Source organism: Harmonia axyridis, chromosome 3 (assembly GCF_914767665.1).
Source record: "Harmonia axyridis chromosome 3, icHarAxyr1.1, whole genome shotgun sequence".
Taxonomy (NCBI): Eukaryota; Metazoa; Arthropoda; class Insecta; order Coleoptera; family Coccinellidae; genus Harmonia; species Harmonia axyridis.
The window spans coordinates 26,934,163-27,136,657 of NC_059503.1; the positions used below are offsets into that span (position 1 = coordinate 26,934,163).

Sequence of the window (202,495 nt, forward strand, 5' to 3'; positions counted from 1 at the left end):
TTTTCTGTAGTTGAGTGTTAACGTGCCTGTGTATGGTAACAATAAGGGAGTTAATAGTGTCCATTGGAATATTGTTCCATTCTTCTTGAATAGTGAGTTCTTGGAGGGTGCTATGAGGATTAATTCTATTTGAGATTGCTCGTTCAACAAAGTCCCACATGTGCTCATGCTCAATGTGCTTTATGTCTGGCAAATTTGCTGGCCACGGTAATCTTGGAATATTCGCAATGTCTAGTACAATTTGTACTCTGCTCGCGCGTTGGGGCCTAGCATTGTCATGCATGAAAATGAAATGGCTGCAATTTCACGTCGGAGAGGATAAATGATGGATTCAATAATTCTGGTTCCGTTGGAAAAAAACACTTCGCCACTGACCAACAGCCAGTCTCTGTGTTCCTGGCCCACCTTAGACGAGCGGCTATGTATCTAGGAATTAACCTGGGTACTCTTAATGGTCTCCTGGATCGCAAATTGGCTTTAGCTAGTCTCCGCCGTATTATAGCATTGGAAGTTATAAGCGACTAAACGTTCTACCTAAATGAGTTCGGACAGCTGAGAGTGTTATGGTTCGATTCCAACGTACATATCTTGCTAGATACCGATCTTCTCTTGTATTAATTACCCTATGACGCCCATTTTCACGTCTTCAGTGAACGCTGTTAATTTCCTGGTACAAATGCGCTATTCGGATAACTGAACTACGGGAAATCCATGATTCGGCGGTTAAAATGTCAATATATGTATACAAGATACAATCGAGTAAAGAAAAAACCTGATTTGAATATGAAAAAAATTAATCAACCCCAGAATTAATGTAAGTACCCCAGAATTAGGTACCTATTACTGGACAACGGAATATTTGAAAATATTGGAATTTTCAATATTTTGCTTTTTGTTCAGTTAACAATTAAAGGGGAAGTAGCAAAATTGAAGGAAATATACATCTTAATTGTTTTTCTAAAACTACTGCATGTATCATACGCAATTTATTACCAAATAAATAAATCCCTATTGTAATCAATATCAATCTCCTCATGAAAAAAGTTTGTGTACGCGTGTATTCAATCAATGTTGCGTATTTATTACAAATGTTTACTTTTCATTAGAATATCCGCATTTCAATTCATTTATTTGCCTTGTACACGTGATTAGCAAGATTATGACTAAGTAGGATAGATAAATTATGATTTCCTACCGTTAATTTCGATAACGGACAGATGAAATATGTACTTGATTTAGAGGGATGCCATTTCTGAAACATTGCCTGCCATCTTGTGGATACTTTTTAAAGTTCGTTCGTTTAAATTTTGAGAAGGAAACGGAAACTTCGTCAGTTTTGAACATTAACAAGCGAAAAATACATCAATTCAAATTAAATTATAATGACATCACTGATCTTTCGTTTCTGGTTTGTCTTCAAGCCATAGAGAAGAAACGCATCTGTTTTTTGCTATTTAATTGGGAAAATATGAAACTTTAAATCTCTTTTTTGAAGGCGTCTAACGCTGTGTTGTACTCCTCAAAAGTGATCAGGAAAACATTCGTGGTATATTCTCTCTATTCGATGAAGAAGTTTTCTTAACAGATCTCCATTTAGGTTTTTGATGAAAAATTTCTGATCCATGTAGAACAGTTGGTGAAATTTTTTTGGAAGTCATTTTCGTTTGGTTGTAATTGGTTGTCCTTGTGAATTTCCATATTTTTATCCTGTCCATTCATTAATATACTTCGATATTATTTGAAGTACGAATATTTTCACATTTTTGTACGTCTATGGTTATATCTCCAACAGTGCCGAATTAGATTGTGACACGAAACCCCCATCGACATCTCTCTGGCATGCACAGAGTTACTATAATTTAAAATGAGTTTTTAGTCTCTAGATCTTAATTGTGTACTATATGATTGACCAAGTTCTGGTTTCACTTCTACTCAGGTAGGTAATTTGAATAATTTCGTTCCAATTTTGTTGTTTTTAAAATTTTTGATTCTAAATAGAGATTCATATTCATATTTCTATCGAAACTATATTGTGGATTAGGTATATTCAATTTTTGGTGGTAGTCTAATGAATGGAATGAATAATAATTGCTCCCAAAATTAGATTCACGTGTCTAATATTATTTATATTTTTATCTACGTCTTTCTGTACGCTTCTCCTAAAAACAGGAACATACATATAATTATTGTTTAATTCTCAAAGTAAATGGTCTTCAACGTACTGATTTTTCCCATAAATGTTGAAGAAGCAATCCCTATGCCTTCATGTTGATCACGTCTCCAGAAACAGAGCAAATTTAAAATGAATGTTGGAAAACGATTCTCCATATTTCAAGCACAAGAACAGATCGGAGTGAGTTCAAATTTCGCGCTCAAATATATCATAAGAATATCTAAGCTTAATGCAGAATTTTATGTTGATCGCTACGCCAGAATTATAAAGAATTTAGGCAGAATATCTAAAATAAAACTCTATATTTCAGTAAAAATTGATTCAATCGAGTTATTTATTTTGTGTTTATGCGAAATAATCACTCGAATGTCTATCCCGAATTTCAGGAGTAGAACAGAACCTCTCATCTAAATAAACTAACCGACAACAATAAATAGAGTCAGAGCTTTTCGCTAAAAAACTAAGTAATTCAAAAACGCGTTCAAATATCAATATTTCTAATAACGTACAATTCGCTTACGTAATTGATAGTCTATTTCGGCTTTCTACATCAAATGTAAATAGTATTTATTTTCAAATGTTCATTAGGTATAGTTCCCTCAGTTTTTGAATCAATATTTAATTATTTACAATCCAAAATATTAACTGGAAAAATGTCAAAGGGGTTAGATTTTTTCTTCAATTACTTACTTTATCAAATAAAGTCTTTCCCCAGGATATAAGAAAAACGAATTAGAATAGTAATAGGTAATAACTTTTATTGTTCAAATCTCAACAAACGAGAGGTTAAGGACTCTTTAAAATGTCAATTATCAATAGGAATTCATCATACTATATGAATTAGAGAGATTTCAAAAATTTGATATTATAGGAAAGAGGATGATACATGTAGAATTGGCTAAAGTTCAAAATTGTTCCACTGTTGAACTTATGGGAAAAAAACGACGTTACAAGAGAAATCAATAATCCTTGCATATTTTCTGATACTTTTGCTTGATGTAGTTTCCTCTGTTAATTATTTTTCTTAAAACGTCGTACATCATTTTCTAACTCACCCGTTAATCGGATATGTGAGTTAGGTAACGAAGTTATTGTCCCAAAAAATCTAAAATCTACAGACTAATCTACTCGAAAGTTGAGAAACATCAATTATAATGAAAAATTCTTCTGAAAAAATTTCGAAATTCATAGCACCCTAAGTTGATAAGAACCATGAAATCGAAACTTTTTCATGAACTTCAAGAAAAAATTGTATAGATAAAAGTCTTATTGAAGAGATTTCACATGTATTGCGCCATTTGTAAAATTTATTTCAATTTTCAGCAGTGTTAATTCAAGATTTCAGCATGAAAACTTTTAGATAAGCTCTTTTAAGGCATAGTCTCTTCTCAACATTCAAATTAGTTCGATTTGAGTTTGATATGACGTTACTCAACGTCGTCAATGGTCCCAATGTATACAGGAACAATAATTGCCCTTAAGTCTTTGCATAGTGCGTTCAAAATTACGTAACAAGCTTCAACGATTCAATATAATTCAACATTCTTAAAATAGGATTCAGGACATGCAAAATTCGTTAGGAATTCAATTTCCAATGAGAAAAGCTGAGAAGTGATTCTCTATAACAATAATTTAAATTTCTTCCATAGAAATTCAACTCAGTTCTTTTTGAAAACAAAACTAGAAGAGTATTTTCGTCAAGAACAATTCTCATCTCATATTTTAATTGTGTGCCAATACCTTGTTTTTGAGAACACTGGTATCATATATGATACGATAATTTTTCATTATAGCGGTCCATGTAAACAAAAAAAATGTAAAAAAAACAATAAAAAATTTATTACAAAAATAATTTCACCGTAAATCTAAACAATTTAAGACCTGAAAAAACTTCAAGGGAAAACAGGCGGATAATCTTTCAAGAACTTTTGACATTCTTATAAACTCTAGTAGGTTCCCGAAAATTTCCCATCTCCAGACAATGATCCTCCATAAAACTCACGAAAACAATCTGAAAATATCGCGCTTAAATTCCCAATGCTTTCAACAGCGATCGAAGGAGCGAATCTGGTAAAAGGAAATCCGAGTTTTCTTTAAATTTTCCGCTCATTTTCCCACGTTTTTTCATCACTTTCTGGGATAATTTTTCTACACAGTTTCGCCAGATCATCGACTCTTTGTACGCTGATTTTCCGTCCCCAGGCTCTTCTGACTTTCCGCCTCCAGACTTTTCTGACTTGCCTGGTCCAGCGACACTTCTTTGACTGCCTCCAGAGCCGGATCTAACGAAATCTCGCTGAACATGTAAGAGTCTGGCGCAGAGTTGGATCTTCCCGACCTGCTATACAGCCTTCTGTTGGCCTGTGCAGCTGATGTAGCCGTGACGCTGGCGTTGGACGAACGATGGACATCTCGTCGATGCAGGAAAGGATTCTGAAGAACAAAAACGAGTTTTACTCAGGTCTAGTTCAAAAGATCCTTCAGTTCAACTCACCTGGAAGGAATGTTTTTTGAGCATGTGCTTGATGAGGATGAGAGTGTCCAGTTTTGGTATGGAAGTGACGACTTTGTTAAGGTCCTCATCGGTTACTTCTACTAAATCACAGTTCTCTTCTTCAGAAGGCAAAGGACAAGCGCCATTCATAGTCACCCATGGATGGAGCTGAAAATAAGAAAGAAGAATTGATAAATATTAGTAGGCGTCTTATGTGATAGATAAAAGTAGAAAAACACTATAGAAATTCTATAGAAAATTATTCAAGTTGGTTTTGCTGATCACTTCAAGATACCTTGACAATCGACCTGGTTTTTTGTGATTTGATAAAATTGTTAACAGTAAGGTCTCTATCCTGAATAGTCCATTCAGACTTTAATCCAGGTTTCTCCGATTGTCAGACATCCTTGTTTGACTTTATAATTGTGTCAGTTTTACGTAAACCATTTCCAGATTCCCGGATTGCAGACTGTTTGTTCGCCGTTTTCATATTTATTTATTGATATTTTTGCCATGTTGTCAATCCATTTTGTCTTCAGCCAAAGCTCCAGGATCTAGTACTTCTTATTCCTGTATATTCATATTCAATATTCATATTTTTTCCCGAACTTTCCTTCATCGTCTTTGCTTCTGATTATTAAGGTATTTAAGGCATATATTAGGCCAATTGAAAATACTCCGGTCTGATGCACAAATGGCGGTGCCAGGCGCGGATCCAGGGGGGTGAACTGGGGGAACGTTCCCCCCCCTAAATGGCCCGGGCACCTCTTAAATTTTGCCGGCCCTCGTAGTATTTGACATACTAAGGCTCAAATAATTACAAGATCAGCAAAAATTTTACCTTCAATACATTTTGTGAAAACCCATATTAATGAACGGAATAAAAATGACGTCCCAAAATGCGGAAGTGTCTGGGTTCCACATTTTCAGTATTTTGAGAATGTAAAAGTTCCCCCCCAAAAGTGGGGCCTGGATCCGCGCCTGGGCGGTGCTATTATTAAGTCCATATGATTTTTAGTAAGTACCAATCTTCAAACGATACGTGTCAAAATTTGACAGTAATCCAAGCATTAGTTTGTGAGATATTGCGTTGTGAGTGTAGCTACTTTTGTTATTTGAAAAAAGATGAAAAAAAAAATTTCTTGAGCTGATGAAATATTGCTTTTTGAAAGGAAAAATACAGTTGAAGCAAAATCGGGGTTCTGTACCAGGAAAATCAACCATCATTGATTGGTATGCTAAATTTAAACGTGGTGAAATGAGCACCGAAACGGCGAATGCAATGGACGCCCAAAAGAGTCTGTCACCGACGAAAAAATCAAAAAGGTTCATAAGATAATTTTGAATGACCGTAAAGTGAAGTTGATCGAGATAGCAGACATTGTGGAGATAACATCTGAACGTGTACATCATATCATTCACGAATATTTGTACATGAGAAAGATGTTTGCAAAATAGATGCCACACGAGCTCACAATCGATCAAACACAACAACGTGTTAATGATTCTGAGCATTTCTGAGCTATTTAAGTGAAATAAACCTGAATTTTTGCGTCGATATGTGACAATGAAACATGGCTTCATAATTTCACTTCGGAGTCCAATCGACAATCTGCTGCGTGGACTGCACACGATTAACCGGATCCAAAGCGAGGAAAAACATAACAGTCAGCTGGCAAGGTCATTCTGGCAGTATTCTGGGATGCGTGTTACAACAAATCCCAACTATGTTTTTAGTATTTCCTCAGTTTAGTTCATTTTATTCAGATTATTTTAGGGGCATAGACTGTACTATGTATCCTACAATAATCAAATGAAGATATCATTAGACCTATCACTACGCGTAAATTATTTCGCCGCATTCGAAGCTTCACACTGGTTTCATACCATATCGTTCAAAATAAGAGCTGGCTTTGACAATGGAAATTGAATTACATAATATTTCCAGCGATGAATCGATATGCACAATGGCCTGAGAACTCTAAGACGCCACTATGGATAGCAACGTGATATTATGTTTACATATTCCTACATCTAGGTACATTTTATTCTTGATATACTGATTTATTGACAAAAAATTGAATTGAAAATATTAATATTTTCTTAATATGAATTTCACATTGACTAACCTTGATCTCGGGCAGAGTTATCCGACTGCTGGGATTTTTGACCAGCATCTTGGAGATGAGATCCTTAAGTAACTCGGATATCTTCGGTTCAGATGGAAATACCACGTTGTCGCTGCGTATCTTGGAGTACAGTCCCATCAGATTATCGTCGTGGAAAGGAACGTTCCCGTAAACGAATGCATATAGGGTTATTCCCAAGGACCAGATGTCCACGGCCTGAAAAGAAACTTCAAAATCCATCCGTTTTCGTTACGACAACAACTTACTTTTCCACTGAATTCAGCTTTCTCGCAAAGAGCTTCTGGTGCTGCAAAAGCTGGGGTACCGGCAGAATTTGACAGAAAAGCATCTGTTCCATCAAACTCATTGCAGACGCCCAGGTCAGCAATCTGGACGTGACCTGTATTGCTCAACAATAAATTGGCTGGCTTTATGTCCCTGTGTATGATTCTTTGGTAATGCACTACGAAAAGAGTTGAACCGTTTTATGAAATAATCAAACTTTCAGAGTGCAAAGTTCAAACTTACGATATTCGAGGCCCAAGACTACATCCCTGAAATACACCCTGGCGCTCTCTTCGTCCAGAGGCTGGTCTGTTGGAAGGTCGAGAACTTGACCACGTTCAACGAGCTCGAAGACCAGGTATAGACAATCTTCAGCTGGATCATCCAGTACCTCGATCAGCTTGACCACGTTGGGATGATCAAGCTTTTTCAATATGGCTATTTCCCTGTAAACTTTCTGTAAGGGATGGTTGATGGCGTTGGTCGTTATGGCACCCTTGCTGTCTTTTCTGGATGGCGGTAGACGTCCGAAAATTCCAGACTTTTTGAGCAACTTTTTTTTGGAAAGGATCTTCATAGCCTGGAACATAAAGAGTCTTATACTATTCGTATGATCCACATACTGAAGGGTGTTTTTTTTAGAGCTATAGAACTTTAAATTGCAAAAAACAACGATGGATTATTCGATTGATATGAATTTTATTTATCCGCAAGATAATCTTGTGGCATTACATTTTAAATATGATTTCTGGCATATGACCGCCACGGCTGGCTCGGATGTAGTCCAATCTGGACGTCCAATTTTCGATGACTTTTTCCAACATTTGTGGCCGTATATCGGCAATAACACGGCGAATGTTGTCTTCCAAATGGTCAAGGGTTTGTGACTTATCCGCATAGACCAATGACTTTACATAGCCCCACAGAAAGTTGTCTAGCGGTGTTAAATCACAAGATCTTGGAGGCCAATTCACAGGTCCAAAACGTGAAATTAGGCGGTCACCAAACGTGTCTTTCAATAAATCGATTGTGGCACGAACTGTGTGACATGTTGTGCCGTCTTGTTGGAACCACAGCTCCTGGGCATCATAGTTGTTCAATTCAGGAATGAAAAAGTTTGTAATGATGGCTCTATACCGATCACCATTGACTGTAACGTTCTGGCCATCTTCGTTTTTGAAGAAGTACGGACCAATGATTCCACCAGCACATAAAGCGCACCAAACAGTCAGTTTTTCTAGATGTAACGGTGTTTCGACATACACTTGAGGATTAGTTTCACTCCAAATGCGACAGTTTTGTTTGTTGACGTAGCCATTCAACCAGAAGTGCGCTTCATCGCTAAACAAAATAAAATGGACGTAGTGCGCGATACGTATTCCGCACAGAACCATTATTTTCGAAATGAAATTGCACTGTTTGCAAGCGTTGTTCAGACGTGAGTCTATTCATAATGAATTGCCAAACCAAATTGAGAATAAATCACTTGACAGCTGTTAAATCGGTCGCCATCTTGAACAGTAATGCCAATTTAAAGTTATATACCTCGAAAAAAAACACCCGTTACATTAAGCTTCGAAAACGTTTCAATTAACCATATGAGTAATAACATCTACGCAGCCGAGAGATGTCACGAAGAACTGAGTATATTCGAAAGAGTATATACGAAACCACGGCTCAATTTTAGAGAAACCCCATGACTGAAATTATGCGGCAGAGGTAAATGAGATCCCGTGGGATGCAGATGTCGAATACTTCCCTCGTTGCGGTTTTCTCAATTCTTCTGGGCATCGGATGCTGATGCAATTGATTTGATCTGCGTCAAGAGACGGAGGTTTCCGGAATTCAATAGATTGTAACCGCAAATTTATTCGGTATTCTGCATAAGTACTGCAATTTCAATAAAAATCAGTAAGCACTTCGTTTTACCATTATGGCCTAAACTCGAAGGAGGTTTTCAATCAATTGCCGACCAATAATGTTCTGAAGGATAGATTTTCAGAACTTGAACTATTGTAAGGCTTGAGTAACTACTCGTTGTTAGATATGAAATTGATGGTGTTTTTTCTGAGGTGTTCTTTTTTTTCTGGAGATATGCTACACAACGTTGTAATTCTTGCCCAATATTCATTGAATGAATTGAAATTGGTGATGACATATACTTTCACTAGTTAAAAACAAGTAAACAATATTCGAATTGGTCCGTTTGAAAGTGAAGGAATATTGACATTTTTTTTTATTTATCATAATATTGCTCTTGAAATTCTTGCCAAAAAATGAGAAGGTAAGTGAAATATAGAATCTGAAATTTATGCTGCGTTTGAATGAGCAAACTTTCAAGCAATAGCATCTCATCAAATCTGATAGAACAACCTCCGCATATCATCGATTTGGTGTCGACAGATTTTTGTATTATGTGCTTCATTCACAATTGTTTTCTTCCAATTCCCATCTGTTCTGGATGTTGGCTATTATATATGCTTGTTTGATTTTGGTGGCTGCTACTCGGAATAGTTCAGAGTTTTTTCAACCATGTAATTTGTCTCATTCCATCACTTTTTTTATTCACTCTTTTTTTCGAAATATTAATAAGTCTTTGTCACAGAAGACATATAATATGCTCAATACATCATATACCTCTTGAAGTAAAACAGCAATGATGAAAATTATAATGAAAAGAGAATATTGAAAATTCCATTCACATTTTTAGTGAGAAATTATCATCATTTAGCAAACAGTAGATATACCTACTACATAATTGGTTGATCTCATATTTCACTTATAATATTAGATCGTGGTTCTTTCTCTTCATTGTACTCAGTTGACTCAGATATGTCCCAGAAAAATCAAATAGGTATATTTCTCCTTCTGATCTACACTTCTGAACATTTCTACTCTATTCAGTTATGACGGGTTCCTTATATTTTCTGATTACTTTAAATGTTTCAATTGCTGAGCAGTGAGCACTTGATAAGTTAAATTTTGTGTCTGATCTAGATAGATTGAAACTACAATGTAACATCGATAAAGTCATTATCAACTTTGAATATACACACATGAGTATTTTTAGGCGTGATCAACAATTTGTATCCCAATTCCATCTAACTAAGCTGGGTTTCATTTTGAGCCACTCACATGAATTCAAGGATATAAATATCCAAAAACACCTTTACATTAGTATAGGAAGAGTGGGCCTCTTGTCTATGATCTGCCGACAATAATGATTGTTGCAACAGACTGAAAATAGTCTCTTCTTTTTTGCGTCGTATAGACATGATATTTCTACCATACTCTCAGAATTATAAGTTACTATTTTGTTCAGATTGATTATTGAAGATTCAACATTACCAAGTGTAGTCCACACTAAGAATATCATTGCCATTAGAGGAGGCATCGATTTCAATGAATTCAGATACCCTGCCATTATACATTATGCCAATTTTATTTGATTCTTAGGCTCAGTTAACAAGTAAGCTTTCATTTCAATGAAAGCTTAGCTGCTTAGCTTTCGACCCCCTTCTATAGAAGAGGGTCAAAAGTTTCAAAAATAGGTTAATAGGAATGATACAATTTCAAAATGATTATAATGGTAACACCATGTATTATTTTTACACGCTTCAACAACCTTTAGAAAATATTAAATTGTTTTATTAAAATCAGTGCTCATTTGTGAATACTGGGAATTCATGAACTATATTATTCAGTTAAATTGTAGACAAATTTGGAATTTGAATTTTCTTACATGATACAAGAGTACCTGCATGACCAAGAAATGTACGTACACAAGAATATCAATTTGGCAGCCGCAAATGTAAAAAAAAATCTAAATATATTTAAATATTTCTCAAAAAACAGCATAGAAAATGTTAAGGAAAGATGTGGGTTTACATCTTCATAAGATCCAACTGGTTCAAGGACTGAAGCCATTAAACCACTTTGAAAGTAGTTTATTTTCTGATTCTGTTCTTCAACAACTTGAAAATGCTATACAATTTTATCAAAGAATTTGATTACTGATGAATCTCATTTTTGGTTCAATGGTTATGTGAACGAACAAAATCTGGAGTGGAGTTGTTGAGACACCATTATATCCAGATAAAGTCATTTTAGTCATTATGTGGTGTGCATTTCATGCTGGCGCAATGATTGGTTTATATTTCGTGGAAGAAAATTTTCGAAGAGTAACAGCTAATGAGGAGGATACAAAACAAAGTGAAATGAATTTTTGCCAGCTGTTATTGAGAGTTATCTGGAATGTATGTGGTTTTAACAAGATGGTGCCACCTGCCATGCAGACACCTTAACAATCAAATCATTGGAAACAAAATTTGGTGATGAAATTACCTCAAAAAATGGTCCTGTTAATTATCCTTCCAGTTTCTAATTAGTGTTATTTAATTTCTTGTTATTTCTTCCTTTGGGGATATGTTAAGTCACAAGTTTATGCTGATAATGCATCAACGGAGCAATTGAAAATCAACATTGAAGGTACTAATGATGAAATACAGCCAAATTTATGTGAAAATGTGATGAAAATTGGGTTGACAGAATGCAATACGGGAAAGTCGTGGTAGTCATTCGAATGATATCAGACCATTTGTTGTTCATTGAATTGAATGTTATTTTATTCATTTTAATTAGATTTATGTTTTTTCGGTGATAAAAACAATAAAGTTATTATTTTCCATGATGGAATGATGTAACCTTTCAAATAAAAAAATTGTTTGTTGAATAATTTATCTTTTTTCGCATTTTGAATTTTATCATCACTACTGGAAAACCTATTATTGGCGCATCAATAAAAATGTCAATATTATTTTTGTTTTGGTGTTTTGGCTGAAGGAGTAATGTGAGCATTTATTCATAATAGAACTAGTTTTTATATATCTGGATTCTGCATGTTTATTTAAAATTCAAGTACTAGTAATTTATATTCTATGCATAGATATTCGAAGAAAGAATATTATTAAAAGTCATGAAACATTCAAGAAATAAAAATAATAACTTGGCAGAAGAAATAAATTGAAAACTTCACCGTATTGAATTGAGCTGTGTGCATCTCGTGCCCAACATACTTATAATTCTTCCGAATCCAGCTGGTCCGCTCTATATCTCCATTAACGCTAATCAACGCAAGTCGTCGTTCATCTTCCATGCTGTTTCTTAAAAAGGTTTCCAGTCGCTTCAGAAGCATCTTTCTGGGTTCGCCGTTGACATTGGGAATGTGGCCAAAATACTAAGCAGCTTTTTATTGTGGTAAAAAATTTACTTTCGCTCTGCTCAAAAGTTTTTGGAGTGTTGGAAGGGTTTTTGTCATTGATTTCGGATTTTTCGTATTCACTGGTAAAATTATTGGCTTCAGTCACTCCCAGATAGGAATATGGTCGCCCTTATTAGGGCTTTATTTTACCCTAAACTAGAGTTATTATTAGTTTACTCAGGCGAGAGCGTTTGAATCTACACCGCATGGTTTAAAATTAGCAGCTAGTTAAAAATAATAATAATAATAAAATTAATTTAGCTCTCGGCTAGTATAAAATAGAAAATGAATATAAAGATAACATAATCATTTACATTATTATTTATTTTATTACATACTGATTTAAACTAGAAATCACCGTTCAAATGTCTGAAAGCCCTGAATTTTTTGTTGAGACATGTTGTGCCTAAAATGAAAAATTTTAAAATGCTTTGAATTTCATGTTTTTCACGGAGGCTGGCAGTATATAAATAGAGAAATTATCCTCTAATACTCGTTGCAGAAGGCAATTGCAACACTCATTTCTCATTCGTGTTGGAATAGGAGCCCATTCTGCAACTTTTTTCAGAATATAGGTACTATTCGTATAAGCTCATGCGCTGGGTCATGTCATCAAAATTTGAATCATTCTCCTAACCCATAATTTACAAGAATTATAGACCGATCGAGCACTCGCCGAAGACTCGCCTGTATAAAATTATTAGGCAAATTGAAAAGTCCCCGGTTTCAAACCATTAGTTTGTGAGATATTGCGTTGTGAGTGTAGCTATTTTGTTATTTGAAAAGAGATGGAAAAAAAGTTTCCGCGGTCTGCATCAGGAAAATCAACCATCATTGATTGCTATGCTAAATTTAAAAGTGGTGAAATGAGCACCCAAGACGGCGAACGCAGTGGACTCCCAAAAGAAGCTGTCACCAATGAATAAATCAAAAAAGTTCACTAAAAAAATTTTTGAATGACCGTAAAGTGAAGTTGATCGAGATAGCAGACATTGTGAAGATATCATCTGAAGTGTACATCATATCATTCACGAATATTTGTACATGATAAAGCTTTGTGCAAAATGGGTGCCGCGTGAGCTCACAATCGATGAAAAGCAACGTGTTAATGATTCTGAGCAATGTTTGAAGCTGTTTAATTGCAATAAACCTGAATTTTTGCGTCGAGATGTGACAATGGATGAAACATGGCTCCATCATTTCACTCCGGAGTTCAATCGACAGTCAGCTGTGTGGACTACACTCGATGAACCGAATCCAAAGCGAGGAAAAACACACCAGGCAGCTGACAAGGTTCTGGCATTAGTATTCTGGAATGCGCAAGGTATAATATTCATTGATTACCAAATTGGCCAGACCATCAACTGCAATTATTATAAAGCGTTATTGGATCGTTTAAAGGATGAAATCGTTAAAAAACGGCCTCATTTGAAGAAAAAAAAAGGTGCTGTTTCATCAACACGATGCGCTGTGTTACAAATCAATGAAAACAATGGCAAAATTGCATGAATTGTGCTCCAAATTGCTTCTGCATCCACCGTTTTCGCCAGATCTGGCCCCCAGCGACTTTTTCCTGTTCTCGGAACTCAAAAGAATGCTCGCTGGAAAAAAATTTAGCGCCATTGACGAAGTAATCGCCGAAACTGAGGCCTGAGGTGAAAGACAAATCGTACTACAAAAATGGTATCGAAAAATAGAAAAATAGCTATAATCGCTGTATCGCCCTCGAAGGCACTTATATTGAATAATAAAATCGAATTTTACCAAAAAAATGTGTTTTACTATGGTAGACCGGGGACTTTTCAATTGGTCTGTTAAATATCATATACCGGTCCAATTTCTGAACTACTATTGCAACCCCCGCTGAGAAGATGGCATTTAAAAAGAGGCAATATGTTGATTTCTGGCGTTTAATCGCCAGGCAACAGCAACCGGCCTGCACCAAAACCATTTCGAAGCTTAATGAGCGACTAGACCCCTTTCTCGCTTCAGAAATGACAGCGCGAGCAACCACGGCCGTCGTAAACTCGGTACTATATCGTCGTTAATTTTGACAATTATTTCAGTTGAACTAGGCTAAAATGCCGCTCTTATTCAAATTTCTCGCTTGACCGACCGCATTGGATTTATCTGCGATAGGAATTTCAAAATCGCTCAATTATCGTAAAACCGATTTATCGACAGGGGGAACGAACGGGAAGCGAAAGAACGCCTTTTATGGTTAGGTTTGTTAAGTTATGGGCTATGGGGAGAGAGCGACCAAAATAATGCTTCATTTTGACGTCCTTGAACGGCAAACAAATTGTACACAAATGTGTATTATTTCCATAAACAGAATCCATGTTAACTGCGTTGAGGTATGTGTCGCAAATGAAATATTGGAAATTTCATAACTCTGAAACAATCAGAGACAAAAATATTGCTTTCATTTCATGATTTTGCTGTATAGTTGTCAGGAATTTCTTTTTTGAGCGGTCGTTTTCCGAACAGATGGCTCTATCATTCAGTCATGCTATCTATAATTCTCAAAATTTAGAAAAATGATCTCGAACGTTTGTGAACTTTGATGTGGAATAAGAATACTGTTTCATGAAAGCAGTGAAATTCAAGAATCTTTAAGTTTTTTTTGTTTAAACCTAAAGATAGATTTTATATTTACTTACTTAATGTACAAAAACTAAATTGAGGACTCAAGTTCCACAGTTACCACTTGTGCACTAGGATATTGCTCTAATATTATTATTGGTACTGAAAAGTTTTCAACTTTATGGTACGTATGCAGAATGTTCTTAATATTTATCAAAAATTACATTGTGCCAAATCCTCCACAATATGATAGCCCGGGAGCTAGGTGCAAATTTGGTTGATTATTTCCTCTCGAGAGATACTTGGTGAGATGCATCAGATAATAGTAATAAAAAGCCTCGTGAACGTCAGCTACGACTCGGTTGGGGGGGAGGGCGGCAGCAGCCCCCCAAACACGAAGAAAAAAAATACATTCAGTCATTTCCTCCCAACTGAAAATTTGTCAAATTGTAGCTAACCCAATATCTAGACGAAAAAATACAATCAGCTGGCTAAAGCATGGTGGATTATACGTCAGCTGGTGCCTCAAACATGAAAAAAAAAATTATATTTTCAATGACAGCTCTGACAGCGACTCTGATACTGAATCAGAGAGTTGAAGTAACTAAATATTATTGTGCAACATTTGGAGAAAGTCCTTTTCTCTAATTCTGTGGTTATTCCGTTCATTCTTCCACACCTTGTAGAACAAAATCGTGCGAGAATATATCGGAAACGCACAGTTTTCATGGTTATATTTTATCATTATATGTTGGTACTCCGAACTTTCAGCCACGACTTTATCTGTCAATTCATCAATTTGCCTTAAAGAAATCAGTTCTGCCATCCAACATTTTTCAATGCAAAAATCACTAAATGATATTCATGGAAATATTTCATTAATTTCAATAAAAATGCAATGAATTAGAGAAAATAATGTATAATACTCGTACAGAAGGCTCATTCTAAGAATATCAATGCCTTCTGCACTTGTATTATAAATAACTATTCTCGCGAGTGTGGCACTCTCTGATTCATTATCAGAGTCGCTGTCAGAGCTGTCATTGAAAATTTTTTTTTTCATGTTTGAGGCACCAGCTGATTGTATTTTTTCGTCTAGATATTGGGTTAGCTACAATTTGACAAATTTTCAGTTGGGAGAAAATGAATGAATTTTTTTTTTCTTCGTGTTTGGGGGGCTGCCGCCGCTCTCCCCCCCAGCAGAGTCACAGCTGACGTTCACGAGGCTTTTTATTACTATTATCTGATGCATTCTACTAATTACTCTTTGAGAGGAACTTAGTCATGTATATCTGTTACTGGCTCCCGGACTATGATATATCTTTATGATATATACGATTTATGTTTTGAAATACCATTCCACTTTTATGACATTTTTGCGCCTGAAACAAGAAAATTTTTGGTGTCCTTATCGAGAAAGCATCAATAACAACGCCTCCAGAAAAAGCAGCACCTGCTCCGATGATAATACAGAATTTTTTTCTTCCGATGAAGAATCTTGCAATCATGCGTAAAAAAATTAAATTCTAGTGAATGAAGAATATTCAATTGTATAATGAATAATATATAGTACACAATTAATTGATATTGCGTATGATCGAAGAATGATTATCTGTATTTAATGGATTCAGTCCTTACTTGTTGGAAATTCATATGGATTTGGTAAAAATGAATATAAGCACTTTTAATTTCCATAGATTAATTGGAATTAATGGAAATTAAAAGTGCTTGTATTTGTTTTTAGCAAATGAATGATTACCTACCACACCACAAGATACAAAGGGCGGTAGGGCATGCAAAGATTCAGTATTGGTCGAAAACTCATTGGCATCACACATGTATTCCACTGAAACATTAGGAACAGTAACTTTTTTCAAAAGCAATATTGTAGGAATTTTCCATATGTTGAATGTGTAAACATCTCCCTCCTAATAATTTGAAAGCGAAGATAGTGACTATACTGTTGTTTTTCGTCTTTGGAAATCCATAATGATATTATTATTGCAGGGAATGTTGACAAACACAGCGGAGCGGAACAACCTTTATGTTGTTTAGGGTTTCCAAAAATCAAGGATTTTTGGAATCAAGGATGAAATATGAAAAGGCGGCCAGTAAACTGGGCCGACTCGCCACCCCTCGAATAGAGGCGCCAGAAACGGTGCTTCACTGTTTCACCCCTAAGGCCGGCCCTGCTTGATCAGCACAGGAATATATCAGATATACGAGGTTTGTGCGAATTTCAAGTAAATCATTATCTCTTTTCAGGCATATTCAATTTTACCATTTATTTTATGTTTCTTCAAAAATTAAGAAAAGCACTGATGGTTAATTGTGGACTTGGGGACCAACTGTATGTATAAGATATGATCTATAAATGCAGAGATTTATTTTGAAAAAAAATAAATGAAGTCACTTATTCAGTAAAAATCTACCCGATGTAATCCATTTTCCTATAATTCACAAGTACCTATTCTGAAAATTTTCGTGATCTTACAAGAAAAACTGGGGCGACCGGAATATAAGAAACATGGAAAAATTAATCAACAGTCTATACAATCTTACATAATTTCCAAATCTCGAAAACCATTACGAAAAGATGAAATTGCTGTAATATCCATAATAAAACATACATTCAACTTACGTAATGAGTGTCATCTTCTTCGCTATAAGCCAACTTGACGACTCCATAAGATCCCTAGAAGAGAAAATCATGTTTACAAATCATCAAAGCAATAAGCATTTTTTTATTACATTTATCTCACTTTGTCGATAAATTCACTAAATGACAGATAAACCAGAAAACCCAGTAAAAATTATTCGTTTCAATAACTTTTGTATACAAGTTAATCATCATAAAAGCCACCCATAATATAATTTTGAACCTCATTTGTTCCTATGAATTGTTTCCTATATGTCATAATGAATTAAAAATCGATATGATTAGGATTTTTATTTCAAGAAATTGTGTCCCTTGTCTTTCACAGTATAATATACCTTTATGATATATATTCGGTTTTTGTCTTGAAATACAATCCCAAAAATGACAACATATTAATAACCAACCAAAAGAAAATTCGAAATATCCGAAATCACAAATTGAGTAAACGAATTACAAATTATTAATAATAATAATAATAATAAAATTTATTTAGTTATTTATTCAATAACTAAATTAACATAAAGACAGACGTACGTTTGGGAATTTTCGTATTTGTTAATACAATTTAATACTTCAATTTCACTTAGTCAAGAAAGACTAGCGTTGAACTAAGAATGGAACACACTGGTTTTCAGCCATCTAATCTAGTTTTTGTTCAGTTGACGTGGTTAACTCCGTAATCCCAAATTTTCATTGAAAAGCGTCATACGCTAGGCTACAAGACCGCGCAGACTTCCATTCAAGAAATTGTGAAACCAAATTTAATTTCAAGTCTAAGGATTCTGCAAAAACCAACTTTGCAACAGGGTTATGCCCGACCACATGAAATGAGGCAAGAGTAACGTTGGACTTCTTGGAGTAAGCTGAAATGAATTTGCTGTCAAACCACAACCTCCTAACTAACTAACTGAACACGTTTGGGACGCAATCGCTATAAAAATGAACAATTTACAACAGCCAGTTTGAACTCTGATTGCACTCTGAAAAGAAATGATCTAGTAAGATACCCAGAGACCAGAAGGGTATTGATCACAATTTGAAATATGCCAGACACATTGATGAATATATGAAACTAATAGCACATGAACACATTATTAAACTTTTACTGAATTAGCCTGGTCAATCTCCAAAAGATTTGATTAAAATATTAGTCATTTGCTCCTCCTAAAATATATGCAAGTTATCACTGAAAAAATCCTTCTTTCTAGATGTTGGGGTATCTATATAACTGAGTATAATATTACCTACCTGACCTATGGCATCCAACAACTTGTACTGGTTGAGTTGAAGGTACATCCCTGCCTTTTCGATCGAGACCCTCCTCGACTCTTTCAAAGGACCCCTCTTCCTGCTACATCTTGGACTACCGTTGGGGCTACCATACGGGCTGAAAGGGCAGTTTGGAAAGATGGGTCTAGAATGGTCCTGGGTCCCACCCTGAAAACTCTTGGACTGAAGCAGGAACTTGTGGTTAAGACCGGACGGCGGTCTCTTGGACGTCGTCGTCGTAGGTACCCTGGAGTTATCTCCGGTTTGGTCTTTTTGGGAAGGCACATTGTTCGTTATCACAGCGATTTTGTCTATACCAGTCTTATCTGGTTGTGTGTGTGAGGCCTCATTTGGTCTCTGATCTGTTGCTTGTTGCGGTTTTGAGCTCTTGTTTGTTGACGGCTTCGTTTTGGGCGTGGTCTGGTAGACAGGTTCGGCATAGCTTAGCTTTGGTGTGTAGACGTCTGTTTTTAGGTCTACTTCGACAGCACTGTGCCTAGATAAGGAATTCAGTTTGGTTAGTTTCGATTTTAAATAATTCATCAGAGAAGACTGAATGGATTGGACCTTCGCATAAACGACCCAATCAAAACCTAAATAAAACAGTTGAATTTTATCGTACCATTCCAAATATAACCGAGCATATATCAGAAGAAGAGAGAACAGCTGTATGTTGATAATGGATAAAAAATGCTAGATTTATGAATCCAATAAAACAAAGGTTTGATTGAGGTAACCAATTCATATCAGCCTATAAGGCGTATCACAGGTCTTAACAATATTATCTTCTGTCATAAATTACTCAAACTATTGTCGACAGGCAAGTTTGACTAGTTTATAATAGAAAATAAGATTGTCAAGACCTGTGACTCGCCTTAAAGTCTGTGTTGTCTTTTTGTCTAATGTTCCATTTTTGTGAATTTTCAAATATAATTTCTGAGTTGAATGTTATTTTACCCTTTAAAATCTTATTTCTCTGTGCATTGGCTGATAGCGCAACTCGTTCACCTGCTTTGAGGCAGGGTCATTTTTCCATTGTTACCACCATAGATTATTTAAATATTATATTCCCCTAGTTCTATTAATTTCTTATTATCACAATTGAGCCAGCTTAATTGAAAACGTTTCCACTTCAATTTTAAGTTCGAATGAATGAGAATTTATAAATAATCAAATCTCCAACTCCAATAATTTAGCGTCGCTTGAGACAGAAGTAATGAATGTACCATGTATCTGTTGCACTGATTTTTTGCTAAAGGAATTTTGTTTGTGACTTATTTGAAAACTGGTAAAAAACTGCATTCTGCATATTATTGTGACCTTTCAAACTAGCTGCAAGAAGAAACTTGTCAAAAAAGACCCGGTTTGGAGAAGAAAAAATTCTTGTTCCATCAGGACAATGCACCGTGTCACAAGAGCATTTTGACAATGGCTTAAATCCATTAATAAAAGTTCGAATTGTTAGAGCATTCACCCTATCCACCAGATTTGGCCTCTAGCGACTTCCATCTGTTTCCAAACCTAAAAGAATTCATGAGTGGAAAACGTTCTGCATCAAATGATGAGGTCATAACATAACATTTTGTAGTAGCGTATTTTTGAATCCTTTCACATTCTCTCTGTAGGGGTGGAATTCATAAATTCTCGTTGAAACAAGTGTTTTGATGTTCAGGGGTACTATACTGAATAATAAAGTATATTTCAAACAAAAGAATTGTGTTTTTCTAAGGAGTAACAATTGTAAAGTAACTATTGTCATAACATAATCAAGGCATATGGCAATGAAATGAAACAAAACTAGGCAAATTAACTTCAACTCCTCTTCCTGACTTTTGAAAAATAATAAATTCTTCCTCAAACTCTGGGCCTCATCATTTTTGTTACTATTTTAACTCATATTACCAAAAAAATAATTTCAGATGTCAATCTCCAGTGAGTATGAGCATAATACTTCCGTATATCGACAAATTCCAGTCAATTTTCCATCATAATCTTCCAGCCGGATGGGCTTTTATCGAATTATCTCATACGAACAAAAGCAGATTGTCAGTTCATTTTCCAATTGGGTAGTTGAATCGGAAAATCTTCAGCGGAAATCATCCGATATAGCGGAAACAACCAGAACAGAGGTGGCAGTGTTCTGGAGCGAAAATTTATTTCAACCCCGGTTCTTTCACTTCTCGCTTCCAGAGGGAGAACTCGCCAGATCTTCGGCATTTATTCCGGTTCGAAGGACCATAGTAAATTTATGATGGTATCCATAACGTGTGGCTTTGACAATAGAAATTCTTTACTGATTTTGAAATTTCAGTTTCGATCGAAAAATTCAACTTCAATATCGACAAAATTATTCGGAATAAAATCAATCATTCCAGCATTGAAATTAACACTCAACTTCAGTTTATGCCGTTACATTGAACATTCTTAGTACTTTTTGAGGCATTACCGAAATTGCAAAATACGAAAATATCGAACATAAATCTGCCTCAAATTTTGCAATACAAAATGCCCGATTCTGTAACTCGAATCGAAATGAACGAATCGTATCGTAATCTAAGAAATCGAAATGTTTCACTTCTATCGCGTCCAAATTTGGTATTCTATATCAATAAAAGAAAATAAATAAAAACACTTGACTATACGTTTCACAGTTTATATCACAGTTAATATTGGGATTCTGTATCCAATTCTTCAATATGGCCAAATGTAATTCGTAATTAATATTCATAGCAATTATACTCGAGTTGAAGAATAACAATTCGAAACGATTCCGGTGCATTTCTATACGATCCATTTCTATTCGATTTCAAGTTATAGAATAAGGCTGAACAGCAATCAGTCAGGAAATGAACCATTATTCGTAACTAGTATGTTTCTGCGATACTCAATTTGCTCGTTACGCAAAAAACAAGAGTCACTAAAAATAGCGTTTCCCAGATATTTTGCACAATATTTTTTCTTATTTTGAATTGAATGTGACTATTCGAATTGAAAGTACTAAACGCATCTCTACGAGCGTCTCTAGTAGAGCCCTTTTAAATCGTCTAGTGAATTCTGAAATATTTATTTATTACTTTCTTTTCTGTGGAAGTATTGTTTAATGCCAAGTTTCGTGATTTGGATTGTCAAAAACAATGGAGAATAATAAGCGCTTTTCTTCTCGTAAATAATGAATTCATTTTTTTTTTAAGTAGAAGAATATACAAGGTGAATATGAGAAAATATTTAAGCTTTAATAGGAACATTACTCAGAAATGGTGAGTCATGGTTTGGTGGGGAGCGACTTTCAAAGAACGGCTATTTTGGTTTTCAGTAACAATGGAGCAGTAATCGGTAGAGCAACACGTGTTCACATACAATCTGCCCTATTATGTAAGTTCAAATCGAATAGAGATGGTATGGATCGAATAGAAATGCACCAGATTCTTTTAGAATTGGTAATAGAATTACTATGGATATCAATTACGAATTACATTTGTCGATAATAGAAGAATTGTTTGTTACTATTCGAGTTACAGAACAGGGCTGATTATGTAAGTTTAAAACAGTGACTCAGTGAAGAATACTCCTCCCATTTCCTAAAAGAAGCTTCCGATGGCCAACATTGAATGAACAGGGTAGAATTAATCGTTTCAGTTGATGTAGTTTGGGAAATGTGGACTGCAACCTTATGGGTGTTAATACATTTGTTTTAAAATTTGTCAAATCCTTTGTATACCGGCCAAAGTTTTTAGTGCTCATCGCATCATCTAGGACTCTTCTGATTCTGGAACTGGTTTGTTGAGAATCGATTAGCATAGGGAATGAAAGTCTAATACAGTTGGTGAGGATTCCATGGAGAATTCCATGATAAATAAACAGAAGATTGCCGGAAATATCCTCCCAGAAAAATACGCAACTACTGCTTTACAGAAAACTAGATTGTCAGTTGTAGCCGGTAGATTTGACGAAAACCCAGGTATGCCGATTCCTGGTCTATCTTGGGGATTGACTATATTTAATGACCTGAATTGGAAGATATTTATATTGACTACGTTTTTCCTTAAGAAAACAGAGCTACGTGCCACGCAAGCAACGACACAATCACAATTCTGCATGAAAATACCTTGAAGATGGAATTCGTGAAGTTATTGAGGACATACAGCCGAAGGATATGGTTCTACAACCTAACCATGGCAGCCATTTAGCTAATATCGTTTTCCATAGTTAATGACATTTCTTCCATTTTACAATGAAATAAATAGCCATTGATTTATCTCAAGATATTTTTTTTTCTATATCAGAATGAAACCCCTCATTGTACCCTTTATATTAAACCCATTTTAATACAAACATACCTCCTGAAGTCCTGACGTAAGCAAGATGAAACAACTTTCAAGCATGCACATCGCATGAAATGAGATCACGCGCTACTTTCGAAAGCGAAGGAGAATTCGAACTTCTGAAGAATTCTTTGGTATTTCTCCACTCAGGAATAAGATTCTGGTATAAAATTGAAATCGATCTTGTTTCTCTATTATTATTGCTCGGTGAGCTTTGGTAAAGATAAGAATTCAATAACGGTAAATTGGTTTGACGCCTGATGGGTTTGTCGATGGATTCTTTTTTAATCGCTTGTCTATCGAACAAAACTCTATATCATTCGTCGCGATGTCGATTATTCTCGAAATTTGAGATTAGAATCATCTCAAAGGATAGCTTTCAACTCATGATGAATCCGTACTCAAATTCAAACAGGATAAATCTATAAGAGAGATACCGCGGTTAAGACACCTTAAAGATCAAAACCCGACTAAAGGTTTAGTATATGAAGATAGCCGTTGTTTTTCATTGGTTTGTTTATTTCCCTCAATATTACATACAATCCACTTGAATCAGTGGAAGTATAAAAGCTATTACTTTTAATGATGGTATAACATAGATATGTATAAATTTTTTTGAAATATCGAATAGAACCACTTAGGTATTATGTTTAACGAGTATTAATAACAAATGAAAAAGTTAATCGTTTAGTTTTTCTAGAATTTGTATGATGGCTATCTTGTTCATTTAAAAATGCAAATAAAATTAAAAAAAACTATGAAATTATTCACTTTACTCAAGTCTTGTTATTGACTCGAACAGAATTCGAAATGCTAATTTGTGCTAATTTCGCATTCTTCTTCTGATTGAGGAGTTTTGGAAATGACCTTCTTGAAAGTAGTACAATCGTCTGTTAGAAAAACATTCAAGATATCGATATGTTTCAAACCCCATTTTTCTATTCAACTGTAATAACCATTCGTTTGTAACATCTCGTGTTTTCCATCCATTTTTGTTTAATTTGGAAGTTTTCGTAAAATATCAACGGAAACATTTTCGAAGATCGTTTTGCTTTTCCGATAACTAGCAGTTTTTCTTCATATACTGCCATACTCACAAAATAAAATTGTTAATATTCCTTTGGATAGTTTTCCACTGGTAATCTTTTAAGTTTTAAAAATATTGTAAACTAGTGCACGGAAGAAGAGTCCGCTTTTATATGTACTTTAAATATCTTCTGGTTGATAACCAAACAACATACGAGAACGTTTTCCATAATGTGATTAATATCTCCTTGATTCACATCAGTTCCTTCTCCAGAAATGCATTCAAAAGTAATATCATATCTTCCATATCTAGGCCATTTTTTAAATCATCCATCAGATGCCAGATTGCTCGCAGTTTCTCTAATTTTTGCCTCCACTTACGGTCCCGACATTGGTTATTCTGACTTCTTGTCCCCGGAAACCAATCATAACATAATCTGTCAATTTAGGATCCTTCACTTCTCAAGGAGCTCTTCTTCTGTTTGACGTTCAATCCTGTGAATGTATTCAATCTTTTTTTCTTCTTAGGATGAATCCGTTAAAAACTATTTCAATACACTATTGTCCGCAATCGAATAATAGTTATTTATAACACGAGTGCAGAAGTCATTGATATTCTTCCACTAGTTCAAAATTCAAAAACGAGCTACGAAGTAGCGAGTTATACAAGATGAAGATGTGACAGAATGAACGGGGTAGCATTGAATTAAAAAAATTAAGTAACTTTTCAGCTTATTCACGAACTGAGAACATTTCTTTATCAATTATATTCTCAACCTCCATTATCTCTTTGAAAGTTCATTCGTGGCGTCATTTTTGCTGAATGTATTCATGCGCGTTCTTCTTCTATTTATTTATGTTTCAACTGAAACCAAGCTTCCACTTGCATGGTGTTTCGCGATCACAAAAAAATTGGGACATCGGGGTCGATAAATAACGGAGATATACATAGAAATTAATTTTGATGCACATGTCCGGTTATTGGAGCTTCACATCTTCTTACGGAAAATTGCAGATACACTGGACCAGTGGAAATGCATATCATTACATCTGTTCATTAGAGCAACGTGTCCTTTTTTCGGAGATTTGGGTAAGGTATAGATATATGAAAATATTTATTGCACTTATACAGGGGTTAAAACACAACAAATTTTAGTTCCCAGAAAATTTACCGCCTATGGTAGACGTCCGCAAGGAGAGCTTTCACTGTATATGTAAAAAAATAATCAGTTGAATTTCAGGTGAATCATATCATATACATAACAAAAATCGATCCTTTTTGGTTCATCCAGTTGATGTTAAATTAAATTTGATTGAATAATAATAATAGAAGGCTCAAAAGATACCAACATTGAACAAAATGGGAAATCAATCTCTGGGGATCCTTTGCTACTCGAATGATGCAGTTCCCATGGCACAAAGTGAAGATGACCTCCAACGCCTACTCTATAGATTCAACATAATAGCGGAGAAACAAACATGGTGTTATCCCACATGAAAACCCAATCAATGGTTATAGCTAAGAGCCCCATCAAATATAATTTAATGGTTGATGAAAACATAATAAACCAAGTAATGAATTTCAACTACCTCGGAATACAGGTATCATATAACAGACATACCATGGAGGAAGTAAGGACACAAGCCAACAAGGCGGCCAGAATATCGAGATATATAATATGGAGGAACAAATGCATGAGCATGGAAAGTAAGATCCGAATATATAAGGTATGCGTAAGGCTCACATACGCAGCCAAACCAAGAGCTGAGAAATAACATACAAAAAGACTAATGAGAACTTCAGAAATTAAGGTGCTGAGAGCAGTGGGGACTATAAGGAAGGTCTCACGCAGAGATAGAATAAGGATAAGGGCACACTGCGAGAAACGGGACTTCAGGAAATGGTAAGCTGGGCACCGGCACGTCGAGGATGGTGAGCCATGTCCATTGAACGAACACAGGGGCTTAGATGACATATCAAACAAGACCAAGTCCTACAGCAAGTAGAAGAAGATATAATTAATCAATGAAGTATAGGGATTTAACACAAATGTTCAACTTGAAGGAAGAATACCACAAGAATATTAGATTTCACAAAATTCGAGAGATCACTTAGTATGTTCACTCTTAATGTTTATTACCAAAATAGCATTGAACACTAAAATTAATGAGTTGTACCAATGATGATTTTGATGTTATAATTATTCTAGAGACGTTCAAGTTATGTTTAATCTGCAGTTGATTGCATGCACCGCCAGATCCACTCTTGCGTGTATGTTTAGTTTGGCAAATGAACCTACTGTTTTCATTGATATAAAATGGAATCAATCGCAGAGTGCTTTCAGAATGTCAATTGAAGGCCATTTGATTAATTTTTCATAATAATATAATTATCTTTTTTTTGGTCCTTCTAAAATTTAGCAATAGAATATTTGATCAGTCCTCTGTATGTTGTTATTATAACAGTGGTGTTCTCATACACTGCATATTTGTCACTTTTGCTTTGTTTTTTTTTATAAATAATTAGGAAATGAGTTACCAATGTTTAAAGACGCAATAGGCGAATCAATGAAGCCAAGACAAAGCTTTTCTCATTTTAAAAAAAAATAGAATGACTAGTTCATGGTTGAAATTTATTTTCTGTTATAGAACTAGAGGTATCACTTGAGGCAGTGCTAAGTTTTATTAGGTGAAATATTCCTTACGTTGCATTTTCCTTCAATGTTGAACCCAATATTCCAAACTTTGTTCGCTTAATCATGAATTTTGCCTATTTGTTCTCTTGAAATCACTTAGTCCAATACTTCGTAACTTGCCTCGTAGGCAACACCGAATTGACTACAAACATCAGCTTCGAATTCAAATTCAAGGGATGTTCAATTCTGAGACGAGATTAAATTGAGGGTAACATGAAGATTTCTCACCAAATACTATAGAAAAATCGAAACTCAAAATTCACTCTCACTAAAATGCAACGTTTTCTCTCGACGTTATTCAAACGGGCCCTTCATCAGAGAAGGCCGTGAACGGGAGTATGTGGGTCGAGGGTCGTATACAGATTATCCTCGCAGATAGAGTTGATCTAATCATGCATACTCTCTGGACGGGAAAAAATAGACGCTTGCGCCGGCGGGCCGACGACGTACACCGTCAGGCGTCGCGACGACACTCAGGAATTATAGAAGAATGCGACAATTCAACCGGTTGATAAGTGGCGGCTCCCAAATTGGTTTGAGAGCCAGGGGAAGATTTAGGGTTTTCTCTCTTTAACGAATGGAAATTTGGATTACATTTCATTATAATCTTTATATGATTTTGGAACAGACTTCTATAATTTATGAATACCAGAAGCGGTTTGTTCTAATGAGGCAGTGCTTAACCAAATAAATTCTGGAAATTACAATCTTGATCTATTTCATCCTCAATTTCACATCATACGGTACGGCACTGGGTCTCTGTTCCATAATATCCATACTAAATCTCACTTCTTCTTTAAGAAATAAACGGTTCGAGGAATGCTTCACACGCTTCCTTGTCTAGCGCGTCTACATCGACGCGACAAAAAATCGACAATATTCCTATTATTTTTTTAAAGGTGACTTCTAAAAAATAATAAATTTAACAAATTTGAGGCATGCCTCAATCCGAGATCGTCTTCTCGAGAGGGCCAAAGGGAGAACTGCAATTATTCTATTATGTTCGAGTTAATCAGGAAGCGAAAAATCGGGTTAGTTTTAGCTTTGTTGTGATTTGGTGATAGCGTTTACTGTGTCTCGACTGTCTCGTGTAAGTTTGCCTATGTATTCGGGTGAACTTTTTTCGGAAAGATTTTTCATTTTGTTAATCGACTTAATTCGAAGAAGAATCGGAAATATTCGAAGAACTTCTAATTTTGTGGCTTTTTTAATGAATCAGACACTTTTTTCGGGTCATTCTTGTGAGGATAAATTATACATAATTAAAGAAGTAAAGCGACATTTTCCAGATTTAAATAAATGTTTTGTGACTTATGACCTGTGAAAGCAACTCATGAATTTGTAAGAACACCAATAAACCGTCTGTCTCTCTCTTTCTATAGGTGAGGTCCAATCAGGGGTTTCAAAATACATAGTATGAAAAGTACGACTGACATAATGGGAGTATGAATTTTGATGAAACTATTTTATTCACCGTGCATTTGCAATATTAACATTAGATCAGTTTTTTTTCTGACACATCTAAAACCATACAAAATGAATTAATCGATTAGGTTGATTTTGTTGTGAATAAAAAATTCAAGATTCAAAATGAACTGCCCTTCACAATGACCAACATGTCGATTGATAGGATTTCATTATGTAAGTTCTGAGCGTTCTGTTGAAGATTTATTTCAATTTTTATCTGCCAAACTCGGAGAACTTGACTCGAATTCAAAATTAGTAACCTAAACATATGATGCAGCCATAGTGTAATGTCAGGGGAAGTAAACGGGTTACAGGCAAAAATCAAATCTATAGCACGACAAGCGATGTTTACCTACTTATGCCATACATATAAGTGGTGGTCTATATTGACCTATCCAAAATGTCATGAACCATGGACCATTACCCTGAAGACGGCAGACGAATGTTTGCCGAAACGTCGGTAACAACTAACCGCTCAGATGATGGAAACATCCTATAAAACAAACTATTTCAACACATAAGTGCAATTTTTTGGTGTCATTTACTTTTGGTTGTGTGAATATGTCTGATTTTGTGCCGAATAGTCGTCATTTGCGGGAAGTGTTGATTTTCTTCTTACATCCGAAGAAAACGATGACAAAGAGCATCGAGACCTCCAAAAAGTTTGCGGAGATGTTGCTCTAAGTGAAACAACATGCCGTGATTGGTTTCGTCTCTTCAAAGTCGGTGATTTCGATGTTCACGACCATCTGCGTGAAGGAAGACCAGAAACCTTTAAAGACGCCGAATTGGAGATATAAGGATCCGGGCCAAACACAAGAAGAACTTTTTTCAGCATAAGGAGTTACCCACCAACCCATTTCCAAAAGAATCCACTGGGAATGATTCAAAAACAGAAGAAAAACAAACAAAGAAAAGAAATTCATTATAACTGCTTCTACGTCGCCGCCCCGACAGAATATTCACGCTGCGAAGGTTATTTTGTGTATTTGGTGGGACCAGGTCGGTGTTATTCATTATGAACTGTTGAAACCATTACTTGGGGAACGTTATCGACTTTCATTGATACGATTGAGCCGAGCACTGCCACAATACCAGCAGAGACACGCTTGAGTGATTCTTTAGCATCACAACGCTTGGTCGCAAGCTGCTAAACTTATCTTGAAACGATCAAATGGGACGTCCTACAACCCTGAAATGGTTTGAAAATCTGCAAGAGACATTCACGAATGACTTCTTCACCTTCAACGGGTCACAGGTATGCAGTTTCCCGTTTTTTGACAGTAGCATTAAAAAAGCTACATTTATTGCCACAGCTTCCTCAGCTTCAACATGAAGGAATATTAGATAATGGAAAACGTTCACTTTCAATGGAATGGACTATGGAGCAACATTGCACACAGGTCATGACTCCTTGAATATCGTAAGAAACTTGCTACCTATATTGGTGACATTCTCTGTTCCTCAAAATCCCTAGACCTGCCACCTTTTGATTTGTTCTTGAGAAGCTACCTTAAAGATGTTGAACATTTCTAGAAATCCAAACTCTTACAGATTTGAAAGTTTCTATTAGTGAGTAGATTGCCAGAATTGATTGAAAAATGATGGGGTCGAGTTAATAGACGATATTGAAGTACGATTGAAAACTTGTAGGTATTGCAATTCACATACACCAAATTGTCTCAGATGATATATGAGTAAAAATATTTCAATGTAAATAACTGTATTTCCTGAGTAAAAAACAATCAAGTCCACCCACACAACATATTATTCTCAAAGACAAAAATTCTCTCAAATATTAAGAAAAACTAAGTACACACGATTCACGAATGAATATGGATGCCATCGAGATATAACAAATATCAATCAATATAACAAAAGGAACACCAATAGTTCATAGCACTTGGTGGTCTTTTTCTTTTGGTTGGATAAATTATGGATATCACATTCAGATCGGAGAAATCCATTGTCAAGTTATGATCTATGACTTAAAAACCTCTGAAGATGCTTACTGCAGTGATAAGCCAAACGTCAGTCGAAAAACTAGACCACGGCTACAAAGCTGAGTTCAATTCTGTTGAACAATCCGGCCGTAAAAGCCTTCAGCATCTGATTGATTGGTTGAAGATATATCTTTCAATAAAATCCATTTCAATATATGAAAATCGTTTCAAAGACCTACGTGCCAAGAATTGTAATTATTCTTCAACGTCTGAAAGTGTCGGCAAAGAAGCAAAGATATTCATTCGAATTCTACTCGTAGCCAAGGAATCAGGAAACTTCATTAAATTGAAATAAGAACATTAAGAACACCCAGTAATAGTTGAATTATTAAATTCATTCGTCATGCATGTTTCATATGTTTAGATGAACGATCAGTTTTGTGTCATATATGTCGGTAAACATGTGTATTTTTTGTCAGCCCATGCTTCGTTCAATAATCATCGTTTAGTCTACTGAAAAACCGTAATGTCACGAAGTGTACAGTAAGAAAAACTATTCGTGATATTAACGCGAAACTCTGGATATTGTGTGTATTTATTTATCTTGGTCCCGAATATCATGTATACGTAAACCCCGAGATTGTGAAAAATATTATTGAAATTATTAATATATTATTATTTTAGTTGTTTGTTTCTTTGTTTATTTACACCTCAATTAACTTTATTTATTGGGCGACAACCCATAAAGATATCTATATGAAATTAATCACGTGGTGTAGTTTTTCATTCGAATACTAATTCATTGAAATTTTATCAGATGTTTAACTTTACAATGTTTCGAAAAGTTCTGATCATGATTTTTTTGTACATAATTTCATCCCAAAAATTCGTGGAAAACAATGGCGTAGCTAGATAACAAAGGACTTTGATGCACATCACTGCCTAGTCATACGCGACTGAATGAACGGACGCTCAAAAGACTCTCACTAGTTGTCAGTGCTCTCCTCACTCCTTTCGATATTCCAAATAAACTCGAAAGATCTAAACTCAGACGGATCTGTTGTTACTGAAATATTAGATTATTTTTCGATATTCCGCTTGAACTTGCTATGGTTAATAGTTATGATAGAGCATATAATCACGAAATTTTGCACCATGCTTAAAACTATTATTCTAGACAGGGTGTTCCTGAATTGGAGGTATAAGGAAAATGGGAGATTCCTTAGATAATTTTTAGAAAAAGTTCTCTAAATATATGTCCGCAAACGCTTCGTTTTCGAAATACAGGGTGTTTCTTGTAGTTCTCACTTTTTGTGACGATTAAACAAGTTTATCAAATTTTTATTAATTTTCGCTACAGATTGGGTAAATAAGTATCAAAATTTATTATGAATTTAATCATCACAGCTTACAAACTAGACCTTTAATAATAATTTGTATTTTCTTTAGGATTACCAGATAATTGCTCGAAATTTTTTCTCCAAATCGGTTGTAGATACGACAAAACTACAATAAAACGAAATGTAGAAAAGTTTTTTGAATTTTTTCAAAATATCAGTGGTCTTCCAAAGAAAAGTTTTGGAGAAAAGAAGCGAGCACTGTTCTAGAAAAAATATTACCCTGTAGATTTGCGTTCAAAAGTACCACATCACATGATGAAAACTTCAAATTTGAATATCTATGCCAAATTTAAGTTGAATATCTTGTGAAGAGAAGGTCCTATGAGGAAAAAATCAAACTTATAAAACCCTCTGTATCTCGAAAAGCGTTTACAGCCCCATGTTTATAGAATTTTTGTCATTAAAATTATCCCAGCAATCTGGATTTTAGTTTGTACCACCAATTTAGAACATCCTTTATACATACAATACAAAATATCAACCTGATCGGATCATTAATACGGAAATATTGATTATTTTTGTTCCAATACTATACCTCTTCAATTTTTCTATCATTCTAATTATGTGAGTAGGTTGAAATTTTGCACGGAATTTGAATTTATTATTTTAAATTCACAACCAAAAACTCCATCGGTTTTTTGGTCACGAAAATATTGATTAATTTTTTTTCGATATCCTTCTTGAATTTCTGTGGTTCGGGTGTCACGATCAACGTAAAATTCTGCACGGATTTTAAAATTGTTATGTCACATATTGATGAAAGATTTTATTTCGGTAGAATTCGTTTCGAAATTGTCGGAAAAACAACATTTTGAAATGTCATATTGACAATTAACCTACCCTTAGACGGACGAACAGACAGAACAGAATTTGATGACGAACTTCAAATCTATTTATTTTACAAAAAAAGAATTACACCTCCTATAATCCATGTCTCTGAATGAAAAATTTTTGAAATAATCATATCTCATTTAATTTAATTCGAAGATTAATATATTAGAATAGTTTTACCCTCACGATTCATAATTCTGTTGATAAAACTACGCGTCTGGGATAACCTGACTAGAAGATATCCCATATAGTTTCGAAGCACCAAAAAACCGAGTTCTATAACACTCAAATGATTCATTTTCGGAAATAGTTCTATGAAATGAATATCCCCATTTTCGACTATTATAAGTATCTACGTTTCACGAATCTTGACACAAAATTATGAAATATCGTGCGTTCATTTAAATTCGTGGTCAAGAGTGCTGTGGAGAAATTAGATTTTCTGTGATTACAAGTAGCGCTTAGCTTGTACTTGTACCATATATTGTTCCCAAATTCGAAGTATGTAAACAAATATTAGCAATATGGTACAAGCTAAGCGCTACTTGTAATCACAAAAAATCCACTCTAAAGTCTCCACAGCGCTCATGACCACGAATTCAAATGAACGCTAGTTACCTTATATAATACAAATTCGGTTCACCGAAAGTAATCGAATATATATAATTGAATTTTTCGCAATTTCACACCGTATCTAATCTAAGAATAATCGATTCTCTAAATAGTAGCAATCATTTTCCAAATTGAAATTTTAATTGCGGTCTATTTCATTCAGTTTAACTCATTATCATTTTACGACAATCATATTTAACCAGTTATTATTCAGCGACGTTTATTAAATTCAGCATTCTTCTTCTTCTTACCTGGGTATGTCTCCGATTTTGGGGGCTCTGGCCTTTCTGCACCCGCAGCCGGCGCTGTCCTGCCATATGCTGGCGGCTAGAACAGAAAATCGTGTTTTAATGCCATTCGTACCAGATGACCTTTGCTAGTGGAATTTATTTATAATGTACATTCAATATTTACGACCATCGAGACAGTTCATCGATTGTGGTCATCATCGTTAACATGAAGGATGTGAATCGATAGGGATATTTTCAAGTTACAAATGTTTGATACACAAATTAAGTCTCACATTAGTAAATTACTCTAGTAATTAAGTGGTACTCAGTACCTTCTCAAGTTAAACATTGGATTGTATGGATCTCTTGCAGGTAATGCCAACTCGAAAGCATTAATCATAGATAATCATTAATTTCTTGGTTGGAACTGACGTAGGCCATTTCTTTTTAAATTTTGAGGTGAACAACGAAATGGAAAAACTATTGAATATTTTTGAATGACTAATTATTGTTCTTGGTACATAGTCCTGCAACTTTGCTTACGCCGTTTTTTCCGAAATTCTGAAACTGGCTATACATTTATGATTCAAAGTATTGTCCATCGCTTGACAATTACTTTCTCCCATCTTTCGGGCAGCGTACGAATCCCACGTTGAAAAAATTGGTCATCTTTTGAAGCGATCCACGAATATATTCAATTTTTCACTTCTTCATAAGAGTAGTGCTGCTCAGCCAGAACGTGTGTCATTGATCGAAACCAGTGATAGTCCGAGGGAGCAACGTCTCGAGAATACGATGGATGGGAAAGGACTTCCCATTTCAACATTTTCAAGTATGTCTTGACTACTTTCGCAACACGGGGTCGAGCATTGTTATGCTGTAAAATCATCATCATGTCTTTCGTTATATTGCGGCCGTTTGTCTTTCAATGCTCGACCCAAACGCATGAATTGCAATCGATAACGATCGCCTGTGATTGTTTCAGTCGGTTTCAACAATTTATGATACACTTCGCCGAGCTAGTCCCACTAAATACTGAGCATGACCTTGGAACCATAAATATTCGGATTGGCCAGAATATCCCCATGATTTTCTGCGCTTGAGATTATCGTAATGAACTCATTTTTCGTCTTCAGTCACAATACGATGCAGAAATCCCTTCCGTCGTTGCCTTGCAAGCAGCTGTTCAACGGCTGTTGAACAGCGTTTGTTTGCCGTTCAACATATCTCGGCTTCAACTCGTACGGCACCCAATTTCTTTGTTTCTGAATCATTTCCATAACTTTCAGGCGTTTTGAAATGGCTTGTTGCGTCACTCCCTATGATCCTGCTATGATGCTGGCGTTTGGGACGAGTCTTGATCAATTAATGTCTCCAATTCTGAATCTTCGGAAATCTTCTCTCTTCCACCGCCATGCTGGTGTTCGCGACATCAAAATCACCGTTTTTCAAGCGTTGAAACCACTCTCGGCAAGTTCTTTCGCTAATAGCGGCCTCATCATAGGTATTTGAGAGCATTTGATGAGCCTCAGCCGCAGATTTACTCAGATAAAGCAAAATCTTAAAACTATTACAAACGGCGGAAGCAGAATTGTATACCTACTAGGAAGCCCTGATATATTATACATACCTAATACCACTAAAAATTAGCAATCAGCATAGCTAGAGGGAAAGAGTTCCTACTGAATACTCTAATAATAGTGAGAAGAGAAAATAGCGTTATATGTTCAACTTCAGTTTATTTTCGCATTTATCACAGATTTAAATCTATAATCAGCGATCAGGTGTACTTTCACATTAAATATTAATTTCAAATTGTTTGTGAATTATTTCATTATTTCAATGAAGATATTAGTCATTCTCGCTGAACGGTAATAAATGATTCACTTACTGTTCTGTTAATCAACCAGTAAAAATATTCTACCAAACTAGCAACAAACTTACGAAAGTCGTGCAAAAAGAATATTTCCCCAATGCCTAATACTTGCCTTATGTGAATTTCAGCCCTGAAATATATCAATTTTGGTAGTGTCTGGCGAGGGGTTTGCACTATCCAAGGTTTATGTGATTTGCGGAAAAATCTTTTGGAAGTTATCCGAATAGCATATGTATATAAATTTCAGCTTTTATACTTAGTACGTAATTATATCACAATTTTATGCATTTTTAACACTCGCTACAAGTCAAAGCCACGATTAAGATGCATAGACTCCCTGGTGGAATCCCTGATTCGATTCTCTTTTAGACTTTTTGAGATAGTCCACCTGTTGCTTTAGTATTCTGCTTGACCAGAGTTCTGTAAAGTGACGCTTTTCAAAAATGTTCGAATTCCCGCTATCTGTCTGGCGCCGTTTAAAAATGAAATACTGATTTTAGAGACTGCAAACTTTCACAATAAATCACAATTCAGTTCCTATCGATTTTTTAATGAAATTAATGGAATATAATGACAAAGTATAGAAGATTGTCAAGAGCATATAATATAAAATATTATTGTTCTATACTCAAAGGTCACGAGAGCTGAGAATCGAGAGAAATGTCAAATATAAAGGATGTATGCACCATCTGAAACAGACGCGATATATCGAAATCAAGTAGATATAAATCTGAAAAATCTCCCGTTTTGTCTGAAAGACGTTGTCACACCAGGTTTTCTATGCATCTTAACCACGATAATATAACAACAGAAACGTCATAAACTCAGCTTTCATACCATGACATAAGTCTGTCATCCAAGCCCTCTTAGACCATTAGAACAAATTACCACATAATCCCTGGCTTCAACAAGGAAAATCCTGTATATACCGAAAATGATATTTCAACTATTATGGTAAGATCTTATTTTAATCTCACTAAGATAACATACATCCGTAAGAATCCCAGCATCCGTCAGCGTAAAAAGAATTTTCTTCTTGATGATGTCAGAATAATTCAAATATGATCCTACACGATCTAATCTCGAGGAATTTCCAGAAGTAGATGACACGCTGAAAGGTGACAGATCATCTCCCCATTCGGCAGCATCACCTCAGTATCCGCTCTCTCTCGTCTCTCGACAGACAGCAGAAGAGGGACCGGTCAACCTTCCGTTCGTTCGACCGGGCGAATATTCAAATCGAAGATAGGCCGAAGGTTGAATAACAAACGGCAATTAACAGGAAAAGAAAGGGATACCTTCGAACGATGTCCATGATGGTCGGCCATTGTTGAGATTAGGAACTGAAACCTTAATAATTGGCGTTTTAGAAAGGTCTCGGTCGTTTTTGTTTCACGAATGTTTTAATTACGGAGGGTTCCCTTGAAACCGCGAACGACTGGTCCGAGGATAGAATCAATTTGTTGAGAATGTGACAGGTTCTGCTCGTTGGTCATTGGTTGAGAGAGAAATAGATGAAAACCTACACAGAGGATTGGTATTGTCACCGCTTCCTATAAAACGAACTTTCCTCTCAAGCGAATATAAAGCCAAGGCTCAAAAAGCAGGGAATTACATACGTCTTTTTGACCAGGATACCAACACAAATACTTAATACTACTTACGATCTCACTTGGGATCGTTTTCAAAAAGGACTCGTTTTCTGAAGTGATCGTTCTTTCAATTTGTCTGAATATCAGTAATTTTCGAATTTTTATTCGGGAATGATCTCAAACGACTCACTGATGGAAAAACCCTTTTTTTTTCATTCGATCATTCGTTCAAAATTTGATGTTAGATGAATAGATAATTATATGACATTCAAATGAACATCGCGTAATCAGAAGTAAAAATTTCCAAGACGAATATGAGAGAACAATTACCCAATTTTCCTATAAAATAAAGATTTTGCCATTAACCTTCAATTTGTATTCTGTAGCTCAACAATTCAGTATATGTGTCATATCATCTTCAAATTTGACTATTAGTGCTATGTATATGTATAATCGGCTATACAAATAGAATGAATTTGATGGCTACTACACCTTTTGTATTATTTTTAATTTTGTTTATAGCTGCCTCGATAGCGATATTGAACAAACATAAAGTAAAAGGCTTTCTACAATTCAGAGAGCCTGTTAACGTACTTCTCAAAAGTTCAGGAACAAAATTCAGCTGTATGAAAAAATTCAAAATATTGAGCCGCCTTTGAGTATAACAGTCATTCAATGATTTTTCATTTTAATGACAGTTCTGTTCACGAAATCAATTACGTAGAAAAAATTTATAAATTGGAACTTAGAAAATGTGTTTCTCTATTTCAGTATCGTAATTATAGTTCATTACAGTACTAAAAACAGTTCTGTAATTAACTCATTACAGCATTGTTTTCAGTTATATTTTTCGTTTTGTGTTTGTCTACACTGACTTCCGACTATTATATTTCGACACACGTCAATTGTCAATATAATATAATTTGGATGTAGTGAAATGATTTGCACATTATTCGCAATTTCTCTCAATTCTTAATTCACGAATTCAATGCGTAATTATGAATTATTACAAAATTCGAAAAGTACGATTCAAATTCCGTAATCTTTCAATTTTCGGAACAGTCACACCAACTGCCAAGATACAATAGAAGTGTCACTAAAATGTATAATCTGAATTTTTCATTAAATTTCACAAAACTTGACTAAAATAGAGAAAATATCATCTAATACTCGTCGCAGAAGGCACTCATGCATTCGTGTTGGAATAAGAACTCATTCTACAGCTTATTTTAAAATAATAATAATAATAATCTTTATTTTGAAAGAAAAGCCACATACATAGATCTGTAAGCAACATATTAATCATCATTATTACTTGGTTATCATCTATCATCTATTTTGTATGGTTCTATTCTCTGTTTTTTTTTTTTAGTTCTTTGACATTATTAGATCTCTTGTGGATCTGCTTGAAAATTTCTTCCTAGATCATTCAAAAAATTTTCATTTTTTTCGAATATACTATTATAATTTAGTTGGGCAGATGCCTAGCTAATGCTCGACTTTTTGAAGATTGATTGCTTCGCGGAGAAAGATATATTGTGCAATAGCAGAATGTGGACACTTAAAAAATAAATAAGAAAAAAATTGAGGCATTCGAACTTTGGGTATACAAACGAATTCGTTGGTCGTTGGTGGAACATAGAGCAAACGCTTTTCTTCTACAAGAATCACAAATCTTAAGCGCCTGCTGGACAAAACCAACAAAGCATTTCTCGGATACTTCGGACACATAGCCAGAAGAACGAGCGGAAAAGATTAAAACCCTGTGGTTAAGAGTAAAGTCTAGAGGATAAGACCTAGACTCTAGGTCCTAGAGGAAGATCTCCAATAAGATGCGCTTTGCTTTGACATTCTTGGTCGTCAGTGTGTCAGCCCACAAACTGGACGGATAGGCTGAAGGTTAACTATGCCTAAATCATAAATTTTCCGCAAAGTGGAAGACTTAGACTGTTGACAATGTGTCTTCCAACAAACCGGACGAATAGGCTGAAGGTTTACTATGCCTAGATCCTACATTTTCCGCAAGGTGAAAAACTTAGACTGTTGAATGGACATCAGTCCATCGAAGGTGACAAGAATAAAATTGGAAATTCATTGAGAAAACTATCGTGTCGATACGGTGTTTCCAAGGATGCAATTTTCAGAGAACTAAAGAGAAGAGGTCATAGTGTGAGAGAAAGAAATGTCCAAAATATAAAATTATAAAGCGGAAATAAGTTATTTTACTTTTTTAATCATCAAGATGAATTTCCGACAAATAAAGACTGAGACAATCAAACACTCCAAAATATACGTCCAGTCAGTTAGCTCGATATCGATATGTTGCCGTGCTTTGAGGCCATATTGCGAATAACAAAGTGTTCGTGATGGATGATGAAAAACACTTCACTCTGAGTTATTCCGAAATTAAGGAAACGACAAATTGTGCACGAGCAATATCGAAAATGGTCCAAACAATGACAAATTCAAGCAAAAGGTCAAATTCAGTGAAGTTTCAATTCAGTGCGCGAAATTTAGTTGGATTTCTAGGCCTTATGTGGAATAAATTAGGCCAAGCTATGGACAGTCGAAGTTAAATTCACAACTGCTCAACAAAATTGCTTAATTTTATCCACTATCATTCTCAAAATGATGTTATGTTGACTTCTAATCAATATGCACCTGACACTCAAAATTGTATGAATTTTCACATACCTTTTTTCTGAAAAACGACAAGTCCTTAAATTTTCTGCAGGCTCGGCCAATTGAAGATTTTTAGGCTATTTTTCTTTAAAACTATATATATAATCAAGGCAGGGAAGTGGACAACAAGCAACAATTGGACGGTTGATTTTTAATGAAATTTGGAATATTATGTTCAAACGGTCCAAGACTTGTTGCGAGACGTACCAAGAAGACACTCTACTTTTGAACACCATGGACCAATTTAAAATAAAAATTTTGTTAATAATGAACCTTTCGTGAAAGATTCACGGAAAATGTTTTCTTTTTAAAATTGTTCAAAGAAATCCTACTTTTGAGGCATGCGTTGGTGAAATTCAAAAACTTACTCCTGCATTACATATAGCTTATCAATAACAGACGACAATTAGACCGTAGGTCAGCAGATGACGCACTGTAACCTCTGATAATGATTCTGGTATGTTATTGGAGTTTTGTTTTCATGCCCGTAAGATCCTGTCTTTATCTCTCTCGTTACAGGCAACAACAAAACACCATCAACGATAAGGAAAGAGAATTACGTGACTAGAAAAATCACAACAAATAAGAACTTCATCTTAACTTGTATTTGAGGATAAATGCGACAACAAGGGTTCATAATCACAAATGATAAATTGAAAATGAATATACTCTAACAAATGACTCCTTTTACATGGGTCAAAAAAAAGAACAAGTATGAATTACATAAAGATGACGTAGACGCTTCATGACCTGAGGAAAATGGTTCTAAGTGTAGGAAATTATTGAGGGCGAAGCTCAATGAAAAACCAGTAATAATGAACAAATAAGCGTTTTAAATCCATTAAGGTGTAAATGTCCTTTTGTGCTGCTAATGCTCTAAGACATTTTTTTTATATCTTATTATCGAAACAATAATGTAAACGATCTATGTGACCTTTCGTTTTAATGCTGTTTCGTTCAACCTTTTCAACCTCAAGCTTGTTTTACATATTCAAATTATAGTCTTCGCATTCTTATCTCTTAGCAGTCATAGTTAAAATATATACCCTAGCTGCTTGCATATTCAGTTGTTATTCAGATACATAATTTTTCATTGGTTTCATTTCAAGATTGCAGGATACTTTTGAATTATTCATTTCTGGTGAATGCCTTCAGTTTCTGGTTCAAGACCCAGATGTTTCACTATATTATATTGATTATCATACTTATTGCTCTGTTTGTTTTTATTTTCTTCCAGAGGATGTTTTTAGTTTTTCAATAACATATTTTGTCCTTGAACAAAAACATTTCATAATCAAACATGATGGATAATAAATGAAGCTACATCATTCTATTGTGACCTGGTGTTGTTCCAGATGAAGATGTAAAATTCTCAAATCTTGTAATAGTTGCTCATACTTCGAGATATATATTCGTTAGTCAATTGTACTGCTACTTAGGTAAATCATCGTGGTAATGTATGTCTCAAAAGTTTTGGCCCAAATTCCTTCATTCAATTTTGAAAATAAAACATGGTTTTAGGGCAATTTTTATGAACAATATTTTTATTTCCAATTACGTAATAATATCTTGAACATGCTTCTGGTGGATCAAATATACCAATTTTGTTAAGCAGTTGTGAATGTAACTTTGGCTGTCCACATCTTCGCATCTAACTGGGCCTGGAAATTACTCAAGTTGATATCGAGCAGCAAACTGAAACTCTAACAGCAAATTTGGTCTTTTGCTCGAAATTCACATTATCAAGACAATTGTGAAATGTAAATTATTGTGAAATGTAAAATATTGTGAAATGTAAAATCTGTCATTTCCTTCAATTTCGGAATTACTCGAAGTAAAGTAAAGTTCTCTTAATCATCCATGACGATGACTTTTATATTTGCAAAATGAACAGCAACATCTCGATATTCGAGCCAACATTTTGGTCATTTCTTTCTCCTACGATATCCTACATCCTTCTCTTCAGTTCTCTGGAAATTGTAGACTTTGAAACACCTCAACACCGTGAGTTGAGTAGTTCTCTCAAAGACCTGTATATCAGTTTAAATTTTTTTCTTGGCACTTTCGATTATCTGATTTGCTGTATGTCTAGTTAACGGTCTAGTTCTTCCACTTTACGGAAGATTTAGGCATAGTAAACCTTCCTCAAATTCTGCTATTGTATCTGCCCAACTAAATAATAAACACTTTATCTAAGCTCCAAAATATAGGCCATTACGACGCAATCAATTTCGTTAACTGTCAGTAAAATTCCCAAGAATTGAATGACAGGTCTTTCCAGAGTCGACTCGATATTTTGATTTTAAAATTTTTCCATAAAGTTGAACCAATCACTAATATTGTACAAATGTAGCTACAGCATAAACGATGTCCGGTGAACTGTTCAGGAATTAATAATAATTAAACATTTTTATTATTCATTTCAAGTCAATTCAAGTTCGAATAACAAAAAGATAGAATAAACAGTGTCATTCTGTTATTTGAAAATTTTTTAAATAGTCCATATATAAGGTTTTCAGCTCATTACACTGAAGCTTCTAGAACAATGAAACGGGCATCTGTTTCTTCGTATTGTCATTTCAATATTGAGAGTATGTAATCTCCCATATCGTTCACAAACAAATATTTCAATTCATTGCAGCAGAAAGTAATATAAATTTCAAAAATTGAGACAAATTGAAAACATTTCTTCCATAAATAATTGTTGAAATCAAAGGCACGATTAGTCATGATATTTTCGGTATATTCGATAAGTACAGAGTTAGTTATTTATTTCTCTAATTCTGTGGTTATTCCGTTCATTCTTCCACATCTTGTAGAACAAAATCGTGCGAGAATATATCAGAAACGCACAGTTTTTATGGTAATATTTTATTATTCTATGTTGGTACTTCGAACTTTCCGCCACGGCTTTATCTGTCAATTCATCAATTTGCCTTAAAGAAATCAGTTCTGCCAACCAACATTTTTCAATGCAAAAATCACTAAAATATATTTATGGAAATATTTCATTAATTTCAATGAAAATGCAATGAATTAGAGAAAATAATGTATAATACTCGTACAGAAGGCTCATTCTACCACTCGTTCATTCCAAAACTCGCCACTTCGTGGCTCGTTTTTGAATTTTGAACTCGTGGAAGAATATAATGCCTTCTGCACTTGTATTATAAATAACTATTCTAGGGCAGAACACATTTTCGACTTTTAACGAGAAACCCTTAACAGTAGGTAAGCATTTCTGGAAGAGCATTGGAGAAATCTGGAGCATTTTCCAAATCGAAAATCTACGAAGTTACAGGTGAATACGATCAACACAAACTGGTGTATGATAGCAGCCACTTAGAAGAAGTTTAAATTGGAACTTTGGTCTCTATAGTGACTTGAGTTAACGGTATGAAATTTTTTCTTTAGTGACGACGCATATTAAAATTTCTCTCAGAATGTTTTATGGTAGTGTCTTTCAAATCCTCTTAGAAAATTATTTCCACCTGAATGTTGAATGATTTTGAGTTATAACTCTACTCGGATGAAAATAATGATGTCACCAAGAAAAAAAAGGCGGAAAAAGACAATTACGGAGCTGAATCCAATTCTGCTCCCCCATTCCCAGAATTAGTGAACGCGCGAACAGAACAATCTAATTTTTAGCTTGTAGGGTGGCGTCTTTGATGAACGTTCATCCTCCCTTTGGATCCCTTCGAATTTTGGCGAAGTGTTGTCCTTGAGAAAGTCAAGATGCTACATCGAGAGTCATCGATTCCCATCTTATTATGTTGAAGAATCAAAACATTTCGGAGGATTACACTTGATGAATTGGGTAGAATAGCAAGTTTTTTTTTAGGGTTCGAGTGTAAGAATAGAAGGTGAATAACCCATCTAAGCTCCGCCCTTGAATTGAATTTGAGTTATTATATTAGGTGTACTTTACTTCCGCCGTTTTGCAATAGATGGCTGTTGCGGTAAGTGGTAGCCGAAATGAATAGATCGTGAATTTCATACAATATAAGCTTAGCTATTTGTAAACATAACGCCATCGAAATATTAGTCGATTTGTGTCTGCATCATAAAGTTATTCTCGATTAAATACGTCAACTCACGAGTCAAATTCTCGTCATTTGCGGGAGGTTTTAATTTTCTGCTTTAATATGAACAAATCTACGGCTGAGACTCATCGAATGCTCTCAAATACCTATGGTGACGCCACTATTAATGGAAGAACGTGCCGATAGTGTTTTCAATGCTTCAAAAACGGTGATTTCGTCTTCGAAGACTAGCATGGAAGTGGAAGAGAGGTTTTTGAAGATGCAGAATTGGAGGTATTATTGGATTAAGACTCGCGTCAAACGCAACAAGAATTGGCAGGATCATTGAGAGTGACGCAACAAGACATTTCAAAACGCCTGAAAGTCATGGGAATGATTCAGAAACAAGGAAATTGGGTGCCTTACGAGTTGAAGCCGACAGATGTTAAACGGCGTATGTTTGCTTGGGAACAGCTGCTTGCAAGACAAAGACGGAAGGGATTTCTGCTTTGAATTGTGACTGAAGACGAAAAATGGGTTCATTACGATATTCCCAAGCGCAGAAGATCATAGGCGTTATGTATTATCGATCGTAATCGAACGCAATTAATGCAATTGAGCCGAACCTCGTAAGACAAACGGCCGCGATACAACGAGAGACATAATTAAGTGATTTCACAGCATGACAATTCTCAACCCCATGCTACGAAAGTGGTCAAGACAAACTTGGAAACGTTAAAATGGGAAGTCCTACCCCACCCGCCGTATTCTCCAGACGTTGCTCCCGCGGACTAACACTTGTTTCGATCAATGGCACACTGCCTGGCTGACCAGCACTTCCGGTCTTATGAAGAAGTGAAAATTGAATCAATTCGTGGATCGCTTCAAAAGATGGCCAGTTTTGTCAACCTAGGATTCGTACGCTGCCCGAAATATGGGAGAAAGTAGTGGCGATGGACAATATTTTGAATTATAAATGTATAACCAGTTTTTTACAATAAATCCTCGAATTTCGGAAAAAACGGCGAAAGCAAAGTTGTACGACTATGTATATGTCTCCTTCTTCTCTATGTTCATTTCATTTAACAAATTCATTGAAGGCCATTATTGTTATTATTATTTATAGTCAACGTCAAGCATTCTAACTTGCCCTCTCAAATTGAGTAATTCCCAAAAGATAACAATAAATGCAGAATTTTATCTTCAAATGAAAAGAATGTGAAATTGAAATGTAGTTTGTGATCCTAGTTGGCTTTTATGTGTCAAGGTGAAAAGTACATCGATGACAGACGTCAAACTGCCTTGTATGTCCCCTAAGTTTGACGTAAATATGGTTCTTAATATTTGTTTGTTGTTAGAAACTTGAAGATAAGAATTTAGATTCTATGAGTATGAAATTGATATTAGTTGAAGGTCAGAAGTTCAGTTATCTGAAGCATATCGGAAACTCTGCCTTTTCTCATTTGTTAAAATAGAAAGACCAATAACGGCTTGATGTCGATAACCAAATACAGAAAAGAAGTAAAAAAATAAATCCAGAGGCTAAAAGACGGAACTTCTTATATCAAGACAAAATTCAGTTAAATTAAAAAACGTCGTACATCTTATCGAGGTGGTTCGAGGAAACTTTAATTCAATATCATCCCAAAAGGATTCGAGAAAAGCACTAGAATGAACCGCGGCTTCCATCAAAATCATTTTTTTCGTCAATATCACTGACATATCACTGCAGGATTTTGTTAATTAATCAATTTTGATTTATTATTTCTAGTATTTTCACATGCTGTCGAAACGAGTGATCAGCTGTTTTAATGGAGAAACGAACTTATAAGTTTTTTTAGGAGTTCCATAAGAACCGATACCGCACACTTTATTAGAAAAAATGACCTCCTCTTAAATTGGCTGAATTTTTGATATGTCATATTCCAAATCATATAAAACAGAAAAATTAATGGCAAAAAGTTCATCTATCGGCTAGATTTGTCGCTAGAATCCCCTGAAAACTCTTATTTGTTCTCCAATGTTGAACAATATAAAACTTTATCCTGGATAATGTTCACTATTCTGAGTAATCAAGATGTGAACAGTCTTTAATATGAGATACTATTAAAAATATTGTTCTTCGGTGTTATTACATTCCAGTGTGTTCCAGCTACAAACAATTTTTAAAGTGCAATTATTCGAGAATTGTTTCAAATCGCTTTAGTAATCTACAATAAAAAAATGTTCGTGAATCTCATTCAATATCACATTCGAAGAAATACACAGAGTGTTCTATTCAAAAGAAAGTTATTTTCGAAATGTTTTTCGACAATCATGATTTCAAGGCATGAGAAAGGATAAGAAATATTACAAATCTTTCTATAAAACTCCCTTGAAAAAATGTTTTTTTTTAATCTTTTATTGTAACGTATTCTTACGATATGAATCTGCAAATGGATAGATTTTTCAGTACGAAACATTTCGAGTATATTTTGTGCTTTTTGTGTATTTTTTCCGGATGTGATGAATAATAAGGTGTAGAATGAAATGCATAAATATTTTTAGATAACTGAACATCAAAAATTGTAAGTGTTGGAACAACCTGTATAATTAACCAAATGTAACAACACCAATGAACAATATTTCTGATAGTATCTCATATTAATGGCTGTTCACATCTTCACTATTCCGAATATTGAAAATTATCCAGGATATCGTTTTGTATTGTTTAACAAAGGTGAACAAATGAGAGTTTTCAGGGGCCTCTAGCGTGGAAACTATTCTATATAGAAATTTTTTGCCTATTGAACTTTTTGTTTGGAATGACTTGGACTATCACATATCAAAAATTCAGCCAATTTGAGAACAAGCTTTCACAATCTTCACGATAAGTCATATACGATATTGACCGTGGTGGAAATACCCATGCTTGGAGCTGACCGGCCGGAAACTAACATCACTGCGGTTTGGAAAGAAGTTATGAGCTTTTGCTAGTTTGTTCATTCAGACCCTGGCCTTGCCCAAGGCAGGCCATATTGGATACGAAAAAAAGATACAGTTCTCACGACAAATATGTATTTTTTTCCAAATATCAAACAATTTCCTTCATGAAACGATTTATAACGTAGTAAATTAACGTGAAATGAAAGTATTTTGAACCAAACTTTCATGTTTTTCTTCAAGACCAGAGCAGAAAATCTTCAACTTAGTTGTACAACTTTAATTCCGCCATTTTGCATTAGATGACTGTAGCGATAAGTGGTAGTCGAAATAAATAGATCGTAGAAGTAGTACAATAAGCTAACGTATTTGTAAACATAGTGCCATCGAAATATTAGTCGATTTGTGTCTGCATCATAAAGGTATTCTCGTAAGTAATTGAACAAGTGCCTCAAAATTACCGATAATTACCGTGTTGTCATAAAAACTGCATGAGTTCATTTTCATTTTTGGAGAAAGAGCCCGACACCGAAGGTGGAGGGCTCTTTCTCCAAAAATGAAAATGACCGAATGCAGTTTTTCAAGGAAAACACGCTGGAATGCAAAATTATCCGGTCATTTTGATGCACGAGTGTAATTCGGGGGAATATTTCCCGAATAAACTGTTACATCACTTGTCAAACTGATGTAGAATGGAATTGCCATAGATTCGAACTGTGTAAGATGCATAGAAACTATGCATCTATGAACAGAACAATTATCGCAGTGCAGTTTCGCTTCCTACAATGCAATTATCGCTGTAATTTTCGATAATTGTTCTCCAGATACATAGAATTTTTGACAGGAGGGAAATATTCGATTAAACATGTCAGCTTACGAGACAAATTCTCTTCGTTTAAGGGAATTTTTGATTTTCTGCTTCAATATGAATAAATCTGCGGCTGAGGCTCATCGAATGCTCTCGAATATCTATGATGAGGCCGCCTTTAGTGAAAGAACGTGCTGAGAGTGGTTTCAAAGCTTCCAGAATGGTGATTTTGACGTCGAAGACCAGCAAAACAAGAGAACGGCGTTTGTTTGCGTGTGAACAGCTACTTGCAAGGTAAAGACGTAAGGGATTTCTGCATCGCATTGTGACTGAAGACGAAAAATGTTCTGAAATATTGAACCAATAAAATAATTAGTTTTCCAATAATAGGAACAAAACTCGTCTGTTATCCGACCAGAAGGGCTGGAATCGCCAATTCTTCATTACTAAATCTATACTAATTGTATTCGCAGATTTACTCAATTAAATAGCCGGAAAAATGTAACCAATGGCAGATTACCAGTGCATTAGTCGAAATCTGGATTGTTTCTCTGTCAGCATCTCACTTATGCGAACATTTCCTGTTGCGATTCAAAACAGGAAGGCGGCCGTGAAATCTAACAAAACAAATGCAACGCTCCTACGTCACTTGTCAGCAAGGAAAATAAACGGACCAGAGATGACGTAACCTTTGCCGAGATAAGGAGAAGACGGAAAAAATAAAACGAAAACCGAGAGACCGAGTCAGATAACATTGAAAAACCCAAGACGGAATAGGGAAAAGAGACACCGCTCTGAAACGACATCATCTTCGTAGCCTAATCGGGACGCGGAGCTGTCAGCCACTGGAGTGATGGATGCATCCTCCGAGGCTGTCACTATATCCGCGTGTAACGATAATACCATCTACGTAGGAGCTTGCGTTGGTTCGTTATTTATGTAAATTTGCGTATACAGGGTGGCCATTTGAAAACGAAACAGACGAGATTACAGACGAAATAAAGTTTTTCGATAGAAATGCTCGGACAGGTCGATTTCTGTTTCGAGGGGGACAACTTAAGATGTAGGTTACGGACGCATAGCGCTTCAACCCTTGCTGCTACAACCCCCACCCCCAATTTTTGAATAGGGAAGATGGGGTGAGTGATACCTCAATTTAAAGGTATTTTTATACTGATTTCAGCACAGTAATTGTTTTTTCATTTTATGCATTAGTTCTCGAAATATTCATGCGTTAGTTAGTTAGGAAGGAAGCCACAGACATGTTTGTTTTGAAGCTCAAAATGTCGAACACTACAAGTGCCATGAAAACACCACTTCATTTTCAAATACTTAGTTGGGAATATTTCGAGAACTAATGCATAAAATGAAAAAACAATTACTGTGCTGAAATCAGTATAAAAATACCTTTCAAATGAGGTATCACTCACCCCATCTTCCCTATTCAAAAATTGGGGGTGGGGGTTGTAGCAGCAAGGGTTGAAGCGCTATGCGTCCGTAACCTACATCTTAAGTTGTCCCCCTCGAAACAGAAATCGACCTGTCCGAGCATTTCTATCGAAAAACTTTATTTCGTCTGTAATCTCGTCTGTTTCGTTTTCAAATGGCCACCCTGTATGTCTAATATGAAGAGTTGGTACCGAGTTGCATACGTGAAATATCCAGGGTAGAAACACTACCAATGTCATGTTTACAAGCTATATAACTCCTTGTTTCGCTAATCGATGATTCATATGGAAATAACTAGAATTCCGCACAAGAGAGGCTGAAGACCTGATAGTGAAACAATCCACATAAGGTAGAATTGTATCTCCGGATATGTTTTTGTGAGAGCAGATATACCATCGAGTATATCTGATTCACGAACGACCTTGACAGCGTCTAAAACAGTACCATAACGAGAACTTCTTCAGGACTTCTTCAAGAAGACGCCTGGGGCTTCTTTATGGAGTCGTCCACCTTCGTAGACGGCATGGTGTTTATCTTCTATAATGGTACTTAAGAGATGAAGAAGCAGTAGGATAATTCTTCGGTTAACGGACTTAGTAACTGTTGCTAGGATATAATTTATCCTTCTATTTTTTTGTCAAGCATTCTGAAACGGTTGTTGACCAAGGTAACCGTTCTGATCAACAAATATGCTTATTTTTACGCTCTTGTCTAGAACCTCCACAATGAATATTACAATACCTACTTATTTCGGATCCGATATACTGTTAAGTTATAGTGAAGTGAGCCTTAACGTATTCTCAAATTTTAACTTCAGTACTATATCCATTATTTCTTTTATCGACTGAAAACGGTTGCAGCGGAGTGCTCATACGACTTCAATTCCTAATACTGAATCATTAATCATTTTGTGTGACAAAAAATGTGAATAATCCATACGATGTCAAATAACAGAATCAGGATGAATAATTGAATCGCTCTTGCAGCCTGCAGTAATGCCATGATATCATTTGCGGTATGGTTCATAAGTCTTGTTAGAATCCAAATTCCTTAAGTTGCTTTTCATTGTTAATTATGAAAGAAATTGTTCGAATATAGAAAGATAATGAGATCTAGTTACAATAGAGAGTCCTTCTTGATCACATTCACAAATAAGGTCATACCTTGCGTAGGCATAGATTGCACACTTCATTGGAATTTTTCCGGATGCAACAGTGTTTCTACAATGACATTATTTCGAATCTCGGTTCATTGGTAATGAAGAAATGAGTTAATATCAAATGATCTTAGGAACACAATCTTCATTTTATTTCTTTGAGCTTTCAGCCATTTACATAGTCATCTTCAGCTGCAATCTCTTTGAACATGCATCAAGACAAACAACTTGTTATTCCCAGAACATGTAGCTTACTGAAGAGCAAGATGTCCCCAAAATTTTGTCCTATCCAAAAACATAAAAGGCTCCAAGGGTCTTTTATAGCAAGCATGAATTATATCTTCTCTTATACGCACAAATTTCTTCTCTAAAATTAAGTCCACCACTTATAGTATCTTATCCTACGAATTTTGTTGTCACATCTACAAGTTCCAACTACATTTAAGTAAGGTGGATCCTCAGAGTAATGAACATAGAAAGAGGGAGCATATGTCATTTTCAGTAAGTAAATTTGGACCCCAACATGAACTATCACATATGACATGAAGCGCGCGGAAATGAAAACATATCAGTGGTATGACTCAATTCACGAGTTTCTCAACAAAGAACGCACTTCTTATGTCCCATAATGAATCAACGTTTCATATTGACTCAAAATATTTTGAAATGAATACCTGAATGTATCAGAAATTCAGAACACAAACTTCAAGCGCGCCAAACGACGTGAAACAACCGATGACACTAGGAGAGCAAAAGTTGCCAAACCTTGGATTTCAGCAGGTAGATACAGAAAATAGTAAATATTCTGTTTATTATAAATTCGATAATTAGGAAAAATATCGGATTCCAAATATTCAAATTTGCATATTTAATCAGGAATCACTCAAATAAATATATTTCATTGAATATATTATACATTCATAATGGTATAGTAAAATTGTTGCTTTGAAAATATATCACGATCCGACAACGTAATCTAACCATGTTGGGAACATGTGAAAATTGCGTATACTTCCTCTATCTATGTTTATTACTCTATGGTAATAACCTAACCTACAAAAACAGTGTTTTCCATATTTCATTTCAAAATCTTAATGCACTAATTGCATCCTTTATTGATATATCAATATGCTGTTACTAATTGAAAATAGTAAATTTGTAATCCGAAAGTAGAGTCCATTTGTACGCTGGCATTATTGGGTTGTCAGTTATAAGAGCAAATTTCCCCGTAAATTTTCATAACGATGCAATATATCGAGCTTGCTTTTCCGGGAACGAATACATCTGTCAACAAATGCAAACAACGATACTGGGTCATCACTCTACCGTGAGAATGGGTCGTTCAAGCTCTACTCTAAAAATATATGCGTTTGCAGTATTTTCGCTTACCGTGTTGTATGGTTGCCATGGCGTCCATTCGAGTATCATCTATCAATCTTGTGGTTGATGGACCTCGGGCGTACGTGAAGACCGACGGTATGCGTCGCTTCTTCCGGTTTGTCCGTTGTCGCTACGTCTGATACCTCGGTTCCTTAGGGTGGATCCTCCGTGACTCTCCTTGGGTAGGGAAACACTGAGCTATCCTGAAAATTCAAAAGGATATTTTATTTAAAATTGTTTTTCATTTGATACCAAGTTGATTTCGAAACAAATCATTCGATCTACGATACAAGAATATTAACCCAGCTTAACCCAGGGCGCCTCTGCTGAGAAAGCATCAATAACAACATAACCACCCAAAAAAAAAAAAAAACAGCACCTGCTTCGATGATAATACAGAACTTTTTCCTTTTGATGAAGGGTTTCTTTCCTTTTTTCTAACATTCCTACCTACAATGCATTCATAATAATAAAACAGAAATGTCAAATCGAATATAATAAAATGTATGTAGGATCCAGTTAGTTCCCTGTAACTAATTGAGATGGTCAACCGGATGCTTGGAGACCTATTAATTTCTTCAAGTGTCCAGGCATGACACTTTCAATGAACGAATTGTTATTGTACATAATGTAAAAAGGATGTGTAATTCTTCGGGGTGTCGAAGATGTGTCATGTCGGTTGTAAATCTTAAGAGACTTACTGGGGTTGGGAAAGTTCGAGAACAAGACGGTCGTACCAGATGGTTACATCTGTTTATCAGGTTCTAGTCCTTCTAGAATATTCGATTTCCAGGAATCCGCGAAGATCTTTGTGGGCGGTACGGCAAAGCTCTTATTGGACTAGGAGATGGTACTTTCCCCTAAGGGTGTGGCCAAGACGAAAAGAAGGGAGGTCGATGTTCGAGACAGGGTAGTTCCAATCGGGAGATATTCAGTTTTTTAACTTAAGTCGAAGACGAGTCAAGTTCGGGCGGTCAACTTAAGACGTAAGACGTAAAGACGGTTCGCGGACTAGATTAAGATGAGTCGCGAACAAATCAAAGACGAGACGACCGAAAACTTGAAATACGACGAAGACGTGATAAACGAAGACGTTTCGAGTAACCAACAAACGAGTTAAAGACGAAATTCAGTACGGTAGTGAGAAACTTGTTAATTAAGACGTAATTAGGATCTTCTCAATACTGAGTTTGTACTGTATAATTGTGGCTTTGTAAATAGATGTAAATAATTCAAAAGAGTTTAATTATTACAAATCCAACAAAGTCACGGAGAAAAAGACGAAAGGCCAGGTAATCGAATCATACCTCTAGACGATCGATTAACCAAGCCTACATATATTATCATATAATCATTTAATACCAAGTTGATTTCGCAACAAATCACTCAATCCACTATACAAGAATATGATCTTAGCTTAACCCAGGGCGCCTCTGCTGAGAAAGCATCAATAACAACATAACCACCCAAAAAAAAACAGCACCTGCTTCGATGATAATACAGAACTTTCTCCTTTCGATGAAGGGTTTTTTTCTTTTTTTCTAACATTCCTACCTACAATGAATTCATAATAATAACCCAGAAATGTCAAATCGAATATAATAAAATGTATCTTTATTTATTCCTGGATTTCTTCGACGTCAATGAATAAAGTGTAAGTACTTAAACTAATTTTCATATCCACATGACACTGCGTACGATCGAAGAATGATTATCTATCACACCACAACATACAAAGGGCGTTAGGGCATGCAAAGTTTCAGTATTGATTCGATAACTAATTGGGATACAAATATGTGTTTCGATGAAATCAATTGGCATTTATCAATAACTAGTTTCGAATGCAGAATCGTAGGAATTTTCCATATGATGAATGTGACAATGTGTAAACAATGGCTTTCAAATAATTCTAAAGCGAAGGTAATGTTTTTTTCGTCTTTGTGGAACACATATTGATTTCACCCCGCTTTCAATGTGGGTAATAGGGAATTCCTATTATATTGGTTGGGCTGCCATGTGTCATTTATTATACAGGCGACTTTAGTAAAGTTAGTTTGGAGATTTTTTGCATGGAATGTTGGCAAACGGAACGGAGCGAAACATCCTTATGTTGTTTTTAAGAATCCAAGATGAAAAATAAAAAGGCAGCCAGCAAACTGATCCAAATTGCTGTCCTTAAAGAGGGAGAGGAGCTTTCGAGCGTTCGTTCAATCAATGCTTTAGCGGTTGTGTTAAACGCGCGGAGAAGCCTTTGCAGATCATCTCAATTTTACGTTATCAAGACTGCATCATCAGTCTTTTCTCTGCATCATTAGTTCCTGCAAACTTTTTTTATTATTTAATTCATAATGATGTTGAACAGAAGTGACTCCCATGATTCACCTTGTTGAATGCCTCTTTCCAAACTTATCAGCTTTGTGAGTTCATTGTCTATCTTTGCTTGTATTCAGTTCAGCGATGAATATATTCGATAGACTTAATGTGGATCATACAGGAAGGCACTACATATTCCAATCGTATTCGATCGAACGTCTCATTTGGGTCTATAAAACAAAGGAATACTGGTCTATTATAATCTATTACTTTTTCACTTATTTGTCTTATAAATTACTCCTAGGTAAATTCCGGACCAAATGTGGCTCCAGAAGAAAAGGCAATCATACAACGAGACCAACCGAATTATACAGACAACGTCTTGAGGAGAAAATTGAAGTGAATCCGGCGTATAATTTGAATGCCTTCAACATCATTTGGAGTATATTGAAAATTAACATCAAAGCAGTCTTAAAAGCCGTTGGAACAGTCACAACCATAAGTCGAACCACTACAGAATACTATGAAAAATTACTAATGAAAAGACAGACCAATTAGCCAGGGAAAGGAGTAAATCCCATTCCCCAGGCAGAGCCATTTTGTGGCTTTCCAGCCAGTAATCAAGCGAGGACAGTTAAGGAATGGGGACCGAAGAAGAAACTGGAGAATAATCAATGGTCAAAGACAGGCCAAAGTCTCTTCTCTCCTACTCGACAAACTTGACTAGAATATTTCCCTCCTGTCAAAAATTCTATGTTTATGGAGAACAATTATCGAAAATTACAGCGAATATTTCCCTCCTGTCAAAAATTCTATGTAAATGGAGAGCAATTATCGAAAATTACAGCAATAATTGCATTGTAGGAAGCGAAACTGCATTGCGATAATTGTTCTGTTCATAGATGCATAGTTTCTATGCATCTTACACAGTTCGAATCTATGGCAATTCCATTCTACATCAGTTTGACAAGTGATGTAACAGTTTATTCGGGAAATATTCCCCCGAATTACACTCGTGCATCGAAATGACCGGATAATTTCGCATTCCAGTGTGTTTTCTTTGAAAAACTGCATTCGGTCATTTTCATTTTTGGAGAAAGAGCCCTCCACCTTCGGTGTAGGGCTCTTTCTCCAAAAATGAAAATGAACTCATGCAGTTTTTATGACAACACGCTGTCATGCAAAATTATCGGTAATTTTGATGCACTTGTGCAATTACTTACGAAAAGTTCTCTCACTCAGTAAACCCGAACTGAGGAAACTGACGGAAGCATTCACGGGACATTGTTCTGTGACGTATCATCTGAAAAACATGAAAAAAGCGCCTGAAAAGTGAAAACACATGTCGCTTTTGTCAAGAAGCCACTGATACACCCAAACGCTATGAGAATGTGAAGCTTCTCACCGGAAAAGGCTACAACACCTTGGTTCTTGGTTTTTAAAGTCGGAAAAAGTGATAAATGTAGCCTCTGGAAACGTGAAAAAGTTCATTGAGACACTATTGCATGACTTGTAAACAGCGCGGGGATGCAAAATGGATCTTTAGGTAAGGTAGGATGATCTTTCGCCCCTCTTTTTATCTAATATAATCTAATGAGTCAAAACCAAAGCAAGTTGAGGAGAAGTAAAAGAAAAAACTATATCAGATATCTAACAACCAGAAAAAATGAAGCTTATAACGAATGAAAAAGATTCCGAATCAAACTGCTCAGTTAGACAGACAAAGAAAGAACACTGGAAGAACTTTTCTCTAATTCTGTGGTTATTCCGTTCATTCTTCCACATCTTGTAGAACAAAATCGTGCGAGAATATATCAGAAACGCACAGTTTTCATGGTTATATTTTATTATTATATGTTGGTACTCCGAACTTTCCGCCACGGCTTTATCTGTCAATTCATCGTTCAAATTTGAAATTTGCCTTAAAGAAATCAGTTCTGCCAACCAACATTTTTCAATGCAAAAATCACTAAATGATGTTTATGGAAATATTTCATTAATTTCAATGAAAATGCAATGAATTAGAGAAAATAATGTATAATACTTGTACAGAAGGCTCATTCTACCACTCGTTCATTTAAAAACTCGCCACTTCGTGGCTCGTTTTTGAATTTTGAACTCGTGGAAGAATATCAATGCCTTCTGCACTTGTATTATAAATAACTATTTAAGCGCCTCGAGAAAGACTTCTACGGATTTTAGAAACAGATATGGCGATTCATAAGGAGTCAAAATAAGGGGTGATACATAGCTACCAAATTATTGGCAAATGTTTTCAACTTGCTATTTATATATTGTTGTAATTTTTTTTCTATATCTATAGATTTTTTGGGCATATCTAGTAAATATATTCATTTTTATATGTCACCATAAATTTTCTCTTGCTATTTGCAAGCTTTTTATGTTGTATATAATCCCGTGTCTACCTCAGTCTGTTAATAGACATTCTGAAAAGATTATTGAGACCGATATTTCATCTATCAAAGTTTCCTGAATATGCCAAACAACTCTGGAAAATGACGTATTCTCAAAAAAGTTCAGCAAAGTCCGAGAAAACTCAGGTGTGGTCATAAAATCTCACGGATACCGGTTAACTGGAGTAGTTCGGTCTCGAGGTCAGGAAAGCTATGGCGGGGGGAGGGAGGGGACGTATGCTGGTGGGGAGAACACAGAAAATAAACGGAAGAAGAGCGCGGTCTGTTATTGCGTCTCGGGAAAAGCGAGACGAGCCGGGAAAAATGTGTGTCACGAAGAAATTGGAAAAGCCTGAGTTCGTTTGCGATTATACAGGATACGTCTCAGGTTTTTCCTCCGTCTTCTCCTGAAGGAACAAAGGGGATGTTAGCGTCTTTATTACCTAGAACGTCTGCTCTCGTATCGGAATTGGTTTGTCGAGTGTATCAGCGCGGGGAGGGTTCCACAATGGGCAATTATGGGTATGTTTGTAGTTAGGTGAGAAGATCTTCCGAGGGAAGTTGGAGCTGATATGTCCTTCGGATTTTATGAAACATGAAACTGTGATAACTACTTTTATAGTATGAAATGAAAACCGTAGTTGAAGTTGAAGAAAAATATATCATCTTATCCACATGAGAGACTCTTTTCGAATGAGTATAACTCGTTTCAAGCCTTAATAAGACGTGAGAAATTCAAATATCTATTTGATTGAAATGATGATTTACTCATTTGACAGTAGTTGCAGTAGTCAAAGAGTATATGAAGGTGTCCAGTAACTATGGTGCCAAATTGAAACAGAAAATACGACTTGAAAAATGAATAAGACTTTCCTTATATTTCTTTTCTCGAATATAGTTCGTTGCAGAGATACTTCAGAGAAATGAACATAGATAGAGAGAGCATATGTCATTTTCAGTGAGCAAACTTTGTCCCCAACATGAACCATCTAATTTGACATGAAGCGCGCGGAAATTGAAACATGTGAGAGGCACGATATTTCACTCAATTCGCGAGTTTCTCCACAAAGAGCGCACTTTTTATGTCCCAAAGTGAATCAACGTTTCATATTAACTCGAAATATATTGAAAAAATACGTTAATATATCATAAATTCAGAAAACAAACTTCAAGTGCGCCAAACGACGTGAAACAACCGATGACACTAGGAGAGCAAAAGTTGCCAAACCTTGCATTTCAGCAGGTAGATACAAAAAATAATAAATAATCTGCTTATTATAAGTTCGACAATTAAGAAAAATATCGGATAATATTCAAATTTGCATATTTAATCGGGAATCACTCAAATAAATATATTTCATTCAATATAATATACATTTATAACGATATAATAAAATTCTGGATTTGAAAATATATCACAATCCGACAACGTAATCTGACCATGTTGGGGACATGTAAAAATTGCGTACTTCCTCTATCTATGTTCATTACTCTATGAGAGATACAATAAAAAATTGAAAGTAATTTATATTCATAACTTCCACAATTTCCAAAATTTTTTAATCGAATTTGAAAGAATGTTGAGGAACGTTTCTGCATGCTAATATTATAAGTAAATTCTGATTTTGTTCCAGGGCAACAGCAGGCTATCAGTTTGCCAAAAGTCGTTTGGATGTTAAAATCGATTTTGTTCGTTCGTCTAACCGCCGTGTACACGATAACTCTCGAACGGATTGAGGTAGATACTAAATTTTAATATAAATTCAGACATCGAATACCTTGTCTATGAGGTCGTTTATGGACTGAATGCGTTTGTTGATTCGAGAGCTATACTCATATGATCATCAATTCATCGATCAGTATTCAAGGGTTCAAACACTGCAGCATGATATTTGCCATACTATGTCTACTCATTATTGAATATTGCGTGAGATAAAAAAAAAACAAATCAATAGGTAAAGGTAACTAAATTTGCATTGTTCTGTAATGAGGAGTACAAAGAAGTGGAGAGTGATCGCATTCATTTGTTTACCCTTCATTGTCGAAACATTGTAAAAATATCGCGGAAAATAAACATCCGAGTAAGCTTGAGAAATATCTTCCATCTGTCATCCTTTGGGCACATATGGCCGGAACAAACACTACGGTCCTGGCCATAAAATTGGTTTGACAAAAGCAAGGTCGAATGACAACAATATAGTTTTTCGAATATTCCACGAAATGATAAGAGGAATCAACATTCTTCAAATCCTGTTCGAACGTTTATGTCGACAGGGTAAAACAACAAGATGACCGTGATTCGTCAAAGAAAACATGGTCATGGCGATTTCCTATTACAACATCGATAAAACAAAATATTCCAGAAAAGCGGTGAAGACGGTAGGAAACTTTCGAGGGCTCGTTCACTAATAATACTTAAATGAATAAATAATACGATAATTTTTTTTATTTTAAGATCCCTAGGTAGAGCGATGCTTCAATCAGGTTATTTTTCATTCCATTGTTAGATGTCAGACTTATATCTTATTTGATAGTGTAACTTAATAAAACAGAGCGTCGACAATACCTTCAAATTGAGCCTAAAAATGGCGAATGAGGCGGGGCTTAACAATAGAACTTAAGAAAACGATTGACTCAACTGAATTGGCACTTCGTCAAAATTGAAATTATTAGGGCCTGCTAGATTTGTATATACAATAAATTTATTCAACTGAAAGATACCTTCTACAGTTACTAAATAAAATGGACCTTACTTTTCGAATAAATCCCAAAAATCAGGTGAACGGAGTATATAAACAAAAAGCCGCCATATTTAGGGTCAGAAACCAGCAGCCAATCAAAAACACTAGAAACATCAAGAACACTAGTGTCGCCACTGTGTTTTATTAAGTTAGTGTATCATTTGAATATGCTTATATCAAGTCCTATGTTCACCTATTTTTATGTAACAAATTAAAAACGCTATATTCATTCGTCAAAAAAGTCTCACCTGTTTTCCTAATAAAGCAGTTATGGAACTGAAATTATAATATTCGTATTTTCTATGATCTACATGTCCAGTTGATGATCCAGGGGGGGCGGAAGGGGGTATAACAAATGTGGAGCATTGGCATAGACTTTTATTTCACGTGGCCTCAAAGAAAAACGTCTGAAGGTGGTAAATCACAAGATCTCGGTGGCCAATAGTGATAACCTCTTCGAGAATAATCACCTGCCCAAAAACCGCACCAAACAGTAGAACTTTGAGGACGGAGAGTTTTTCAACAAACATTCTTGGATTTTCCGAGCCCCAAATGAGACAATTCTGCTTATTAACATAGTCTCCGAGGTGAAAATGAGCCTCATCACTGAAGATGACTTTTCGATGAAAATCCGGATAGTTGCTGGTGATCGACCGCCTTTAGTTCTTGTGTTAACTGAACATTAAAAGCCTTAAGACCTGAGTCTTTATGCAAAATACGGTGTAATTTCGTTTGTGGAATGCCTAATTCCCAAGATCAACGAGGAATCGACAAACTTGAGTTGTCGTAAACACTTCAGCAGCAATATTCTCAGTTGTTCTTCAGCGACGTACACGCCTCAGATTCTTGACATCACTAACTTGTTCCACCAGCTTAATTTTTCCACCAGTTGCTTCACGATGACCCAAAAGTGCTTTAGGTTTGCGAACTGTGACTGTAAAATTTTTACCATTTTTGAAGTGAATTCTAACAATTTCAATGCATTGTTGAAGCGTGTATAGTTCCATTTTAAGTAATAGCATAGTTTTGGTTGTCAAATATCAAAAGATGACAGGTATCTAGATGGCAGGCTATTCAAATGAAACCTCTTTTCGGAAAACCCTTTGCGAGGGTTAATATTTATGTATTGAGAATACAAAAAATAAACAAGCGATTTTGATGCAAAATATTTTTACTGTTTTTCAAAATGATTGACTAAGATATATACACTTTCGCATGCGATTGAACCATCATTCGAAATATTTTTTCCAGTCAGAAGATGGTAGTTCTAAAACATGCATTGTCCACGAAGTTTATTTTTAATTTCTAGGAAGAGGAAATAGTAGTCATTCGGTGTCAAGTCGGGGCTGTAAGGCGGATTTGTTTTTGTGTGTGTACAGATACTCATTCATTGCATTTGAAGTGCGCATTGTCATGATGCAAGACGATTCGTCGTTTTGGGTGTGTTTCTCTCAATTTACCGAAAACTTCAGGCAAACAAATGGTTTCAAACCACTCTGAATTAACGGTCTTCTGATTTTCAAGAGCCACAATTTCCACAGGACCAGTTTTCGTGAAGAAAGACGCCACCATTCGCTTCTTAAAGCTTCGAGAACAAACAAATTTTGTTGGCTTTGTTTCACATTGAAGCACCCAAACTGCCGACTGGTCATTTCATTCAGGCTCTTATGCATATATCCACAATTCGTCGCCTGTGACGATGTTGTATACCGCTTTGGATGCACCACAGTTGTATTTCCAAATCATTTTACGGCACCAATCGACACTAGCAATTTTTTGAGCATCATTTAACAAATTTGGAATCTAACTTGCACAGAGCTACCGAACACATAAATGTTCGTGCAAAATCTGATGTATGCTAGTGATACTAATGCTTAAACATCTTTCGATTTCCTGATATGTCACGTGATGATCTTCTCCAATTAGTTTTCGCACAGCTTCAATATTTTCTGGCACAAAGACTAATTTTGGACGACCTTCTTTAACTTCGTCTATGAACGAAGTTCATCCACGTTTTAATTCAGTGTATCAGCGATATACAGTGGCTTTGAATGATGCTTCATCGCCAAAAGTTGTATTTAGTTGATAGATGCATTTCTTTTGCAAGTTAGACCACGTTGAAAGTCATAATTTTCCATAGCTCGAAAATGTTCACGAGTTAAATCCATATTCTGGCAGAGATGAAATTTTCAATTAACTGTGAACAACAAAAATTGTGCTCGTACGTCAAAACGTTATGAGAACTCTCTCTTCTTCTCTTCAGCCGTTGGACATCTAATGTTGGATATAGGCCTCTTCTAAACTCTTCCATGTTTTCCTATCCCATGCTTTCTTCATCCACTGATTTCCTGCGATCTCCTTGATGTCATCTCGCAATCTCTCAAGTGGTCTTCCAACGCGTCTTTTACTCATGCGTGGTCTCCATTGAGTTATTTTTAATGTCCATCTATTCGGATTCTGGCGTGCAACATGTCCAGCCCACTGCCACTTTAACTTTTCTATCTGCTCTGTGATATCTTTTACTTTTGTCCTCTCCCTTAATGATTTTGTTGTAGATTTTATCTTTCAGAGTTACGCCCATCATAGCACGCTCCATGGCTCTTTGGCACACACCCATTCTTTCCATACTCTTTTTTGTTAGGGTCATAGTTTCTAGCCTGTATGTTGCAACATGTAGTATGCAACTATCATATACTCTTCTCTTAAGAGCCATCTAAAATAGGCTTACTCTTCTCTTCACTTCGGCATTCTTATTTTCTTTATTCCCTATTTTTATAGTGTGTCCAGGATAGATATATTGTTCAGCGTTCTCAATATTAGTATTATTCACTTGTATTTTGTTGTTGCTATTACTCAGGATTTTTGTTTTATTCAAGTTCATGTTCAGACCAATTTCTTCAGATTTTCCGTTTAATTCTGACAGCATATTTCTCAATTCTTGGATATCGGAGCTTATTGATATGATATCATCTACAAACCTTAGGTGGTGTAAGTATTCGCCGTCAATATTGATTCCCTTATTTGTCCATATGTTTGAACAAATTTTCTAGTGCCAAAGTGAAAAGTTTAGGTTTAGGCATACTGTCAGACAACTGATCGAGAAGACAATTGAGTATAATATCCCATTACATCTCGCATTTGTGGATTATCACAAGGCTTTCGAGAGTATTGAAACATGGTCGTTTCTGAAGGCGATGGACGACGCTCGAATAGACTCTCGTTATTCCATACTGCTCAAGAACATTTATCAGAAGGCAACATTTCATATAAAAATAGATGACAACATGAAAACGAAAAAGATTTCCGTAGGCAAGGGAGTGCGACAGGGCGACACAATGAGAACTAATAACACAAAAAATGTCAAATTTTACAATATCAATATCAGATTTCACCTGGCAATATCAGTGTTTCCAATTCTCATTACATAAATAGTAGCCCTCGTAATACGAATCTAGAAAACGCCTATAACGTGGCTCGTCTCAGCGTCTGGAGATGTTCCTCTGACACCAGACCTTCAACTCTAATCTGGATGTGTTCAGCGTTCAATATTTGCCGTCCTGTCATTCTCCATCCCGCTGAAATGATCGGTCAATTTTCCTATAGGCGGCCCATCCGTGTCGGACAAACATGCGATTGATTGATTCCATAATGACTACGTCAATTTGTCGTGTTGTTTGATAATGTGTAATCAAACAAGGGTTATTGAGGGGGGGGGGAGCCGCCCAATCTACTCCCAGGGGAATGAAGGCTAATTTCGCAGATAACCGCAGATCATCCTGACCGTAATTGACCGGAGGTTTCGAAGTGGGCTTTGGAGATCATCGAGATTAGAACTCTAAGTGGTGCTCCTTGAAAAACAGGGATCTTTTATCAGCGAGGTTTTTGTTTAATTAGTTTCTCAGTGGTCATTCTCCCAACCATTGTTCATCATTCCGTTACAATGCCTGTAATTATCGAATTTCGAATTTAAGACTTGAAGTCATTATTGTATTTCTTATTATGCAGCTAAATACAACTTTTGGCGATGAAGCATCATTCAAAGCCACTGTATATCGCTGGTAGACAAAATTAAAACGTGGACGTACTTCGTTCATAGACGAAGTTAAAGAAGGTCATCCAAAATTAGTCGTTGTGTCGGAAAATATTGAAGCTGTGCGAAAACTAATTGGGAAAGATCATCACGTGACATATCAGGAAATCGAAAGATGTTCAAGCATTAGTATGACTAGCATACATCAGATTTTGCACGAACATTTGTGTGTTCGGTAGCTCTGTGCAAGTTGGATTCCACTTTGTTAAATGATGCTCAAAAAATTGCTAGTGCCGATTGGTGCCGTGAAATGATTTCGAAATACAACTTTGGTGCATCCAAAGCTGTATACAACATCGTCACAGACGACGAATTGTGGATATATGAATAAGAGCCTAAAAGAAAAGGCCAGTCGGCAGTTTGGGTGCTTCAATGTGAAGCAAAGCCAACAAAAGTTGTTCGTTCTCGAAGCTTTAAGAAGCGAATGGTGGCGTCTTTCTTCACGAAAACTGGTCCTGTGGCAATTGTGGCTCTTGAAAATCAAAAGACCGTAGATTCAGAGTGGTTTGAAACCATTTGTTTGCCTGAAGTTTTCGGTAAATTGAGAGAAACACACCCAAAACGACGAATCGTCTTGCATCATGACAATGCGAGCTTCAAATGCAATGAATGAGTATCTGTACACACAAAAAATCAAATCAATGGGTCATCCGCCTTACAGCCCCGACTTGACACCGAATGACTACTATTTCCTCTTCCAAGAAATTAAAAATATACTTCGTGGACAATGCATGTTTCAGAACTACCATCTTCTGACTGGAAAAAATATTTCGAATGATGGTTCAATAGCATGCAAAAGTGTATATATCTTAAAATCGATCATTTTGAAAAACAGTAAAAATATTTTGCATCAAAATCGCTTGTCTTGTCTTGCTTATTATGCATTAATGTACGATATGGTAATTCCAGCATAAACCCCTATAACTCCCTTATTACCAAACTGTATGTACGATCAGATTGGGATCTAGGTAGATTATAGATTAGATTTAATTAAGGTGATTCAGTTTCACTGCGATCTAATGGACTATTGTGTCCCTATCAGAGCTATTTCCTCCATAACGTGATCTACAGCTCGCCTTCCAGTTCCAGAGTTCTAATGAACTCCAGTATCTGAGATGGCTTCAAGGAGGCTAATTCCTCACTTCTACAAGTTTCTTGTCCAAAGCAGATTTTGCGTTGGCTAGTGGTGGCGAGGCATTCCGTCACCAGGTGATCCGGAGTTTCTTCCTCCTTTCAACAGAATCTTCACTCGTCATTTTCTGCTAGACCCATCCTCATGAGGTATTTCCTAAGTCTACAATGCCCTGTGAGGTATCCAGTTGAGAGGTGAAGTATATTCTTGGTAAGATCCAGAAACTCTTAGATTTCGCAGTGTCAAATTTTCGAAGAAACTTTTTGGAATGATCCAAAAACCAGGAAGTATCTGCAAAAGTGTTTCTCTTTCAGTTTTTCCTTTTCCTTCTCATAGGAACATTTGCCTATGCCACAGAAAGGTTCCGGGCCGATGAAAGGAGTTTGTGCTTCTTTTCAGGCAAGTGTGTTGGCCCCTTCATTCCCTCTGATTCCCAGACTTAAAAGACCTTTTTAAATTTGCCAATTTCATTCAAGAGATTATTATTATATTAATGACTTCAGATGGCCCCATAGAAAATAATATAGGGAGTTTAAGTCTGGGGATCGAGCAGGTTATACGTGAGGTCCACCTCGACCAATCCAACGATCTCCATATATTGCTGTTAAAAACTCTCGAGCAACTACACTAAAATGAGCAGGTGCACCATCATACATAAACCACATTGCCTGTCTTGTAGTTTTGTAGCCAGTTCCCTCCAGAAACGGAGATAGCGTTTCTTACAAGAAATTACAGTATAGTCTTCCTGGTTGAAATACCGGTATAATCAGCCAGTCATCCACAATTCCAACCCAAATGTCCAACGAAAACTGATGTTCAAACCGATCTCCACAAATTTCATGTGGATTTTCGTTAGCCAACACATGATTATTGTGAAAATTCCTTACAGCATTTCGCGAGAAACCCCCTACCTAACACCCTGTATATTATGAAATATTTTCCGTTTTTAATTCATTAATTTATTTTATGACAATGATCTGAAGGAGCGTGAATATGTTATGTTGTCACTGACTTTATTTTTTGGACGTTGAAAAGTTATGGATACTAAAGACATAGACATCACTTTCTCGTTGAGGAATAATCAGTTAATATAGAGGCAGCTTCATTGGCAACCAGAAATTTTAGTTTTCCTCTATTAAAAATGATAAGAAAAGATGAAAAATGAGAGACAGCAGACAAGGTAACGTTAGAAGAAAATGTTATTAACGATTGAGTAGGTATTTTATTCAAATTATTCAATGGTAAGCATTTTTATGTTGAGAATCATCCGCCCTATCTCGAAGATTCATCTCTCGGGTTATAATATAATCTAGTGTAAAGCCGGCTTAATGATTTATAAGGAAGGTAAGTTGCTTTTTATAATATATGACGACGTGGCAATTCCGGAGATGGTGATTTGTCATTCTCGGCTGTAACGTGCTGTTTTCGAAACTGAATAATAACTAGTTTTTTTTTGTGAGTATGAGTGAATACATGGATAACACAGTTCAGTTTCTACTTTTCATAACGTCATGGAAAAAAATTGCATATTTTAAGATACTGGAAATAACTACTGCAGCAGACGCTGAACCAGTGTGTTTTCGGAGTTTTTGCGTTTTCGTTTTTGTTAGCCTATCATTTATTTTCTTTGATGTCATCCGTCCTACACTGCAGACTTGATTGATTGGGAATTGATTACTAAGATCTTAAAATCGGCACCAAGGATTATTGTAAATTTCTTTTGGGAGCATCATTTCACTATTATATTGAAAAAATATATTTTCAAAAATTCTATATCTTCAGATTTTCGTACCCTTTTTCTGAAATATTGTGTCAACAAGACAGTTGCAAATCCATGGTAGGTTCTGTTTAGAATATAAATATTGTCATATGAAGTAAAATATGATATCTCCGATAAAAATATGGAATAATAAAAACGTTTATTAGGTGTACAACTTTTCTTCCGCCATTTTGCAATAGATAGCTGAAGCGGTAAGTGCTAGTCGAAATGAATAGATCGTAGATGTCATACAATAAGCTTAAGTATTTGTAAACATAACGCCATAGAAATATTGGTCGATCTGTGTCTACATCATGAAGTTCTCAATTAAACTGTTAGCTTTCAAGCCAAATTTTTGCCATTTGCGGGAGGTTTCAATTTTTAAAATTAAAGCAAATGGCGAGAATTTTACTCGTAAGCTGTGGTGAAATCTGCGGCTGAGGCTCATCAAATGCTCTGAAATATATATGGCCGCTATTAGTGAAAGAACGTGCCGAGGCTGGTTTCAACGCTTCAAGAACAGTGATTTTGACGTCGGGACTAGTATGGCGGTGGAAGAGAAAAGGTTTTCGAAGATGCAGAATTGGAGGCATTCGTTGATCAAGACTCGTGTCAAACGTAAAAATAATTGGCAGGACCATTGGGAGTGACACAACAAGCTTCTTCAAAACACCTGAAAGTCATGGGAATGATTCAGAAACAAGGAAATTGGGTGCAGTACGAGTTGAAGCCGAGAGATGTTGAACGGCGTTTGTTTGCTTGTGAGTGGTCAAGACATACTTGGAATCGTTGAAATGGGAAGTCCTACCCCACCCGCTGTATTCTCCAGACGTTGCTCCTTCGGACTATCACTTGTTTCGATTAATGGCACACGCCCTTGCTGACCAGCACTTCCAGTCTTATGAAGAAATAAAATTTTTTTCATAAGAATCCCAATAACTCATGAACCGTTGAGTTTTTAACCAAGGTATGACATATTGCCGAAATTGCCATAAAAAAAGCTACCTAATGATGCAATAATATACTGGGTGTGCCATTTGAAATAAGGAAGTGGCAGTATGTTTCCGGTATAATCGGAAATTGTAGAAATCTGAAAATATTTTAGGGAGGAAGATCATTGTCTCAACCACCAATATGCAAATTTTCAGCTAAAAATTATGGATAGTTTTCCATAAACGTCTAATAGGCTATACCGGTGAATCACCCTGTATAGTTGGTATGTCACCAAAATGAAATGGAAATGGAAGTATTGATAATAAATTAAACAAAGAACATTTTTCATATGCAAAAACCAATTAAAAACGCATTTCCAAAAAGTCTATAAAAGGTAAAAATAAAGTATCACAAAAATGAAATAAGTCAACATAACAACAAAAATATTGAAAACGATTGAAGAAAATTCTTGAAGAAAAAATCAGTCAGGAAAAACGTAGGTCATAGGTCATCCTCCTTACGAAAAAGATCAAAATAAATCAAGCATTTATCATCAATGAACTGCCATACGCCACATTGACTGACGTAGCACATTTCGAGGTTTTCATTGAAGAACTCGGTTCATCGCTCATCGTCTCCGAAAACAAAATTCCCCCGAGGCATAAGCCAAGGCGTCGACCGGTATGGAACGGCGAACGTTCTATCTCGACGCCTAGAGACGCCTCCGCCTACCGGCACACCAAGCGGACGCTCGAATTCTCACCTTCGAATTCAACGAACCGGTGATTTACGATCTAATCTCGAGGGAATGTAGAAAAGGAGGAATGCGGAAATCCCGAGATCGGGGATAGCAGAGTTCCGGAGATTTCTGTTCGGCGGGTTACGGCAGAAAAGAGCGCAACGAGTTTTCAATTAAATTTTGACGCCCTTGATATAAGAGAGGCGATTAGAAAATAATCGAGATCTCGGCTTTTGCGCTATTATTCATTTGGATAAAGATTGTGGCCTCGCTGGGAGCAAAAACACAAATTAAGTTTCTTGGTAGACTCTTTTTTGAACGCTGGTTTCCGAACAGAGCTCTATACAGGGTGAGTCTTTGACTTGTACATATATTTCAACCGAAGATTCCTGAGGTCAAAAGAAACACTTTTTTCCTTTATAGTTTTTTTCGATTCGGCCCGGTTACAAAGATACAGACTGCTGAAAATCGATAGAAAAATGTGATTTTCAGCTATATCTCGTAAATGGTTCTATTGAAGGAAATGATTTTTGGAATATAGCTTTTCCTTGATGTGTTACATCTTCTCCGAACACAAGATTCCCTACACATCTTTCAGTTTCTTCATTATGAACATTACATCACATTAAAATAGCAGGAATTCGAAGAACCCAACTCTTAAAAGTAATTTGGACGTTCATTGAACAATATTGGGCTAATTTGAAAAATAAAAGTATTCTTTATATTTTCTCCTACAAAGCGCCGTTTTCGAGTAACTTGATCTTAAAAAAAAAAAAAATTATCTGTGAAATTCGAAAAATTGGGTACTTTGGCTAAATGCAACTCTGTTCTGTTGTGGAAAAAAAACCACAGAAATGAATATTTACTATTATGTCATGTCTCAGATTTTAGAATTGAAGTACTAGCCAACTTAGTTTGAAAATGAAGTTATTTGAATAAGCTCACCTCAACTCTTCTATTTGATTTCAAATTACTGAGCTTTGACACAGCTCTTATAATAAGAAGATACTTCATCAAAATCAACATTCTATTTTGAAAAGTCCAGATTTCCCATAAAGCCCATGTTTAAAGAAGTTTTCACAAAATAGTCCATTATAATGACAACAATCAATATCCCACTAAAGACTGCTGCTCAATTCGTTATGATTATCGAAAATGAAATAGAAAATCAAGAGCAAAATATTTGATCTTTATCGTCAATGAAATTGGGATAACTCATTTTTTGTATTATAAATACTACTTTGTTCAACAAATGGAATGTTAAAAGTGAGTTTATGATGGTTTTTCCAATTTAGTAGCTTATTTCCAAGGTTCAAATTGTATATCTTATACTTGCGAAAACTTCAGTGTTCCGGTTACCAGGGGTGAATTAGCTCATTATGAAAATTTAAAATGGCTATATCTGTTTAACAAGGCCGAATCGGAAAAAATGGTAAATGAAAAAAGTGTTTCTGTTGACCTCAAGAATCTTCGGTTAAAATATGTGTATAAGTCAAAGACTCACCCTGTATAGGGTGAGTCAAAAATGTATACCGAGCTTTCTGATGGTTATGGTACATTGAAAAATAAGTATAGTTTTATGGAGTAACTTATGGCCCAAAATGCATAACAGGCCAATTGAAAAGTCGATTTTATTATTCAACATAGTTGCCTTAGAGGGCGATACAGCGAATATAGCGATCTTCCAATTTTTCGATACCATTTTTGTAGTACGATTTGTCTTTCGCTTCAAAATAGGCCTCAGTTTCGGCGATTACTTCTTCATTGGCGCTAAATTTTTTCCAGCGAGCATTCTTTTGAGGTCCGAGAACAGAAAAAAGTAGCTGGAGGCCAGATCTGGCGAATACGGTGGACGCAGAAGCAATTCGAAGCCCAATACATGCAATTTGGCCATTGTTTTCATTGATTTGGGACACGGCGTATTGTCTTGTTGAAATAGCACCTTTCTTTTCTTCAAACGATTTCATCCTTCAATTGAACAATCCAATATCGCTATATGTATAATAATCTGTTGATGGTCTGGCCCTTTTGGGGGTAATCAATGAATATTATACCTTGTCCATCCCAGAATACTAATGTCATAACCTTGCCAGCTGACTGTTGTGTTTTTCCTCTCTTTGGATTCGGTTTATCGAGTGCAGTCCACTCATTTGACTATCGATAGGAACCAGAGTGAAATGATGGAACCTTATTTCATTCATTGTCACATATCGACGCAAATATTCAGGTTTATTGCACTTAAACAGCTTCAAACACTGCTCAGAATCATTAACACGTTGTTTGTAAGTTCGCGTGGCACCCATTTTGTACATAGCTTTCTCGTGAATGATATGATGTACACGTTCAGATGATGTCTTCACAATGTCTGTATCTCGATCAACTTCACTTTACGGTCATTCAAAATTATTTTGTAAACTTTTTTGATTTTTTCGTCGTTGACAACCTGTTTTTTAGGCATCCACTGCGTTCGCCGTCTTCGATGCTCATTTCACCACGTTTAAACTTGGCATACCAATTAATGATGGTTGATTTTCCTGGTGCAGACCCCGGAAACTATTCCTCAAGCCAAGATTTTGCTTCAACTGTATTTGTTCCATTTAAAAATCAATTTTATCAGCACACGAAATTCTTTTTTTTTCAATCTTTTTTTTAAAAACAAAAGTAGCTACACTCACAACGCAATATCTCACAAACTAATGGTCAGATTGCTGTCAAATTTTGACACGTATCGTTTGAAGGTTGGTATATATCCTACAGGCACTTTTCTTAGTAAAATCCACTGGTGTTGTAATTCATTTTATACAGAAAAACCAGAACTACGACCACGACATTCTTATATGAATGTAGGTATAAAAGTCCAAAAATCTCCGATCTGGAGAAAATACCTGTCATATGATATAGATACATATATATTTTAAATTAGATAAAAATTTTAGCTCTCCGAAAATAAAATCGTAATAACATATTTTATGTTGGTACGATTTCATTTTCCATTCGGAAAAATATTATTATGCAATATAACTCATACATTTTGTGACAATCTGAAAATTCCAGTTTAGTCATAAAATTCTACGAAGAATTTCACTCTAATCATAGAATGAATCGTGATAAGACTCTTATCATAGCACTAATAATATGGGAGTTTTGAAGATTCGTCGAAATAAGTAGTTTCACATATTCTGTCATTAGTAAAGAGGAATATCGATATCAGTTTTCGATTTCTTTAATTTCTCGGAAAAAAATCAGAAGATTATACCATCCATTATTGCCTTACTCTAGTAGTTCCGGAGATCCTATCATTAGCATCTGGACTTCCTTATAATACACGTCTAATCATCGACAAAATGAGATAGTCGATGTCTGCTAGAGGCATCTCAATTCAAGAGAATTGATCGGATGTCATAGGAAATAGCCCCCAAACCATTATCCATCACAGACCTCTTTACATACCTCTCAACAGCAAATCTAATATCACCTCAGCTATTTCTCGGTCCTATCTACGGCATACCTAAACTTAATCGGGATTCGTCAACATTATGCTACGCTGTATTCGAATGCTGACCTGTTCTGCACCTGTTCAAACATCAATGACTGTATTCCACAATCAAGAAAGCTTATCGTGGGCGATATGGAATAAGTTCAGTGGCAATGTAATATAGCTATCTACCAATCGTAACAAGTATACCTTCTAAAAATCATTGACCAGCAATTTGACGCGTAGTAGAATAAAGGTCTCGTAGAACTAGTTGCCTATTTTCATGAATCATCTACTTTTAAGCTTTTTTATAATCTTCAGTTAACAAGTTGATCTCTACTTTTAGCGGCACTCACATTTCCATATTCCATTACAATTAAAACAGTCAATTCCGCAATAGAACAAATGGTAACAACTCTTCCTCTATGACTGTCGCTAATATAATGATTAATCCAACTCATTCGAACTTAGGGCGATTTGTTAGGCTTAAAGCTGCGTTTACATTAAGCGCAATTTCCTCGCGAAATAAGTTCTATAGAGAAATTGCGCGGTGAGTGGGCCCTCGCTGCGAGCCAGAGCTTAGTCAGTTTTTGTCCGCGCATATCCGCTCATAGGGATTCGCTTATATAAACGAAGTCCCCATAGTTCCGCTAGGGATTTATGTAACCTGTACCATTTCTCTCATGAAGAAGTTTTCATATTGGCTTCTTCCAAAAAAATAATTGTTTGCTCCGCCATCTTCGAGGGCGGCTTGTTTCCTATCTGTCTCGACCATAACAAGTTTCCATGTTGGCTGCGAAACTAGAAGTGAAGGCGACTCACCTGAGGGCTAGCCCTACTCACGCTGTATTGTGATCTATTTTTGGTAGTGCGAAATTTCACTCGAAACGAGTAAGTTTGGCCCGAGTGAATTTCGCGAGGAAGTTTCGCTTATGTGAACGCAGCCTACTACTAGTTGACATAGGAGAAATTACTCAAGCTTACAATATCAGTTTCTTCTTGAAAACGATGAATTTTGTGTTCGATAAAAAATCATAAAAGATGTACGTAATATGTATTGTTGCCATGAAACATGATTGTAAGATAGTCATTCTAATGCCAAAAACAAAAAATCTGCTTGATCCACAAAACTTTCATTGTGCGATCAAACTTTTGACTTAAGTTTTTTTTATTATGATGAATTCCAAATATGAAATGAAACTGAACTGGAACGATTTGCTCAAGACTAAGATGCTCAGAAATACTGCATATATGGGAGAGACGAATGAAAGATAATTAGGCAAGAATACTAAGATCTTTATAATCTAGGTTCCTGATCACTCGGGGTTGAAGGCAACGAAGAAGTCTATACACTCGCTAGAAAAGGAAAAGAAACTGAAAAGGGAGGAAACTGAGAGAGATCTCTACAAAAATTTCCTTCAGAACTGTTATACTGCAAGATCAAAAAGTATTTGGATGTCATGTCAGTAAGAACAAGCTACACCTACTCACTGGCTTCTTGACAGGGCACTACCCCCTCAGAAAGCATCTAATGAGATTAAGATTATAAGGATCTGAGGAGTGCGGATTCTGTGGGAAGGAGAAAGATACTTCTTATATCATGGTGACAGAATATCGCGCCATTGGAAGCCAACACAAAAAATTTGTAAGAGTTAGATTGCAACCTCCTTGAAGCCATCCCAGATACTGCAGTTGATTAGACGTATGGAACTGGAAAACAAGATCAGTAAACTGAGTAAGCTGAGTATTTCTAGATATATCAGTTATGACAATCTCCACAAAAGTTTCATGAAACTGACAATTCAGGTGCCATAAATTTAAACGATATAGTTATTTATAATACATGTGCAGAAGACATTGGTATTCTTCCACGAGTTCAAAATTCAAAAACGAGCCACGAAGTGGCATTCTTATTGAAATTAATGAAATATTTCCATAAATATCATTTAGTGATTCTTCCATTGAAAAATGTTGGTTGGCAGAACTGATTTCTTTAAGGCTAATTGATGAATTGACAGATAAAGCCGTGGCGGAAAGTTCGGAGTACCAACATATAATAAGAAAATATAACCATGAAAACTGTGCGTTTCTGATATATTCTCGCACGATTTTGTTCTACAAGATGTGGAAGAATGAACGGAATAACAATAGAATTAGAGAATAGTTATTTATAATACAAGTGCCGAAGGCATTGATATTCTTCCACGAGTTCAAAATTCAAAAACGAGCCACGAAGTGGCGAGTTTTTGAATGAACGAGTGGTAGAATGAGCCTTCTGTACGAGTATTATACATTATTTTCTCTAATTCATTGCATTTTTATTGAAATTAATGAAATATTTCCATGATTATCATTTAGTGATTTTTGCATTGAAAAATGTTGGTTGGCAGATCTGATTTCTTCAAGGCAAATTGATGAATTGACATATAAAGCCGTGGCGGAAAGTTCGGAGTACCAACATATAATAATAAAATATAACCATGAAAACTGTGCGTTTCTGATATATTCTCGCACGATTTTGTTCTACAAGATGTGGAAGATTGAACGGAATAACCACAGAATTCGAGAAATTACATTCCATCATCGAATAATGGAGATTGTTGCCCCTCGAGAAGAAGAAGAATAAAAATCTCAGATCATTCCACACAAGAAAGTAATTTGGAAATGGGGAGAAAATGACAATTTCGCAAATGACAGTTCCGCGCTTGGAACGTAATAAATATCTGGCGTTCTTCAGCGGGATCTCCTCTCGAAAAGATATTGATGACCTGTCTGCCGGCAAGGACGAATCCCGTTCCGTAAAAATAGCTTCGTTACGGTTAGAATGGCACGTCCATTTGAATTTATCTGGTATACGTCGAACTCTCTCGCATTGTGTGCCTAGAAATTTCGAGGTTTCGCACAGAATGCAGCGAGTTCCGTAATTGTTTCGTCGTCCTCACTTAACTCGCGTTTTCCTGTCACTCCTGAATGTCGCCTTTCAATTGTCAAACCATCATTTCGCATTATCCTTTAGTGGCGCTGCTTCCAGAAGGTGCCACATATTGTCCCATCTATACGTCAATTATTAGGTTTATCGAACCTAATTCGTACTGCAGGAAATATAATATTGTGGGCGTTTGTTTTTCATCCAACCAGTAGATCAGACCTTCACTTTATTAATTTAATAGCTCATAATTCCCAGCGTAATACGATCACCAAAACTTCCGTCAAATTTCATGTAGGATGGCGTTAACAATTTTCAAGTAAATTGATAAGTTAGTCAAGTCAGAAATAAGAGCATCTAATGCGAATTTGCTCAACAGATTTTGGAGTGTCTTTCAGACGTTCCTTGGAAACTGGGACTATTTGAATTCTGAAAATTGACATTATGATATCACTCGATTTTTTCTTCTTTTCTCGCATGAATGATTCACTTATTTTGGTAACCCCAAATTCTCTCTTGAACGTCGATTAACGTTTTGTATAAATCATTGCTGACCGAGTTGTTGACTTAAGATGCGCGTAAAAAATGGCGAAAAAATAAAGACGCTTGGCGTCGCGCTGCTATTCAATATTTTTTCGCAGAAAATACCATTTTTCGGCAACCGTCTGGGAAGTGAGCACTTCCCGGAAGCTTTTTCTCTGAGAAAGTAGCATTTCCCGGCCTAGTCCGGAAAGTACGTACTTCCCGGACTAGGCCGGAAAAGAATCACGTCGTTTGTGTCATTGTGAATATGAAAATCTTGGTTGGTATATTTTTAATAAATGCAGTTGAAAATTACCATATCAACCGAGAAAACGGCTGACAGTTCATATGAAATTAGTTGTCAACAATTTGCATGTTTTTTATCACAATCGTAATTAAATATGGAAAGCAGCAGCGATAGTGTTATTCTACACGGTTGCCGAAAAAATATTGTACGCAACACGCCCGAAAATGGTTTTTCTGGACTCGCAGACTTCCAGGACTCGCTTACGCTCGTCCTAGAATTTTGCCTATTCGTCCAAAAAAACCATAATTTCCGGACTTGTTACGTAAATTACTATTTTATTTATTATTATTATTATTATTATTATTATTATTTATTTCCGTTTTGTTCTTACAACTACATACTATTTTTCCGAATTAAAAGGTCAGCGATTTCAACGTGTTTTATGTAATGCCCATTCCATTTATTATTTTTCTATTTTGGCATTATGCAGGGCGCCTGAAGCAAAGAATTTTTTGCGCCCCTGCTGAAAGAAACACCAGCTCGGATGATAATACAGAACTTTCTTCTTCCGATGAAGAATCTTGCAATCGTGCGTAAGAAAAATTAAATTCTAGTGAATGTATATAATGTGTCGAAATAAAAACAAAACAGCACAAAAAAAATTCAATGCAAATTCTTAGGAAATTTTCCATATGTTGAATGTGCAAACATCAGCTTCCAAATAATTCGAAAGCGAAGGTAGTGTTGTTTTCGTCTTAGTGAAATACATAATGATTTTATCCTTCCTTCAATGAGAGTAATAGGAAATTCTGTTCATATTCTATGGGCGGCTTAGTGAAGGCGTTTTGGAAAATTTTATTGCAGCGGTGCGGAACAGACGTATGCTGTTTTTGAGAATCAAGGATGAAATATGAGAAAACTGCCACCAAACTGGGCCGAATTACCACCCCTCAAATGGAGGCGTCTGAAATTTCTAAAAAAGAAATCGGAGGTCCTTGAAGATCTTTTCTCTAAGTCTTATTGTTCTCGAGATGCTTTCAGTGTGTATCGAATTTTGTACACCTTGTACACAGCTTGAAATCGTTTTTGGATATCCACCACATGCAAAATATTCACTCGGGTCTGTTTTCACTGAAATATTAGTTTCTTTGTCGATATGCTATGTGTCCAATAAGACTAAGTGCCTATAATCGAAGTTCAAGCCAAAAATTGTACCGAACGATTAGATTTATTTGTGGCCGGTCATTAGCACGATAACTTTCGAAACATGACCTCGAGACATGAAATTTTCAGAATTGATTTAGGGTCTGATTACGCTCAGTTCCTCAGCGAACAAAAGATTCCATAAGAATATACTTTTATTAGCTCAAAGATTCATTTGAAATTTTGTGAAAATATTGGAGCATGAAAAAATTTCTTTCGAATTTTCGGTCAATATACGACAGATTTTACTAAAATTTCACGTGCAGCTACTTATAATAAAAGAAAGATGAAGAAGAAAAGAAAGAATTATCCATAATTTGAGGTAAATATGAATCAAAGAGTATCTTATTTTCTTTTCTCCAGAAAAATCATTCTAAAATTGTGAAAAATTACATTTTTTGTCTTCTTTCCAAGGTCAGCGTTGAGCTGGATCAGTATCTGAATGTAGGTACAAGTGTTCAAAAACTTCTGAAGTCAAGTTAGTGTTCTGCACAAATTAGTGTAATGTATTATTTTGTCCAATAAAAATTGGATAAAATACTCTTGAATTATGATCTCAACAGTGGAAAAAAATAGGTACATATTACGTTCGGTTTTATTTGAACTTTCAATTCAGACATATATTGGTTTTTCCGTATTTCAACTATGTATGTAAAACGTATTCAAATAATCGTTATGTACGGCTATAATAACAACAACACTTAATGAACAGTAGTTACGGAAAGCTGCTCATAAAGTTTATTTACAACCCATAACTGAATTTTATGGCGTACTCGAAATTAAATTTTCCGGACATTATCATCTCCATTTCCATCAGCTCGTCAAAAGATATCTACATCACTAATGCTCTTATTTTTCATTGTAATAAAGGAAGAGATAAGTTTTTCAAGTTTATTTTATGCAACAGAATTAATATATTAATTTCAGCTTTCATTTCATATACATTGTTTTAAAATTTACAGTAATAAACCTGTAAAAATGTATCACGCCTGAAATTTTCACAGTTTTGACATGAGCAGAATGAAATAGTAATTTACGTAACAAGTCCGGAAAATAGGGTTTTTTTGGACGAATAGACAAAATTCCAGGACGAGCGTAAGCGAGTCCTGGAAGTCTGTGAGTCCAAAAAAACCATTTTCGGGCGTGTTGCGTACAATATTTTTTCGGCGACCATGTAAAATAACACTATCGCTGCTGCTTTCCATATTTTATTGCCATTGCGATCAAAAAACATGCAAATTTTTGACAACTAATTTCATATGAACTGTCAGCCGTTATCTCGGTTGCTATGGATTATATGATTCTTTTCCGGCCTAGTCCGGGAAGTACGTACTTTCCGGACTAAGTCGGGAAATGCTACTTTCTCAGAGAAAAAGCGTCCGAGAAGTGAGCACTTCCCGGACGGTTGCCGAAAAAAAATTAAATAGGAAATCTCCATTCAGAGCTTTACCTCTTTCAATTAAATTTTGTGTAAAAGTTGGTTGTTATGACACATTGAAGCTCCCAGCTCGTCACCACGATCTTTGAATTTTTCGCCACCAAATCAAGATATCTAATCAAAAAAACATTTTTTCACAATTTTTTCGATATATCAGGTATTGAAAAACAACGTTTCAATAGTTTGGGAGCTGATTCTATACCTCAAAATAAGTAAAAAGTTTCATATAAACATGGGTCCTCAAATGAGCCGTTTTGGAGATATGAGTGATTTTCGGTTTTCTGTAGGTATCTTACTTCTTTATTATTATCAGAATATGAAAAACCTAGAAGCAAAGAATTAATCAAATTCAAAAATAGAAGGATTTCAGGCGAGTTTAATGAAAAATCTGAAAATTACGGACAATGAAACAAAATTAAAAGAATTTTTCGAATTTCAAAAGAGCAATATAACTTCGTATTCCAGCTAATAGAAGATGAATTTGATAAGCCATCCTAAAATCGTGTAATTTTTTCAATAACACGCGCTTTACGGGCAAGAACGATGTGGTATTGGCATGCTCAGGAATGCTGGAGTAAGATTTCGGAGGTTAGGTTAGGAAATCCTAAGGTAGAAGAACACCAATTCTTTCCATCAGAGGCAATATGCGTAATTTCTTAGAGAATACTGGATGTAGGTACACAGGTCCTTTTTGAGCAAAGCAACGCACATCATTTCTCATCATTATGAAATTATATCGATGGATATGGAATGCCAAGCAAACTTTGATGTTTTACCGTGGCCAACCCGTTTACATAATTCAAATCCTATCAAAGATGAGATGTAATAACGGGTGTTTTTTTTTTCGAGGTATATAACTTTAAGTTGGCATTACTGTTCAAGATGGCGACCGATTCAACAGCTTTCAAGTGATTTATTCTCAGTTTGGTTTGACAATTCATCATGAATAGACTCACGCCTGAACAACGCTTGCAAATAGTGCAATTTTATTTCAAAAATAATGGTTCTGTGCTGAATACGTATCGCGCACTACGTCCATTTTATTTTGTTTAGCGATGAAACTCACTTCTGGTTGAATGGCTACGTCAACAAACAAAACTGCCGCATTTGGATTGAAGCTAATTCTCAAGTGTATGTCGAAACACCGAAACATCCAGAAAAACTGACTGTTTGATGCGCTTTATGGGCTGGTGGAATCATTGGTCCGTACTTATTCAAAAACGATGATGGCCAGAACGTTACATTCAATGGTTATCGGTATAGAGCCATGATTACTAACTTTTTCATTCCTGAATTGAGCAACCAAGATGTCCAGGAGCTGTGGTTCCAACAAGACGGCGCAACATGTCACACAGCTCGTGCCACAATTGATTTATTGAAAGACTCGTTTGGTGACCGCCTAATTTCACGTTTTGGATCTGTGAATTGGCCTCTAAGATCTTGTGATTTCACACCGCTAGACTACTTTCTGTGGGGCTATATAAAGTCATTGGTCTATGCGGATAAGCCACAAACCCTTGACCATTTGGAAGACAACATTCGCCGTGTTATTGCCGATATACGGCCACAAATGTTGGAAAAAGTCATCAAAAATTGGACGTCCAGATTGGACTACATCATATTTAAAATGTAATGCCACAAGATTATCTTACGGATAAATAAAATTCATATCAATCGAATAATCAATCCATCGTTGTTTTATTGCAATTTAAAGTTCTATAGCTCTAAAAAAAACACCCTTTAAAAGGAGATGGTCCATCCACTTCGCGCCATCTACGAATACTTTGGCAAAGTTAATCCATGAAGTACGAGTTACTTGAAAGTGAATCTACAACTCGCCAAACACTTTTTTTTTTCAGATTACGTGTTACTGAAGTTTCTTGCAATCTTCAGTCCCAATTTAAGATTATCACCTCGTAAATTTTTTTCAGATTACATGTTACTGCAGTTTCTCGCAATTTTCAGTCTCAATTTAAGACTACCACCTTGTAAAAAAATGTTAAAAACATTATTCTTTTCAGCTGTTCTAATCTAATCTCACCGGGAATTTTACAAGTAGACTGATTTCTAAACTAAGATTAGGTTCTAGTTTTTTCTGTTATAAAAAATGAAATAAATCCTCGGTTTCGTTACTTGTGAAGAAATTTTTTATTAATTTGTTTAGGTAACCGAATCTAATAATTAAAAGAGTAGTATTATCATTATCCATTTAAATTAATGATTACAATAACTGCAAGAAAAATGTACCAAGAATATCCGTTGAAAATAAATAAATTGATTAAGCTACTACCTATTGAAATGCATATACGGCAATTTAACTTTGGGTTTTGTAATGAATACATATATTACCGTTTGTGCATTAATTCATTAACCATAATTGTTTCAATTATAGGAAAGATACCCAATGATAACAAACTGCCTTCGCATTATCCGATACCCAACTTAATATCTATAATTTAGATGTTTATATGACTTTCGTAAATATTATTGATAATGCAGAATGTCTTCAAATGACATTCACTCTCTTAAATAGAGTTAAAATGCCATAAATTGAGTGTTAACTTGTGAATTTCGAGTATTTCACTACAGGCTTTCATTACTTATGAAATGAATGGAGCGTTGTTAAACTCAAGTTGTAACAGTTTGAAATTTCAGGAGTAATATCTAAATTACCGGTCTCACATTACCATTCATACCGTTTCAAAAGAGACATATCTTAGTAATAAAATATATTTGCGTCTTATATTTGTCGCAGCAATGTTCTCAACCGTTTAATAAGGAAATCGAACCTCGGACTTTTAAATCATTACTTAATCGGGTTATTTTCGGTTGTTCCTTGAAGGAACAGGTTCATAACATTGAAATCGCTTCAATTGTGCTCAGAGGAATTCTGCATTTACGTTGTTAGGTATCGCTTACAAGAAAAAGTGAGGAATTTATCAAGAACGAAAGATATTTTTCTACACTGAGAGTACCTGTGATTTTCACTGAAGAAAAAAAACGCTCTTGCGGTCAATTTACCAGTTTGTGCTTGAGTCAATACCGTACTTGTTATATCAAAAAAATCGATAGAATCTAGTTAAATCATAAATCCTTAAAGCTATTAAATTCCATGTATAAGACTGAATCTCAATATGGTCAATATGATAAGGATTTGTGAATTTTTAAACGAAGAGAAACCAAGTGTTTATGAACTAATCAGTGAGCGTATTAAGGAAATAAATAATGAGTCAATTGCTGACATTCATAAATTCTTATTCGACTCTGATTCATTAAATTCATTGAATGAATTGACAGCTATAAATCAAGAGCATTTGTCGTTCGAGATCTAGTTAGAAGCAGCGAGCAATTAGTTTTCAAAAACAAAAAATTAGTTGGCTGCGAGATACATATATGTTTTTTCCATCTTAATGTACCAAAAACTAAAAATACTTTGATCAGATTTTTCTGATAAGAAGGTCATTGCATGTTTAGTGAGTTTGCGGCTACCGCTCTGAAGTTTTCATTCAATTTTCCCAGTAGTATGGAACAGCAGTTCATTCACTCTTCGTACCTCCCTACGAATTTCCACCCCGTCATCGATTTCCCTCTCATCGAAGTTTCGTAAATCAACCCAGAGTCTCGCCTTTGCCCAACTTGCGAACTTCTTGAATGGGGATGCTATTAATTTTTCGCCGAAATCGATAAAAACCTAACCTAGAGGGTGAAAGAGGTTAGGATGGAAAACCACCCCGCTGCGTCGGAAAAATCAGCAACCGACTCACCTTTCGGGAAAAACGTGTACTTCTTGGTCGGACCGACTGTTTCGGCGTGACACTACTATTGCGCGATTTTTCTCGTCTCTTGTGCGACTGCCTTAAGCCTCGGCACAAAAACAACTGAATGTTGTTCTGCTCTCTCGCTTACAGAAAACGCGCGTTTTGTCGGTTCCGGGCTGACACTGAACGCTGGCCACGTTGCCGGTTCTATTGGGGGATATTCTTCAGATTTTCGCACGGTTCCATTAGGTTTTTCTTTATTCGAACTCAAAGAAACTAATATTTTTTCGGCGTTGAAGCTGCCACTGTCTGATGTGTGTCTTTTTGTGCATTTGGATTGCATTTGAATGTTGTATCATATATTCGTATAAAATACGAAAAGTGGAAAAATAAAAAACTTAAATGTAGGTAAGTTGCTGGAGAAACTGGTATTACATTTTTTTTCTGATTTTGCCATACAAAGTGGCACTTTTAAAACTCATTGACCTTTCGAAGTGTTCTACTTTTCGACTTTTATCAGTAATTATGAAAAATTAAATATTTCGCAAGTGTTGAGGAAATAGTAATTTTCGGCAACCGTCCGGGAAGTGCTCACTTCCCGGACGCTTTTTCTCTGAGAAAGTAGCATTTCCCGGCCAAGTCCGGAAAGTACGTACTTCCCGGACTAGGCCGGAAAAGCATCATAGAATCCATAGCAACGGAGATAAAGGCTGACAGTTCATATGAAATTAGTTGTCAAAATTTTGCATGTTTTTTTATCGCAATCACAATAAAATAAGGAAAGCAGCAGCGATAGTGTAATTTTACATGGTTGCCGAAAAAATATTGTACGCAACACGCCCGAAAATGGTTTTTTTGGACTCACAGACTTCCAGGACTCGCTTACGCTCGTCCTGGAATTTTGTCTATTCGTCCAAAAAAACCCTAATTTCCGGACTTGTTACGTAAATTACTATTACGTAACAAGTCCGAAAAATAGGGTTTTTTGGACGAATAGACGCTTACGCTCGTCCTGAAAGTCTGCGAGTCCAAAAAAACCATTTTCGGGCGAGTTGCGTACAATATTTTTTCGGCAACCGTGTAGAATAACACTATCGCTGCTGCTTTCCATATTTTATTGCGATTGAGATCAAAAAACATGCAAATTGTTGACAACTAATTTCATATGAACTGTCAGCCGTTATCTCGGTTGCTATGGTAATGATCAACTGCATTTATTAAAAATATACCTACCAAGATTTTCATATTCACAATGACACGAACGACGTGATTCTTTTCCGGCCTAGTCCGGGAGGTACGTACTTTCCGGACTAGGCCGGGAAATGCTACTTTCTCAGAAAATAGTAATTTACGTAACAAGTCCGGAAAATAGGGTTTTTTTGGACGAATAGACAAAGTTCCAGGACGAGCGTAAGCGAGTCCTGGAAGTCTGTGAGTCCAAAAAAACCATTTTCGGACGTGTTGCGTACAAAATTTTTTCGGCAACCATGTGAAATAACACTATCGCTGCTGCTTTCCATATTTTATTGCGATTGCGATAAAAAACGTGCAAATTTTTGACAACTAATTTCATATGAACTGTCAGCCGTTATCTCAGTTGCTATGGATTCTATGATTCTTTTCCGGACTAGTCCGGGAAGTACGTACTTTCCGGACTAGGCCGGGAAATGCTACTTTCTCAGAGAAAAAGCGTCCGGGAAGTGAGCACTTCCCGGACGGGATTGTATGACCAAAATTGTGAAAACTATCAAAACCTACTCACAAGTAGTTGAGAACGCCTATTCGATTTCAATGAGATTGGCGTTTGGCAATTTTTATTTTACTACAATATGCGGTGTTTTCACTAGGAAAAAATTTTCATTTCAAGAAATGTCTCTTGTTTTATTAACTGACTTTGCGCTCCTATTATTTGGCGATCCAGCAAAATGTCCGGTATGCCGGTCCTGGCGGTGGTCCTGGATTCCATCATAAATAAAGACTTTTTGTCTTCAATTCTGAAGATAGCTCTCAATCAGTTCAAGTTGCTCGTTCCTCATGCCGTAGACTTGTAAAGTAAAAGTTTATGATTGACATTGCTTTGGCCAAATCCAGCAGGCTAGCTATGGGTACTTCGCCTCATTGAAGCGATTTTAAAATGTAGGAAGTAAGTTAAAAGAAATTGCAGTTTCGGTACTCTTTTCCTTGATAAAATCGTACTAGCAGCCGAAAAAAAAATCGAACTGAAAAAAAACCTTTGAGAACAAAAATTATGGTCCTATAATTACCTAAATTATAAATCGAAGATTTTAAAGAGAAACTTTTCCACAGTAATTTCAATTCATCTGGACTGGAAAAATACCTAACTGAAAAAAAAAGGTTCATAACACAGCATAGCGACTGCATTATAAACCTTAAACAGAGCTTGACAGCAATCATCGGTAACTGATGATATCTTATGTTTTAACTGTTTGACGGCATGATACATTTCAGACTTTTGGAGTTTTGGACGTTCTATATTACTATTATACGATCTTGACAACTCTGAAACTAGGCTAGACGCTGCTGTTATAAAATTCTCATTAAATTTCAGAATCTCAGAAATATCTCCATCAATTTGAAAACTATTCCCACAAGATTGACCTGAAATATGACAGATAACATTCCAAGTTGTCTTGGATTTGTTAAACAGAATTAAGTACTGACTAGTGACTACTGAGGACTTTTTAATATTCATTGAGAACCACTGGGTATTCAAAATGAGACTTACTGAAACGTTATTATTGAGCTCATTCCAAATGGCATACCATGTATATTCTTTTTTTATTAGGTAGCATATTTTATTATAATAAATATTGGATGTGCCATTTAGGGTTTGTCCAATATTAACGTTTGAATAAGTTATCAATGAATCGTCTCATTTCGAACCACCAGTAGAGTTCCCAATAACTATGGGAAAGTGAGTAGATACTTAAATACCTCCGTTCATCTGGATTCACATTCAAAATTTGATTCAAATAAGAAAATTAATTCATTTCGAAGTTATAAGGTTTTTCCAAAGACTCTTCAATTTATGAAATATCTCGAAAAAAGTAAATTTCAAGCAGTATTTCCGAACAACTTGGGAATGTAGCTCTAATATGGAGCCTCATTAAATCGAAAAATATTTAGTGATAAAGGTTTGTTCTACAGAGCCCTCAGCTGCCCAAAATATATATTTTTTTTTGATAAATAACAAAACATATTTATTTAATAGCAGCTTATGAAGGAGCAATTAGACGATTTAGGGCGGCGAAATTTTATTTTGCCGGGCACCAAAATGTCTGGCGGGGGCACTGGTTTTACACAATTTGGGAAGTACTTGAAGGTAGGATTCAAGTACATAAGTGCTTTTTTAGTCCTGAATATAAAAATAAATATTTGATAAAAACCCTAAGAACCAGTGTAAAATCCAGGGGGGTGGCTGATACCCAATGAGTACTACCTATACCCCTTCAAAGATAAAAACTATATCTCAAATCAAAATGAATTTTTGACTAACCCTCCTATATGTTGAAATTTTCCCCAGAGGAAAATTTTCTGGATTCAACACTGCTAAGAACTAAATTCATGCAGAAACTTATTATATAGTGGGGAGAATAACTGTATGATAAATATTCAAAAATTCCTAGAACTCTTTCTTCTTGGGCCAATATTAGGTTTCTGAGCTGAACAATCATAAATTGATTCAAAGAAATGATTAGTTTCAAGATGATTCGATAAATCTTTATTCGTATCTTTTAATTATAGGTGAGAATTATCGTCATATGTGGCAACGTCGCAGCGGTACAAGCTGCAGAAGGAAGGTCTTCCCATTGCGGGGATTTCTCAATTCGAACCGCTTATTCAAGTTCTAGGATTTGTGCGGAACCCTATACCTATAGAAGCACTGAGAAAAAACACTTGTTTGTTCTTAATTTTATTATTCTAGCGTCCAATAATCTAAATACTAAACTGAAGCGGAGGAATGTACAGGAGTGCCTTATGGATGTAGCTATTATCTGTGTTCAAATCTTCTAACAAAGCTGAAATCTTCTTCTTTACCGCTGGCTGTTTGGTATCCTGGTTGGCCAATATCTTTTCCAGTATGAATTTGAGTTGGTCAGCAGCAGTGCCTGATGACGTCTTCGACAGTTCGATCAGAACATGATGGTGGTAACCCTGAGAAAAGTCCACCAATTTGAATCTTAGAGAAATTTTCATTTTGAACAATTTGACTACATATCCAAATGTTGAACGCGTGGTGCTATTACAAAGGAACTTTATAAATGAATCTTTCATCGAGTGGCCTTAGAAATATTACTAGTTTGCTCATCAGATTAAATTCTTCTGTCTGCCAGACTATAAACTAGGTAACATCTAACATCCGAATTCAAGCTTCATGAAAAATTTCATGATCTGACAAATGGTTCCGTAAATATGGCTGTTCAAAATTTCATTCTTCTGATTACTTCAAAAAATTGTAAATATCAATTCTATCTATTCATTTTCTTTCCAAAATTTTTTTTCAATGAAAAAACCATAGAGTAATAAACATAGATAGGATAGGAAGTATACGCAATTTTTACATGTCCCCAACATGGTAAGATTACATTGTCGGATTGTGATATATTTTCAAATTCAAAATTTTACTATATCATTATAAATGTATATTATATTGAATGAAATAAATTAATTTGAGTGATTCCTGAATAAATATGCCGATTGGAATATTTGGAATCCGATATTTTTCCTAATTGTAGAATTTATAATAAGCAGAATATTTATCATTTATCATTTATCATTTTCTGTATCTACCTGCTGAAATCCAAGGTTTGGTAACTTTTGCTCTCCTAGTGTCATCGGTTGTTTCACGTCGTTTTGCGCGCTTGAAGTTTGTTGTCTGGATTTCTGATATATTTAGGTATTTATTTCAATATATTGTGGATTAATATAAAACATTGATTCCCTATTCACATAAGAAATGCGTTATTTTTGGAGAAATTCGCAAATTGAGTGAAATATCGTATCACTGATATGTTTTCATTTCCGCGCGCCTCATGTCAAATTTGATAGTTCGTGTTGGGGAGAAAATTTGCTTACTGAAAATGACATATGCTCCCCCTATCTATGTTTATTACTCTGAGGAACCAAATAACAGAACACACTGAAATGTGTAGGTATTATAATTGGTAAGTCGAAAATTAGTTTAGTTCATTTAATAAAATCATTTCAGAAAATCAAAGTTTTTTTATAGAGACATAGTGGAAATATTACTATTTCATTAGAACTTTCATATTTCATTTAGAGGCGTTACTTACATGGGTACCCGCTTTAAAATACCTACTTAGTTCATTCTCAAGAGCCCAAATCTAAAGTCAAAACTTGCTGGTCTGTAACATGCTAAAGAAACATAGAATGACTTGCTAATGTCCACACAATGTCATTCATCAATCCTTTGTAATAATTTTCTGCAGGACACGAAAAAGCATGTACAAAAAATAAATGCAAGTTTGATACGGCCAAAAAGTATATGGAATATCAGCAATGAACTTACAAATTTCATTTCTTTCTGTAGTTTCATTTTTCAAACATTAATTCTCAGAATAATGGAAATTTTCTCCTATGCATTCTGGTAAAGTACCTACTTAATTTTAAAAGCTTCAACAAATACGCTAACCTTCAACTGCAAACTTCAACTTTGATCATTAACAAGAATAGCTTTCTCATGAGTCATGTAGAACGCATTTCGATAAATGTATAAGATAAAACCATACACCAAACCGCTCTGGCCACTTAGTAAATTATGCCTCTGATTGAATCATATAAATTTTAATGAACTAATAGGTAATATTTGTCACAATCACTAGGCCAAATTTCACGAAAAAATATCGATAACTATTGTTCAGGATGATCTTCTAGGATTTTAGCTCCCATAGAATAATTCTAAAAACTGTGGAACACTATTCATTATAAAACACCTGTTATCAATATCCAATGAATTATCGACGCCAATGTCATGTGCTAATGATACAGTAGTTCCAAAACTTACCTGAAACTTGTTGTACCCTTGACTCTTTGCGTCCTTGCTCAGCTGGTCGTAGAGGGAGAGTAGAGTCACGTAAGCCCTGGTAGGAGGCGCCTTCTTGTTCTTCTCCAGGTATACCCTAAAGTCCGAATCATCATAATTCTTGGAAAACAACTGCACCGCCTCATCTGGATCTTCCGGTGAAGCCAAATCCTCCGTGTTGACAAGCTTGACGAGCGCCGCTGGACCAACACCGATGAGATTCTCAAGGTTCTCCGGTAGCTCCTCCGTATCCACGCTGAGGTAAGCCTGCAGCTTGGGCAAGGTGAAGAATGTCTTCGATGAAATACTGAAAGAATGAAGGGATCAACATGTGGCTTTGTTGAAGGGTTGAGGTCAGCCTACGGTTCGTCGTAGAGCTCTCCTAACTTCTCGTAACTTTCAGCACCGGGTGGCATTTCAGGTGCGTAGATGCCTGGACGGTGAGTAGAAGTGGGTTTGGTGATTTCCGACGGTCGTGAAGTAGTTGTTGGCTTGGAGGCTGGAGGTTGAAGGTCATATTTCATGGATTCTGTGAGGTGAGCTATGACCTGCATGGCTGCTGGGATGTAGGAATCCAGCAGCATTACTTTGGTATCGACCTTAGGTGGGCCTCCATAGCACTGTAGAAGATGAGGTTAGGTTAATGAATGGTTTTGGAAGAGTTTAGAGCATTTCAACTCATCCGAGCTGGCGATTGAGATCCTATATGCATTAGATAGCTCTTCTGGGTAATTATGAATTAGGTCACATGCCAAAAAGTAGTTACTATTTTGCATTGGATCATGGACAGGAGAGTTAAATTTCAATATCTAATAATGAAATTCAGCGGTAATTTCCTGTGAGATATTCGTTGATAACTGAAAGTTAATGAACAATTTTAAGTAAGAATATATTTCGAGGAGTATAGAGACATATATGAAAATAAACTTCTGAAATTTGCATAAAACACATGACATTGATAGTTGATACTATGATGACCTTTCGCTGTTCCAATTTAATGATCCTATAACTCCTCTCCGGTAGATGGAAATCGCCATCGATAAAATAGAGCGTTCTAGAGTAAGATAAGAGTGTTTAAGAGGAAAACTTGGACAACTCACCAGGCTTACATACACTAAGAATACGAGGAGAACACGGGTCATATCACCACCTTAGAGCCACGAATTAGAGGATTGAACTGCCTCCCTGGCGTTAAAACGTTGTCGAAAAAAAAAACAAAGCAACTGGTTTGCCGTCGTCAATTCGGACCTGTTCTCATTAGGGGGGTCCTTTATTATCGAAAAGCGACCTCGACGTTCACAGGCTGTTCCTAAACCGATCGCGGACTGTTTGTTTACCTAACGCCAATGTCGGAATGGAAGAAAGTGCGGTCGTTGTAAACAGATGGCCCACTAACCGTCGTCGGACTGTTAGATCAACCTGGTTTTCGTGCGAGATGCCCCGGATTTGTGATTGGACTATGCGAAACAAATGAGGAAACGATCAAGAAGACATATGCCGGAAGATTTGTTAGGAAAAAAAATTATTTGCAATAACGACAAAATTCAAACTAAAAGCTAAAATAATTACAAAAGATGAAAGAATAACTAACCAGCCCTTTCAGGTTATGGACTATGGATTCCCTTCAGAGCACTTCAACTATAGTATAATAAATATGATATTGAATGGTATTGACACTGTTTATTTGAAGGGACATCAAAAGTATAATTTTCTTATGGAAATATTAGAATCTATCAATGCAATTATCAATTTGAAAAATCGGGATTCACCAAAGCTTCAAAAAGGAAATCCTAAATGCATGGCACATCATGGTAACCCGAGAATTCATAGTCTACTCAATTGTGATAAATTGTTCCAATAGCTGGTAAATAGAACCCATAGAAGCAACACAGATGAATGGAATGATTAGAGAAACTGGAAATGTTATAGGTAGCTCTACTGAATTTAAAAATATTATTAAAGATTCAATAAGTAATTTTACTAATTTTTATGTTTTTTTGTTTGGTTCATGTACATGTTCATGTACATTCAGGAATATGGTCCCGTTTATACTAAAAATTATTTCAAACTAACCTTAAATTACAAAAAAGTTGGGTTGTTTAGGGATGAGTGTGTTGCTATAAATAGATCCAAAATATCTCCAATGGTTCCCGAGATATCTCGAAAAAACTGAAGATCGAGATTTTCTTTTTCTCTGTATAACTCATTTGTTTTTGGAGATAACTTTACGATAGTTTATAGCCATTATCCAATATAGAGATACTTCTGGTGACTTCAGATTTTTTCTGTTTTCCATTGTTTTGGAGACGCGATATAGTCAAGTGATGATTTCACATAACAACTCTTCAAATTTGCGTACCTAGAGTGTAGAGTGTGATACAGTGGCGTACCCAAGGGGGAGGGATAAGGAGGATATATCACCCCCCCCCCCCCCCGGAAAATTACCAATATATGTAACAACCTTATATATGAAAATCTTATTATGAGAAAGCAAATTTATTTGGAAAACTTCTTCAAAAGAAGGAAAATTTGAAATTTTTTTTCTTTATCCCCCCACCCAAGGGTTATTTATAAGAAAAAAATTGATTATCGCGTCTCTGAAACAATGGAAAACAGAAAAATTCTGACGACACCATTGAAATCTCTATATTGCATAATGACTACAAACCAAATTTCGTGAAGTTATCTTCAGAAACAAATAGAGATACAGAAAAAAAGAAAATTGTTTTTCGAGATTACTTGGGAACCATTAGAGATATTTTGGATCTGTTAACACCAACACACTGATCCCTAAATAACGCAACTTTTTTGTAATTTGGGCCACCCTGTATCTCTAACGGTTTTCGATATTCCTATCCCTATAGTGCCCCTCTAAATAGTTCTAACCCTGTATATGAAGTATGAGAAAAACATTGATACTCCTAGAATTACCACTATACTGGGTGATTTTATGGAAAAATTTTTCGAAATGAAGGTTGATGGTTTTGGGGAGGAAGTCCACTTATGCCAGAAACTCTTCCATTTAATTCTCTCTCAACTTTTGAATTTCGAATGGGAACCCCTGTCTATATTGCAGATTCGTATTCTACGGAAAAAATACAAAAGTTTTTTATGAACGATTTTTCACGATTCGTCACAGATCCTCTGTAATCTAATTTGAATTTTCCCCATAAACCACTTATCTATCCATTCCATTATATTCATTCGTAAATTGTCCAATTATTCGTTGAAACAATGAAAAATGTTCTGCACATGAATATTGAAGGATTGAAGGAGATTTACTAGATTCAAAATAATCTTCATTTAATTGATACATCCTTTTTAATTGATGGAAAGTACTCATTTTGAACCAAAAACAAATAATTTCGCATTTCTCGAATGATCAATGACAGTACATGAAAAATTATTCGTACGAAAATTTTGAATTTTTGCTGTGAAATACAAATCCGCAATAAAAAATAGGGGTACCCGTTTAAAATTCCAAAGTTGATCCCCGTAGCCCCCACAAGGAAGTATAAGGTTCTGGCATAAGTGGACTTCCCCTCAAAACCATGAACCTTTTATTTCAAACATTTTTCTGTAAGATTCAACATTTTTGACTAATTCAAGTAAAAAAAAACACCCCCGCTATAAACAAAGCACTGACATGAAGTAAGCAGCTCTTGAGTGCTTCATGCCAATTGCACCCTTGGAGACACAAGGGCGGCCCTAGCCTTACATTTTGGGGGGTCGCCGTTATGGGCTTCAAGTTTTTTGATGAGACCATTTCATACCTTTTCTGCTTGAAACGCATATTTAGTATTAGGTAGTTCCATTTGGGGGGGAGAGGGTTTCATGTACAGTGACTTTATATGCTATAATACATACTATAATACCCTTGACCCCCCTCTGGGACCTTGCTTGTGGAGACCTCATAACCTAAATAGGTATAGACCTACGAGATGTTATTTATTATAATGTCATTGTTATCGAAAAACCACCAAGTGGTTTTTCGTATATCAGTCAAACTTTGGTTCCCAAAATTTGTACCGTGTACGAGGTTGTACATTCACTTCATCTCTTTTCTTTCTTCGAAGTAAATAAGTAGAGGGAAGCACTGTACGACGACTTCCACGAAATTTTAGTTTCTCCTCTTCTGTAATGATTTTTGGTAGGTTTTTTTCATGAATAATTTGAAAATATTTCAGTGCTTTGTACAAAGTACGTATCATCAATTTTTTTGCGAAGAACGAAAAGTTACCAAATTTTTTTTTATTTTTCATTCGCAAATTAAAAATGTATACTTTCCTCCATGTAGATCATTGTTTAAGGAAACTAAATGAAAACTCCATAAAAATCAGTGATTTGTAAGAAGAAATACATTTAATTTCGTTTTGAATTGAACTACCACGTGGTGATGTTCCCTCTTAACAGATGGCCGATTATTGTAGTACAAAATCCATGTTAAGAATCGTATTTTTGGGATAGTTTCATAAAAGGACCTCAATAAACCTATTAAAACAGCAAAGCTGTAAGAGGTCATAACTACGGTATATGTATATTTGGGGAACCTATAATGGGAGTATTATATTAATGAATAAAATCTTCAAAGCTCTTAAGGCGTAAATGCTTCTGTCAAAATGTTTAACATTACCCAACTATTGCCGAACGAGCCGGCGAAAACTTCTGACACAGCTTTAGTTTTGAATGTTTTAAACTTATTTTTAGGTTTTGAGTCAGTTGAATGGCACGAGTTTTTGAGTTCTCGTTCTATGTACTTAAAAGAATATTCATTTCGTTCAAGAGTAATATAGTAAAAAAATACCAAATCGAAATATGAACATATCCTGAAAATATAAAGTTTTTTAGTTTTCCGTTTGAGAGTTATCGTGTTTACGGACATAGAGAGAGACAGAATACAATTTTACCACGGATTTGTCATCCTTGAGTCAAACCTTTTTACATATAGGTACGGCTCAAAATTCTAAAATTGCAGTAATCGTAACGAAATGATATAACGCTGTGTTCGGGAAACGAGTGCTCAATAATACAAAAATCAGTCCTCAATAATACAAAAACCAGTCCGAATCCCAGCCGCGTTCTCCACTGAAGCGAGTAGTGTTCACTACTCTAATACAACTACAATCGTAAAAATGATTAACGAATCAATTAAAAGATTCCCTAACCTCCCCCCCCTAACGTCGCCACTGATTAGAGCTTAGAATGCAAAATATAGAAAAACCATTTTATTATCGCAAGGGTACATCCACCATTTCAACATGCATCAAGACTGATCGCTAACTGTGTTGTGTCGTGTTAAATGTTGCAGCTAATAAAACTGAAAATACTAATGTCTCATTTATTTGTTTCTGTTTTCAGAATATAATCATTACTCTGTTTATACATAGCAGTATTGCTTTACTTTGTATCTGACGTCAAATAAATTTCAAGCATATATCCTGATCCCAAATGAATTAATGCATCCACCATATAAAGGCTCCTTCTGAGAAGATTTAACTGAACAAAACAAAAGACTGAAAAACAATTCCATTTCAATCATTCAAGTCTATTTTCATGGCGAAGTTTCTTTCAATAACATTTAATTAAGTCCTTATAGGTACCTAAAAAATTATTGAAAGACATAATTTTTGCGGAAAAAATGTATCAATTTCCCGATGTGAAGGATTTAGTACATTCAATAATAAAAAAAATTAAAAAAAAGCTAATTTCAATCGAGTCAACTGTGTAGATTAAGTAGAGAAATTCATCAACTATTGTTCTCAATACTTTCACTTCGTAAAAAGATGACTGAATGGAAGGAACAGCGGGGTAGAGAGTAGGAGCATTCGAAATCTAATGCAAGTCTGGTTGCCTGACCATATTTCTGCACTGGCTGTTCCAGTTCTTGACGTCTGTTTTATCAAATGTAAATAAGAATTTGTGATAAGAATGGGTTTGTAAATAGGACCTGCAAATTGTGAATCCTAAGAGAAAACCGCCGTGGAACTCTAAAACCAGTGCAAAATGAGTTGAGACTCAGTGGAAGTTTTAGAAAGTATTATGTACAGTCAACATGGCGTCGAGAATAAGTATTAACTTCTTTTAAAATGAATTCAGGCCGCACCGAGTGATGTTTACCGACATATCTGAGTGCATTCATTTAAAAAATAGAGATTTATCTAGGTAAGCTTAGGCCCCATAATATGACACCCCACTGAACGGTATTTTTCAGCTAGTGACACAGTAAACTGCCCTCAGAATGGCAGAAAATTTGAATCAAGCTCAAACGATCGAGTATCAATGGGCCTACTCTATAATGGACTCGAGTAGGGTCTCTACCTTCTTGATTTCCATGTTACTAATAGTGTATGGATCCTTTCGTTCCCTGAATATGGAACAAGAGGCCAGAGACCGAGCAAATGGAAGCACAAACTGCCTCCTAAACCCTTCACAAACCTCACAGACTGAGAACAATGTTCAAACCTTAGATACAATGCAAGCTTTGTGTCTCCCACTTGGAGCAAGCATTTCCTTACTTGTTATGTTTTTTTTCTTTGATTCTATGCAAATGCTTTTTGCAATCTGTACCGCAAGTATGTATCCAATTCTATTCATAATATGTACATCACTTCATTACTATTTTTTCAGTTATAGCAACGGTAGCTTTAGCTTTTCTTTTGCTACCAATGTGTCAATATATCATAAGGCCATGTTCTGATGGTAATAAGATTTCTTTTGGGATGTGTGGAAGGTTCACAGCAGCAGAGCTCTTTTCTTTCAGTTTATCTGTTTTTATAGTTTGCATTTGGATATTGACAGGTAATTATTTATGTCTTTTATATCTTTGAATGATCTTTGTTGTTTAAGGCCATTGGTTGTTGATGGATGCAATGGGTATGGGCCTTTGTGTAGCCTTCATAGCTTTTGTTAGATTGCCCAGTCTGAAGGTTTCGACTCTACTCCTAACAGGTCTTCTGATTTATGATGTATTTTGGGTGTTTTTTTCATCCTATATTTTTAGTACTAATGTAATGGTCAAGGTGAGTTATTCCTGTTTTATGGTTATTGTAAGTAACAATACCAAATTATAGATTTTATTTAATATCTTTAACTGTTACTCTATCTAAATTTGGCTTTTGTTGAAGAATTATTTATATTATTTTGCCAATGTTAAAGTTACAACTCTTTCATGAGAGAATTGTTTGCAGGTAGCTACAAGACCTGCAGACAATCCTGTGGGCTTAGTGGCTCGTAAGTTCCACTTGAATGGGATGGTCAAGGAAGCTCCAAAATTGAGTTTACCAGGAAAGCTGGTCTTTCCCAGCCTACACAACAGTGGTCACTTCAGTATGTTGGGTAAGCAAACAATTCAGATTTTGTTCTTAGATATAAATATGAATTCTTACAGGTCTTGGAGATATCGTAATGCCAGGGCTTCTATTGTGTTTTGTACTGCGTTATGATGCATATAAGAAGGCACAGGGGCTCACTGGTTCCCGACTGACTTATTTTCATTGTTCCTTGTTAGGATACTTTTTGGGATTGCTGACTGCCACTGTCAGTTCTGAAGTCTTCAAAGCAGCACAGCCTGCATTGCTCTATTTAGTACCATTTACATTATTACCTTTACTGACTATGGCTTATTTGAAGGTGAGTTAAAAAAATGAGTTTTTTGAGTCATAAGCTTTCGCAAAATCATTTATAATGTTTTGGCAATGATACTTCTTGATAGTTTGATATCTGAATCGAAAAACAGATAAAATAACGACAGTATGTTGAGGTCATTTGCACAATTTCCTTCCCAACATCTTTGAGGAAAAAGAGTACATAAATTAAATGAGAAAGGCACCCCAAGGGCAGAAACTTGTCTTTCATGAGCGAGAATTCATCCTGCTAAAACCCAATTTCTGAAGTAATGAGATCTTGTAACATCTGCAAATATTTTTCTACATTTAAGTTGCCTTTTTTTCAATTATGGGATTCAAGTTGCCATCAATTACAAAAGGACCTAAAACATCTTCCAAAAAATCAGTCAATATGTTCAATTTTTTAGATTATTACGTCCTTGATGATACAGTTAAATGTTAATTTTCCCTACCAATATCTGGGTACTGAAGAATTGTGGGGGTCATGGAGAAAAATTGAGTACCTATTCATAAACAAATTAAAATTAATAAAATTAATTAAAATTCTTGGCGATATACAGACCATACCCTATAAATTATACAGGCTATTGAGAAGATTTTGGTCTGATTGAATGGTTTGATCTTGATTACATCAAGCTATTGCACATTAATATTTGATTGTTTTTGTAGTCTCAACTTAATTCATTTAAAGATTAATCACCTAGATTGAAATTAGGCTGTCTTGTTTTTCAATAATTGAGTTATTTGTGTTACAGGGTGATCTTCGAAGAATGTGGTCTGAACCATTCAAGAGTTTAACATCATCTAAACACTTTCAGGATGTGTGATAACTATAAAGAACTCGAATAGTTGTTAATGATGTCCAAACGCGGGAAACCAGAGGTATTAAAAACGTTGAATCATACGAAATTTAATATAAAATCGACAATAGGCGAGAACACATGAATTTCCAGTCACACTCCTTGTTAAGGAGAAACGTATCACCAGTTTAAGCCAAAGAAACGATATTATTGGTATACAGGACTCTTGGCGGAATGCAGTTTCATTTTAAATATGGCTTAAGAACAAATTTTCACCTGAAAGCATTTTTATGAGGATGATATTTCAGTTATATATTTTATTTTTTTTTTTTTTCGTTTCATAGTATTACTAATAAGTGTGATTTTCTTTTCTTATGCATGAATTTCAATTTTTACTGCCAATTTCTAAATACGCCTTACTTAAGCGATAAAGCTCTCGTTAAATGAAATCAGGTAATAGTTTGAGTTTCAACCAATGTTTAATCAATCACCAATGCCACCTGTCCATATTTTAGGTTAGTGTCCTATGTTGATAACTCTGTGGTATAGTTTCTTATAATCATTGAATTTTTCACATAACTCTGTCCTACTGGAGAAATAAGTTTTTTGAGTGACTAAATTTATAGTGATACTTTAAGATAGTTATATTGACGAACGTGTTTTCCGAGTTATTTTATAGATTTTCTGTGATAAAAATAAGTGAAAACTTAAATTTTTTTTGTATAGATGATATTATATTCTTCATTAATTCAGTTTTAGTCGAATAAACTGTTCTTAACTAGGCAGATTGCTCCTTACTACGGAAGATATTTATTATTCAACTACCATGGATAAATTTCATTCCTATTGTGCTTTCAGTTAATTGGAATGTTGAATTTTTTCTTTGCTTTAACTCTTTTATCGGGCCTCTCCTTTTTGAAGTTTTTGTAAGTTTGTTACTTGTTTTTTTTATATTCTTGTAATATTGAAATAAATTATCTTTAACAATATGATGTGTCAGGCTTATTTAAAAAAAAACTATTTCCAATTTCATCATCTTTATTATCAACAAATTATTTGTTCTAGACAAACTTTTTCCAATTGGAAACTTATGGTAATGAGCATCACTTTGTTTTCGTTATAATTGCACTTAGATGCTACTAAATAATTCATGAAACAATATAAATAGAAGAAAATATTTAAAATTAAATAAGTATCTTCACAATCAAATGAATTCGCCCTTGAAAATAAATTAAATGAGAAAGGCACCCCAAGGGCAGAAACTCATCTTTTTCCATATCAGTCCATTTTTCTACTTACTCAAGTCAAAGCTCCAGATAAAAATAAATAAAATTACCATAAGAAATGCTTTCATAATAAATCAAAGAATGCTAATTTGTCTTGGTGGAATAAAAGAAAAAAAATGACAAATCAAACACGAGATTTAAAAAAAAATGGAAAGTTGATTAAACAATCTGCAAAACTCAGAAATACTATCACATGAATGAAATATACATTACGGTTTGTGTCCTCATTTCAGATTTTTTTTCATCATTTTTTTTATTCAAATTAAATCAATATTAATTCATCATTTCAAAATAAGTACCCTGTTCTATGGCATTTGTAACATTTACAAAATCAATAGGGCTACCTGTTGTTTCTTTTGAAGCTATTCACTTCAAACGAAATTTAGGAACCAAAACTTTACAAACATTATTTTTTTTTTTTAATTGGCACATTTTGGCAGACAGGCACTATTCTTTATAAAATGAGCATCACATTGGATCGCGCTAACTGGATTTTTGTAGTGTAATAACTAAGTACAAGCACATAAGTTTTTCTTAAGTACTACAAGATCTAAACTGGTAAAAATTTAGATTAACAATATCGTCATCATTACAAAAATAAATTTTGCTCATCCTGCAACTAGAAAACTAACAATTAAGTAGACTGGATGCAAAAAAAAGGTTTTGAGATGTAGAAAATCTTCATATCGATAACAATCATAGTACTTATTAGTGCGTTTTATTTTCATTTTGTTGCATACTGAGGCCTACCAGCTAATTCCAGAAGATAACGATCTGGATGATCGATCCAATCTGCTGCTGAAAGCTTAACTGTCCTCTGTTTCTCAGCTTCTCGAACCTCCCATTTTTTCACTTCCAGCTGACGATCCCTACTCACAGGGTCACCACAACCCCACACTTCTACCCTCATAAGTTTGTCTGGTATCTTACTGTATTCAATCTGGATGAAATATAAAAGTTATATATATAAAAAGATTTTGTCAAATGAAAATACAGGGTGCCTATAAGACGTTTATGGAAAACTAATCATAATTTTGAGCTGAAAATTTGCGTATTGGGGTTTGAGGCAATGATCATTCTCCCTGAAATATTTTCAGATCTTTACAACTTCCGGTTATACCGGAAACAGACTACTGCTTCCTTATTTCAAAGGGCACTATCAGTATATTGTTGCATCATTAGATAGCTTCTTTGATGACAATTTCGGCAATATGCCATACCTTGGGTAAGAACTCAACGGTTCATGAGTTAATGGGATTCTTATAAAAATAATGGTGGCGATGAGGACTCACATTTTTTTGAATATTTTCGCAGAAAATTATTACCCATGACAGGTTTCTCTCTGCTCAGTGAATAAGCAGTTAACATTCACATTATTCAAGTGAATATTATCACATTCCTGTACAAGTACTATGCATTTTAATAATTTTCATATTCAAATCTTGCAATCACTCTCTTTTTTCAAGTATTTTGATTTTTTTTTATTTTTCCCGGTAAGGCGCATTTTTGCGCCGTTCCCTTGAGTCCTTGCGTCTTAACGAAGTTACATGTTTACACATGTACACTTTATGTACATCCAGAATAAGTACATTAGCTACATAACAAAGGTTGGAAACACTAACTTTAGAAATTGACCAGTTTTTGTCAAAGTGAATACAGTTGGCATCACCTATTTGTCATCCGTGTCATTGGTAAAATAAATATACTTTAATACGTTTTGGCTCAAATAATGATGAATATGAAATAAAGATAAAATGTCACAATTTTCGATCCAAGACAAAAAAAAAGGAAGATGCTGAATTGAAAACCGTGTCTCTCAAATAGTTTTTTTTTGGGAATGACTCAAATTTCGGATTTGAATAAGCCGTGAACCTAAAAGCTTATATTTTCAAAAATTGTACATGTCAAAAATTATCTTCTATTAACTTTTTCTCATAATCTATCTAAATTTTATTCGTCTAATGTAAAATGTAAAAATTTCGTGGGAACTCATCAATTTATAGAATTTATTTGGCTGTGTTTCCAAAAGAAAGGGGAAAAGTTTATGGTTCTCTGTTTAACTTCCGGATTTCTAAATGCATTTTTTTCCAAGCATTAATAATGCTTTCCAATATGTATCTTTTCCAACATTGAATAGATAACCTTTAATGTACACAAGTAAATCACCCAAACACATTACCTTTTCAAATCCACCATCAATAGAGATGAGAGGATTTCTAGGGTCACTACCCACCCTTAAACCATGTGGGTAACCCCTAGCAGTGAAGTTGAGGTACAACATTTTCAGACCTTTTTCCATGAGGCTAAACTTGGGTAGAAGTTGGTACAGGGCAGATTCTTCCCGACCCCAATAATGATGGGATTCGTGCCATTCATCGGGACAAGCCACACAGAACACACTCTCCTCCTGGGTTTTCAACATCACCAAAGTAGGACCTTTATAGGCAAGAACATGGTGTAAGAACCTACAGAAAAACAGCATTACTTTCAATCACCTTGGATACTCCTATCTCACAAAATATCTGAACTTTACAATGATTCTAATTCATTCAAAAACACCTGAGGAAATCAGTATTACAGAAGTGATTTAAAAAACTCCTTGAAGAAATAGATTTTTTTTTTTAAAGTTTTGTTTTATCATTTATTTCAGACAAAACTTTCGACTATGTTTGCTGAAAATTTGAAAATGTGACATGTAGGAATCCACAACGTCTTACAAAAAAACCCTTTGAAAATTTATTTTTCAATAGATATATATACTGATTATAGAGCTCAAAATAAGTAAAAAAAATCACCGAGGACCCTTATCTTTTACCACGTCAAGAATTGAGGCCCTGATATCTCCATTTTAAAGTCAATAAAGGAATAAAAGAGAATTTGAACCGAGAACTGTACCCAATTCCAAAAACCATGTTAAAAAAATGTTTTGATGATTGGTGTGAGTGTATCATCACAGAAAGTTCCCTGGTTGAGGGCGATGCATTAAATTTGAATGAATAATACTTTTTTAATTCATTGAACAAATCCGGGTACATTTACGATACAGTTATATTTCCAGATTTCACAATACTCAAAAAGTTAAATATAATAATTTCATGGAAATACGAATTCATTCACTCCAATGTTTTCAAAACAAACAGGTGAAATTGATAGTTGGAAATTATATACCTGTTAGCCCCCAGCCCATGCTGGTTGGAATCATATATCAGTACCCAATGGGAAGGAATTGAACTCAACATCCTAGCCATGAACATCATACTGGTCAGACCATTTGAGCTGCCCTCAGGAGAGTTTGCTTTCTGGGGCATCGAATAAAGTGGAGGCAAAGCGCTAGCCAACAGCCAGCTTAAGCTCATGTTAAGGGTGTAAGATGTGTTTTTGCCATTTGATTGAGACGAGGAGTTACCAGCAAAGGAAGAGGTCTTTTCCAAGACGGGTGTGGCCAGTTCCAGGCCTGTAGAAAAACAATAAATGAAAAATAGCCATTTGGGTCTGTCCTATAAAAGTACTCAGGTAAAAAAGTTTTTTCCTAATAATTACAGTGAAAACTCTCTAAACAACCTTCTTTTTAATAGAAGACTCTGAATTGTGAGCATATTTTTCATAAACTAGTGTTTGAAATCAATAGAGTTTACACTGTAGTTAAACAAATTAAATCGGTATGTGAAAAATGTATTTTACAACGGTAACAGAAATTCTGTGCTGTCTCTTATCCCCTATTTAATAAGGCACATCAAACAAGTATACTGATGCTTCTTTCAAAAGCTCCACATAAGGATGTCAGATGTGAGAGTTACATAAGCCCTTTCAGCCTAACATCATGCAAATTCTCCTTTTCAACACCAATCAATATTTTTTACAATAATGAAGAATTTCAAACCAAATATGTACAATGTGATAACGACACCAACACAAAGCAGGAGTGAAACATGTTAGTGACACTGAAAAGCTCTCATGTTCGATTTACTTACTGGATCTTTGTTTACCTTGTTCAAAAGAATCTTTAATGTCCAGACCTGTACAACAGAGAAGTTATATACACATTTACATGTTTTGTTATTGAACTATTTTAAACATGTTAATTTGTACCAATAAGCAACTACAAAATTGTAAGATAGTCTCACTTCAAATATACATAACCTGATAAAGACCTATAATAAAGAAATATGTATTCAAATAAAATGATTTTTATCCTCTCCTCCTAAACCTTTATGAGAACCGTTGAGAGTGAGTTTGTGCAAGTTAGAAGTAGTTTGTGTTATTTAGCCTCTTTCGCCTAGTTTTTATCAACTTAGACAAAGTACTGTTGAGAGGGATATATACCATTTCAGCAGTCAGTTAAAAAATAAATACGCTATATTTTAAGCTGGAGACCATTGATTTATGAGGTTTTCACTATTATCCATTTCGAAAAGTTCTTCATTGCCGAAAGTCCTTATTTATTTTTTTTTTTTTAATGGAAAAGAAATTAGATGAATTTTTCATTGAATAATAAATAAATCCATGATATTAACTTTCCAAATATTTCTTTTTTTATGAATTTTCACATGAAAATATTATGTCTTATCAAACAATAAAATGTGATTTTTATAAAATTTAAAATAAAGATGTAAAAACATAGTTTGAATTCTTGCATGTGATAGAAAAGGATGGTAAATCAGAGGAGCGTTTAAGATATCATACCGAAAAGTGGTGGGATCTCAAAAACGCTGTGGGGAGAGGAATAGTTAAACTTCGGCAGATCCTGAGAATGCCAGGTGATATAAACCCCTCTTAACCTAATAGTAAAATGAAAATTACCTCCATGCCAGAAAATTTCATCCCTGACCAATTTGAATCTAGGACCTTCTTGGGTCACAAGCAAAAGCTTTAAAACTGGGCTACTATCTCATGTTAGCATGATTTATTATTCTACCAAAAAATTAGTAAAGCAATTGAGACAATTTTGAATGAAGAATATCAAAAAATATTCTTAAAGTCTCCATATCTTTATATTTGAAATTAAACCTTTTCTGATAAACTTACCAGTGACCAAATCGATTTCATTCTTCTCTTCCAGAGTTCTGTAAGCAGTAGCTAAAGTGTGGACAATGAATCTGTGTACTGGTTGTAACAATCTTGGGCAATTTGATTGCAACCAATGAGAAACATAACTTGTAGATAAGGAATTTTTGACATGAAAGCAACTATCCACAATAGCTTTTAAAGTTTGATGTAGAAAATAACAAGACTGAGGCCCTTCAGAGTAATGGTCCATGCTTATGTGATAAGAAGACATAAGTAGCATTTTTAATAAGTCGGGAGTTATTGTTTCATTATTATTATCTTGATTTTCCACAGAAAACATCTTGACCAGAATATCACTCATTGTAGCATCATCTAATATCTAAAAAAATTGAAATATATCAACAGAATTAAGATTCAGGTTGAAGTAACCACATTAGTGTCCACAAAAGCTTTATTTGTATTAAAGGCTGTTTTGATAATATTGTCATTTTCAGATTCCATGTACAAGAGTATGGTTACATCAATTCTAAGTATGATATACTGAGACTACTCCAAATATTTCAAACAGAAACAATGATAAAAACAAAAGTAGTTCCTTACTTGTAAATACTTTGCACATTGTTCTACAAAGGCTTGAGTTCCTATATATTCTTTGCTAGAATTGGATAACTTGTGGAAATAATTGAATAATTTCATAGCAAGAACATGGTACCTCGGAAACAGATATTTCTACAATGCAAAGGACATGTTAAATTCTTTCATCAGTTGAAAAAGATACTCACAGTAAAAATGTTGAGAGTAATACCCAACACCTTTTCTTCAGCTGAGGTTTTTTCAGACAAAATCTAAAATGAAGAAAATACATTACAATGAAATAGATATTGCCTGACCCAATAGCAAATAATTTAGAGTTATTCAGAACATATGGGTCGAAAAACATTTTAAATAGTAAAAAAAGTAATTAAACATAATCTGATTTAATCATACAAATGAACCATTCTGATAAATGGTTTAGCTTAAGATATAGATTAATAAATCGTTAAAAATCAAGAATAATATTTCTAAACATCTAGATGTACTAACCTTAGCCAATTTCGTTACAGATTCGAAGTTGGTGAAGTGCTTATCTTGAATATCATTTCCAGATATACTTTTGGAAAAAGATTTTCTAGACGAATTATCCGATGTTGACTGTGATGATGTTGATTTATGCTTGCTACTGCCATGATGCCCATGGCTATTACCCATTTTTATTGTTTAAGACGAAACTTACAGTAATTTTTCAACAGGTCATCTTTGGTATGTGGAATGGTGTCAGCTGAAAAAACAACAACTACGACGAAAGCAGTTTGTTTTTTACTCACGTGGGTTGGTAATGCTGTTCGAATGTCAACCTGTCATTCTTTTTCTTTCTTTTTAAAAGTCGTCTGATAGCAGAATTTCTTATTAGACATCTGCATTTCAATTGAAATTTTAGAAGAAAAGAATTTTTAAGTTACATGATCCTAGACACATTAAATCAATTTAGAATTATGGTTACAACAAAAACCTAGATTAAAATAATGACATTTTTAGATTTTCATATAAGAGCATTTTTATCTGTATTCAATATAAAATAATTGAATTGACATCTTTAGTCTTTAGAGGAAAATAAAGTATTACAAATAAAGGAACAACTTAGGCTTTCAAAACATTTTATTCAATTCCTAGGTTTAACAATAATACACATGGAGTTGTGGACATAAATCATCTTAAGAACACTTGCGTAATATTAGGCACTGTTCTAAAATGTGAATTTGTGATTATAGTATTTTTCTGTAACTCGATTTGCAAAAATATAAGAAAACTAATCAAAAATTTTATAATTTCAATGTGAGTATAGATGAGGTTTTACTTGTGCTCCAAGACCAGGGCCTTCAATTTGTCGTAGTTTGCCCCACTGAAGGAAGTGATGGTCTCTTTAAGTTTGATGAAGATGAATGTTGGCATGGAAGAGATATTGTATTCCATGGCAATATCTTCACATTCATCTACATCAACCTGAAAACAAATACAATCAAAATAAAAAAATTGATTTCATCATCTAATTTTACTTGGAATTTAATCAATGATAAGAAACTAATTCATATTACAACATACTAATAATATATTGGACTCTTGATTACATAAGTGAATCTAATACATCACATTCATTCAATAAGGTGTCATCAAATATTGACTTCAAAGAAAGAAGAGAGTGATTAGAAAAAAGCCAATCAGATAATGAATGTCTCACGACATGGATGCCCTATAATTACAAGATAGCATATAGTATTGATCTATACTCACTTTCAGGATGAGAACATTGGCATGTTCCTTAGCCAATTCCTCTAATTTTGGAGAAATGGCTTTACAAGGACCACACCAGGTGGCAAAGAAATCAATGACCACAAGTTGGTCCCCAGCATCTGCCAGCTTGCTATCCAAATCATTCTGAAAAATTGATATAATGCCAATATTGAATTTCCTTAATCTTGAATTGATCTGGTTTATGTCAATTTTGAGTTTACACCTATAGGAATATCAAATTTGAAACATTTTAATATGGAATTAAAATATATGTTCTGGTTCCTAAGTTGTCAATTTAAAGATAAGATCATTATTGAGTTCTACACACCCTAAGGCAAGATTATTAGATTCCAAGTAATTTATTTAATTCTCTTTTGAATTTATTGGATTATATTTATTTTCTCTAGATATTTGTATTGGCTATTGTAATAGTGTATATATTAATTGTATATCGAGTAGAGGCTCTAAAGCCTCTACCTTTAATGTTTAGCTACAATAAACTACATTATTATTATTATCATTATTAATGAAAACCTAATTTCAAGGTTAACTTACAAAAGACAAAGTAAATACTAAAAGCAAATGATAGAAAACTCATGGTTTCAATAATGATAAATTTATCTGAGAACGCCATATAGTGACTAAGTAAAGAATACATTATTGGATATTAGAAAAATGATTCATCATTTTTCATAGATTTCAAAAAGTGACTTGCAACATTTCCTACCACATTTATCAAGTACTTGGTGGTCTGATAAGAAAAACCAATAGCATCATCAAATCTAACTTCTGATTTATTTACCTATTCTAAGTATAAAATTATTCCAATTTTTGTGAAGAATGAAAATTCAAAATTATTGAAACGCCTATAAAGGGCACAACTTAAATGAGAAGTATGCATGAAATGGTTAAGTAAGATTCGAATATCCAAAATTAAATAACATCAGCCAATTCAAACATAAAATATATCAATTTTCACATTGAAGCCCACCAATGTAAAATTATCTCATATAATAAATGAAGTAATTAAAATATGTGACCTTGCACGCACGATCATTACAATGAATGATTCAATAGAATTGTATCCGAAAATACCCAATTAAAATTCTCTTGAAAATGACTTCAGCGACTGAATTAATCCTAACATAATGGTATGTATCATTATACACTCATGTATCTAATTCCAAAAATGCTGGATTCAAACCACACCTACGAGTCTATCTTCAGTCATGAAGTTCTTAAAAATCCTTATTTGAAATTAAGTAAACTCACCTTGTCTTTGATGTGTGTGACCATTTTGAGAAATAATTAACACTTTTTAATAAAAAAGCCGTGTGAAACCTTGGAAAATTGAGGTCTTCTATGACGTTGACGACTATGGCAAACTACTACTTCTGCAGCCAGCAATACAAGAACAAGGAACACCTCCTCTCCTCCTTACATGCGTCAATCCAACGACACTACCCGAGAAAACCTCAAACCGGAATAGTGGGGAAAATTGATTGATCCAGAGAAAATATTAAATAACTTTCCCAGAACCAGAAGTCAACTGCTGATGTATATTGTAGAATTGAGCTATCGCATAAAATATTGTATCGACCGATATCTACTTCCAATCTTCTAATTGAAAAATGTAAAATTAATTGATGAAAATATAGTCTAATCGGTCTTGTCACGCGCAAGGCTCTACAGAACATTGACCCCCATAATTTCTGTGATTTTGGTTTCACGATGTAAATAGATAAAATTCTACATTAACGATAGAAAAATGAGATGGAATATTATTTATTCAATGAAATAATGCCTCAATAAATCGATTATCGTGATCAATAATCCTTTAGAAGTCCAAAGTCGACTTTAAAGATTTGAGGTGACCTTGATTTTTTCAACTAATAATTTCCTAAAGTGAAAAATCATATAATAAATGGTGCCTCGAATTTTTTTTTTTCTGTAAGATGTGGTTTTTATACTAGGAAGAAATTATTGTTTTATCAGGATTTCCTTATTTTATAAGGTAGGTGTGTTGATTTATTAATATTCAGTTAGAAATAGAAGGAAAATTATTGTTATTCTCATGACCCCAAATGAATCGATATGTTAATGAATATCGTTGACGCTTATAAATTGTAGAAAAAAAGTTTTCAGTCGTAGAATAGTGAATGAAAATTGTGCTCAAAATGTGAATGTGAATGATGTATGCAAAGTGATAAAATACCTTCCTAAAAATAGAGTGATAAATTCCATCAGAAATACGTTGATCATGTAATTAATTCTCTATTTTATAGTTGAAAAATATTAAAAGTGTTGGGTTTCAAAAATATTAAGAGAAGGTAAGTTCTATTCAGACCTGTGAATTAAATACATAAATAAAAAAATTCTGTGCAGTGAAAAAAAAATTAAGCAGAACAAAGGAAACACTGAGCACTAAATATGAAGAAATCTTCTAATTTTTATGGTTAGCAACTCATATGAGGAAAATTATTTGTATCGTTGCATTTGTATAGCTTAACATGTTCATTATTCTACAAGACCATAGTCATGATTTCAATTCTTCAGAAGATGTTTGTAGAAAGAAGTTATTTTATTTCTATTTTCACAGAGTATATTTAAAAAATCTAATAGGTTAGTTCGGTCGTTAGATGGCACTCTGAAACTTACATAGGCAACACATAATACATTTTCTATTTGACATGACAACTTCGAAGTTTTTTTTATTTGAGGAGAACATTGATTACACATCATTATTATTTTGTTGTTGATAGCCTTTCGCTGATTGAACTTTAAAATTCGATATAGTCCGGACGTGATACATAAGACGTGTGATATATAGTTTGAAAGCTCTTTTGATTCTGACTTCGTTAAAAATCGTTATTCGTTTTCAGTACCTATGGAATTAATTCTTCATTTTTTTATTGTTTAATTGTCAATTTATTGTATTTTATAAGCACTGGGAAGATTCTAATAGGTTGCTACTGAAATATAAGTTTTTTTGTTTATTCTGCTCAAATTTTCAATGGTTCTAATGATGCTATCAACACCAAATTTTGGAAGAAGCTTAAATTGTTATTCTAAATATACACGTTAAATCTCAATTCCGTAGGTTCTGTGATCAGGAAAATATTGGGTAATTTTTTTATATTCAACTTGAATTTTCTATGGTTCTGGTTATGCGATGCGATCCACATGAAATTTTGCACGGAGGTTGAAATTATTATTTTACAACCAAATGCAAATTTTCATCTCTTTCGAATATGCAGTTTTGGAAGTAACAAGAAAACAATATTTTGAACCGCTAAATATAAATATTTACGGAACCCCTATCAGGATTATGCCCATTAACAAACTCAACTACCGCATTCGAGATCCGAACATACCTTGAAAATTCAAAATTTCTAGGTACTTTTGTTGGGGAGTTATCGTGTTTACGACCGGTCGGATATATTATATTATTGTATTTGACTCTGACCACGCCTACCACAGATTCATCATCGGCTATTCGACGAACCTTATCGTTTGAGACTTTTTCGGGTCAGAATTCGAAAATTACGAACTTTGTAACGAAATATTATATTATATTCGAAAATATTATACTTATAAATGTAATTTTTTTTTCGGATTCCAGATCAGTATCGAAATATCTTTAAAATGATGTATCACATGTCCTATAGTGCCATTTAATTGAAATGTTGATAAATAGTGGTTTCTGTTTACTTTCATTTATCACGGAATTGCAACTAAGTGATAATTAAGCAATTTTGTAATCGAAGTTCACTACAAATAAAATCAAAATTTTTTTAAATTTCTTCAAGTTTCATGCGGAACTTCTTTATATTGATATCCATTGAAGTTTTAAAATATTTAACAAGTACTACTAGTTATGTACCTACCTACTTTTATTATGAAATTTACAGCAATTTTTTGAGAACATACGTTGAAGACGACAAGATGGAAAATTTGAATAAATCACATTTCTACATCACACATCCCAAATTCAAAAATGAAACTACGAAAGATTCAAAAGAAAACAGAGAGGAAGAGCCAATTGTGATGTTGTTTGGTTGGATGGGAGCCAAAGACCAGTACTTGAAAGTTTATTCTCAGATTTATGAAGAGAAAGGGTAAATAAAATATATTTCATACAAACAATCTCAATAGAAATAATCTATATTACTATAAATTCTATACTCCATGTATAATGAAATAATTTTATATATGTAATTAGATTTAGATTTCTAGCTGAGTTTTCTTTCAGTTATCCTACAGTGAGGCTCACAGTTTCCCCACTGATAGTTCTATTCAAGAACAATGAGATGTTGAAATTTTCGGATAAACTGTTGAAGCTATTGGACGAGCCTGATTTCAAAGATAGGCCAGTTATAATCCACCTGTTTTCGAATGGTGGTGGTTTTCAATACGATATCCTGTATAAAGCCCTACAAGGGGATGAGGCAAAAAAGACAAAGGTAAAAAGCTGCAAATCCCATAGATCTTTGTATTGTATTTCGATTTCAGGTGAAAGGAGTGATATTTGATTCTGCTCCTACAAAGACGACAATCTACAACAGTTTCTCTGTATGTAGCATGATACTCAGTTCCATTGTGAGCAGCAGGTTGTTACTTTACCCCTTGACAGTGGCATGCGTGGTTTGTACTGCTTCAATCACTGGTATGAGGGTAAGTAGGTATACCTTAGATTATAGTTGTATTTTAATCTGAAATGTATGTTTCCGCCAGTATCAAAAAATATAGGAATACAGGGTGTACACTTTTAAAACGGCCTAACTTCAAGGGGAGATTATACAAATGATTTGCAGCAAAAAATGTAATATAACACATGGTCGAAATGTTGTTGGTTATTCTTCAATTTACCATTTTTTGATTTCACGGAATTTATCACTTTTTTCCATAAAACCAATTATATCTTATTCATTTCTGCGTCCTCATCGAATTTGATCATATATTCCGAAAGTGCATTGAATTTGCCCCCAACCATGAACCAAACATTGATTCGAAACTGCCTTGACTAGTGTAAACTTCTCCTAAAATCTGACGGTCTCCTTCGGAATCACCCTCTATATCAATATGTATTAGGTACCTAGATACCTATTTTGAGTAAATCACAAACAACGCTTTTCAGAAAATTCAAAGGGACGTCTTCAAAAAACCAGTACATGTAATGGATACCTACAATAATCTGAAAAATCAAGAGAATTTATGTCCGCAACTGTTTTTCTATTCCAAAGCCGACTCATTGGTTCCTTATAGGGTAAATCAATTTTTTTGTGTGAGTATTTCAAGGATAAATAATTAAATATCTTCTTTCAGGAGTTGGAAGATTTTATAGAGGCAAGAAAAAAGAAAGGAGTAGACGTTACATGCAAAATGTATGAGAAAACTCCACATGTCAAGCATTACCCTTTTGATAAGATGGGTTATTGCAAAACAGTTTTCAAATTTTTGAATAGAGTTGTGAAAAAATGATACAAGTGTTTCTTATTGACCTCAAAGGTTTCCCAACACAATATTAATATTAATGTAAGGTATAAGTGATTAAATAAAGTAAAAATAATAGTATTCACTTAGTGTATCATTGATATTTTTTTACATCATAATAATTTGTCCATTCAGGTAGGTTCATTCAATAATAAGGATATTAACCGTTTGTTGGCCTCTCTTTTTTGAAATGGTTTATGTGCTTTTTGTATTGTTATTTTATCAACACATAATTCGTCATATTTATTCGACCTAATTCTGAAAAAAGTTTTCTTCTTCAGGAGAATGATGGATAAAAAATCTTGGGAAGACAATACAACAGACGTTAATGAAAGTTCCGATTTTATGAATCTCAAGTTTAAACCTGAAGAAAAACAAAGGAAGTTCAACGATTATAATGTTTGGATGAGGTCCTGCTCGAAACTCTATACGAAGAAAGGGGGTGAGAAACTATAGGGTTAAAACGACAATGGACTAGTTTAGTGATGTTGATAATACTATATTTGACACGATAGAATTAAAATATAGAGCAAAACTGATAAATCAGTGAAAAATTTTTGAAAATCCATCAATAAATGACTGAGAAATAGATTATTTAAATTTACGTATTTTAGCGCGAAACGTCTTTGGTCTCCGACTCGTCTGTGACGTCACGCCACTTGCCTGTGATCGCTACACCATAAATTACGTTTAAATACTTAGCCGCGCCAAGGCTCTCGCGCCGTTTGTAGTTGTACAGTGTAGTTTTAACTCGAGTTTTGTTTTTATGTCACCATAATGGAAGAAGGCTTCGTGAAAGAACAAAGTTATTTTTACTCAATAACTCATTTCAAACCAACTTACACCTTAGTATTTTTATTATCAGAAATAGACAGCTAGTACTGATAGGTACTTACATCAAAATGATCTTCACACACATATGAAGTAGTTTTAGGTCCAATTAAGTCACGCCTCATTAATTTGCACCACTTCTTCCTTTGATTCATATCATTTGGTACATGAAAAAACAATTTATTGGGGTTTTTAATTGTCGTGCTTGCACACATAGGCACAATACAATATTTGTAGGATTTTTTTCATTTCAGCCATCGTGTAATGAACAAAACACGACACGAACGGCACAAGTGATTGTACACCAATGAATTCGTAAGCACTCTGCGAATACCAGTCGCCTCGTGTGAGTGGCGTGACGTCACACACTAGACTATGAAATTATTCTTCCAAGCGCAACTTCAAAGTCACATAACTTTTTCATTTCTAAAGATATATCAATGATTCTTCCACATTTTTGTTTGATTTTACTTAAATTTTTAGAATTAATCCTTAACAAAAAATGAAAACAAGTACATTGGGTATTCCCAGTGGACAGGACATTATGTTTCAATTTGCGCGCATCAGGTATATCGTGCCTCCCCAATTCTTGATTTTCAAGTTTAATAATTTGATCAGAATAGAAACAGAACTAGATGAGATTTTTGTGAAACAAAAAGTTCCATATCTTGTCTAAAGACGGTACTTTTCAGTAGGTGTTTATGTGAGCTTTGAAAAATATGCCTCATAAGAACTAGATACACCCACTGTGGAATATTTTTTTAAATCACTTATTTGTTTTTTTATTTTGAACATTCGGATGAAGGGTACGAAATAATTGATTCCTGTCCAACCAAAAGAAATACATTAAAATTCTTAATTGTTTCACATTCTTTTTATCATCTCATTAACACCATATGCCATTAATTAAATAATTTTGAAGAATTTGTATATTGCCTATATTAATTTAAGAAATATTACGCCATTATTAGATGTTTCAAGTTCATTAAATATGACTAAATACATAAATTATGGGTTTCAAATAAATTAATAAATTTATTTATTTAATGAAATGGTCTCCAAGATATCCATAATATTTTTTTGCGAGGCGTTCTCAGCCAATTTTGAGGGTGTGCCCTCTCTAAGAGGATTGCGGTGTTTCATCCTGAGTGTTCTCTGCCATTTACACCTTCTTATTTGGTGACTTTTCCATAGAAAGGTGGGGTTTATCCCAAGTGCTTACTCAAAGACATTAAGGGAGTGTTAGACCTAGTAGTAATAATCATTATATTTTAGCTGTGATAGGAATTTTAAGGAAAAAAATGGAATACACCATAATATAATATTAATTTACTACTGACTTTTACGTTTAGGAATTAAATGCATGAACAAATAATTGGTCCAGAACCTCTTGGATTCAGTGTGTCATAGTCAATGAAAAATAGTGCAAAGTCCACTTTGCACTTGCTGGGGTGCAAGTTATCTATCGCCCCCAAGCATTCGAATTGGTTATAGATGGCCCTCTTTGATGAGTTTCTCTTTTCTTTGGAGGGTTTCAAGCTTCAACTTCGGCTATCACAATGGTATAACGCAATGGGAAGTTTCGTCTGGGAAATTGGATTGGACATATGGAGATATTGAATAAATTGAATCTTTGAAAAACCCTCGAATGTGATACAGTATCTTCGATTTCGATGTACCCTTTGAAACGATCATTGGTAACCGTCTCAGTGCAATGAACTCCTTAAATTGCTTGGACAAAAGTCCTCCATCAGGTAACCGATGGATCAAAATCATAGAGAGGAACAGGTATTGGGGTATATGCACCTAAAATGAGGATCCTGGATCCCTGAGACACTAGCTGTCCATACGATCGCACAAAAGAAATCTTAATGGGGCGCATCACTATGGCCACGCTGTGGTCCTTAGAATTATGTAGTCAGGGGCTCTGCTGACATTGGAGTGCTGTAATCCAATAAAGCAACTGACCAGACGCAATAAAGTAACTCTACTATGAGTACAGGAATATTGTGTTATTGAAGCAAACTAAAAAACCGATGAACTTGTGAAAAGAGCATCAAGGTTAACACCTGTTGGTCCCGAGCTTTTTTGTGGGCTTGTAAAGCACCAATATAAGGCAGCGGCCTAACAATGGGCATAGATCAGTATAATTACCCTCTGAAGGAACACTTCTGGTATGGCTCAGGCAAGACCTATAACAGGAAGCTTTTGAAGCTACAACGATCTGAGCTTCGGGTAATGGTGGGACTGCTGACAGGACACTGTCGGTGCAAATTCCTTTTCTACCACAGATGAGATTGGCAGGTTCTATGGAGCGGAGGTAGAAACAGCCGAACATGTCCGGAGTTGACTGTCCTAAAAACCACTCATATGTGAAAGTCAGTCCTGTATACTCACGAAGTAATAGCCGAGGTTCCTAAGGATGTCATCGGCTTCGTTAACAGTATCGACGGCCTTCTTGGCCTATGAATAGCTAGGCTGAAGAACAAAAAAATCAATTTGGTCGCAATTCCCGGAAGGCTAACAGAGCCGTAACGACCCCGATTCAGTAATAATAATGGTTTTGTGTTTCGGCCAAATGTCATTTCTAGAACACCGTACAAAAAACTCGATTTTTCTACTGTTCATTCTTTCTTGATTCCATAAGGTGACCCCGTGGTGGGAGGGACATTATTTTGCAACTTCTCTCTAAACTGTTGATCAGCGATTCTACTTGTAGTAGCAAAATGGTTAGTTATTTGGTTCGTGTTCTTCTACTATTGCAATATCGATAATACCGCGTACTATTTTTCACGATAGCACAAAACTATTTCACAAAAGGCTAACCCTATATAATTTTGGGCGTCTTCGGGTCATTTTATTACTGTAATAGACGGCTGCGCATCTCTCATATTTTTTATTAAGAACAGCAGTATAATAGCGCAGTCCATAGCCTTCTAAATATATCTAGATATAGGAGGCTATGGGCACTATTATTGAGTACAACAGGTCTATTTATATTAGGATTAATTGCTACTACCATCTTTTTTAATCATTTTATTCAGATTTTCAGATCCATTCTTACCTCATCCTGTCACTGAATAATAAAATACAACAAATAATAATTGCTACTGGGTTTGCTACAGCAACTAATTTTTTTTATGGACCTGTTGATATAACCTCCCCTTTTCCTTCATAATCATATTATTTTAATCCTCGATAGATTAATCCGCGCAAGACATTTGCTAGCGCTAGACTTAAATGTAGACATAATCTGTGTTTGCAAGGTTAAGACCTTATCGCTCTCGTATAAGAAAATACATATTGTATTGATCTATATTATCGCACTTTCTATAATCTAAGATAAGGATATCACATCACACACTCATTTATCGAAACGAAATACAGCGTACGAGGTAAGGCACAGAAGAACAAGTGAATATCGAGATTTTTCTGATTATCATTTACGTTCGTTATAAATATTTTGTTTTTATGGAATTTCTTAGGGAAGCTATGCTACTATCATATAACATCTTGGAATATAGTAGCTCTGGTGCCAAATAAAAGCATTTATTCCTATAAGGTGCAACATCATCTAATATAACTGAGGCATTCTGATGGAGTTGAACTATATAATATTCCTTACCATTTTTCACGTGGTTAGAGGGAGAAGCGAAGTTATAGAGGGTCGAGGAAAAATTATCCAGGTTTTTCCTTGCTGACCAACGACCATTTTTGTTTTGTTAGGTTAAGCAAAGACATTGTCTGGATTTCTAACAATGGGAAAAAATATTAAGAATACAATATGTTGTATGGAATTAACAATAGAAAGAGGAAGCCATAATCGTTGTATTTCCTGAACAGTAATTTGTTTCAACTTTCAACTTCTAATCAGGATTTTTGAACGTTTAGAAATTCATAAAATGTGAATTACTTCCACCGCCAGTAGATTCCTGTAACTGAGAGAACTTTATTATAGCACAACACTCTCAGTTTACATCCACTAGATTGCTCCACATAAGTGATTAATGATTTGAACGGTTATAAAAGCCTTTTGACCCATTCAAATACGAACAATAGAACATCGGGAAATAATTGATTCGTCCTCTAACAATTCATTATTGACTGATATTTGAAATTAAGACGGGTAAAGTCGAAAAATATGATTGATTCTGAATCACCTCAAGATTAATACGAACGCAAATCGTATGTGATGGTCTTTTAGTAGTGATATTGGCGGAGGAAATTTTGAACCCAACCCAAAGTTACCATTTTGAACTAAACTGTATTTTCCTTCAGATTGAACTTCAAATAATTAAAATTATCGACCTCTCCGATGACGGTCTCCAAGGTACCGGACGGACAGCGGAACCAAATCGATATGCCACATTGGCGAACGCACGCAGGGAAAATGGCCGAAGAAGACAATCTGGAATACTACATCACCTTTCCAAACCCCAATTTCGACTACAAAAACCAAAATGGTGACGACTTCGTGTTCCTTATCGACGAGGAAAAAGTACCGGTGGTCATTCTGTTTGGTTGGGCCGGTGCTGAAGACAAATACCTGAGCGTCTACTCCAAAATATATGAGGAAAAGGGGTAAGTCAACCCTTGCTTTGAATCGAAGAAGGCACTGCAAGTTTTGTACAAAGGTTTTATGCTTTCCATATCAATCTAACTAATAAATAATCCAAAGTTCATTGCTCTTTAATTAAAAATTTGGATTTTCCTGTAAAAATATTCAATCAGGTTGTTTTAGCTCTCTCTCGTGTTCTGCCGACTTCAAATATTTAGAATGGAAAATAATATAAGGTATACTTGACTGTGTTCACAATTTTCAATATAAAATGAAAAATCTAGCGAAGTTGTAGTGATCACGTCTAATTCAAGGAATCTTTATTAACGTTTAATGATCGTTTCGACAACGATGTTCTCATGGTTAGAAACCGAAAGTACTCATCATAATATTATGCCATCTGTGAACTCTTGAAAAATATATATTAAATAAAATATCTAGGAGTTGAACCCTGAAACGTGCATGTAAACTAGATATTTCATTTTATATTGAAAATTGCGAACAGTTGAATATAGAGTGTATTATTTTCCATGTTAATATCGATGTTATTGAGAAATGAGCAAGTATTCAATTTTTTAGCATTTGGTGAAAGTTTTTTTTTTCCTTAAAAATCCCCTTCGAATGGAATGTATAGAATCCAAAAATCGAATAAAAAATTTGTTCGTTTGCCGTCTAGAGCTTTCTCGGAATCTGCAATAAGAGCAATATTGGCAAGAAATTTAGAATAAATCAGTTGTGGATCGTCCAACCTTTTTTTTTTTTAAATTTGAATTTTTTGTCTTAATTTTTTTTTCACAGAAATTGAGTAAGCATTATGCAATTTGAAACGCGAAATGTTATCGTTGTACTGAATATATTTTTTATGACAAGCTCAATCAATTTCGGAATTATGAATGTTTAAATGTTTCCCATAATCTAAACTTGACCTAAAACGTTACATACCAACCTATAGTAATCGTAGAATTATTTCGGGCAGGTTTTTGTTTTACTGCAAATAACTAAATTATATGAAACTATAAAAAAAGCACAAAATCATTTGTCGATAGAATCAAGTTCATCAATATGTAATAAAATTATAGTGCATACGTAGATATAGGAGCTATTATATAAAAAAAAAAATTTCACATTCGTGCAAAAACGAACCGCAAATAATATCACAATATCCTTATGTAAATAAATTACATATTTTTAACTTGACCTAAGTTCGGCCACAAGTTCGATCCCGAAGAGGTTAAACGCTTTTTTCATTTCACAATTCGCTTTTTATTGATAGCCCAGTCATATTAGAGTTTCACATCGGAATGAAAGATCATAATCTGGAAATTGGTATGAACCTTTGTTTTGTCGTTCTAAATGTTGTCTCAAAAGTCACAAGTGCTATCGTGTCCGCGTCTTGAGAAGATATTGAAGATCAAAAGGTCATAAAAATCGGATTTTCACGAATATCTCGCTTTCTATTGCTTAAATGAGATTTGCACTTATCGATAAAAGTTGTAGAGTTTGAAATTCTCTACAACTTTTGTTTGAACTTTTTTTCATACGATCAACCGTTTTTGCGGTAGACCGCGAAGAATGCGCCGCGTACAGTCATATATGAGCCTAATACAAGGTCAAACGTGAGTCACGGTTATTAAACGTTGTATAAAGTTAATTATTAACTAAAAATTCATAATCAATAAAAAATGCCCATAATTTATGTACTAATATTATAAATTATTTATATTTAATTAAAATAAGTGACTTAATTATTTATATTTAACTATTTGAGTGTAGTATATTATTAATTTTGGAGTATAGATTTTGCTTATATTTTAAGTTAAAAAGATATATTTATGTATCATTGAATGTAGCAGATTATACATTTATTGAAATGTTAGTTCAAATGTTAAAAGAATTTTTGTTGATTTTAATTATATTACAATTGTAAATGGAAGCTAGTTATCTTCTTCTTCTTCGTCGTCTTCTTCTTGTTGTCGCTCGGAATTTTTCTATTCATTGTCATCATCCTCATTATCGGTTATCCAAACCTTCCAGAATTTCAGGATCATATGTGCTGTCTTCATCGCGATTACTTGGATATAGTGAAGCGTTGAGGCAAGCTTGTCCAATGGCTATAAGCCATAGTAGTAACATAGTAGCCCTGATTTTCTGCATCCACAGCGGGGACCACAACCGTTTTTGGAATTGCAAAATATTATATTTAATAGTTTGGCTGGTGCTGGAGTCAATAACGTCCTTATGGGCTCCACGATTTCATTTTCAAGCATCCAGCCCCATTCTCGAAGTTCTGAGTCCTTCCCTAACCACGTTTGAATCTGGTAGTAGACACGATGAGCTGCTATACTTGTTGGTGGAAGTGTTGACAATTTTACAGGCTTATTTAATTTCGTTAATTTGATGAATTGCGTGTAGCGGAAGTGATCAATGTTGTCCAACAAGGATACGCATTCCATTTTCAAATAATGTTTGTATGGGGGAGTTGTCTTCTTGGAATACTTCTACCAGTTTATCCAAATTGGGAATTTTCTCCAATTTTCTAGTTACAGTTTTTTTTCGTTTTTTAGATAGCGCAGAAGTCATGTCACAGCCACTAAATGCGTGTTAAAATAGAATGTATTTTTTAGTATGAGGATATTGGTCAAAACTTTTAGAGGAATATATTTGTGTCTGAACATTGCCTTTGCCAACTTTTTCAAAGAAAATTTCCTGATGATGTGATTGAGTAAGTCCAATTAAAATCATTATCTTCTCCTATGATGACGGCAGTCTTTTGATGTTCTGATATTGCAATAGCTGTCTCCATGATGAGAACATCTCAGCATCATCTCTGGCTTGTTTTGTTGTGATATTGACAGTTTTTAATTTTTCAACAAGTATGTCGATAATTTCTTTTTTATTAGACATATTTGATAAGAAATTTTCTTGGCTTTTTTAGTTGATAATTAACTTTATACAACGTACTGATAACCGTAACTCACGCTTGACCTTGCATTAGGCCATATATGACTGTACGAGCACTCTTCGTGGTCTACCGCAAAAACGATTGATCGTATGAAAAAAAAGTTCAAGCAAAAGTTGTAGAGAATTTTATACTCTACAACTTTCATGATAAGTGCAAATCTCATTTAAGCAATAGAAAGCCAGATATTCTTGAAAAACAGATTTTATGACCTTTGACCTTCAATATCTCAAGACGCTGACACGATAGCTCTTGTGTCTTTTGAAACAACATTCAGAACGACAAAACCAATTTCCAGATCATTATCTTTCATTCAGAGGTTGACCCCTTTTTTTACCTAATATGACTGGGCAATGAATAATCTTTGGATTTAGAATTATTTCCGACATGGACCATTGTGCAAAATTCGCAGTTTTTTATTCAGATAGGATTCTACCTAAAACGCGTAAGCCGTAAAAATATGATTTTCGAATTCGTCCCAAATTCGATTATGTCTGTTCGTCCGCATCCACACGATCTTCCGAACAGAAGGACTTGAAAACTCGCAATTTTTAGTTTAGGTTAAAAGTCAGAATCCGACTGTAAAATGGCCCTTCGAAATCTTGTGATCTATCATTATAAAACTGCTGCTTCGATCAAAATGAAAATCTGCACTTGAATGAAGATGATAAATTAAAGTATTGTTCCTAATTTCATGTGGTTCAACTAATCAGATCCGAAGAAAACTCAAGAAGAATTTCGAAAGAAAATTACCACATATCTCTTTTAATACAAAACAACAGATTTTGGGTATTGATAATTTGAAGCATTGTGCAAAATTTCAAGTTGATCGACTAACCAGAACTAACAAGAATGTCTAGACCTTGTAGTCAGAACTTTAGATAATTCAAAAAAATTATTGTTCCTATAAACAGTTATGGTCTCCAAATCAGCAATTTGCGCATGTATGCGAGCGCTCAAACGCTCCTGACTTCAAGTAATCGCTTTTCTCTTAATTTTTAATTCGATTTTATCTATTTCTAGATTGATTACTCTCAGGTACATCTCTCCAGTCAAATATCTATTTTGGAAGCAAAACCGAATGGCCAAAATCGGAGAGAAACTAGTCAAACTCCTCAACGATCTCAATTTTGGAAACCATCCTATTATCATACATTGTTTCTCCAATGGAGGGGCCTTCCAATATCAATTTTTCTCGCAAGCCCTTAAACTAAGTTCGAAACCAATGCAGGTAATGAATGTACTTCATTAAATTCTTCATCGATCATAACATTGTTTCTTCAGATAAAAGGAGTTATATTTGATTCTGCACCTGGTAAACGGAGGGTCCTGAGTCTCTTCAGAGCTATCAGGGCTATTAGAGGAGGGAATAAGCTGTTGGATATTCCATTATGTTTTCTGATGACCATGTTTTTCACCACAATGTGGTTACTAGAGATCATCCAAAATTACTTTACCAAGAAGAGAATATTTCAAATGAACCCTTTAGAAAATTTGAAAAACGAAGAGAATAAGTGGCCACAACATTTTATATACTCAAAGGGTGACATACTCATTCCTTATCAAGTAAGACCTTTAAATCTTAATATTGAAATATCACATGACTTGAATTGATGATTTTGGTGAACACAATTTATAAAAAATCTCATCATTCTCAGTTATTTCAATAATAGTCTTTTTCAGGATGTGGAATACTTTGCAAGTTACAGAAAGTCTATGGGAGTCGATGTTACCCTGAAATGTTACGATGATACTCCTCATGTTAGACATTATCCCTACAATAGAGCAAGTTACACTCACAGTGTTTGTAACTTTATGAACAAGTGCTTAAATATGTATTCTTAGGATTGGAGAGATCTTGATAAAGAGGAAGGTTCATGATATAACCTGTTCATCTAGAAAAATGTATATTATGCCTTCTACTTATGAATTAATAGATAGGCGAACCAGAAAATCTACAATGCTGATCTTGAAGATCTGTTCTACTATTTTTCGCTCTGAGAATGACTGAAAAGATATTGTCATAAATTAGAAGTAGCTTTTGCATCTAATTTCTTCTTGCTTATATGGTCGGACTGAGGAAACATTTTAGGGTTAAAATTATTAGGAAAGGTTTGGTCTAAGAAACCTTCAGTTTTTAAAACTGAATTTAGTGTTGTCTAGCTGGTCTGGATCTTGTATTACACACAAATATGTGCATTTCAACTTGTGATATTTTGTATGTTAATTTCTTTCTTTAATAAATTTTATCACTGTTTATTTTCTTATTTTCATTCTTGAAAACATGAAATTTGTCATAAGAGGGGAAGTATAAAGAAAAGCTCAAAAGAAAACTAAAAAATGGAACAAGAAAACAAGATACTATATTCATTCAAAAAACAATATATATATTAATTTATTCTCGACATAAATCACAAAAGTTATTTACTCTTCTATTTATAATTATTCAAATATCTCAGAAACCAAACAAAACAGTGATTAAAATATGTTAAAATAAGAGTTGTAGCGATGAATTATACTTATATAAAATTCAAAATGGAAATTAAAGACCTTATGGAATATTTACAATTATAAAAATTTGTCTTTAAGGTACGTATATAACAGAAACATCGACTATGTCTATCCTTGAGAAAAACAAAAAATTGCTTGAAATATACAGGAAGAATCAATAGGAGACCCTCCTGTCCCCAGTAAAAACTTAGGCATTTTGGACGGAATATTAAGTACATATACTACAATACAGAGTGCCATACAAAAGAGTCGAATTTTTTATGATCTCTGAAGTGAAAAAACTTGAACACTCTCATTGCCTTTAAAACTTACAATCTAATTTAGGTGCAAGTATTTTGTTTTTTATTCTACCTCTAAACCCAAAATGAAAATATTCAATTTTAGTTATCTTCATTTGCATCCTTTAAAATAATCACTTTTCAACAGTACCTATATACAGAAACATTAGTAAAAGAGATCATAGATAGTTACAGATTATTGTTATTGATCATTACTTGAGTATTCTAAAGAATGGACTAAAATCTGTATCATCATAATTTTGTCATGATAATGAATCATTCAATTTACAGTCTATATATAATACTATTTTCTAATACTTACAGAAGGGAAGAAACAATGTGACTTTTCATTCGTCACACTGTCTGTGAAATAGAAAATTATACTCTACAAATTCAAATCCTAACTTTGTTGCTCTGCAAATATTCTGCAACAAAAATTTTTTTCAATTATACTATATCTAGACTTGTCTCGTTATATATATTACCTGACTTTGTTGTAAAGGTGCTCTATAGGTCATCATTTTAGATTGAAAATCCATCACAGCCACCTCAAAAACAATACTATGGGAGTTGATATGATGTTCTGAATTGTTTTCGTTGATTCGATGCTTTGTCTCTGTTTTATCATCGAAGAATCCTGAGTATGGACACTCATTCCTTTTAAAATCGTTAAAGCAGTGTTCTATCTCTTTCACATTAGGTTGATTGAATCTATGAATGAAGATATGGTAGTAAAAGTAACAATAGAGAGTGATCACTCACCTAAAGATGAGATTTAAGTATTCATCAGGCATATATTTCGACAATGGAATTACGTAAGTATAGTTGTAGTTGCCCACAGAGTCAAAATATCGATCTGTCAAAGTTGTGTTGAAATTTCTTCCTTGAACTGTTATGACAAATAATTGATCATCTGAAAGAAGGGTATGAAGCAGGAAAGCTTAAAAAATATGAAAATAATTATTTACCAGTTGTGTCAAAAACATTGGACTCATCTGAAAGGTCTAACGAATTTCTCTTGTGTCTCGTGATCTGCTTTTCTATATCGTTAGAGTGCAAGGGCTTGTTGACACCATTTTTTTCCAGGTTGAGAAGGAGGTCAGTCCTATTCCTCTGTAGTGGCGTTTTGTCAAAAATTGAGCTTTTTATATCAGCACAACAATAAATCTACAAATGAAATAGGTTACAAAAGAGGAATATCTTGCATACACTTATAGTATACTTTCTGTCAATAGATCACTTGAAATTAATATAAAATGCAAGATTTGGAACAATTCATTCCTAATATAATGTTATCCATTATTTAGTTGGTTTCCGTGCTCCATTTTGTCAGTTCGTCCAAAGTATGTTTTATAATTTTTATTATAATGCATAAAAGTATTGAACCAAGATTATGGCTTAAATTTTGTAAATTTCAAACTTCATCCAAAACAGTGCATATGAGCGGTGGTAAACTGATTTGAAATGTTTTTTGCATCAATGCCTTCAACTGAATTTAACGGTACTAAAGGAAGCGACAACTAAACTAAAATTTATCGTTAAAATCTTAGGAAGATAGCCGCTAGAATTTATGTGAAGCACAAAAAGCGGTACCTTTTTGATGGAATACTATGAGGTATAGTTTGATCCCTTACATTACGCACCTGGCATAAATTCGAGTTTTCCAGATCTTGGTCCACATTCAAACAATCTGAAGGTTTACCGATAGTGTACGGCTTCTTGAGCAAATTCTTATCTATTATTAGCCTATTGACAGCTGAATTTCTATCTGTTGTCATTATGTAGGGTGTGAAAGAAAGCCATGTATGAGATTTAGTCGATTTAGTAGGTCTTTTCATCGAATGTGTTCTATGGGAATTTTCTAAGCTTTGGGCAAAGTGTTGATACCTGGATGTTTCCATTAAATACAAGGTTGTGATAGCTGCTAAACTGTAAAATGGTAAACATAAAGAAGCTGAAATATTTAAATTGGATGAAACTCACCAAAAGGCCATAATTAAGACTAATATAACTATAACAATTTGTATAAATTTATTCGAACATAGTTCATCGCTGTCATCATGTGGACACTTTTGATGGTGCTTTGGGCACTTCTTCATAATTGAAGCTTTACCACTAGATACTAAAATTTAAAATAATGATTATTTATCAAAATAACTACATTCAATTTGTTCCTTACTGGTAGAAGTAGATTTTAAACTATCTCCTCTTTTAATCTTATTCAATCGTTTGTTTATTCTCTCTAATTGATCTATTCTATTGCCCAGATTGTCTGTCACCTTGCAGAGCTCTTTGACAGCACCAATATTTTCCATAAATATTCTTTCCTGAAAATTCACATATCTTCCTCATCATCAGGATTTTCTATACAGTATTTTACACATCAAATTCCAAGACATTTTTTTTTTTGTGTAAATATATCAATTCATTGAACTCACCTTATTAACCACCAAAAAATTATCTATAGAATTTCCATTCTTCAAGATGAGGTTACCTGCAGGACTCACTGCTTCTGGTATTATTTCTGCAACTTCCTGTGCAATAACACCGGTATCGAAACAATCAATTTCTTTATTCAGTTGAGCAGCGAAGTTTGGATCATACTCATACCTAATTGAGATAAAAAATGAACGATTCAATTCGAGTTTAGCTTACATTTAATGAACACAAACTAACCTAACCACCCTTATCTTTTGTACATTCTTCAGCTGGGTAGCTGTATCACATTCAACGATATTTTTCTTTGCTCTTATATCACTGGGTTGAATGATATGACCGGTAACTTTGATATTACCGTGTACCACCAGAGATTCGTCAGGACGGTCAGTCCCAATTCCAACTTTCCCATTATGACATATTGAGTCCTATAAACAATTTTCATTAATTTCATTGTTATGAAAATAATGAGACAAATTTACTTGTGTCTGTCCCTTCTGCCAACATAATTCAACGTCATTCTCGAACTGACCAGGATTAGAAGCTCGAACAATGATTTTTTGACTTGCATGTGAAACTATAGGATAGTTTCCACTTGCAGTATGGGCATGAAGACCAACCACCAACTGCAAATGATCATTATGATTTTTTTTAAGTCACTATTTTAATACATACCTGAAAATATCTTTGTTCTGGGTTTGGTTTTCCCTTTTTTCTCATATTGTTCGAGGTTGTCTCACTGAAATGAAGTCTTCCTACAGTAACTTTTGTGACCTGAGAACCTAGCAGCTCGATCCTGAAATGACAAGAAATATCAACTAATTTTGTTTCTGATCCTTTTTTCACATAGAAAACTTACAGTACTGGGTGAAATGGTTTTTTACTCCGATCACTTTGACTTTGCTCCACCCTAATAGTTTGTGTGGGGCAATCGTGTTTTACACCATAAAAATGTAAATGAAAACTTGAAATTTTCTGAAAACCTTCAGAAGTTTTAACAAACTGCGCATCCCCTATAACTTGCACATGACATGTGATCTATAAAAAACAATAAATTATTTGACAACATTGAAACATAGGAACATAGGAAACTAACCTGAAAGTGGTTCTTTTTCTGGCATACAAAAGCATCGTCCGCAGTAGAAAAATTAAATCCTTTATCTGCATCAACACGATAATGAGGAACAGGTCTGAAACGGAATGAAAGAATTAACCAAAATAGAAACAATTTGTTAAAGCATTATCTTTTAGAGAATTTAATAAGCATATTAAATATTAGAAAAAACAAAAAACTATAAAAAAGCTCACAGTTCTGTTAAATTCTGATCACACAGCGTATGCCAGTTGTTCTGTAAAAACGAATTGAACCTAATGCACTGGTAACCGGATTCTGAAAGACAGGCTTCAGAAGATTGGTAGTCATCGTCTCCTATTGACGAAGACATATTTTCACTGGGACTCATCTGAGAAGGTTGTTCAGCTCCAATACCTGTAAAATCGAATGATAATATGTCTTCCAATAATCTAAATAATACATGTTATGCAATTCAAAAATGTAAACATCCAAATCTTCTCACCAGGTTCAACCTTGGGAGACACAACATCTTGGCTCAACTTCCTCTTTTTTGGCGCATTTTGCAGATTCGTGTAAACCGTCTTCATCCCTTCAACATTCTGCTCACACATCCCGTTCCTGGGAAGGTTCAGGTCTAACGTGTTGCACTCGCAGATCACATAGTTCTTATCGAAATCCTGTTGCACCTTATTGTAGATCCTCTCTTCGAAATGCTGTGCGTTCTGCTGCTCTCCAGTCAAAATAATGCTCCTGTTGTCGCCCAAATTTCCGTCCGAGGGTATTATGAGGCGGTTCTCCATAATGTTTTGCTCGTTAGCCATATTTTCTGGCATCAACCGATTGGAAAGGAGATCACCAGACCTCATGTCGTTGTTGACCAGCATAGTTGTGTCCTAGGAATAGGACAATAATGAATTGAATATAATTTGCAAATGGTACAGGAACAAGGAAAAAATGAAGTTGACAAACAGCACCAAATTCTTGGGTATGACTCTTGATTGCTGTCTGAGCTGGAACTGCCACGTCGAGGAAACTATTGATAAATTGAATAGGGTGAGCTACTCCATACGTATCCTGAGGAGATATGTAGATGACATTACGATTAAAATGGTATACCATGCTAACTTCGAGTCAGTCTTCCGATATGGGATAGTTTTTTATGGAAATAGCAGAGACATCAAACAAATCTTTGTCGTGCAAAAACGAGTCATCAGAACCATGGCAGGAATAGGATACAGAGAGTCATGCAGAGGGCATTTTAGAAGAGCAAAAATCCTGACCCTGAGTGGTGTGTACATCCAGGAATGCCTGCTGTTCTTCTATAAAAATAGAGAACTTTTTAAGGAGTATGAACCCCAAAATGTTTATGAAACAAGAACAAATAATTATTCATACCCAATCCATCACCTAACGATGACGAAAAAGACTGCCCTGTATAGCTGTTTAAGGTTGTTCAACAGATTGCCAAATAAAATAAAAATAGCTGGTCCTATTAATAAGTTTAAAAAAGAGGTCCATACGTTGCTGATGGACCTTGAACCGTATACAGTGGAAGAGTATTTGTTGGGGAGACTGGCATAGCGCTCACCGATTCTTGATTTATGACATCAATTTTGTTTAATAATTTGCTTATTTATGTACTCAGGTTATTCCTCAAAATAAAGATTATTGTTATGTTATGTTATGTTATGTACCATCCAGCTTGTGAATAATAATAATACATAATAATTTTTAGTTCTATCCTTCCGATATTTTAAATTTCTGCGATTCAGTGAATAGTTACCTTCAGCGGGGAGTGAAAAAACCTACTGCGAGGGGAGTTTTCTCTCTTTCACTAATAAGTTAAAGTCCAGATTTTTACCATAGAGCAACACAGATATCGTAAGTCTGCAACACAGAATGAGAACTTTCGATGACAAAAGCAAACAAGCACCATCTGAAAAGCAGCATTAATAGGACAAATCTACCAAGGAACAAAGATGGTGTGCTTGCCATTATTGAACTTGCTCATTTTCAAATAGAAAACCAACGAAAATACTTCAGAGGCCAACCAAGTACTTTGAAGGATATCAAACACTGTGAGAAGCAGTTGAATCAACACTTTTAAAACTGCATAAAGAGTATGGTTCAAACCAACACCAGAGAATCTCAGAAAACCTGCAAAGATGGAGGGAGAAACCCCTGCATGGAAGAAATTTCAAGGAGGTCAACCAGGATCGTGTTGACATTGCAGCCTCAAATTATATTAGCTCACATCAGTTGGAATTTACCCAGAAACGGAAGGGTTTTTTCTGGCCATTCGAGATCAAGTGATTTCAACAAGAAACTACTCCAAACATATCACAAAGAATAAAACGGTCATTGACGATCGATGCGATATAAGTGTCCCATCAAAGAAACCAAATCCAAATGTTAAATGTTTGCAGGAAATGGGACTACGATGATGAGGATGGGGACCAGTGGGGCGACGATAATACCTCTGTATTCTATTTCATACTGTTAAAAGTAATAATATTGTATATTATTGAAAACGATACAATAAATTTTATTTAAAATGAAATTTAGGAATGCCTGATACAAATTAATATTGGAAGCAGAGGATATTAATTGTTTCATTAAATATAATATAATAAAATGAACACTTTCTTCCAGAATAAAATGAACAACTTTGTAAATTCAATGTGATCTTTACCTGCAACAAATTTCCATTTTCGATGATCTGCTGATCTCCATTCTGTTCGGTGACCACAATGTGCGACCCCAGGATGAGATTCTCGGCCATTATAGGATTCAGAATAGCCGGTTTGTACATGTTCTGTCCGATAGTAGTGTAAATGTTATCAGCAGAGCTCAAGTTGGGCTCGTTCCCGTCCTGGGGACTGTAAGGATGCTCCGAACTACTGTCAGGCGGACTCTCTGGTAGGGAATGCCTGGAAAATAAATACGGATCAGAAAAGGTTCTTTTTGATGATAAAATATCGTATAGAGTCACTTGGGGGAAGCCAGAATGTTTTGATTATACAACGATTGTTTAAGTTTCCAGCAATTCATTAGAACCCAGGATATTTATTGTGTAATAGTACTTTGAAATAAACCCTGTTATTATATCGTATCGTCTCTGGAACCAGGATGTGTAGATTTGGTTGTTTCTATTGGCTAATATAGTCCACTTTCCACCGCATTTGGTTACTTTTATTGGTTATTAATTCTGTATTATCTTTCTTATGATTCTCATAGACCAAATGGATTAATAAAATGAGCATTTTTTGCTCGGTTAGTTGTGTAACTGATTTTCTCTTTTTATTTGGATAAAGTACATTCAAACTCACTTGAATAGGCTAGAATATTACTAATATTCAAGAGTTTTCAAGTTCCAAAAAATTAATTATGGAGTAGGGTCAGCAGGGAATTTATTGCCTTACCAATACTTTCGAATAAATCCCAGTATGCTAGTTTATTATCTTATGAAATACTATGCGTCGATTTGGTCACTTTCATTGTCCGAAATAGTTAGTACACATGCCGCGTGGCAATTTGAACGCCCTTATTGGGGGAAGTTGCGCTAATCTCATCAATGGGGAGGTTTGGGGTGTTATTAAGAGCGTTAAAGAAAATTTAATCAAACACCGACAAAGGATTATACAGTCATCGAGAAAATGAGAGAGATTTTTAATGATTGATAACATTCTGTGAGACATATCAAAAACTGAAGATGAATATTTTGCGATCGAATATATTCCTCCAGTTACTTTCAAAGTCGGTATTGATACATTAAGTTCTAAACAAAATGATCTCGCATCCTAAGGACCGTCATACCTCAGAAGAAGATTTTAGGTGGAATGCGGAAAGCACCAATGAAATTTCCACTATATTTTCTAATCAATTTTGTCAATGTTATTACCAGTGAGCCTCAACTTCAACAGAACATTTCCAAGTTAATCTAAAGCACTTTTGTGCTCTTATAATTTTATGCAACGATCTTAAACAATATCTCACAATAGAATAACATAGTAACATTATTGATGTGAAAACAAAAGCTATTCACGTCGCGAATTATCTGATAGAATCGACATGAGAATTAAATAAAATGGAATAAATATTATTTTCAACTCTAGGGTTCAAAAAGCGCTCATGCTTGCGGCATGACATCGAATAAAAATCTGAACAAGCGTTTTTATAGAATCGTACAAGTAAGATGGGGAGAACCATACCCTGAGGCGTTCCTCTTGTTCTCCACGATGACGTTGAGGAGCTTCTCGGTGGAAGAGGCTCCGTTGAGCGTATCGCCGAAGTATGGCGAATTGGTGGATGCGCCATCGTTATTGATGAAGTCCGCCAACTGAGAGAAGTCCAAGGCTTCATTGTCGATGCCACCCACGAAGTCGGTGCCTCTACCTGCAAAGTCAAAGCAATAAATAAGTTCTATAATCAGTAAAATTAGAAACGTAAGAAACAGAAGGAAATATTTTTTTAATATGTCGTGTGCTCAAAATCACTTCATATATAGCGGCAATGGTAGATTACAGCGAAGCTTCCTCGATCCCAGATGAGATGAAAAAAAAATTCAACCTTTAATTCACCATTCACTAAAGACTCACTTAGTAATCATAGTATCAAGAAACCCCTGCATGTATTTTGCTTCATTTATTTCTGTTATGAAGGTTTAATAAGTCTACTTGATGGAGGATATCCAATATAAGGAAAAAATTGAATTATTAAATACAAACATTCCGAAACGTACGTCTGTCTTTATGTTAATCTAGTTATTCAATTTGTTAATGGTTTATTCAACCTGTACAGTTTTAGTTATTTTGAATTTTCTTTTGGTTGTTTATTAATTTTGTCATTTTTAGAATTGGAATTATAATCCAAGACAACAATAAACGAAATATGCCATAAAGATATATTATTGTGAAGGAATAGACACAAAGTTGTCAGTTTTTTATATTTATATTTATTTCTGTATTTATTAGGTTTTTTTAGCATCGTTTTTTCAGACCATCCCATAGCCAACTTTCGAACTATAGTAGTAGTGTAGTAGGTTAGTTCTTCAACGTCTTCGAACACTTAATTTTGTTTTAGTTTTGGCAGGTCGTTTACTTGAACGCATTCTTTCTCAAACGGCTAGCAATTTTTAAATGTTTAAAACATTTAATTTGCATTCATTCAATTTGGAAACGTTTTTCGTGTTTTGATGTTAATTTTGAGTTTTTGAAGATAAGAGAAAATTAATGCTAATATTAAGGTAAAAGAAATAATGAGGGGAATTGTTTAAAGGCAAAGGAAAAGTATAAGTTCACATCCCTCAAGGAGAAGCGCTAACCGTAGATACGTGTTTCGGGCTTTCGGCCCTCATCAGTAGGGCGAAAAAGTGTTGGAATAGACAACACTTGGTGGGAAACAAGAAACAAACGGAGTCAACAACAGAAGCTAGCCGCTCATTTGGTTACAGGGCAACTACCAACGTCACAACATCCATTTCTGGACAACATACAAATTTTTCAGATGTCTGTCGTATATTCCACATCATCCTTAAAAGCCATAGTTAATTTGAGGCTGAACCAGCGCATTGAACAAAATTTATTAAGTGTTTAGAGCTATTAAAATATTTCTTCATTATTCAAAACCCCTAAGTTTTTTTACTAGATGATTAATATGCTGGTCCCATTTCAAGTTTGCATCAATCATTATCCCAAGATTCTTGATGATTTTTGTCTTTGGAATCTTCATTTCTGGGCTCATTTCAAGATTTCCCAGTAACATACAACGAATAACCCTCTGGAGGAACACTCCTGAGTTCTTTTCTTGGCCAGGCTAAGAAATTTGTGGTGTTTCCCCCGAAGTATACCACGAGCTCAGCTTCGGGTAATGGTGAGACTGCTCACAGGACACTGTCGGTGCAAATATCTTTTGTACCGAAAGTGTAATAAGTCAGTAGATGAGATTCGCAGGATCTGTGGAAGGAAACAGCACCTAGTGTGCAAATATCCAGGGTTGACTGGCCTAAGAACCACACATATGGGAAAGTCAGTCCTGGATACTCAAAAGCCAAGGCTCCTAAGGATGTCGTCCGCTTTGTTAACAGTATCGACGTCCTCCTTGGGTTTGTATAAATAGGTAGGGTTAATAACAAAACATCAATTTGGTCGCAGTTCCCGGAAGGCTAACAGAGCCGTATCGATCTCGATTTAATAATAATAATAACATAGGAAGAAAAGGCTGGCATTTAATTATCTCAATGTGAATGGCAGTGTCATAAGCGAAACTGCTCTTACTCTTCTTACACTCGAGTAAACTATTCATGTATTCTAAAAATAGTAGTGGACCAATCTCTGTTCCTTGAGGAACGCCGTAGGTAACTGTTTTTGAAGAACTCTGATTTTCATTAATACACAGTGTACTGCATTTAAGAACAACCCTTGAGTCTTCAAGAATCCATATTCTTAGAAGCCAAAGTGGTAATGTTGAGACCCAAACCCAACATTGGTCCTTCGAGCCGGATATGGAAATGCTGATTTTACAAACAATTCAAAGATACATCATTCCTTGAACTTACATTTGATTGGGAAATATGAAATACCTTTTGAAATGATTTTATGTGAATAATATTGAAAATTTATGGCATGATATGATGGCCATTTAAGGATATTCTGTACGTTTCGTACACACAGTCTGTGGGCTCCTTAATTGAATAATTGACCTTATTGTAATAATCATTATCTGTTCGGAGACGAGCGCTCAAAAATGATCTCAATTCCGAAAGGCTGAAATCTAACCAACCAACCCCCAATCTTACCCTTGAATACCTTCCCATAACGATCATGAAAATTACCTGTACATATACCGTTTTGATCCCCATGCGGTTTCCCAATTTCCTCCATAAACAAAACGTCCACCCTCCTGGCTTAATGTCCGTCAGCAGCATTCAATACAAACAACGAGAAATTAGTTACATTAAACGGTCGATTAAACCCGCGATCGCTTACAGCACCTGCCCTCCCTCGTCGAGGGGGTGTAAAGGTGGTGAGAATAGAGAGAACAATCGGGAATTATACACCACCGTGATCAGGGGCAACAGAGCGTGGTCGCTAGCGGCATCGACCAAACACCCGTGAGGGGGTTGTTATTTTGGGCCATATAGCCTCAGAAGACGACTTCAAGGGTACGATGAGAGTCTCAAAGGCGACCTTGGAATAATCTCTGCTCTAACTCACCGTGTTACTGCTTGTCATAAGTGATACTTTCGTGCTGAAGACCATTGGAATATTTACACAGCTCTTGTAACCTGCACAACAATACAGGGTTAGAACTATTTAGATGGACTACAGGGATATCTAAAACCGTTAGAGATACAGGGTGGCTTGAATTAAAAAAAAGTTGCGTTATTTAGGGATTAGTGTGTTGGTGTTAACAGATCCAAAATATCTCAGATGGTTCTCGAGATATCTCGAAAAAACTAAAAATCGACATTTTCTTTTTTTCTGTATAACTCATTTGTTTCTGGAGATAACTTCACGAAAGTCGGTTTGTAGCCATAATCCGATATAGAGATTCTAATGGTCTCGTAAAATTTTTTTCTGTTTTCCATTGTTTCAGAGACGCGATGGTCATTTTTTTTCTTATGGACGCCATATTGGTTCTCCTCATGAGGTGATAAAGAAAAAAATAACGGTTTTCAATATCCCTGTAGTGCCCCTCCAAATAGTTCTAACCCTATATAACACTTAATTTATTTATTCCTTTATCTACGAATACTTTCCAATGCGTTTCGGAATTTTATTTTCTTATATTGATTAACCTTTATCAAGTATGCTTGAAAGATTTAGGGCCATTTGCACCATTTGCCTAAACATTGATTAAAATTCAAACGTCGATTAATTTCTGATTTCTCTTAAGAAATCATAGAGTAATCAACGTTTAAATTTTTAATCAATGTTTAGGCAAATGGAGCAACTGGCCCCTAAGATCTTCCTAAATATGTAGTAGTTGAAGAATTTTGAAATCTACACGACAGGCTAGTCGAATCCTTGAATAGTGTAATAGATAATCATCCAATGGAAATGCATAAATTTTTAACAAGAACCACTTGCCTTCCACCGAAGGATTAGCATACCATAGCGGATCCATCGAAATACAGACTAATTACACGCCTACCAACAATATACAAAATCATCATCATGTTTAGCATCTCGGTACTATAAAAATTGCGAGAAAAATGGATGTTCCAAGAATGCACTAGGATCGAAAGAACTGCTGATAATAGATTCCATCATATGCAATCAAGCCTTCAAAAAACACAGATCCTTTTTATGACATATTTTGACTATAAGAAGGCCTTCGATTCAATTCCACATGGCTGACTGACAAAGATTTTGGAATTATACAAGATCGATCCAATTACAATAAACTTTCTGAAGTAGGCAATGCACAACTGGAGAACGAATAATTAACTTTCTACGGCGAACATAACTACTGAACAGATTACAATTAAAATGTGAATTTTCCAGGTAAATCCATTGAGTCCCTTAGGGTTCTGCTTGGCGCTGAACCCCCTTTCTAAACAACTGAATGCTACTGAAAAAGGTTTCAATATTACAGGCAATAGTAATACTATTACCCTCAATGATTTGCTATACCTGGATGACTTAAAACTAATAACACGCAACAAAAACCACTTGTAAATTATAGTCAAACTGGTAGAACATTTTTCGAGAGATGTGGGGGATGACATTCGGACTGGACACGTGTCGTAATATTAACGTAGTGCGAGGAAGAATTCAAGATGAACCAATGCTCTTTTCAATGGACAGGAGATAACAGCAATGAAATTGGACGATCTTTATAAATACCTAGGAATGAAACAAAACAGACGAATCAACCATTCAAGAATGAAGGGAGACTTAACAACTGAGTTCATTAGGAGAACAAACAAAATTTAAAAAAAACAAACCTCAACAGCAAGAACATGACGAGAGCCATCAATACATTTGATGTTCAATCCTAACATACTCTTTCGGTATAATTCCATGGGGTAGAATAGATATAGAAAGCGCGAAAGAGATCCCTGATAACGAAAGCACACAAGAATCATCTGAAAAGTAGCATTGAGAGGACGTCACTGCCGAGGAATGAAGGAGGCAGAGGTCTGCTAGACATCATAGAACTTGCTCGTGAGCAAAAAGAATGCCTACAAACATAACTCAACGACAAATCAAGTACGTCAGAGGTCTAACAAACATTGTGTGAAGTAGACGAATTAACACATTTACAAATGCACAAGCATGTTTCATACAACTACCAGACAATCCCAGAAAAAACTGCACAGATGAGGTAGACATTTCAACGATATGAACCAGGATTATGTCAACATTGATGTGTAGAACATTTGGCTCACATAAGGTGGAATTTATACAGAATAGAAAGCCATCCAATATCAAGTGATCTCAACTGAAAACTACTACAAACATATCACAAAGGACCGAATTATCACTGATGATCGATGTCGATATGGGTGTCCAATGAATGAAACAATCCAACACATCACAGGTGGATGTCAAATTATTGGAGCTACGGATGTGGCAGGGAATTTACTTGACCAAGATTCAGCAACCAAATGAAGGGTAATGAAAATGCAGTGCAAAATAGTGCCATACCATAAGTACAAACCGGAATTCATCAAGTTGAACTAACGCTTTGAAAAGTACAATTCCCACATAGTAAAACAGTTCCTCACAACATACCCGATATACAGGGTGACTATTAGCTCACCGACATACTTTATCATATGAAAGGTCATGTAATTTCAACATTATGGGAACATATGTCGCCAAAAATACAAAAAACCAAAAAGTGTAGCAAGGATCAAATTTTCTTTCTACATTTTTCTGGAGGAGAGAAATGTGTTCCAGAAAAATGATCACTCTGTAGATTTGCATTCAAAATTAGCTTATCACATGATCAAAATATTTAAATTGGAATATCTAAGTCAAATTTAAGTTAAATATCTTGAGGAAGGAAGGCGCTAAGAAAAAAAAACTTAAACTTCTCGGAAACAAAGCATTTGCGGGCCCATGTTAACAGAACCTTTCATTATAAAATGAGCTGAGGAATCTGTCATTTTCATTCGTACCTCTAATTTTGGAATACCCTGCATATACACAAAATATTGGGTATTTCTTTTCCAATATTTTTTTTCAGTTTTCTATGGTTCTGGTAGCTGATTATAACGGGTGTTTTTTTTCGAGGTATATAACTTTAAGTTGGCATTACTGTTCAAGATGGCGACCGATTCAACAACTGTCAAGTGATTTATTCTAAGTTTGGTTTGGGAATTCATCATGAATAGACTCACACCTGAACAACGCTTGCAAATAGTGTAATTTTATTTCAAAAATAATGGTTCTGTGCGGAATACGTATCGCGCACTACGTCCATTTCATTTTGTTTAGCGATGAAGCGCACTTCTGGTTGAATGGCTACGTCAACAAACAAAACTGCCGTATATGGAGTGAAGCTAATCCTCAAGTGTAAGTCGAAACACCGTTACATCCAGAAAAACTGACTTTTTGGTGCGCTTGCTGGTGGAATCATTGGTCCGTACTTCTTCAAAAACGATGATGGCCAGAACGTTACAGTCAATGGTGATCGGTATAGAGCCATGATTACTAACTTGTCATACCTAAATTGAACAACCATGATGTCCAGGAGCTGTGGTTCCAACAAGACGGCGCAACATGTCACACAGCTCGTGTCACAACCGATTTATTGAAAGGCACGTTTGGTGACCGCCTAATTTCACGTTTTGGACCTGTGAATTGGCCTCCAAGATCTTGTGATTTAACACCGCTAGATTCCTTTCTGTGGGGCTATGTAAAGTCATTGGTCTATGCGGATAAGCCACAAACCCTTGACCATTTGGAAGACAACATTCGCCGTGTTATTGCCGATATACGGCCACAAATGTTGGAAAAAGTCATCGAAAATTGGACGTCCAGATTGGACTACATCCGAGCCAGCCGTGGCGGTCATATGCCAGAAATCATATTTAAAATGTACATATGCTACAAGATTATCTTGCGGATAAATAAAATTCATGTCAATCAAATAATCCATCGTTGTTTTATTGCAATTTGAAGTTCTATAGCTCTAAAAAAACCACCCTTTATAATCATCCAAAATGGTCGTCACGGTGAGAAGACTACTTTTCCTCACGTTCCATTTTGGAGCTCATAATTAGAAAGGGTCTTTTTGAAAATAATACTAAAGCGTTTATGAAGTTGAAATTGTAAAAATAGTTTGTGATTGTTTAATGTGTCGATGGCGACTAGCCAAGCACATGGTTGAAAGATTGATCAATCAATCATATAATTAGCTTGAAATTTCCACGAAGCTTGAAGTTGACATTTTATATCTACACTCCGTCCCAACTCCGACGGTTTTGTGGTCATGAAAATACATATTGGGTCATTTTTTTCGATATTCTACATGAATATTCCCTTATACTGCTAAAGCAATCAACATTGTTGTTTTGAAATTATCAGGTCAACAAAATATCGAACGGTTATATATTTACTGAACCCCTAGTCGAATTTTTTCAATTAACTAACATAACCGCGACATTCGAAAATTCAATCTCATGTTTATAGTTTTCTCTGTTCGATAGTTCTCGTGTAACTGTTGTTGTAAATAGAAAACATTTAGAATTAATTGTGGATTGTATTCTAACACGTGGAACTATGACTATATCAGTAAAACTAAAACGTTTGAGTACCTATAACTAACAAAATGTATAATATACGTTTGTATATCGAAGGATAAGGTTCGACCCACTTATAACTTCCTAAAAAAATGATACCATCATATTTCTGTTGGAACCATTTCATGGCGTCTTCCTTGGATAATCTATGGGGTGCTCCTACTTTGCCTTGTTTCCTTCTTCTGTGGGCTATATTGAATCCTGGACGTCCCAAGACTTCTAAGAAATCAAGACCATAAATTCCTATGCTTGGGCCATATTTGATACCAGGATCAATGTGTTCTTGGATGCCAAATCCAAAGTTACCGAATGCTGTGAAATTGTCCCGTCTCAATTCATATTCCCTAACTTTGGGTCCCCTCTCCAAAATTTCTTCTACTTTAGGGCCTCTGACTGCAATTGACAATTGACAGCAATTTTTTCATTCCTCCTGATACCAAAAGATCTGACAGTATATCTAGCTTTTGAAAATACAGGTTGTTGACTGGTTAGTTCTTATAACACTTTGGCTGCACGAGTTAGCCTATAACTAGATTCTCCTACACAGATATTCAGACATAGTTTTCGGATATGAACGTCCCTTATGGGGTTCTTCGACTTATCCTTAACCTTTTCCTTCTTTTTTGTTGCTCCTACGGGCGCCATCTTTGCGTTTTATTGATCAAATTAAATTCAATTAGGTCCGTCATTAATTTTTGTTGTTACAATATTATGTTGAACACCAAAATTAACGAGTCGAAAATATTGTAGGATGCTTAATATTTTTTAATCCAAGCACCTTCGATATCTCATTTCAAACGAAAGCTATCTTGCCGAGAGAAAAAAAACCATACAGACAGCTATCATTAGCGAAATCCCTCATGCACGTTGTGAAAACGAGCTGGCGTTAAAAGAGTGAAAAGCGAAAAATTTCGATTTCATTTAAACCAATTAGCCAGATTCCCATGCATCGTCGATAAAAACGCATTTTCCAGTGTATAATAATCGTAATACTGAAACTATTGAATGACTAATAGATTATGTAGATGCGGAGATAAAGGACAAGGCACGATTCTTTTATTTATGGTGTTTGTTTAAGGATTATATCAATTTATGAGCGAGCGAGAAATGCATGAATAATTCGAATTGCAATTCTTCCAATATTATCGACGAACGATACCTATTGAAACCAATCATTCACTATAGCGTTTCGACACTTTAATGCCATCATCAGGACTAAACCGCTTTGGAAAACATCTTTACTGATTTCGCCTTGAATAACAAATAATAAACATAGTGTTAATGAATGAACAACGCCACCAACAATCGGTTGAAGTCTATTCTACACACAAAATCATTCATTGATGAATATCATTTTATCTCCTTCCTTTATAGACAAAACTGACGCAGTTAAGGCTCGGAAAATTCCTGAATAATCAAGAGCTAAACACTAAAAACTTGTTACGGTTTCTTCTGTATTGTTGCTTACGGGAATCTTCAGACCAACTGGGTTTTTCATGACTCAACTCTATGATATTGTCCTCAGCAGGATGGTGCTACTTCTACATATACCGTGAAATATTGACGTTCTTGCACAAGTGTTATCTGATTGGTTTGATAGCAGGAATTGGTAGCCATGGCTCTTACGACACCTTTCGAGTTTTGGCTATGATGGGATTTTTTATGTCACTTCACTAGTACATGCTGACAAGCTAGCAACTACCAAAGGCAGAACTTATTTGGTTGTTCAATATCCACATGCAAGCAATATAGTTATTGAAAATTTCTCCCAAATAGGCTTTGTCAAAGACGTGGAGGAACCTACTCACTTCATCACCAATAAATATTTCAATGCACTCATAAACAAAATCGTCTTGAATTAGACAACTGTAGCTTTGGTGGTATCTACACTATCCAGCAGTATTAACAATGAATATTGAATCTTTGATGCTTGGAAAAAATTATGTGAAGAATTCAAAATGCAAATAAGAATACGTAGAAAGTGCCTCTGTAATATAAAACTTGTGAAAAAGAAGATAGGTATATATTTTCCAATGACAAATATGAAATAACACAGGACTGATAAAAATAGCGAAAGATAAAAAATAATAATGCTTGGGAAGAATCGGATGGAAAAATGCCCCAGACGTAAGGAAGTAAACGTCACCATTGTAATATAGGGTTTCCACAAGGTTCTCATTGAGGACCCTTTCATTTCTTCAAATGTGCAAAAAAACTCGGATTTTTCGGTAATTAAAATTCAAAATGACTGAATTTGTTGTAAACGAAGCATTTTCCTTAGATCTTCCAGAGAAATTTGACAAAAAATCATTTTTACCTGTAAGATGTCGGTGTCTCAGCTCCCTGTGGCTCTCCATATCCCAAAATTCCATCTTATCGAGGTCGTTTATCGCATTATCTCGCGTAGAACGCACGGACACATTACCCGACGTTTCGAAACTAAAAACCGACCGTCATCAGAGATCACGGACTGCCTTTTTTCCGGTGAAATATGGCTCGTTAATTGGGGAAACAACTGTTGCGAAGACCGATTCGATTCTTTATCGCGTTTATTGTAAAATTGGAAATTGGTCCCATTCTCCTGCGCCGTCCGGGGTGGGGGCGGGATTTCGAGGAGGGCGAGGGCGAAAGCAGCCAATCGGGTCGCGCGCTTCGAAAGGGAAAATCTGAAGACATACAGGCGGTCGGAAAGACTAACGACTCGTCGAAAAGCAGGGTTCGGTTAAAATTACGATTTGGAACGGTCCAAGCACTTTGAAATATTCAAGAATAAATAAAGGGTATTTATAATTGATTATAAGATCGTAGACGTAGAGGCCTCTGGAACGTTCTCCACAGTTTCACTCAGAATGTAATCTTTTCTACAAGATAAAATTTCGCAATTGACAATTATAAATAAGGTCTTAACAATTTATATTCAAATTTTGAGAATTTTTCTTTTCCAAACCAGCGATTATTTATAGAGACCTCAGAGTAATCAACATAGATAGACAGAGCATATGTCATTTTCAGTAAGCAAATTTTGTCCCCAACATGAACTATCAAATTGGACATGAAGCGCGCGGAAATGAAAACATATCAGTGATACGATCTTTCACTCAATTTGCGAGTTTCTTCACAAAGAACGCACTTCTTATGTCCCATAGTGAATCAACGTTTCAAAATACCTAAATATATCAGAAATTCAGAAAACAAACTTCAAGCGCGCCAAACTACTTAAAACAATCGATGACACTAAGAGAGCAAAAGTTGCCAAACTTTGGATTTCAGCAGGTAGATACAGAAAATAATAAATATTCTGCTTATTATAAATTCGAAAAAATATCGGATTCTAAATATTCAAATTTGCATATTTAATCGGGAATAACTCAAATAAATATAATTCTTTCAATATAATATGCATTCATAATGATATGGTTTTATGAAGGGAAAGAGTACCGAAACGTCTGTTTTTGAACTCACTTGCAAGATTTTCGAATCACTTGAGAAAGGAGAGGTACCCATATCTATCGTGCTTGACTTGGCCAAAGCTTTTGATAGTGTAAATCATAAACTTTTACTCTACAAGTTGAGTGTTTACGGCATAAGGGACAAACAACTTAAATTAATTGAGAGCTACCTTCAGAACAGAAAACAAAAAGTCGTTGTGTTTGACGGAAAACGTGATCACCTGTCTTCAGAGAGAATTATCGAGTAAGGCGTGCCGCAGGGCAGTATCTTGGGACCATTGCTCTTTGTTATTTTCATCAATGACCTCCCTAACATTTTTCTTTCTGATTCCATCAAGTCCTTATTATTTGCGGATGATGCGGACATCATCATCTCGGCTTTGAACATTTTTAGTGGTATAAGAGAATTTGAGGATACTATGAATAGAGTAAATGAATGGTGTATTGAAAATCAGCTTGTGATTAATAATGATAAGACCCAATGTATTATTTTCAAGACTGAAAGAGCAAATCGCTACTACCCAAAAAGTATAACCTACCGAAATACTGTAGTATCAATCAGTGAATGTGTTAAGTTTATGGGAGTTCATATAGATAGTTTCATGAAATATCATAGCCGTGTAGAAGAAGTTAATAAGAAATTAAAATCGGTCATTTTTGCATTAAGGATTCTTAGAGATCAAGTTGATGTTGATGTATTAAAAACGGTTTACTATGCTATGTTTCACTCACAATTAAGTTATGGCATCATTTTTTGGGGAAGCAGTTCTGGAGCTCATCAGATTATGAGAACGCAAAAATCGGCCTTGAGAGTAATATTTCGTCTAGGTTTCAGGGAATCATGTCGTGGTAGGTTCAAGCAAAATAACATTTTGACTATCTATGGATTGTACATTTATAAGATATTGATGTTCATGCATAAACACCAGCATTATTTCTGTAGTCATTTAAATGTTAATAACACTAGAAGAATACATCCATTTAATTTTCCGGTTCATTCTTTGTCTTTAACTGAAAAGGGACCGGCATATATGGGTATTAAACTGTTTAACAGTTTACCAGTGAACATTCAAAGGTTATATGGTCATGGGTCTTTCGGGAAGTCTCTTTATTGTTTTCTTTTACATATTGAGCCATACAACATTGAAGAATTTTTTTTGTTCAAGTAGGGATAATGTAGTCAATATTTGAAATATTTTTTTGTTTTTCTTTTTTGGATGACCTGTTTTCCTTTCTACTTTGTATATATGGGAAATCAATAAAATATTGTTATTATAGTAAAATTGTGGATGTGACAAATTATCACAATCCGACATCGTAATCTAACCATGTTGGGGACATGTAAAAATTGCGTATACTTCCTCTGTCCATGTTTATTACCATATGATAAAGACCCTATAGTTATTCCTGAAAGTTTGAATCTGGATGTTGAATCAATAAAATATCTATTTCAAGAAATGAATACTTCAGAATCAAGTTTATTTTTTTTTATCATTAATTTTACCTCATTCATTCGTTTTCGAACTGATGTATATCCCATTTTTACATAGTTTTCGGGGACGCTGGCAACAGGAATAGAAACATTTTTCTCCTCGAACGATTTCAATTGTTTTCTATTGGAAACATAAATTTTACACTTTGATTTATTACCCTTTCAGAACCTATAAAAATAATCATACATTTTATATAAAATAATTTAATGAAGAAAGCACAGACGTCAATTAAGTAGCTTTTGAGCTCTAGTTCATTCATAAGCAAGCAACAGGACTTTGGTCTCCAAGGGTGCAATTTACGCATAAATAAACGAACGTTCCAAAACTTCTGAGTTCACCTCAGGGTTCTTCTTAATTTTTCTAAATTATGCTTAATTTTTTATTTCGATAATTTTTAATGTCTCGGTCAACACGAAATTTTACATAAAGCTTCAAAGTGTTATTTTATATTTAGTTGTAAAATCTCAACTATGTAGGTCATATCTGTTTTAACGAAGTTATTGGGTAAATATTTTTCAATATTCTGGCTAATTTTCTACGGATCTACTCAAAATCCCAATCCAATCGGTTCTGTAATCACGGAAATATTTAGTATTTTAAGTCTCTGGTCAGCTCAAAATTTAGCACGTAGCGTGAAATTGGTATTTTATACATATCAACACCCGAAATCGTAACACCGTCCGATTTGTAGTCACGAAAATAATGGATAATTTTTTTTTAATAGTTTTCTCGAATTTTGTATGGTTCATAATATGGTATCAACACGAAAGCTTGAAAAGATTATTCTTTATACACTCGCATAATATCAAACCGACCGTATTTGTTCTTAGGAAAATATTAGGTATTTATTTACGAATATTTTTCTCGAATTCTGAAAATGTGATCATTTTGAAAGTTTGCACGGAGCTTGAATTTGTTATTTCACATAAACACCCGACATCTACAACTATTGTTTGTAGTCACGAAAATATTGGGTGATCTTTTTTATATTGTTCTTGAATTTTTTATGTTCTGCTCACGCGATCAATGAAAATAAGATATCCGAGGTTTACAGCCTATTTCGAAAGCAAAGATGAATCTTTCAACAGAAAAGATTTCGAAAAGTTAGAGTTGTTGGCGGCTAGGGTCCAATTTTTAAGAAAAATATGTATTCAAGTATAGTATATCCAAAGTTACTTGAAGGAAGATGAATATTTCAATTATACAAGGTTTGTCCAAGTTTCCAGAAATTCCTTTGGGCCCAGTGAATTTATTGCCTAACAATACTTTCAGATAAACCCCGGTATTTTGCAGATCGCGGTATCCACTTCAAAGGGACATCTATGGCCAAGAGTTTTTATGAAATAGTTCAAGTGACTTTGAATAAACTATACCTACCTACTGGTAAGACCCCAGATTTATTGAGCGAATTGTGACATAATTTAGCTTCATTTTGATCCTTAGGGATCCTTCACAGAATCAAATTCAATACCCCTGAATTTACGTTTCGGAATGTGAAAAATCGAGAAATAGGATGAAAATTCAGTCAATCTACTATTTAGAGATTTTTCCCAGAAGTGTAGGTATAGTTCTTCCAATCTTGAGTTACTTGAACGACTCTATAAAAATGATTGCCCAGTTTTCATTTGATGCCATGCCGCAATCAAACCCTAGAGTTAAAAAAAATTATGCGATTGTATTAAATTCTGATGTCGATTCTTTCAGATAATCTGCGACGTGAATGGATTTTGTTGTCACATCATTTATGCTTGTTATTCTAATGTGTTAAAATTTAATTATTTTTTAATCTCGACCTTATGTATACTATACTAGCTAGGAGCATTATCAACTATGATGACAAGATCGTTGCATAAAATCATAAGCGCACAACAGTGCTTTAGATGAGCTTGGAAATGTCTAAAGTTAAGACAAACTAGTAATAACATCGACAAAGTTGATCACTTAGTACTTTTCTTCTGTGGTATGACGGTCCTTATAGAATGCGAAATCATTTTCTTCAGAACTTGACGTATCATTACCGACTTTGATAACTGAAGCAATAGATTTGAACGCCAAATGTTCATCTTCAGTGTTTTAATATGTGTCACAGAAATTTGGCAACCATAATCGTCGAAATCATTTAAAACCTCTCTCATTTTCTTGATGACTTTAGAATCCTTCATCGGTGTTCGATAAATCTAACATTGGAAAGATGAAAGAGAAGTGACAGCTGCAGCCAATGAAAGTAACCAAATCGGCATGCGATGGAACGTGGACTATATAAGCCAATAGAAACAACCAAATCTACACATTCTGGTTCCAGAGACGATCCGATATAACACCAAGGTTTATTTAAAAGTACTGTAAGGCAATGAATACCCTGGCCACTAATGAATGGCTGGAAACTTGGCCAACCCTCGTATAATCAAAACATTCGGGCTTCCTCCAAGTGACTTTGGATATACTATACCTGTTCGAGGGAAATTCCATATGAAAATCGGTTGCTATATACATGCACCCTTCTTATTCGATAATCTGAGTGATGAAAAGTCCGGGCGTAGTCCGGAGAGATTTACATGAATTTTTAACAGAATAATCCCGAGTTCAAAACCCGCAATGTGATATTCATTGGATGATTTTAAGTTCGACATGATGAAAAATTCTGTAAAATGAGAGGAAATACTAAAGCGTTGTGTTATCAATGATTTATATTTTTTCCAATAATTGCATTTACCTTCTAGTTTATGGGTAGGTATCTCATTCATGGTGAAGCGAATCGCCACATAATTCTAATGTACTACTTTCTCGCACTAGTAGCTTGTACGTCACTCGTTATAACGCTCAGAATAGAGTAAATTCATTCAAGGAAACTTGTTATAATAACATTCAATTCGCATAGAATTCATTCATTTTTTGTCATATGGAAATCATTTCAGTCAACCAATTCGATAAAAAAGGTAAAAACGGGTTTAACAAAACTGGTAATTGTGATGTGAAATTCACACTTGACGAAACTGAAATAAAACACAAAAATAATTTGAAATCACCGAAATAAAAGATAAATCAAACTTGAATCAATGGTGACAAAATGGCGAATGCGCATGTTAATTATTTCTCAGAGTGAATTTTCGAAAATATTGATTGTGTTATTTTGAAAAGGCAGAAACTTTATTGGAAGTATATACTCAACAACTTCCTAAAGTTTCATGGCAAACATATGATTGGTGTAGTCATACATAAGGAGCAAATAGACAGACCTACATTTGTTAGTTACATATAGGTACCTACATAGACGAAAACGATCTTAAAACCTAGCCAACCAATCAAAAATTCTCCTTTGGCTTTTTACACGCTTGTTCAATGGAATTATAGGAAGTTATGGTTTTTACAAAAAAAGAAGGCATTCAATCAATTACTCGAAGACCGATAGATACAATACAATACAATACAATACAATAATTTATTGATCCTGTGGATTGTAGCATAACAATATAGGACAAGTCAATTACAAGGAAAAAAGGCTTAAAAAAAAAAATAAATAAACAAGAAAAATTACATAACAAAAACAGCCATCCTAGCTCTAATGTAACTCATTATCATTGAGAAACTCTTGAACACAATAGTAACATTTTTTTATTAATAAATTTCTTACAGTATGTTTAAAGGCAATTTTATTCTGCAGTTGCTTAATCGAATTAGGTAACTTATTATATAATACAATACCCATATAGGCAGGGTCATGTTCAAATATGCTCAATCTATGTCTAGGTATAGAAAGCTCCCCACCGTGTCTTGTAGAATAATCATGGTAGTCACAATTTTTCCTGAATTTTTCCAAATTAGACTTCACAAATATCAATATTTCCATGATATATATACAAGGCACCGTGAGTAGCTCGATTTTAACAAAAAATTGCCGACAAGGAGCAAATCTCTGTGCACCCAGCATTACTCGGATAGCTCTTTTTTGAACGCGGAATACTCTCAAGCTCAATGATGAACACCCCCAGATAATTATACCATACTTTATTCTGGAATATATATGCGAATAATAGTATGATTTCATTATTTCAAAATTGGTCAATCCTCTCAACCTATACAGGGCATAACAGGCTGACGACAAGCCACCACATACGGATTCAATATGACTTCCCCATCCCAAATCATTTTCCAGACATAAACCCAAAAATTTGGTTTTAGAGACCTGTTGGATACTTTTCTCACCTTTTTTCAATAAAAGCGATTCTGTATAATTTCCTGTCCTTGGTGAAAAACACATGAATACAGTTTTTTCTGTGTTCAGATGAAGATTATTTTTATTGAACCACTCTACAAATTTGCCGAGCATTCCCTGGGCACACTTTCTCAGATCTTCCTTGTTTTCCCTACAGCATAAATAGCTTATATCATCTACATACATTTTGATCAAATTTTTTTCATCAATGTGAGGTAAATCATTGATGTACAGGATAAATAACAAGGGACCCAGTACAGATCCCTGGGGAACACCGAACTCTGACATTTTTGGATTTGATCTCGTTGAATCGATTTCAACGAGTTGAGTTCGTCTTGTTAAATAAGTTCTCAATAAATCATTTATCCTCCCTCGTAAGCCGTAGGCCTTTAACTTTTCCAGTAGTAATTCGTGGTGTACCAGGTCAAATGCCTTACTTAAGTCTATAAAAATGCCTAACGTTTTCATATTTCCATCTATAGCATCATATAACCCCCTCATAAAGTCATAAATAGCTGTTGTTGTCGACTTTTTCTTGAGGAATCCGTGCTGTGCATCATGCAACAGTTTATGTTTATTTAGGAATATGATTATCTTTTCAAAGAGAATTCTCTCAACAACCTTCGACACCACAGATAAAAGCGCAATGGGCCTATAATTTTCCACTTTTTCATGGTCTCCCTTCTTATATATAGGTACAATTTTAGCTAATTTGAATACCTCTGGATAGACTCCCTGCACCATCATCAAGTTTACTAGGTGAGCCAACGGTTCCGATAACAGATTAGCGCACCTTTTCAATACTTTAGAGTTTATTTCATCAATTCCAACGCTATTTGAATTTTTAAGGCTTTTCAAAACATTAGTAACCGTTATGGCATCCACAGGTGTAAGAAACATTGTTTCTGACACCCTAGAGGGCAAGTCGCATACAACCGCACGCTGTGGAATTTGTTTATTCAATTTTACCGGAATGTTTATGAAGAAATCATTAAAATAGTTAACAAGTTTTTTATTTTCACTAATTATGCCATCGTTAGTTCGGATTTTTCTGGGTTTACGATTTAATGCCCTTTTTTGTGCTATATTGCCATTTATTACCTTCCAAGCCGCTCTAGATTTGTTTTCAGTTTGCTGAAATATTCGGATATTGTGAATTTTTTTTGCTTCTATTATTACTTTTGTATATATCTTTTTGTATTTTTTGTAATATGTCAAAAATTTCTCATCAAAGTTGCTATTTATTACTTCACGGTATATTTCTTTCAAGTGTATGGAAGATATGAGGATGCCAGGAGTTATCCAAGGTTTTCTAATAATGTTATCTCTCAACGAACGTTTCTTCAATGGAAATGAAAGATCGATATAATATTTTATATTTTCTAAGAACTGATTAAACGCGTCGTTAACATCTTGACAATTTATTATCTCATCCCACGTTTCTTTATTCAAATACGTTCTAAATCTGTCATAATTTTCCTCCGTGAATGATCTGTAGTAATTGTTTTTGCCAGATGTAGATTTATTTACGATATCATTTTTAAGGTTCAATATTTGACATGAATGATCAGATAGACCATTGAAAACTACCTGACAATATGTACTGTGTGAAGTAATTTGATTGACACACATATAATCAATACCTGTTTCAGAATCTTTGGCTACTCTTGTTTCAGTGTTTATTAATTTAGTAATATTGTATGATGACAGAAGGTCGGTTAACTCTCTTTTCGCAGTGCTATCCCCTAAGTTGTTAATATTAAAATCTCCGCAGAGTACGAGTTGAATTTTGTTATCTAGGCATAATGTATATAAAATGGTCTCCAATATCTTAAAGAATACAGCAAATTCCCCTTTTGGGGGCCTATATATAGATATAATGTACATTTTTTTCTCATTGGTTAATATTTCAATCCCACTTATTTCTATTACATTTTCTACTGATAATTCTTTAATTTTCACTAATTCTTTAATACAACTCAATAATGAATCATCACAAAAAATGGCGCTACCTCCACAATTTTTTATACTCCTTGAAAATGAGCTAATAAGTTTGAAGCCACTGAAAGAGACAAGGTCACAATCTTCAATGGAAAGATGATGTTCCGTCAAACAAAATACATTTATATTTTCATTATTTAGAAAAATTTCAAGAATATCAACTTTGTTCTTTAAGGAGTTTATATTTTGATGCATAATCTTGAAACTGGTAGGTTTAAACCGTTTTAATTGCTACTTATCGTTACCAGGTGACATCTTAATATATTTCTTCTTAGCTTCTACTTTTTTTCTATAAACTGGACAGTTAATATCGAATATATTGTGATCAACTTTCAAATTTAATTTAAATTTTTCATTCATGGACACACAGTTAAAACATTTGTATTGATCGCTATGACAGTCCCCAGTATTATGACTTACAGTTGTACAATGTAAACATCGATCTTCTGCTGTACATTCATTTGCTTTGTGATCAAAGTTCCCACACTTATAGCATCTAAACACCGGGACGTATTCATACACGCTACACATGGACCATCCTATACACAGTTTTCCATTTTCCATAATACTGCCAAAGCTGGTAGGATCACATTCTGCAATTGCCATATATCTTGTTTTCATTTTTCTTATTACCTTTATATCGAGTTGGTGGTTTTCTTTTATTATATGTGCATTTTGTTTCCTGATCATATTTTCAACTGTTTCCTTATCCATTTCCTCCTCCATTCCAACTATTTTTATTTTTGGGTTACGTTGTTCTTGAAATTTTATATCGTAATTTCTCTTTAGTTTCTTTTCGGTAGCAGATTTAACTTTCTCAACATCATCTTTGCTGTTACATTTGATAAGAATTCCGCCCTCCTTCAAACCCTTCATTTCGGCGATTCCTACCTCCAATCGAGCGGGGCTGAATGATTTTTTTATTGCTTCTTTTGTAACATTGCTTTCCTGTTTTTGTCTTGGTTTAATAATTAACACCTCTCCTGCTGCTTTTGCATAAGATTTCGACTTTAAATTATGATCAAATTTGTTGGAGCCGGATACAATTTCTTCGATGTTGGATATTTTTTCTTCTACTATTTTCTTGATTTCTGAGATATTTTGCCCGATTTTCAAATTTGAATCCATATATACTAAGCAGTGATTACAGAACCACTTCGCATTAGTTACCCCTGATATAACCTTCCAGTCTTGATCCGTTAGATCCACACATTCCGGATGAAAACTATTCTTGCACAAACCATCACATATCACTATAGTGTCCTTTAATTTAGATCTACATTTATCGCAGTTTACCCCCATGATTGCAGTTCTATGCTTTGATGCACTCTATACGTCTACGCCACTGCTTCATCAACTGCATACGCGCGAACGTAAATATGTCAAATACTGATAAACTAATCAGTATGAATACAATGTCAAATATATTCACGAAATCAACAAATTTCAGAACAATCTTATTCCTTTATCGACATTTTCATCGATCGATGTAACAAGACCGTAGTAGGTACTCTCAGATGAACAATGTTGAAAAAAAAGCGCAGCCAACAACAATTTCGGAGATGAAAAATCCAAGAACTCCGATTCACACGTCTTTTCTCGATGGTGGCAACTAGCGAATAGAACTAGCGATAGAGACAAGGAAGTACTTTTTCAAATAAGTGGCAACACCGCAGCGCTGAAAATATGTTATCGATAGAGCAGTGGTTCCTACCCAAGAAACCATATTTTAAATAAAATCATACTTTCCGTTCTCCGTACAAGTCCAGGGTATCATCGACCGTGGCCCACCTTGTATAAGTTACTTATACCTATATAATATGTATATATATATATATATGAGTTATGTAGTCTCCAATGATTTAATTGGCGAATTAATGAACGACAAACCAAAAACCTGACGTCCTATTTTAATTTTATGTATTTCCCATCAGTTTTTCTTCGATTTCTTCCATCTAATTTGTTATTATTGTAAGTTCTGCATGATAAAATGAACAAGTAAGAAGTTCATTGATTAGTTGGTTCAGGAATCTTTAAAGAAATAAGTTTTCTCTGAGAATGAACCAATAAAAGAGAGAAGAAAAAGTTTTCGATTCCTTCTGTTGAAAAAGCAGTAAGAAACCATGGTCTGCAAGTGGCATTAAGTATTTTGATGAGATCTGGTTGGGGTAGCTGAAACCTTCTTCCAAATAGTTCTTCCATTTCATTGATAAATTTTGCATAAATTTCAAAATTTTCATTTGTTTGACAGATGATTTCATTCTAATTTTTTAAATACCATTTTCTATTGTAAAACGTTAATTTTATTCCATTCATTATTTTCTGCATTGAGACAGTATGTCTTGTTTTGGAGAAATAGATATGATTTAGTTTCTTAAAAGCAAGGTGGCTTTGTGACAAATAATTTTTCTATTATTATATTTGAATAATAATATATTTCAATAAAAATAAACAATTTTTTCAATAACAAACGAAGCTTTTTGTTTCAAATGTTTTATATGCCCACAATTATGATTCATACATAAATTATATCTTTTCTTATCTAATTATAAGTTACTTTTGAATATTAGGGCAAATATCATTTATGTTTGGTTCATAATGGTGGAGATACAGAATATATGATTCAAAATGTTTCGTTTATTGTTTCTTATATATTATTTATTGAATATCTATAGTTATATAGAAATAGTTCGTTACAAAGCTTTTTTGATTTTAAGAAACAAAATCATACCTATTTCTCCAAAACAAGGCATATTGCCTCAGTACGGAAAAAAATTGAATAGAATTAATATAAAATACGAAGCAGTTCGCTAACGCTTCAAAATGAAAAAAAATGGTATTTGTAAAAAAATTAGAATGAAATCATCTTTTCGATTGCATATTTTTGGGCTGATGGGCTCGATTATAGAAAGAATTATTTTGGTGAAAACCGCAACCTCATAAATTCAACAGTTTTCGAACTATAAGAGAAAATTGGAAATGGCGTGACAATTTGCCTAAAATAGATATATTCGCAGTGATGGAGTTTTTTTCTTCAAATCCATCTTATGTCAGTGCTGAAATAAAAGGAGTTAAACTTTTCAAGTAAGTATCTACTTTTGAGTTTGCTTCATCATGGTTCAATTTATAGCGATGATTTATTTAAAAAACGTTTCATAAACAGTTTGTAGTTGAGTACTGGTTGTTGAAGTCTATCAATGGTAAAACATATTTATGTGAGGAGTAAAAAGTAAAAAGAGAAAAAAGTAATTTATATGTATATATATAGTAAGTTATTTCAGCCATCGTGTAACGAACAAAACACGACACGAACGGCACAAGTGATTGTACACCAATGAATTCGTAAGCACTCTGCGAATACCAGTCGTCTAGTGTGTGACGTCACGCCACTTACACGTACTATGAAATTATTCTTCCAAGCGCAACTTCAAAGTCCCATAACTTTTTCATTTCTAGAGATATTTCAATGATTCTTCCACATTTTTGTTTCATTTTACTTAATTTTTTAGAATTAATCCTTAACAAAAAAATGAAAACTAGTCCATTGTGGATTTGAAGATAAATCACAATCCGACAACGTAATCTAACCATGTTGATGGGGACAAGTCGGTAATATACGTATACTCCCTCTATCTATTTTTATTACTCTATTCTCCGGACTTAACGTCCTTATTTCAATGATTCGGAAATTTTAGGAGTAATAAACCATAGTGTATTTTTTTTCATTGAATTACTTATGAAATTAATTCGGCAATTAGATTTTTCACGTAGTGCCCATTCTCACACACCCAATTTCCGTTCTGTGGACAAGCTGTCCATCGCACCTGCTGAAGGACGACCCCTTCGACAATTACCCGATCAAACCACCCCCGAGGACCGTAAAATTGACGTTTCCTGCGATCTTGCCAGCGATTTCGATTAAACAACCCCTCGCGTTCAAATATTTATCGATCAAACCGACGCTAAGCGTCGTCGTCCGCCGGTAAACGGGGGCCGATCCTCTCGAGTCACGCGATCGGGAGTTCCGTAAGTTTTGGAACTGATTTTTCCTCTGGAAATTGGGTCGGATCTGTTGATTTTGAGGGGGTGGTTTCGGGGGACTAACTAAACGATGCACGTGATTCGCTTCTTAGTTTCGAGTTTTCTTTGGTTACTATAATAATAATAATAATTTATTCATCACCATTACATCAAATAGAATATGAAAATAAAATAACAAGATTGTGAATGACCTAAGCAAAGCTTGTATGTATTCACAATCTGTTGCATTTGAATGAATAATTATCGCGTGCAAAAGACCTAAAAATGAAAATTATTGCCAAAAACGCGTATACAGGAGAAGACCAAGGAGCGTCCCAAAAAAAAAACAAAAAAAAAACAATAATAATAATAACAGTAACAAAAGAAAAAAAAACACATAAAGAGTGAGTCATAGTTGAAAATACTAGCAAGTCAATACTCTCACAAATCTTTCAGGATTTTCCATTGTATAAACTTTCAATCTATTTTTATAACCTTTTTGTCGAGGATTACAATTAACTTTAAACTGAATGGGCAATTTATCATAGAATTTGGCGCCATTATATAGAAAACTGTGCTGTAAATGCGTGCCATATAATCTGGGAATCGGGATAGAATGGTTTGAAGCATATCTTGTGACATAGTTATGCTGCACAGGTTCAACGTTTTACTTTGTCTTAGAATGCACTCATATATATACAGTTGTACAAATTTAAGTTGCCTTGTCCCATTGAAGAGTTCATTTGTGTTATATAATACTCCAACTCCATGTATAATTTTTAAGATAGAGTTTTGAATGACTTGTATAGAATTCAGATAACATTTAAACATTCCTCCCCATATCGGTAATCCATAGCGTAATATTGAAAGAACTAAGGCCTCATACACTCGTAATAGCATGTTTTCATCAAGAACATTCCTTAAATTATGAAAAATATAGACCAATCCTTTCATTTTTTTAATCATATTCTCAACGTGGACATCCCATCTAAGAAACTGATCGATGTATACGCCCAAATATTTAATGGAGCTCTCTTTGGCAACAGCCTGGCAGTCACAATTTATAGATGTGCAACACTGAGAGTGAACAGGTATGGAATCAAAATCTGGTTGACCAGCTGTTGTAAGTGAAAATGTAATGAACTTGGTTTTATGTATATTCAGCTTTAATTTACTATTTTTCAACCAAGCATACACCGATCTCATACCTCTCACAGCCTCCTCATATACATGGTCCCAAGTGTCCCCACAGAACAATATGACCGAGTCATCTGCATATGAATTTATTTCCAAGTTAAGAATGCAAAGAAGTTCATTTATAAATACAAGGAACAATGTGGGACCAATCACCGTTCCCTGTGGTACTCCCATATTGATCTGTAAAGGTTGACTCAAAACACTTCCTATTTTCACACGCAGTATTCTGTTGCATAAATAATTTTTCAAGAGTTTCAAACATACCCCTCTTATTCCCAGCCTTTCTAGCCTCTCAATCAGCAATCTATGATCGACAGTGTCGAACGCCTTTGCCAAGTCAAGAAACACTGCCGCGGTTTTTTTTTTATCATTCAATGTGTTCAGTGTCCTCTCAATGAGAACTATTGTTCTCTTTTTTGCGCTTTTCTATTGTCGATTGAGAGGTTCTTCTAGAGCTTACTCCAATAATGATTAAATTTTAACATCGTTTACGAAATAAATGCTTGCTCCCAAAGATAAAATTAGAAATGAATTACCTCCGAGTCTAGATGAAAAATTAGGGGAACGGACAAAATCTCGACAAAGTTTGTAGTTCATTTTCTCTTGAACCCTTTAGCCCATTTTAGCAATTATTGTTCAAATTTTAGCTTGATTCAAATTCAAGTTTAGCGCGCTTAGACAAAATAATCATCTTCAAAGGATGAATAGGTGAGTTTGACAACGATCTCCTAAGTTTATTCAAGAAATCTACTGTGAATCAAGCAAATGAAATGGCTTGCCGTTATGAAATAGACAAATTATTGACTGAACCCACGTTCTGAATATATTTCAAAATGGCGGAAGAAGGACGAAAACGTTTTTCCAAACTTGGCAAAAATGGCCGAAGAATTTTCATCAAGGCCAGCATCTTCAGCTTATGTTGAAAGACAATTTTCCAGATCTGCTCTGACTGTTACAAAAACCCGCAATAGATTAAGCGAGAAATCCATAGGATGTCTCATTTGTCTAAATCCTGGATGGAAAATGATGTAATCGAATAGTATTTGGAGGTTCTCTCTATATTAAGAAACTATATTTTTTTATGTTTTATAGTGATTTTATTTCTGTTTCCATTTTAAAATAGTTGACATTTTTGGTTCTTGTATACAATGAGTTTCATAAATAAAAGTGTTTATTGCAAGGTTACTTTTCATTTCACCATTTCTTTATTGATGTGCACCCTACACAATAAAACTGCTAAAATTTAAGTAGATTGATAGAATGTACTTGGGTTTTCAAGTAGTTGATAAATAAATACTTGACATAGAAAAACTACTACTTGACTGGATTTGATATCCAGTCAAGTAGTAGTTTTTTTACTAATTGCGATATCTTGATTTTCATAGAAATTAAAGCAGTTCATATGGTACCCATTGTTGAAAATGAAATTAATATTTCGATTCGCAAAGCTTCTATAGTAAATTTCAATTAATACACTGAACCAAAAGTTTTCAAAAAGTCCATGAAAAAGTTAATTGTACAGTGCATCCCATTTTGGGTGAGACAGCCAGGTTTCTCGCTTGTTATTTAAGATAGAGCCTTGCGGTGGTTATCACGTTCCTGTCCTACTTTTTCGTGAAACTCAAGTTGGTCTAATCAGATTCTGCATAACTGTTTCCGTTCAAAAGATACAGGGTGATTTTGGAAATTGATACTTTGCGGACCCCTCCTTTATCTCCGAAATTATTAGAAATAATGCTGAGCTGAAAACTACGTCTGAATCAGAATTTTGCGTAGAATCCAGTGGCGTACTCAATATTTTTTTTGGGGTATGGTTTTGAAGATTCAACACAAACCTATATTTTTTTTAATGGAACACCCTATATATCATTACTTCGTTGAATTCGTTATTTTTTTCCCTTCAAAATGATATATGATACTATGTAGGTAGGATGTTCAGAAATGTTAAAAAAACACTAAAACGTCAAATAATGATGATTTTTTGTAAATGGGCCATGAATTTTCTATGTTTCAATAAGAGGATTATTACTTTCGATTTTTAAAAGTAGTAGGTCATTGATGACACAAACATCCTTGTTGTTATTATGGCTACTATGCATTTGGGAGCATTGTTTTATCAAGTAGGCATTGGAGGGAAAAAACCAATCTGATCTAGCTGTCATCGCTATAAATTATTGTTATCATTATTGATTTTTCTTTTCTATGGGAAATCCATTGCCCATTAACAAAAAATCATCATTATTTGATGTTTTAGTGTTTTTTTAACATTTCTGAATATCCTACCTACATAGTGTCATATATCATTTTGAAGGAAAAAAAATAACGAATTCAACGAAGTAATGATACACATGGTGTTTCATTAAAAAAAACATAAGTTTGTGTTGAATCTTCAAAACCATACCCCGAAAAAAAAATTGAGTACGCCACTGGATTCTACGCAGAATTCTGATTCAGACGTAGTTTTTACCTCAGCATTATTTCTAATAACTTCGGAGATAAAGAAGGGGTCCGAAAAGTATCAATTTCCAAAATCACCCTGTATATTTTGAACGGAAACAGTTATGCACAATCTGATTAGACCAACTTGAGTTTCACGAAAAAGTAGGACAGGAACGTGAAAACCGCAAGGCTCTATCCTAAATAACAAGCGAGAAACCTGGCTGTCTCACCCAAAATGGAATGCACTGTACTGATGAATATACATTAAACATCATTTTTCAACCGATGATGCATGAGCAGAAATAATAATGCACATTGATGAATTGTTTTCATTGAATCAAGGAACACCTTTCATTAAACCAATGAAATGTTCGCTTCATTATTCGATCGGTTGTATACTTAGTAAAAATAATGAATTAGTGTTCATTGAAATTGTCGGAAGCTGACTTTATACATCTCATGAACAAAATTCTTATATTCAAGTTGTCCTTTCGATGTTTACCCCCCAAATGGAACCACCCAACACTTAATATGCGTTTCAAGCAGACAATGTACGAAATGGTCCCATCAAAAAAACTTGAAACCCATAACGGCGACCCCCTCAAAAATTTAAGGCTAGGACCGCCCTTGTTTACACCAGCGATATAACACATAACTCAATGAATGTGAACACAGAAGTTCTATCAATGATATTATTCATTTGGATTCATGTTTCCAGACCACGAATACTCAAGTTGAATTTGCAGTAGATCACATTTTGCATATTATAAATTTAGAGGAGATGGACTTGTTCAAACTTTATAACCCAGCGAGCCTACATCTATTTTATCGTTTGGCTCAAAGTAAAATATTGATTACTACATTCATCCCCATTAAGGAACTGTAAGAGAAACTATATTGTTGTTTTATGTTTTATTGAGCTTATAACATATGGATTATATTAATCAAAATTTTCATATATTCATTATATTTTATTTAAAGTAGAAGATCCAGTAATTTTATAAAATACTCAATAAAAATTCAGATTAAATTCATCTCAGTTTGTTTCGTACCTACGTTATATTTAAAAGAATTTTAGATATGAAATGTGGATACATGGTTTTGGAAATATTATTGCATAGTAAGGGATATTAGAAAAATTTGAAATGCCTTTGAAGTATATGAAGTATTATGAGATAAACGAGTGGAAATAATTTTGATGAGAAAACTGATTTTTGGATATTATATTATTAATTGGACAAATTCAATTATAAGAAGTAAATTGAAACAAAAACATGGATTAAATCAAATGGATTGAGAGGAAGAAAGAATCTAAACTTAAATTTCGATCAATCAAACAATTCAACAAATAATGGTGATAATTTTACGAATAAAACAACTCAAAGTGAATAATTGAACAACCAAAGCTCTTGAAAAGTGTTTAAATTGGGAGCTTGGAATTAGAATTGGAGTTAGAAGAAAGAAACAATGGAACAAGACTGAGTGGAAAAGGATATTTGTTTTAAGGGACAATTTTTTATGATAAGTGTTCGTAATTAGTAAGTTGGTTAAGTTTAGTTGTTGTCAAGGGCGTAGAAATGGGGAGACTGGGGTAATTACCCCCCCCCCAAGATTTCCAAAATATAAAATGTCAGAATTCTCGCAAAAACGAAGAACGAAATTTTTATTTTGTAAAATTTATTGTGTTTCATTCAAATTGCAATTTATTTGTGAAGATATCAGTTTCGAATTGATTATATCTAAACGGTGTTCCTAAACTGGAGGTACAAATAAAAATGACAGATTTCTCGGAGCGTTTTAAGAAAAAAGGCCTATAACATGAGTCCGCCAACGCTTTATTTTTGAGATACCGGTGTTAAAGTTCAAGCTCTTTCTTTCTCATAGCACCTTCCCTTTACAAGATATTTAACCAGAATTAGCATAGACATTCTAATTAAAAGTTTTCATCTTGTGAAATGCTCATTTTTAATGCCAATCTGCAGGGTGACATTTTTTTTGGAAGGTTACCTGCTTCTTTCTTCTAGAACTATTTTTTGATGAACCACTGGTAGTGACAAAATTGCATATTTTTCACGTAAACAGAACCAGAGAAAATTGAAGAAGAAAAATGTTTACCAATATCGACAAGATCGACGGAGTTGAAATAATAGTTTTAAGCTTTGTGCAGAATGTCAAGTTGATAACATCATCGGAACCAATGAAAATTCAAGAATATTGGATAATAATAATAATAGTTAACAACCCATTATTTCCTTGACAACAGATCCGTTTGGGTTGATATTGTACATGTATATGTAGGTAGTAAAATAATTTCACGCCTTGTTAAAAAATTTCGTTGAAAATCGTCATCAGAAGCATTGAAAATTCAAGCAAATATCGAAATACAAAATGAGAAAAACACTGAGGTGATGTCGGGACTCATCATCAAGTGCTAATTGCACGCCAGTGATTTACTCATTTTTTTTTTATTCTTCTTGAATTCTTTATGATTCTGATACACAATCAGCATGAAATTTTGCAAAAGGCTTGAATTTATTATTCCTTATATACAGAGTGGTCCAGATTTTAGTGCAATTACTTTGGCGTCGGATACAACAACTCTTTTCATGAAAAAATTTCTATAAACATATATCCTAACCTAACAAGCCTCTTTTTAGAGATACAAGGAGTTGAAGTTTGAACTTATAACTCTACTATTATTACATCCATTGTTTAAATTTTAATGCATAGAAGTCTTAATAATGTAATGTTTCGACTTAGGTAAGTGTCTTCTCCCAAACTCATCCAGTGGCGTAGATATAGGGATGCGATGATAAAATTTATATCTCTGCTAATAGTAATGATAGAGCTTTGAGATTAAAACATTATACGGGCACTTTTTTACGTAAAAGCTAGTAGTGTCTTTTCAGTATAGAATTCTCAATTATTAAGCTATGACCTAATTTCTGTGCCATTTTTTGAAAGCTCAATTTTTACTGATTTAAAAAATATACAGCATCGTATGATATTAATATGAATGATATAAAATGGTCAAAAACTTTCTTTCATCTAAGGGTCTCAATATTTCTATGGCTTCGACTGTTGAAAAGCACAGAAAAATGTAGCATCTTATAATTACCACAGTCTCCTTCTATTAGTATTTTCATTTCTATGCTCCTTACTCAATTTCTCCAAGATCAGAATAATCGACTGATATCATAAGGGTTCGAGCTTTGGCTGCGAAGGTCCATAAAATGGTCGGCTTTTTCACCTGATTTGTCACCTTTTGATTTTTTTGTTCTGGGGAAATATTAAGGACAAACTTCATAGAAATAGTTAAGCAAATATAAATGAATGTAGAGATAATTTCCCAAGTTGCTTGAACACAGTTTCAAATATTCATCAATACGCTGTGAAGTATCGAGAAAAGGTGTTATCTGTGCATTGCTGTGGATGGTCAACGATTTGAGTATCTTCTGTACAAACTTGATCCTCAATCAAAGTTATAACTGAACAATTGTCATTACTATTAGGCCTTAAATATTATGTCTTCTTGATTCCTTTCCTAATTGAATTTTTGAGTTTAATCATATGCGTTTTTTCATATGAGATTTGAAACTGATTGGTACTTGTGCGTATTCATACTGAAGACCTATAAAAATAATAATCTGATGCATCCATCTCATTACAACTGTATCGATTGAAACTTTCGATCATGTGAATATTTTTGTCATTTCCGAATCCGTTTAGAGATATAAAAATGTATAAAATATAGGTATCTAGATTCGAATTTTGTAAAAATTAGTAAACATAGAAGGTAGAAGGCGTCTCTTATTATAGGAAGCTCTATTTATCTGTGCTCATCAGTTGAAACCATAGAAATATTGAGAATCTTAGATGAAAAAAGGGTTTTGACCATTTTCTATTATTTATATTGATACAAACCATCCAATGTTGTACTATTTTGAAAACAGGAAATACTTAGCTTTCAAAAAATGACACAGAAATATAGTGTTCCCATTTAAAAAACACAAATTTGGGTCATAGCTTCGTGATTAAAAATCCTGCTGAAAAGACGAGTCCGCCACTGGATTCTAACGTAAAAAAGTGCCTGTATAATGATTTAATTTCAGAACTCTATCATACGTATTAGGGAGGATGTAATTTTTTTCGATATTGCTTTCAACTTGAAAACGAAAGAAGGTGGCCAAAAGTGAATACTACTCTCGTTAGTTTCTCAGAAAGAGAGAACGAGAATGGAGTATCAGATTTTGTCTATCTATCTCCTATGATTTAAAAGTTGTAGTGCTATAACATCGAAATTTGCCCAGCCTGTACAATTCTTTTCTCTTTCCAGAACGTTCCTCATCGAAAACAACATAACAAAGATCCCAAAATGCTTCGTGAATTTCCAAGGTCTTTCAGACGTCTCCCCACAAACCAGCCTCTGTAAGTGAATATTCCACCCCACGCTCCCCCAAAAACAAAGATATTCCTAGTAAGACGGTCGTTTCTCCGTGTTTTCAGAATTCCTACCCAAATCCCTGCTAGGGGTTGAGATAGCGTCTCGTCACGCGACGTCCGTTGCTATGGCCAATGGAGTGTTTGATCCATAGCAGGAAAGAGGCCATTGGAGCCAACCTCAGCCAATGGGTAAAGAGGGGTGAAAAGCGCCCACGGTAGAAGGGAGTCGCGATTTTCCGGATATACAGTCCGTCTACAAAGATACCCCAATTTGATGGTTTTACATACATGCTGAAGGGTGTACTGGGAGTAATTACCGCCCACAAGACTTCCAAAATATAAAATCACAAAATTCTGGCCAAGAACGAACATTTTTCCATAAGAAAGAACCAATAATCATTTTACTTTTCTTTGAAATCGGCACGGCAGAAAAAACTCGGACCCTTTTACGGTTTATGAGTTTATTATCGCTTTCTTGATATAACTTTTATTGCACTACGAACTACGAGCTCGTCTTTATCCGAGGTTTATTATTTTTCTTTATCTATCCGCTTTGTCGCCCCTTGTTTTACCATCTGTGATTTTTTTTCATCGGTATACACTCCTATTCCGTTTCCATATTGATGTGTTCAAAGTTTTTGATATAAATGATTTGATTCCGTACACAGTCATTGAATTGAAAGGAAATATGATTCTGGTTTTAGGCAGTCAATATATCTGAATGTTTACTCGGCACTATATTTGATCTCTGTATAACGTTTGTAACAGTGACGGCTCGTCAGGGTCGGCAGGGTCGGCCGGGCCGACCCAAAAATTATCGGGAAATAGAAAATAATTCTAAATATTCAATTCATTCAAACTCAATCGGAGTTATCGATTTCGATATCCAAATTCCCTCGGTAATGAATATTTCCACTCAGAACAGGAAAATATAGCTTATACCGGCTAATATTTTCTTTCGGACCCACCTAATATTCGATTTCCAAAGCATCCAGCGTTGTTATTCCCTTTCATAAATTGTAACAAACCACAATCGTAAATGGTTACTTTTCGTAACATCACCCCAAACAGGTTATTCCAGAATTGTACGTAACACCGTAACATTAGGTCTGAAATGTAACACAAATGTTACAATTATACAATTGCAACCCCTGGAATGTCACTGAAAGCATCTCATCACGTTAGGTCGGCCAAGAGCCGATGGCGGAACCAGCGCTACCGAGAGCGCTACGTAAAGGAAAAGATACTACGACATACGCCCAGAATACGACCACTCAATAGAACGGCACAACAACTCGATGTAAGGTCGCTTCCCAATACACAGGGTCGGCTGGCCGGTTATCGTATTGCAGAGCGTCAAGCAGCAACTTTTCACAGTTTATTTCAAATATTTGATAATTAAATGAATGGTTAATTTATGTATTTATTTAAATTTTTATTAAATTATGAGACATTATGTCTTAATCAGAAAAGAACTCATTTATGCCGTTCGATAGTAGCTATTGATTTTCAGATCATGAAAATATAATTAATATATTCAAATGAATGGTTAATTATGGGATATTACGTCTCAATCAGAAAAGAACTTATTTATGCCGTTCGATAGTAGTTAGGTATTGATTTTCTGATCATGAAAATATAATTAATATATTCCTAACTTCGAAAACATCCTGATTTCAAAAGTTCTGTAATTTCGAGGGAGAAAATTCGCGAGGAAATAAATAATTCTGCGTGCTTTTCTTGGGAAATAGACGAAACAACGGATGTTAAATGTTTTTGTCAGATGTCAGTAATTTTCCGCTTCGTTCGAGAAGGTAAAATATCCGAACGATTTTGGGGTTTTTTCGATGTTAGTAAAGGTCGAACCGCGAATGATATTTTCAATACCTTGTTGGACAATTTTAAAGATTTCAATTTAGCGACTAAATTAGTAGGTCAAATATATGACTGGGCAGCTGTGATGGCGGGGGAAATTAATGGGTTACAAGCGCGAATAAAAACAATTGCTCCTCAAGCACTATTCACGCACTGTTATGCACATAAATTGAATTTAGTGTTACAAGATCCGACCAAGAAAACCAATGAGTGTAGCGTGTTTTTTTCGAATCTTTCAGGATTTTCGTCGTTTTTCACTAAATCAAGTAAACGCACTAATATTCTAGACGAAATTTGCAAAAAAAGATTACCCTCTAGCTCGGAAACTCATTGGAATTTCAAATCTCGCGCTGTAAAAACAATATTCGATAAGAGAGAAGAATTAATTGAAGTTTTTGATCATATCAGCGACAATTTAGATGAATGGGATGATATTACAATACGTGAAGCTACCGGTCTGAGGAAAATGTTGAATGATTTCGAATTTTTGTTCATTCTCCACTCTTTTAATTTGATTTTACATACACAGATCCCGTTTTTTCTATAATCCAGCATAAGTTATCAGATATAACTTATTGCAACGCCAGAATCACTTCTTTATTATCGACTCTGAAAAAATTTCGCACAGAAGATGAGTATTTCATTCGCTTATATTCAGAAGTAGAAAAACTCCCAGAAGTAATGCCACCGAGTGCTAGACGTCGAAAACGTAAAATAGATTACGAAATTCAGCTCACGGATAATTCCTCAATGAAACGGCTTTTTTGTGAAATTCTGGATTTAATTATAACTCAAATTGAAATAAGGTTTAAAGACATTTCATCACTTCATTTTTTGGAACTAATGAATTTTAATAAATTTGATATATACGTTCGTAATTTTCCGGAGTGTGGCCGACCCACATCTCGAGGGCACGAGCCGTCACTGGTTTGTAAGTATGGGGAACTCTAAGAGAGGAGTTTTTGAACATTGAATAGGTTGAAAACTCAGATGAACAACGGGTCAGAAAAGAATGGCAGGTTTGGCGTTATTATACATCCATAGGAAAATTGAACTCGATTTGGTTCTGTGATAGAAACGTTTGCTGATATGATATTCTTGGAATTGATATAAAAAACAGAAAGGACAAACTATTACTGCATCGCATTGTGACTAGAGACATACATAAATGGGTTCATTACGATAATCCCAAGCGCAGAAAATTATGCTCGGCGTAGTGTATTATGATTAGTTAAAACCGACTGAAACAATCACAGGCGATCGTTATCGAACGCAATTAATGCGTTTGATTCGAGCATTGAAAGACAAAAGACGGCAATAAAACGAGAGACATGATAAAGTTATTTTACAGCATGAAAATTCTCGGCCTAATGTTGCGAAAGTGGTAAAGACATACTTGGAAACGTTGAAATAGGAAGTCCTGCCTCACCTGCCATATTCTCCAACTATCACTTGTTTCCATCAATGGCACCCTGCCTGGCTGACCAGCACTTCCGGTCTTATGAAGAAGTAAAAAATTGGATCGATTCGTGGTTCGCTTCAAGAGATGACCCGTTTTTTCAACGCGGGATTCGTACGCTACTCGAAAGATGGGAGAAAGTAGAGGCCAACGATGGACATCACTTTGAATCATAAATGTATAACCAGTTTTTTACAATAAAGCTTCGAATTTCGGAAAAAACGGCGGAAGCAAAGTTGTACGTCTATGTATATCAAAACTTAATGATTTTATTTCCCTTTCACAACAATTGTTTTGAGTTTTCAGTTTGTAGACGAGTTAGATTTATGTTTTTTTCTGTTTATTATGATCATATATTTATTGAATTTTTTCTTTCAGGAAAAAAGTTTGTTGTTTTCTTTGAAATATTCCTTGTTGCGTATATACGTTTCATAAGTATTCATTTTTTAGAAAATAATTTTATTCGAATACCTCCCAAGAAAAAGATCTACGCCCTTGTACCTACATGCTATTATAGAATATCCAAAGTCACTTGAACTAGTCCATAAAAACGCTTGGCCAGATGTCCTTTGAAGTGGATACCGCGATCCACTAAATACTGGGGTTCATTTGAAAGTATTGTTAGGCTGATGTCAAAGGAATTTCTGGAAATTTAGACAAACCTTGTATCATCGAAATATTCTAGCTTCCTCCAAGTGACTTTGGATATACTACACCATTAGACTCTATCTAAGATGTCTAAACATCTCTATCTATCATGCGTGAAACCCTTAATGAACAAATATGTGTATTACAATCTTTATTCGAATTTTATCAGAACTCCCTGTGTTGCAAATCTTATCCTTATATTGGATGTTCCAACATTGACGCGATGCTCTATTACGGATAAGCGCTGAAATTTGTGTATTTTTTTCGATACAGTATCATTAGGCTGCATGCTCAAATTGTTTGGAAATAGAGTTTACCAAAAAAGTTGATATGACCAAACATATGTTTTTTCTTATGGAACACCCTGTTTTTTATTGAATTTTCAGATTGCGCCGAATATAGAAACCCAAGTTTGTTCGAAGTTTCATATGCTTAAAACTGACCGCTTTTGAGATATGTATTTCCATTTTTTCATGAATTGGAGGGGCGTAGGAAAACCTAATAGCTCCGAAATTAATGAATTTATTTATATGATATTTTGAACTTGAATCCTAGAAGAATGGAGGGAAGTACTTACTTTTTGATAATCAATAATCATTTAGAACTCCACTGGATGTTCAAAGTGCGACAATTCATTAATGACTCAATTAAACGTTAATGTCTGGCTCATTTCAAATGGCGTACCCTGTATTTTATTTTTTCCAGTCATTTGAATGAATTTTAAGAAATCGTCTTGCTTATGTCCTGTCGGAACAGTTCTGTCTAGTTGGCAACAAAAAAAAGTTGAAACAATCCTCTTGAGCGGATTTTCTAAATAAACAATTCCCGGTTTTGTTATTTTATCAATTCAGAGAGAGCAATCGCTTCGCGAATATGCTCATCTTTAATAAACGATAGATAAATAATACATATTTTGTGTTTCATTTACCAATTCCCGATACTTTTTACTTTTCTTGGAATAATACCTAGAATAATACCTAGTATAATTCTGTTTTGTAGATTGAATATAATCGAAAGATCTTTTACAAAAGTTTAAATCTCAATGATTTTACCTTGGAGAAACAAGAAACTGGAACATTGTTTCTGAATACACTAACATTTTTCAACTGGAGAAATATGTTCTACCTTCCTCATTTTCATACAAATGGATCTACACTTTACCTCAAATAATTCACATTCTCATCGTAATGAACAGAAAGATAATGGGAGGAAAAAGGTCATAATTACGGAGGTTGTGAATCTACTAAGTTTTTAAAAAACAGTAATCAACGGTATTGAGCAATCATCCGAACCAAACACATTTAATTTTCCTCTACAACATTGAGAGTTAATTAATATGGAATTGAGGGGTCTGTATTATCAATTCTTCAGATTTAACATGTTTTCATTATTGGGTAAATGCAATTTTTTGATTAAATCAACAAAATCAATTCAACAGAATAGATGATAGTTTTGCTTTGGAATTAAATGATCGGTGAAATTTTTGAATATATGTATACGGAATCATCTCCTATCTCGTCAAAATAAAGACTTCTATGGTATCTGAGAAGTTTGACGTTTCAAAAACTACCTGTTGAACACATTCGAATTATATCCTCTGATAAGCGGTTAATTTTCTGGAATTAACGAGAAACGAAACGATATGTGTCAAAATTGTATTAAGGACAGCCTTTATTCAAGAAAATTGGACTTAATAAGTCGGACAATAAGACATTTAACTCCCCCTTTTGAATGATACTTATTCAATTTCATCTTATCGAGAACATTGCTTATGTGCTTTGGAATTCAATGATTTATGGATATTTTCATGTAAACTTCTAATTGATTATTCAGTAATGAGAACAAATATCTATAACTAGTTGACTGTTCCTTTAATTTCTGATTTTTGTAATGCGAAACATAAAAAAGTTCGCACTCACCTAGTATAGCCTGAATAGCCCAGTCTGTTACAATGTTATCCATTTTTCTGGACGTTTCTCAGTAATTCACCATTTTATAGGTTATTCCTATACTCGTAGGACTCTTCACATATTTTTTCGAACTTTCAAGTTAACTTTTGAAAAAGTTTACATCAGAAAATTAACCAGGCAAAATAAAAACTGCGTTTGCGTAGCATAAATTCTCATATGTCATTTTTGACAACTCACATTACAATTTGACAATTCATAGAAAATAAACAAAACTTTTTACTTCATACTTAACTCTTGTTATTTATTTAACGCTCATGTCGTTAGATTGTATGATCTTCATTTTTAGTTTATTAATGTAGAACATTATGCATTTTATAATTAATGTTTTGATGTATTTATAATGAATTAGAGACTATATAGAATCGTTTATTCATTTATAGAGTTGAGAAACAATATAACAAGATTTCTACATTCAGGGGAGCAATTTTGTTATAATGAAAAAGTTTGCATGTCATACTTGTTTTTTCAAAGTTGTCATGTAGTAGGCAATTCAATCAATTTCTCAGCTGTTCTATTTCTTTTACTAACATGGGGGTTTCCGAAAATATAGAACCTCAAAGGTTTGTTAGCCCATTCTTCTCCAGCTGAATCTATTCCTATTCTCTTTGCAGTAACAATATTCAATGTTTCATTGAAATTGGGAAAGCTTTCAAGCCATAATAAATCATTGTCACATAAATTTAATTTGTTACAGTTATCTTTATGGATATCCATACTTATACACAATTTTGATGGTCCGTTACACAGGTCTATATCTTTTAGCGATTTGAAAGCTTGTTTATTCTTCACCTTATTCAAACGGTGCTTGTGCATAATGTCTAAACCTTAAAACATCAAAATTCAAAATTAATTTATTCTTTAGTGCCCTACCAATTCACCTTCTAAAGGCTCTAAAGCTCTAATAAGAACTGCCGCACCTGGCTCTCTACTTGATATATTAAAGCAGTGATACATTCCATAAGTCATATATACATAAGCAGTTCCTTCTTTCATAAACATTGGCGCGTTTCTTGGAGTTCTTCTGAAAACAAAGTTATACAGAGATTTAAAAGGAAATATTTAGATTCAACATACCTACCATTGAAGGAATGTGAAGCCTTATCTATTCCTCCCAAATAACTTTCGGTTTCCACTATTTTACCTCTCAAAAATGTATTATCTTCCAATTGACGAACAAGAACTTTACCCAAAAGAAATTTAGCCATTTCAATACAGTTCATATCAAAATCATTGCTCTTAAGTCTCATTTTAACGATTCGAAATTCTTGTGTGTAAACAACAGATGACTGTTTAGGTTAGGTTCTTTTTCACCAACTTCTGATATTCATTTTTAGTCTTTGTCGTTTATTCGAAAGTTTGGAAAATTAAATATAAAATCAGTAGGTATGCAATTTTCATAAAAATCAACCTATTGAAAATATCATTGCTAATAAAACAAATGGAAGTAGTGATTAAACAATTTATTCATTTCAGGGAACATCAAATTTTTCTATAAGTTCAAGTATACCTAATACATTTATTAATTTAGCTTCATTATCAATAGTACAAAATCACTCTTTTTTGAACATCGATCATTGTTTTTAAAGTAAATTTTTTTTTTTTAAATCCATCTTCTTTCAAGAAACTGGCAATATATTTTCATATTTTAGAAACAATGACCATTTTAGAGAATCACAATTTGTGTAAAAAATCATGGAAATATGTCCTAAAAATCAATATACAACAAGATCTCATGCATCCTGTTGTATATTGAACTCCTAGAAATAGTACATAATTTTTCCATGATAGAAGGAACTAGAAAGAAATGAAAAAAAGGAATACCTTACAAACTTTTCATATATAACAGGTTTCAAAAAATCATCTCGAATTATAACAATTAAATACTCAATAATAACAGTTTTGTAAAGTAAACGTCAGGTTACATCATCTAAACAGTTATTTTAAACTTTAACTATTGAACACCTATGTATCAAAGAAATCAATACTTTTTTATTCTACTAAAACATTCGAAGTAGCAAATATAAACCAAAATAGAAAAATCGTTAAGAAATATCTTGGTACATATATTTAATCATTAAAAAATTACTCAACAAAAATATAATAAAAATATTGTATAGTAGAGAATTATCCTTTCTTAAGATCTAAAATATTATCACATATATTTATTTTCTATGATTATCAGTTTTTGTTACCTTGAATAGACAAATATACAGGGGTGTAGGATTCTACAATAATGAGTACCCTACATACCCTGTACAACTAACACACAAATATACAGAGCGTTTTATGCTAACATGTCAGGATATTCTACCAAATTTCCTATAATAGTCAAGTGATTCAGAATAGTACCTCAAAATGAATATTGCCTTAATTGTGGCTGGTACTCCAGAAGACCCAACCCCTACAACTTTCTCCCCAATAAAACCAAACAAACCTGAGTATTTCGGAGGGATATTTCATATAAAATCCAGCCTTAACATTGAGAGCGTCAATTTTAACATTCCAACGTCGTACCATAGGAGATAAACCAAGAAATAACATGATATATCGGCTAACATGAAGTATCCAGGATATGTGTCTTGCATTAAGAAAAAATATTTCATGAAAACCACGCAACTCGAGAAATTTTACATGACTTCCGCAAACAAATTCAAAACCCTGTGAATCAGCTCATATTGCTCGGCTGTCTGTACCATACCGCCTCTGTTTAATCTCAAGGAACACAAGATGGCTAGTACATCTACATTTAGACCATTCTTTAATTGTTGTATGCCATTGAGAATGGCGAGGAAACAACCTGTTCTACCGATGCCTGCGCTACAATGAACCACCAGTGGCACCTTGACCCCCTCTGATGAATGCCTCCTCTGACAAAACACCCCTTTGGGAACTTCACTTAAATTTGCGGAAAATACGCCGTTTGCAACTTTATTGGATGATTTCTGTACTTCTTGTGTTTTAGGGCTGTCTTTTTTTTGTTCCCCGATTGCCTCCTTCCTCTTACTTATAGTTTTGCTTGCATACTCTGATGATTTTACAAGACTAAACCTTTGATTTTTAACCATCCTTGGAGTTCTCCGGAGCCTGATGTCAAACGGATTGTCATTTGTGTCTGATCCAGAAGAGTTTTCTAGAGATTTTGGTTTTTCAGTGTTAGGAAAAGAGTAGGAAAATGGGTTTCTGGAGTTTTCAAGCGATGTCCAAAAGAAACTTTTCAGGATTTCCTTTTTGTCCCCTGAATTCTCTGAATCGTCAGGAATTTGGGTATTGTCTGCGGACTTAAATACTTCTAAAGGTTTTTTATTTTCTAATATACCTTCACAGTTATTACATGAGTCTTTCTTATAACAACTTGATAAATGGTCTTGGTGTGTTTCTGATTCTGATTTGACTGATTTATCGCTTGATAAATTCTCTAAAACATTAAGAGCTACATTGAGAACCAACATGGGATCTGCCATCTTATGGTCTTGCCAGTTGGTAAACCAATAGTGCTTTATGATTCTCTTTTCTTCCAAAATCTCCTCACTCTCAACTAACCTTGTAACTTCTAGATACCGCATTGGACAATCCTGCAGGAGGTTTTCTTCTGACAAATACTTTATTTTGAAATTACCAAACGTGACCTCATCGAGTGCCTCAAACTCTACAAGGTCCTCTTCAAATTCTTGATAATTACACCTACTATCAAACGTGAATTTTTCTCTGACTTTGGAGGTTTTTACAAAGAACTTGTTGGCATCAGGAAAACCAGTTCGTCTACCGATTGGAAAATAAAGCTCACATTTGTTTTTTCCCTTTTCAACAAGTCCAGTGAGCATTACAATAACTTGGCACTAAAATAAATAAATATAAGAAGTACCATCAGACAATTGAAACTTAATGTAGATAAAATTCTAAAGAACTGATTATTTAACAACAAATATTTAGGTTGGATAGAACATATCATTCAATACTTACATTGGTGTGCCAAACCATACTCCAAAAGTCTTGGCAAGTGTGGGCCATAGGCCCTTGTGTGGCAATATAAGCTGTCTCAGTATAATCAGGTCCCTGAAAAATGGAATGAAGAGATAATCCAGGAATAGGAGAGAATTGTATAAATTGACTTACCTTAATATAGTTGGCATGTATATAAGTTTGTACTCCTGGCAAGTGAACTCTACTATGTTCGTTTGGCAAGACACCCTTGTATCTGTTCTTATTCTGACTACCAGACACATAGCATTTCTCTTGGAGGTTCAATGGTACCTCCCAGAACTCCTGATGCAATTTCGGAACTCTGCTTTCCTTAAAGAGAATTATTTTGTATAATGTTTAATTTCATCTAACCACTTACTTCACAAGCTGTCTTTAGATCTTGTACGGAAAGAACACTTCCTGCAGTTTGTAGGTATTGCATATTCTGCAAATGGTTCTTGAAATCCTCGGAAAGTAGCTGATTATCCTCGATATCAGGTTGTCGAGGGTAGTAGGCCTTCCGGTATCCCTTACAGTTCTTAGAAGTTCCTACACATTCTTTGAAAGACCCGTTCTGGCAGAAACCACAAGGCGGCACATAAAGATTCTCATTAGACAGAGACTTTCTGCGACATTTTGAAGCTGTGCATATACATCGTTTAACTGGCATCTGACACCTACAATGATATTGAATTTTCATTACAATGACATATAAGATAGTTATTTATAATACAAGTGCAGAAGTCATTGAAATTCTTCCACGAGTTCAAAATTCAAAGAACTAGCCACTAAGTGGTGAGTTTTGAATGAACGAGTGTTAGAATGACTTCCGTATGAGTATATTAAAAATTATTTTCTCTAATTCTCTGATTTTTTGATGGAATCAATGGAATATTCCATAAATTCTGTTTGGTGATTTTTGCATTGAAAAATGTTGGTTGGTAGAACAGTTTACTTTATCATAAATTTGACAGATAATAGATAAATCCTTGAAAGAAAATTCCAAGTATGACCATATAATAATAAAACATGATCCTGAAATCTGCAAGAGATATTTTTGAACGATTTTGTTCTACAAGGTATGGCAAAATGAATGGGTTTTCCACAGAATTACAGAAAAAATATTTATGGATGGGAACAATAAAAATATTGGGAATATAGCTTTGTTACTCACTTGTTTTTACAAATATCAACTTTACTTGGCACTGACTCATAAATAATGCAATTTCCACATGCCTCTTGAGATTTTCTTCTTTCTCCCGTCTTCTTCCCATTTTCAAACTTCTTCAAACAAGGACATTTCTCACAAGTACCAAAACTGGTAAGATTCAAATTTGAAACACTTCTAGCAGTGTTCAATCTCATCGAGGGTTGTATTTTTGGTTCTGAAATACTAGAATTCGAACCCAAATCAATGGTGAGACTTGCATTGGATCCTCTTCGTTCCAAGAGACCTTTTGGTTTGAATCTCACAGGTTCAGGCTTTGAATTATGATTATCTGAGAAATCTTGAAGTGTCATGATTTCTGGAAGAGTTTTCAATGTTTGGGATCCAGATATGCTAGTGTTGGATGCAAATTTCTTCAAGTTTGATGGAAAACATGGCGTCAATTTATTTGGTTCGTCATTGAATTCTGACAGCAATTTTGGTTTGATCTGTTTCTTGGGTGTATTAGGCATTGAAAACACATCTCTTGACAATTCTAAGCTTGTAGTATTTTCTTTTTGAGGTTCAGAATCTAAACTTACAGCTTTTAACTTCCTTGACAGGGTTGGTGTTTTTGGGGATTGTACTACTAAAATTGGTTGGTTTGAAGAATTAAGCTGTGGGCCTAAGTCCAAATTAGGAAACTTCCTCTCTTTTTTCACGTTGAGCTTTTCGTCAGGGGGTTCAGATTCCATTTTGATAGTTTGTGCTAAAAAAAACAATAATTTTAAAATAAGAGCTGAACATGAATCTTAATAAATTTGAATGCATAATAACCTCAGTATTAATCTAGCAGATAACGTTTAGTTATCACTGAATATGATAACAAATCATTTTGCCATCAAGATATTCTGTAATTTCTGTTTATATCCGAAAATTACATACCAAATAACGACATTACATTCCTTCAATCATAGGTAAAGAATATTTTATTGATATTTTGTTATCGAAATGTTTCTACGGAAAATAGTTGTACATTTACAAATGTGTCATTGGTTGTTTATCCAGTTACGGTATTCTTCTATTTGATTTTCTCACATTTTACCGATATTTTCTTTTCGAAAAACAAATATATCGTAAACGGGCCCATTCTCTATCATTTTCAATAGTTTGACAGATAAACAGGAAAATTCATGGCTGGAATTTTCTTTTATGTTCGTTGGTCGTGCTAATTCTTGATCTCGCCAGCAGATATAAATTCAATTATTGTTTTTCAATTCGAAAACATAAGCTCATATAATTCTGGATGGAATTATATGTATCATTTGGCAATTCAAAATATGGGGGTTATTTAATTGTCAGCATAATATGAATGTATCGAAAGGAATATTTAAGATGACATAAAATTTCAGAAAATAGTTTGTTAATCAATAGAGCCAAGTTATATTTATTGTGTTAAAAAGAAATACATATATTTTTATATTTAATAATGTTTCAATTTCATTTTTTATCTGCATCTAAAAACTTTATTTCCTTCTCCAAGTCATCAACTTCTTCCAATGGGGGACAATCGTAGTGTCTTATGTTTCTTGGCATCACCATTCCATGTTGAACTTTAGCCATTTCCTTCATATATCTCTCAATTTCTTTGACTAAATCTTCAGGAACTTTAGGTCCTATTCCAGGTTTAGCAGTGACAAATATATCTTCGTATTTAGAGTCCTGAATCAAGAAAAAAGAATTACAATATTCCCAAATATTTCTCTAATCTCCAAATTGAATGTATTCTGAGAATCATTTTATTAATTTACCATTACACCATGAGGGTAAAAATCAGTGTTGAATTCAGAGAATTTTCTGCGGGGGTATTTCAACATATAGAAGGGTAGTCCAAATTTCATTTTGATTTTTTAGCGATGACATCGAAGTTGGTTAAAGACACAACAATTAAGACGAAAGCCCTATAGTAGGGGAATTTAGAGTGACAGTTCTTTACCTGATTTTTTTGTGAAAGGAATTTTGTGAAGAAAATACATATTATCTGTAATTATATTATACTAGCTGCCCGTCCGGCTTCGCATGTTCCGTCAGGCAACCCAAAATACATTCTTCGAAGTGTCAAATTATACTCTTGTCCGCCTCGGCTTCGCACGTTCTGTCAGGCAAACCAATATAAATCCTTCGAAGTGTCAAAATATTCTCTATGATTGATCTGTCGATTTTTTAAATATTTCAAAAATATTTTCCATTATCAAGGCGAGGTAGGTATACATAAGAATGAAAGAATGTATGTCGTTAAATTGATTTCAGGCCAGAAAATTGATAATATAGGTATGAGTGAACAGTTACTACATTCCAAATTTTTCTAACAATAAATCATTTTTAAATATTTGGTTACCGATAAAAACATGTAAAAATATACAGTGTGGTCCAACGAAAACTTAACACCTCGATTTTCTGACTTCGAAATGAAAATATGGAAAATCGCTTGGACCCGCCAATTTCTGATTCGAGGGGAACTACTTTTCCGCTCTTCGCATCTCCGTAACTGCCACCCTCAAACTTTGGTGAGTACAACCCCTTGATTTTGAATAGGATTGAAGGGTGTTGCGATACCCCATTTTGAAGATCTTATCAATTACTACCTGATCCTGAAATTTCACTTCAAAATTTCCATCAATAACGAAATGACAAGTAAAATAGTGGAAGAGAACAACTACTAAATACCTTTGAAATGTTGGATACTAATAATATTCTCGAGATAAATTCCACATTGTTTCTTTCACTATTTTCGCTGTTATTTCATCATCAATGAATATTTTGAAGATAAATTTTAGGGTCAGATAGTACTAGATACGATCTTCAAAATTAGTTGTCGCAACATCCCTAATCCAGGGCCCCCGCAACCGCGCGTGCAACGCGTGCACCGCACGCGGGCGCCACTCTAAAAGGGCGCCAAAACCTCTTATAGACCGCATGAAGAACCGATGGACCAAAGGTTTTCGAAAAAGATTCTTCCAAATTTATCAACAATTGTTTTTTCCAAACTTCTTTTTACAATTTATACAAGTTTCCGAACGTCGCAATCGGCATGAAATAGCCAGATATTGGTTCACAAAAACGCATACTCGATGCTAATCCTAGGGCATTTTTTGCGCTATGTGCTGCACACAGCTTAAATTTAAATAAAACAGTGGACTCTTTTGATATTGTAAAAGAACTTTATATATATTTCTCTTCATCCACAAAAAGATTGGAATGTTATAAAAAAGCATGATCCTCAGTTACGTCTAAAACCCCTAAGTGATACTAGATGGTCAAGTAGAATTGATGCTAAAGTTTCATTTTATTGAAATATGTGATAGCCTTTTAGAAATAGCAGAAAATGATACTTTTAACATAAAAACTAGACATCAAGCAAGTTCTCTTTTATTAAATATTCATTCTTTTAAATTTATTCGAAGTATCATAATTTCTTATGATGTTTCATTCCAGATTAATATTGTAAGCAACATGATGCAAAGTGTAGCGATTGACATTAAAGTGTGCCAAAACCATTTGAAGAATTTGGTTGATCATTTCAAAAATTATAGGGATGATAATGTTCTCGAGGAAAAACTTGCGGGAGCTGGAAATCTAGGGGCTGTTCTTGAGATAGATCGAGGTTTTTCTCCATTATATACTGTAAGACGAAAGTATAAACCAAAATTGTTCGATTATGAACAGACGGAAGATCCAAAAATCGCTTTCAAAATAAATTTCTTTTAGAAAATAATTTATCAAACACTAAGTTCCTTAAATAGTAGATAACGTTAACGTTTTTGTTCTATTTGTGATATTCTTAAATTAAATGACAAATATCTATTGAAATGCTGTCATGCTCTTCAACAAAAGCTAACTGATGACAGGAAAAAAAGAGACTGACGTGAAAGAAAATGATTTATTCAAGGAGATAAAAGCCCTAAGATTGTTTTCATTATCTGAAGCGAAAATCCTCTTGAAATTCTACAATATATTTATATATATATTTATATATATTATTTTTGAAAATAATCTAACTTCTTCTCTACCAAATCTTAGTATTGCCTCAAGAATCCTTCTCACTTTATCTGTGTCCTGTGTCTGTTGCTTCTGGTGAGAGATCATTCACCGAATTAAAAATTTTCAAAAACTATTTGAAGTCTACCATGTCTTAAGAAAGATTTTCTGGATTGGCAATCTTAGATATAGAGCAAGAGATACTCGATAAAATTGATTGATTGATAATATAAAAGAATTTGCAGCAGCCAAATCTAGAAAAACATCCATTCAATTTCTGGATTGATCCTAATTAAATGTTTATGCTTTTATGAATAATTTATAGAAGAATACAGCTTAAGTTTTGAAACACATTTGAAACGTATTGTTACAACTAACACCATAAAGTTCTTAAGGCAATGAAGGTTGCTGATAGATTTTCAACCATTCTACACTAAATTCTCAACAAAACTTCAAAAAAAAATTTCGATTATACAGTAGTACTTTTCTCCACCCCCCCCCCTTTAAGGGGCGTTGATGTCCCTTGTGGGGGACCTGCCTTAATCAAGGGGTTGTGCTCACCCCCTTAGGTGGTTAAAGTTACGGGGATGAGAAGCACGTTCAAGTTGTTCCCCCTCGAATCAGAAATTGACGGATCCGAGCGATTTTCCACATTTTCATTTTAAAGTCGGAAAATCGAGGTGTTAACTTTTCGTTTGACCACCTTGTATTTTGTGTTTTGTCCCTGCGGCTAAAAATCGAAATAAGAAGACAAGTAAGTTTGCAGCGCTCTCTACGGTAATTGGAATCGCTAATTCGCAGTATAGTATCGAATCTAATTTCTACAATTATCAAATAACGTTTTTCACATCTATAATATATTATTTTCAGATTATACGAGATGAGTTTCATAAAATATGCGCAGGACTTAAGGATGTGATAGCTCGTCTGAAAATATGAAAAAAGTCTCTATCAACTTACCCTCTAAAATGCACCATTATCGAAATCCAGGGCGTTGAAATAAAAAAAAAATTGTGAGTAACTCCGAAAACTTTTATCATACAGGACACAGTTTTCGTAAACATTTTCTAATCATAATAAGCTTTGTTTTGTGCAGATTTTTTTTTAAGTCTCAATTAGTGAAAATTTGAAGGGGAAGTGGGTGTTTTTCTCCCCAATTTCTAAGCTAATGGAAAAAGTACGTTTTTTGAGACGCCCATTTGAACCGCCAATGTTTTCTACACAAAAAAGGTACTTTTAGTCATACGCTCTGAAGTTGACCGTTTTCGAGAAAAATCAACTTTTTTCGGCAACCGTCCGGGAAGTGCTCACTTCCCGGAAGGTTTTTCTCTGAGAAAGTAGCATTTCCCGGCCTAGTCCGGAAAGTACGTACTTCTCGGACTAGGCCGGAAAAGAATCACGTCGTTCGTGTCATTGTGAATATAAAGATCTTAGTAGGTATATTTTTAATAAATGCTGTTGATCATTACCATAGCAATCGAGATAACGGCTGACAGTTCATAAGAAATTAGTTGTTAAAAATTTGCATGTTTTTTTATCGCAATCGCAATAACACATGGAAAGAAGCAGTGATAAAGTTATTCTACACGGTTGCCGAAAAAATATTGTACGCAACACGCCCGAAAATGTTTTTTTTTGGACTCGCAGACTTCCAGGACGAGCGTAAGCGATCTATTCGTCCGAAAAAAAACCTATTTTCCGGACTTGTTACGTAAATTACTATTATGTTAAAAACAAGGTCTTTACTGTCAACCTCTTCCTTTATTATATACGCGACAAACGATTTTTTTTTTCAATTTCAACTCCCCTATTTCGAAAATGTTGCATTTTAGAGGGTGAGTAAATAGAAACTTTTTTTCATATTTTTGAACGAGCTATCATATCCTGAAGTCCTGCGCATATATTATGTACCATCCTGTATGTGATAGATACTATATATTACGAAATTTAATATGTAAAGGGTGTTTTTTTTTCGAGGTATATAACTTTAAGTTGGCATTACTGTTCAAGATGGCGACCGATTTAACAGCTGTTAAGTGATTTATTCTCAGTTTGGTTTGGCAATTCATCATGAATAGACTCACGCCTGAACAACGCTTGCAAATAGTGCAATTTCATTTAAAAAATAATGGTTCTGTGCGGAATACGTATCGCGCACTACGTCCATTTTATTTTGTTTAGCGATGAAGCGCACTTCTGGTTGAATGGCCACGTCAACAAACAAAACTGCCGCATTTGGAGTGAAGCTAATCCTCAAGTGTATTTCGAAACACCATTACATCCAGAAAAACTGACTGTTTGGTGCGCTTTATGGGCTGGAGGAGTCATTGGTCCGTACTTCTGCAAAAACGATGATGGCCAGAACGTTACAGTCAATGGTGATCGGTATAGAGCCATGATTACTAACTTTTTCATTCCTGAATTGAACAACCATGATGTCTAGGAGCTGTGGTTCCAACAAGACGGCGCAACATGTCACACAGCTTGTGCCACAATCGATTTATTGAAAGACACTTTTGGACCTGTGAATTGGCCTCCAAGATCTTGTGATTTAACACCGCTAGACTACTTTCTGTGGGGCTATGTAAAGTCATTGGTCTATGCGGATAAGCCCTTGACCATTTGGAAGACAACATTCGTCGTGTTATTGCCGATATACGGCCACAAATGTTGGAAAAAGTCATCGAAAATTGGACGTCCAGATTGGACTACATCCGAGCCAGCCGTGGTGGTCATATGCCAGAAATCATATTTAAAATGTAATGCCACAAGATTATCTTGCGGATAAATAAAATTCATCTCAATCGAATAATCCATCGCTGTTTTATTGCAATTTAAAGTTCTGTAGCTCTAAAAAAAACACCCTTTATATTAGGGATATTCAAAATATAAATGCATGTCTACCTAACTACTTACATCTTCTTCTTCGACAATATCCACTACCGATTCACTCTTTGTTTCGGTGTCTTCAGTTTGTACGATCAACAGAACTTTCTCATCTTGATCTTGTAGCTTTCCGGCGAAATGTGATATGGCCTCCAGCTCTGAAGGGGTTTTCTCTAGCTGTCTCATCAGCTGCTGTTTAAATTCCTCAAGTTCGTTGTCGTCTTCACCACGCATCTCTTCTTGCAGGGCCTGGAATTGGTGATCTTAATTTATGAAGGATTTTCATTAAGTTTTGGCAACCTTGAGCTTGGCGAGGTCTTCCAATAATCCTTTCTCCTCAAAGTCTGGCTCTTGAGGCTCCGGTATCTTCTTTTTAGCCAACTTGATATCTTTTCCTTCGAGTTTATCCTTCTCGTACTGAGCCTTTTGGCGCTCATCCATGTCCGCCAAAGCTTGTCTTTCGGCAGTCCTATAAGGAAAAAGTTCAAAGCTCTCTGAATTCAAATGAATGCTGGAAAATACTTCATGGTTTCGTTTCGATTCTTATCTTTATCTGGCATCTCGTCTGTATCCTGGGTACTCTCGGCATACTCCGTTTCAGGTTCTGTGGTGTCGGTAGTCTCCCCCGCGGTTCTAACCTTGGTTGACTTCACCATATCATCATCATCAGATTCTACCTCATTCATTTCTTCCTCCCTTGAAAATTATTTTATAGTCTTAACGGGTATGGAATCCTTCCTACTCACTGAGCTTCGGCCAACTTCTCCTGCGCCTCCAAGTAATCCTCGATCTTCTGGTAATCATTCTCTTTGATGCTAGGGCAAGAGACTTCTTTCGTAATTTCCATACCACCTTCTTCTTCTTTCTTCTCAACGGTCTCGCAGATAGCCGGCTCTGAGCTATTGAAAATGAACCATGTGATTAGGTTAATTCGATCTTCGAGTCGATGCACAAACTTACCAAATATCACCTTCCTCCTCAGATTCCTCCAGTTTCTTCTCCTCCTCGAACTTTTCACGTTTTTCCTTCCACAAGCCTAGTAAGCTATCCGTGAAGTACTTATTCTTCAACCACTGATCCTTGGACGCGTCTATGGCCGCTAGGAATTTGTATATGCTCAGAAAGTTCTCTATAGTTATGGAAGCTGATGCGCCGTCCGGCTCTTCGGTCAGTATCTCGCACACCATGATCATGGTTTGGGTGAGGGACTTAGAAAAAATGTCAACATTAGAATAAAGCATTCATGATGTCTAGAAATTCTAGAGAGTTTACTAAATAGATATTGTTTAAGATAATTCATCGAATGAATTACATATTATTATAATTCAGGCGATTCGAACCAAGTATTGCAGGTACTGAAATTTGATGAGAATGCCATGAGAAACGATTTGAAAATCAATTGAAGCATCGGCAGTCTCCTTTAAACCCAAGAGAGCTGATCACTTCAAGAGTCACCAGTTTAACTGATACTTTTTGAATAGTAGACACACCATAATTTCTATATGTTTTAATGATGCTGCCCAAACCATATCATTATTTGAGATTGGCAACTGCATAACTGAACCTTGGTCTTACCAATGATCTAATGATATACATATTACATATATAACCTCATGTATAACCAATGATCTAATAATATATATAGATATACATACATTGACTCCAATATTAAAGAGAGAAAGGTTGAGCCTCTTGTCACGTGATCATCAAGGGAATAAAAATTCTTAATTTCAACCAATGATAGAATAGTTTCGTTCGAAATATAGAACCAATCTGATCTTTGTTGTGACTTTAGTTAGCAGATGCAAATAACATGTGTCTCACTCCTATGTTGGAGCTGATTCCCTTCTCTTTCTCTCTCTCTCTCCCTACGCGATATCTACTTTTCATTAGATCTTACTTACCCCAGATATCATTGAGGCACAGAGCCCGATGAATTTCAGCCAAGGTAGTGACGAGGGGTCCTTGAACCCTCCTAGGCATAGAACCTGAATCAGTTGTTCGTGCTCCAAACATGAACCCATCCATCTGTCCCATAAGACTTTGAATTCGACCGTGCAACTTGGATGAATCTGGAGATAAAGAGACTTAACCCAGCCTGGTGTCAACCCGTGCCAATCATCGGGAATGGGGTATTCCAGGCGAGTCTTAACAGGAGGGGGACAGTTGAGAGATAAGCATCGAAAATAAGTGGTGGACCATCTGAAAACCATAAGTAGGTACATATTCGATGATATACAGATGCAGAGCACTCTAACGCATATATATGAAATACAGCTTGCCAAATGCTGTAAATCAGAATTCGCAGAATTGGTGGAAACCGCAATCTTAAAAATTCAACTGTTATCAAGCTATAAGAGGAAATTGGAAAATGGCGTGAAATGAAAAGTTCTCATAAATTGTTAATTACTGGTGCTATAAACATGAAACAAAAATATTCTTCAGGGGCTTTTTTCAGTAGAGGCCATTGGTGTAATCACTGTAATCATTTGTTTTTAATTACAATAAGCTTTGAAGTTATAATACCACTAAATATTTTAATTATCTGAAGTTCACAGATTATATCATATACCGGGTGTAACAGGATCATGGTACACCCCCCGTATCTCCGTTAGTTTTGAAGGTAATAGATTGAAATTTGGGATATCCCATAAACATAATGAGCGACACTTTTGTTCTATAAATGAATTTTTTTCACTTCCTGTTTCGCCGGAAGTGATACCAATTTTCGATTTTTAAATGGAACACCCTGTATATTATTATATTTCTGAAATCTGCATAATTTTCTGAATCCAATGATACCACATAAGTGACATTTCAAACGTCAAAATTTTTTATAATTTAATTTTTAGTTTTCCATTTAAGTGTTCCATGATGGTTCCGATTAAGATGCATCTTAGTTCCGATATATTCCAATTGACCCGTCTCTAATACTAGAAAAATCGAAATCTCGTCAAAAATACTAAATTGCGTTTTTTATGAGCAAATAAAGTTCGTCGTAATCGTTTTTGGGGTAAAACTCGATTTTTTCAAATGGAACCATATTGGTACCGTGGTACCATTTATTAGTACTATTAATAAGAAATTTACCCATACCTGGTAATAAAATGTGCGATCAATACAATCAAAATTACAGCTAAAAGAATATAAGAAAATTATTTTGTTTTAGCTGTAATTTTGATTGTATTGATCGCACATTTTATTAATTAAAGAATTACCGATTCCTATTAATGTTTCAATCCGAATACCCATATCGAAATCTGACTGATAAAGCGCGAAATATTTAGATCCTGAGAATTTCACGTTGCGATTCCCAATTTATATATTTTCGATCCTGCAAGCTCGCCAACAAGATCTGACAATTTTAAAGACGAAAAAATGAAGGTTTAAAATTTTCAAAAACTCTAATGAAATAATCTGCAATAACGAATACGAATCCAAATTATGATGTAAGTATAAGTACACCATTTGTTGATTTGTGAGCTAGATATTTAAAAAAGGCAGAAAAGCTGATAAACTCACTTGAGCAAATCTACAGGTTGCGTTCTGATGGCAGCTTTTGCGTATTGGCGGAGAAGATAAGGAAATGTAGGCGGAATAGAGATTTGTTCGGCACAATAAAGGTCTTCTGTAGCATCCATACCGATTTCTTGTTATTCATTAACCTTAGTTGACATCGGACAAATTCAGATTCAAGGTTTTCACCCCCTTATATTGAAGTTTGTATGCGATGAAGGTATCTCCATGGTTACGATATTCTCAATTGACAGAATCGATATTTTCAGACTTCTATGACTAGATTCTATGCATAGATTTTCATAGTAGATCATGGAAAAGTTATGCGTCAATTTAATAAGAATGTTCCTCGAACAGAACTTTGTGTTTCGTCTGCAATTGTCAAATTGTGGACCGGGAATGGTCTCAAACAACAGCTGATAACAAATTTATGGTCGAATTCAATTACAAGCGCCTGTCCGACCATTCGTAAACACAATAACTCTCGAACGGCTTCGGATCTCAGACGTAGCAGTAAAGTTCGTTTATCGGAAAAATCTGCTAAAAGTTTCGTAAATATAGCCGTCCGCAATTTTGTTTTCATGAAAATGTTGAAAGTATTAATTTTATCTAGACGAAACGCTGCATTTTGATGTTAAATGAGAATTTCAGCTTCAAAAAGAATTCCTGAAGATTATCGAAAATATTTTCGTGATAACAGAACTGACAGAGGTGAGATTTTGGGCTTAGGTATAAAATAATAATAACACGCTTCTTGTGAAATTTCTAGCTGACAACATGATTAAAATCATTTTCAAGATGAACAAACAGTTTCAAGTCTCATGCGAAATTTCGTTTTAATAGCGTCTTCAGAACCATTGAGATTCTTGGAAAAGAAGACTTAATTTAATATTTCAGTGATAGTAATTGAATATAAAATAACACAGATTGCTCTGTAATCGAGTTTTAATTTTCCGTCTGAACGACCTAAACGTACCTACCCGTTCCATTAATCATTCATATAAAATTCTTACGTTTCCTGCTGAACTGTTTGTTTTCAGTCTGTTACTGTCATTGATCAGTTGAAAATGGCGAAATTATTTGTTTTTGTTTCAAAATACTTGCCATGAATTAAAAAGGATGTATCAATTAAGAGAAGATTATTTGGAATCTAGAAGAAATCTCCGTCCAGCCTTCTATCATTATACGCAGAACGTTTTCCATTGCACAATTTTTGACTGAATTTTCATAAGAATGATTAATGGAAAAGATACATTGAGAATGTTCAGACGGAAAATTCAAACTCGTTTACAGAGCCATCTGGGACGATTTGTGAAAAATTATTCGTATCAAAATTTTTGTATTTTAGTATTTAGATTACGAATTTCCAATAAAAAATAGGGGTTCCCATTTGAAATTACAAAGTTGAGCCGTGTACACCCCACAAGGAGGAATTAAATGGAACAGGTTTTTTTCATAAGTGACTTCCACTACAAAACCATTAATCTTTCATTCGAAACATTTTTCCGTAAGGTGTTTCCATTTCGAGATTTTTTATTGATTCAACATAAAAAATTACCCGGTGTAAACTGCAAAAAATAAATCTTATTTCATACATTGCGCTCGAGGAAAACACACTTTTTATAGACCTTCGTCAGTTATTCTTTCCGAGAAATGTCAACTATTCCAGAACTACCTTCTCGAGTTTGCTTAGGAAATGTACACCAAATGATCGTATGACTTGAAAAATTTCCTGAATATGCAATGAAATCAGAGCCGTCGCTAGCCACACTGCCACCCTAGGCATTTTGCCGCCCCAACAAAAGCTTACTCTTCAGAATGCTAAAAATTAATATTGGATAATCGGGGTCCAGCGCCTGCTCAAGTGTTTTACCGCCCCGGCAAAAATACAAATCGGAACCCTTTCAGCTTTGGGATTTTTTTGTACTAAGCAAAAGAGCGGGGAGGGAGGTTTTGTTGAATTTGTTTTCAAAGATTCAATGTGGAAATGTGAAGAACTCCAAGCTTTTTTATGAAAACTATTTTAGGAAAAAAAAAATTTTAAGATGATTAAGGATAAGTGAAATGTAATAAACAATAAACGTGCTCAAATAAATTCTAATGAATAAATGATAAAATAAAATATAAAATATATGGATTGAATTCAGGTTTGGCTACATATAACGCTAGAACATTTCGTTTTTTTTTCTTTGATATGTTTAAATTAAACAACCGGATGATGCGAATGAACAATTATTTTAAATTCGAATAGATGTTACAGATATTCACGATGCAAAGATGTTCAAGATTAGCAAATTTGATAAAACCAATCATTAGTGAAATTCGTTCAAATCAAAAAAAAAAAAAAAATTAATTCGTTCTTCCAGTAATCCAGATTTCCCAGAAAAAGTAGATAATGACGCCCTCCATTATTTGCCGCCCCTCTAGGTGGGCCCTGCAGTTTCAGGTTCCTATAGCTCAGTTTCGATTTTAGAAAAAGCTTGAAAATTTGTTTTTTTTTGTTTGTTCAATATTATCGAGTAAAACAATCGGATGATGCGGATGAACCATTTAATTTAAATGCGCCTACGCCCAACACTAGATAATTTGATATAAAAAATGAAGAATATTATAAAATAATGGAATGAGGTATGAAATAATAAAGCTTCTTATATGTATTTCTTAAGGAGGATCAGTTAGAAGTGATGAAATGGAATTGTTATACAGGGTGTAACTGAATAAGTGTAAAACATTTAAGGAGGTGATTCCTCATCGAAAAAAAGATAGGATCTTTCATATAAAGAAACTTCATTGGAGCATCCCTTGTTAAGATACAGCCCCTTAAAGGGGGTACATAAAATTTGTATAACAATTTTTTTCACAAGCACTGAAAAAGTTACAATATTGAAATTAACCTGACGTTTTGTACTACCAAAAAGACACTTAGCCAGTAATTTATTTGGTTTACCCCATGGTTGTAAGGGGTGAAAAACGCAACCCCTAAAATTTATTTCCAATGTAACTTTTTGTCTTATTATTTGTTTACCATTTAAAAATTTATTTCCGATAGCCTGTTTCATTCTAAACAAAAAATGTCTCTTGGGTTTTTTGCCCAAAATAAACCAGTAAGCAGCAAAACATTATTTTACGAACAACTACAGAGATACATCGTCATAAATGCGAACTGGATTTATTGTTATTTTGTAGTTAGTACCTGCATTAAACGATTAAAGGGTAATAAACAAAACTATGTTATTAATAACAAAACACACAACATGTAGAAATCATAGTGAATGTTCAATATGTCTACCTTCAAACATTACGCATGCGTCTAGACGTCGGCGCATTGAGCCACGTATTCGCTCAAATATTCCTGGAGTCTCTCTTTATGACGATGTATCTCTGTAGTTGTTCGTAAAATAATGTTTTGCTGCTTACTGGTTTATTTTGGGCAAAAAACCCAAGAGACATTTTTTGTTTAGAATGAAACAGGCTATCGGAAATAAATTTTTAAATGGTAAACAAATAATAAGACAAAAAGTTACATTGGAAATAAATTTTAGGGGTTGCGTTTTTCACCCCTTACAACCATGGGGTAAACCAAATAAATTACTGGCTAAGTGTCTTTTTGGTAGTACAAACCGTCAGGTTAATTTCAATATTGTAACTTTTTCAGTGCTTGTGAAAAAAATTGTTATACAAATTTTATGTACCCCCTTTAAGGGGCTGTATCTTAACAAGGGATGCTCCAATGAAGTTTCTTTATATGAAAGATCCTATCTTTTTTTCGATGAGGAATCACCTCCTTAAATGTTTTACACTTATTCAGTTACACCCTGTATTTTGCATCTATTTTGAGGAATCAACATTCAGATTAGAGAATTGAAAAGAAAATAATCCAGAACCCCAAGTGGCAATAAAATTCGTCAACGTAAAGCGAACGCCGACAAGCCTGATGAGTGCATGAGTTTTTTCTAGCGTCAATAACTCGTAAACATCACTATGAAGGGATCACGCCACATCTGGATATTTATGAGTATAATGTATAATGCTGACCTTTGATGATTTCTGATGTTAATTAAATTTGTTGGTATTCCTTCCTGTTGTTGCTGACTGAATTAAATCTCATTTGGTACTTTCTACACATGTAATTTTTGATCAAGCTTGAAATGCCGTCCTTGAATATTGCCGCCCTAGGGGACCGCTTACCCTGACTACCCCCCTGAATGAAATAGAAGATTTTCGAGGTATATAACTTTTAGTTGGCATTTCTGTTCAAGATGGTGACCGATTTAACAGCTGTCAAGTGATTTATTCTCAGTTTGGTTTGGTAATTTATCATGAATAGACTCACGCCTGAACAACGCTTGCAAATAGTGCAATTTTATCTCGAAAATAATGGTTCTGTGCGGAATACGTATCGCGCACTACGTCAATTTTATTTTGTTTAGCGATGAAGCGCACTTCTGGTTGAATGGCTACGTCAACAAACAAAACTGCCGCATTTGGAGTGAAGCTAATCCTCAAGTGTATGTCGAAACACCGTTACATCCGGTGCGCTTTATGGGCTGGAGGAGTCATTAGTCCTCAGAACGTTACAATCAATGGTGATCGGTATAGAGCCATGCTTACTAACTTTTTCATTCCGGAATTGAACAACCATGATGTCCAGGAGCTGTGGTTCCAACAAGACATGTCACACAGCTCGTGCCACAATCAATTTATTGAAAGACACGTTTGGTGACCGCCTAATTTCACGTTTCGGACCTGTGAATTGGCCTCCAAGATCTGGTGATTTAACACCGCTAGACTACTTTCTGTGGGGCTATGTAAAGTAATTGGTCTATGCGGATAAGCCACAAATCCTTGACCATTTGGAAGACAACATTCGCCGTGTTATTACCGATATACGGCCACGAATGTTGGAAAAAGTCATCGAAAATTGGACGTCCAGATTGGACTACATCCGAGCCAGCCGTGGCGGTCATATGCCAAAAATCATATTTAAAATGTAATGCCACAAGATTATCTTGCGGATAAATAACATTCATGTAAAAAAAAAACACCCTTTAGAAATTGAGAGTATTTTCGGTGAAATTAGAATCCTGTATTACTAAAAAAAATTCCGGTGGTGTCCGGTTCCTGGCTACGGCCTTGAATCGGAAATTTTTGACTGATTCAAATCAAAAAATTCACCCGTTATAGCCAGTGTGTAAAACCACGAGTACAATTGGCACGTGAATGAACGAGCTCTTGACGTCAGACGTCAACTATTTCCTATTTTTTTTTATCCGATAGATCTAGAATATACTAATCTTATTAACTCTTCAATTTTTTTCTCGCACGTTATATTATCAAGGGACACCTTAACAATTATCGTTAATGTGCCGTTATGAGCAAATTACTGGATTGGGGGGCAATTCCAGGAAAACACAAATTTAAACTCGTTTCCGATCCAATTGCCTACGCTACCAATTACGTAATTGAATTCGAGATCTTGTTTTGGGTAATTTCTAATGCGCGCATTTGGCAATCCTCGAATTGAAAATTACGTACGACATCAGGTCCCTCTTTGACCCCCTCCAGGTAAAGAAAAAGGAAAGTGCACGCGTTATTCGCTGGTCGAGCCACAGATTCCTAGACTGTAATTCCATAAAGCAGCGCGACCTGTGAATTCGTGTTTTTGGGACCAATTTAAGAGATACCAACAGGTGAGTTTGTTTGAAAGATCTTGAGAGTATGTTTAAAAATGTAAACATGTGGTGTAACTTGACTTCCTGGGGTTAATCTTGAAGAATTTGATCAACTTTCGAAAGCTTAAAATTTTTGAATTATTTGGTTTTGATTTAAATTTTTCAGAATGTGAAAAGATTGCTTTATACTCACTTGGCACGAAATTCCTCGAAATTAGCCTCAGCTACATCTTTTCAGATTATGTGTTACTCAAAAAAATTAATTCAATAAGATTCTTAGAACTTTATTTCGGTAAATGTTACGATCAATCATTTCTGTGTTCAATTTCACTTCATTCTAGATTTACTATAGAATTAACTACTTTTGCGTAACCCAAATATTACAGGGTATTCCTAAATTGGAAGTATAAAGAAAAATGAGAGATTCCTTGGATAATTTCAAGAAAAAAAGGCCTATAAATATGGGCTAGCAAGTGCTTTGTTTTCGAGATATTGAGTGTTTCTTGTAGTCCTCCTTTTTTATTATACATTCCAGAACCAAACCAAAACTTATAATCAATTTATTCATCATATCTCAGTAACTAGATCTTTATAATTGTTTGGATTTTTCTGAGGATTACTAGAGAATTCTTTGAAATTTTTATCTTGAAATAAGTAGCAGATTCGACAAAACTACAATAAACTGAATAGTGTAGTTCTGGACTAAAGTTTTTATTACATTTTTCTAAACTACCAGTAGTCTACCAAAAAAAATCTGGAGGAAAGAAGAGGGAACAGTTCCAGAAAAAATATCACCCTCTAGATTTGCATTCAAAACTAGCATGAAACCTTCAATTTGGAATATCTATGCCAAATTTAACTTGAATATCTCTTGAAGGGAAGGTGCTATCAGAAAAATATAATCAAACTTTACCACGCTGCATCTCGGAAACAAAACGTTTACGGACCCATGTTTAAAAGACTTTTTTTTTCTTAAAATGATCCTACGAATCTCTCATTTTTATTTGTACCTCTAATTCAGAAATATTGTATGTCTTTGAAAGAAATGTGATCTTCCATAAAATTGTTATAAAATAATAGAGGAATATTCTTGTTTCAACCAATATCTAATGAAAGATATTCCAAATATTCTTCAACAATGTTGTTGCCAGATAACTTTCACTGGCTCGAAATGAAATTATTACGAAAATACAGTTAGAACAACGATGTCCGACCATTAAAAATGTAGATATTGGTATCGGTAGATATCCAAGAATTTCTCTTTTGGGAACAAGATAGACAACCTTTTTGAAATTTACCTTAAAAAAAATTGTCGTTAATACATTTCCTATTGGAGAAACCAAATATTAAATTTGTCCGACTTGTTGACGTGAGTTGAAAAAATGGCAATGACAAGTTTTTGCATCAACAATCGCATTAACCACTGTTTTCATCTGCGCTCATTATTGATTCAGAACATATACATATACTGTGTTATCCTAGATGATTAGATGAATCATAAGATGAAACCATGACGTACCAGGTTAAACCAATTTGCCCATTTTTTAAGGAATAAGAAACCAATTATTCTGCTCTAGGGGGTCCATGCTTATTTGGACTCGGCTGGACGATTTCAATTAGGTACCTCGCATGTTTTGGTTTAGCCGTTTACACTAGGTTTTTTCAATGATCGCTTCATGCATGTTTCCCTTAAAATCATTACACCTTGAAAACGGTAGATATTCTTTTATAGTTTTTGTTTACTGATATTTTAACACTTTACTCCATAACTAAAACCTGTTAAAACACGTGTTTTCTCCACAATTCGGTTTAATTCATGTACCTCAACGTTTCTCTAACTTTTCAGTAGAAAAATTCGTACCTATTTGCCTTCATCAGAACCCTGAAGCATTTTCTTGAGGTTTGCAAAAAGCATTTAATCACTGGGGGTCATATTATCTGGAAATTGTCACGAATTTTCTTTTCACTTAACCTTCAATATCTTGATCCAGACTCAACTCTATGTTCTGACACGTTTTTTCTGAAGCTTGGTAATAACGAGAAAATAACGGTATTGCATTGGCGGTGCCTTTTGTGTTCCAGGCCCGCAACTTATTGATTGACGTACTAAGCGATATGTTCGTTATACATGAGACTATTTTTATATCCACTTAGCACTAAAAAAATATATAGTAATTATTGATCAATTCACTAGCCAAGGCTTATTTTTAATAGATCTGTTTAATCTCACTTTGAGATCAATAAATGAACCTACCTAATTACTCAGGCATACTGGTAAAGCTAATAAAACGCAATGAAGGTTAAAAAATAAGGGTAATTGAAACGAAGATGATTATCACGTTATTTCTTCAAATACACCTATCAAGATCTCTTTCAAGATCCCCACCTAAAAAGATATATTTATTAACCACTGGTTTATCGAAAGATTCTCATAAGCATCTCTAGCTGAAGATCTAGAAGGTACGTTATATAATTTTGGAATTGTCTCTTGATCCTTTATTCGCATTCAATTAGTCGCTGAACAGTTTTTTCTTATATCCAAATAGCAAACTTATTGTATATCTAAAAATGACCAAGGCTAGAACTCAGGAAAACTCTCCTAGTTATAAGTTAACTGTAGCTGAGATTTTTGTAAGTCATATTGTTTATTTTCTTCTTCAGCAACAAAATGCCGACTGAATATATAGATGGACATCCAGATAGATGTGAAGATTTCTTTGAGGGAAAAACTATCCTCATTACTGGAGGTACTGGTTTTATGGGCAAAGTCCTGGTTGAGAAACTCCTGAGAGCCTGCCCTAAAGTGAAAAAGGTTATACTGCTGATGAGAGACAAGAAAGGCAAGAGTCCAGAACAGAGATTAAAGGATATTTTTGCAGGACCGGTGAGTTAGAATATTCAAGCATACGTCTTTGGAACATTGGCATTTAATTGATAATAGACGAGATAATTTTATGACAATCGAAAGCTAGTAACTTGGTAATGTTAACAAGATACGAGCTTGAGAAATTTGTCATAAAATTAGGAGGCATTTATGTAATAATATAATATATATAATATTCTGACAGAAAAATTTATGACTTCATTAAAATTCAACTAAACATTGGATTCGTTGTTGTCCTCTACTATAGATGATCTATAACCATTGCATCGTGAGCATTTCGGGCTGATTTAAATACTATATTGTTAAACGGGTCAATCATAATTTTATAGTCATTATATTACGTTTTTGCAAGAGTTTGCACTAAACTTTCCACATTGTCTTCACCGTTGCTCTTAAATGTATGTATATGTCTTTTTTCTCATCGCCCAATCTTTTAGTATCAATTCTTCTAAGGTCCTATGTTCATTCAATTCATATTCTCGTTAGCAGAAAATATGCATAATTATTCCTCAAATATACAGGGTGTTTCTTAATTGGAGGTCAATATTTAAGGGGGTTATTTTGAAATACAGGGTGGTATGAATCATTTATTATTAATATCTACAATACCACTTCAGATATTTTGATGAAATTTGTCATACATGTACTATGAATCAAGAGGCATTTTTTTAATGTATCAATTTTTTTTTTAATTTCCACCAGTTCTTACGTAATTTGACCGGCCTATTTTGGCAGACATTGATGGTATGCTACAAATTTTCCCTGAAATAAAAATTATTTTTGAAATCCCCAATCATGTATTACCAAAGTTGGTCGCTTGACCCTTTTTCAATCCGATGCACGGTTTTCGCTTAAAAAATAAAAACCGTTTCTCTGCATGATCATAACAATATCGTTAATATATTATACATATGACAATATCAACACGCAGAGACATACGTATATTTTATTTTTTTAGACGAAACCCGTGCGTCGGACTGAAACAGTTCAAGAGATCAAATTTGCTCATAATTCAATAAATATTTCATTTTTTTTATTTTTGAAAACTTAACCACCCTGTATCTCAAAAGGTAAAACGCTTAGGACATGTTCATATAAAGTTTTTTTTTAAATGGGCCCAAAAATCACCCCCATAAATATTGACATTCAATTAAGAAACACCCTGTATACTGCTTCTACAATTTTTCTTTGATTAGCGCATTTATACTATGTTATACTTCGAACATAAGGTATTGCCAAAACTTGACGTTTTGAAATTTGTTTGGAATGAAGTTGTCAAACTCAATCGTCTTGTCATGGTGATTGATAATTGCACTGAATGCAATTATCATTGTAATGTTGACATGATTGGGTGAAATTGTATCATATGACACAAAATGACAAAATTTAATTGGTTGCTTGAACTGTCAAAAAAATTCCAACGGAAGTATTGTGCTTTCGGATAATTATGCTTAAAGAGGTTCAAAGTTATTGGTGTACGCTTTCTAATTGTGGATTTCAATGAATTTCTTGATTTCTTTCTCATTATTTATTAGAAATTGGGTGATAACCGCAAAATGTCATAAATATTCGAGCATCCGAATAATTTATGTTTTTCATTACTTTCACATCAAGTCATTATGAAAACAACTAAAGATCTTGTGATGTATACATATTTATATTAAAATGTTAATATGATCCACAACGAATTAATTTTTTTTTCTTGAACTTAATATTTGACAACTCCAGCTTATAATTAAATTTACTTCTTTACGTACCTATTAATTTATTATAATGTATTTTGCTTTTAGTTATTTGATATGCTGAAGAAAGAATGTGGTCCAGATCAGCTTAAGAAAGTTGTGCCTTGTAAAGGAGATGTCTCTGAGCAAGAATTGGCCCTAAAGAAGGAAGATAGGGCTTGGTTATGCGAGGAAGTAGAAATCGTCTTCCACTGTGCAGCCACCATAAGATTCGACGAAGGACTTAAGAAAGCCGTACTTTTGAATGTTAGGGGTACGAAGCTGATGCTAGAGCTAGCCAAGGGAATGAAAAAGTTGTTGGTGAGCATTTGTATTCCTATTATCTGAACGTAAAAATTTTTTTTAGTAACGGTAGTTGAAGTTGTTTCTTCTATAAATCCTTATATATTCAATACCATAAATATAATTTTTCTAACTATGGTAAACAAAGATTAACACTTTCGTTGTTAATCTAACGGGAAGATTCTTTTTGTGTCAAGATCAGCAGGTCAGTTGCAGTTATATAATCTTCATAAGAACGTATTGGAATTCTCTTGTTATATAAGCGTCTTCAAGATACTATTCTAAGCGAGATGTGGGTCAACGATCGTCTGTCAACACATACCGGTAAGAGTTGTGCAGATCAGAAGAAAGTCTTATGTTAATTGATACTCGCGGTTGCAACTATTGACACAGTTGAAATATGCACAACGTGAAAAAAGTTGATGCCTAAATATACTAGACAGAGTGTCTGGTAGGAATGCAAATATTCTTCGGTTGATTACTTCATTTTTCAAAATACGAAATGGAAAATTACAATTGAAATAATATAGTATTTCTGTAAAGAGTAACAAAACATAATTTCATAGTTATTATTTGAATACTTTTTGCATTTCTAATATGTTTTTGTTTACAAAAGGAGAGCTGAAGCCTCTTTACAAAAGTTTACATGCTAAAGCCACTTGGTTACACAAACAAGAGTTGAGCGTGTTATCGACTTCTATAAGATCCATCACATACAATGTTCAAAAAATTATTTATATATTTCTATTAATGACCTACCTACTTGCTAAATTGGTTTTCAAGTTTATTGAAGATAGATGCAGCTTTGCGATAGAACAATATTTCTCCGATTTGAAATTTGCCAAAGGACCTCAATATGTCAATACCAACATCTCATAGACAACAAGTATTCTAATCAAAGTTGTGTTGTTAACATAGTTAAAATATTGACATCTTCGAACTAGGGGAAATATGATACGCTAGACATTTGTAACCAAAGGTAAATTACTGAATATATGTACTATAGTCCGTTCAATACAAGACGGAGCAATATGAACAAAGCAAATAGTGTGGTTTGCGGTTAGGGCAACTGTTATTGGTCAAACGGTCATAAATCCTACCCTTCCTTCGTCCTTAATAGACAGGATCGTACTCGCAAAGGGATGTGAATATCACTTGTAAATTAGTGACTTGCATATCCATTTCACAGAAGAGTAACTAAAAAAGTCTAAAGCTTCACTTGATATATATTCTATGTTTAGATGTTTTGTATATTTTATTCGTAGATTAATATGGATTACAAATTGTATGATTAAGTGAATTATCCTTAGTTCGACTCTGGGTGGACAGAACCTCTTGCTATTCGAAGATCCTCCTATTTATGCGCGAAATAGTTTATATTGCTCCGTTTGTATTTGAACAGACTACAGACACCTGCATAAAATTTAATATTATATTTTACCTCATAGCATGATTTCCAAATAGTAAATACAATAATTTTTGGTGTGATTCAGTATAGAACGCAGGTAATATTTCAATATTAAAATGAATGTCCATGATTATTCAAATTCTGTCAAGACTTAAACTCTTTACGTTAATCAGCAGTTATCAAAACCAAATCCAAAAAAATCGAGACAAAAGTATAATAACAATGCTCTATTAGAACACAACCTTCAAACACTTTATCGAGAGTGTTTACGGTTTAGTCTCTATGTTTTCAATTTGGTATTGACAATTGGTGATCAAATTATTGAATACTTATTGATTAAGTCTCGGGAGAGACGAAATGCTGTATGAAGGTAATAAAGATCATTAATAATATAAGCAAACAAGTTTGTTTAATATACAATCTTGAGAATTTTTTGGAATTCAAATATTTATGATCAAAATTTGGATGGCAATACTTATTTTTGTCACTGATAAAACATAAATTTTTTGATCACGTTAACTAGTTTGATTATAGGTAGGAGAAAAATGCGAGTTTCTCTATTTTATCACCAATAGGATCAAACCGAGAATTGTTAGTATAATTAACGTCTCTGAGATATCCTCACAAAAATTATTCAATACTTATTTCGATGGCCACGCAATGCTTTAAAACTCAACACATTAATTAATGAATCCTTTTGAACAATTCTTATGAAGTACCTAACTGGCAATAATAGAATCATCTCAACTTGATGCAGTTATAGTATATCCAAAGTCACTTGAACTAGTCCATAAAAAAACGCTTGGCAAGATGTCCCTTTGAAGTGGATACTGCTATCCACTAAATACCGAGGTTTAGTTGAAAGTATTGTTAGTCAATAAATTCACTACCCCCAAAGAAATTTCTAGAAACTTGGACAACTCTTGTAAAATTGAAATATTCCGGCATCCTCCAAGTGACTTTGGATATACTTTACCAGTAAAATCACTTGTACGTCAAGAAGGATCCATGGAGTTTAGAAGAAAATTCTTTGTTAGTGGGTGTGATACAAAACTCCTAAAATCAGCCTTCTATACAGTACATTATGCATGTCTTCAACTTTATTATCCACCTAGAAATCGCATATGCAACGCGCACAATAGATATATTCAAAAGATGCAACCTATGGGACTATGCTATGCATGTGTTAACCCAAATATCCATAACGGACATCCTGAAATTTCTATGGACTTGCTTTCGAGCTAACCTAAACATACATATCTAATAAATTTAATCGAAATTGGACGAGCTGAAAGCGGGGTATGAAAATACCTGGCATTTACCGTTTGCACATACATACTCGACGATGCTCTCTGGTACCTTATTATTTCGAAAAAAGAGACCGGGAATTCTTGAAGATTTTTTTCTTTGAGTAATTTGAAGTTCTCAAGATGCTTTCAGTGAGCATCGAATTTGGGACACCTTGTACACTATATCAAGTAATGCTATAATTTTTACGGGACCAAAAACCCAAAAGGGGAAGCCAGTACAAATTCCATCAGAATCGGAGAAGAATTGATAAGGCTGATGGTTTGCGAACATACAGATCATAGACATACTCGTACACGAAACCAGAGTAGCTCAGAATGGTTCGAAATGCATTTTACTAGCAAAAACTTCAAAATCACAAACCAAACTCCTTTTTCACCCTAAAAGTGATCGCAAAGATTTATCTAGCTTCGGAAGGTATATTCGGAGGCAATATCGGTGATTGCTCGTTCATAGTTCACTTCTATTTCAGTTAAAAAAGGCATGATAATTCCATTCGTCGGCGATGAAGAAACAATAGGTAGCTCTTGAGCAATTTAAATGTCGCTGATATTTCAGTGGCATATTACATGTTCAACAGTTTGCTTCTTTAAGTGCCCACTTAATTGAAAGTAGAACACGTCACTCCAAGAGAGCTAATGCGGACAGTCTTTAGAGCGCTTGTTCTCCGAACCGTCACAATGTTTGCTGTTTTCGATGGCCTCAAACGATAATGTTAGACTCACTGATGACGAGTTCGTCCTCGAATTCGATTCTGCCTGTCCGTATAAACGATAATTTTCAAGCTTCATGCAGAAATTTGAGCTGATTACATGTTCGGAACAAAAGAAGATTCGAGAAGAATGTTGTAAAACAAACATAATACAGGGTGGCCATTTGAAAACGAAACAGACGAGATTACAGACGAAATAAAGTTTTTCGATAGAAATGCTCGGACAGGTCGATTTCTGTTTCGAGGGGGACAACTTAAGATGTAGGTTACGGACGCATAGCGCTTCAACCCTTGCTACTACAACCCTCACCCCCAAATTTTGAATAGGGAAGATGGGGTGAGTGATACCTCATTTGAAAGGTATTTTAATACTGATTTCAGCACAGTAATTGTTTTTTCATTTTATGCATTAGTTCTCGAAATATTCTTAACTAAGTATTTGAAAATGAAGTGGTGTTTTCATGGCAGTTGTAGTGTTTCGTGAAAAATCGACATTTTGAGCTTCAAAACAACCATGACTGTGGCTTCCTTCCTAACTAACTAACGCATGAATATTTCGAGAACTAATGCATAAAATGAAAAAACAATTACTGTGCTGAAATCAGTATAAAAATACCTTTAAATTGAGGTATCACTCACCCCATCTTCCCTATTCAAAAATTGGGGGTGGGGGTTGTAGCAGCGAGGGTTGAAGCGCTATGCGTCCGTAACCTACATCTTAAGTTGTCCCCCTCGAAACATAAATCGACCTGTCCGAGCATTTCTATCGAAAAACTTTATTTCGTCTGTAATCTCGTCTGTTTCGTTTTCAAATGGCCACCCTGTATATTCGTGATAACAGATCCGATTGGATTGAGATTTTGCATGTATACAGGGTGAGTATTTCAGTTGTGCATTTATTTCAACCGAAGTATCTTGAGGTCAAAGGAAACTTTTTTACTTTACCTTTTTTCCGATTCGGCTCGGTTGAAAATATACAGGCTGTTGCAAATCCATAAAAAATGTAATTTTTAGTTATATCACGCAAATGTAACGGAGTCGAAGGAAGTAATTTTCGGAATATAATTTTTCATTGATGTGACGAATCTTTTACGAATATAAAATTCCATCAAAGTCCGGTCAACTCCAGAATGCCTGCTAGAGTAAGTGAGAAAAAAAATCGAATCGGAAAAAATCATCAAATCAAGGTTTTTGACTTCTTTTATTTGAGCTCCTTTCGCTTTCGAACTTTTGAATGTTTCCGAGTTCAGTGTCATTTAATTTCAGGAGACAGCATTATTGTAATTGATGGCTTTTTGGATTTTTCATTCAGCATTGTAGTTAGTCGCAGGGAAAACTGAAAATGACAAGTTAGATGTTTCTTCACTTTTTTGGAACAACATTCACAAGTTGGATATTAACTAAATTTAGAATTTCAATTTTTTTTAACATTTTCTTGTTATGTAGTCAGACATAAGGTCTTCAAGACATTTCAATGACAATATAATGAAAATCATGTTTGTCAAATGGGCAACTACCATCCCCATTGACATCAAGCCAACTAGCTGATCGCATGATCTAAGTTTTGTGAAAGTCACAATCTCAGAATGCCGAACGGCCTTCCACAGGCCGATTAAAATTTTTGGAGATGTTTCATTCCTAAATCATCAAATCCGTCGGTTTCACTTAATTTTGTGAAGATTGTAAAAAGTAGCATAACAATTTTCTGCTTCAATAACTTGAAATTATTTCATAGGTTTTCGTTCATCTTTCCACTGCCTACTGTCATCTGAATGAGAGGGTGCTCTACGAGAAGCCTTACCCTCCACCAGCAAGTCCACATCACGTAATCCAATGTTGCGAATGGATGAGCGACGACATTTTGGACTCTATCACACCAAAGTAAGTTCATGCCCTAGCTAAAGTAGCACCTACTTGATACTTAATGTTTAAGGATTCTCGGAAACATTCCCAATACCTATGCATTCACCAAGGCATTGGCCGAATCACTAGTATGCGATGAGATGGACAACTTACCAGTTGTAGTCCTTAGACCATCAATAGTTCTTCCTATCTGGTTGGAACCTATACCTGGATGGACTGACAACATCAACGGACCAACTGGTCTTCTTATCGGGGCAGGAAAAGGTGTAATAAGGACTATGTGGTGTAATGGAGATGGTTATGCTGACTATGTACCAGTAGATATTGCAGTAAACTGCATGCTTGCCAGTACATACGACTGCGTGTACTTCAAGTGAGTTTGTTCGCTTTCATATTTTCTGAAATTCTTTCATACTCATCCAGAATTTACCTACATTATTTTCCATGAATTTCAGGCAACGAAGGATATACAATGTGACCAGTTCTGCAGAGTACAAAATTTCATATGAGGAAATCATAAACCTAGGTAGAAAGATCGTTGAGACCAAGATTCCACTCAACGGAGTGGCTTGGTACCCAGGAGGCTCGATGAAGAAGTCCAGGACATACCACAGAATCTGCTTCTTCTTGTATCATTTGGTCCCAGCAGTGTTCGTAGATGCCTTACTCGTTTTACTAGGATACAAGCCAGTGTAAGTACGTTTCTTCAAATTGGAAGAGAAATCGGGAGAATCTGAAACATAATTATATTCTTCTAAAAGAAAATTAACAATTTTCTTATTTTTTTCTGAATGATGGTGTTGCAGGTTGATGAGGGTCCAAAGACGAATTGCCAAAGGATTTGAAGTGTTCGAGTATTACGCAAATAACCAATGGGACTTTCACAATGAGGATTCAATGGAGGCGAGGAAACTGCTCAATCCCACAGAGAAAAAGAAGTACAAACTTGACGGTGATGGTATGAATTATGAGGAATATTTCACCAATTGTATACATGCCGCCAGACTGTATATCTTGAATGAGACAGATGATCAGCTTCCAGCAGCTAGGCGACACATGAAAGTGTAAGTGGGACTTGTTTGGCACAAAAAGGAGTGCAAAGATATATTTTCTCCTTACTCATCTATTATCTCATTTGGTATCAAGAAATCTCCAAAACCAAAACAATATAATCAGTAGAATAGCAAAATTTTCAAAGTCATTATTGTATGACTTATAGCTTTTAAGGAATGGCTTTTGGCTAGTGAGATTTTGATCGGCTGGGAGGATTACTACGAAACATCAACCCATTTTTATTAAATTTCATTTTAATAGTTGAGAAAAGCTTTTAACGCCGTACACCAGACGCTTCAATTTTTTTTTTTAATTTACACATAACCTAATTGGCGTTAGATAAATGCATAGGTAATATCAATATTATAACGGGGAAATATTGCTTCCTAGTCTATTGGAGATATAATAGAAAAAGCATTGTGATCCCTTTTGGAATGAATAAAATTTTTGGTATCCGATTTGAAAATTTGTGCTCGCAGATTTCATTTCAGACCTTTCAGAACAATTTTGGATTCGTGTCAGATGATCTGTATGTCTGTAAAAGTTACAGTTTCAACAATTCTGAAATAAATTAAATATACTCATGGGCGCCCGCAGAAATTTTTCTCAGGGGGGGCAAAATGAAAATTATTGAAAAACGATAAGGCGTCCTTGATTTTCATTGAAAACCGGAAAAATTGTTGTGAATCCATTACTTTCTTTTTTTCCTTGCTCTTTGTATTGATAAAGTTATATTGAGGGTGTTGTGTTGAAAAATGAGGAAATCAAAATCTCAGGGGGGGCCATGGCCCCCCCTGCAGATGGGGTCGATAATGTTGCAGTCCAAAAGATCTTATCTGGCGGTAAACCGTTCGGACAGTTACAGGATGGCCTTGTTCTCTAACCACTCATAGCCAAAGATCGAGTTGTCGCAAATCGGTCTCTAATTGTCATAAGTCTTAGACGATATAAATGAAATACTTATGGTATGAAAATTATGTTTGGTTCGTAGATGCTCTAATACGGATTTCAGCTTTTTTCAGAAATAGGGTACACATTGAGCATGCTCAAACGTGAAATTCCTTTCATTCTATTGCTCCAATGTTGCTGGAATTTGATATGAATATATTCGAACTGAGTTGTAATTGGTTCTACACCAATTTAAGGGAACACAATGTGCGCTTTGCTCATGTGTAGGCTTGAAATTCCCGAAAACTAAATATTTTACGTTCTACTAATCCGATATTGATAAAAATGGGTATTGATATTTGAGTAGTTCCAATGCATGTTCAGCTCATTCGGATATGCGGTGAGCATTGCTCTCTTACGATCTTGCATTTTGATTAAATTTGAATTGGATATTCGGACAGGTGCATAAACGGTTTCATAAAAATTTCAGAATTTTCATGCTGGTGAGAGGTTCTTGATAAAATATTTTTCATTATTGTTCTTCCTCCTGATCATTTCGTAGCTGAAATTTCTCTGTTCGTAGTGATGACATTTTTAATATCGTACCTTTATTTTTCAGGATGTGGTGCGTGGATAAATTATGCAAGTCCCTGATAATTTTTGGTTTCATGTATCTATTGTACAAATATCTACTCCTCCCTATTTTTACATGATTTTTTTGCTCAACAGGATAATATTCGATGAAGAAATATGTTTATTAGATATAAATATAAATTTTGTATGACTGTGAAAGAGAACATTATGTTGAATGTATAAGATTTATTGTTATTGTATTGTATTATTATTTTCCAATAGAATTTAGTTTTAAGTTTGTGTTTTCATTGAATGAGTTGAGTTAGAAGAAGTGTTAAAATATTTCTAGAAGTTCCATTAATCGAGTTTTAAGTTTTCTTGTAAAAATATAATTCGGAGTTCTAATACGATGATATAACTATTTGGAATTACTACAGAGCTACAATTTCCCGCCAATCTTAATAGACGCGACTTAAAAGGCGGTATTAATAAAAATATCATCTATTTACAGGATGTATCAGAATAACACCGAAAACATGTCAAGGGTGATTCTGTAATTAGGTATAATTAATTTATTGAAGCAACAGCATGACGTTACTTATCGAAGGGAAATGTCGTTTCAAGGCTGCCACAACAATCCCTTTACTGATTAAAAAACAAATTTTGGAATTCTATATTCTGAGCATTTCGTCGTATAATGGAAGATAAATAAATATCAAATTGATTTAAATTATTATGAAATCAATATTTTATAAATAATCAAATTATAAATAATGCTCCTTATTTCAAATCATCATGCTACATGATATTGTAAACAATTAGAAATGAAATTGTGACTTTTTCAATTACAGGGTGAATAATGAACTGAATGAATTTCATTATGAATAATGTTTGACTCTCCCCGTATCTAACAATAATTTTTATTGCGAACCATTCTGAAATTATCATCTTATGGTAAACAATACTTGTCCCGCAAAAGTGTTTCATTCAAGATGTTTTTCCACGAGAAATTTTGATTTAAAGAAATGCTATTTTCCAACTGCCACACCCTGCATCTGAAAAACTAGTTATAGGATTGAGTTGGACCCATAGACTTTCTTGTTCAAGAGGTTATATTCTAAAACGTACGAAAAATTATGCGTTGACAATTTTTTCACAAGGCCTGGTTCTTTGTGCAATATTATTAGAAATCTGTTCTTTGCGGTACTGCTGATACAATCAGAAAATACCTGGGATGCAACAAACTAACCTAAAACTTCATTCAATTTTTTTTTTATGGTGAAAAGTATTTGCGGTCATGTGCGCCATATCATATGTGAACCGCAAGAAAGTGCACTCTGCTACGGTTTACAGATTAGATTAGGACTGGTCACAATGCTAAATATAAAAGAACTTTCGAGTTTCAGCTGCCCAAGAAATAAATAAAAAAATTCAAAAGCTCCTACGAAAATGTTGGAAATGAGGGTAATAAGGTTAGTAGGAAGTCAGAAATGTGTGCTAATAATTGGATAAATTGTAATTTCAAACATACCTATATTGATTATGTATTCTATTGGTTCTAAAATTTAGAATGTTATTTGGAACGTCAGTTATTTATTGTTTCAGGGTTTGAAGCCCTACATTTTCTGTATGACCTTTATTATGTGAAACCTTCGTAATGCACAACGATTCATTTACAAGGGCGCTCGCAAGGGGGAAGCCAGGGGAGGGGCATGGCCCCCCCTGAGATTCTGATTGCTTCATTTTTCAGTATAGCACCCTCAATATTACTTTCTCAATCCAAAGGGCATGGAAAAAAGGAAAGAAATGGATTCTCAACAATTTTCCGGGTTTCAATGACAATCATGGACGCCTTATCGTTTTTCAATAATTTTCATTTTGCCCCCCTGAGAAAAATTTCTGCGGGCGCCCATGTTTATTTAGATACATAATACATTCTTTCAATGATGGCATATTAGCGTCATGATTGCTATGTTTATAAAATTGTATTATTATTTCACTATTTTGGAGAGCTGAAGAATGTATTTATCATCAGAGTATCTTCGAATACCTTTGTAATTTCCATGGTGGGGGTTTTTGGTCGAATTTTTCTTCTAATTTCATGTTCAAAACAATAAATATTGCAATTAAGTTTTTATGTGATATTTTTGTCCTATTTTTTGAGTAGCACCCGTAAAACCCCTTGCTCATTAAAAATAATTGGAAGCAAAGGTACTGCACAGTATTGACTTTAATTACGGTAATATGAATATTAATTATAATCATCGTCTGGCGAGACTTGAATATTTCAATAAGGTGTACTTATCATTCTACCTGATTGCGATTATGTTTATGTTTTCGAATACTTATCGCTGGCGTAGATCTATTATCGACAGAGGTGAAATGGTGATTCGATAAAATTAAACAAATAATATAATAATTATTGAAATCAACGAATTACTGAAAAAGCAGCTGATAATTTTTTTTTATAGAAGTGACAAATCTACTTAATAATGAACATTGTTAATTTTACTCAATAGATCGTGAGATCGTTATCAATACGTCTTATATAACAAGTATAAAAATTAAAAATATCTTATAATAATAAGTTTTGAAACTTGAGAAACTATCACGGCTAGAACATTAAGATGAAGAATATTGGAATAGATATTATAACAATACTTGTTTCAATTTTTTTTTTCATTTCTGGAAGAGATTGTGAGCTAGGAGGATTAATATAAAAATATTAGCAATCAACTTTTGTGGCACTTATAATTTCTGACTTATGGTTCGTACGGCATTTCACGGGCGTTTTAAAACCACTGTTTTGTGCACATTAGCATTGTCAATATTAATATTACTTTTCACTGATGAGTATTCCCTAGAAATAGTTTTGATACTTTTCACGATGTAAATATGAACAAAATTTACCATTTAAGGAAATCGATTGACTATTTGACCAAATTTATTTACATAGAAATTGATTAGCAGGGAATGTCATAGAAAAAAAATTCCTGAAACTTATACCCAACGTTTCGATATATTTCTTAACATAATTAGGGTAAACAGTTATTGAGTTTTCTGTAGTCGATTAGGTTTTTTTCATCTTCTATTTTTTACCTATGTAAGTCTAGTTGCAATTAAAATCATGTTAATACCACAGTATCACGAAAAAATTATTGTATTTAGTATACATACAGGTGTCCCAAAAGTCGACGTCAAGCCGGAATCAGGTTGTTATGGTCTTCGGAAAAATTAAAAAAAAGTCGTGTATTTTTCAAATTATATTGAATTTTTTCTATTCTAGAAAATGCACACCCTGTGATGATTTTAATTTTCCTATTTCATCCAGAACTTTGCTTCTGTAACCTTTAATTCTAAGCCCACTGCTCCAGTTTGGAAGATAATG

General features: G+C 34.7%; 12 protein-coding genes across 17 annotated transcripts; 4 read left to right on the plus strand and 8 right to left on the minus strand.

Annotated features, from left to right (window-relative positions):
• Nucleotides 1-3,990: 3,990 nt before the first annotated feature.
• Nucleotides 3,991-81,121, minus strand: LOC123675746 (calcium/calmodulin-dependent protein kinase kinase 1). The gene is made up of 10 exons (XM_045611237.1): nucleotides 80,969-81,121; nucleotides 51,282-51,475; nucleotides 33,404-33,479; nucleotides 18,835-19,351; nucleotides 17,569-17,622; nucleotides 7,325-7,661; nucleotides 7,063-7,259; nucleotides 6,797-7,012; nucleotides 4,668-4,835; nucleotides 3,991-4,606 (listed from the first exon to the last, which is right to left on the minus strand). Exons 2-10 carry the CDS (start codon nucleotides 51,307-51,309, stop codon nucleotides 4,340-4,342), a joined length of 1,860 nt encoding a protein of 619 aa, XP_045467193.1. The 5' UTR covers nucleotides 51,310-51,475; nucleotides 80,969-81,121; the 3' UTR covers nucleotides 3,991-4,339.
• Nucleotides 81,122-84,883: 3,762 nt separating this feature from the next.
• Nucleotides 84,884-88,403, minus strand: LOC123675747. The gene is made up of 4 exons (XM_045611238.1): nucleotides 88,127-88,403; nucleotides 87,390-87,646; nucleotides 87,009-87,333; nucleotides 84,884-85,138 (listed from the first exon to the last, which is right to left on the minus strand). Exons 1-4 carry the CDS (start codon nucleotides 88,166-88,168, stop codon nucleotides 84,920-84,922), a joined length of 843 nt encoding a protein of 280 aa, XP_045467194.1. The 5' UTR covers nucleotides 88,169-88,403; the 3' UTR covers nucleotides 84,884-84,919.
• A 4,446-nt stretch (nucleotides 88,404-92,849) lies between these two features.
• Nucleotides 92,850-96,440, plus strand: LOC123675752 (signal peptide peptidase-like 3). The gene is made up of 7 exons (XM_045611245.1): nucleotides 92,850-93,188; nucleotides 93,238-93,598; nucleotides 93,654-93,824; nucleotides 93,873-94,045; nucleotides 94,214-94,361; nucleotides 94,414-94,655; nucleotides 95,407-96,440. Exons 2-7 carry the CDS (start codon nucleotides 93,265-93,267, stop codon nucleotides 95,476-95,478), a joined length of 1,140 nt encoding a protein of 379 aa, XP_045467201.1. The 5' UTR covers nucleotides 92,850-93,188; nucleotides 93,238-93,264; the 3' UTR covers nucleotides 95,479-96,440.
• Nucleotides 96,441-96,471: 31 nt separating this feature from the next.
• On the minus strand, nucleotides 96,472-103,116 carry LOC123675748. Of its 2 annotated transcripts, XM_045611239.1 has the most exons (8): nucleotides 102,828-103,108; nucleotides 102,527-102,589; nucleotides 102,345-102,473; nucleotides 101,763-102,123; nucleotides 100,709-100,753; nucleotides 99,906-100,191; nucleotides 98,917-99,202; nucleotides 96,472-97,677 (listed from the first exon to the last, which is right to left on the minus strand). In XM_045611239.1, exons 1-8 carry the CDS (start codon nucleotides 102,990-102,992, stop codon nucleotides 97,462-97,464), a joined length of 1,551 nt encoding a protein of 516 aa, XP_045467195.1. In that variant the 5' UTR covers nucleotides 102,993-103,108; the 3' UTR covers nucleotides 96,472-97,461. The 2 variants fall into 2 exon arrangements, with proteins under 2 accessions (XP_045467195.1, XP_045467196.1); XM_045611240.1 differs by lacking the exon at nucleotides 100,709-100,753 and having other exon boundaries at nucleotides 102,828-103,116.
• A 305-nt stretch (nucleotides 103,117-103,421) lies between these two features.
• Nucleotides 103,422-106,423, minus strand: LOC123675753 (thioredoxin-2-like). The gene is made up of 3 exons (XM_045611247.1): nucleotides 105,345-106,423; nucleotides 104,073-104,216; nucleotides 103,422-103,784 (listed from the first exon to the last, which is right to left on the minus strand). Exons 1-3 carry the CDS (start codon nucleotides 105,366-105,368, stop codon nucleotides 103,635-103,637), a joined length of 318 nt encoding a protein of 105 aa, XP_045467203.1. The 5' UTR covers nucleotides 105,369-106,423; the 3' UTR covers nucleotides 103,422-103,634.
• On the plus strand, nucleotides 105,947-120,172 carry LOC123675751 (transmembrane protein 53-like). Of its 3 annotated transcripts, XM_045611242.1 has the most exons (6): nucleotides 105,947-106,086; nucleotides 109,847-110,007; nucleotides 114,675-114,977; nucleotides 118,937-119,144; nucleotides 119,198-119,479; nucleotides 119,597-120,172. In XM_045611242.1, the coding sequence occupies exons 3-6, from the start codon at nucleotides 114,712-114,714 to the stop codon at nucleotides 119,756-119,758; spliced, it is 918 nt and encodes a 305-aa protein (XP_045467198.1). In that variant the 5' UTR covers nucleotides 105,947-106,086; nucleotides 109,847-110,007; nucleotides 114,675-114,711; the 3' UTR covers nucleotides 119,759-120,172. The 3 variants fall into 3 exon arrangements, with proteins under 3 accessions (XP_045467198.1, XP_045467200.1, XP_045467199.1); XM_045611244.1 differs by lacking the exon at nucleotides 109,847-110,007 and having other exon boundaries at nucleotides 105,948-106,086; XM_045611243.1 differs by lacking the exons at nucleotides 105,947-106,086; nucleotides 109,847-110,007 and adding an exon at nucleotides 113,619-113,791.
• On the plus strand, nucleotides 107,862-109,650 carry LOC123675749 (transmembrane protein 53-like). Its single transcript, XM_045611241.1, has 5 exons — nucleotides 107,862-108,190; nucleotides 108,325-108,535; nucleotides 108,585-108,746; nucleotides 109,210-109,338; nucleotides 109,398-109,650. Exons 1-5 carry the CDS (start codon nucleotides 107,886-107,888, stop codon nucleotides 109,551-109,553), a joined length of 963 nt encoding a protein of 320 aa, XP_045467197.1. The 5' UTR covers nucleotides 107,862-107,885; the 3' UTR covers nucleotides 109,554-109,650.
• An 82-nt stretch (nucleotides 120,173-120,254) lies between the features above and the next one.
• LOC123675754 (myelin regulatory factor-like protein) lies at nucleotides 120,255-165,337 on the minus strand. The gene is made up of 18 exons (XM_045611248.1): nucleotides 165,125-165,337; nucleotides 128,425-128,608; nucleotides 126,906-127,143; nucleotides 124,716-125,106; nucleotides 124,447-124,627; nucleotides 124,235-124,328; nucleotides 123,998-124,176; nucleotides 123,814-123,934; nucleotides 123,621-123,764; nucleotides 123,379-123,566; nucleotides 123,141-123,312; nucleotides 122,882-123,029; nucleotides 122,686-122,824; nucleotides 122,346-122,631; nucleotides 121,671-121,869; nucleotides 121,465-121,615; nucleotides 121,188-121,413; nucleotides 120,255-121,127 (listed from the first exon to the last, which is right to left on the minus strand). The coding sequence occupies exons 1-18, from the start codon at nucleotides 165,165-165,167 to the stop codon at nucleotides 121,050-121,052; spliced, it is 3,162 nt and encodes a 1,053-aa protein (XP_045467204.1). The 5' UTR covers nucleotides 165,168-165,337; the 3' UTR covers nucleotides 120,255-121,049.
• Nucleotides 165,338-165,528: 191 nt separating this feature from the next.
• LOC123675757 (DNA-3-methyladenine glycosylase-like) lies at nucleotides 165,529-166,470 on the minus strand. The gene is made up of 3 exons (XM_045611252.1): nucleotides 166,250-166,470; nucleotides 166,054-166,193; nucleotides 165,529-165,999 (listed from the first exon to the last, which is right to left on the minus strand). The coding sequence occupies exons 1-3, from the start codon at nucleotides 166,420-166,422 to the stop codon at nucleotides 165,650-165,652; spliced, it is 663 nt and encodes a 220-aa protein (XP_045467208.1). The 5' UTR covers nucleotides 166,423-166,470; the 3' UTR covers nucleotides 165,529-165,649.
• Nucleotides 166,471-166,620: 150 nt separating this feature from the next.
• LOC123675755 lies at nucleotides 166,621-171,463 on the minus strand. 2 transcript variants are annotated; one of them, XM_045611250.1, is made up of 6 exons: nucleotides 171,120-171,463; nucleotides 170,310-171,051; nucleotides 169,515-169,812; nucleotides 169,289-169,465; nucleotides 169,136-169,228; nucleotides 166,621-169,011 (listed from the first exon to the last, which is right to left on the minus strand). In XM_045611250.1, the coding sequence occupies exons 2-6, from the start codon at nucleotides 171,035-171,037 to the stop codon at nucleotides 167,803-167,805; spliced, it is 2,505 nt and encodes an 834-aa protein (XP_045467206.1). In that variant the 5' UTR covers nucleotides 171,038-171,051; nucleotides 171,120-171,463; the 3' UTR covers nucleotides 166,621-167,802. The 2 variants fall into 2 exon arrangements, with proteins under 2 accessions (XP_045467206.1, XP_045467205.1); XM_045611249.1 differs by having other exon boundaries at nucleotides 171,228-171,462.
• Nucleotides 171,464-171,709: 246 nt separating this feature from the next.
• On the minus strand, nucleotides 171,710-180,943 carry LOC123675756 (caldesmon-like). The gene is made up of 8 exons (XM_045611251.1): nucleotides 180,729-180,943; nucleotides 179,111-179,408; nucleotides 178,167-178,414; nucleotides 177,953-178,105; nucleotides 177,729-177,902; nucleotides 177,507-177,675; nucleotides 177,237-177,455; nucleotides 171,710-172,004 (listed from the first exon to the last, which is right to left on the minus strand). Exons 1-8 carry the CDS (start codon nucleotides 180,845-180,847, stop codon nucleotides 171,783-171,785), a joined length of 1,602 nt encoding a protein of 533 aa, XP_045467207.1. The 5' UTR covers nucleotides 180,848-180,943; the 3' UTR covers nucleotides 171,710-171,782.
• A 5,311-nt stretch (nucleotides 180,944-186,254) lies between these two features.
• On the plus strand, nucleotides 186,255-199,402 carry LOC123675758 (putative fatty acyl-CoA reductase CG5065). 2 transcript variants are annotated; one of them, XM_045611253.1, is made up of 8 exons: nucleotides 186,255-186,412; nucleotides 189,056-189,278; nucleotides 191,069-191,320; nucleotides 196,466-196,611; nucleotides 196,664-196,966; nucleotides 197,049-197,285; nucleotides 197,400-197,657; nucleotides 199,154-199,402. In XM_045611253.1, the coding sequence occupies exons 2-8, from the start codon at nucleotides 189,063-189,065 to the stop codon at nucleotides 199,245-199,247; spliced, it is 1,506 nt and encodes a 501-aa protein (XP_045467209.1). In that variant the 5' UTR covers nucleotides 186,255-186,412; nucleotides 189,056-189,062; the 3' UTR covers nucleotides 199,248-199,402. The 2 variants fall into 2 exon arrangements, with proteins under 2 accessions (XP_045467209.1, XP_045467211.1); XM_045611255.1 differs by lacking the exon at nucleotides 186,255-186,412 and adding an exon at nucleotides 188,805-188,854.
• The last annotated feature ends 3,093 nt before the right edge of the window (nucleotides 199,403-202,495 follow it).

Bases quoted from the DNA above. Each gene is read 5' to 3' on its own strand.
- LOC123675746 (XM_045611237.1), bottom strand. From the start codon at position 51,309: ATGGACGCCATGGCAACCATACAACACG. The intron at 33,480-51,281 runs GTAAGCGAAAAT...TTTCTGTTCTAG, and splicing joins CATGGCAACCATACAACACG to CCGCCAGCATATGGCAGGAC. The intron at 4,607-4,667 runs GTGAGTTGAACT...TTTGTTCTTCAG, and splicing joins TCAAAAAACATTCCTTCCAG to AATCCTTTCCTGCATCGACG.
- LOC123675747 (XM_045611238.1), bottom strand. From the start codon at position 88,168: ATGACCCGTGTTCTCCTCGTATTCTTAGTGTATGTAAGCCTG. The intron at 87,647-88,126 runs GTGAGTTGTCCA...CATCTTCTACAG, and splicing joins TCTTAGTGTATGTAAGCCTG to TGCTATGGAGGCCCACCTAA. The intron at 85,139-87,008 runs GTAAGTTTTGGA...GACTTTTCTCAG, and splicing joins AAGGGTACAACAAGTTTCAG to GGTTACCACCATCATGTTCT.
- LOC123675752 (XM_045611245.1), top strand. From the start codon at position 93,265: ATGGCAGAAAATTTGAATCAAGCTCAAACGATCGAGTATCAATGGGCC. The intron at 93,825-93,872 runs GTAATTATTTAT...TTGTTGTTTAAG, and splicing joins TTGCATTTGGATATTGACAG to GCCATTGGTTGTTGATGGAT. The intron at 94,046-94,213 runs GTGAGTTATTCC...AATTGTTTGCAG, and splicing joins GTACTAATGTAATGGTCAAG to GTAGCTACAAGACCTGCAGA.
- LOC123675748 (XM_045611239.1), bottom strand. From the start codon at position 102,992: ATGGGTAATAGCCATGGGCATCATGGCAGTAGCAAGCATAAATCAACA. The intron at 100,754-101,762 runs GTAAGTTTATCA...TCTGTTGTACAG, and splicing joins TGAAATCGATTTGGTCACTG to GTCTGGACATTAAAGATTCT. The intron at 97,678-98,916 runs GTAATGTGTTTG...TATTTCATCCAG, and splicing joins TTGATGGTGGATTTGAAAAG to ATTGAATACAGTAAGATACC.
- LOC123675753 (XM_045611247.1), bottom strand. From the start codon at position 105,368: ATGGTCACACACATCAAAGACAAG. The intron at 104,217-105,344 runs GTGAGTTTACTT...TCAATTTTTCAG, and splicing joins TCACACACATCAAAGACAAG to AATGATTTGGATAGCAAGCT. The intron at 103,785-104,072 runs GTGAGTATAGAT...ATTTGTTTTCAG, and splicing joins CCAATGTTCTCATCCTGAAA to GTTGATGTAGATGAATGTGA.
- LOC123675749 (XM_045611241.1), top strand. From the start codon at position 107,886: ATGCGGAACTTCTTTATATTGATATCCATTGAAGTTTTAAAATATTTA. The intron at 108,536-108,584 runs GTAAAAAGCTGC...TTTCGATTTCAG, and splicing joins ATGAGGCAAAAAAGACAAAG to GTGAAAGGAGTGATATTTGA. The intron at 108,747-109,209 runs GTAAGTAGGTAT...AACGCTTTTCAG, and splicing joins CTTCAATCACTGGTATGAGG to AAAATTCAAAGGGACGTCTT.
- LOC123675751 (XM_045611242.1), top strand. From the start codon at position 114,712: ATGACGGTCTCCAAGGTACCGGACGGACAGCGGAACCAAATCGATATG. The intron at 119,145-119,197 runs GTAATGAATGTA...TTGTTTCTTCAG, and splicing joins TAAGTTCGAAACCAATGCAG to ATAAAAGGAGTTATATTTGA. The intron at 119,480-119,596 runs GTAAGACCTTTA...AGTCTTTTTCAG, and splicing joins ACATACTCATTCCTTATCAA to GATGTGGAATACTTTGCAAG.
- LOC123675754 (XM_045611248.1), bottom strand. From the start codon at position 165,167: ATGGATAACATTGTAACAGACTGGGCTATTCAGGCTATACTAG. The intron at 128,609-165,124 runs GTGAGTGCGAAC...TTGACTTTGCAG, and splicing joins GGCTATTCAGGCTATACTAG to GTAGAGGCACCGACTTCGTG. The intron at 121,128-121,187 runs GTAATATATATA...TTTTTGTTGCAG, and splicing joins CACCTTTACAACAAAGTCAG to AATATTTGCAGAGCAACAAA.
- LOC123675757 (XM_045611252.1), bottom strand. From the start codon at position 166,422: ATGAGACTTAAGAGCAATGATTTTGATATGAACTGTATTGAAATGGCT. The intron at 166,194-166,249 runs GTATGTTGAATC...TGTTTTCAGAAG, and splicing joins TCACATTCCTTCAATGGTAG to AACTCCAAGAAACGCGCCAA. The intron at 166,000-166,053 runs GTGAATTGGTAG...TGATGTTTTAAG, and splicing joins AGCTTTAGAGCCTTTAGAAG to GTTTAGACATTATGCACAAG.
- LOC123675755 (XM_045611249.1), bottom strand. The intron at 169,229-169,288 runs GTAAGTCAATTT...TCCATTTTTCAG, and splicing joins TACATGCCAACTATATTAAG to GGACCTGATTATACTGAGAC. The intron at 169,012-169,135 runs GTAAGTATTGAA...TATTTATTTTAG, and splicing joins GTATGGTTTGGCACACCAAT to TGCCAAGTTATTGTAATGCT.
- LOC123675756 (XM_045611251.1), bottom strand. From the start codon at position 180,847: ATGGATGCTACAGAAGACCTTTATTGTGCCGAACAAATCTCTATTCCG. The intron at 179,409-180,728 runs GTGAGTTTATCA...TATGGTTTTCAG, and splicing joins CAACCTGTAGATTTGCTCAA to ATGGTCCACCACTTATTTTC. The intron at 177,676-177,728 runs GTATTTTCCAGC...TTTTCCTTATAG, and splicing joins AATCGAAACGAAACCATGAA to GACTGCCGAAAGACAAGCTT.
- LOC123675758 (XM_045611253.1), top strand. From the start codon at position 189,063: ATGCCGACTGAATATATAGATGGACATCCAGATAGATGTGAAGATTTC. The intron at 196,612-196,663 runs GTAAGTTCATGC...TTAATGTTTAAG, and splicing joins TTGGACTCTATCACACCAAA to GATTCTCGGAAACATTCCCA. The intron at 197,286-197,399 runs GTAAGTACGTTT...ATGGTGTTGCAG, and splicing joins TTACTAGGATACAAGCCAGT to GTTGATGAGGGTCCAAAGAC.